The 288,358-nt window shown below is 38.2% G+C and overlaps 2 protein-coding genes and 3 pseudogenes across 7 annotated transcripts; 3 read left to right on the top strand and 2 right to left on the bottom strand.

Moving 5' to 3' along the window:
• Positions 1-34,331: 34,331 nt before the first annotated feature.
• Positions 34,332-75,882, top strand: Klhl8 (kelch like family member 8). Of its 4 annotated transcripts, none has more exons than XM_027939812.2 (10): positions 34,332-34,429; positions 48,561-48,916; positions 58,289-58,837; positions 60,489-60,675; positions 65,062-65,205; positions 66,117-66,228; positions 70,225-70,393; positions 70,616-70,775; positions 73,664-73,865; positions 74,793-75,879. In XM_027939812.2, exons 2-10 carry the CDS (start codon positions 48,704-48,706, stop codon positions 74,914-74,916), a joined length of 1,860 nt encoding a protein of 619 aa, XP_027795613.1. In that variant the 5' UTR covers positions 34,332-34,429; positions 48,561-48,703; the 3' UTR covers positions 74,917-75,879. The 4 variants fall into 4 exon arrangements, with proteins under 4 accessions (XP_027795613.1, XP_071470518.1, XP_071470519.1 ...); XM_071614417.1 differs by having other exon boundaries at positions 58,289-58,687; positions 74,793-75,878; XM_071614418.1 differs by lacking the exon at positions 73,664-73,865 and having other exon boundaries at positions 74,793-75,882.
• A 15,408-nt stretch (positions 75,883-91,290) lies between these two features.
• On the bottom strand, positions 91,291-279,246 carry Aff1 (ALF transcription elongation factor 1). Of its 3 annotated transcripts, none has more exons than XM_027939726.2 (21): positions 279,021-279,246; positions 266,593-266,666; positions 181,835-181,955; positions 180,513-181,436; positions 146,015-146,059; positions 141,143-141,229; positions 140,070-140,106; positions 136,690-136,741; positions 125,488-125,542; positions 125,326-125,363; positions 123,240-123,396; positions 116,826-117,758; positions 107,067-107,173; positions 105,855-106,101; positions 105,081-105,172; positions 104,805-104,865; positions 101,492-101,628; positions 100,794-100,865; positions 100,253-100,390; positions 97,672-97,895; positions 91,291-96,638 (listed from the first exon to the last, which is right to left on the bottom strand). In XM_027939726.2, exons 2-21 carry the CDS (start codon positions 266,628-266,630, stop codon positions 96,517-96,519), a joined length of 3,687 nt encoding a protein of 1,228 aa, XP_027795527.2. In that variant the 5' UTR covers positions 266,631-266,666; positions 279,021-279,246; the 3' UTR covers positions 91,291-96,516. The 3 variants fall into 3 exon arrangements, with proteins under 3 accessions (XP_027795527.2, XP_071470516.1, XP_071470517.1); XM_071614415.1 differs by having other exon boundaries at positions 146,015-146,056; XM_071614416.1 differs by lacking the exons at positions 266,593-266,666; positions 279,021-279,246 and adding an exon at positions 219,540-220,001.
• On the top strand, positions 162,745-163,432 carry LOC114096290 (tricarboxylate transport protein, mitochondrial pseudogene; annotated as a pseudogene).
• On the bottom strand, positions 234,032-234,860 carry LOC114096289 (small ribosomal subunit protein eS4, X isoform-like; annotated as a pseudogene).
• Positions 279,247-282,336: 3,090 nt separating the features above from the next.
• Positions 282,337-282,878, top strand: LOC114096255 (large ribosomal subunit protein uL13-like; annotated as a pseudogene).
• The last annotated feature ends 5,480 nt before the right edge of the window (positions 282,879-288,358 follow it).

Here is a 288,358-nt window from a genome sequence, read left to right as displayed (position 1 = left end):
ACCTGCTTTTTGTTGTTAATGTTGTTGTGGATTTGTGTTTTTTTTTTTTCCTATGGAATTAGAAGACATAAGGCCCTGGGAATAGCTTTTATAGGCAAGACATAACCTTTTCTCCTTCAAGCTAGTTGGAGAACATTTTCTCAACATGTTATTGGGTAGAGCAAATGACAATGTTTCATTTATATGAAATTCACATAGTAAATTATTAGTACTTTCACAAAGCATAAAAAAATTCCCATATGAGGGGCTTGGAATGTAGCTCAATGGTAGAGCACTTGCCTAGCATTCATGAATCCTGTATTTGATCCCCAGCACTGCATCAATACATACATACATACATACATACCTATGTACATACATACATAAACGGAAATGGGAAGGCAGAATGCATCTGGGAGCTGATGATTGAGTACTATCAGTGGACCTGATTGGATTTTCTTTCTTTCTCTTTGCAAAAATTACTAATAATAGTAATAGTAATCTTGTAAGAAGGTTTTGTAAACAGTGTTTCTCAAATATATTTTACCTTGCAGAAGCCACATGGGCAATTCTAGTCTAGAGTTCTCACAAATTTATCATCTGGGGTATATTATTAGTATTATGGAGACACCTGCTGCCTCTTGCTTGTGTCTTGGGTTATTTGAAAGAGTAAAAACAGGAGTCTTGCAGGGCATGGTGGTGAACGCCTATAATCCCAGCAGCTTGGGAAACTGAGTTTAAAGCTAGCCTCAGCAATTTAGCAACTTGGCAAGACTCTGTCTCTAAGTAAATATAAAAAAGGGCTCGGGAAATAGCTCAGTTGGTAGAAGCTTGCCTTGCATGCACAGGGCCCTGGGTTCATCCCCAGGACTGAAAAAAAGCAAGGGCTGGGGATGTGGCTTAGTGGTTAAGCACCCTGGGTTCAATCTCTGATACCAGAAATAAAAGGAGTCTGGGTAAAGATATCCAATGTTAAAGCTTGAACATATCCACTTCATCACCTTGTCCCTAGCAAATTTTCCATTTTGTTAGAGGTGTACATGTTCCTTAATTCAGGTGATTTAATAGCTGAGCTTAGAAAGAGGTACTGGGAGGTAATGAAACTTTATTCCTACCACGTCTTTCTGCACATCTGATATATTCAGGTTCTTATACAAGCAGCAGAGACTTTCCTAAGGGTCTCCTTCCCAAGCCCCCGTCCATTCCCCATTGAATATCTTTTAAAGAGTCTAAATTGTATTAATTCATCAATCAAATATCCCTTAGCAACTACTTCCAGATTTTTAAAGATACTCCATAACCTCCCTGGGGGGACTCTATCTACTGTTCTCTTCACTTACAATACATTGCATGTATTTAATTAAAAAAAAAAAAAAAACTTCTTATTGAGCACCTACTGTGAGCCAGTGTTTGCTTGATAATAATGGTGGCAGTGAATGTAGCATCTCAAAGATATCTGTAGGGGGCAGTGATCAGAGGAGAATGACAAGTAAAAGATATGCGATTTCAACAGATCTAATAAAAGCCAAGCTCTTCTCAAAGAGAACATGTGTCACATACACACACACACACAAAAGTACACATTAAATAGGGCTTTCTGTGCTGTAGTGAGACATACAGAGCCACAAGTTTTGACAGTGAGGAGGAGTCGAGTTCCAAACATCACATAAGGTAAGCAAGCACTCTACCACTGATCTACCTCCCCAGCCCTAGAACAATTTTAATACTCTGATTTAATAGAAACGAGAGAATTTTTATATTATAATATGTTGAACTTCAAATATTTGTCTTAAAACAATATTTACATATCATCAATTAACTAGGCTTATCATAGTTCACCAGGATTTGTTGATAAAGTATGGGCACAGAGGATAATTATATGACCCCATTGAGCCAGTATGTATAAGGTCAGACTAAAATTCTCGTAGGCCTAAGCACTAACAGTTTCATGATTCTTCTTATCATGTGCATTTCCAGATCAAAATTATATTAAATATCACTACAATATATATAAAGAAGTCTAATACATTTCTGACTTTTCCAGTGATAGCTTTATTTCTGCATTGTACATTTTGGTAGCCATTACTCACATGTGACATATAAATTAAAATTAAATAAGATTAATAGTTCAGTTTCTTGGTGTAGCCATAGTCTATTTCAAAAACTCAAAAATCACACATGACCTTACTTAAAAGATCATAAAAAGACTATTTTGATCATCACATAAAGTCTTTAACACAATGCTGACTTAAACTCTCTATAAAAATATATGACATTTTCAAAGACCATTGTCTCTCTTTATTCCTGCTCTAAGACATGCTTGTTGAACTATTCACAGTTGCCAAGATATGGAATCAACCTAAATGTCCATTCGCAATAAATGAATAAAGAAAATGTGGAACATATACACCATAGAATACTATTTAGCTATTAAAAAAGAATGAAATCTTGTCATTGGGACAACATGAATGGAATAGGAGATCATGATGTTAAGTGAAACAAGACAAGACGTCATGATTTCACTAATAAGTGGAATCTAAAATGGTTGATGGGTGTGGCGGTATACCTGTAGTCCCAGCTACTAGGGAGGCTGGAGTAGGAGAATCACTTGAACTCAGGAGTTTAAGACCAGCCTGGACAACATAGCAAAGCCCTGTAGAAGAAGTGAGGAAGGTCTCAGGGGATAGATATGTTTAACCTGACTTAAACATTACACAGCGTATACATATATCAAAACATCACATGGACCTGGGCACTGGGGCGCAGGCCTATAATCCCAGTGATTGGAAGCTGAGGCAGGAGGATTTCTAGTTTGAGGCTAGTGTAAGCAACTTAGTGAGACCCTATCTCAAAATAAGATAAAATATACTAGGTATGTGACTCAATGATAGAATACCACTAGGTTCAATCCCTAGTACCTCCACATACACAAAAAAGAAAATCACTTGGTATCCATTATTATGTACAAAAATATTTACATTTTTATGTATAAGTTTAAAAAATGCCAAGGAATCCAGGGCTAAATGTATAGAATATAAGATGTAATACTTAGCATACAAGAACACATCTCACAGATCTGTTTTACTGAACAGGGAGAGAAAACAGAACTTATTATCATATCAGTGTTAACTATGTATTATTATCTTTAAGGTACCAACTATAAATTATCAAGCTTAACACTTTATTTTCAAAAGTAAGATAAAATTATAAATATATGACTTATAATCTGTTGCTCCATTAATATTTCCCTGTAGAACAATCAATATTTTCTGTATGCCCATACTGATATATTAATCTTTAATTATTTATTTACTTAGCCATACATTTAATGTATGCCGTTTGTTAGGTCTTCCAATAAAATAAAGTAAAACTAAGCTAATTTTCTGTTCTCTTAATTATGTTTTTGAGAAAAACACTTTCAGAAGATATTTTCTATTGATAACAGTTTTAAAATAATTTTTTAAAAAATGTGTACTAGTAAGTACCTCATCCTTTAGGACCCAGCTTAACTTTTCTTTGAATCCTTTCCCGATTATCCAGAAAATCACTCCTAATAACTTTCCATACATTTTCTTTTATAGAATTCACCATGTTTTATTGTTATCATTTGTGTTATTATAGAATCTTCCCCAGGAAGCTCCTGAGTGTAAGTTGTGGCAGGGGAAGAGCATGTTTTATTCATCACTGTGTGACCAAGGTCTGAAACAGGGTCTGGGACTTAAGACTGTTCATCTGGCAACATGGTTATCTGTTGGTTCTGGGATTTCAGTTACAAGAAGGATATAAAATGTAGCACTTTGGAAGCTTATTTCACTTCTGTTGTCTTCTCATTTACATTCCCATAATGAAGAGCTTGAGATTGTTACTGTCATCTTTAAAATTAGATGCAGAAGATAAATTACTTTCCAAAAATGATACAATGAATAAAATTCTGGGGCTGTACTTAAATTTTCAGTTATCAGCTTTGGGGGTGGGGTAGTTATGGATTGAACCAGGAGAACTTTACCATTGAAATACATGCCTAGCCTTTTTATGTTTTCATTTTGAGACAGGTCTCCCTAAGTTGCTGAGGCTGGCCTCTATCTTGTGATCCTCCTGTCTCAGCCTCTGGAGTTGCTGAGCAGGGTAGGTTCAGTTATAAACCTTCTAAAATGATGTTCTGCCCTTCTCCCATGCTACCTTACATATGGTATCTATTAAGGATCAAATTCATGCTTTTTCCTAGTATAAGGCAAATATTCCTAAAGTAAAAAGAAAAGTGAAAAATCTTACATAAAACCCTGAAGTTTATATAATCTTACACAAACCCCTAAAACTATGGTTTTAAATTTTCCCTTTAATCTACCGTCAAAGCTCACCTTTAGAGAGAGAGCCATTTGCTTCTACTCTACCACCTTGGAGGCATAGCACATCCTTCCTTACTGCTCCTTTACCAGTATGTTCCAGCAGAGGGAGCTCCAAGGGTCTTACAACTATTCCTAAGGTGCCTTCATTTCTGTCCCACAGATTCCAAAGACAAGGTTTTGGCCCAGTTCTTCTGGTGCCAAGAATTAAATGGTCCTTCCTAAAGCACAAGAAGTAAAATCAAGAATCAATAAATGGGATGGTATCAAACAAAAGAGCTTCTTCACAGAAAAGGAGATAATCAAGAATGTGAACAGAGAGCCTACAGAATGGGAGAAAATCTTTACCATCAGCACCTCAGAGCATTAATCTTCAGGATATACAAAACACTCGAAAATATTTAACAACAATTAATAAATAAATAAATAACCCAATCAATAAATGGGCTAAGGAACTGAACAGGTATGAATGGTCAAAAAAAATATGAAAAATGTTCAATATCTCTAACAATTAGAGAAATGCAAATTAAAACTACATTGAAAGTTCACCTCACCCAGTCAGAATGGCAAATATCAAAAATATAAGCAACAATAAATGTTGGCAAAGATGTGGGGGAAAAGGTTCACTCATACATTGCTGGTAGGACTGCGAACTGGTGCAACACTCTGAAAAGCAGTATGAGATTCCTTAGAAAACTTGGAATGGAACTACTATCTGACCCATTTATCCCACTCCTTAGTTTATACCCAAAGGACTTAAAATCAGGATACTGCAGTGATGCAGCCACTCCACATTTATAACAGCTCAATTCACAATAGCCAAGCTATGGAACGAACCCAGATGCCCTACACCAGATGAATGGATTTAAAGAAATGTGGTATATATATACAATGGAACACTACTCCATCATAAAGAAGAATGAAATTATGGCATTTGCTGGTTAATGGATGGAACTGGAGAATATCATGCAAAGTGAAATAAGCCAATCTCCCAAAACCAAAGGCCAAATGTTCTCTCTGATATATGGATGCTAACCCACAACAAAGGAGGGGAAGGCTAGAAGTTCATTGAACTAGACAAAGGGAAATGAAGGGAAGGGAGGCGTGATGAGAATAGGAAAGACAGTAGAATGAATCAGACATAACTTTCCTGCCCACATATATAAATACATGACCCATGTAACTCCACATCATGTACAACCATAATAATGGGATCCTAACTGAAACACATTATTCTATGTATGTATAATATTTCAAAATATACTCTACCATCATGCAAAAAATATTTTTAAATAAATGTATTTTAAAAACAATTAAATAGTCCTCCAGTTTTCCCCTGGAGGTGCATTAGAAGCTGATGGGCTTTATTAATTTTTTTTTAAAGAGAGAGAGAGAATTTTTATTTATTTTTTTAGTTTTCGGCAGACACAACATCTTTGCTTGTATGTGGTGCTGAGGATCACACATGCCAGAGCACGCTACCGCTTCAGCCACATCCCCAGCCGGAAGCTGATGGGCTTTAAATGACCTTGAGGACAGAGTCTCTGCATTATGTCACACCTCCCTGTGGCTAATTAAGTAGGTCAATTTAAATATCCGATATGAAATATAGAGCATAATTTCTTTTTTTTTATCCTAGGAGTTGGACTCAGAACCTTTTTCACTCTACCTCTGAGTTACACACCCAGTCCCGGAACTTAATTTTCAATGCTTGATTTGCTATAGACACCATGTGAGGTGAAGACTAATGATAATGGTGTCCACTACCCCCAAATGTTTAGTCATCAGGTTCATCCCAAATGATAGCACAAAGATATTTTTATACTTTCTTTATTTGGCAGTTTAGATACTTTAAAATATCTCTACAGTATAAACCCCATATGCTAGTTTCTCTTTATATATGTAAATCTTTCACCTTTTACAGTATAGAACTCATAGCCGAGATTCCAATGCTGATTGCGACAAATTGCTGACTTGTCTTGGTTTTTTTTTTTTTTTTTAGTTTTTGGCGGACACAACATCTTTGTTTGTATGTGGTGCTGAGGATCGAACCCGGGCTGCACGCATGCCAGGCGAGCGCGCTACCGCTTGAGCCACATCCCTAGCCCTTGTCTTGGTTTTTTAAGACAATATCTAAACAATGACAATATTTTGTGGAATATTTCTAAAAGATGTGATTATCTTGAAATTAATATTTGTTAAAATATTTACTTCAAATAAGGTGCAGTGGCACTCTCCTATAATCCCAGATATTTGGGAGACTGAGGCAGGAGGACCACAAATTGGAGGCCAGCCTCAGCAACTTGTGAAACGCTCAGCAACTTATTGAGACCCTGTCCCAAAAAATTAAAAATACTGGGGACATAGCACAGTGGTAAAGTTCCCCCTTGTTTCCTAATAACTTTTTAAAAATATTTACTTCAAATCATAAAGTGAAAAAAAGGGGTTGGGGCATATAGCGCAGTGGTAGGATCCGTATGCAAAGTCCAGGGTTCAAACCCTGGCATTGGAAAAAAGAAAAAAAGAAACAGAAAAAAAAAAAGAGGTTGAAAAACATTTTTTGAATCTCTCCTATTGGCTGGCTATCATGCAGGCATAAATGGTAAAAGTAAAAATTTCACTTGTAAAAATCTATTTTAGGGGCTGGGGATATAGCTCAGTTAGTAGCTTGCTTGCCTCGCATGAACAAGGCCGTGGGTTCAATAAAAACAATAATAAAAATCTTTTTAGATGGACTGAAGATTTAGTTATATAATGTAAAACTAAAAAATTTAGAAGAAGAGGGTGGTGTTTGTTGTTATTGTTGTGGTTGGTTGTTTTTTTTTTTGTTTTTTTTTTTGAGGCAGGGTCTTCTTACATTGCCTAGGCTGGACTTGACCTTCTGGGACTCCACTGATCCTTCCTGGTGTTGGGACTACAGGTTTTTACCCCACCCCCGCAGGATAATCTCTTAAAAAAGGTATAAAAGTCTCAATGCACTAAAGTAAATCCAGTGAGATCAGATTAAGGAGGCTAATTTGAGTGAAGTTGGGAAGTTGGAGACTGCCCCCTGAGGGATTATAATGCCTTCAGAGCTCTTTCTCCACCCTAACAAGATAACCTGAGGCCCTCTGAACCTGTTGCTAAGGTAACCTGTCCCAGAAATTGCCCCTCCCTACACTGAGTTGTGAAGTTGTTAATTAATGTGTCCTGGGCTGCTCCATCCTGCCCTTCCCCCTTCAGCCCACCTGGTTCCCACCTTTTGGCCAGTCCACCAAGCATCTCTTAGGACTTATCACACGTTCAGGAAGGAGAAAGATAAGCAGAAGAGAGAAGGAAAACAAAGGAAGCCTAGGACATATAAAAAAGAACACCTCGGCTTCTTGGAATACCAGGATACTGGCTATGGCCCACTTCTCCCTCCTGGGAAAAGTCTATGTTGCCCCTTTTTAAATAAACCCTGATATATTTCCTCACCTTGGCGTGCTTCTCTAATGTTATACTTCAACATGTTAGGAAGCAGGACTCCTCACCAGTAACCACAAGGTATCAGTGACACTATGTTTAGGTATAAGGCAAATCAAGAAAGGGGAAAATATTGGGACTTGGGAATTGTCATCAAGCATGGCAAGTCCTTGTACCTTCTTGCCACCAGGGGGTTGAATATGACTGGTGGTGGTCACATTATTATGCATCCCACCATTCCAGAAGTAGCCGTCAGAGGTAGAAGGCTTGTGCAAGGCAATAGCCTAGCTCCGGCTAGGTTACCTCAGAAGCAAGCCCATGAGAAAGAAAAGGAAGAGAGACAATAATGAGTACATGATCATACAGATGACACTGAGGGCACTGGGCTCCATCCCCTTGGGAACTCTGGGAAATAATGTAGAGGGGACCTTGAAGTGAACCCCCTTCCCAACAGTAGATGAGGTTGCTATAATGTCCAGTCCCTGATTGAAAGCTGCTTTGAAGGGAGATACAAGAAACTCCCAAGCACTTCTAGCTTCCCAGTCTTGCTCTAGCCAGGCAGATGGAAAAAACCCTCAGGCAGAGTGGCAGGTGCTCACTGACCTAGGCCTACCTACCTGCTCTACCACCCGAACTCCAGGAACACCGATACTGGCACGACTATGTGAAACTCCTAACACCTGGACCTCTTGTTCTTTCTAATACTGAGTTAAATTATATTTTTCATGGTAATGTGAAGGTCTAAGTCTCTTCTGGAGCAGATGGGAATGGGGATAAAATGAAAAGAGGGAGAGTTAAGATTATAATACAATTCAGCTGATTTGTACTTGTTACTGGTAGGTGGTGTGGAAATAGAAAAGAAACGGAACTCAGAGCTCTTAAATTGTCATCCTCAGTGCTTAAATATAATGGGATACTTTGCTCAACCAGATCTCTAGAGACCTAGGGAATCTCTGAAATAAAAGAGTTTATTGAGCCATTACAGATACTACCAGAAAGAAAGTACGGGTTCTGGGACACATGCCCACAGCCTCCAGCAGAAAGGATTAGGTAGCAGTTGGAAAATGTCCACAGGATCTTAAGAAGCCAAAGTATTTATTTTAAGTAATTAATTTTATTTATTTTGATACTGGGGATGAACCTGGGGGCACTCTACCACTGAACCACATTCCCAGCCCTATTTATGTTTTATTCTGAGACAGGGTCTCACTAAGTTACTGAGGCTGACATTGAGCTTGTCATCTCCCTGACTCAGCTTCTGTTGCTAAAATTACAGACAAAGACCACCATACTCATCTAAGCCAAAGTATTTTATAGTGAAAATTTGGGGAAGGCAGGTATAAATTGTTTACATTGAACCTACATTGGCTATAGATAAGAGGTGTGGCATTACACGTAGTGGGGGAAGCTTTGGGATAGGATGCATTGGTTAGAGCTGCAAGCAGGATGCACAACACCTTCGGGTTGTGATAGGATTTTAGTTAAGGTTTTAACATATGTTCAAGAGCATAAAACAGTCTTCTGTTAGTTTTTGCCTTAGTTTGTAACTAATTAACCTCCCCCCTTCTCTCCTCTTTTCTATTCCCTGGCCCTTTGTAATTAATAGAGGACACATGGGGAAATTTCTCTTACCAGTTTATATACATGTGAAATTATATACATGTGGCAATAAAGGGTACAGAGTCAGTTCTCTGTATTCATGGGTTCTGCATCTGCAGATTCAACCAACTATGGATCAGAAAAAAAAAAAATTCCCAGGAAGTTCCGAAAAGCAAAACTTGAATTTGCTGTATGCCAAGCACCACACTGAACTACACGATTGAAGTGATGCGTAGGTGTATCCTGCTGAAGCCTCCCACCATTCCAGGAGTCCTCAGTCCCTTTCCTGCCTTCCTTGTGTGAGCACTGCTTGCCTCACATCTCATTTGTGCACTGTGCACGGAAGCCTACACTGGGGGCATGTATACTAAATATGTACAGACTTTTTTCTTGTCATTATTCCCCAAATGATATAACAATGAAGCAACTATTTACAATAGCATTTAGCTTGTATTAGGCTTTAGAAGTAATGAGAGATGATACAGGAGGATGTGCATAGGTTATATGCTGTTTCATAAAGGGACTTGAGCATGGTGGGTTTTGTTATTCAAAGAGAGTCCTGGAACCAATCCTCTGCAGATAATGAGGATGGCTGTGTATGGTTAAGTGTCAGTGTGAGTGATAGAGATTAAAGAATTCACTGGGGAGAGAGGCATTTCCATGCTTAAAAGTAGGTCATAAACTGAATCCTGGAACAGACCAGAGAATTATATGTCAGTTGGAAATGAAGGTGTTCTAGGTGATAAGCTCAGCAGGAGCAAAAATTTAATAGCAAGTGTGCTGCTTGTCTTTCCCTCTTTCCCCTTCACTGCCCTGTTTTGTGCCAGAAAAGCTGGTCTTTATTCGGGAAAGTGACAGATGTCCTTGTCTGCTGGCTTCTGGTAGCTGTATATCGGGTTGGATTGTACTTCCAGGAGGCTAAGGGGAAGGAGAAGACTGGAGTGTTTCTATCTTAACTTCCTTCTTACACAAGGGTGACCACAAGTTAGCTGCTTTCCTCTATGAAGGCTTTAACCAGGAGAGCTCACCCCACAGCTGTCTCTGTTCTGCAGGTTCTGGAAACTGCTCTGTGACTACTCTGGGGTACTGAACTTTCTTTGTAGCTTTCTGTCTACATCTTTATTAAACTCTGTTCAAATTGCCCAAGTATACCCTAAGCTTCCTGCCAGCAGCCTGACTGAGGGAGTGGAAATGGATTCCATGAGAAGAGAGTGAAATATCTGGCAGACCTTGAGGGAGGGGATTATGTTCAGAAGTCGAAGTGGGTAAAATGAACACTTTTTTTTTTTTAAAGGAAAGCGAGGAACCAGGAGACAGGAGAGTGAGACCAGGCATTTATTATTTATTAGAGCTGACAAATAAAGGCACATCTCTCCATAGATGGAGAGAGGCAACACAGGCTTGGGATTTGGGACTTTTATGGCACAAACTCAGGGATTAGATCCCCATGGGTCCTAATGAGGGTGGTTAAGGGTGAAGTTGATAAGAGGGAGTGGTGAGCCTTTCTCAGAAATGCCCTTGGGCAGGAAAGTGAAATTTTTCTTAAAATTGTGGCTGTCACTTAAGATGGCTGTCCAAATGCTAAGCAAGGATAAAAGCTTTTTTTTTTAAAGCAAAATAGTATTTCAGATTGGAGAACAATATCCTCAATATCCTGAGTAGAGTTTTGTTTTTTTAACATTTTTTTTAGTTCTCAATGAACCTTTATTTATTTATTTATTTTCATTTATATGTGGTGCTGAGAATAAAACCCAGTGCCTCACACATGCTAGGCCAGGCAATTGCTCTACATTGAGCCACAACCCCCTGAGTAGAGTTTTAAAAGTCTTGACTGATGTGAGTTGAAGATTTGGCCCAGTGATAGAGTACTTGCCTAGAATAGCATGTATGAGGCCCTAGTATCTATCTCTATCATAGCAAATCAATCAATTAACCAATCAATCAATAAGTAAAAGTCCCAACTGATATGTCAATAACTTCTTGCTTACCAGTGAGTGTGTAGAAAAGCTGATCACCTGTCTTCTCTCTTTTTAAATTATTAATTAATTTATTTATTTTAATTAGGTATATATGACAGCAGAATGCATTTGAATTCATTGTACACAATTGCAGCACAACTTTTCATTTCTCTGGTTGTACATGATGTAGCATCACACCATATGTGCAGTCATACATGTTCCTAGGGTAATGATGTCCATCTCATTCCACCATCTTTCCTACCCCCATGCCACCTCCCCAGCCCCTCCCTCCCCTTTGCCCCATCAAAGTTCCTCATTTTTCCTATTCCCCCCCAACCCCCATTATGGATCAGCATCTACTTATCAGAGAAAACATTTGGCCTTTGGTATTTTGGGATTGGTTTACTTCACTTAGCATGATAGTCTCCACTCCATCCATTTACCTGAAAATGCTATAATTTTATTCTCTTTTAATGCTGAGTAATATTCCATTGTTATATATACCACAATTTCTCTATCCATTCATCTATTGAAGGGCATCTGGGTTGCTTACACAGTTTAGCTATTGTGAATTGAGCTGCTATAAACATTGATGTGGCTGTGTTACTATAGTATGCTGATTTTAAGTCCTTTGAGTGTAGACTGAGGAATGGGATAGTTGGGTCAAATGATGGTTCCATTCCAAGTTTTCTAAGGAATCTCCATACTGCTTTCCAGGTTGGTTGAACCAATTTGCAGTGCTACCAGCAATTTATGAGTGTACCTTTCCCCCCATATTCTCGCCAAAATTTATTGTCTGTATTCTTGATAACTGCTGTCTGACTGGACTGAGATGAAATCTTAGAGTAATTTTGATTTTCATTTGTCTAATTACTGGAGATATTGAGCATTTTTCCATATGTTTGTTGATTGAATGTGTATCTTCTTCTGAGAAGTGTCTATTCAGCTCCTTAGCCCATTTATAGATTGGGTTATTTATTCTTTTTATGTTGAGTTTTTGAGTTATTTGTATATCCTAGAGATTAGTGCTCTATCTGATGTGTGTGTGTGGCAAAAATTTGCTCTCAAAATGTAGGCTCTCTGTTCACCTCATTGTTTCTTTTTTGAGAAGAAGCTTTTTAGTTTGAGTCCCTCCTATTTATTAATACTTGATTTTATTTCTTTTACTTTTAGAGTCTTGTTTAGGGGATGGGGTTGGGGCTCAGCAGTCCACACTTGCCAGGCATGTGTGAGGCACTGGGTTCGATTCACAACACCACATATAAATAAATAAAATAAAAGTCTATCGACAACTAAAAAAAAATATTCAAAAAAATATTTTTAAATATTAAAAAAAGGGTCTTGTTAAGGAAGTCAGGGCCTAATCCAACATGATGAAGATTTGGGCCTACTCCTTTCTCTTTTTGGCTCAGGGTCTCTGGTCTAATTCCTAGGTCCTTGATCCACTTTGAGTTAAATTGTGTGTGTGGGTGAGAGATAGGGGTTTATTTTCATTTTGCTACATATGGATTTCCAGTTCTCCCAGTACCATTTGTTGAAGAGGCTATTTTTTCTCCAATGTATGTTTCTGGTGACTTTGTCTAGTATGAGATAACTATTTATGTGGGTTTGTCTCTGTGTATTCTGTACCGTTGGTCTACAAGTCTATTTTGGTACCAATACCACACTGTTTTGTTACTATAACTTTGTAGTATAGTTTAAGGCCTGGTATTGTGATACCTCCTGCTTTACTTTTTTTGCTAAGAATTGCTTTGGCTATTCTGGATTTCTTATTTTTCCAAATGAATTTCATATGATTATATCAATTAATGCAGAGAAAGCATTTGACAAAATATAGCACTCTTTCATGTTCATAACATTAGAGAAACTAGGGACATACCTCAACATTGTAAAAGCTATCTATGCTAAACCCAAGACTGACATCATTCTAAATGGAGAAAAATTGGAAGCATTCCTTTTAAAAACTGGAACAAGACAAGGATGCCCTCTTTCACCACTTTTATTTAACACAGTCCTTGAAACTCTAACCAGAGCAATTAGTCAGATGAAAGAAATTAAAGGAATACAAATAGGAAAAGAAGAACTTAAAACCATCATTATTTGCTGATGACATGATTCTAAACTTAGAGGATCCAAAATACTTCTAGAATTAATGAATTCAGAAAAGTAGTAGGATATAAAATCAATACCTATTAATCAAATGTATTTCTATACATCTGTGATGAATACTCTGGAATAGAAATTAAGAAAACTACCTGTAAGGTCCTTGCTTAGCATCGGACAGCTATCTTAAGTCACAGCCGCCATTTTTAAGAAAAAGTTTCACTTTCCCGCCCAAGGGCATTTCTGAGAAAGGCTCATCACTCGCTCATACCAACCTCACCCTTAACCACCCGCATTAGGACCCACTGGGCTCTAATCCTTGAGCTTGCCCCATAAAAGTCCCAAAACCCAAGCCTGTGTTGCCTCTCTTCATCTATGGAGAGATGGCCTTTATTTGTCAGGTGTAATAAATAAACTCTCATGTGTATCTCTGCCTGGTCTCTTTCATTTCTCACCCATCTCCCAGTTCCTAGCTTTCCTTTCAATACTCCATTCACAATAGCCTCAAAAAAAAAAAAAAAAAAGAAAGAAAGAAAAGAAAAGAAAAAGAAAAAACTAGGGAATCAACAAAAGAGATGAAAGACCTCTACAATGACAACTACAGAACACTAAAGAAAGAAATTGAAGATGACTTTAGAAGATGTAAAGATCTTCCATGCTCTTGGATAGGCAAAATTAATATTGTCAAAATAGCCATACTATCCAAAGCGCTATACAGATTCAATATGATTCCAAATAAAATCTTTTCCTCATTCCTTATAGAAATAGAAAAAGCAATCTGTTTTCTCTCTTGACTCTCTCCTTGCCCTCATCTGTTTTCTGCTTGACAGCTGAAAGCATGAAGGAGCAGTCTGTGTGGTACCTTCACCAGGGAGGCATATATCCAATTACCCTCTGGGCTTCTGTAATTCAAGTCTCCATGATTATAAAAGGAGCAAGTGGAGCCTTCCAAATAGGCTGAACAGACTACTTTATTCTAATAGTTCAGTTTTACTTCTGAGAAATAGCCTGAATGGTTTTCTTCTGGTTCTGCTTCCTTGAAAAAGAACTACAATTATATCAAATTCCTTTTTTTGATGTTGACTTGTACACTCCCAATGGAAATAACTTAGAAGATTTGAGCTCCTTTCTAAGGTTATCATTCATGCAAAAGTCATGGGTGCATGACTTCTAGATTGTGGCTTCGTGGGTACTAGCAGCCACTGAAGGGAAAGAATTACATCATCTACAAAAGGACGCAATATGAGAGTGTCAAAGTATTATCTTGAAGTTTCTATGCAAAATGGTCAAGAGCTCATGAAGTAAATTCACGCACTCTCTTGGATTACTCAATGCTGGCTTATCACTCAAGTGATTTTCATTTGTTGTCCTCTTTATGGTCCCCCTACTGTCTTACCTTCTTTTTCTATGGATCCAGTAAAGAGCAATCCTAAATTACTAATTAAAAAGGAAAGAAAGCCTGGAAGCCTAGCAGGCCACTTGGCAATTTGGAAGCAGCCATATTTTGTTTATCAGATGCAAATATTGTCATTTTTGCAACTGGAACTTCCAGCACCTCAAAGTTTTTAGAAAAAAGGTTTTGGTGGAAGGCACCACCCAGGTATAATACTACAATGGAATCTGAAGTTAACTACATAAACTTAGCGTAGAACCCACAGGTTAAGGGTACAGTACTCAAGAAAACTGTTTTTACTTTACCAGCCAGCAGTAAGTTCAGGGGGCCTCAGACCACCTGTGCTTCTGACCAACTGACTACAAGTTCAGAGGATTTCATGCTCCCTCAGGTTCAGTAATTGGTTAGAATGACTTACAAAATTCAGGAAAGCACTGTATTTATGATTAGTTTCATTATGAATGATACAAATCAGGACCAGCCAAATGAAGAGACACATAAGGTAAGGTCCAAGAGGGTTCCAAATGCAGTTTCCATAACTTTTCCTCATGGAGTTAGGATGTGTCACCCTCTTAGCACATCAATGTGTTCCTTAACCAGGAAGCTCCACTGAGCCTCAGCATACATGGGGTTTATTGGGATTTCCTTAGGTACACATGATTGAATCTTTGGACGTGTGATTGAACTGAAACTCTAATCTCTCCCTTCCCCAGAGGTCAGGAGGTCAAGTTGATACCATGTGGCAGAGAATCTAGAAAGCTATCTAATTTACCATAACTTAATATCCAAAAGATCTCCATTAGCTATGTTTTTTTCATATATACCTCTGTACAGTCATAAGCCAGGGATAGGTCTGGCTTAAACAAAAACCCCTAATTCAATGACTCAAACAAAATAAAAGTTAGTTTTTATTGCACAAAGGTAGGCAATCCAAGGCTGAAATGATGGTTAATAATCCTTAGGGACTCAACTTCCTTCTATCATTCTTCCACCATCCTATCCATGTCCTTCATCCTCAAATACCTTTATACTCCAAAACAGCTGTAAAAACTCAAATCATCACTTTGAGAAAGAAAGAACAAGAATGAGAGGTACCCTCTATCATCCTCAGCTGGACCAATTTCCTTTTTTTAAAGAATTAAAAAAAAATTAAGTTGTAGATGGACACAATATCTTTATTTTATTTTTATTTTTTGCTGAGGATCAAACTCAGTGCCTCACACATGATAGGCAGGCACTCTACCACTGAGCCACAACCCAGACACAAGCTGGAAGTTCCAGTTGCAATTTCCTTTTAAGAGCATTGCAATACTTACATCTCAAGGTTAGAACTTAGGCTACCTATAAGAGAGACTGAAAAATAATCTTTCAGCTAGGTATGTAGACATCCCTTTAAATATACTGGAGCACTTGTACAAAGGAAGAAGGCATGAAGATGCCATTAAGCAGCTAGCAGTGCCTTCCACGTGGCATTTATTTTAATTAAAAAAATTTTCAGAGATAAACACCACTATGAAAATGTGAAGATGATATCTGAAAGCTAATGTAATATAGTGCTATATTTTAATTTAATGAAAAAAGTCCTCATGACAATCACACATTCAGAATACACATTGGAACTGAAACACAATTATATTTGTTTCACTTTGCCATGTCTAATCATTCATATGGAATACAGTTTTGCTTAGAGTTTTGTATATTTCAAAAATAGTTATGAAAAAAAAGGTTTTTCTAAATATGTTTTCCTGGTAACTAAAGACACAGTTGTTTTGTTTTGCAGTGTTGGTGATCAAATCCAGGGCCTCGTGACTATTAGGCAGATATCCTACCACTGAGCTATATGCCCAACCCAAGTCACAGTTATTTTTGAGCATAGTAGGGATAGAGACAAATTGCTCTTGTCTTGCCCATTTCACATATTGCTTTAGAGAGAATTCTAGTTTCCTATATCTGAAAACTCAATCATATCTAGACAGATTCATGAGAAATGGAAAGTGATTTGACGTGGGCATGATAGAGTAGCAAAAGTGAAATACTAAAAATTAAAAAAGAAAAAGAAGCCTAAATCAACAACAGATTAATAGCAAGTTTTAACTTACCAATATTAGGGATTTTCAAAAGAGCACAAACGGAACTAGCAATAGCCACACCAAGGATGCCTTCTCTTTTAGCTCCACCCACAAGCCCAAACTACCCAAAATAAATATTCAGTGGAAACAAGAACAAAGTGCCTGTTGTGTAAATATATTTTCATACAATGTCCTTTAGCCAGGAGATGTACTGTCACAACTTTCATTTAAAATTTTAACTCAAATTTTGTCTTATACATTCTGGAGCCACCAGTGAGAATTAGCTATTGTCCTTCAGGAAGCAGAGTTGAATTGCTGGAACAGAGACTTTTGGGCCTGTAACCCTAAAATATTTAACATCTGTCCCTTGACAGAAAATATATGGTGAACTCTTTCTTTTTTAAAGAAAATATTTTTATTTGTAGATGGACACAATATTTTATTTTTATATGGTGCTAAGGATCACACCTAATGCCTCACATGTGGCAGGCAAGCTCTCCACCAGTGAGCTATAACCCCAGCCTGCTGAACTCTTTATTGCATGAAGCTGGTATGCATTCACTTATTGCCCAAGTATTATTAAGCACCTACTATATATCAACTACTGTGCTCCTATTTTCTATATGAACTTTCAAGCAAATGGAAGACAGATAACCAATTAATATGCTTGCCAATAAGTGTTACTCTAAAATAAGGGTAGCACTTATTGGCAAGATAAAATAAGGGTCTAAAATAAGTTGCAATATGTGTATATGGGGGGCACTAGCCCAGAATGATGACCACAACACTGGAACTCTGATTAATACAGTACTGAATTGGTACTGGATAGTGAGTGGGAGTTAGCCAGGTAAAGTGTTAGAAGGAACACCAATTATAAAGGCCCAGAGAGAAAAGAGGGAAATTCAAATATTTCAGAGATGAGTGAAAAAAAGGTCACCAAAGGTTTAGAGATAATTTTGTCAGATAGATTGCATGGACAATGGATGGAAGAACTGTCATTATTTATTAAAATAGCATAAGATGGGTCAATGGTACAAGGGCAGAAAAGATAGCCATCCAGTATATCTTGCGGCAGAAGACAGGAAGAAATTGTTAAGCTGAAGCACCACAGTAAAGAGTGGCTATGGAGGGCTGGGGCTGTAGCTCAGTAGCAGAGTGCTTGCCTAGCATGTGTGAGGCACTGGGTTTGATCCTTGGCACCACATAAAAATAAATAAAATAAAGACATTCTGTCCATCTACAACTATAAAAAATTAAAAAATATATATTGGCTGTGGAGGAGGGTGATAATAAAAAGGAGTGGGATGAAAAATCACTGTAAGCCAGTGATTTGACCTGGACAGGGAGGCAGCTTGTTGGTGTTGTTCAAGCTCTTTATGTCCATTTTCATAGAAAAACATCCTTAGCAGCTCTTCCAGGATCTATCCTCTTCCTGAAAAACTTTGCCTCTATAATAAATAAAGATAAAACTGCCTTCTTAATTAATCTTTCCAAATCCCTTTGCAGGCAGCATCTGAGACTCTTTTGGAGGTTATAAAGCTTTTTATTCCAGGATTAGAGATAAAGACTTAAATTGTAAAATTCAAACAACGATTGAGGTTAAAACATGCAATTTATTCTGACTGAAGTGCATTCAGACAATGAGCCAGCAGATATCATCATATCCTTTCCAGTTTTAATTTATGGGTCTTTGGGGAAGAATTTTCTAACATTCTTTCTTACTATAGGGCAGACTCATTTATCCTCTTTTATGGTTTGGATGTGAGGTATCCCCCAAAAGCTCCCATGTGAGACAATGCAAGATGGTTCAGGGGAGAAATGATTAATTTGTGAGAGTCTTAACCCAACGAGCCAATTAATCCCTTGATAGGGATTAAGTAAATGGTAACTGAAGTGGTAGAATATGTCTGGAGCAGGTAGGAATTGGGGGCGTAGCTTTGGGGTATATATTTGTAAGTGGCAAGTGGAGTTCTCTCTCTCTCTCTCTCTGCTTTCTGATCACCAGTGATATAAGCTGCTTCCCTCTGCCACCCTCTCCAGCCATGATGTCCAGCTTCATCTCAAGCCTTGAGGAATGGAGCCAGCCTTTTATGGACTAAGACCTCTGAAACCATGAACCCCCAATAAACTTTACTTCCTCTTATAATTGTGCTGCTCCTGTCCTTTAGACACAGCAGTAGAAAAAACTGACAAAAGCATCCTCAAATAAAGCTAGGGAGAAATGAATAAAAGCTAAGAAAATACTCCTTAGATTTAGAACAAGTGTGTTAGTTTAAATATATTCTGGTTTATATGGTATATTTAAAATAAATAAGAACATTGTTATGAAGGTATCACATTTTAGGGAAAGGCTTTTTTCCATTTGGTGTGAACATTTTTCTAATTTTTTTTCCTACCCCAGAAGAATGCTCTAGATTGGGTATATCTTATGTATTCTCCATACCCCTGACGTTCCTATGTATACATTTTCATCACTCATTGTCTATTTAGTCTCTGACTTCCCTGCTAGATGTTAAGTCTCCACAAGAACAGGGCTTAGTCAATTTTGTTCATTGTTTATTTTTCAAGTTCCAGTTCAGTGCCTGGCATGCAGTAGAGGCTCAACAAATATTCTTGAGCAAATAAGTGATAATATTGAAATACTGTGAATATATTTTTGATTTGTTAGTAACTACAAGCATTTATTTTGTAGGCCACTTAACAGAGAAAAAAGGGGAGATTCCAAGATGGCCGTGAATAGAGTGCATCACATCCCGTGTACCGCGACACTGCGCAGGTGAATAACGAGTTAGAACAACAAAAAGCTATCTTGTCAGGAATTTACAGCAACATCGGGGTGCACCGAAACCTACAGGAAGGATTTCCATCACCGAGGACCGGTTATTGAGTCTCAAACGCGAGCCAACTGTGCAACCGGAGATCCAGGCTGACTGATCCGCGGCCCGCCACGCGGCCCGCCACGCAGCTATAGACGGCGGGGCGCCGCCAAGAAGCGACAAGCAAGCAGAGAGAAACGGTGCTACGGATTCTGTGGAATCCTGCCGGCTGTGCCATCACTGAGCTCCGGGCTGAGTTTGGGGTTTGAGACGGGGAAGGAAGCGGTCCAGTTCTATCCCCCACAATGGAAAGTCCACCAAGGAAGCCAGCGGCCACCATCTTGGAGAGCTGACATCACCACCGCCAGTTTCTGACAGATTGCAGCAATAAAACAGGTGTGTGTTACTCAGCCCATCTCCCATACAGCGGGGAATTCGCATAAAATCTCTCCCAGGCTTTCCGTGGGAGGGATTATCAGAATGAGCCTGCATAGAGACGCGGGAAAAGGTAGAGACACCTGACCTCCAACTCCCCCTCCCATCAGTGGCGAAAATGAAACCTGTCTTGCCAGCTCTGGGGGAGGGGCAAGCAGAAAAAATCAAAACAATAGGGTGCCGATTCCCAATAGCCACCCTCCACACCCAGCAAACAACAGGCCCAGAGTACAGTTTGAACTGCTGAGAGGTATCACACAGGGGAAGGCCGGGCTAGCAGAAGAAGCCAGGGGACTAGAGGACAGGCCCGTGCGACTGGGCGGCTAGAGACCGCCCGCCCGCCCGCCCGCCCGCCGGCAGCCCCCGCGACTGGGTGGCTGGAGACCTGGCGGCTGGAGACCGACCGCCCGTCCGCTGGCAACCGGGCGACTAGACCCCGAGGTGCGGCCCAGCAGGTACGGTGCAGAGACTCTAGGAAGAGGTCTATAGCCAGGCCTTCATGAAGTAGACAACCGGGAGGTGAAAACAACCAGAGACAGACCAGTCCCACCCCTCCCTTCAGACACCCCGGCAAGGAGCCTGGGGCCCACCATAGCAGAGAGGTGACGTCACCGGAGTTTGGCCAACAGAATTCCTTCCCAGTGGAATCCACTTTAGCAGGAGAGAGCAGAAACACAGCAATCAAACAGAGCTGGAAAGTAACGTGAACAACATGAAAAAACAAGGGAAAAAAGGATTACAAACAATGCAGGACAACTTAAATCTACAGGAGGACCTAGAAGCATCAGAAACATGGATAGGGAAAGAACTCAAGGCATACCTAACTCAGATGGAACAGAATATTAGAGAAGACATGAGACAGCAAGTCCAAACAATGAAAGTATATTTTGAAAACGAATTAAACAAACAAATTCAAATGGAAAAGGACGAGCTTTACCAGGAGATAGAGATTTAAAAAAAAAATCAAACAGTAATCCTAGAAATGCAGGAAACCATAAACCAAATTAAAAACTCAAACGAGAATATTACAAATAGACTAGATCAAGTAGAAGTCAGAACATCAGATAATGAAGACAAAGTTTATCAACTTGAAAAGAATATAGTCAACACAGAAAGGATGCTTAAATCTCACGAGCAATCTATTCAAGAGATATGGGATGTCATAAAAAAAACCAAACTTGAGAGTCATCAGGATAGAAGAAGGTACAGAGGTTCAAACCAAAGGAATGGACAACCTATTAAATGAAATAATTCTAGAAAACTTCCCAGAGATGAAAGATGGAATGGATTGCCAAATCCTGGAAGCTTACAGGACCCCAAACATTCAAAACCATAATAGACCAACTCCAAGACATATAATTATGAAGATAGCCAACATACAGAACAAGGAGAGAATATTAAAAGCTACGAGAGAAAGGAGGCAGATTACATTCAGGGGTAAACCAATTAGGTTAACGACTGATTTTTCATCACAGACTTTGAAAGCGAGAAGATCCTGGAACAATTGTATTTCAAACACTGAAAAATAAAGGATTCCAACCAAGAATACTGTATCCAGCAAAATTAAGCTTCAGATTTGACAATGAAATTAAAATATTTCACGATAAACAAAAGCTAAAAGAATTCGCAGCCAGAAAACCAGCACTGCAAAGCATTTTGAGCAAAATACTACAAGAAGAGGAATTGAAAAATAGCTCCCAAAACTAACAGTGGGAGGTATCTCAGTAAAGGGGGAGAAAAATAACCAAAGAGGAAAAACTAGCCAAACTAAAATAAATAAATAAATAAACATGGCTGGAAGTACAAACCATATTTCAATTGTAACCTTAAATATTAATGGCCTAAATTCACCAATCAAGAGACATAGGCTAGTAACCTGGATTAAAAAAACAAATCCAACAATATGCTGCCTTCAGGAGACGCATATTATAGGAAAAGACACACACAGGCTGAAGGTGAAAGGTTGGGAAAAATCATACCACTCACATAGCCCTCGGAAGCAAGCAGGAGTGGCCATACTCATATCGAATAAAATCAACTTCAAACCTAAGTTAATCAAAAGGAATAAAGAAGGACACTATATACTGTAAGAAGGAACCATCCACCAACAAGACATAACAATTATCAATTTGTATGCACCAAACAATGGTGCTGCAAAGTTCATAAAACAAACTCTCCTCAAGTTCAAGAGTCAAATAGACCACAACACAATAATTATGGGTGACTTCAACACACCGCTCTCTCCATTGGACAGATCCTCCAGACAAAAGCTGAATAAAGAAACTATAGAACTCAATAACACAATCAATAACCTAGACTTAACCGACATATATAGACTATATCAACCGTCATCAAGTGGATACACGTTCTTCTCAGCAGCACATGGATCCTACTCAAAGATAGACCATATATTATGCCATAGGGCAACTCTTAGTAAATATAAAGGTGTGGAGATAATACCATGCACCATATCTGATCATAATGGAATGAAACTGGAAATCAATGATAAAAGAAGGAAGGAAAAATCCTGCATCACCTGGAAAATTAACAATATGTTACTGAATGTTCAATGGGTTACAGAAGACATAAAGGAGGAAATAAAAAAATTCTTAGAGATAAATGACAATACAGACACAACATACCGGAATCTATGGGACACAATGAAAGCAGTTTTAAGAGGGAAATTCATTTCCTGAAGTTCTTTCCTCAAAAAAAGAAAAACCAACAAATAAATGAACTCACACTACACCTCAAAACCCTAGAAAAGGAAGAGCAAAACAACAGCAAATGTAGTAGAAGACAAGAAATAATTAAAATCAGAGCAGAAATCAACGAAATTGAAACAAAAAAAACCATTGAAAAAATTGATAAAACTAAAAGTTGGTTCTTTGAAAAAATAAATAAGATCGACAGGCCCTTAGCCATGCTAACGAAGAGAAGAAGAGAGAGAACTCAAATTACTAACATATGGGATGAAAAAGGCAATATCACAACAGACACTACAGAAATACAGAAGAAAATTAGAAAGTATTTTGAAACCCTATCTTCCAATAAAATAGAAGATAGTGAAGATATCGATAAATTTCTTAAGTCATACAATCTGCCCAGATTGAGTCAGGAAGACACACACACAATTTAAACAGACCAATAACAAAGGAAGAAATAGAAGAAGCCATCAAAAGACTACCAACCAAGAAAAGCCCTGGACCGGATGGGTATACAGCAGAGTTTTACAAAACCTTCAAAGAAGAATTAATACCAATACTTTTCAAGCTATTTCAAGAAATAGAAAAAGAAGGAGCTCTTCCAAATTCATTCTATGAGGCCAACATCGCCCTGATCCCAAAACCAGACAAAGACACTTCAAAGAAAGAAAACTACAGACCAATATCTCTAATGAACTTGGATGCAAAAATTCTCAATAAAATCCTGGCGAATCGAATACAAAAGCATATCAAAAAAATTGTGCACCATGATCAAGTAGGATTCTTCCCTGGGATGCAAGGTTGGTTCAATATACGGAAATCAATAAATGCTATTCACCACATCAATAGACTTAAAGATAAGAACCATATGATCATCTCGATAGATGCAGAAAAAGCATTCGACAAAGTACAGCATCCGTTTATGTTCAAAACACTAGAAAAACTAGGGATAACAGGAACTTACCTCAACATTGTAAAAGATATATATGCTAAACCTCAGGCTAGCATCATCCTAAATGGAGAAAAACTGAAGGCATTCCCTCTAAAATCTGGAACAAGACAGAGATGCCCTCTCTCACCACTTCTATTCAATTTAGTTCTTGAAATACTAGCCAGAGCAATTAGACAGACAAAAGAAATTAAAGGCATAAAATAGGAAAAGAAGAACTTAAATTATCACTATTTGCAGATGATATGATAATATATCTAACAGACCCAAAAGGGTCTACAAAGAAACTGCTAGAGTTAATAAATGAATTCAGCAAAGTGGCAGGATATAAAATCAACACGCATAAATCAAAGGCATTCCTGTATATCAGCAACAAAACTTCTGAAATGGAAATGAGGAAAACCACTCCATTCACAATATCCTCAAAGAAAATAAGATACTTGGGAATCAACCTAACAAAAGAGGTGAAAGATTTATACAATGAAAACTACAGAACCCTAAAGAGAGAGATAGAAGAAGATCTTAGAAGATGGAAAAATGTACCCTGTTCATGGATAGGCAGAACTAACATCATCAAAATGGTGATATTACCCAAAGTTCTCTACATGTTGAATGTGATGCCAATCAAAATCCCAATGGCATTTCTTGTAGAAATAGATAAAGCAATCATGAAATTCATGTGGAAAAACAAAAGACCCAGAATAGCAAAAGCAATTCTAAGCAGGAAGTGTGAATCTGGAGTTATAGCGATACCAGATTTCAAACTGTACTACAGAGCAATAGTAACAAAAACAGCATGGTACTGGTATCAAAACAGGCGGGTGGACCAATGGTACAGAATAGAGGACAAAGAGACCAATCCACAAAATTACAACTATCTTATATTTGATAAAGGGGCTAAAAGCATGCAATGGAGGAAGGATAGCATCTTCAACAAATGGTGCTGGGAAAACTGGAAATCCATATGCAACAAAATGAAGCTGAACCCCTTTCTCTCGCCGTGCACAAAAGTTAACTCAAAATGGATCAAAGAGCTTGATATCAAATCAGAGACTCTGCGCCTGATAGAAGAAAAAGTTGGCTCTGATCTACATATTGTGGGGTCGGGCTCCAAATTCCTTAATAGGACGCCCATAGCCCAAGAGTTAATAACAAGAATAAACAAATGGGACTTACTTAAACTAAAAAGTTTTTTCTCAGCAAGAGAAACAATAAGAGAGGTAAATAGAGAGCCTACATCCTGGGAACAAATTTTTACCCCTCACACTTCAGATAGAGCCCTAATATCCAGAATATACAAAGAAATCAAAAAATTAAACAATAAGAAAACAAATAACCCAATCAACAAATGGGCCAAGGACCTGAACAGACACTTCTCAGAGGAGGACATACAATCAATCAACAAGTACATGAAAAAATGCTCACCATCTCTAGCAGTCAGAGAAATGCAAATCAAAACCACCCTAAGATACCATCTCATTCCAGTAAGATTGGCAGCCATTATGAAGTCAAACAACAATAAGTGCTGGCGAGGATGTGGGGAAAAGGGTACACTTGTACATTGCTGGTGGGACTGCAAATTGGGGAGTGCCGCAGTCTGGCTGGGCACAAATCACCAGCCACTGAAGCAGGAACAAACTTTATTTTTAAACTGCAGGAAAACACTTCACACAGCTCCCGGGGAATCCTCCCGAACCGCCACGAGGCTTGTCCAGGAACCCCCAGCCGGAAATATCTCTCCCGGAAATCCCTCCTTCTGCACTTCCCCAACCAATGGGAACTCTCGGGGAATCCCCGGAAATCCTCACGAGAACTCCAAAATAGTGCAAGAACTCAAAAGTTGCAGCAGAGGCGGATAGTAATGCCTCGCCTGTCAATCAATACTGTTGGCAAAATGCCAGGGGCCATACAGACTCAGCCGTGGCTCTCAGCATCTCCCCCTTTTCGTTTAATTAAACAACAAGCAATGTGGCTTAGGGACTTGCCTGTTAGGCAGTCCAATTCAACATATGGTCCTTACCCGTCATCGGACCAGCATACAGCCATACTTGTGGATAGGCCTTTGCACCAGTGGGGGGGTGAGGTTCTTCGCCTCACCTCTGTTGGCCCCCAAATTTTAGACCATCACTAGTAGAAGGGAGGAGGATGCAAAATGCCATGACACTAAGCCAATTGAGGGCTCCTTTGAAAAATTGTACCACCAGTGACACCATCAGCAAAAATACTCCAGCACTACCACAATTCGCTGTACCAACAGATAGTTCACAATGCATACAAGTGATACATAGTCCAGGCAAGGTCTGCAAGCAATTCAAAGCAGAGGAATCTGTCAATATGTCCATTTCCTCCCAAAGTAAATCGACTCCTTAATTGAGCATTACTTGTGGAGTTATTATTCATTGATGCATCAGTTTTTACAGTTTGTTGTGATAACTATCGAAGAAGCTGTAGTTTGGTTTTATCTTTGTCTTCACCGGCACTGGGATGAAGATAGGAATTCTGGCAATGATGCTAAGAAAAAAATTATGTAACATTCCAACAGGCACTAAGAAAACAATTTTTTGAACAATTTACATTATCCTGAACAGAATTATTAAATATAATGAGAAGGAAAGGTGAAAGTAAACAAACATATCTGTTAACCTCCTATTTGTTCACATATTAAAACAATTTTCAACAGCTGTTTACCCAATCTAAATTAAACCATTAAAATCACGTGAATAAAAAAATTCGGATCCATTTATTCATGAGCGCTCCTCATATATGATATATGGACATACGCACATACAGACATACAACACAAAACAGAAGTGTGCACACATAACATACAACACTTAAGACAATAGTAAAGGCCTTGAAGCTTTACCTAGGTGAAATCTCCATTGCAATGCTTAAAAACTCCACAGTCAAAAAATAAAACTGATCAGAAAAACATTAACCTAGGTCTGTATGAGCTCAAAAATAAAATAAAACTTTATGATGTGGGAAAAGGCAAATAATAAAATAAATATTGAAAAAAGCATCCTGGTTAATCACTGTCGTAGATGTAAGAATAGCCAAACTGGAGTTCTGGATATCAGCTGTTATGGATTTGAGTCAAATCATCTTCCTTTTGGCCTGTAGAAATTGTTTTAGTTAATCTCTCTGGAATCCAAATCGGCTGCTGTTCTCCCTGTGGAAAAACACAAACAGAACCCCGACTCCAGACAATCACTGGGTCAGGACCTTTCCATTGTCCTGTTAGAATATCCTTCCAAAGTACCTTAGGCTTATGTACATTTTTTGGACACATATGCCTTTCCGCAGCACTAAGCCCTGAGGAATCCAAATTTAAAAAGTTTAGAGTAAAAAGGGTTATTTTAAGTTTATCTTTGGGTGACATATACCCCTTTCCAATTCCCTCTTTTTGCTTTAGTAAGTACATTTTAATAGTTTGATGAGCTCTTTCAACTATGCCTTGTCCTTGTGGATTGTACGGAATTCCTGTTATATGAGTAATGCCAAATGATGAGCAAAATTGTTTAAAAGAGGTAGAAGTATAACCAGGACCATTATCTGTTTTTAACTGTTTTGGAACGCCCACAGTGGCAAAATTTTGTAAGCAATGAGCTATAACATCTTTAGTTTTTTCTCCGGTATGAAGGGAGCCCATCAAAAATCCGGAAGAAGTATCAACTGTAACATGCAAATATTTTAATTTTCCAAATTGTGGCAAGTGTGTGACGTCCATCTGCCAAATATGGTTAGGTATCAGTCCTCTAGGATTGACTCCAAGATTAACTCGTGGTAAAAAGGTCACACAATTTTGACATTGTTTTATTATTTGTCTAGCTTGTTCCTTAGTTATTTTAAAGCGCTTTTGTAAAGTATTAGCATTGACATGGAACCTATTATGAAAATGTGTAGCTTCTTCTAGTGTAGAGAAAATATGTATGTCATGTGTAGCTTTATCTGCTAAATCGTTGCCCAAACTAAGGGCTCCAGGCAATCCTGTATGTGCTCTGATATGTCCTATAAAGAATGGATCTTTTCTGTCCCAGATTAGACTTTGTATAGCAGAAAACAAAGAGAAAACAGTAGAGGAAGGGGAAATCCTGCCAGCATCTTCAAGGGATACTATAGCATTAACTACATACTGACTATCAGAGAATAAATTAAATACAGAATCTTTAAACATCACAAAAGCTTGTAAAACTGCATTAAGCTCTACCTTTTGAGCTGATTGTTTGGGTACTAAAAATGTAAAAGTTTGATCAGGGGTAACTACTGCTGCTGTACCATTATTTGACCCATCAGTGAATACATTTGGAGCATTCATGATAGGGGTTTTTCTTGTCATTTTTGGAAAAACTACAGGATGCGAAGACCAAAAAGACAACAAAGGATTAGATGGTAAGTGATTATCAAATGAAACATTAGATTTGCACATGATTATTGCCCAAGTATTTAACTCATTAGCTAACTCATCAATTTGATCCATAGTATATGGAGTAATAATTTTATTGGGAGAAATTCCAAACACTCCCTTTGCTGCTTTTATTCCTTTGAGTATTAATTGTCCTACAGCCTCAGGATACCTAGTAAGAATAGTGTTAGGAGAATAAGATAAATGTATCCACAATAATGGACCTTCTTGCCAAAATACTCCTGTAGGAATATTTTTTGTTGGTAGTACAATAAATAATAAAGGCAAAGTTATATCAATTCTATCCAAATGCATATTTTCCATATATGTTTCGATATTTTTTAATGCCTTTCTTGTTTCAGGCGTTAACATTTGGGGTGAATTTGGATCTGATGGATCTTTTAGGATATCAAATAAAGGTCCCAACTCTCCTGTTGGTATGCCTAGATAAGGCCTTATCCAATTTATGTCTCCTAATAACTTTTGAAAGTCATTAAGTGATTTGAGTTGATCTACTCGTATTTGAATTTTTGGTGGACGGACCATGGTTGAGGATAATAGAACTCCTAAATAATTAATTGGAAAATTTAATTGTACTTTATCTATTGCTATCTCTAGATTATAATTTTTTAATAAATTTGTAAGTGTGGCATAACATTCCAGCAATGTGTTTTTATCTTTGTGTGCTAACAATACATCATCCATATAGTGAAATATTTGTAGTTTAGGATTTTGATTTCTAAGTGGCTGGATTGCTTTGTTAACATAAATTTGACACATAGTTGGGCTGTTAGCCATCCCTTGAGGGAGTACTTTCCATTCATATCTCTGATCAGGACCTTCATGATTCAGTGCAGGGATAGTAAATGCAAAATGTGGACTATCCTCAGGATGAATTGGAATTGAAAAAAAAACAATCTTTAATATCTATAGCTAAAACGTACCAGGTTTTTGCAAAGCAGACAATTGAGGAATCCCCGATTGAGCAGGTCCCATAATAACCATCTCATTATTAATGGCTCTTAAATCTTGCAATAATCTCCATTTACCAGATTTCTTTTTAATGACAAAAATGGGAGTATTGTAAGGAGATACGGAAGGTTGTATATGTCCCTCCGCTAACTGTTGTTTGACCAGGTCATGGGCTGCTTGTATCTTTTCTTTAGTCAGGGGCCACTGAGGAACCCATACTGGTCTATCTGATTTCCAAGTAATTTTTATTGCCTCAGTGACCCCTTCTGAAAACCCAGTCCATGTCTATTTATTCCCTGATCTATTTGAATGGGTGCTGCTATGCCTTGTTCTCCTAATCTTTTTTCTTTCCTGAAACCTTGTCTAGCCCTAATAGTGGGCGCATTTGGATTGATGTTATTTGTTAATGTCAAACCTAATTGATCTAGGACATCTCGTCCCCATAAATTTATAGGAAGATGATCCAATACATATGGCTGTATAGTTCCTTCGCATCCTTCAGGATCCTTCCAATCTAATACCATTGCACTTCTATGGGGATTAGTTGCCACTCCTAGGCCTCGAAGCGTTTGAGTGGCTTGTTGTAACGGCCAATGTTTTGGCCATTCTTGATGAGATATGATGCTAAGGTCTGCACCTGTATCCAGTAGCCCATTAAATTCATGTCCTTGAATATTTAGTTTTAGCATGGGGCGAGAATCTAAATTTAAAGACAGCATAGCCCAATCTACACCTGTGGAGCCTAATCCCCTGGAACCTCTTTCTATAGTACTACTGGAAAATTTATCATGTAGGCTGGGTATTATTAATAACTGTGCTATTCTATCTCCTGGTGAAATTACTGATATACCCTTTGGAGAACTAGCTATAATTTTTATTTCACCTTCATAATCGGGATCAATTACCCCGGGACTTATCATAAGTCCTTTTAGCGTAGAAGAACTGCGTCCTAACAATAAGCCTACTGTTCCTTGGGGAAGAGGTCCTTTTACTCCTGTGGGAATGATTTGAACTCCCATCTCTGGAGTTAGTACTGCTCTGGCGGAGGCGCAGATGTCCAACCCTGCGCTCCATCTGGTTCGTCTGATGAGAGATCTGATGGATAATGTGTCCTGGGCACTACCCTGATGGTGTTGGTGGGTTCCTCCATGGTGTTTCTGGGTTCCTCCAGTGCCCCGTACATTTGTGGTCATGGGCCCCGGAGCATTGGGCCCCCCTGTCCGTTTTTTGGCAATGGAGCTTGATGCCTTTCTCCACGATATCGTGGGTAAACACTTGGTCCTTGTCTGTTTTTTGATAACGGAATACCCTCTATGGTGGTTTGAGAACGGCATTCATTAGCCCAATGTTTCCCTCTACGGCATCGTGGGCAAATACCCGGTATTCTATTCGTTTGATATCTAGCTTTGTTAAACCCTCCTCCTATGGGGCAACTCCTTTTAAAATGTCCTGTTTGATCACAATTATAGCATGTTTTGGGCCTGGCATCTAAAGCCTGTTGTACTGCTGCTAAGACTTGCCCTTGTTCATTAATGTCTCTACATAATTTAATATATATGTTTAAATCTTCATGTCTCCATGGTCTAATGACCTCTCTGCAACAACGATTTGCTTGGTCATAAGCCAGTTGTTTTATAAATGGCATTGCCTGTTCTGTATCCCCAAAAATTCTAGAAGCTGCTTGAATAAGCCTATCTACAAATTCAGCGTAAGGTTCATTAGTTCCTTGTATTACCTTAGATAATTGACCTTGTAAACCTCCATGCCCCTGTAAAGTTTTCCATGCCCTAACCGCATCTACAGCAATTTGGGCGTATACGCCAGGATCATATTCAATTTGTTGCCGTTGACCCTCATAAGGTCCTTTTCCTAACAACATATCTAGATTTTTTGAGGGTAACCGGCTGCTGCATTTCGCCTAGCTGTCTCCCTGCAAAATTCCTCATTGGCAACCTTCCATAACAAATACTGTCCTCCATTTAGCACAGATTTACACATACTAGCCCAATCTGCTGGCGTCATGTCCAAGTTGGTAATGGATTCGACCATGCTTACAGTGAACGGTGCTTGAGGACCATAGGTTGTTACAGCCTCCTTTAACTGCTTCACTGTTTTGAAATCTAAAGCACGGTGAATTCGCTGCCCTCCTGCCTGCTCAAGTACAGGGCATGCTAATCTTTGAGGTCCTGTATCAGGATCCCATCTATCAACTACGGGGTTTGAGGGCCACTCAGCTATCTCCATAGGGGGTGCTGTTGGTTGAATTACGCCCTCTGGTGATAGAACGGTGTTAGTAGCAGCCTCCTGTTGTAGCTTTTTCCCTAATAGCTGTTTCTCCTCTAAGCTTTCTTCCTTTAAATTTTCTTCCTCTGTCTGACTAGCTTGAGAGACCTTCTCTTTTGCTTGATCTAAAATGTCTTTCTCCATGGTCTGAACCTCTAACAATTTACTTAACACTCTTTCAGTTTGTTTTTTACTAATTTCTAATCTGTTATAAAGATAACGCAACCCAATAAGATAACACAAAACAAAACCGAAACAGAATGAAACAAAAACGGAACAAAAAATCGTTGTATCAATTTTCCTATTTTCTTGATATGTGCATTTGTGGTCTATTTCTATCTCTTCCTCAGGGGCGAACAACTTCAAACCTTGAGCCAACCATTTTTCCCAATCTGCCTGAGAAAATTCTAGGGATAGGCAGCTTGAAACAAACACAAAACAAATCAAAACAAGAACACATTGTTTTTTAAAATGGTCACCCATTCTCTCGCCTTCCCTTAGGGGCAAGCAATTTCACTTACCCCGAAGCTTCAGACGTTCCCCGCACGGGCCACCAAATGCCGCAGTCTGGCTGGGCACAAATCACGAGCCACTGAAGCAGGAACAAACTTTATTTTTAAACTGCAGGAAAACACTTCACACAGCTCCCGGGGAATCCTCCCGAACCGCCACGAGGCTTGTCCAGGAACCCCCAGCCGGAAATATCTCTCCCGGAAATCCCTCCTCCTGCACTTCCCCAACCAATGGGAACTCTCGGGGAATCCCCGGAAATCCCCACGAGAACTCCAAAATAGTGCAAGAACTCAAAAGTTGCGGCAGAGGCGGATAGTAATGCCTCGCCTGTCAATCAATACTGTTGGCAAAATGCCAGGGGCCATACAGACTCAGCCCTGGCTCTCAGCAGGGGAGGCCAATTTGGAAAGCAGTATGGAGATTCCTGGCAAAGCTGGGAATGGATCCACCATTTGACCCAGCTATCGCCCTTCTCGGACTATTCCCTGAGGATCTTAAAAGAGCGTACTATAGGGATACTGCCACATCAATGATCATAGCAGCACAATTCACAATAGCTAGACTGTGGAACCAACCTAGATGCCCTTTAATAGATGAATGGATAAAAAAAAGTGGCATTTATACACAATGGAGTATTACGCAGCACTTAAAAATTACAAAATTATGGAATTTGCAGGGAAATTGATGGCATTAGAGCAGATTATGCTAAGTGAAGCTAGCCAATCCTTAAAAAACAAATGCCAAATGTCTTCCTTGATATAAAGAGAGCAACTAAGAACAGAAAAGGGAGGAAGAGCATGAGGAAAAGATTAACATTAAACAGAGATGAGTGGGGGGAGAGAAAGGGAGAGAGAAGGGAAATCATATGGAAATGGTAGGAGACCCTCAGTGTTACACAAAATTACATATAAGAGGTTGTGAGGGGAAAGGGGGGGGGAAGGGAGAGAATTGAACAACAGCAGATGAGGTAGAGAGGGAAGATGGGAGGGGAGGGGAGGGGGGATAGTAGGGGATAGGAAAGGTAGCAGAATACAACAGTCACTAATATGCCATTTTGTAAAAATGTGAATGTGTAACCGATGTGATTCTGCAATTTGTATTTAGGGTAAAAATGGGAGTTCATAACCCACTTGAGTCAAATGTATGAAAGATGATATGTCATGAGCTTTGTAATGTTTTGAACAACCAATAATAATAATAATAATAATAATAATAATAAAAAACAGAGAAAAAGGCAGTTCTCTATTAAAATACGGTCTTATTAAATATAGATTATTATATCACATAAACAAATTTTTTTTCTTCAGTGCACACTTCTTTAAAACTGATCTTCCTCTTTTTTTCTAAGGGCATTTACAGTAAATTTGTAAAATTTGCTCCGAAGAGGAATACCTGGAAACATTAAGAATTGCTTCTATGTGAAAAGAAAAAGCAGTATTTTTCTAGAAGTGAAATTTCAAATTCAAATCGTCTTTTGGGGTTTTTTTTACATATGCTGCAAAATGTGTGTGTTTCTGGAAAACTCAATGCAAAGTTATATGCTAACACTGATAAATGTCCTGGGATTAAATTTATCATGAAATAAATTTCTAGGATTGTGAAACATGAGGTTGTTCTGTCCTTCTAAAAGTTGTTTTTTAGAATATCTTTCTAAAAATTGTTTGCTTTCTTGATCCCCCCTGGACAATCCACTTAATTGAAAAACATTTCAACATCGTTTTTTTTTTTTTCTTTTTCTTTTTTTTTTTTTTTTTACACTTAATGGTTTTAGCAGCTAGTGCTTAATTCAGTCAACTGCTTCCTTACTATAAACTGTGGTTATTATTTACAAACATAAGCTGTTTTGTATATCCTTTGAGAAAATGTGTGAAAGTGAGATAGAAATAGAAGCAACAAGCCTTTTTACCCTTCTCATTTTTAAAGATATAAATCCTAAGAACATTCATATCGTGCAGGAAGGGATTTGTTGGACACACAAAAAAATCAAATTTTCTACTGCCATGGAAGAGAAACAGTGGATAACTGCAGCGGTACTAAGTGTCCTATCTAAGAACGTGTTGGGGGCACGTCCTCTGGGCCCAGGGGTGCTTCCCCTCCGCAGGGCATCAGCGCCGGCCCCCAGCAGCGCGTGGCCGCGGTGGGGGGGACCCAGCCGCAGTGGCCAGGAGGCGGGGATGGACTCCGCGAGGGGTAACCGAAAACCACACTTCCCAGCGTGCCGCGCGCAGCCCTCGCGCGCCCCGCCTCGCCGGCCGCGGCTCTTAAAGGCTGAGGCGAGAGGACGCCAGGCGCCGGCTGGGGCTCCGCGGGGCCGCGCAGGAGAGGCGCGCGTCCCCTGAGTGCTCGGGCGGGACTGGAGCACGCCGCCGGGGGCGGCCGGGAGGCGCCAGGCTCCGGAGCTGGGTGCCGTGGCTGCAGCCTCGGCGGTATCGGGGAGACCGGAGTGGAGGAACGACGACTGAGGTAACCGACACGCGGCTTCCCTCACGCCCCTCTTCCTTCGTGCGATGCCGTCCGCTTACTCCGAGCGCTCCCCCCAACGCAGCCTCTAGTCGTCGCGCAGCTCGAAACTCGAGCCCTCAAGCAGCAACCAAAACTCCACAGCTGAGAGGGTTTGGGGCCCGGGCGGCGAGAACTCCCGCTCCTATTGCTTCCCGGTGCTGCTTCTGTCGCCCTCGTTGGCGGGAGGAACGGGATCCTGCTGTTCTCCTCTGGGGAACCCCAGCCTCTGGTTTGGTCAGCCTCGCGGGGGGGGCTTCTTTCCTTCGTAGAACAGAGGGCAGGCAGGTGCTTTGCGGGTCCAGGGCGGGGGCAGGCGCGGGGTTAGCGGCCTGCGGGGGTGGGCGAGAGGGGGCGGGCTCGGGGCCACGCGGCGCGGGGACTTGCAGCCCACCCGGGTAGTCCGGGACTCGCTGGTCCCCCGGTGTTCGCCGCGCGCCCCGGTGCGGGGTCGTCGCCACCGGTTGGCGACTTGCCTTCAGAAGGTGCCGGCTCCTGCGCTAGGGGTATCTTCTCCATCGCGGTGGTGCAGACCCTATGGAAGAGTGCCTCCTGGTGTGACACCAGAAACTGCAGGCTGTTTCAAAGCACGTCACAGCTCCTTGTTGTTTGACTCCCACGGATGACAGCTCTTTATCCCTCAGTTCTGGTTTTATAATTAGCTTGCTGGTTTCTTCAAGGAGAGCGACTTCTCCACCTAGTTTGTATTTACTAACCCGAGCCTCGTCCTTACTGGACTTGCACAGTCCTAGCGTCTCGGGTTTGGAAAGCTTTTTATATTGTTTCTTTTGTCAGTGTTTATTTCTGATTTTTATGAGAAAGACTTTGCAGTATTTCTTTTAAACTGTTTTGATTGCATTTCTTTAGGTTTGAGCTCTTCCCTTAAGCTAATATTACTTACAACTAACTTCAGGAAAATACTTTGGGGAAAAGTCCTTCGAACCAGGTTGATAAATATTTTATCTGTTGGATGCGCTTTTCCCGCTTTGCGTTGTCTTTCTCCTATATAAATTGATAATTGCTTGACTCTTGTGTTCATCATCTTTGCTCTCTTCCTCCTCCTTCTTGGTATCCTGCTTCTGCCACAGGGTGGGTACACTTGGGTAAGCTGCTTTTATTGCTGGTGCCTGGAAAGTTGTTCGGAGTTAGTTTTGGCATTAGCTACTGCTTTTCTTCCTACTGCCTCCTGTCACCTTTAGTTTGTCAGTCAATCTGAATGACCCACTTAAAACTTGTTGTCACTTTATACATTACCTTTAAAATACCAAATGATGTAAACTTAAATATAAAAAGAAATCTCAAGATGCAGTATTTAACTCTACACACTTATCATTTTCATTTTTTATGCAGTGCTTGGGATGGACCCTAGGGCCTGTGCATGCTAGACAAGTGCTCTTCCCACTGAGCTACATCTCAAGCCCTAATTTTTACATTTAAGGCTACTAATTCTTTTTAGCATTTGATTAACATATTGATACTGATTTTTAAATATATTTTGTAATAATTGCGAATTCTGTAATAGAAAACTCAATTCACAGTCAGAAATTCAAATAAAACTTTTCGAGAGGAATGTGGGTGGCTAGGGTTTGGTCCCTAGCACTGAAAAAAAAAAAAATGAGGGGTAGATAAATTTTGATCCACCACCCTTTTTAAAATTACATTTTATTTTTAGAGCAGTTATAAGTTCACAGCAAAGTTGAGCAGAAATTATAATTTCCCATATGCCTACTGCCACCACAGAAACAACTTTTCCCTAAGTCAGAAGCCCTTATCAGTTGTAACATTTGTTACAATTGATGAACTTATATTGACATTATTATCTTCTAAAGTCCATAGTTTACATTGGGTTCACTCTGGGTGTTAGACTTTCTGTGGGTTTTGACAAATGACTTTTGTGTTTTATCAAGAACTTTTGAGAGATGTAGAGAACTAAAATGGCTATTGCCATTTAACAAAAGATTAAAGGAGGGCCTGGGTTATAGCTCAGTGATGGAGTGCTAGTGTGAGGCACTGGATTTGATCCTCAGCACCACATAAATAAATAAATAAATAAATAAATAAATAAATAAAGGTATTGTGTCCATCTACAACTTAAAAAAAAAAAAAAAAAAAGATTAAAGAAGGCTAGGGTTGTAGCTCAGTAGAGCAAGCCAGAGGCCCTGTGTTAACCCCCGGCACTGTAATTAAAAATAAATAAATGGAGTATTTTAGTGTCTTAATTTCAAGTAGCTTCCATGTTTTAAAAATCACTTTTGGTTTCTTATTTTGAATTTTCAACACAGAATCATTTATTTTTGTATATTAAGAAGTGTGTGGGGGGGTGCTGGGACTATAGCTCAGTGGCAGAGTGCTTGCCTGGCACGGGATAGGCACTGGGTTCAATCCTCAGCATTACATATAAATAAGTAAAAAAATAAAGGTCTATTGACAATTAAAAAAATATTTTTAAAAAAGTCTGGGGAGTGATATTGGTCAAATGATACTGTTATGTTGTGTGCATGTATGAATATGTAACTACAAATCCCATCATTATGTACAACTAACTGTAATGCACCAATTAAAAATGTGTGTGTGGGGGGTAGTAGCCAGGTATGTTATTGAGCATGACTATAATCCCAGCTACTCAGGAGGTTCAGGCAAAAGGATCACAAGTTGAAGGCAAGCAGGGCAATTTAGTGAGATCTTCTCTCAAAATAAAATTTAAAAGTAGGGTTGAAGGTGTCTCTCAGAGATAGAGCACTTGCCTAGAGTACAGGAATTCCTGGATTTAATCCCCATCAAACAAAAAATCCTAAAAAGATGAGGGAAAGGAAATGTTTCATGGAATAACAAAATGTCATTTTTCAATGCTAAAACTCACTAGCACAATAATCTTTTTAAAAAGTTAGGCCTTGTGGATATACAAAATGGTGAGATTCATGTGATATATATTCTCTCTCTCTCACTCTCTCACACACACAGACACACACGGACACACACACACACACAAGAAATTTAGGTCAGATTTATTCCCTTATCCCTGTCCCTCCTCCTTCCCCTTTGAATCCTCTTTACTCCCCTTATCTTTTTTTCTATTTTGATGGACCATCCCCCTTTCTTATTTTGGATTAGCTTCTGCATATCAGATAAAACATTTGGGCTTTGACTTTCTGGGTCCTTTTTTTCTTTCTATTTAGTATGGTGATCTTCAGTTCCATCCATTTACTAACAAATTATGACTAATACTCTATGTTTACCACATTTTCTTTATCTGTTCATCTGTTGAAGGGCACATTGTTTGGTTCCTTAGCTTGGCTATTGTGAGTTGTGTTGCTATAAACATTGCTGTGGGTGCATCCCTATAGTATGCTGATTTTAGGTCTTTTGGTCTAGCTAGGTCATGTGGTTCCATCTTAGTTTTTTGAGGAATCTCCATACTAGCATAATAATACTTTCTGGGGAAAAAACATGTGTTTTATGTTAACCAGTGAAGCAAGAGGAAATCAAATATTTTAAATTTATTAACTTTTGTTTACTCATGTCAAGATATGTCTACAATAAAATATGATCCATTAGATATTTTTTTTAAGTCTATTTTCTCTGTTCTGAGGGGCTTTACTGGAAATGTTGATACCACTGGTTACCAGTGATGAGAGTTCTGCTTCCTCACATGTTGAAGTATAATGTTCCAGAAGCACGTGAGGCAAGCATATAAAGCAGGATTTATTTAAAAAGGGGTAAAAAGCTCGAGCTTGCAATAAAGACTCTTGTGTGATTGCATCGGATTTGGCTTCTGCAGCTCTATTGGGGTCCCATGAATCTGGCATTACCCTTTTATCCTGCATGTGATGGGGGATGCAAGTGGGTTTGCGAAAAGGAAAAGGTGGAAAACATGGGCCATTGGGACAGGGGAAGAGTGATCCAGGTCATAAAGGCCTAGGGTGAATTGATTAGCACCTCCCTATCTGCTTGGGAGCTGCTTCATTAATAGTTCTTTAGGATGGGCCGGGACCTTGGGAACCTTAACATTTCAATCTCCCAGGTGTAGTTTCTGATTTCCCAGACTCAGATCAGACTCCATTTTCTTTATTAGACTCAACTCCATTTTTCTCTATTAGACTCCTTGTCAGACCCAATTTATCAGGTGATTATTTCACTGTTTGGGTTAAGGCTCTCATACCCCAATCATTTCTCACACATGCATTGTCTCACACATGAGCTTTTGGGGGCCACCTCACATCCAAACCATAACAGATTGTGCCCAGGTTTTATCAATTTTGAGTAGAGCTACTATAAATTTTTATATACAAGTTTTTGTGCAAACCTAAATTTTCATTTAAGTTAATTGCCAAGAGTCTGATTTTTTAAAAAAATGGATGTTCACCCTCTTATTCTAATATCATTTGTTGAAAGAATTCTTTACCCCATTGAATTGCTTTGGACTTTGTCAAAAATCAGTTAGCCATATTTCTTTAGGTCTATTTCAGAACTTTCCCTTCTGAGTAATTGATATATCTCTGCTTATCATTCTTATCTTGTCTTTTTTTTTTTAAAAAATAAGCTTCTTTAAATTTTAAAATAGTTTGTTCCTCTATGCTAGGAAAGTGTTCTACAACTGAGCTACACCCCCAGCCCATATTTTAGAATGATTTTAGAATTAGAGAAAAATTGTGAAGCTAGCACAGAGAATTGCCATTTACCCCCTCAACTACTTTTCTCCTAGTATTAACATCTTACATTAGATGATACATTTGTACCAATTAAGGAGCTAATACTAATGCATTTTTATTAACTAAAGGCCACTTTTTTATTTATATATGACAGCTGAATGCATTACAATTCTTATTACACATAGAGCACAATTTTTCATATCTCTGCTTGTATACAAAGTATATTCAAAACAATTCATGTCTTCATACATGTACTTTGAATAATAATGACCATCACATTCCACCATCATTTCTAATCCCATTCCATTCCCCTCCAACCCGTCTGCCCTATCTAGAGTTCGTCTATTCCTCCCCTGCTACCTTTCCCTATCCCACTATGAATCATCCTCCTTCTATCAGAGAAAACTTTTGGCATTTGGTTTTCTGGGATTGACTAACTTCATTTAGCATTATCTTCTCTATCTCCATCCATTTACCTGCAAATGCCATGATTTTATTCTCTTTTATTGCTGAGTAATATTCCATTGTGTATATATATACCACATTTTTTTTAATCCATCCATCTATTGAAAGGCATCTATGTTGGTTCTACAGTTTAGCTATTGTGAATTGTGCTGCTATAAACATTGATGTGGCTGTGTCTCTGGAGTATGCTGTTTTTAAGTTAGTTGTCATTTCTCTTTGGATTCCTCTTGACTCTCAATAATCAGATTTTCCCTTGTTTTTCATCACCTTGTCAGATGTTTTATAGAGTGCCTCTTAAGTGGGATTTGTCTGATTTTTTCTCATGATTAGACTGCCGTTATGCACTTTGAAGAGGTAGATACCATAGAGATAAAATGCCATTCTCATCACATTATATTAAATCAAGGCTACATATTATCAGTGTGACATACTAATGTTAATGCTAACCTTAATCACTTGTCTGTGGTAGTGCTTGTCAAGTTTCTTCACTATAAAGTTAGTCTTTTTTTGCTTCTTTTCATACTGTATTCCTTAGAAGAATGTCATAATATGCAGACCACATCTCAAGTGTTAAGTATCTACATAATTTACTTGGAATCCTGCTTTTTCTCCCTGTGATGCTATGAATTAAACCCAGGTCCTCATTCATGTCAGGCCAGTGTTCTACTACTGAGCTACACCCTTGAGATTCTTTTTCATGGGAAATTTGTTCTTTCCTATTTATTTACTAATTCCATCATTTATTTATACCAGTATGGCATGGACTAAATTATATTTCTCTTATACTTTGATAACCCAATACTATTATATTTATGTTGCTGAAGGCATATATGTTGTTTTAAAATCAGGTATGATTTCTTACATTTTATTCTGTTTTAAAATTATTATTTATTTATTTATACTAGGGATTGAACCCAGGGGTGCTTAACCACTGAGACACACGCTCAGCCCTTTTTTAAAATTTATTTATCTATTTATTTATTTGTTGTAGTTGGACACAATACCTTTATTTATTTATTTATATGTAGTACTGATGATAAAACCCAGGGCCTCGCACATGCGACGTTGTGAACCACAACCCTAGCCCCTATATGTTGTTTTGAGACAAGGTTTGCGTTGCTTAGAGCCTCACTAAGTTGCTGGGGCTGGTTTTGAACACTCTATTCTCCTTTCTTAGCCTCCCGAGATACTGGAATTATAGGCATGCACCACCTTGCCCAGCTTAAAATTGTTTTATGTATTTTGGTTACTTTCTATTGTAAATTTTAGACTTAGCTCATCTATGTCTCAGAAAAAAACTTTTTGTGATTTTGGTTTTAATTGTTTTACATCAGAACTTCAGTTTTCAGAAAATTAATGTTTATTATGTTTTCTAATAGGCTATGAACCTGTAGATGTCCATTTATTTAGTTTTCTCTGATTTGTTTTAACAATACTTTTCAACATACAGGTTCTATATGTCTTGTTAGATTTATACCTGTATGTTTTATTTTCTTGAACCACTGGAAATGGTGAATTTTTAAATTTCAGTTTTCAATTATGCAATTTAAGCATTTAGAAATATAATAGTTTTGTATGTTTTCCTTATATTTTATGACCTATCTAAATTTATTAGTTCTCTTGTGTTCCTTGGGAATGTTTTACATAGATAATTATGTCTACAAAAAGGTAAAATTTTAATTCTTTCCAGTGTGTGCTTTTTTCTTCTTTTTATGCATTGTTGACTGGAGAGATCTTACATTTTTTATGTGGTATTTTTCTTCTTCAATATGTTGTTATCAGTGTGTTGTTATAGTGGTGTAGTTATGGTTGTTATGGGTTTAATATGCTGTGAATAGATGTTATTTATTTTTTAATATTGAAGCAGCCATGCAGTCTTAGGATCAACTCTCTTTGATAAGATAAGATCTACTTGGTTATTGTGATAATTGTCTATATTCTGCTGAATTATATTTGCTAGTATTTTTTAATACTTTGTTTATCTCTTTAGTAGAGGTAACATTATATAGTTTTTTTTGTATGCATAGGTTTCAAAGCTGCAAATGACATGATTTTATGGCTAAATAATACTTCATTATGTATATGTACCACATTTTCTTTGTCCACTCAACTGTTGATGGGCACCTTGGCTGGTTCCTTATCTTAGGTATTGAGAATAGTGCAGTTATCTCTTTGGTATGTTGACTTCATTTCCTTTAGGTGTATACTCAGATGTGGAATAGCTGGATTATATGATTAAATCTACTTTCCTTTTTTTTAACTTAAAAAAATTATTTTTAGTTATTTGGGAACCTCCATACTGTCCTTCATAATGGATCCACTCACTACATTTCCACCATTTTCTCCATGCCTTTGCTAGCATATTATTTTTTGTATTTTTGATAATAGCTCTTACAACTGGGGTGAGGGAATATCTCATTATGCTTTTTCCCCCCTTTTTCTTTATTTCATTGTAGTTTTGATTTTCGTTTCCCTGATGGCTAGTGAACATTTTTTCTTTATTTGTTGTCCATCTGTATTTTTTTTTATTGTTGATAGACCTTCATTTTATTATATGTGGTGCTGAGAATCGAACCCAGTGCCTCACACATACCAGGTAAGTGCACTACTGCTGAGCCACAGCCACAGCCACTCTATCTTATTCTTTAGAGAATTGTCTGCTTAGATCATTTTCTATTTTTAATTGGATTATTTGGGTTTTTCTTGTTAAACATTTTTTAAATTCCTTATATGTTCTGGTTTTCCTTTTTCTTTTTTTGGGGGGTGGGTGGTTGCTGGAGATTGAACTCAGGAGCACTTGGCTACTAAACCACATCCCCAGGGCTATTTTATATTTTATTTAAAGACAGGGTCTCATTGAGTTGTTTAACACCTTGCCTTTGCTGAGGCTGGCTTCAAACTCAAGATCCTCCTGTCTCATCCTCCTTAGCCGCTGGGATTACAGGCATGCACCACTGCTCCCCGCTCTATATTCTAGATATTAATATTAACCCTCTCTCAGATGAATAGTTACCAAATATCTTCACCCATTTTGTACATAGTGTCTTCACTCTGTTGAGTGTTTCAGGTCTTATAGTTAGGTCTTTGATCAATTTTGAATTGACTTTTTTAAAGTTTTGTAGTCCTAGGAATTGAACCCATTGGTGTGTACCATTGAGCTGTGTCTCCTGCCAATAATAATAATTATTATTATTATTATTATTTAATTAATAATAAGACAGGATCTTGCTCAGTAGCCCAGGAAGACCTTGAACTTGCAGTCCTCTTGCCTCAGCCTCCTGAGTAGCTGGGAATAAAGTGTGTAGCATCATGCCCAACTTAAGTTCACTTTTGTACAAGGTGAGAGATAGGGGTCAAATTTTAGTCTTCTATGTGTGGATATCCATTATTGAAGAGGCTGGCGTTTCTCCGGCACATTTTTGTCACTTTTGTAAAGAAGCAATTGGCTATAGGGGTGTGTGTGTGTGTGTGTGTGTGTGTGTGTGTGTGTGTTGGAATCTCTGTTCTGTTGGCCCATGTGTCTAATTTTATGCTAATGTGTTGTTTGGGTTATTATGGTTCTGTGGTATACCTCCTTCTAATCAGGTATTGTGATTCCTTCAGCTTTGTTCTTTTTGCTCAAGATTGTTTTGACTATTTAGGGTCTTTTTGCTTCCATATGAATTTTAGAATTATTTTTTCTGGTTGTATGAAGAATGTCATGGGTATTTAATGGGCATTGTGTAAAATATTAACTATTTTCCACCCCATGAACGTGGAAGGTCTTTCCATCTTTTTGTGTCTTTGTTTCATCAGTGTTTTGTGATTTTCATTGTAGAGATCTTTCACTTCTTTGTTTAAGTTTATCCATGTATGTATATGTGTGTGTATATGTGTGTGTATATGTGTATATCTTTATACAGAGACCCGTGTATATGTATATATAATATTTTATATGTAATAATTTAGATATATAAATAATAATTTATAAGATAAAATAACTTACATATAAATATAAAAATACAATATATATGTATATATAATTATATGTATATACAAATATGTTAGCTATTATAAGTGGGATTGCTTTCATGATTTCTATCTTAGCAAATTCATTTTGAAAAGCTACTGATTTTGTTTTCTTCTTTGTTGGAGATTTAAATCCAGAGCCTACATTCCCAGCCAAACATTCTACCATTGAGCTACATTCCCAGCCAAACCTACAGATTTTTGTATGTTGATTTTGTATCCTGCTACTTAACTGAACTGTTAGTTCTAATAATTTTTTGGTGAACTCTTTTTAGATTTTTCTGGGATAGTTTGACTTCTTCCTGTATTATTGGAATACCTTTTGTTTCTTTACTTTGCGTAATTACTTTGTCTAAAACTTCCGGTACTATATTGAATAATAGTGGTGAGAGAGTGGACACCCTTGTTTTCATCTTGATCTTAGAGGAAATGTTTTCAGCTTTTCCCCATAAAGTATGATGTTGGCTATGGGTTTGCCATATACAGCTGCCTGTGTGTGTGTGTGTGTGTGTGTGTGTGTGTGTGTGAAAGAGAGAGAGAGAGAGAGAGAGAGAGAGAGATACTGGGGACTTAACCCAGGGCCTCAAAGATGCCACTCAAGCACTCTACCATTGATCTGCATTCATAGCCCACTATACAATCCTTCCATATCTAATTGTTCAGGTCTTTTAGCATGAAGGGATGTTGAATTTTATCAAATGCTTTCTTGGCTTCTATCAAGGTTTTTATTCTTCATTCTGTTGAAGTGTTGTATTATGTTTATTGATTTGCAATGTTGAACCATCCTTGCGTCTCTGGTATTATGATTTGTATTTTCAATGTTACTCAAAGGATCATGTATTGAAGGCTTGGCTCCCAGTTGACAATGTTGTTGGGAAGTAATAGAAACTTTAATAGATGGAGCCTCGTTCCTTGGAAGAGGTGGGTCCCTGAGGGCATGCCTTTGAAGGCTATATTTTGCCCCTGGATACTTCCTCTCTCTTTGCTTCCTGCTAGGATGGAATGAACAGCCTTCTCTGCCACATACTTCCACTGCCATGATATTCTGTGTCTCAGGTCCAAGACAAGGAGCCAGACAAACTTGTACAGAAATCTTTGAAACTGTGAGCCAAAATAAATCTTTTCTCTTTAATTTGATTTTCTTAAGTGTTTTGTCAAAGTGATGGAAAGCTGACTAACTGGAATAAAACAAACTTGGTCATGGTAAATGGTATTTTTGATGTGCTGTTGAATTCTATTTGCTGGTGTTTTATTGAGTTTTTTCATCTGTGTTGCTCAGAAGTATTATTCTGTAATTGTTTGTTTTGTTTTTTGGTTATGTCCTTGTCTGATTTTGGTAATTGGGTAATGCTGTCCCTTAAATAATGAGTTTGGAAGTGTGTTCTCTCTGAATTCCATGGAATAGTTTGAGAAAAATTAGTGTTAGTTTTTCTCTACAGTCTTTGGTAAAATTCATCAGCAAAGTCATCTGGTCCTGCATTGCTTTTCTTTGTTGGGAGACTTTATGTGTGTGACGCTGGGGCTTGAACCCAGTGTCTCATATACACATCAATGTCAGGCAAGCAAGTGTTCTACCACTGAACTACACTCCTAGTCCCCAGACATAACAGTGTTTGTTTTGTAACAATACTATTGTTGGGTATATAAATCAAATCGTCATTATATCCTCTTTTAAAATTGATCCCCTGACCATTATGAAGTGACTTAGCATTTATATTGAAGTTTATTCTGTTAGTTATCAGATATCAATATAGCTATTCTGCCATTTGCTTTGGATATTACCTTTCCATTCTTTTAATCAGTATCTTTACTAGAAATTTGTTTCTTATAGGAAGCATATTTTTTAATCCATTTAGCCAATCTGTATCTTTTGTGTATGTGTGTGTGGTATTGGAGACTGAACCCAAGTCTTAGTACATGCTACACTAATGCTTTATCACTGAGCTGCACCCCCAAGCTCTTAATTTTGAAGCAGAAATGTGAACTTTAAACACTTGTTATGGTAGTTGATGGCTATTAGAATATCTATAAATGCCTTTGTCAGATAAAATATTAGACCTAACAGATGTTTTAGTTAGTTAGGGCCTTAGCTTTTCATCAATGCACCAAAATACATAGCATGAACAACTTAGAGGAGGAAGAGTTTATTTTGGCTCATAGTTTCAGAGGTTCAGCCTGTGTTGGCAGACTCCATTGCTGTGGACCTGAGGTGCGGCAGAACATCATGACAGAAGGGTATGGCAGAGGAAAGCTGTTTGTGGCATCCAGGAAGGAGAGAGAGAGAGCGAGAGAGAGAGAGAGAGAGAGAGAGAGAGAGAGAGCGAGCGAGCGCAGGCAGAGCCAGGGGAACAAGATATAATTCCCAAGAGCATGTCCCACTAATCCACCTCCTTCAGCCATGACACACCTGCCTAGTTAACCATCTAGTTTATCCATTCAAATTACTAATAGATCAAATTAATTAATCTACTAATTAGTTTATAGCTCCCATAATTGAATCATTTAATCTGAACATTCTGGCATTCTCACATGACCTTTTGGGGTGGATACCTCATAACCAAACCATAGCTTTACTTCACTGTAATGAAATACCCAAGAGGATCCACTTATAAGAGGAAACACATATTTCGACTCATAGTTTTATCTGTGGTTCACTTGGTCCTGTTGCTTTTGGGCCTGTGAAGAGGCAGTTAGTCATGGTGAAAGAGCATAATAGAGGAAGCCCTTCACCTCATGGTAGCCCGGAAGCAAAAAGGGAGAAAGGAAGGACTGGAGTCCTGATATCCATTTTAAGAGCATGCCCCAAGAAACCTAACTTCCTCCCAGTAGGGACCCAAGGGCCTTTGGGTAAACATTCAAGATCCAAACTGTAGCACTATCTATGGTGTGTAAAAATTTACACAAAACTTAGTGTGACTTAATGCACAATTAATATCTCCAACTTTCTGTGGGCCAGAATTCTTGGTATAGTTTAGTTGTTTTTTATGCTTAGCGTTTCACAAATCTGCAGTGAAGTGTTAGGCTGCATTCCATGTTGATGCTCAACTATGGGAAAATCTTCTTTGACTCTCATTCCAGTCATTGGTAGAATTTATTTCTTCAGAGCTGAATGAATGAGTCCTTAACTTTTTACTAAGGTAGAGGCCTCCTTCAGGTCCTGGGAATGCCTATAGTTTACTGCTTATATGGCTCTCCACATAGTAGTTCGCTTTTTGAGGCCTGCCAGAGAGCCTCTCACTCCAGTCTGCTCATACAGCTATTATATAATGTAGTATAACTGTTATGGTTTGGATATGAGGTATCTCCCCAAAAGCTCATGTAACAATGCAGGAATGTTCAGAGGTGAAATGATCAGATTATCAAAGCTATCACCTAATCAATGGGTTGATCCACTTGAAGGATTAATAATTTGAATGGATTACTAGGTAATAATTGTAGGCAGGTGAGATATAGCTGGAAGAAGTGGATCACTGGGGCCGGGGTGGTGTCCTGGGAATTTTATTTTGTCCCTAGTGCTTTTCTCTCTTTTCCTACTCCCTCTCTCTTTCTTGGCTTCCATGAACAGAGCCACTTTTCTCTGTTACACCCTTCTGTCATTATGTTCTGCTACTTCTTGGGCCTACAGCAATGGAGTTGGCCCACCAAGGACTGAACCTGTGAACCCAAAATAAACCTTTCCTCCTCTAAGTTGTTCTTGTCAGGTATTTCAGACACAGCAGTGAAAAGGTGACTAACACAATAATTAAGAGTATGATATTTCATCACTTTCCCATATTCCACTAATTAGAAGCAAGTCATAGGTTCTTCCTGCATGCACCAGGATTACATGAAGACATGACTCATTGGGGTCTACCACAAAAACTTTAAGAACTACAGTCTGTAATTTAGCATAGACCATTTTGGTTTCTTCAAAAGCTGGAAACTGAGAGATTAACAATAAAGAAGCTGATGCAACTAAAGTTTTGGTTAAAGTATTTATAATTTTCTGAAGTTTCATAATATCTAAAGTTTTCCACTCTAATAATATGAATATTTGTACCATGATTTATAGATTATACGCACTTGTAAATCTATTATTGCATTTCAAGTAATTCTTAGGATAATCCTGTGAATGGGTAGGTATCTTTGCTTATAGATGAAAAAACTGAGGATTAGATAAAGCCTTCAAAAATGATCACGCCAACCCATAAGTGGTTGAATAGTTGCTTTGTTTTTGTCACCAAAATAGAATTAGGGCATAGTACTGCTGATCTTGTGAATACTCATTAAACATACTTTGGTGATAGGTAAGTTTGATTTTACATGTGAATACTAATACATTTTACATAGGAATAAAATGAAGTCTTTATATTATAATGTAGCAATTTCTAACACCTGGCCACTTAATATCACTAATCCTCAAGATATTCCTGCAAGTGGTATTTCCATTTCACAGAAAAGATAACTGAGGTTTAAGCAGGTTGTCAGTTTCCCAGGGTTAGATAGTTGGTAAGTGGTAAAACCATGGTCTGACCTCAGAATCTAGGATGAACCTTATTGAATCAAAACAGCCATCTGTTTTTTTTTTCCTTGCATCCCTGAGCAATTTCTAAACTTAAAATTTTTAGTTCATGGTCTCTCCCTTTGAAGATGATACTTTCCACATCTCAAAGTCATGTGCTTTTGAATTCTCTCTCTCTCTCTCTTTTTTTTTTTTTTTGTGGTGCTGGGGATTGAACCCCAGGGATTTGTGCATGTGAGACAAGCACTCTACCAACTGAGCTATATTCCCAGCCCTTGAATTTTTTTATTAAATTTTTTTGTGTATGTGGTGCTGAGATCAATCCCAGGGCCTCATGCCATTTAGCATAAAAACTTCAATGTTACTGTTTTAGTAATGATTGATATGGTTATTTTATATATAGTTTTAATTATAGTTACTAATTTAAGGTTTTTTCCTTTTGGTTTGTCTTCCTCTTTTTTCCCAATCTCAGCAAACCATACAATGGCAATTGAGTAAATTTTGGAAAATGTTTGAAGTTTAGTGGCTGCATCTATTGTCTGTCTTCTTACCTTAAAAAAAAAAAAAGATAAATGACACGTTTGAGAAGAGAGCTATATTAAAAGAGTGTTGCAAATGGCTTCAGAATCTATGAATGGGAAGCAAACTAAGAATCACTTCACTAAGGGGAAAAGGCAGCAGCACCAGCAAATGAAGAATAGATCTTCAATTAGTGATTGTGATGGAGAAGACTCCTTTATCTTTGAAGCAAATGAAGCTTGGAAAGATTTTCATGGTTCTCTCCTTCAATTTTATGAAAATGGAGAACTCTGTGATGTAACACTAAAGGTGAGACTGACTGCCTTTGTTCTTTCTTTACTCAACCTTTTTGTTGCATTCTGAAAAATGAGGGTTTCTATAATTGTACAAGGCAGACTTTTGGTTCTATACTTTATGTTATGAGTAAAATGATTTTAATCTCAGCCATTTTTTTTAATTGAAGTAAAAAGGCCATAAGGGAGTGTAAATGAAGAAAGTTAGCATAAAGATGAAATTATTATTTTAATTTAACATTTATATTCATTATTAGTTAATTTACTTGCTGAGAGTTCTGAAACCTTAGAATAGCAAATAGTTATTGGTGAAATTAATATTTTCCAGGTAAGCTTTTTTTTTTTTTTAAATAGTGCTGGGGATTGAACCAGGGGTACTCCACCACTGAGCTACATCCCCAGTTCCTTTTATTTTCAGACAGGCTGTCACTAAGTTGCTGAGGCTTGCCTTGAACTTGCTATCCTACCTCAACCAACCAAGTCACTGGAATTACAGGCATGTGCCACTGTCCCTGGTTACCAGATGAATTTTTTTTTAATATTTATTTTTTAGTTTTAAGAGGACACAATATCTTTATTTTACATTTTACGTGGTACTGACGATTGAACTCAGTGCCTCAAGGATGCCAGGTGAGCACTCCACCACTGAGCCACAAGGTCAGCCCCACCAGATGAACTTTTAATTTATGAATTTGAACATCTTGATTTTTTTTTTTACTTGATTAAAAGTCAGTTCTTCGGCCATCATTACCCTGTGTACATGTATGATTGCATGAATGGTGTGATTCTGCATTGTGTACAACCAGAGGAATGAGAAGTTGTGCTTCATTTGTATACAATGTGTCAAAATGCATTCTGCTGTCATTTATAACTAATTGGAACAAATTATTTTTTAAAAAGTCAATTCTTGGTTGTTCACTGAGCTGCACTACACTGTATGTTCCTATTCTAATAATTTAACCTCGACTTTACTCTTAACATCTGCTAAGTGAAATTAACTCTTTCTGATAATGAAATAGAGTTTATTTAGACTTTGATGAAGAATCTTGAGTGACTTTTAAGTCTATGTTCTATAGGATCATGTTGTTTTGCTAAATAGTCTTAATAAAATTAGGAAAGTGATAAAGCATTATGTTTGGATTGTTTCCTGTTACACATGTCATAATTTTGTTTTTTCTTTTCAGTGCTGGGAAATCTTACCCAGGGCCTCATGCATGCTAGGCAATTGCTTTACTAGTCGGCTATACCCTTAGTCCCCCCTTCATTACACATTTAAAGTACTTAATTAAGAATCTTATCTCTGTCTGAAATTAATTTTTGCTTTATGATTCATGTATATTCAAGCAGCATTTTCTATGTGAGATTTACCACTTTGAGATCTTTTAGATTTTGCTTTCTGCTCCTGATCACACAAGTTGTTAGAACTCAGAGTGGTATAGTAATTAGTTGACTATAATTTGAATCAGATCAAATTTCAGCAAAAATCCATAAACTGAGAATACAAGCTTTGAGTTTCAGGCTCAGAATATGAAGGAATGTAATGTTACACTGTGGATATAACTGATCTATAGTCTTTTTTCCTTAGGTTCTCAGTGTCCCTAAATATTTCTAGGTTCAAAGATAAAGAGAAGAAAAAAATTAGATAATTCTACTAGTTCTATATAAAATTTAATTATGTATATATTTTAATGGAGGAAAATTCAAACTTTTTATTTTTTATTTTTTTTTAGCTGTCAATGGACCTTTATTTTATTTATTTACATGCAGTGCTGAGAATTGAACCCAGTGCCTCATAATATGCTGGGGAAGCGCTTTACTACCTAGCCATAAGCCCAGCCCCCATTTAAGCTTTTTGATCCACATGATACATTATGTTTATTCTCATGTCATTTTTCTGATTTTCAACTCTAATGTGAAATTCAGTAACCTACACTGGCTTTGGCAAAAATAAAAGAATCAAAATAGATTATTTGAATATAATCAGTTATTAGTTCAACATGTCCGTGATGGCATGGAAACATTTAAATAAAATATTGATTTTTTTAAAAATATCTTTTAAAATTGGGCTTTAGAATAATCTTTTTCTGGTTGTGGGATTGAATTCAGGAGGGCTCTATCATTGAGCTACGTTCCCACCCCTTTTTATTTATTTTGAGACAGAGTCTCACTAAGTTGCCAAGGCTGGTCCTGAATTTGAGATTCTTCTGCCTCAGCCTCTTGAATTATTGGTGTACAGGTGTACACCACTTCACCCAGCTTGGTTTTAGAATAGTCTTACAAATTACTGTACATAAACTTTTAAGTGAAAAATAAGGAATAGCAGTTTAGGGGACAGTTGGGTAGTAGTGTCAGTAATAGGCTAACATGTATACTTCAGGAGAATCTAGTGGAAGACTTGAGTATACTGTATTTGAAGTAGTGACAGAAGTTATTTAGAAATGAGAAATGCTTCACTAGAGATTGACCATCATTTTTATATCCACAGCTGCAAAATGAGAAGTATGATTAGATTTCTGTGAGAAATAAATGAATTAATGTATGTAGAGTATTTACAACAGTTCTTGGCATAGATTTAATAATATCAGTTATTATTATGATCATTTTATATATATAATTAATTATTTCGAGAGTATTAAGTAATTCTGCTGTTGCTCAGTCTGTTCCTATTCATTAGAAAAAAAGAATTACAGTTTAATTATTCAACAGGTCTGTTGTCTAACTTTTTTCTTAATTCTAATGTAAATTATACTGTATTTTCCTTGAGGGAATTAAGCTTGTAACTGACCAGGTAAGAATAAGTATTCTGAAATTCAGAGTGCAGGGAAACAAAATAAAATGGATGAAATTATTAACTCGTAACTCCTGACCCGAAAGCAGGAGTCCTTAATCCATAGGTCATGTAATTTATAAAAATTAGAAATTTATTTCCCACAGTTCTGAAGACTGGAAAGTCCAAGATGAAGCCACATTAGTGTCTAGTGAGGTCTGTTCTCTGCTTCCAAGATGACGTCTTGCTGCTGCACCTCTTATGGGGATGAATGCTCTGTCCTCACATAGTGGAAGGCAGAAGGGTGGAAAGGGCCTAACTTAGTTTCCTCTAGCCCCTTTGTTGACACTGATCCATTCTTGACTGCAGAGCCCTTATCATCTTATCACTTTCCCAAAGGTCCCACCTCTTAATAATACCACAATGGGGATTATTAAGTTTTAATACATGAATACTGGGGATCTTTCAGACCTCAGCACAGATACAATCTAATAAAATAGAAATAATAATGTAATGTAAAGTGATCCTGTTTTTAACATTTAAGCATTAACTGTTAAGAAGTCCTTAAAAATGTTAAGTTTTTAATGTTCTGTGTTAATTGATAATCACCTTTACTTTTGTCCATTCATTTATTAAATAAGTATTTTTAACTTTTCATTTTTCTCAAAAGGGGATATTTAAATATTTCTAGGTCCTTATTTATTTGACATTCAAATGCTACCTAAATTGCTGTCTTTATTATGCAGGTTGAGTGTATTTAAATATTAATATTCCTAGATCCTTGTTTATTTGATCTCCCAAATGCTATCTAAGCGCATTTCCATTATGTAAATGTAGGTTTATGACCACCTGACCACCCCGTACTGGGAGTTGAACAGCTCTGCCACTGAGCTATATTCATTGCCCTTTTTATTTGGGAAACAGGGTCTTGCAAGGTTGTTCAGGCTGGCCTCAAATTTGTGATCATCCTGCCTCAGCCTCCCAATCCCAGGATTATAGGCATGCACATATTTCCAGGGGTTAAAGGCATGCACAGTGTGCCATCATGCCAGGACCATTATGTAGGTTTTAAAACATAAGGAAGGCTGGGCACAGTGGTGCACACCCTGTGATCCCAGCAACTAGGGCGGCAGAGGCAAGAGGATCACAAGTTCAAAGCCAGCCTTAGCAATTTAGGGAGTGAAGGGAAAGGGAGGAACAAGAAATGAAAGACTGAAAGACGCAGAGAGCAGAGAGTTTATTTGTCAGAGCTGAGAAATAAAGGCCATTTCTCTATAGGATTTCTGGGACTTTTATGGGGGAGGCTCAGGAATCAGAACCAGGTAGGTCCTAATGCTAGTGGCTAAGGGTGGGGTGATATGAGGGAGTGGTGAGCCTTTCTCAGAAATGCCCTTGAGCAGGAAAGGGAAACTTTTTCCTTAAAATGGTGACCGGCACTTAAGAAGGCCATCCAGATGCTAAGCAGGGACCTTGTAGGGAGGTGATAAGCAACTCAGTGAGACCCTTTCTCTGGGGATGTGTAAGGATGGTCTCAGGCCTTAGCCTAAGCAACTCCATTTTAAAAATTCCACTTTGAAACCTGCAGTCTCACCAGGCACACCTACGGAACCCTCCAGTATGACCCTCAGCCACAAATAAGTCACTTCTTCCCAGCCTGACAAACTCAGAGTGAAATCTCTGGCATGTTGCCATGTTGCCCAGATAAGAGCGAGAAGGAAGAATCAGGGTGGGGACCACCAGACCAGATGCTTTAACTTCAAGACAGTGACATCACTGAGAAATCTGGTAGCACTGATAGGGATTGAAGCTCCCCAAATTTAGTATAAATGATGGAGCAAATGAACAGACATGCAGCTAGCCGACACTGCACACATAAGCCTGAGAGCCTGATGAAACCTAAATTGATATCCTAACTCTTCTCATCTGTCTGATCCTCGTTGTTCTCACTGCTCTCAAACTCTATAGCAGCCTCTTGACTTTGGTGGAAAAAGGATTTCTCCCTATGACCACCTCCTCTGCCAATGGTCAGCTCCACCCCAGGAGAAACCTGCCTTGGCTTCTGATCTGATCACCAGTCTGAGCAAGTGTGCATCTGCTGGACTTAAAGCCTAAGGCTTGAGACTTTTGATCTGACACTTGAGCTTAGCATGCAGAGGGAATGTCTGTCATGAGCCTGTCATGTGTTTGCAGTGCTTAGAATTAATCTAGAATTTTTTTTGCTGTGAATTGATTATGTCTATTGCAATGCCTAGAATTAAAGATTGTCGTTTTCTTGATTAAGAACCTATAGGGTGAAATTGTATTGAGTGACTTGCGTGAATAAAGCATTGAAAAGAGCAGAAGTGTGTGGAGATTCTTTATTTCTTCCACTTGACAGCATAAGTTGAGACAGGATGTGGCTCAGTGGTCAAGTGACCCTGGGGTCAGTTGACGGTAACCCCCCCCCCCAAAAAAAAACCCACAACCAACCAAAAAAGACAAAAACATAAAGAAGTGAATGCAATATAAGATTAGTCAAGATGTAGTATATGTTAGTTATAGAGCTAGTTGTTATAGAAGCTAGATGTTGTGATGTAATACAAGTTAAGACCTTGAGTCTGGTACCATTATTTAACCCCTTCTCTTTTAGGCCTTGGCATTTAAACACATTTGGCCAATTGGTGTACTATTGGAAAAAGTAGTTATAGAGCAAAATTACTAGGGATTAAATTGAAAGATTAGAATATAGTTTAGTTTATAATGGTATACAGAAGGTTTGGATATAGAGGGTTTTTAAATTTTATTTTTAGTATTTATTTCTGTTCTACTTTGTCTGGCATGGTAGAACATACCTGTAATCCCAGCAACTCAGGAGACTGAGGCAGGAGGATCGAAAGGTAGAGGTCTCAGCAATTTAGCGAGGCCCCAAGAAATTTAGCAAGACCATGTCTCAAAAATAAAAAAATAAAAAGGGTTGGGGATGTGGCTTAGTGGTAAAGTGCCCTTGGGTTAAATTTCTGGTACCAAAAGGACACTGTCATTTCAATGTAGTTCCTGTAATACAGGTGACTTCAGTGGCTGTTAGATAGCATAATATAAACATTTTAGCATAATATACCTTTGTTTTTGTTTTTTCAATGATTTAAACGTTTTAGTGTGTTTGTGTATGATTTTAACAATCTTAATGTAATTATAAAACTGATACCTAGAAATGAAGTGAACTATGTGAGAATAACCACAACACAAAAGAGTAGTTCACAGTGACATTTTTGAAAAGTATTGAATAGCTGAGAAATAAAATTAAATAAAAAATATTCACTTTCAACATTGAATTTTTAAAACATGTTTTTATTGCTTTTCAAATTTTCATGGGGTTTTCCCAATATTGCTGCTGAATGTGTAAATTGGTCCAGTATTTTTGTCAGAGCAGTTTAGCAGCATATATCAAGCTACAAAACACTAATTTCTTTGATTCATAAATTTTGATTTTCATATCTTATCCCAAGGAAATATTCTGATATACCCCCCCCCAAAAAAAACTTTCTAAGATAACGTTTGTGTTTAAAATGTGGGAAAAATTAAACGTAGTGGTTAAAATGGTTAGTGTTGTCCACATGACCAATAATGTTATGTCCACTGAATAGAAAAAATACACCAATAAACAGGAGGGTTACAAAAGGTATTAGACACTTAGGAAAAGATTACACATTTCAGGAAAATCTCAGTTACATTTCAAAATGTGTAGAAAAAGTTGGATATAAATACACCAACTGATTGACAGTTTCCCTTGAGTTTTTTTGTGCTTTCTTGATTTCACACATTAAACATGTATTTGAGTCAGGAAGAGAAATAAATGACATTTACTGTAGGCCAATAGGTAGGTTCATATTGTAAGTCAGAACAATGTTAATGGAATTTTTAATGTTCTTTTATGTCCTTTTTAGTTCGCTTTATATTTGAGCAGATCAATTATCTTGATCAGAGTTCTGCTTAGTTTGTCATGTTATTTTTCTGGTTGGACCTAAATGTGAATCAGCACTAAAAATGAAGGATGCCTAATTTCCCCCTTTCTCTGCATCTCCATGGTGAAAGCAGGATGCTTTAATAATCTAAAGGTCTTTGTTTTATTATGAAAAATTACTCAGGATTTTGATTTATTATGTTTCAAGTTTTTTTAAAAAAAAATAAGGAATCATGTTATTAATGTTGATATTCGACATTTTATTACTTAAATTTTAAGCTACCTTGAATTATTCATATTTCACTGATCCAAGAAAAAAGAATTGTAAGTTAGGAAATTCACTCATATTGAGGACACATACAGGTATAGTATTATAATTTAAAATTATACAGTAATTTGTAGTATTTTATAGCTTCTTATTCATCTAGTTTTAAACACCAGGTTTGTATATTTTTCATCTTTAGATTTTGATTTATTTCTAATAAATACTATTTATTTCTAATAAATATTTCACAATAAATACTACTAATTCAGCCGTGTGCACGCCTGTAACTTTAGCAGCTTGGGAGGCTGAGGCAAGAGGATTTGAAGATCAAAGCCAGCCTGAGCAAAAGTGAGGTGTTAAGCAACTCAGTAAGACCCTGTCTCTAAATAAAATACAAAATAGGGCTGCAGATGTTGCTCAGTGGTTGAGTGCCCCTGAGTTCCATGGTAGCAAAAAACAAAAAACATACATCCTTAGATGTACATATTTCATATGTATAGCTCACATTTTTTTTTTAAGGTAAAGTGGATATTTATTACAAAAGCATACATTAAGATGTACGGGGGGAAAGCCACATTTTTGTTTATTTAAAGCAAGAGATTAAAATAGAGTTGTAAAGGGACAGGGTCTTACTAAAATTAGTATGAAAATAACTTGACCATTGACTTATACAGGTAAGGTGGGAAGTGTTTAATGGTAGAATCTTATTTTATAGTACTATCATGTAATCAGGTGTTGGCAAGTCATTTAGTTAAGTATGTCATATTACAAAAACTTATTCTATGAATCTGAATCTCAGTGGTGGCATATTCAGATAATTTTTAAAAGGATATTTTAGACTATTTTTTTAAATATCAGATTTCAGATTCCATTTTAGGGCTGAGTTTAATTTGAAAGCGTGCTAAACTTTATGTAGTAGCCTGTGTTGTAACTTGAGTCCCAAATCTAAATTGTGCCTGATGAATTCTGTTTAAAAATTAAATATGGTATAACAGACAGAAATGATCATCTTGTATTTGTTAAAATAAGTGATATTTGTTCTGTTTTCATATTAGTGAAAAAAAGATTGGGCAAGGAACATTTATAAGCAAAACTGTTCATTACAATGCTCCTGTAGCCTCTTTACTTAAAAGATCTTATTTTAGTATTAACTTTCAAAAAATGAGACAAAACTATAAGTTTATGATATAATAACCAACACAAAAAAAGAAAATTGCTTTTGTTATTACATTTTCTTCATTGGTTATTTATTATAATGTGCCAGGATATTATAACTTAATATATTTTTTCAGTTGTAGTTGGACACAATACCTTTATTTTATTTATTTATTTTTATGTGGTGCTGAGGATTGAACCTAGCGCCTCACAAATGCTAGGTGAGCATTGCTGAGCCATAACCCCAGTCCCCACAGTATACATTTTTATACAATCTGTAAAAGGAAAAAATTTGAAATATATTTGACAAATGCCTAATATTCTAAATGTATGAGTTCTTACAAATAAGAAAAAAAATTCATAGTTCATAGAATACAAATAGCCTCAAATTTATTGATAATTTAATCTTATAAAAAGAGATGAGTAATATTTTCAGTAATCAGATTAGCAACAATTTCTTAACAATACCCAGAATATAGAACAAATATTTTAAGTAGCTCAGAAATGTACAATTTAGTGGTGTGTATCCACATTATACCTATCCTTTGAAGCAGTATTTCTCTTTATAGGAGTTTTTGTGGGAAATAAAGAGAATGTGAACTAAAGATTCAGTTACAAGTGTAATGACACACTATTGGAAGCAATCTTTAATATTTTTAAGAAGGTACTAAGATTTCAATATTTTATCTTTACTGCTTTTATATGAAATACATCATATCAAAATAATTTAAATAGAAAATGAGCTCAGTTGAGCTCATAATAAATACTACTTTAATATGCTTTATTTACTGTGTGGTTCAGTTTTCTGATTAATAAGTTGTGGACAATAATTGTACCTTCTCATCTTGGTGTTGGGACGATTAAGTGAGTTAATATGTGAAAAGCACTTTAAAAATGCTTGGTATAAGTGACAAATGATGTTTTTTGTCAAAATGTTCTTAAAAGATGAGATAATATAGGGGCTGGGGCTATAGCTCAGTTGGTAGAGTGCTTGCCTTGCATGCACAAGCCCTGGGTTCAATCCCTAGCACCACAAAAAAGAAAAAAAAAATCAGTTTGTTGTAGATACAATTTAAGTGGGTAATTTGGGAGGTGAAAATTGCCTGGCTTTAAGAAATTGGCCTCAAATGAATGTAAGTGACCAGAGAATTACATTATTAATATAATAATCCAAATTGTCTGGAGATTTTGTACTATAATACATGCTCTGTGCTTATCTGAAGCTAATTTTGATTAATTTTTTTTTATTTGTTTTGAACAGGTTGGCTCAAAGCTCATCTCTTGTCACAAGCTGGTATTGGCTTGTGTTATTCCCTATTTCAGAGCCATGTTTCTCTCTGAAATGGCTGAAGCCAAACAAACTCTGATTGAGATTAGAGATTTTGATGGTGATGCAATAGAAGACTTGGTAAAGTTTGTCTATTCTTCACGGATCACTTTGACTGTTGACAATGTCCAGCCTCTCTTATATGCAGCATGTATTCTTCAGGTGGAACTGGTGGCTAGAGCTTGTTGTGAATACATGAAATTACATTTTCATCCCTCCAATTGCCTGGCAGTAAGAGCCTTTGCTGAAAGTCACAATCGAATAGACTTAATGGATATGGCAGATCAGTATGCCTGTGAACATTTTACTGAAGTTGTGGAGTGTGAAGACTTTGTAAGTGTGTCACCCCAGCACCTCCATAAGCTTTTGTCCTCCAGCGATTTAAATATTGAGAATGAAAAGCAGGTTTATAGTGCTGCCATCAAGTGGCTTCTTGCCAATCCTCAGCATCATTCTAAATGGTTGGATGAAACACTGGCACAGGTAGGGCTGATTGTGTATGTAAATGAAGTACTATGGAAGCAGATCAACAGGTTTTATTCATTATGAAAATATACTTTATTTGAGGGAATACAGAAACCACTGATGTAATACAATGATGAAAATAGCTTAAATTCTCGTTTGTTTTTTTTTAAGAGAGAGAGAGAATTTAATATTTATTTTTTTTAGTTTTCGGCGGACACAACATCTTTATTTGTATGTGGTGCTGAGGATCGAACCCTGCGCTGCACGCATGCCAGGCGAGCGCGCTACGGCTTGAGCCACATCCGCAGCCCAATTCTCTTGTTTTTTAATGTTTTAATTGTAGATGGACACAATATCTTTACTTTTATTTATTTATTTTTTTATGTGGTGCTGAGGATTGAACCCAGTACCTCATGCTTGAGAGGCAAGCACTCCACCACTGAGGTACAACCCCAGCCCAGACTCTCTTGTTTTCAGTTCATTTCCTATACTGTTTTAGGATAAGTCTGTCACATTTGAATGATTTGTAATCTGAATATTTAAAATAGTCTTTCAAGATCACAGTAATGAATATGTTTATGTTAATAGAAAATGATTCTGAGGAAATAGCTCTAAAGTAATATCATTTATAACCTATTATAAAGCAAAAATTTTAATGATTTATTTTACTGATGAAAATACAGTTATTCCTAATGCATATTTATTCTGGAAAAAAACATCATACATCACTTTCCATTTTCTTTCCTTACCACAGTTTTGAGACTTTTTTCCACCACAGAAATGTGTCTGTTGTTATTGTTATTTAAAAAACTGTCAACAGGGGTTATTCAAATAGGGAACTAATATATAGGCCCTTCGGTATCTGTGTCTTTTCCTTTATTTTCTCTCTCTGTGTCCCCTTCCCTCTGCTTCCTATTCTTTCTCCCTCTTCTCTTTTTCCTTTCTTTCAGTCCTCCTTTCATTTATTCCTAAGAAGTAAAATGATATTGCTTTTAAAAGAGGAATAGTTTTATTTACTTTTTTCAAAGTTAGATGCTTTATTAAAATTTTGTGCCAGATTAAAATATTAGATTATCTGTGATAATTATGCCACTTTTTACTAAAAAATTCTTACTAGTATTATCAAAAATTTTAACAGGCGGAGTGCTGGTGGCGCACGCCTGTAATCCCAGTGGCTCTGAAGGCTGAGGCAGGAGGATCTGAAGTTCAAAGCCAGTCTCAGAAAAAGTGAGATGCTAAGCAACTCAGTGAGAACCTGTCTCTAAATAAAATACAAAATAGGGCTGGGGATGTGGCTCGGCGCCCCTGAGTAAATCCCCAGTCTCATCTCCCCCCCAAAATTTTAACAGATATTAAGAACAAAATTGCTTATAATTACCAGTGTTTAAATATTTATAGGAAGAGAAGTAAACCTTTCAAAGTGTGATTATAATTAGATTGATTTTTTTTTGTTTTTTAAGCATTTAAGGCAGTATTGTTTTTTTGGTTTTTGTTTTTGTGGTTTTGGGGATTGAACCCAAGGCCTTGCACACGCTATGCAATCACTGTACCACTGAGCACACCATCAGCCCCTATATAAGTTTTAAAAAGAGAACATATTTTAAAGAAAGTAGAGAAAAGGTTATTCTATTACTATTAAATTTTATATTGCAACTATTCATAATCTTAGGTTCGTCTGCCATTATTACCAATTGATTTTCTTATGGGTGTTGTGGCGAAAGAGCAGATTGTCAAGCAGAATCTAAAATGTAGAGATTTATTGGATGAAGCAAGAAACTACCACCTTCATTTGAGTAGCAGAGCAGTACCTGACTTTGAATACTCAGTTCGGACTACCCCAAGGAAGCATACTGCTGGTAATTAAGTTCCTTATTTTATCATGTTTCCTGGAAAAATCCTTGATGTATTTGAGCATTATTTATGTGTGCTCAAAATTAACTATAAGATAATTAGTATCTGATTGCCTTAAAGTAATAATTGGCAAATACGTTTATATATATATATATATATATATATTTTATTTTTTTTTTCATAATTCTTACGGTACATGATTTACTTTTACCAATAAGCCATTAAAAAAAGTCATAACAAGTCTTATACATACTGAAGATCTACTAAAATATCTCTGTTTTTGAAGTCTTCCCTTATTGTTCTAGGCAGAATTTGCTACTTTACTAGGCCTTTAGAGCACTTTGAACTTGTTTTTTTATGTTGCATTGTAATCTATTTATTTGACATGTTTAGAATTCTTCAAAGATGGGTATCTTATTTAAGTTTGTATCGTATTTCAATATTTGTTTTTGCATTCTATCAAAAGAAAGGCACTAAACGTCTGACATTTGTATAATGGACCATATTAAAATCTAAAGCTCTTACATTTTAGGAGGCATATAACTTTACCTTTATTTGCCACAACTTTTAGACTTTAAATTTTCCCAAGAAAATAATTCATGTTTCCTTATATTTTTTATTTTATAAAAAGGAGCTTGTTTGAGAGATGAGAGAATGTAAGTGAGGTCCACTGTGTTAGCTTTTTGTCACTATGACCAAATACCAAAGAATAACAACTTAAAAGGAGGAAATATTTATCTTGGCTTATGGTTTCAGGTTTCAGTCCATGGTTGGCCAGCTCTATTGTTTTGGGGAAGAAAGCCTCTCACCTTATTGAAGTGAGAGGGGTAGAAAAACAAGTTCACAAGGGCCCTCCCACAAGAACACAGTCCCTCCAACTAGGTTTCACTTTCTACAGTTTTCACCGCCTCCCAGTAGTCCAGCTATGAATACCTCAATGTATTAATCTACTGAGCCTGAGCCTTCATTATCCAATCACTTCCCAAGATCTCCACCTCTGAACATTGCTGTTCTAGGGACTAAGCTTTCAGCACATGAGCAGTTGGGGGACATATTTCAAATCCAAGCTATAAATTTAATGATTCAGGAAGATCCCGGAATAGAGATTTTCACTGTATTTGCTGCTACCTAATATAGAATTATCAAATAGTGAGATCTTATGAGACGACCTAACTAACAACAGCAAAAGGCAATATTTGATTATGAATTTATCTAGGTAGTATATAGAACGGTTGAAAGTCATATACCTGCCCCATTTTAAATAATTAGTTTAGGAGCTGGGGCTGTAGCTCAGTGGTAAAGTGCTTGCCTCTCATACTTGAGGCATTGAGTTTGATTCTCAGCACCACATAAAAATAAAGGCATTGTGTTGTGTCCATCTACACCTAAAAAATAAATAAATATTTAAAAAAAATCAGTAAAGATACTGTGTGTTCATTTACAACTAAAAATATATATATATTTAAAAAATTTTAAAAATAATTAGTTTAATATGAAAAGGATTGTTATTTATTCTCCTTTTTAGTATATTAATGGAGAGAATTAATTTTCAGAGTTTTACTTTCAATCCTATTTCATAAATTCAAGTTGATAAAATTCTTATCCAGTTTTTTTTCTTTGGATGGGGATGCTGCTGGGAATCTAACCCAGGGCCTTGTACATGCTAGGCAAGTACTATTCAAATCTAGGTTTGAATTCAACATCACATATGTGATCTCACATGATTGCACAAACTTTATGTCATAGATTTTAGTGAAGGATTCAGTCTTTAGTATGAGATAGATGGTATTATTTCATTTTATGGATAAGACTAAGAATTAGGTTAAAAATATGCTAAGACCACACAAAAATAGATATTTTTACTTCTATTTTAGTTTTTCCCCCCTTTCATGTCATGTTCTCAGGTGACTTGTATAGCTAAAATACTAGTTTCTACTTCAAGAAAATATAAAACAAAGATTATAATTACATTCTGGGTTTATAATCCCAGGAATATCATTAAACATTTGTAATCTGGGGCAAACTTGTTAATCTTTCAAGGCTTCAGTTTTATTTATAAACAATTTGACTCCATGATCTTTAAAGTCTCTTCTAACTTTAAATTTCTCTGACTTTAAAGTATTATATTGGGGCTGGGGGTCTTGCTCAGTGTTTAGAGCATTTGCCTTGAATGTACAAAGCCTTGAGTTCAATCCCCAGCACTGCAAAATGATTACAATTCTGTAAACTGTTGCATCAATTGGAAAAGATAGCACAAGCTGTTCTAGTCATTCATTTATGTAATCATTAAGCAAACATTGACTGTCTATCATGTGGCAGGTTGTGCTTAGGCTTTAGAAGTACAAATAGAATATAAGCAGTTCATTTCTGGGGAAACCTGTGGTCTGGTCTAGGGAAAAAACATTTGAATAAACAAATTCAATAAAGTATTACAAGTACTTTGATATTATCACAAAGTATAGTGAGACACATAAAGAATGGTTATTTTTACCTTGGAAAGGTCAGAAAAGGCTTTAAAGAGAAAGTAAATATCACTCCTGGTTTTGAATAATAAATAGATAGTCTTCTGGGTGCCAGTTAAGGAAAAGATGTTCAATTCATTTATATTTACAGAATGCCTGGTCTATACCTCACATTGTGCTAGTCCCTGTTAGTGCATAAATGCTTAGTTACAGGGGCACCATAATCCCAGTGAGTTGGGAGGCTGAGGCTGAGGCATGAGGATCACAAGTTCAAGGCCAGCCTCAGCAACTTAGTAAGATCCTGTATCAAAATAAAAAGGGTAAGGATATATTTCAGTGGTAGAGCACCTCTGTGTTTAATCCCCAATACCACAGTGGTGGTGGGGGGGATGCTTAATGTACTCCTTTAACCTATCTTAAGACTAGTGGCATAATAGATTATTTTAAATTATTGTATGCTAAGTAATGATAGTATAAATATGTTGCAGGAACATGAAGTATTTAAAAAAAAGGAAGAGAAAGGGTTGATCCTGGGGGGCCTTCATGCTGAGCCAAGGTTTTACCCTATAAGGCAGTTAGTGCTTCTCAAAGTGTGAAAGAAGTGGTCACTGTGCAGCAGCAACATTAGCAGTCAGTTAGGAACTTGTTAAAAATATAAACTCTTGAACCCACCTCAAGGCTACTGAATCAGAAACTCTGGGGGGTGGTCAAGCCTAGCCATCTTTTTTTAAGTTCGTTAGATGATTGTGATTCATACTAAATTTGTGTTGTTGTTTTTTTAATTGTGAAGGTATATAGCATATATTTGTCATTTTAACCATCATTAAGTGTACAATTCAGTGGCATTTATTGAAGTTTTATGGAGATAATGGGAAGTTGTTGAAAGAATCTTTTATTTAGATTATTCTGCTGACAATCTGAAAGCAAAATGGTTTTTAAGTAGTAAGAGAGGACAGAATTTCATTATTCTCTAATTGGGTAGTATTTGATGAGGGCCTGAAGTAAGACGGTGGCAGAAGGAATAGAGAGAGAGGAGTAGGACATTCCAATCAAGGAAGAAGTTGTTAAGGTAGACAAAAAGGGGAGAGACTTTTGAACACACTGGGTTTTGAAGTTCTTGTAGAACAATAACCAGAAATGTGGCTTAGAAATGTGGATTGGGCTGAGCACGGTGGCACACGCCTGTAATCCCAGTGACTCTGGAGGCCAAGGCAGGAGGATTATTAAACTCAAAGCCAGCCTCAGCAATTTAGTAAGGCCTAAGTAATTTAGCAAGACCCTGTCTTAAAATAAAAGTAAACAATTTTAAAGAAGAACTAGGGATGTATTGCTCAGTGGTAAAGCACCCCTGGTCTCAGTCCACGATACTGAAAAAAGAAAAAATGAAATGTGGACTGGAAGTTATTAGGATACAGTTGGAAGTTAAAGGGATGAACTTTTCCTGTGTGAACATAAAGTATGTGAGAAATGGGCCAAGATGGATCCTGGAAAATAGAAGGAAAGAAAAGTTAGGAGACAAAAAGAGACTTTGGTATTACAGATATCAAGAAAGCAAATAATTTAAAAAATAGGATGATTAGTGTATCAAATGTTGCATTTGTGCCCATTAAGAAGAAATTAACTTAGGAGTTGGTTGATTTTGTTATGACCTTAGAAAGAAGTTTTACAGAGTGGATGAGGGTATAAACCATACTGTAATAGGATGTTAGTAAGCAGAAATAGCTAATGTTCCTATTTTTTCAGAAGTTCAAATGAGGGAGGACAATTAGATTTGATTTCTAGTAACATTACATTGAATATTATCCAAATAATTCATCTTTTTTTTTAACCAGTCTTCAACATTTGGACTTTTTAAAATATTTTCTCACACTAATTTAAAAAAAATTGGAAGCTGTGATTTTAATCTCTATCTTGTGGCTTTATCTGTAGGTGTGCTGTTTTGTGTAGGTGGTCGAGGTGGATCTGGTGACCCCTTTCGAAGTATTGAATGCTATTCCATCAACAAAAACAGTTGGTTCTTTGGACCAGAAATGAATAGCCGAAGGCGACATGTGGGTGTAATCTCTGTGGAAGGTGGGCCTACTATTGCCTAACATCACATCACAGGATCACAGTATTCTTTTTAAAAATTTGTGAACTTTGAGAACTTCTTTCTTTTTGTCAGATATTTTTAATATATCAATAAAATATTTTGGTAGTGATTGTTTACTTTGTGTTCCAGATGCTCAGTATAAAATCTGTTGCATATAGGTGTATAATGTTGAGATGAGATGAATATCTGGGAAAAGGGAGATAATGAATTAAAATAAACTATCTGAGTTATATTTGCAAAAAATTAAACTAAGGAAAAATGTTTATTGAAGTAATTATAAATGTGTATCAGCTTCTTTCCATAACTAATTATTATTACTGAAATCAGATTTTTTAACTCATACTGAAAATGAATTAATTGCATGGATAAATTGTTACAAACTTTTAAAAAGTAGTTTTCCCCCTGATTATATAGTATGAATACTTTTTGGGGAAAACATAAAAACATTTAATAAAAATTAATAATCATCCCAAGCACCTGTACATAACCAGTTAACATATTAGTATATGGTCTTTCCTTTTTTTCTGTGTTTCATTTAGGAAAAAAAATTGATCATATTGTTTTGGCAGTTTTATACTTTCTTTAAACAACATATTTAGAGTGCTTTTTAATTTTATTAAGCATTATTTGAGAGCATGACAGTGATTGCATTTACTAAACCCAAGAGGGTAGTGTTTGAGTGTTTAATAACTTCATAAAGAATAACATGTTTAGCGAAAGTATACATTGGTTTTCATTTGAGTACTGAAACATGATCATAATGATCATGATGTTGATGTGAACAGCAGTTGTTGAATATATATATTATGACATTCTAATTATATTGTTTATATAAAATAACATTAATATCTATTTATTTGGAATCAAATGAAAATACTTCTTTATTTGACAGGTAAAGTGTATGCAGTAGGTGGACATGATGGAAATGAACATTTAGGTAGCATGGAGATGTTTGATCCTCTCACTAATAAATGGATGATGAAGGCATCAATGCACACAAAGAGGTAGATCAGCATGGAAATTTCTTTTGAATTGATAGAAAATAAAGTTTCTAAAGTTGAAAGATCTATTTTAAATTTCTATTTTTACATACTTTACCTTCTTAAATACATTTTATTAAAGCATCCCAAGTGATGCTTTGTTATAACTTTTATATTTTTTAAGAATGAACTCACATTTTAGCATACTATAATCATGGTTTTCACTTATATCTGAACATTGCTTTTTTAAAAAAACATTTTTGTTAGAAATACTTTTAGATTTTTCAGAAAAGATGCAAAAATAGTAGAGTTTATATGTATCACTGTTTCTCACCTAAAAATAATTTTGCCCCTTCTATGCAACACTTGACAGTGTCTCCAGAGTTTGGGTTATTAGTTTGAGGGTGGGCAAGTTGCTACTAGCATCTAGTGGGAATAGGTCAGGGATGCTGCTAACAGTCCTACAAATGTTCAGTAGTCCCCTGTAGCAAAGAATTTTCTAGCTCCAAATGCTAGTAGTGCCAAAGTTAGAGGATACACCTTACTGTATTCCCTTCACCAAACTTTCCATAATGTTAACATCTTACACAACCACAATATGATTGAAATTAACATTGATACAGTGCTATTAATTAATCTACAGACTCTATTCAGCTTTTGCCAACTTTGTCTACACCTGATTAAACTTCTAATTGATTTTCCTTGTCATTTTATTTGCTGATAATTCAACAAATATGAATAGAAACAGACAGTAGGTATTTTTTATCTTGTTCCTTATCTTACTGGAAATGTCTTAGTGTTTCTCTTTGTAAAATAAGATGCTGACTTTAAAACTAAGGCACATATATTTTGTCATGTTAATAAGATATCCCCCAGTGTATGTTTTCTTTACTGATTTTTAACATGAGATTTAATATTTTAAATTCTCACCTACAATAAATTAAAATATATTAAGTAGTCTAAAGGTATATGATTTAGTACTCTAGCCTGTTCAACCTTTGGATGGGAGTAGATAAACATATATATATGCTTATATTTATAATATAAATTTATATAAAATACATTTAATTAGTAGGTAAGTGATAGATTTCTGTTTTCAGAGATTCTCTACATATAAAAGGGAGAAGGGTTATGAGAATGCCTAATGTAAAAAGAGTCTGACAGATTAAAAAAGAGTTATTGTAACAGTTTAGTCAAGAAATAATGGTAGTTTGGAATAAAGTGATAAAAATTGAAACAGAAAAAAGGATGCTTGAGAAAGAATAGTTCAAAAGTATACAGTCAACAAACTTTATGACAATTAGATATGGCAGTGGGAAAAACAGGTAAAAATAATTCAGTTTCTGACTTAAGCAATTACATAGACAGTGGTGCTATTTTTAGTATTTAATTTAATTTTATTTTATTTTTGTACTGGGGATCAAACCCAGTGGCACTCAACCACTAAGTCACTTCCCCAGCCCTTTTTTTGTATTTTATTAAGAGATAGGGTCTCACTAAGTTGCTGAGGCTGGCTTTGAATTTGTGATCCTCCTGCTTCAGACTCCAGAGCCACTAGGATTACAGGCAGTAGTGCTACTTCTGACTGGATTAAGCAAGTTAGTCAACCACATAAAATTTTTGTTTGTCTTTTCATGGAGTTATGTTAGTTTTCTGTTGCCATATAACAAATTACTACAAAATTAGCTTTAAATAACATCCATTTATTAGCTCATAGTTCAGAAGTCCTGCAGGTTTGCTTGGGCTTTTAGAAGACCAAACCAATGTGTTGGTGGGGCTAGACTTTTATCTGGAGTCTCAAGTGAAAGAAGCTTCTTCCAAGGTTATTCAGTTTATTGATAGAATTTGACTTCTGGTAGTTATAGGACTGAACTACTTATTTTTACTGGCAGTTGGCCAGGGTGAGGAGATCTTTCCCACATGTTCCCCTGTATCTTCAGTAAAGCATCAGCATGCTGACCCCACATTGTTCCTTGAGTTTCTGACTACAAACTGGAGGATCTCTCTGCTTTAAAGGGCTTGTATAATCACAAGACTAGGCCCACTCTGGCAATATTCCTTTTGCCATATAATGTAGCATAATCACTGGGTAACACCAGGAACTGAAGATCATGGGGGACCATCTTGAAATTCTGCCTCCAGCAGGGAGATGGACAGTGGGTTTCATTTCAGATTAAAGTTAAGGTTGAAGAGCCAAAAAGACAGATGTGAGGTTTAAAGTGAAAATATGTCTGAATGTATATTGAGTCATCTAACATAATCCATGGAAAGAATGAGATTGCTGAGGAAAGGTAGTATAGGGTGCTATGAGGGCTTGGAACCAGAGCCTTAGGGAACTTTCTAACTTAATGATGGACTTTGTAACTTAATAATGTAAACATGCACATGTTCATACAGATATGCAGTATTTTGTAAGTCACAGCATTATACCTCAGTGGAAAGAAGCAAAGGAGACTAAAAATGAATGAGATAACATTATCCTTAATAATTCTTTCCTAGGGATACTCTTTGGTAAACGTAGAGTTAGAATCTGGAGTAGCCACTTTGGTGCGGATTGAGCATTGTGTTCTGAAAGTTTGAAATTAAATATGCTCTAAAATCTGAGACTTTTAAAGCAGCACTCAAAAAGTCTTTAATTTTGAGGTATATTTTATTTTTAATTTTCATATTAGGGATGTTACACCTGTAAAGTCTATGTTGATATTCCAAAAGCTGATATACTTCTGGTCTCACAAATTTCAGATGAGGGGTGTTCAACCTGTATTAATACAGAGCACTAAAAATGGGCCAGGCAGTATTCTAAGTGCTTTACCTATATTAATTCATTAATAACAGATGTGTCTCAGATAAAGAAGCAAGATAATTGAGGTTTATGAAATTCTCTACTGTTGGGGATGTAGCTCAGAGTTAGAGTACATGCCTAGCATCTGCAAGGCCCTAGGTTCAATTCCCAGTCCTGCAAATAAATAAATTACAACACTACTTTATTTTCAGCTTTAGTGACAGATAATAGTTTTAGAATATTCCAATTTTTTATTGGTACGGTGTATTAAGAAATTGAAGCTTGGCATGGTGGCTCAGGCTTATAAGACCAACAGATCAGGTGGCTAAGGCAGGATGATCAGAAATTTCAGGCCAGCCTCATGAACTTAGTGAGACCCTGTCTCAAAGTAATATTTCTTAAAAAGGGAACTTGGCATATAGTTCAGTGATAAGGTGCTTACCTATCATGTTCATCTCTGGATTCAATCTCCAGTATAGCAAAAAGGAAATAACATTTTTCTGATCATGATTATAATAAATTAGTCTTAAAAGGAGCTGAGTCTCTTCCTTCCCATAAATGAATGAATGAATGAATGAATGCTCTTAAAAAAATAAAGCATTGTGCCAGGCATAGTAACACATGCCTTTAATCCCAGTGACTGGGAGGCTGAGGCAGGAGAATCATAATTTTGAGGTCAGCCTGGAAAATTTAGTGAAACCCTGTCTCAAAAAAGGCTAGGGAATGTGGCTCAGTGGTGGAGTGCCCCTGGGTTCAGTCCCTAGTACTGCAAAAAATAAAATAAGTAGATAGAGCATTGTGACATAAAACTTGTAATATAAAAAATGAATATTATTTTGTGTGATGGTGTGATGATACTCTGTAATAAAATGAGCTCTGTAATAACATGGATGCAGAAATGAGAATTTGGTTTTTGATCTCCATAGCAAACTCTGTCATCCCATTAGCCCCTCAATTTTACAATTGTAAGTTTTACTAAAAAATTGATTATTTTGGACTCTTTTTATACTATTTTGTTGGGTTTTACTTCATTATTTGATATGAGTTTAAAGTAGCCTATGTAGGCTACACATTCTTGGAGTTGCACTCTGGAGCTATCTGTTTAGAAGCTTTGATAAATCAAAATAATGGAAACAACCATACTTTTGATAAATGACTTGCATTAGCACATTTTTTTTTGCTATTTTGTTTTCCTGGAAACAACCCAGATGCCAAGGTATATTTTATTGCTTTTGCAGGCGAGGAATTGCCTTAGCTTCCTTAGGAGGACCAATTTATGCAATTGGAGGATTAGATGACAATACATGCTTCAATGATGTGGAGAGATATGACATAGAATCTGATCAGTGGAGTACAGTGGCACCAATGAACACTCCCCGTGGAGGAGTTGGCTCTGTGGCTCTAATAGTAAGTTAATGTGGCAACTTGCCCATTGAATTGCATTGAATCACATCCATAATCAAATAAAGAAAGGTCTGATACAGTCATATCACTAGTACACAGTTATTGATTTTATGCCATATTATTTTATGAAATACTTCTTTCTTGCACATTGTGTTCTGCTATAGGACCATATGTAAATCAATTCAAATCTAATGTCATATGTTATATTTGTTTTTCTCCATTTAGAACTATGTTTATGCTGTAGGAGGCAATGATGGAGTGGCTTCTTTATCTAGTGTAGAGAGATATGATCCACATCTGGATAAGTGGATAGAAGTTAAAGAAATGGGTCAACGAAGAGCAGGCAATGGAGTTAGTGAGCTTCATGGTTGCTTATATGTTGTTGGTGAGTGGATTGTATTTCTCTAAATGTAGCAGGATATACAACAACAAATATCATGAAATAATGCAGTAACAAATTATATTTAACCTTTAGAATCAGTCCTGAGATGTGTTTTTGAATTCTTAAGTTTCATATTCATGTTTTTTTATGTAAATCTTCATCTTTCACATTTAAAACTTCTTTTTCTAGTAATAGAAATATACCTAAACTAGGGGATTATATGTAGATATATATACTTCTAAGGCTTGTTTTTCTCTATTGCATTTCAAAGGAAATTATGTTGAAACTTTTAAGTAAACATATAGATATGTCATGAATAACAGCTGTGCAATGTTTTGTTTTGCTTTTTGACTTACTAAAACACTGAATTGGAAGAATATCAGTGCAGTACTTTTTTAAACCCTCCTATGCCAGGCACAGTAGCATACACCTGTAATCCCAGTGGCTCTGGAGGCTAAAGCAGGAGGATCATGAGTTCTAAGCCAGCTTTAGCAAAAGTGAGGCTCTAAGCAACTCAGTTAGACCTTATCTCTAAATAAAAACAAAATGGGACTGGGTATGTGGCTCAGTGATCAAGTGCCCCTGAGTTCAATCCCCTGTATCTGTCCCCATCCCCCATCCCCCCCCAAAAAAAAACTTACTATGCATTCAAGTAATCTGGAAATGAGGGGTCCTATAGTTTCTGTATTTCTGACAGCTCCCAAATGAAGGTCAGCTTCATTCACATTCAGTAGCGAGGCTTTAAATGATTATGAAATGGAAATAATAATGCCCATCTTTCAGAATTATTTTAATTATTAAAGGTAATATATGTTTTATTCTAAGAATTAGAGGCAATGTATGTTAAGTATCTCAAACTGTCTGGCACTTTGTAATTACCAACAAATGAGTAGTTGTGTTGTGATTAGTAATCCCTTCCTTTACAGATGAGGAAATGAGTTCAGAGTTTATCACTAGCATATGTCACACTTAACTGTGTGCATTGTTTGTATTATGTAATTTATAGTGTTGTTTTCTTTCCTTTTTTAAAAATGGGGTTTCACTGTCTGTTGCCCAGGCTAACAGTGAGAATTTACAATCCGTGTACCTCAGCCTCCCAAATTGGTAGGGTTATAGGCACAGACTATTGAACCCAGTATAACTTATAGTTCTTAATAAAAGAATGGAATATTCTTAATGTTTAAATATATGCAAATAGACATTATACTGACTCTTTAATTGCTCATATGTGTTCAAGAAACAGGAAATAGCACAATTTACCTTTAGATCTCACCTGATTATCACAGGGGCTCTATAAGGAAGTCAGAGACTCAAACACAGTGACGAATTTAAAGTCACATGGCTAAACAAGAGATGAAATTTGAACTTGGTTCTGTTTGAATCTGAAATTCTTGCACTGTTGCCACCATCCTCAGCTCCCTGTTTCCCTAGATATTGGTACATTACACATCAACAGGATTTTGTCATGTTTACTTACTGAATCTTCTGGGCCTTTATAGTTAGAATAGACATGGTAAACATTTAAGAATTACTCAGGTTGGACATTAAAAAAACCGTTATTGATCACTTATGTCCTATTTATCATGCTGCTTTGTCTCTTCTTCTGCTCTACATTATTTTTACTTTTTTTTTTTTTTTTGGCATTGCTGGGGCTCAAACCCAGAGCCTTGTGCATTTTAGGCCTGTGCTCTACCACTGAGCTATATCTCCAGCCCTGCCTTGAATTTTTTTTTAATATTTATTTTTCAGTTGTAGTTGGACACAATACCTTTATTTTATTTATTTTTACACTGTGCTAAGGATTGAACCCGGGGCCTCACATGTGCTAGGTGAGTACTCTACCGCTGAGCCATAACCCCAGCCCGAATTTTTTATTATTATCAATTTATGTACATAATCTAGAGAAATGATATGCAATCAGTGAAAGAAGGCTATGGAAAACATAACTATTAAAAACTTTTTTTATGTTAACATGAGCAATAATTAAAACTAAATGATTACAGTGAAAATTTTATAGTGATATTATTATACGTTGATCAAAGTCAGATCACTCTCAAAAACTGGAAGATTTTATTTCAATTCAGTTGATTTAATAAAACCTATTAGAGAAGAGCACTTCATTTTTTTCTTTTTCCTTTTTAAACTGACTTTGTTTATGAAGATAATATCAACACTCCTGTTCTCAGGAAAGTAGGTGGAATCACCAAAGAGAGAGATTATTCATTTAGATTTAGAGGAAGCCAAAAAAAATAGAACACTGTTAAAATAATAGTCTGTATTTAACCCTCAGAAATATATTAACACATTGTTAAACTGATCTATAGAAAAAAAAGTCATCATTTGGAATATATAGGAGGAAGATGTGGTTTTGACAAAAATTGGTGAGAATTCGTAGTCTACCATCTAATTGTGCTGGCAATAATAGTATGTAGGAGAACAACTGAAAAACTTCAGCTTATATCTGGATTAACCATATGACCTAATGTAGTTTATTTCTTCTCAAGCCTTCTTACTGTTTTAAAAATATAATAAACAGAGAAAGAATCTTAGTCTTGCCTGCTTCAAGAAAGCTCAGGACAAGTTATATGAATGATTACTTTTTTTCTTGATTTCCAAATTGCTTAAATAAGGGGACTCCAATTTTACCCACTTTTAGATTTTTAATTCTAGTATTGAGGTGAAAATACTAATTAAATTATTATAAGTTGAATTGTAGAAAATGTCTAGTAATAGTTTTTGGTGGTAAATGGGTATTGGGATAAATTTTTCTCTAGTTTTCTTTAAACTATTCTATATAGTTTTAAAAGATTGGGCTATAGAAGCTATTGAATTAAGATTTAGTAGTTAATTTCTATGAATGGTAATGCTATTTTAAAATATTTTTTATGTAGGTGGTTTTGATGATAATTCTCCTTTGAGTTCAGTTGAGCGATATGACCCTCGAAGCAACAAGTGGGATTATGTGGCAGCACTTACTACTCCCAGGGGTGGAGTGGGGATCGCAACAGTGATGGGAAAAATCTTTGCAGTCGGTGGTCATAATGGCAATGCATACTTAAATACAGTAGAAGCATTTGATCCAGTGCTGAATAGGTAATTTACATTTTTTTCTCAATGGTATAGTCCAATAACAGATGACTCCCGAGTGTTATAACACTGTAGTGTTATAACAATGTGTATGGTTTCAAGTTAAACTTTCTTCCTTCCCTACTCCATTTATAGTGTAGTCCTTCCTCAAAACATGGGTAATGTTCCAGATGGGTGCCTACAACCACAGATACGACCAAACTATATATGTATTGTTTTCTCCTAAACATATCATGATAGTTTAATTTATAAACTAGGCACAGAAAATACAAACAATAACTAATAATAATAATAATAGAACAGTTTTAACAGTGTTCTATAATAAAATTGCCAGCACCACTGTTTTTGTACTTTGGGACCATTATTAAGTAAATGAAGGTTACTTAAATACAAGCACTTTGATATCACCACATTTAATTTTAATCTGATAACTGAGGTAGCTACTAAGTGACTAATGGATAGGTAATGTCTATAGAGGATGTGCTGGACAAAGGGCTGATGCATGACCCAGTTAGGACAGAGTGGTACCATGTAAGATTCATCATATAGTCAAAACATGTCCAATTTAAAACTTGTGAATTGTTTAATTCTGGAACTTTCCATTTAATATTTTCAGACTGTGGTTGACTGTAGGTAACCATAGTGGAAAGTAAAACTTCACATAAGGGGAGACTTACTTTCCTGCTAGGTATAGTTGTTAACACAAAACTTTGAGATATCTTATCACCCTCTGGAAGCTTGCTATCTTTTAAAATCAGTTCCACAATAGGAAGTTTTTGTTGTGGTGGTGGTGGTGGTACTGGAGACTGAACCCAGGGCTTTGTACATGCAAGGCAAGCACTCTACCAACTGAGCTATATCCCCAGCCCATAGGAAGTTTTTGTCTTTGGTTATACTTTGTTTCAATATAACATTCTTTCTCTGTCTTTTCAGGTGGGAACTTGTTGGATCTGTGTCTCACTGCCGAGCTGGAGCAGGAGTAGCTGTGTGTGCCTGTTTAACTAGCCAAATTCGAGATGTGGGTCATGGATCCAGTAATGTGGTTGACTGTATGTGATTTGAGTTCTAGCCACCAACAATATATTCATAAACCTTGATAGGCAAGAAAGACAACTAAGATTTTGATAATGATCCCCTTTGAATTTTAACTATATCCAAAGTCTTATTTAAAGGTTAAATGTTATATTATGAATAAATGCAACTTTTGGAATTATAGCTAAAGAATTATTAATTATAAAGTTAAATTTCATACTTTCTACTTTAGCAAATGGAGGAGGGAAGGAAGACAGTTTAATTTGAAACCATATCTACTTTGGAAAATGTTTAAAGTAGCACCAAACCCTTGAAATCTTCGTTGGGATGATTCAAAATTTGTTGAGTTTTACCGTTCCTATTGCTTAAAGGTATTAACCTTTGGTACTGTGAATTTTTCTGCTCATCAACACAATATGAAACCTGCTCCTCCTAGAGATCACTTCTACTTGGTGCTGATCAGTTTATGTCTTGCTTTTTTTTTCTTTCTAGATGTTGATTTTTAAAATTTCTTGGGTATTTACAAAAAGTAGAAAATGTTTTTGTATTTTTAAATACCACTTGGCTCTATTCTTGAAAGCTCTGAGAATACTGTATAAAAAAAACCTTGATTTCAGTTTGATTGCTAGAACGCCAAAAGACTTAACTGTTTTAATTCCATCTGAAGGAGCTTACAATTTTGTTTTTATTTTGTTTTGTTCTCCCATCTCATGCAAAAGTGAAGCAGAGGAACTATTTGAGAAGATTTTAGATCAATATTATTCTAGTGCCCAGTTGAAGACCTTGAAGAGTGGTGTAGATTATATAACTTCTCAGTAAGGAATCTGAAAATATCTTTAACTTTCTTCTTTGATTTCATTTTGAACCCAGGATTTATTATCTTCCTATTTTGTTATTTGCAGCTTTCCTGGTTTTTCTAATTGTACAGATCTGAATTTATTTATTTTCAAAAAACAAATACTTTTTTTTTTTTTTTTTTACAAAAATCCTTTTTAAATTTAGTTTGGCTGATTATGTAAGTTCATCATTAACCAATAAAACATGATGTTGATAAAAAAAGAAAACTTGCAACTATTGTTTTTCTCATTATGTTTGATACCTCCAGTGTATTTATTAAAATTTAGTTGACAATATTTCTATAAATTAATTTGAAGCCTGGATATTGATAAACCTGATATCACAGCTCTTCATTGTTTTAACTAGCATTATAAAATGACCTGTTTATTATATGTACATATTTTTATAAATATTTATTAAGAACATTAAAATATCCTGTTTTATATTTGCAGTATAGTTTGTCACCTTTCTTCTAGCTGTTTTTAAATTGTTTTTGTCATTCCTTAGGATTTATTATGGTTCACTGCTGGGAAGTTATTTGATTTATAAGGAAGCTGAAACATTAAGAGATATTTTCTCCATCCATTCAGCCCTTATCAAATGGGATCCTGGACTTGTCAGTATAGTAGAACAGAATGACATATACCAAAAGCCAATGCCTGTTGAACATATCAAACCTTAAAAAAAAAAAAAAGGCAGCTTAAGCTGGAGATAAGCATCTTTGATGAAGCAAGTTAAAAAGTTCCCAAATGACTTTTTTTCTACTTTCAGCCTATGGACAAGTTCTTAAGTTATTGGCTGAATCTGAACTAGTGTTCTTTAGTATAACTATTTTAGCCAGTCCCCAAAGCATTTAACTCTAGAGCATTTATTGGACCGGCTACAACTGAGTGGATGTGATGATTAAATTTCAAAACCTGGCTTCAAGTATCTATTTCTCATGTCTGATGGAGTTTTTTGTATTATGATGCTTGTCTAGCTATGCTTACTCTATGTATATTTGTTTTCTGTGCTGAGGATCTTATTGTTTCCTATGATTATTTTTTTAAATCATTTTCCTTAACATATCTCTGTTTCTATTATGCGTATGGAATTTGGATGTTACATTTCCATTTCTGATTTTTATTATACAATGGTCATCTAATCAACAAAGTTGTTACTCTAGTTACCCATAAAATAGGATAGACTCCTAATTAAAGTGAAATAAAGGGAAAATGTGACTTTTTGTTACATTATATACCAGAAGTCAGAAGCATAGCCTTGAAGGACCTGACAACAATAGGAAAAGATAAATAACAGTCAGTATGCAGTGTTTGTTGAATAAAAGTACATTCTTTAAGATATGGAATGATTTAAAAATAAAAGCAATTAAAATAAAATTAAATTAAATTAAAATTTAAAAATATAAGGAATGAGAATCAGGCTGAAAGAATGGTGCAGCTGAAAGATTATATTCATAAGAATGAAGAAATGGAAGAAGATGACTACTTGAGTATTTGTGAAGCATGTCACTTTAACCTCGGATGTTAAGGTTGTTGCTGTGCTGGAGTATTATAACACTAACTTATAAATGTTTTTAAGAAATTACTACAGGGAAATTTATCACTACTTCTGATTTTGCATGAAGGGGAAAAACATAGCCATTTACGTCCCAATAATTTTTTTCAAAGTCTACTAAAGTCTAATATGAAAAATTATAGAAATGTTTGTAACTAATAAAACATGAATTCGATTCTAAATGCATTTTCTCTTTATCATACAAATCACAGGAAAAAAGCAACAAAGTTCTCAAATTTACTATTTATTAACATAGTTGATATAATTTCAACAATCTCTTATCTGGACACTAACAGAATTATAAGTTTAGTAAAATTTGGGAATAAAGAGAATGAGTAATACTCATTAGAGGGAGTACATAGGTTTTTCAGATACTTTGCAAATAATTAGTTGTACAAGAACATAATGAAATTAGTCCAAAATGATGTCAAATAATTTTGTTTATAAAGTGCTTCAAATTGTTTTTGTTTTAAAGTGCAATATAGGGTAAATCAGTACCTGTTGAAATTATAATACTCCAGCACAGCAACATAATAATCATATGTATTACCAAGTACCTATACTAGGTTCAAATCAGTGCAGTTTATTAATTCAAAACATATTGCATCTATATGTTAATAGGAACTTCTTTCTACAAAGGTCTGTGTAGTTTTCTCGTTATTTGCTGTTATGGAATCCTATCAAAACTATGTAATTGTTTATTGTCCATCCCTCAAATTCAAAATTGATTTAGTGGGTTGATTGTAATATTTTTGTCTTTATATAATAGATTTTTATTTAATTGAAAGTTTTTTGTGACCTTTACAAAAATTAAAGGTTAAAGGCAACTAATGTAAGCTGTTTCACTATTTTTTTAAAAATATTTTTTAGATGTTGATGGACTTTTATTTTATTCACTTATTTATATGTGGTACTTAGAATCGAACCCAGTGTCTCAAACATGTGAGGCAAGCACTCTACTACTGAGCCACAACTCCAGCCCCTCACAATTCTTAAAATATTTTTTTAGTTGTTTATAGACCTTTATTTTATTTATTTATACGCAGTGCTAAGAATTGAACCCAGTGCCTCATACATGCCAGGCAGGTGCGCTACTGCTGAGCCTCAGCTCCAGCCCTTGTTTTTCTATTCTTAAGCAATTGCCTCTTCAGACTTGTACTGAACAGAAATGATACTATCTATATGCATTAAGATGAATGTTTGTCCTTCCAAGTAGTAACCTCTGAAGCTCTGACGTTTTAAGTAATGTTGCCATTGCTAAAAACTTTTCTGAAACTTGTCTTTGAAAATAGCTATTTGTAAGCCATTCAGGAGAATTAGTCTCATCATAAATTTAATGTTGACCAGAATCTTAACTTGATTATGGACCTGTGTAATTTCTTCATTAGACAAGACTCCAAAAGTATTTTGTGACTATTTCCATAAGTGAAATCTACCGTCAGTGAAAAGTTTTCCTCTGCTGGCAAAATATTTTCAAAAGTAAACAGCCCAGTGAAAGATTTTTGAGACCATCCTGAGCAATGGTAACACCAGTGAAAGGAGTATATAGTAACCTCTTTGAAGGGCAATTTTATTTGAATGTAAAAATTCTGGGGTTTTTGTTTTTAATTTTTTTAAGGTTTCACTTGATAACTAAGCTTATCTACTACTGCAGAGCATAGAACACAGAAAAATAATATTCCCAATAAAACACATCCAGTTGTTTAGACAGTGTGACATTTTCAGCTTGACATGGTAAGATGATCATAACCTTGACATAGCATAAATATCTGCCATCTCATGTAAAAATTCCTTACATTTTCCTCCAATGTCTCTTTTTGGATCTGTACTTGATTTTATTACCAGTTTTTATCTGAATCTATTGGGGAGTGGGATTCTTTTGCTTTGGTTTATTTTGGTGCTGGATTGAACCTAAGGCCTTGCATATGTTAATAGGCATAGGTGCTACCATGAAGCTACATCCCAACCCCAAGAGTTCGTTTTTTTTTTTTTTTTTAGTTTTAGGTGGACACAACATCTTTGTTTGTATGTGGTGCTGAGGATCGAACCCAGGCCGCATGCATGCCAGGCGAGTGCGTTACCGCTTGAGCCACATCCCCAGCCCCCAAGAGTTCTTAATTTCAGTAAAAGTGGGGAGTTTTGAGTTTTGTGGGGGTTTTTTGCCTTTTTTTTTTTTTTTTTTTTTTTTGGTACCAGGTATTGATCCCAGGGGAACTTAACCACTGAGCCATGTCCTTAACCCTATTTTATATTTTATTAGAGACAGGGTGTCACTCAGTTGCTTAGCCCCTTGCTAAATTGCTGAGGCTGGCTTTGAACTCAAGATCCTCCTGCCTCTGCCTCCGGAGCTGCTGAGATTACATGAACGTGTTTTGATTGTTATTCCAGTTTGTTTTGTGAAATACCCCTTATCTTTTGGTCCATTTTTTTTCTTTATTTACTTAAAGAGTTCTTTGTAATATTCAGAACATTAATCTTTTTGTCAAATTTTTTTGTAGTTATACATCTATTCTCCCATTTGTGGCTTATCTTTTCACTTTTTTTGGTAAACAAAACAATTTTAATATTTTTAAATGTTTTTTCTATGCCTTAAGAAATTTTCCCTGTCCCACGGTGATAGTTTTCTAAAAATCAACAGTGTCTAACAGGATCAGGGATGTAGCTCAGTAGTAGAGCATTCATGAGGCCCTTGACTAGATCTCAGCACTGAAGAAAGAAAAGAAAAATATAAGTCTCAGGTCTTTATTCTACCTGGAATCAATTTGTGTATGTGTGAAATGATAAAATCACTCATCTTTTACTATGTAGATAACTAGTGTTTCTCTGCATCATTTATTAACTAATCCATCATTTCCTCAGAAACTCTAGTTACATGCAAATTTTCATGGAAGTGTCTCTTTGGGGACTTCCTGTTCTATTCTGCAGGTCATTTTGCCTACCTAAAAATCATATAGCATATTATTTAATTGTTATGATTGGTTATATGTCTTCATACCTGGTAGAGCAAGTTGCTTCTTTTTTTCTTAAGGAGTGTTTTTTGCCTTTTGTTGTTTTATTAAACATGAAACTCAGTTTGTCAAATTCTTTGGGGACAAAAACAGCTCCAAGAGATAGTTTTATTTTTTTCTTTCTTCACTTCCCCTCTTCTCTTTCATCACATTTAATCTGTAGTACGGAGTAGTAACAGTTCTACAATATTGAATATTCTTGTCTTCTTTTTTCAATTTATTTTTAAATTCTTTTTAGATATACATGATAGTAAAGTATATTTTGACACACAAACACTGTGCATAACTTATTCTAATTAGGGTTAGAATCTTCTAGTCTTTATCAGGGCAGGGAGGTTTGAGTTTGCTAAGATTTTATTGTGCTTAATTTTATGAAACACTTTTTATTCTGCATTTTTCAGTGATGTATGATAAATTACATATAAAGATATTTGAATGTTGAGCAACTATGTTTATATTCTTGAGATAAAACCCAACTTGATTAATGATCAGTTTTTGAAATATACACCTGTATTTTGCTAATGCTTTGCCTTGGATTTTGTCTACTTTTGCTCTAATTTTTATTTCAAGTAGTGTTTTTGACTGTTTCCTTATTTTTGCTAGCCCAAGAATAACTTATAGAGTATTATTTATTTTCTATTCCCCAAAGCATTTAACATTAAAATAATTGGTTTCTTGATCATTTGATGGAACTTACTTGTAAAACCACCTGGACCTACAGATTTATTTTGAGGAAAAGTTGTAGCTACCAGTTCAACCTCTTTTCGGTTTTAGACTTTCATTTCTTTTTGAGTCAGTTTTGGTAAGCTTTCTTTTTTAAAAAAATTTATTTGCTGGATATCAAGTTTTATATATAACATTTTCATAAATATTTCTAATATTTCTGAAATATTCCTTACTAGTTTTTCCTTGATCCATGAATTTAAAAGTATATTTTTAAGTTAACTATTTTTAAAACTTCTTAAATTTCTTTTAGTTAAATGTTATAATATCCATGTCTTGGAATTTTATTGAGACTTGTTTTATGCCCTATTGTATAAACTTTGTAGTTATTTTTGTATTTTTTAATTTTTTATTGGTGCATTATAGTTATACATACTGGTGGGATTTGTTGTTATAAGATGCATATGTGCACACAATATAATTTGGTCAATATCACTCCCCAGCATTTCTCCCCTCCCTCCCTGCCCTCCACCTCTCCCTTTCCTCTAATGATCTCCATTTGATTCTTAGAGGAGATCCACCCCCACCGTTGTTTCCCTTTTTCTTCTCTAGCTTTTGTATATGAGAGAAAACATCGGACCCTTAATCATTTGAGTTTGACTTATTTCACTTAACACGATAGTCTCTAGTTCCATTCATTTTCCTGAAAATGCCATAATTTCATTTTTTTTTTAGATGGCAGAATAAAGCTGCATTGTCTATATATACCACATTTACTTCACCCATTCATTGGTTGATGGACACCTAATCTTATTCCATAGTTTGTCTTTTGTGAATTGGGCTTCTATAAACATGGATATTCATGTCTTACTGTAGTAAGATGACTTTAATTCTTCAGGGTGAATACCAAGAAGTGGTATAGCTGGGTCATGTGGTCGTTCCATGCCTTGTCTTTTGAGAAGCATCCATACTGACTTTCATAGTGATTATACTAATTTACAGCTCCACTGATGTTCCTTTTTCTCCATATCCTCTCTAGCTAACCTTTATTATTTATATTCTTTAAAAAAATTTTTTGTTTTAGTTCTAGATGGCCACAATACCTTTATTTTATGTATTTTTTTAAATGTGGTGCTGAGGATTGAACCCCGTGCCTCATACAATGTGAGGCAAACATTCTACCACTGAGCTACAACTCCAACCCTTTTATTTATATTCTTGATGACTGCCATTCTGAATGGTAGGAGATGAAATTTCAGTGTAGTTTTGATTTGCATTTCCCTAATTGCTAATGATGTTGAATATTTTTCATGTATTTGTTGGTCATTTGCATTTCTTCTTTTGAGAAGTGTCTGTTAAATTCATTTGCCCATTTATTAATTGGGTTATTTGTTTTTAGTGTAAAGTTTTTTGAGCTCTTAATATGTTCTAGATATTAATCCTCTGTCAAAATAGCTAGTAAAGATTTTCTCTCATTTTATGGGTTTCCTCTTCACATTCCTGTTTCCTTTGCTATGCAGAAACTTTAATTTCTTGCTGTTCTATTGGCATTATTTCCTGAGCTTTAGGGGTCAAATTGAAGTAGTTATTGCCTGCACTTAAAAGCTGGAATGTTGACCCTACTATTTCTTCTAGGAGACTTGTTTTATGGCCTATTATGTAAAATCTGTAATTATTTATGTATTTTTGAAAAGCCTGATGACTAGTTTTCAGTGTATTTATACATTGTATCAGAACTAGATTTGTATTGTGTAAGTCTTATACAATTTGCCATTTTTTCTTTTGTACTGTTTAATCTATTAACAGAAGGGAAAGTGTTTTGAAATTTCATTTTATTTTTCTGTGGGTGTTAGGAGTATGTATGTATATTGAGATCTGATTAGGTGTATGCTAATAAGAAAAATCTAAAGTTAGGTTGCCAGGTGTCTTCCTGAATACTAAAAGGATCTCAGAACATTTCAGTCATCTTTCTTTTGCAAATTTTATTGTATTTTAGTTGTTTCCAACCCACTCAAAAACATTATTCCCTGTTGGTTTGGGTTTACTTAGATGTTTACTTTGATCATTATTCTTTCTTGTATGTAAGACATTTCTGAAGATCATTTTCTTTCTCAAGGATGTATTTCTAGGAGAGGTTACTTTAAGGATATTCTGCTCAAGGTAATCTCATTCAGATTTTATTCATCTGTAAATGTCCTTATTTTACTGTCATTCTTGATGTTTTTTCTGGGCATAAATTTAGTTAATAATTTTCTCCCAATATTTTGAAGTTTTTCCACTCTGACCTGACTACTAATTGTCTTTTCCTTCCTGTAGAATCTCTTTTTCTTCCCTCTTTGCCACTTCAAAGTTACTTTTTAAAAATCTGTTCTGATGTATAGTTTCACTATAGTGTCTAGATATGACTTGCCAGTCAGTATACATTGATTCTTGTATTTGTGATCTTTTCTAAAAATCGCAACCATGGACTCTTTGGATATTACTTTTCTAATTTCTTTTTCCTGTAACTTGGAACTGTTTTTCTGTATACCAATTTTCACTTCTGTTCTGTATAATCAGCTCTTAAGCAGTTGAACTTTTTATTTCATTTACCATGTTTTTCATTTTTAAAAATCTTATTTCTGTCTTATATATGCTCGGTCAGTTTTTATTAATTATATTGCTTAATTCTTCAGTTTCTTTTATTTCTTTAAGCATTGCATACATAGTTATTGTTACATCATAAGTTAAATAATTCTAGTATATGAAGTCTGGGGTTCTAAATCTGTTTCTTTTCCTTATGGTGTGTCATTTTACATGTATTTGGTGAATTTTATTTTGTAAATATATACATTTACAAACGTATACCTGTGGGAATCTAGAGGTTCTAAATTGGGAACGTTCTCTTGCTGTGAAATTTTGCATTTGCTTCTCTGGGCCACGGAACAAAAATGGCCTGGGATGTCTTCATTCTCTTCACTTTGTGCCCAGAGCTTGGTCTCCCAATTCCAGTGCTTATAATGGTACTGGTCCTCCAGGAGACCTTGGCTTCTCTGTTGGCTTACCTATCCTGCTCAGGTACCAGCTCATATATTGACCCTTGGAGGTTTGTTTCCCTGCTTCCCTGAGAGCCCGGTAAAGCATTCAAAAGTAGTTATGCATAATGTAGAAAGTAAGAGTAACAGGAGATCTTCTCGGACTATATGGTCTCTTATCCCATAAGCAAAATGTTGCCCTATCTGCAAGAGTCCAAAGGGCAGTTTTGGCTTGATAATTATCTTTATGTACCATGATAATTCTATGAAGTTTATTTGTTGAATACCTTAACAGAATGAAGTTTTTAATCATATTTATATTCATACCCAAAGTTTCTTAAGTAAATTTAAACTAGTTTATAAAAGGATAATTCAGGAAATATAAGAATACTTGGTGTAGGTATGCCTGTCACTTCAAACATTTCTCTGTGGCCTGAATGCCTCAAATATCTTAAGTTATTCTGCATCTAAAAGTTATTTTAGGTATACCAGCCCTTAGCACATTGATTTATTATCAATCACTTTGTAAATGATTCCAAAGTACTGATGTAGATTCAGAAAATAACTGTATTCTGCCTGAAACTTTTTTTTTATTTGTCCTACTTAGTTGTACATGACAGCAGAATGCATTTCAATTCATTGTACACAGTGGAACACAACATTTCAATTCTCTGGTTGTACATGGTATAGACACGCACCATTCATGCAGTCATACATACACACTTTACAGATTTTCTTTTTAAAACAAATGTTTAATATAACAAATGGAATGGCCTTTTGCCAAAAGTAATAAAATTCTTAGCAGACCATAAATTTCATGACTTCCCCATCTGTTTGCAGACAGCAATTGCTTTTCCTGTCTGGAAACCAGAGCTCAGGACTGAATGACACAGTGGCTGTTTATATCACATTCTAATACACAGTGCTCTAGTTTTCTTTTACTTGTTTCATCTCCTTTTTGATATCTAATCTAATACAGTACTAAGTTAACCTGTTTTTTTAGGTTACCTTTATTATGGTGAATTTATACAAAGTACACCCAAGTGTATATATAATTCAATAATTCAGTAAATTTATAGTGTTGTGACAGACTCACTATAATCCAGATCTGGAACTTTTTCATCATTCCTCCAAAATTCTCTTAAGCCCTTTCACAGTTCATCTTCACACATACACACCCCTTTCATCAGCACAGGTGATCTGCTTTCTGTCTATAAATTTGCCTTTTCCAGATATTTTATATAATTCAAATCATACTATAGTTCTTTATTTCTGGCTTCTTTCAGGTACCATAATATTTTTGAGGTTCACCTCATTTACATTTATACTGAATAGTATTACATCATATGCATATATCTATACACGTTTCCATTTACCATGGGTTTTGTGGTAACTTGATTTTAAAAGAAACTGCCAAAGTATTATCCAAAAATGGTTGTACCATATTATATAAACATTCTCATTTCTCACCAGAAAAATGATAATTTCCTCGTTTCTCTTCATTCCCTCTAACATTTACTATTGTCCTTTTCTTTATATGAAATGTTAATGTGGTTAAATCTATGTACTTGAAACAGCTTTCTTTTTGCTAAAGGAAGTGGTTGCCCCCTAGCGGCTAGTTCTGCACATTACACTTGGATAAAGGGCACTAATGAGAAGCCTGCAGCTCAAAATTGGCTTGTTAAAATTTAAATTCATTTCAGTGTGCCTGCACTGTTAGCACACTGAGTGCAACTTGAGCCCAGTTTCAAAATGTTTTCCTCATTACCACTATTAATACCTAGGAGTTGCGCTGGTTGGTCATTGCTTTTACTTAATCCCAGGAGTGCATTATAGTCAAAACTGAGTTTTTGTGCTTCAGATTTCATCTATTTTATACACTTAAGTTCCTTTTGGTATAAGAGTTTACACCTGTAAAGTGGCTAAGGCCTATGAAGAATGGGAGGAAAAGGCCAGAGATGGTTCTGTTGACTCAAATCACGTTCTTTCAAATCAGAGCCAGAGGAATAAATAATTTTTACTAGTGGAATGAATGTAATGAATAGCACACAAATGGAGTGTCTGGTGGCTCCTTGGTATTTTCAGGTAACACTTTGTAAATATGTCTGGAGAGTTGTAAAGTTTTAGGAGAATGGGTCTCAGCTGTCCTCAGGCTATTAGGACTCTGTTGAAAAAAGTGCGTAATGCATGTTTAAAAAAAAAAAAAATAGCAAAGAGTTGACCTAAGTAAAGAACCTGATGAGGAACTGACTGAGGAATGTGCAGTTGGTAAGTAAAGAAAGTTGTGGCTTCAGGAAATTAGGGCAGTAGAACCAAACATGTAATGACTTAATGTAAGACCTCACAAGTTTTTGCTTTCCAGGATATCACACAAGTGATTTCACTTATTTTTTAGGAAGTAGAAAGAATGTATATACATGAAATTTCTCTAAGCTTTTATGCATAGATCTCCAGACAACAAGGCATTTCAGTGTCCTCACACGTCTGAATCATCTACAGAAATATATGTGTATCACAATGTATACACATATGCACATACAAATGCGTGAACACAAAATAGCTCCTGATGATGGGTCTACCCATGTTTGATTTATGATTTAGGCAAACAGAAGCAAGGAGGAGAGGCTAATCATCCAAATGGTGCGACAATTTTTGTTAGTGATTCTACTCCATGGAAATATTGTCCAATCTACTTTTTATCAATTGGAGTGGATAAAGGGGTATAAAGATTAGGGTAAAACTAAGTTTGTTCACCTCCACTATAAGCATTGGATACAAGGAGGGAAAATTAAAATGTTCTGGGATTAAAATGACTAAGATTTAAACTTTTAAGATGTTACTACAATGAGACAAATTTAACTGAAGTCAATATTTAAATGATTTAATAGGGACTTCAAAAAAATAAAAAGGAGTTTATCTCTCTCTGTTGCCCATTCTGGCCTGAAATCCTAGGCTCAAGTGGTCTGCCTGCCTCCCAAGTAGTCAGGGCTACAGGCTTATGCCCCAGCTTAAAAAGTACTTTTGGAAAATTTAGATCCAAATCTGATGAGTTGTTTTGGGCAGAATTATCTCTTTTATTTTTTTAGTTGATGAACTATTATGTATCATAATCAGCATCACCTTTTTGTTAGCTGCTTAACCAGGGGAAAAAATAACTTACTTTGGGCTCAAATTTCATCATAAAGCATGAAAATGACTCAAATATAAACTATGGAGAGTACCATACACTCCTTCCCTCTTTTCCATATTTTTACTTTTTTGATTAGGTTTGTGCCATAGGGAATTCAGGACAAATACAGAGGCACAGAAGGGGTACTGTCCTCTTCCTAGCAGAAAAACTGGCTTAGGCCGTGCTGTCAGGTTTGAAATAACTCAATACACAAGGTGGTAGCTTTGGAATAGTGACATCTGTGTAAATAGATGAAGGTTGTCAAGCAGAGAAAATGGCTCTTTGAATGGCAAAACACCTGATCTGAAGCTGGATGACATGCCATCCAGAAGCTGGGTATCCTGAGCAATGCTTTATGTCCACATACAGCCTGAAGCATGTCACTTCATATAAAGGAATCAGTCAGATGATTGAATAGATGTAAGTCCATTCGAGGACAACTAACCAGTCTTCCCTTACTTTTTAAACTTCATTCAAAATAAGCAAATGTATAAACATCCAAGTAAAGCTCAGGATTGACATTTAATAATGGGATTTTCTATCTCTGAGACAGATAACTATGCTGAAATTAATTTACATCCAGTGGGGTTTCACAATAGTCAGTTTCGGGCTAGAGATAAAACTCAGGGGTAGACCATTTGCCTAGCATGTGTGAAGTCCTGAGTTCAAAATCCAGCAATACACACATACCCCAAACTTACCAAAATTGCTGGTTTAATCTGCATCCATCTTATCCAGAATGAATGTCATTTCCTTGGAAATGTAGTATGATTTAAGTGAAGACCCTAAAGCAGTGACATGCATGAAAGTTTTAACTTGGGGATTGCTTATTACTACCTATAGGATTTGGGGAAAATATGGAACTGTTGTATGCATCTTAGGTGGAAGTCTGCAGTGGGTGGTAGGCAGTCAAGCTGGTGTAACGTTCTTAATCTAATAATTGGTTGAAATTTGGTGGAAATCTCATAAAAAAGGAGCTAAGTACACAGGCATTCCATAGGATCAGAAAATAAATGGCCAGAGGCTGGGGCTATAGCTCCGTGAAAGAGTGCTTGCCTAGCATGCATTAGGCCTGGATTTGATTCCCAGCTCCATTGGGGAGGGGGCTATAAATTTATGACAAAACAGTCAACTTCATTTGTCATCAAAGGGATGCAAATAATGTTAAATTCATCCATGGTGAGGAAGGTAGTTTGGTAACATTAAGTTTTTAAAATCTGGTTTGTGCTTTGACTCAGAAATTGCCCTTTCAGGAATCTATCCTACAGGAATTTATCCTGTTTTCAAGACTCTACAGCCATGCCTGTAATCCCAGTAACTTGAGTGGCTGAGGCAAGAAGATTTCAGAGTTTGAGACTAGCATCAGCAACTTAGCAAGACCATGTCTCCAAAAGGGGGAGCTGAAGATATAGCTCAGTGGTAAAGCATCCCTGGGCTCAATCCCCAGTACCAAGAAGAAAATAAAAATACCAAAAGGTGTGTGCATCAGATTCCTTCAGTGCTGTGTCTGTGGAGCCACTGCAAACCCACTCCATCAGGCCACACCTCTCAAGACTCCTCACTTGCAACTAAAGTCAATTACAGGCATTTTTCTTTAGTCAGTTTTCCATGTCCATTAGTTTGAGTACATGTAGAAACAGATGTGCATGTGCACCTGTTTTTTTTTTTTGTTTTTGGTGTATGTTGTTGCTTATAATTTACAGAAATACTTAGCAGTGGAGATATATAAATCCATAATTGTTTCTTCCTCCTACACATGAAATAAGGTAAAAGAGATGTTAGGATTGGGCTCAGTAATATAGAGGGGTGACTCAAAGCACTTACCCAGAGTAGGTACGTGGTCTTTTAAAGTTAAAATAGAATTGTCTGTTTGGAAAGTATTTCAAGGTTTGCCCTCTAGTCTGTTAGAAGGGCAAAGGCCTCTATTATCAGAGCCTTAGTGTCTAGCTGAAGTCTTACTTTCAGCTGAGTGCGGTCTACCGGAAAACCACAAATGCTGGAGAGTCCTGTTCCTTAGACAGGCCAGACGGTACAGTTACCTAATCACAACCAAAGTAACAGTGTATAAACCCCCGATTATGTTCCGGTAAAGATCCATTGGGCTTCAAAGTTGTTTGGAGTAGTAGAATTGAGGATTCTAAATACCCAGGAGATGACTGTTCAAGTATCCTGGATTGGGACAATTTAAATTTCCAACAACCCTGGCAAGTATTAGGCAAATGCAGGCACAAAGAATGCCTAAACTCTTCCAATAAAAAGGCTGAGAAAGACACAAAGGGAGAGTACTACTTACGTCACAGTATTCACGGCAGTAAAACTCTTACACAAGTGACCAAGATCCTTCACTTACCTCTTTGAAACACCAACAGCAGAAACCACAGACACTGGTAGAAGTCTGCCTACCTAAAAATTCAAAAACTGTCAAAAGCAATAAAAGCTGAAAATATCTGGAGAGAAATACATAATCTAATTAAAATCAATATCCTGAATATGTAAATTAAAAATTATCTCCCTTTAGCTTGCATGAATCATCTGTATGTTTACTGCTCAGCATCACCTTCCTCCTCCATTAATGCTTCCTTGTAGTATATATAACTCATTCTCTATGATTTAGGTAAAAACAACTTTCTCTGTATCTGCCAAGATGGGCTTCTTCAAACTGCATCTAGAATAATGGTAAAATAACCCATGCACTAAAAATAAACACCAGGAACATCGTTTTCCACCTATCAAATTCAGTGTTTTCATTTTCCATTTTCCAAACAATACCCAGGAATGAAGGAAACATACTCTGAAAACTTAAGATCTTAATTTTCTCTAGCAACTTGACCATAAAAGCCTGTGAAACACATTTCTCAGCTTCCAGTGACTCAGGATCAGCAAGGCACAGCATCACTACTAGAAAAGCCTTGTTTGGTAACTCTGGATTCCACCCAGCATAAAGCACAGCATCTCCTGTGAAGGATTCTTGTGAAATATAATCAAGCTTCTAGACCTAACTAGTCTATAGGAGATAAAGGAATGAATTAAGGGGATGCTTTGGGGAAACAAATCCAGGAAGTGGGACATCACACTAAAAAGGGAGAGGCAAGGACTGTTTTCAGACTAAAGAGACATGATAACCAAATGTAATACACAAAACATGGCTGGATCCATGTTCAAAAATTAAGCTACAAGTCACTTTGAGGGCAACTGGAGAAATTTGAATATGAATCTATAAGAGAGAGGGCAACTGGAGAAATTTGAATATGAATCTATAAGAGATTGAAAAGTTTTTCTTATGCTGTAATGACACAGTGGTTATACTGGAAAGTGTTCAAACAAATATATGCTGAATTTTTTAAGGGGAGAAATAATGTCTTCAGTTTATTCAGCACCAATATACATAGTTACATTAAAAATCAAGGTAAATATTGTTAAATCTAGGTGGCGGTATAGATGTAAACATTATATTATTACTTATTCTGCTTTTCTGTATATGCTGGAAATTTTTCAAAATAAAGTGTGGAGAAAATGTATCTTTTCACCCCACAACCCACTTCTAGGAGTTTATTCCAAGGAAATAGTTTGAAATTTGACCAAATTTGAGGGCCAGGGAACATTCTTTATAATAGCCTTAGAATAGAAATAATCTCAGTCCTAACCATGTGGCTGGTTAAATAAATTGGTATGACCATACCCAGACAACTTTTATTCACATTTACAGTTCCCTAAGACATTACATGGAAAGTTTTTGTGAAAAGTGTCATCTAGCAGAGATTAATGGCCCATACTGAAGTACGATTTCTTTAGGGTGGGTAAAGGGAGGGAAAAAAACAGATAGACTTTAGATTCAATACCAACATTCTACAAACCTGTTTACCCAACAATTTGAAAAGAGGCAAACTTGGTTACTGATGTACCTGGCCCCTGATGTCAGGATAAGCCCCAGTGGGTTAATTTGTATGTGCTTATGCTTTTGAGAATAAACTCAACAGAAGATTAAGCTACCTTCTGACCACATATACATCCTCCCAAAAAGCAATAAGTACTGTGAAGGAGAGAGCACACTATTCCCTGTGAAACACTCTGGCCACAGACGCAATATCATATAGCAATTTTAAGAATTACCTTATTCAGGCAAAGTAGTAAAAGCAAGGATTCAACTCCAATGATTTCTCTAAATTTTTATTAATTTTTTCAACAGCTCGATCCTCTTGTGAAAAGGAAAGAATTTAAAGAACAGATCAATTACATTTTTTTTTTTAAAACAGCACTTAATCCTCATTACAGAGAACAGCAAACAAAAGATCTGTGGCACATTATCTTTGGAAAGATCTTTTGCAAATTTTTCTTCTAAAAAAAACTATAATTCTCTCAGAGATCACATATGTCTCTTTCAAAGGACTATACAAGGCATCTAACTTTTATTCACAAAAGCCCCAAGTTGCAGTTCCATTGCTGAAGTAGATAAAATATGTGGAGTTCCCCTTATTTGTGTTGCACATCTTCCCATTGAGAGCATCGCTGCTTTTCTATCCTACATACAAAGTCATTGTGTTGACAAGAGCTGGCACATTATTCCACAGAAATTAAAGAAAAACTTATTACTTTAAAGATAGCCCAGTGATTTTCATTTATCAACTGGAAAAATTATTCATTTAAACAATTTAACACCAAGATTCGACTTTTCTAAAGTTATAAGAAAGCAAAAATATATAATATAATATAATATATAATGGTAATAAATAAAAAAAAAGCAACCCTGCTCAGATAACATCCAAACATGATCACATTCAGGAAAAAAAAAAATTTTTTTAAACAAGATTTGGGACACACACACACACACACACACACACACACACACCCCAACATGAACAGTGTATACTTGATGTCTGAAAGGAGGATGTGCAGTGAGCTTAACAATACATGTCATGGCCTGAACAGAAGGCAAACTTAATACTGCCTGTGAGGAGTATTGCTTAAATACCTACTTTTAAGCAAAGCAAGTCATCTCCTTTAGGTTGGCCACTACCTGGTTGGACAGTGCAGCTTGGCCAGCCTTGATGTCAGTGGTCTTATTCCCTTGTCCTCCCAGGCCTATATATTTCCATATAGGCTTATGAGGAGCTGCAGGGTTTCCTTCCTGCCCTCTGAGACATCCTCTTAGGTAGAAGTAAGGGCACATCTACTCAGCATGGTACCTAATGATGTCTGACTCACAGTGACAGGATAAAGTGTGATTTCCCTCAAAACAATAAGAAACATACAGTCACCTCAAGAAAAGTAGTAGATGGTGCTGATCAACGCATCATAAATAAGAACTAAAGAACATGACTAGTGCTCACAATTCACAAAGAGATGTGCATCCTCAGCCACCAAGAAACCAACATAACTGGGTTGTGGACTGGAGGACTGACTACACGGCAGAAATACCACTTGTAATGTGTGAAGGAAGACCCTCAGCACCATGCTATTCTGCCACTATACTTCTCCCCATGAAAACAAATAATAAAGGCACAGAAAAAAAATACCTTACACCCATTATTTCCCAGTGGGAAAAAACCAGAAGAGGCAATCCACAAGAGAAGGGGTGGGGGCAAGCACCACCATAATCAATCCTGGCCATCTCTTCACAGCTGCAATGTGTACTCACTTTTCAGTAAGAAAATCTACACTTCTGTGTTTCTACCAGAAGCCCAAAATAGTCTTGGAAAATTTAAATCCTGCTACTCAGTGGGAAAGAGTGTGTCAGAAGAAATGATAAAAAATTTTCAAAGGTATTTTGTAGTGTCAGGGAAAAGAAATCATTAAGAAAAAAAAAAGAATTTGGTAGAAGGCATGGAAGAATTTAAAAGTATGCTAAATAAAACCAACTCATTTATCTTAATATGCACAAATAAACTTCAAACTTCATAAAGCAGAAGATAGATATAAGACGACCCATGTAACATACCTTAAAGCTGTGGCAAAACATTATTTCAAAATTAGGTTTGGTCAACAAGGGCACAACAAATATATACAACTGAATCAGCTCTTGTTCTCTATTTGTGTACAGATTACATATTCTTTTGCACATCAGAGATAGCAGTTGTAGAGAACACAGTGGTTTTCTTTTTGCTTTAAAAAGTGGATCAAGACTAACCTCCTGCTCCTACTAACATTAATATGTAAGGTACCAGGTAAGGCAAGTTTTCAGCTAGAAAGGGAGAGTAGATTAGCTTCTAAACATCCCAAGATCTAGAACTAAAGAGTAAAGAATAAAGGAGGTAAATGTCCAATTTGTCTAAAGGAAGTAACTATACATTTTGGCTAAAACAATCTTTAAAAAAAGATCTTTTTGTTTAAAAAATCAGTTGCTTTTCTCATTTAATATTGTGATCAAATCATGATATCAAACAAATTATCCTATTGTAGTTTATTCCTGATTACTGCATGCTGAACCCTCTCATACTGTACCACTGCTACCATGTCATCTGTATATTCATAATCTTAACCCCAAGTATAATCTGGTAGATTTCGGAAAAGTCTTTTTCATTATTTAATAGGGCTCCAAGGTTCGTTGATTCACATTTTCACTATCTTCAGAAGGGTAGAAACATTCAACAATTCGTTTAAAATAAAACAGTATTCTCCCACATTCTTATTCATTCTCTCTCTCTCTCTCTCTCACACACACACACACACACACACACACACACACACACACACACACCTGTAGTGGCAAAGGCAAGATTTACTCTGTTTTCATTAAGATTAATTTTTTCTATTTTTCTCACTGTGAAGTGTGCACTATCACTGTTGCCATGAGAACTTCACATATACAAAGGCTTAATTTTATAATCTAATCCTCTTGAAAGATCTACCTCAGTACAAATTTTTGCCTTTGGGAATTATAAGCATGCAGTGAAAAAGTGCAAATGGTTTAAAAATCCTTCAGATTTCTATATACAACTGTAACAGCAAAAAGGGCTTATGAACATTAAGGACTCATCAGACACTACCTTTTACTTACTCTATTAAAAAGGTAGTCATCAGGAATTCTCTGTTAGGTACAAGGACTGTTGCAGTAAGAATCAGAAATATCCAATGATCAAAGTAGTACAAATTGATCTATCCAGATTCATTATTTTTTTTCAAGGGACAAATAAAATTTTAATATAGATTTCAGGGAGGAAAAAAACCCACAAAGAATAAGGCCACTGAAAAAGCAATCTGTTACACTTGGCTGAGAAATCCACTTGGGAATGTTTTCAGTCAAGGGAGCATGGTGGCTTGCCCACAGACTCACACATGCTCTGGTACAACCCGCATAGATCAGAACCTGTCATAAAGAACAGAACCCTTCACCATTGACAGGTGGCTTGACACAGCAGACGGGGAAGGGGAGTTAAGACAGAAGGATTTTAAGTGATCTTGCTGATTCTAGTGCCTTGTCCCCTCCATACAAGGAGGAAACACAATGCCAGGCCTTACAACCTACCAGGCAATTATTGTCCATATAACAACAGGCTCTCTAGTAGTTTAAAAAAACAATAGCTTTGCTTCAGAACATCAGTAAAGGAAACTGCTTCGTCAGGATCACACATCACACATCAAGGTTTAACGCTCAGATATTAACTCCACTGTCATTCTCTGGCTTTAACCTAGTTAGCAATCAAAGAACAGGCTGGAGGAGAGACCAGGGGGCAGCTTCACACAATTTTAAACTGAAAAGTCAGCATGGCTCCAGCATCTACACATCCCTTTATATGTTTATGAAACCAGAAAGTCCTAGTATTCATCAGAGAGACCTTGGGCGTCTTCACTATAAATAAAAATGGTTCTCCCTTCACTAATAAATACAAAAAACAGGGTAACAGGGGAGAAAAGGAAACCAATTAGTTGCACAGATGAAGCTCACTCCTCAATTTTAACACATGAGCAAATTCTACTTTCTAAAAGGGATAAAAAAGAACTGGTTTTTAAAAACACTGCACTCAAAAGAGTATTTCCAATAACAACCTTCAAAATTTCAAAAAGCAATCTGTGCTTGTGGGCATGTGGGAATTCTGATTGTGTTCTTTCATTTTAGGCCATTCAAAACGAACCTGGTTTAATGCAGACAGTATGACATTAACTTAGAGGAAGGCCACAGTTCCCTCTTCAACCTATTCAAATCTAGTTGTCTGAGAACACTCTGGAGTGAAGGCATGTGGTGACAATTTTTTTAGAAATCTACTTAATCCCCACATCTCCACATTCTCTCAGGGAGTCAATTTCCCCTAGGCAATCAAGGGCTCACAAAGTTTAGTTTTGCTATAAATATAAAATAATTTGTAGCAGAAAAATATAGCCTCTCTACGAAGTAGATATCATTTTTCTTCACTGACAAAACTGAATTGATTAGACATGAGTTACCACATAGCTGTAGACCACCGATCAGCACCTCAAATTCCATCTCTACTTAAAACAAGAATCAAAAAGCACGTTAGCCATCTGGTCAGGTATAAATGTTGTTCCCTTCTTCCCCAAGTTAGGAAATACAGAATTTGATCAATGGAGACCACCTTGTTAGCTAGAACCCTTCAAGGAAACAAGAGTGGGGATGGCAGCGCCAAGTCCTCCAGGAGTCGGCCTCAAGTGACTCTCGAGGTGGCTCCCATGCGCACTTGTTCTTCCTCCGTTGCGTGACGTGGATCGTGGGTTCATTTCAGCACAGTCAGGAATCTGAGCTGGGGTGAACGCGCAGTACACAGGGCAATGGGAGGGGGTTGCCTTCAGTTTCATACACTATGACAATACTTGGTATTATCAAAGTCACTGTTCACTGGCAGAAAGTGGGGTACAGTGGAGTCCTTCACAACTTACATTTTACAGATGGCCATTAGAATCTGTTAAACAAGTTTCCCTCAGAACTTAAATTTTTTTAAAACAAATCATCCACAAAACCCTTCACCAAAAATCAATGTTTAAAAAAATTTTCTTCTGTGAATGGACTTAGTATGGTTACTGAGATGATGTGAATTTGCTTTCAGAATTGACATTGTTCCTCATTTCACTTGCAGCTTACATCCATCCTACTGGTTAAAAAACAAAAACAAAAGACCACAGAAATGTTTCTAGACCATTCACATGCCCATTAGGCTACATTGCACTTTTATCCTGTAGTTAGGAAAGGCAAGATCATCTCTGGGGCTGACCTCCATCTCTGCTTCTGTGTAACCATAGTGTCCACCCAATGATAACACGACTCTTGAGAGTTTATGTGGACAAACCTCCTGGCCATCTTATGCTGCTTCTCTTCTTGAGTTTGATATCCTGATGAGACAAATGTCGAGACTGTTTTTTACGCTTCCAATGTGCAAAAAAAAAAAAAAAAAAAAGTCCCCAAGGCATGGAGTCAACTTGGGTTTCCATTAAGGTGTTTTGGTTACTTGTTTGAGCCGCTGAAAACCCTGTCTTATATAGTGCACCAGGTCCACCAGACTGCTGTTGAGGGCCAAGGTGCATACTTTTGTGCTGAGTTGAGCAAAGAATTCTGGAAAAAGAAAAACAAAAAGCCCCAAACTAGTAAATACACATGCGCACACACAAATTAAAATAGAAATACAAAAAGTCAAGGTTCAGAAGCTATGTCCCTACAATACCCTGCATTTCATCTCAAAAAAAAAAAAAAAAAAAGGAATCATAATCTGTAATCACCTGCTAACTCTCCACACCCCTCCTCTAGACTAGAAGGCCACGAACCAGGTTTGCTTTAGAGTTGGATGCATAACACCTGCCTAGGGTAGTGACTGGAAGTTTGAAAATAGCCATTTTATACATTTCATCAATGGATGCATGGATGCAAAAACAAAAACAACCCCAACCACCTTAAAAGTATCATTATTTTACTAAGACAGATAAAGCTCTAAGAGGCTGTGGGGAAAAGTAGAGATTACAGCCAGCTGGCTGCCTTCTACTCTCTAGCCGGGGAGATAGAAGTCACAGCCATGTTCTGGCGCTCGCTGCTGTATGCATTTACTTAGTGGTAGCTGGCCTGATGCCAACCAGTTCCTCTACCTACAGGTCCTACTGCTCCTGAACCCTGGATTACTCCTAGGGCCTTCTTCCCCAAACAAGTCATAAGACCGTTTACTATGCTATATTTCTCTTGTTGTAGCTGACCGTTTTTCTTAACGTCTACTGAAAACAAACTCAGCACTGGGATTGTGCTACTTCCCGTCTTAAATGGGTTGAGGCTAGGAACAGCCGTGACTTTCTTTATTTGCTTTGCCCTTTTGCTAGCATTTTGGTTCAGACTGAAATGATGACAGCAGAGCTTGTGAAGGGGCAAGGTGCTAAAACCACTGCTAATTTGGTTTTGCTAATCTAGCTACAGAAATCCAGCTCTAAGCCACAAAGTTTCAGGGAGAATTACAAGTAGGTAACAAGGCAAAATGGAGAAAATGAAAAGGGAAACAGCTACACGTGTCCTTCTTTCCTTTAAGAAACCGAACATAGAATACAAACCAACACCATTTCCTCCCAACCTCCATGCCCCCACTAATCACCACCCCAGAAACCTTTACCTTTATTCTTCCTTGCAAGGACTTCAGCCTGTTCCCAAAGATCAAAGGCGGTAAGGACGTGGGACGTGATGGTGACATAGGAAGAGGTCATGTTCTGGATGGTGACTGGAGTACTGATTGTGGCAGTCATTCCACTGCTCCCCATACTGCCAGCACTTGACTGGGACCCTGCAGAGCTGGCAGGAGAAGGCATTGGGGACAGAGGGGATGGTGTGCCTGTGCTTCTGGAAGGTTAGAGAAAGACATGGTTAAAGCCTGCCAGATTGCAGGTTTCCTACCTCGAAGACTGCAATCTACATCACCAAGTTTCAGTGTGCATCCACCAAAAAAATAACTATAGCTAAAGTGACTCCTATACAGTTGAAGAAGACCTAGGCACACTAACTGTATTCCAAATATGCTTTCCCATGCCCTTGAACAGTCTACCTCCTCTTCCACGGAGGAATCCCTTCTTCTTACCATGTCTAGTTCCAACTTATGCTAGGAAGACCCCACATATATATATACATACACACACACATCATCATCATCATCATCATCATCATCATCATTTCATCCCCTCAGGAAACACTAAACTGAGCACCTACTCTGTATCTGATACTCTTTTAGTCACTGTAGATACAACAAGGCCGCCTTCCTGACACAACTTTGAACTTATCTTTTGTTTTGCATTCATTTGGGTCACAGCACCATGGAGGCAGAGATCATGTCTTATTAATCTTTCCACAGCTAGCACTTAACGCAGTAAATGGCTTTTGGGGGGAGGGGTAAGGGATTAGGGAGGCTGATTACTAGGGATTGAACGCAGGGGCACTTAACCACTGAGCCACATCCCCAGCCCTTTTTATTTTTGAGACAAGGTCTCACTAGGTTGGCTTTGAACCTGTGATCCTGCCTCAGCCTCCCAAGTTGCTGGGATGCACCCCAGTGCCTGGCAAGTAAGTGCTAAGAGTAGAATCCCACAGAATCAACAAATGAACTGCTGTGGGTAGACTGCAGGAAAATGGGCGGGGAGTGTCACACACTGGGAAACTGAACCTTACTGTTTTTTCTGCCCTTGGCTAAATATCTGGTCATGCCAGTTAACATGTGCTTCAACGTGGAGCAAATGAGAAAAGACCAGGGAAGTCACTCAGACATAAAAAGTAAATGGATACAGGATGGAAGGTGGGGTCAGCAGCAGCAGTTTCACGCTGTGACATCTGCCCTGTGGGCTGCACGATCCTGAGCATGCCTGGCAGAACACACACTTTCAAAGACTGGAGAGAGAGCTTCCTGAGGCAGCAACTCTTGTCTGCTTTGTTTACTGCTGTTTCGACAGCAGCTATAGGGGTTAGGTGGTCTGGCTGGGCAGATGGCCACAGGAATTATCTAAAATAATGTGACTGACAACCTATTAGCTTAGAATATCTCAGAGTGGGAGTTGTGAAGCTTTCATAAATAAGAAATTGCTTCTCAACCAGGACTTTCTCTTTTTTAAGAGAGGCCATATGGGAGTCTCTTCTTTAGAATTTCTGGAAATCGGGCAGTCTTCTAAGTGATGCTCTTAAAATAGCAAAACCTATCAGAACTAGGAACTTCCCAAGGAATATGACCAAATTTTTTTAAAAAAGAAAATACTAGACAAGGACTACAGGGCAGAACAACCCACCTTCATCTTATAAACACAAGTGAACACGATTCTCTTTTTCAATGTTTTACAGCAGATAAACAATTGCAGTTCACAAAGTGGGAGAAATAATTTTGCTAGACATAATTGCTTCATTGGTATTACTGGTGTGGGTCCTGAAGACAGTGGAAGGTATATGGTTCTGGAAAGTTCTTGTTTATTGAAATGTCAAGAAGATACATCACAGAAGGAGAAAGCACATTGGCTCTGGTTCTGCCCCTCATGGTTTTGTGTTCTTAGGCATATCTAAGATCCTCAAAGCTCTAAAATTTAGACTCTATGTTCTTTGCAATTATTCTAACCCCCTCTTATCTACCGTTTTGCTTCCCACAGAAGTTAACTGCAGTCAACCATGGGCTTGCTTAGACTCCAATGAGAGACCACATTCACATAGCTTCTATTTACAATGTATTGTTATAATTGTTCTATTATTAGTTAATATTGTTAATCCTTTGTTGTTGCCATGCTAGGGATCAAACCCAGGGCCTAGCACATACTAGGCAAATGCTCTACCACTGAGCCACACTCCCAGACCTTACTGCTAATCTCTTACTGTGCCTGATTTACAAATTAAACTTTTATAGATATGTATAAGAAAAAGCATAGTATATATAGAGTGTTTGTTACTAATCTGCAGTTTCATGCATCCACTGGGGATCTTGAAATGTATCAACCATGGACAAGAGGGAACTACTGTACCTTTTATGTTAACCAATCTGCCTCAATATTGATTTATAAATAATTCTCAAACGGCAGAAATATGCTAATAATTTACCTTTAAGGAGCAAATCAGCACAGAGATGAAGCATTCAATTTTGAAAAGCCAAAGAGGGGGAGAGGGAGACAGTTGCAAAAGAGGTAAATTAAGAATGACTTAATTTTGTAAATTATTGAAATTAGATTTATAATTACCTTGCAATGCATGGAGAAGGGGCCTGGGCCACTTTGGAAGAACTCTTGAAGTGTTCATTAAGAGTACGGGAATACTTTATTGCTACGTCTTTTTTACAACGAAACATTGCCATGTTCAAAAGGGACTGGCAACGCATGCTGTGAACAAGAACAGAAGTTAAAGTGACATGTGCATCACCTTGTGGACAGGACTAGCTCTACCACAGAAAAACAACCGTTGTACCTTCAAGTCTCATGAGCACACTGGGTATGCTCCTGTCTGTATACCTCAAGAATCTACACTGTTCAGACTATTGCCAAAAGTCAATATTGGCATAAAGACATAGATGTGCAAAGATACAGCTTAAACCACAAGACCAAAGCATTTACCAAGTCTTCAGTAAAACAGCATTAGGTGCCATTTCCCAGTAATCATCAGTGGGATTAACCCCAACCAAGTACTCACTAGCATTAGGTTAAGGAATCAAATTTCAAAATGTTTTAACATCAAAAGAAACAAAAACACATTTAGTGCTATTTAACAAAGAAAAAAAATACACACCATAAAACAGCAAATATTTTCTCTTGTGTTGGTGCTGTGGCATCTGAGAATGATTTTAATGACATTGTGAATCTATAGGGAGACAAAACCATATACTAGGTTAAACAAAGACAGTATGAAAATCCCAGGCACAGATGCATCTTGGAACTGTATTTTAGTGCTCTTTGTATTGACTTTTCCTGAAGATATGAAATCATGACAGCCACACAGGAACAGTGAGCAACAATGCAGGCCATTCAGAAAACCAGGACCTATGGCTGAAACCAAGTGCAGTTGTGCCCTCACTGAGCCCCCTGTTGAAATGCAGGTAAATACACACCTGAGCCCAGAGGGCATCTGATAAGAAAGCTAAACTGGAAAAACCACCCCGTCCCTGCAAGGTGTAGCATTTCTCAGTGCACTTGGCAAAGTGATATGGCTAGATTCAGTAATTCTGTGCTAGCACTTCAGTTAGAACACAATTTAATTCAGTTCTTGGACCAATACCTTCTTATTGTTTTACCTTTTGGCAGTGCTGGGATGGAGCCCAGGGCCTCGCATGCCAAACAAGTGCTCTAAACTGAGCTGCAGCCCCAGCTCCCATGACCTGAAGGCTCCCCTGTACTGTAGCTGTATTCACGCTAAGGTTGAAAGATTAAAGCAATAAAGGTGAGGAAAGAGAAGTACTTGAGAGAACAGCAAAGTGACTTGGCACTTACTTAATGAGATCTACAGTTTCTGAGTACACTGAATAAGCGGACTTGGAGGCCGGACTCTCAGACTCCATGGCAATCCCACACTCGATAAAGGACAGGATGGCTTCCAAGTACTTGAAGGCCTTTCCAACCTTGTCCGTCTGTAGAAGAACACAGCCACTGTTAGGCCCGAGACAGGCTTTATTTAGTTCCTTTCCCACATTCTTTAACTTTCCTCCACTGTCTTGGTTTAATCATCAGAAAAAAAAAAAGTATGAAAATAAACCAACTAAAAGTGATAAATAACTAAAGCCTGTCAGCTCTAACCAACCAAAAAATTTCTTTTTTTATTTTTTTGAAAAATTCATTAGAAATAAGAAAACAAATCTGTATTAAGACTATTCTCTCACAACCTTCTGGAAGCACACAAACCAAGACTCCTTGTTATTAACACAAAATTATTCATTACATAACTTTCTTGAGAAATAGGTTATTCTACACATCTAAAGTAAGGCAGACACAAGTTTCTTTGGTAGATGTTGAGGTTTATCTGAAGTAGAATACATTTATCATAGATTAGGAGTATTTTAGACATAATCCCTAATAATAATCTTCAAGCATTTTAAAGCCCAACAGATTAATCTCTTTTGGCACCTAGATTTAGTACAAGGCATCAGGGACATTTAGTACTGAGATAATAGGGACAAAATTTCAAAGTTCCTTTGAGGGATTAGAGAAATTAGAAATATAAAGGAAATCAGATACTTGTGGCCGCCTTAAAAGTAAATATATATTTTGTCACTTAAAGCTCTTCTCACTGAGTGGCATACAGCCAATTCAACTAATGACACTGGGATAAGCAACTCACTTTTTCTCTACCTGTGGCATGCGCACCACACACTGAGAGCAGCTGACTAACAATTGCAAGTCTGTAGTTTTCCCTAATGCTCTCAATTTGATATGTTAAAAAAGAATTAAAATAGCAATACATGAGGGCAGTGACCTATCAGGTAGCTTAGGACTGTTATTTAATTTACAGGCTGCTGCTACACGCCACAGGCAGGAGCAGGAACAGCTCTTTCCCTTAGTGCACTGCTGTGTGCTTCCCTCAGGGCACATACTGTTCTGTGTCTAACCTCCGTGGAACAAATGGAGTTGCTACACAGACATGCATATGAAACACGACTTCATGTGACAGATGCGTAGACGTTTATATGCAGACATATACTTCAGAACACTCAATCTTAGTGCTCTAAAAATTTTAACTTTTAAAAATAACTTAGCTTCAAAATTTCTTTCCTAGAGAGCCAAGGCTCAGAAGATAAGTGACAAAAAAAAAAAAAAAAGAATAGAAGTCAAATTAGTATGCCTCAATGAGAAGAATAGGACACATTCATTTGCTTCACTGATGGGAATCTAATTCTCAAAATTATCTTATGTAAAACCATCTATTTCATGGAATTTCCGAAATTAATATTAGCCTTAGGGCAGAAGCAAACGAAACTATCAGCTAACAAGCTGATTAGGGAATATCCACTTCCTCAAGTACTTTGCAAGGCTAAGAAGCATTATCCCTGTGATCACTCTCCCCAAACAGGGCTACAGCAGTGCAGCTCTGATTTCCCTACTCAACAAGTGCACGTAAAGATGAAATACGCTCCCCTGCACTTGGCTGAGCACTTCTTAGCTCTCTGGATGCCAAGTGCACATCTTTGAGATATTATGCCATTAAGACAGAATATTATGAAAAAGGTGACCAGACAGGTTATTGTCCAAACTGGCAGACTTTGAGAGCAAAATGGGTATAATTACTGCAATGGAATACACAAGACATAAAGCAGGACTGTCCTGGCACACTGGGTTGTATGGCTGCCTTATGCAGAGAGAAGATATACCTATGTATAGATTCAAGCAAATACCTGGAATACTGTTTGAATGAGGGAATCCAGTGTGGAACATGTCCAATGTCAAGATAGGTTTCAGATAACTAGATAATAATGCTAAATATTTACTCTTTTACAAAACTCACAAGAGTCATACAGTTCCAGTAAGGAGGCAGCTGAAAGAGCACCATTGTGTGGTGCAGCCATGGTCTGACTCAAGTCATCCTGACACAGGGTGATGTAGGATAGGGACAGAGCATCTTGTCCTGGGCTCCCTCATGGCATCCAACATGGGACCCTTTAGCAATGGGACCTGTAAAAGGTCTCAGTTGTTTCCCCTCTAGAGAGCAGGAGAATGGATGCCCATCTGCAGCCTAGGGTGAGAGCACCAAGCCAAGGTCTGAATGACTCCTGCAGAGTGGCCAGATTTAGGTCCCTGTGAACCCTGCCACATGCAGTTGGGTTTAGGTTTGGGGGACATGCTCAATAAATAAAAGCCATACTTTTTTAGGTGTTTAAATATGACAAAGGGCAAACATGATCTCATTATATTGCAGTAAAGATGTAAAAGCATACTTAGTTACATATATCATTAACAGCAAACCACCACCTTCCAGAAAATCCATAGGCCAATTAGTAAAGAGAGTTCACATCTTCAAGCATGTTTACCAACTGTACAATCATCACCTTTATCTCAAATTTTCATCTACTGGCTTTGGTCAACTATTCCTTCAGGTCAGTCTTGCAGGGATTTTAGGTAATTTTGGAATGTAAACACGCTTCCTCACCTTGTCAACTGTCAGGGTGGGCACAAATTGACTGATTTTCAAAAGCCGAACTCATTTTTCACATCCAAAGAATTGACTCAATGGGACAAAAAAACTCACTCATATATTAAATCACCACCAAGCAGATCAACTTTCACTCATTTAGACAGACTACTTATGACTAAGTATGTGTAAATTGGCCCATGATCATACTGAATCAACAGAACCAAAGAAAATAATCCCACTGAAACTCCTTATCCTTTGGTCATTAAAATCCTGGTTCTTCTGATTGTATTACGACCAATAGCAAGACCATATACTTCTTTCTCCTGGTGACTCCCACCCCAAAATGCCCCATGCACATGTTTAATGATGGAGAATGTAGTAGAAGAGAGACCATAAACACTATAGCATCCCCCACCCGATTCCGGTTCTGGGGATTGAACTTGGGTTCTCTACCACTGAACATGCATCCCCACCTCTTAACATTTTTTGAGACAGGATCTCACCAAGTTGCCCAGGATGGCCTAGAACTTGCAACCCTCTTGCCTTAGTCTCCTAATTAGCTGGAATTAAAGCCCACCATGCCTGGCTTCATTTCTTTTTCTTCTTCTTCTTCTTTCTTCTTTTTTTTTTTTTAATAATTAAAAAAACCATTCAACGAAGGGAATAAAAGCCAAGACTGACCATTGACTCTGCTTTGCACTTCAACTTTTTGGCTTCCCTCATGTGAAAATCAGCTTGCTGTCTGAAAAAGAAGAGGAAAAAGCAGAGATGGGTCACAGGAACCTAAAATTACTAGATGAGGGTAACATAACTTAAAACTGAGAGATGACAGAAGATAGGAGGAGAAAGGGAAGAGGATGAGGTAAATAATGAAGGACAAGAGGTAAAGATAAAGGGAAGAAGCAAAGGAGAGGGAAACCAGGAGAATGAAAAATAAGAAAGCACCAGAACTCTTACTTGTCAAACTTCACTTGAGGCTTCCCTGGTTTAGAGTTACCATTTGGCAAAAAAGGCACTGGAAAAGGATTTGCAGTGTCTCCAGAAGATCCCTTTAAAAAAAAAAAAAAATCAGACACAAATTATACTATAACCCTAAGATCAATGTCCTAAAGGAACATCCCTCTTAAGCATCCAAAAACAGTAGTTTGAAAAAGAAATTTTAAGTCAATCACTGCACAAGTGAACTGGGTCACACACTTTCCCAGCTGCAGATGCAACTGAAACTTTTAGGTTCTGGTTGTAAACTCAAAACAACGTTAAGTAAGTCCCAAAGAACAGGTCATTCACAGAGCCAAATAGAACATTTTCTCTTAGTCAATACAAACACAGAGGGACCAGATTAATAAGAAGAAGTAATGTTTGAGAAAGCTGTTAATTTTTTTCCCATTATAACCAATAATCAAAACATTTGTGATCAAATATTCAAAGGAAGAACTGGGGTAACCATTTTTTTTTTTTTTTTTTTGCTGCAAAATATCTGGTAAAGAATTAGTACAAAAACCTATTGAATTTTCTGCCTTTGAATTACTAAGAACAAATCGATCCTAACATTTGTTTAATATCAACTCCCTTTTATTCCCCCTCCCAAAATTACGACTCTAAAGAGAACTCATCATTGCCATATTAAAACAGAGGCACAACTCTGAAGTTCCATCATTAGGGACTTACTTTGAGAACTTACAGACACACCAATACATCCCATTTTGCATAATTACTACCTTCCCTACTTACTTTGTGTTCAGCGGAGCTTCCAGAGCCTTTCCCCTGTACTTTTCTGTGCTTTGAAGCGGAAGGGTCTTTATGGTTGCTCTTGGTACTACTGGCACTTTTGGGAGGGTCGTGGCCACAAATGTCTGCTTCCTGCCTTGACCTCTTGTGTGCTGGCTTGGCTGGTTTTTGGGAGGACGAGGATGAGGACGACACAGGTGGAGGGGGAAGCATTTCCTTTTTTGCGGGCTCTGAGGAGGGCCTAGGTGTCCTGGAGTGAAACATCACACAAAACTAAACTGAGGCAGAACACAAATCGCACAGCTTAGTTTCATTTTAAAGGATAAAATGGCCGCTGGCATGAAAAACTTCAGGGCTACTGAGCATGAAATCATGTTGTAGAAAAAGCCAAATTTTAGGGACTTTTCATGCCTTGAGAAATCTTTCCCTATTCATTAGTAACAAATGAAGCTGTATAACTTTTCACTTAGCTTGCCGATCATGACAATGGTCTTAACTTACCCCAAATGTTCCTACCTTTCAGTGGCTCCCTAGCCTATGGCCTGCCCTGGCCAACAGACAGGCAAACCAAACGGCTGCCTCCACACCTGACACCTTCTTCTCCCTCTCTCACCTCCCGGTGGGCTCCCAATCATGGCACTCTATACCTGTTTTGGCCAAGTCACTTTGTGAGGCAATTTCTTGAATAAATCAGTAAATAGCAATTACTTTTTTTTATTCACCGTCTTAGCACTACCATTCTCATCTGTCATCTGTCTCCCTAGTGACAGAGGCTGGTTGGCCTTCAGATTCTTACTCATCTCTAAAAGAAAGAACACTGAACCTAGGCTCCCCGTGGTGTCTAAATGCTAGCTTTAGCACCCAGCAGAAATTCTGTGACTCTGAGCGAACTGTTCTCCCTCTGTGCCTCCACTGCCCACTCTGCAAAGCAGGGAAAGTAATAACACCTTTCGTACTTCCCATTAGAAAACACAATTCCATATATTTAGAAAACTTCCCTTACTGAAAATGCTCCTGATGAATCTAAATTTGCTGCTGAATTGTCAATTCCCGCATGATGAGAGGAACACATCATCATCAAAATAGCCAGAATGAATTCATTAGTCCACTGGTTCTACCACAGAACACTTTTTTTTTTTTTTTTTTTGCCTTTCCAAGACTCAAGAAGAGTTGGTCACCTTTTTAGGCTGTTCCCAATCCGATCTCCATACTCACTTTGTTTTAGAAGATTCTTTGTGGGAGGATGAGGATGAAGAGGACTGTGATTTGGCTTCTTTCTCCAGTCTGATTTTTTTGTTATCATAGTCTCTTTCTGTTTCGCTCTATTAATGGAAATATAACAAGCAAGGCAAAACGACACAAATGTTAATTGTACCAACAAAACAGAAAAGAGAATACAGAAGCAACAAAGAGAATAGTTCAACTTGTAGAGACATCTGTGTACTCAAAGTAATCCCATTAGAACTTAAAAGGTCATTTGTGATGGGTGAGGGCAGAGAGGATACGTTATCTAAATTTGATGAGGGTTGTATTGAAACAGACTTTGCACAAAAGAGACTATTCCCAATACCACGGAAAGGGGTGATATCTGCTGGGCACAGTGGTAACACACCTTCTCTGATCCCAGTGGCTTTTACCCTGAAGCAAAAGGATTTTGAGTTCAAAGCCAGCCTCAGCAACTTAGCAAGGCCTAAGCAATCCAGCAAGACCCTGTCTCTAAATAAAATATAAAAAAGGGTCAGGGATGTGGCTCTGTGATTAAGCACCCCTGAGTTCAATCCCTGGTACCAAAAAAAAAAAAAGGTAGGTGAAGTCTAAAATAATAGATGACAACAAGAACAGACTTCAACACATCATTGATGTTTTTCGAAATATTAAAAGACTCAATAATTAGCATGCACGAGGCTGTAGCGCCAAAAAAAAGGGCAAAGAATCAATAAAACATGCCATATTCACATCAAGCAACACAGGGATGATTTTATGAAGCCCCCTCCCACTTCTTTCAAAAGAACCATTCACTTACATCCACGAACTTATTGTATGTATAAAATTCAGAGTGGAATATTGAAAACCTACTCCTAATGAAGAATAGAGAAATTCTGAAAAAGAAACTGACTATAAAATCCTCTACATGTCTCACAGAAAGAATTATACAGATATTTCACAAAATAAAAATAGTTACTGGGAGATTCTGTCTTTTCCCTCTCCATTCTCTCACCATCCCCAATATTATCTTTATCTTGCTCTCCTCCACCCCATATTACACATTTGTATCTTCCCAAAAAATTCTTATTAAAAAATGAAGGACTACAAATATGATTTTAGTGGGAATATGGAAAGAAAGGGAACCTAACTATAGGATTTAAGTAATTCAAAAGCACCCATTTTACAACTAAAATGCTAAATACGGTTAATCATCAGAAGAACAAGTCTTCACAGCCAACCATGAAGCCTTTTCCATGTTCTCATGTGCTACCTGTGACCATGAACACCTATGTTAAGTACGAGAAGTCTAACATAAGGACTTCACAGTGGCCTCCTTGCCACTGGACTGGCTAAAGAAGGAATCCACGCTCTCTCCAGCAAGTGGCAGTGATGTGATAAGTAGGAGTCCTTCAATGAACTCTGCTACACAATGAGAACTGGACTCCCCAACTGAGTTCATGGAGTTAGAAATCTGGGTCACCACCAGTCAATCTAGGACAATCCTCAATCAATCCCAAATCCTCTTAGGCCTTAAAGGAGAACAACATTCTTCAAATTAACTGACAGTGGATGGTACTGGTTTTTCACCACTGTGTCTTCCTCTTTCCCTGAACTTCTCCAAGAAAAATTAATAAATTAAGATGTTTAGGCTCAAGGTCTACCCAGACATTAATAAACAGCCCGGCCCTGCTCAAAAGAACAAAAAATAAAAAATAAAAATCCCTCCCTTCTGCCAACTCATGTGCCTTTAGTTGTGTGTACTTCCAACCAGCCCTACATAGAATCTTCTGGAAAAACCCTTTTATTCACTTATGTACTGTCTTGTTTCAAAATAGATTCATTCATGGTGGCTTACAAAGATACTTGTTTTTAGTCTTGTGTGCAGAAGTGAGAACATTAAATAAAGGGAAAATATGGGTGGAGGAGAGGAATTAAAGCCAAGGGAAGGTGCATACTCTCTGAAGGCCATCAGTTCTCACAGCCCTGCAGGCTCCTGCCAGCTCCTGCCAGCTCCTGCCAGCAGGCTGGGCGGTAAGCCCATAGGGAGCACCTGCACTTGAACGTGGCTGGTCTGAAATGAGAAGTGACTCTGAAGATGTGGTGCCAAGAGAGAATTTAACAGTTTTCAGGTTGATGGAAGTTTGAGATATCTTGTATTAAGTAAAATTATTGAAATTATTGCCATTAGCTTTCTTTTTTCATTTTTTATTAAAAAAAGAAATTTAAGATTAATATGTGGTTCACACTATATTTCTATAACAAACATAGTTTGCTATAAATTGGGTTCTGAATTTCTAATTAGCCAACACAAAGAAGGAATTATAGGGATAAGATATAAATAAATCAGCAGAAATGTAACCATTCACTATGGGAAAATGGGGGAAATGTATCTTGTGGGTCCTAATAAGGAGATGAGTGCTATATGAGGTATGTAAGCAAGGCCTAAACCCATGACTGAAATGCCACAGGAAGTAGTAAATGGCTGTTTGTTCTGTGAGCACCAGCGGGTAGCAAAGTTCAGAAGTCAAAGGCACTGGCAGAAGCCAGGAGAAGCCTGCAGGGACACTGTGACAAGCTCTGTAAACACACAAACTCCTGTTCAACAATTTACAGTGGTAGCACTTCAGAGATGGCAAACCATGGTTAAGAGAAAAAGAATCACCAACAGGGTTAAAACAGAATCCTGCTGCAGGTTGTGGAAACCCCCCTGTCAATTAAGCCCTAATTGCACCCAGGTTCACTGTCACCAAAGGGGTCAGGGAATTATCTTAAATTTTAGATTCTATGTGGCATATCTGGCCTAGCAAGAATTGCAAGAAAATGGGAAAATTATTTTGGGGGAAAGTCAGAATTTGCTAAAATATCTAGATGAATATTAACTTGCACATGAGAACATGAGATAGTAAAACAAACACACACACACACACACACACACACACACACACGAAAGTCATTTCCTGTTAGTTAATGACATAACACAGGTCTCCAAGACAAAACTAACATAAACCATCCATAAAGTAGTTTCCTCTTCAAGAAAACACTGGAGTCCAGAGGTGAAATGAGAGCTAATTTTTGTTTGTATGTTTTTGTGCTGCTTAGGACATGTTAGTTATTATTATAAACAAAAGTGGCAGACCTTATAAACCACACATGAAAATAAGATTCACGGTGAGTTAATTCCCACAAACTCTGCTTGTGCCATTTGAAGGCTCAAAAGAAGAGCCAACAAACAAGAAATCACCAGACACTAACTTCAGTACTGGCATTTAACAATGCTAACATTTAGCGATTTATGGAAATAATATGCTTTAAATTGATATTTAACAACTCAGATGCAGAGAATACTCCAGAAGCTAGTAGAAGGAGCCACTTAAGTAAATAAAGCAATCCTATTGATTCTGCATAACTATTGAGCTCACGTCTGCGGGTTTGGAGGTTAGTGTTTCCTTGTACACTATGCACTTGGAACTTTGTTCTTCTCTGTCTGGAACAGTCAGAGGCTTCCTCAGAGCAGGCACTCAGCATTTGTGAAGGTCCTGGAAGGGGGCCTCATAGTGAAATCAAGTGAATAGACTGGGGGAAGAATCATTAAAGTGGGGCCAGAATACTGAGTATTAAGAAATTAAGACTTGAATTTCAAAGTTCCAAGTACTGCTGAAAGATAGGTGGCATGGTGTTCTTTAGATGCTTCTGGGTCAAGCAGACTCATGAAAAATCAGAGGGCAGTAACACATACTCTTTGGGAGGAAAAATGAAATCTCTTTGCCCAATGGTTTTATCCCCAGGTTGCCTCTATTTCAGGGACTCCAGTCAAAGGCCTGAGATTCAGAAATTCTTGTTCCATTAGGGTAAGTATCTCAAGGGTGCCGGCACCTACCACAGAGGAGACTGTTGGCTGCCAATCTGGTCCTAGCTCACTTGTTTGCTTTCCCTAACCTGTTGGGTCAGGCAGCCTTGGGTGATCTGCCAAGTGCTGCTCCACCTACAGAACAGAGCTAAAGGGCAAGAACTGAGACCATAAAAGGAAGAGATGGGGCTGTGCTTGGCCAAGTCAGTTTCTGTAAGAGAACGCCTCCAGGGCAGCCAGGTGCCTGCCCCAGCACCTGGCTTGTCATGTAGGCACTTGTAGGTAGCAATGGGAAACGAAGGTGGCTTTTTCCAGGACCAGCACTTATTTGAGGGCACAGAGTTTCTGGTTGGAAAGATACAGCCTGGCTGTGACGGGGGTATAAGGGAGTATCTGAAAGGGAAGCTGAAATGGTGACAAAGAGTATACGTGGGCCTCGGGGTGGCAGTGGTGGGAGCAATGGATTAAACTGGGACGATATTATAACTGTCCTATTAATCCTAATGGCTGCAGTTAATACATGGATCTTGAACTCTGATCTTGTACCTCTCTCAAGCATCTCCAGCAACATGTGTATACAAAAATTTGTGAGAGAAAAGAGGAAAACTCACAGGATTTGGAGGTGGCAGCAAACCTGAGCTCCAGATCTGCTTTTACTCAGAAGCCAAGTGATGCTAGCACCTTTCTAGATCTCATCTATGAAAAGGTAGCAGCCTACGGAGCATAATGGCACACACCCGTATGCCACATACTCAGGAGGCTGGGGCAGGAGGATTGCAAGTTAGATGCCCGCTTCAGCAATTCGGCAAGACCCTGTCTCAAAATAAAAATTAAAAAGGGCTGGGGATGTAGCTCAATGGTAGAGAACCCTGAGTTAAACTCCAGTACCAAACACATACAAAAGGGGGCGGCCTTAATGAGGACTGCTAGGTTCTTTCAACCAAGTCCAAGACTCTACTATATTCTATATTCTCCCAAAGAAAAGCAAATGAGTTTGGTAGCACATGAAGCAGAGGAAAAGTGGAGAAGCAGACAATACTCTGGAAAAGTCAGGCAATTCCCTCTGAAGGGGATTTAATCGAGAAAGACACGGGGCTACCCAGGCCAGTTCACACCAAGAACATGGGAAGGGACTTAATGAGAAGACAGGTCATGTTCACTGGGCAAATGCTGCAGAAAAGGAAAATCAATCACTCTTCCTCCTTGGTGAGGATACACACACCAAGGGACTGGAATGTCTAGAAACAGCCTCAGCTTGCACAGGCCTACAGGTGTGATGCTCTTAGAATAACTGACAGGCATGAAGAGATGGCTATAAGCCACTTCAGAAAATTATAAAGGATGAGCTTTCAAACCCCTTGATTTTAAGGATAAAATTTTAAGGAGAAACAAGCCAAGAAAAGACAGATTTTGGATGGAAGGGAAATAAAGAATCAATCATCTCAAGCAATAGAAACATGCTTTTTCCTACCACATACAACTTACCTTCCCAACTGTGTAAAACACTATTAAATATCACTGAAATTCTGCACTCCCCCACCTAATGTTAAAGTTTCTTAGTAAAGCATTTATTTAGAAATGTATCCCTTGTTCAGTTATTTGTCTAAATGACTGAAGACAGGTTATCCACCTATAAGATGATTGGGTGAAAAGAAGTATTAGCTACACATATGCCTAGCACCCAGCAGGGTTTATACAATAGCTCCATGCCTGTTAGGTACATCTGTAGGTACATTCCAATTGCACTGGCCTGAGTGTGTATCATACCATGATTCTCAACTCCAATTTTTCTTCCAAATCTGGAAAATGTGAACTAGGCTTAAGAATAAAAGCTTCTTCTCAGAAAAGGAAAAATCAATAATGTGAAGAGAGAGCCTACAAAATGGGTGAAAAATCGACCACACACATCTCAGAGAGAGCACTAATATCCAGGATATATAAAGAACTCAAAAAACTTAACATCAAAAATGCCAAACAACCCAATCAATAAATGGGCTAAGGAACTGAACAGACACTTCACAGAAGAAAAAAATATGACCAATCAACAAACATACGAAAAAGTGTTCATCATCTCTAGCAATTAGAGAAATGCAAATCAAAACTACTCTAAGATTTCATCTCACTCCAGTCAGAATGGCAGCTATCAAGAATATAAGCAACAATAAGTATTGGTGAGGATGTGGGGGAAAAGGCACACTCATACATTGCTTATGGGACTGCAAACTGGTGCAACCACTATGGAAAGTAGTACAGAGATTCCTCATAAAACTTAGAATGGAACCACCATTTGACCCGGTTATCCCACTCCTTCGTTTTTACTCAAAGGACTTAAAGTTGTCATTCTACAATGATGCAGCCCCATCAATATTGATAGCAGCTCAATTCACAACAGCTAAAAACTATGAAACCAATCTAGATGCCCTTCAACAGATGAATGGATAAAGAAAATGTGGTATGGGCTGGGGTTATAGCTCAGTTGGTAGAGTGTTTGCCTAGCATGCACAAGGCCCTGGGTTCAATCCCCAACACCACACACATACACAAAAAAAAATGTGGTATGTATACACAATGGAATATTATTCAGCCTTAAAAAATTTACAGGTAAACGGATGGAACTAGAGAATATCATACCAAGTGAAATAAGCCAATCCCAAACCAAAGGCTGATAAGCAGATGCTATCCATAATTAGGGGTAGGGAAGACTGAAGGAACTTTAGATTGTGCAAGGGGAGTGAGGAGAAGGGTGGGGCTGTAGGGATGGGAAGGATGGTAGAACGAGACCCACATTATTATCCTATATACATGGATGATTGCACCACTCCTGTGACTGCACCATGTATATCCAGAGGAATGAGAAGTTGTGCTTCATTTGTGTACAATGTGTCAAAATGCATTCTACTGTCATGTATAACTTATTAGAACAAATTGAAAAAATAAAATAAAAGAATTGTATAAAAGAACATAGGTGCTATTTTAAATTCTAAAGTGCAATCAGATTGATAAAAGTCAACAGTTATGTAAGGAGTTCATACCTATTCTCCCTCAAAATTTCTTCATGTTTCCTCAAGAATGATTCCTTACCCTCCCCTTTAAAGTAGACAGAAAAGTGGGTACCTTTTCACAAGTGCCACATTTGATGGCTTCATCACAGCTGTTAACCATTATTAACTTTTTTTGGTGGGGGTCATTTTGGTAGTGCTGGGGAGCAAACCCAGGGCCTTACAAATGCTAGGCAAGTGCTCTGCCACTGACCTATACCCCCAGCCCCTACCATCTACTCTTTATGACCTTCTTCTTTATATGTGCTTAAGTCTAAAATAGTTATAAGAACCTGTGAACCCTCGGGAGATATTTGCTAAATTTTGCTCCAGGAGAGAAATAGGCTCTAATGGGCCTTCAAAGAAAAGCTGTAAATTCTACTTATGTGAAGGATCAGGCATATTCTTCAGTGGCTCTGACTATATTTTCAGAGAGCTTTTCAAAGTGTTCACACTTAAAATGAAAAAAAAAAAAAAAAAAAAAGTCTCCACAATCCATATTTAGGGGGAAATACCCAAGCGTTAAAAAGGTAGGCAGCCTTTCCTCTCCCATAGGATCCAGGCCCCCATGCCAAGCTGCCTCCTGGAACCCCTGTGCTCTGTAGAGCTGGATTCAGGAAGCACTGAACAAACAGGGTACTGGAGAAGGGGACAGCCAGTCCCACACAAGGAAGGATGGGATATGAATATAACATGTCCAATACCTCCCACATATAACCCAGCCCAGCAGGAAGTAAAACAAAACAACAAAGGACACATGCTCAGGAGATAAGTATAGGGTTGATTATACTTATTCATCTGAGAGCGCCTAAGTCAGTCACTAACTAATGACATACTTCAGGCAAGTTCCCAGCTGCCCAGATCTGAACTGTCTAAATGCAGCACACCTGATGAATTTCTCAGCCCACAGAGGTAGTTTGCATGATCTGACGCACTGCGGTCAAGCACTGCTCTAATAGTTCCAAGCCCTGCTAGGCGTTAGGATTACCTAAGGAATTTCAAAAATATCAGTGGGGATGGGCACCCTGCCATCATTGCCAAGGTCTTCCCAGGTGACTGTAATGTAGCCAGGGTTGGGAACCAAGGGGTCAGACCTCCACCCTGTCAATAACTAAGACAGACAGACTGTTCCAGGCCAGATCTCTCAGCTGCTTGCCAGAGCTTTAAAGAAATCATGCACTCGATTAAAATGAGGGATCATTACTTCTCTATGTTCTAAATAGAAAGATAAATGAGCTGCCCTAGAGGAGCTCAGCCAAAACCTGAGGGCCCAGTTCTGATAGCTAACAGGGAGAGTTTGAAGTTTTTCTGGAGTCACAAGCAATGCTTCTAGATTTGCACTGGGTGATGGAGAAGGCTAAGAATTGTGAGAGAACCTCCAATATCTAACATTTCCACCTAGTGAGTCAGCGCTGTGGAGGTGAATGCTTCTCCTCACTCCAGCAAATGCAATGGGTTAGCACTGGAGACCGTACAAAACCATAGAAGCCAGAGGGTACAGGAGATGAAAGACTTCCCTGGAGGAGGAGGTAAATGAGTGCATGAGTCTTTCTCAAGGACATTAGATGAAAGCACCTTTTTTCCTAAGCAGGTCCATGACAATTTCCTTCTGAAAGTTTTACACTTTGCACATGTATACACATGCATACATGCATACACACACACACTACATTTTTTAACATTCTGGAAGCATTTTGGCATGAAAATATGCTCTATTCTAACTGAAACAGCACCACCAATGAGCACCTGATGCCAGCTCACTTGACCTGTAGCTGATGCAGTGGTAGCAGTGTACACTCTCACGTCCCATGCAAGCAGGTTCTAGAGATAACAGTTGCCCTGTGCTGTTTGTTAAAGTTGTGTTTTATTTTTAGCTAGTGGATTAATCAGTCGGATCTCAGACATGACAGCAGGCTTCATGATTTTTTTTCCCCCTCTGTTATTCTTAGCTCAAGTTCCACAGCTGAGTAAGACATTTTTCATGTGCTTATAAGAGTGTTAAAAATGTTATCCCTTCTCAGCAGGAGAGAGCTGGCCTTTCTTGCACCTTTGTCTTGGGATCCCGAGCAGGCTGGTGTGGGGAACACCACTGGGAAAGTGCTCATCTTTCATCATCTCAAAGAAGCAAATAATAAATAGGTCCAGAGCTCAGTACTAAAAGTGAAGAAAGGACAACTACCCAAATAGTGGTGTGTCCAAGTAAGAGGGTCTCAAATAATGCATGGATTTCCTCCTTTCCTTTACTGTGTCAAACGAAACTTCCAAAAATCATAATGAAAGATGTCCAGTAGGGGGCTGGGGATGCAGCTCAGTTAGCAAAGTGCTTGCCTTGCATGCATAAGACCCTGGGTTCAATCCCCAGCACCACTAAAAAAACAAAAAGGCGGGGGGGAGTGGGCTGGGGATGTGGCTCAAGCGGTAACGTGCTCGCCTGGCATGCGTGGGGCGCTGGGTTCGATCCTCAGCACCACATAAAATAAAACAAAGATGTTGTGTCCACTGAAAACTGAAAAATGAATATTAAAAAAAAAAAGAAAGATGTCCAGTACTTTGCAATGTACCCAGAAACCTATGTTACTCACGAGCTATCCTGATCATATGTTTAACAGCTCTAGTGAGGAGTCAGGAGATAAACTATGGATGTAACGTTGGTATTAAAAAGTTCATCCTATAAGAATAAAACTTGTACAGAGCAGTTATTTCAGTAATTCAGAATACTGATTAACCTTTCAATTTATGTAAGATCTTAATTTCTAGGGCAAAATCTAGTGGTTCAAGTGGTAAAACCCCAGTGTTAACTGAGAGCCCAAAAGTTCCCCCAGGCCCCAGCCCTGCACCAGGGCCACCCCACAGTGTCACAGGAGGCCTGTCTCCCTTACTCACCTTTCTCTTTTTGGACAACTTGCTGGAGTTGTCTGAGCTTCTCTTCTCAGAGTCCTGCTTCTTCCCTACAGGCAGCTGTTTATCTTCCGGTTTCTTTGGGCGGCTCCCCCTCCCGGGTGGCTGGGGAATCCGAGTGAGAAGATCTAGGGTTATCTTCACCATCAAGCTCTGTGGGGTAGGAGTGTCCCTGAGCGGTGAGAGCAACTTGGTGTCTCTCAAAGGCAATGGGAGTCTGTCTTTGCGGCTGTCCTCCTGGACCACCACTGCTTGCCTGCAGCCGCTAGTCCTGCCACCACCACCACTATGGGGCGGGCCCTGGCTCTGAGTCAGGGGGACAAGAGCAAAGTGCTCAGGGCTCCTGTCTCCCACACTGTCCTTCGTGGGTTCTGGGCCTGAGAGCGCCTTGGAGGGGGGTGCCGGGGAGCTCTTGTGCTTCTTCTTCTCACTGGGGACTGGCACTGCAGGCTTGGGCTCTCTGCTGCCCCCAGCCCGGGGCCTGCCTTTCGTCTTCACCTTGGGCTTATCTTTGGAGGTCTGGTCCTTTGAGCCATAGGGAAGGAGTCCTGGCTCACTTTCCACCTGCAAGATGGCCCGAGAATCTGCCTGGGCAGAGGCCTTGACAGGTTTTTTGGGTTGTTTGGTTCCAACAGTTTGCCTAGGTGGGGGTTCCTGTTGTGCAGGGGACTTCTGACAGGTTCTCTTTCCAGGGTGGGGGCCTTCAGAAGGGACCCGGGGGACTTTGCTGGAGCTCTTCGGGGGAGGATCTTTGGACTCAGAATGCTCTTGACTTGCGGTGCTCTCGCTGCCACCCTTGCTTTCCTGGCGCCGACGGGGGAGCTCTGTGTTCCCCAGGGCCTCGGAAGGCACCACAGGCTGGCTGACTTTGGTCAGCCAGTTGTCCAACTGCCATTTGTTTGTTGTTGGAGGTTCAGGCTGAAAATAAGGAAATAAAGAAAAGTGTTAGCTGACCATTGATGACAAACTATTCTTTTGTGATAGTCACCCAATTAATCAGGTCTATCCCAGGAGAGGCAATCATTCCAAGTCTAAGAATTTAGATTCTATTTATCCTTCTCAAATTATAAGTTGGACTCTATCTTCAATATTTTTGTGATTTGGGGATTTTGTTATGGTAGATATTGACTAATAGGTTATTGACAACTGCTGAGAAATCTTTGTAACATAAATCTTTTGTTCCAATGGGAATCATGGTATAATTTAAAGAGAACTGACATGTCTTGACTTCGAGGCTACTCTATGAGAGAATAAAAAATAGAACGAGGAATAAAAAGACTCCTTTTATAAAGAATTTTTAGAAGGCAGCTACTGCATGAACTGAGTTAAGTGATTACCCATGAGAGTCATGCTTTATCCTTTCTTTGGCATGCTTTCCATTTTTAAAAAATAAATAAATATATACATACATATTTTGTTTTGGCATGCTTTTCAATTGAAAATGACTTTTCTTCAACATTTTTCTTATTTACTTAAAAAACAAATATTTAGGGGTGGGATTGTGACTCAATGGTAGAGCACCTGCTTAGCATGCATGAGGCACTGGGTTGGACCCCTGGCACCACAAAAAGATAAACAAAATAAAGATACTGTGTCCATTACAACAAAAAAAATTTTAAAAATAAAAAAAATTACATGTAATAAAGCTATCAGTGTATCACAGATACATACTGTTTTTGAATTTTATACTTTAATAAAAATAATCAAGTGAAGTTACATTAGCCAAACCTCTGACCTAGGTTCCTTAAAAGTTAGACATTAGGTCTCTTGTTTGAGGCAACCTGGACTAAAATAGCACCAGTATTTCTAAGACACAGGTAGGAGCAATGAGGTTATACTGATTGCCTGTACAACTGATTTGGCAAATCAGCAGAAGTTCCTAAGTAATTTTAATTAAAACCACTGTGGCTGAATTAACTATTGATGCTTACCACCACATCTTTCTAACTAGACTATAAGATCTTAACAGAATAACAAAAGATTCTTGCATTTCCACTTTCCAATTCTGTGTGTCTTAGATACAGGAATATACACTTAAAATATTTGAGTATTCCAAGGCACATGAAGTTTTATATCATATAAAATATCACATCCAATAGAGTGAGCAATGATAAAGGGCCATATATCACAGGCTTGTTACATGTTTTTCTTAAGATCCATTCTCTCAGATGATTTATATGAATAACTAAATCGTGTATACAAAGCACCAGGAAGTGGAAAGACAGTCCACGTAGGATTTGCCTTACTGGATTATAGATAAGGGAGAACACTCCAGTAGGCGGAGGAACTTTTGTTTTGCAATGCTGGGGATCAAGCCCAAGGCTTCCTAAATACTACACAAGTGCTCTACCACTGAGCTACACTCCCAGCCCCAACATGGAAGATTTTTAAGGGAAAGACTGACAATTTTCCAAGTAAAATATACTAAATAATCCAACTCTGCAAAAACATGTAAATCTAACAATGCAAAATTATGAATATAATATAATGGCTTTTGGCCAGGGAAATGTTAGATAGTTTGGGTTTAGTGTGTCTGTAATAGAATAAAACTAAAAGAAATTTTAAGAAACTAGTTAGGATTATACTTTGGACAGAAAGATGACTGCATAAATTCCTCTCTGTCTGCTCCCCCAATACTGAGGCTTATGATCACATATCTCCTTGACAGCTTCCTATAATTCCAGCAACTTTATATCCATCCTCTCCTTTGAATTTCAGGGTAGGGAGAAAGGGAAGAAGAAAACCACTGTAACATGCAAGGCATTTTGTCACATGTAAATCTAAATTTGTAATCAATATTCTAACAGAGCAAGATGATTGTCAAGGGTAGAGAAAATATCAGCACAATACCAACTTGTCAAGCATGATTTCCTGCAAAGACCTGGGAGTATAATAGCTCTAGTGGTTAACTGACCAGACAAGGCAATAAGATATAGCACTTGCCAATAGCATCAGGTACAGAACCCTGCCCATCATTCCTCAGGAGAGCTATCTCACCACAAGCTTTGTTTATAACTGCAGCCAATCACTGACATGCTCCTTAAAAGAGTATGTGTGAACCCAAAGGGACGACATTCCTGATGTAAGGCACGTCTACTCCCACAACCCCCAAATAGGGCGGTATTTAGATACCTTGGTAGTCCCTAAAGGAATGTCCTGGTTACCAAAATAACACACTGACTTCCACTGCAGTCCTCAATGTCCAGAAGTGAAGCCTATGGCCCATTTTCACAGCAAAACTGAGTTAGTATGCCCAGACACAGGGAAAGAATGGAGCAAATTGTTTTTTGTGTATTTAATATAAAGTTGTAAAATGGATACAAGATCCCTTTAAGGTCAGATATATTATTTGGTTACCGGGAAGAGGGAAAAGTTTGCATAAGGGATTGATTTTAAAAATAGGTGTAAAATAATTTTTAAGTAGATAAGTGCCAGGCAGGAGCAAGGCTTTTATTTCTCTGTCTGACTTTCCTCATTTCCCTTCTGTACGCCAAGTGCTGGTACAACACAAAGACTGTATATTGGAAGTAGGCAAAAAGTACATGATTAAATTTTAGGTGTTTTAATAAATGTCTGGTCACATGTCCTTTTATTTCTCCTAACCTCTTAAATTGTCAATTAATGTATTTCAGAATGAATTGTGGTTCTGAATAAAAGGTTTTGAGTTAAGTGCAATATGTACCTACCTTTTAAATAATAATTTCATAGGTATGGAGAATATAAGCACAAAATTTAAAAGAAAAAAAACATTATAATAAATTTCAAAAGGAAGAGAAAGTTAAGACTACCTATGGCTGATATGGAATTCATGGTATTCTCAACTGACACAGCAGAGTTACAATAAATGTAAGTATAGCAAAGAAGAAGAAAAAATAGGCACACTAAGGGGGGTGGGAATCATATTTTAGAGTTAAATGACCATAGACCATAGGCTGAATTTCAGTGCCACTACTTCTTTGTAGGCAAAACAAAAACTGCTAACCTTACAGGGCTGATGGAGGTGAGAAGAGTTAAATCATTTTATGACAAAGCTTCAAGAGTGCAGGAGGCAATCAACACAAAGTCCTTTACTACCAAGGGACTAGACAATGAACAGAGTAAGAAATGAAGTAGATTCCTGAATAACCCAGATGGAATCATGTTTTCTGAATTTTTCTTAAGTAGCAGAAAAGCAATGTGTCCTACATATTCTGAAAATTGAGATCTGCATTTTGATTCCCAGTATAAAGCAGATACTGAAATGGAATCCACCGTGGCTGGGTCCCAAGTTCAGCAGCGGCCCAGCGGCATGCATGCAATGCTCCAGATCTCCTAAATCACTGGAACTATTTCATCATATGAAATGAATGAAAATGGAGCCATAACTACCAAGTTTTCCAGCATTAAAAATAGAAGTGGATGAGAAAGTAAAACTAGTATCTATTGCTGATTATGGAATTCTCATTACCTTCAACTAAAACAGGAGATTTATATAATAATGCAGGAATTTGTTTACAAAAGGGGGAAAAAAGGAGTTAAATACCTTAGTGAAAATTAAAGGTAAACCTAGAAAACATTCATGGGAAGATGGAACTTAGTACGTAACATACAAACTCTCCACAAGCCTGGATTTGCATATCAATACATACGTACCAATACAAGTCTATTAGTAAAGTGATTTTAAAAAATGAAGCAGAAGGGCTGAGATTGTGGCTCAGTAGTAGAGCACTTGCCTAGCACGTGAGAGGCCCTGGGTTCAATCCTCAGTACCACATAAAAAATAAATAAATAAAATAAAGGTATTGACAACTACAACTAATATATATATATATATATATATATATTTATATTTAATATATATATGAGTGTATATATATACATACATACATATATATATATATATGAAGTAGGATGGAGCACTTATTTTTCAGCTAAGAAATTTCAATCAACATAATTCCAATAACTTCTTGAGTACTGAGACACACATCTCAATAGTAGAAACACCAGATCAAATCTTTTTTAAGTTTCAATTATTCAACCAATGCTGTACTATTTTGATTTCATTTAATTGAATTATCTTCTTTATATCAATAATCTAACAAGCATGCAAATTTTTCTTACTAAAGATGAAACATACAGCAAAGATCTTATTAACAATGAACATCACACTATCTGTCTACATAGCATATTCAGCATCCTTTTCTCGGAGGCATAGAAAATTATTTCAATAGCAATTATTATCACACAAGAAAACAAAGAGCCCTAGAAACAGAGAAGTTTCTGAAATCTGAAAGGTATTTTAAGTGTAATTAATGCTGATCCACTTTCATGCACTCAAAAAAAAAAAAACAAACCTGAGCATTTATTCTGGACCAAAGATTCACATTTAACAAAAAATGCCACCCTGTTATTTTCTTAGCCTCCCTTGACCTCAGACAAGCCCATGTTTACATCTCACTATATGAGCTCTAGTTGTATTTGGTTAATGCTGTAACAGAACTACCTCTCATCTAAGCAGAAGAGATGAATATAGAAAATTTTTAACTTTCCTAATCAGAAAGTCTCATTTCCTGGTATTTTCACCTTAAATATGCAGACAGTTTTCTCTATGTGGGCTGGTCTTATTCACTAAAAGTAAGTATGTCTTTCCCTTTTCATTACTACCTTTCTTCGGCATAATTTTTACACTCCTACCCAAGTTTTGAAGGTTTTTGGCAACCTTGTTAGTTGCTACTAACAATTTCTTATACTCAACCGTCTAGTACATAGCATAAATCCTCTAGATACATTTAGTGCTTGAGATTTTCAGTCTCTTCAGTTTGTTCACCTTTACAGTATCTCCTGAGGGTAGGTGACAAGCACACACAATTATCTGTTTTATATGGGGCCGAAGGGAACAAGAACCAGAGCCCTGGCAAAATCACTTTGCCATCAATTTAATGCACGGCTTTTAGTGATTCAAAAATAGCACTGATGACTTATTTCTACGTTCCTGCCCTTTGCTAAATCAGGAGGTCTCCTTTTGCTTTCTTTAATTCAGGCATTCCTGAAATTTCAAAAAGAATTCTCATTAATATTAAAACAGCAGCCTACTGAAAACAAGTTTCCTTCTCAAAAGGAGGGAAAATAAAATGGTGTGCAAACATTCTTAATGAGCTGCTCTTAAAAACAACACTAGCAATGACAGAGAAGAACGTATCATTTTAACCAGGCGAGAGAAAACATCTCTCCCAAATCTCCATTGCCAAGTATTTGGTAAGAAGTACGTAAACAGAAACAGATGGTTCTACATGGCAGAGGAGCAGGAAAGCATTGCCCATGGGGCAGAACTGCTCCGTCCCGGGTCAGTGCCACACTGACTCCAGCTCTAAAAGACAGAACGCTGCCATCTTGGATGGCCTTCTTGAGGGGTCACGGTACCTCAGGAGCTGGGGTTTCTAGGGGCTCATTCTCCTCGCTGTCACTTGAACTGCTCTCACTCTCCGAGTCTGAGGAGCTGTCTGAGTCACTGGTGCTCTCGGACTCTGCACTACTGGAATGTGCTGATGCCACTGGTTCTGGAAGCGACTGTGGAGCACTGCAAAGCAACCAAAGGATAAAATTAGAAGGTACCATGCAAGTCGAATTTCTTCCCTCTTTACCTCCCTGCCCATTTTTCTGCTATTGGAAAGGGTCTCAGTATTATCTAATCACTCAGGGAGAGAGGGGCCCACAGTAGTCTGAAAAGCCCTTAAAATAGTTCACCAGACAACTGCATAGAAGAGAAGTCTGGAGTTTTCCTTCTTTAGAACATGTCAAGCTATACAAAAGCTAAGTCAGATACTGGGTGCTTGATGTCAAAGATTGGTAAACCATGGCCTGGGCTGGCTGCCTGTTTCCTAAGTTTTATTAGAACACGCCCACACCCGTTGTCTTAAGAACTGTGGCTGCTTTCAGGCCATAACAGCAGGATCCAGTAGTTACAACAGAAACTTATGCGGCCCACAAAGGCTAAACTATTTACTAACTGGCCCTTTAAGTTTGCTGGCCCCTGATGTAGAAAACAAAAAAAAAACAAAAAACAAAACAAACAAACAAAAATTAGTTTGCAAAAGAAAAACTAATAAGTTAAAGTCTTCCTATATGCTCTGCATGAGAACTAGCTATATGGTAACCAAAGACCCTTGAATAAAAATTGTGTTCCTTTGGAGGGTGAGCTCAGAAATTATATTCTCATGCTTTCTAGACAGAATTACAAAATGAGCTATTCTTTATAAGTGGCTTGAGAAAATTACTCCAATTTTAACAACTGGGTAATAACTTAAGTCAATGAGAAAACACTGAGCATACTGTGAGATACAGGTAGAATTTCTAAGCATGGGTAATACAGTGATCGTTGATTATAATTCTGAACACGTCCAAATCTACCTAAAATATTTGAAAATAAAATTTTAAGTAACACATAAAATATTAGAATGAAAATTATTAAATAATTAAAATCACTAGTAAAAATAATTTTAAAACACACAGTAATACTATCTAATCTCATAAAATGCTGGGTTAACTTTAAGGCCCTTTCCATATTAGTGGCTGCTCAGTTCAAGTCAGTGGCATCAGAGAAGGACTTGCCTTTAATCAGTGCTCCTGCCTCTAACTTATCCCCACCTTGTGCTTTTTCTTTGTCCTTTACCTCTATTTTTTGGTTAGTCTACTTTTTCATGTTTTATGAGTTGACAAGACCCTCTAGAAATTCCAACAAAATTTGACAATAAACAAGTAAACTTTTTAAACCTATAAGACTGTATAATTACATGGCCTTCCTCCACACTAACTACACATCACCTCTGTGATAGCCAAGTTTTTATTGCTAACCTTGTCTCAATGCCTGTGCACATCTCCAGGGAATAAAATAATTTAAATCTTTGTCCTTGAAAGACACATATTTGTCATATTAAAGCAGGTAGGAAATATTGTAAGGGAAGTTCAAATAGTTCTCATTTCCAGAAATTAAAGCACCACATTTTCTAAAATATGGCTGGCTTATTTACAAAAACAGCGCCATTTTCCATCACATGAAAATGAACTGCAGGTCATTTTTATAAAGCAACTGAAACAATTTCAGAATTCACAAAACTAAGGAAACAGGCAGAGCAGAAAACAAGTTCTAGAAAAATATTTAGCTTTATAAATTTTGAAAACAAAGTAAAGCTGTCACCTTCATAAAAACTTTGGGCTCTCTAATTTTTGCAAATACTGGTTATACATTACTGAGGATAAACTTTAAAAATTTTAAATTCCAAAAAAAGTTTTATTTCCAAACTGATGATGTAAGTTCAGCCAGAAATCTTTCACTTATATAGTTCTAATAACCTCCCCGGGGCAGGTTTAACCTTCCAAAATACTAAACTGGCAATCTCCTGTAACTGTGATCCTCCATCTCCTTCCCCTTGTATGACAATATTAAGGCAGGGCTTTATTTTTTCAACTTGGTAAAAATACAAAATAGGAAGAAACCCGCAGACAGTACCTTGGAGGTGCAGATGAGGAAGGAGGCTTCTCTGGAGTCTAGGCATTCACAACAAGGGGAAGAAGGACCAGGAAAGAACAAAAACAGGTTAGGACACAGCTCAGATAGATATGTAGATAGATTTAAAAGGATTCTTGGCTCCATGGAGTATACAAAACTTACTTGTTCATTATCACTGTCCTCACTGTCACTGAGCTGAAGGTCATCTTCAAGCATGCTGGAAGAGGCAGAGACAGAGTTCAGAATTTTAGATAATGTCTAACCACTTTTTTTTAGCATATAAATGGAAAATACAGCTAGTGTTACCAAAGAGGAGCAAAATAGGAATAAGTTTCTTTATTTATCAAATGCTTTGTTTTCCTGGAAGTGGAAGTTTTACAGTTTGACACAACAACCAGGTTAGTTTAAGCCTCTCACCACCTCAAAACCCAGCCTTTCACATGTTCTTTCTGAACACTAAAACAGACTACCATACACAGGGATTTGTAGCCAGCCCTGAGATACAAAACCCAACTCCTAATCAGTGAGGATAGGTTCTAGAAAAATATTTAGCAACATGCAAATATTTAACAACATGCAAACAATACAAATAAACTGAAAAAGAAAAGGAAGAAGAAAAAATATACAGAATACTCTCAAATTATTCTACAGTCTCTAATTGAACATGGAATAAATGATTAATCATTACACGAGTTAATGCTGAATGGTATTTGTAAAGCAAACAAGCAGACCTATAAAAGGTGTTATATAAGAATTAAATACAATTGCATGTAGTGGTGCACTCCAGTGACTGGGAGAGTGAGGAAGGAGATCACAAGTTCGAGGCCAATGTTGGCAACTTAGTGAGACCATGTTTCAAAATAGAAAGGGCTGGGGATGTAACACTGGAGTAAACTGCCCCTGGGATTGATTCACAGAACCACACACACACACACAAAAAATTAGACAAATAAGAAATAAAAACACAGTAAGGTATATGAAACTATCAAGTCAATTATTACTGGTTCTCTTACATTTTTGTCAAGGGGATGTTATTAATATTGAACTTTTTTCACATGTAAAAATTTGTTCTCTCTTGTCTTCTTGAACACTAATCAATAGGAAGAGTAGGAATACTACTGATATCCAGAGAGTATGTTTTAACTTACTGCTATCAGTCAGGGGAAAAAAAATAAGTTCATTTTCTCAAGCGTGTATTAATACGCATTTCTAGGCATTCCAGCTTATAACACAATTTAATATTAAAATCAAACATTTTCTAACCTGAACATGGTTTCTTAAATTTTAACGCCTCCCCAATGTCTCCCATGGAGTTGCCCAAATATCAGTAATTACTCCCTCCCACTTCCCCTGAATTTTATGAGCATGACTATTTGAGGAAATGTTACACATAAACTGAAAAAAAAAAAAGAAAAGAAAATCTGCTGAAGTATCACTTATGTTCCAAAAAATAAATTATATTAGAAGTAAAAATCGTGCAGTATGTCTAAAAATACCTCTTCAATGATCCAAACAACGATTTTTACTATGAAACCACTGCCACTGAAAGAAGCAGGCATGATTATTTTGGGAAATCTTGGTTTAAAAAAAAAAAAAATCACTGTGTTTGCTAATGAAAATAAGTGATAAAACTTGGCTCTTTCATAAATGACCGCCTACATGCAATGTGATAATTCTGCCAAGGAACTACTTTCACCAACAAATATACTGAAACACCCTGTGATAAGTTTCTAAATAAGATGAAACTGCTAGCTACTTGTAAATGTAGATCTTACTCAATATTTATCAAATAGAAGCTAAATTCATATTTTAGCAAGCCTATAAAAAAAAAAAAAACAGCCTTCAGTCACAGAATTTGGCAGTGAGCAATCATAATCATGTGCAAGAGTTACTCAACAGGTTTGCCACTAAGTGGTAGCTTGGCTGGGGGACACACAAAATTAAAGATGAAATATATGTCTTTAGGAAAAGGTATAAGGTATAGAACAACCAGAAAAACAACTGACAAAGTATATTCAATATTAATCACCAACAAAACTGTATAAATGGATTTCTTTGTTTCTTAGTCACTAGGTTTGTTTTGCATAAAACCAGTTCATCTCAATTTACTGTAACATCAATGACCATGTAATTTCACTACACTTCCGTTGCAAGTAGTGGATTACAAATCCCTTAACTTCTTGCTTTGAATCAGTTCATATGAGAAAGTACTGGCTTCTAGCTCCATTTTGCTCTTGAGGAATAACAAGCACCATCAAAATGCTGCCCTAGATTCTGGAAATTTCTCCCTCAGAGAATAATGTAGACAATGATAAAATATAAGTAAGTGCAGGTACAAAAGTTATTCAGGGCCTAAAGAGGAGGGACAGTGGCCTTGGAAGGAAAATTGGGAAAAGTACAAACTACAAAGAACACTCAAAAAGATATGATATACCAGTAGGGTCCAATGAAACCTATCATTTATTTAAGATGTAGGTGGGATTTATTTACTTGGTATTTCACTTCATTAAAATTTGAAAGTGTAATTTACTTAGAATGTTTGCCTAGCACATGTGAGGCCCTGGATTCAATCCTCAGTACTACAAAATAATAATAATAATAATAATAATAATAAGAAGAAGAAGAAGAAGAAGAAGAAGAAATAATAATAATAATAATGTCTCCCATGACAATCAGCAGACAAAGGTAAATTGTCAATGTGTGCAGATCCAACCAACAATAACCTAAAATCTTCTGGATACCAAAGTTGAAGACATCACCAAAGACAGGTAACTCAACATAAAGTAACATGCTGTTGGTGGGTAGGACAGGAGTGAGAAAAGGTATTTTTCAAAGTTTTTGATAAGAGACATGTGTCATATCTAAATTAAAAAAAATTCTTAAAAATCACAACCAACTCATAATTAAGTCTTGCTAATAGACAAAAATGATTGTGAAGGATTTTTAGAGACAAAGAACAACTTTAAAGGAATGAGTACCAAAGTACCCTGCTTGTCCCACAAGCAATTATATTTGAGGCTAAGCATGTCCTATCCATGAAGATTAGTCCTTGAACCTGACGGTGAGGAGAGAATTACAGCACTCCTAGGCAAGCACCTTTGCACCCAGTTAGTAAGAATTGAAATCTCTTGGCTCTGGTCCCCTCATGCCAATAAAATCCAGGTCACGAGAAAGAAGGCCCAAGGGTCCTGCCTCCTCCTTCTCCATAAATTTTTCTGGGGCAAGATCAACTCACTTTTACCTTCACATTCTCTATGTCTGGAACTTTGCAGGTGCCCTCAAGAGCTGGCTGAGTGAGCAGCAGCCCCTCTGGTGGGTCATTAACAGTGCCATGTAGCCACAACAAGGGACCTTCACAGGCACAGCCTCCACATGCAACTCCGTGGTGCTGTGACCATCCCTTCACAGACTAAAGATAAGGAAAGTGGTCACTTAACCTGCCCAAGATCATGAAGTTGGCAGATGCTGGAGCTGGGACACAGAGTCCTCTCCATCTGACACGAGATTCCCCTTGCTCTGGCCAACACATGACACAAAGGTTGGGAAACCTGATGGATGGAGTTAAATCCAAGTTTCAGAACCCAATATTGTTTTATTTTATTGATTAAAAAAATCTGTTGGGACTAAAATGAATATGCTATTTTTTTCCTTATGAAAATAAATTAAACCTTATGTGTTTTCACTGGTCAAATGACTAATTTCATTTCCAAATTCCAAGGCAAAGCAGTTATTTCAAAGCATATGGCATGATACAGCTTACTTTGGCAATGTTCAAAAGAAACCAAATTGCTCAGGTAAAGTAACTCTTTGAACTATCACGTAGGTTTAACCACATTTTACATTACCAGTTTTCTCTTAAAGGTTGCACACAATCCTCCAAACCCTTTGTATAAATGCATTCTCCAGGCAGCTACTCCAGCAAAACCCAAGGAGCCACGTACAGGTTCTGGCAGGCATGCTTCTGTGAGTCAGCCCAATCTTTACTGCGAAGGCACGGAGGCAAGCCCGCCTTTCTTTTCCACTTCTCAGTACTGGGCTTGCCCAGAGCTTTCACTGCCAATATTCTGTAACATCTCAATTCAGAACCCAAAACTACTTAAGTAAACTTGTTTCTCAGCTTAACATTTCTTATGATCGTACTGAGAAACGGCAAGTGAAGGCAAGCTCACGGTAGTTACTTGTAACTAATAAGTCATAACCATGGTATTCAGTGTGTTTAAAATGGTACAAAAAGTAATGCTTTTCAGAAACCAGTGATGAGCATGTGAGAATGTATAAACTCACACCATATCCTAAACTTGAAATTGACCTGGGGAGAGACGGGTGATGGAACAGAGTATAAGAAGGTAGGGAATCAACAGCATATCTAATTCCCCAAATTTTAAATTAAATCAGGCTTTTGGAGGTATAGCAAACATAAGGACCCCAAATGCCTTGCAAGAAACGATGGGAAGTTACAAATTATGAAGGCATTTCCACATAAAATAAGTGAAAAAGGGAAAAAGCAGCTCCCGGGCAGTTATGACGACACGTAACAGGACTCCAACCATGGGAACAGCCGACAGAAGGCAGAACTCACATTCCTGAAGAGACTGTCCAGGGGAGATTATCAGAAAACAGGACAGAGAAGAAATGACTTAGTACGTCATTTACAGCAATAGGAATCCACTGCAATAGTAACAAAAACAGCATGGTATTGGCTCCAAAACAGATACGTAGATCGCTGGTACAAAATAGAAGACAGAGACAAACCCACATGAAAATGGTTATCTCATACTAGACAAAGATGCCAAAAACATACATTGGAGAAAAGATGGCCTGTTCAACAAATGGTTCTGGGAAAACTGAAAAATCCATATGTAGCAAGATGAAATTAAACCTCTATATCTCACCCTGCACAAAAATCAACTCAAAGTATATCAAAGATTTAGGCACTAGAACAGAGAGACCCTGCTCCTAATAGAAGAAAAAGTAGGCCTAGATCTTTGTCATGTTGGCTTAGGACCTGACTTCCTTAATAAGACTCCTTAAAGCACAGGAAGTAAAACTAAGAATCAATAAATGGAATGGATTCAAACTAAAGAGCTTCTTCTCAGCAAAGGAAACAACCAATAACAGGGAGAGTCCACAGAATGGGAGAAAATCTTTACCACATGCATCTCAGAGCATTTATCTCCAAGATATATGTATTTTTAAAAAAAAAAAAACCTCAAAAAACAAAAGACTTAACACCAAAAAACCCCCACAAATAATCCAATCAATAAGTGAGCTAAGGAACTGGACAGAAGAAGAAATATAAGGAATCAACAAACATGAAAAAATGTTCATCATCTCTGGCAATTAGAGAAACACCAATCAAAATGACTCTGAGATTTCATCTTACTCTAATCAGAATGGTAGCTATCAAGAATACAAGTAACAATAAGCATTGGCAAAGATGTGGGGAAAAGGTACAATCGTATGTTGCTGGTGGGACTGCAAATTGGTGCAACCACTATGGAAAGTGATATGTAGATTCCTCAGAAAACTTGGAATGGAACCACCATTTGACCCCAGTTATCCCACTCCTTGGTTTATACCCAAAGAACTTAAAATCAGCATACTCACTGACACAGCCACATCAATATTGACAGCAGCTCAATTCACAATACCTAAACTATGGAACCAACCTAGGTGGCCTTCAACAGATGAATGGATAAAGAAAATGTGGTACATATACACAAGAAAATGTTGTATGTATACACAATGGAACATTAGCCTTAAAAAAGAATGAAATTATATAATTTGCAGGTAAATGGATGGAACTAAAGAATCTCATGCTAAGTAAAATAAGCCAATCCCCTCAAAACAAAAGCCGAATGCTTTCTCTGATAAGTAGATGCTGACCATAATGGGGGATGGGGTAGGGAGGAATGAAGGAACTTTGGATTGTGCAGAGGGGAATGAGGGGAGGGGTAGGTAGAGCTGTGGGGATGGGAAGGACTGCACCATGTATATCCAGAGGAATGAGAAGTTGTGCTCCATTTGTGTATAATGTGTCAAAATGCATTCTACTGTCATGTATAACCAATTAGAACAAATTTTTAATTTACAAAAAGAAGTCCCCAGAAATTAGATTTGCATATGCAAATGAATTCCTTCAAAGAAGTTGCTGCCAAAAGAATTATTCCCTGAGGTTTTTCAAATGCCCTTAGAATCGCAGCATAACCTATCCAGAGGTGACAAGCAGTCACCTCTGCATAATTAGTCTCTGCCTTCCTCTCATCATTAAGGCTTCAGATCACATGTCACCTCCTCTTGACAGACCTCTCCTGACCCCACTCCCTGAAGCATTACCCCACCCAAAACACCCTTTCTACCTCTCTACCATTATCATCTTGTTCCCTATTGTAGGGACCTCCATTCAGCTAAAAAATATGGAAGACAAGGACTTTGTCTTATTCCCCACTACTTTCCTAAGTCCCTAAAGAAGAACCAAATGCACAACCTGAGATCAAGACACTTACAGCTGAATGGAAGATATTGGAAATATCTCTGAGTCACTGGGAGATAAGACCACAGAATAATGTTAATTAATACAACTTGGGTAAAAAGTATATTAAAGAATGACAAGAATAAATTTTCTTTTTAGAACTAAAATTCATCTACTTAACATTTACCTATTTATAAGAAGCAATTGATAAATTTATTCTTCTCCATTTTATTTGACATTTTGGTATAAGATCAAAAAACAGTAGCACATAATATTGGAGGTTCAAAAGTATTTCAAGCAGTGGCTGCATAATTCCAGGAAGTACAGTTCCATCATAAATACTCTGAAGAAAAGCATTTTACCTGCCTTTTAAAAAATTATTTTAGTTGGGCATGATGGTGCACACCTATAATCCCAGTGACTCGGGAGGCTGAGGCAGGAAGATCACAAGTTCAAAGCCAGCCTCAGGAACTTGGTGAGGTCCTAAGCAACCTAGCAAGACCCTGTCTCAACCTAGAAAATAAAAAGTGGTTGGGGATGTGGCTCAGTGGTTAAGCACCCTTAGGTTCAATTTCCAGTACAAAAAAACAACAACAAACTTTTTTAAAAATCTGCCTCGTTTCATAGTCTCATCAGAATATCACTTCATTCCAGCATAAATCTGTATGTAATCTACAATGTTAAGTGAAATATTGTCCTGCAAGAGATCTCAAAATATTGTTTACTAGAATAATGCTAATCCAAGAGTTAAACTGACTATTCCAAGACACTATAATTCTACTATGACCTGAAGTCATGGTTATTTTGTCAATGCATATGATGAAATGAGGTGATTCTACATTCCAGTGTTTCCTAAATATTACTTTAATATATCCTAGTGAATGTAATTCTGAATCAAGCAGGTTACTGAACATTGCACAGAATGGTTCTATTCATTTGCTTGTGCTTAAGAATGGAAATTCTTCAATGCCAAATTTTTTAAATTCACGTTTCTTCTTATCCTGGCTAACATACATACATAAATATATACATGAATATATACTATAATTCTTATTTTCCTTAATTTTACATCTCTACTTTTCCTCTTGAAAATAAATGAAAAACCTCCTTCTATAAAAAGTTTGCTAAAATAATTACAAATAGGGCTGGGGTTGTGGCTCATTGGTTGATTGCTTGGCTCCCATGTGTGAGGCACTGGGTTCAATCCTCAGCACCACACAATCAATCAATCAAAAAATGTGTTGTGTCCATCTACAACTAAAATAAAAATAAAAATAAATCATGTATACACCCACACACCTGGTTTCTCAATCCCTTAAAAGTAAAGTCTATCTTTTTATCAATGTCATTATGGAGTACTGAGAATTATTAAGGATTAATGTAGTTCCACAAATGTATAAATGACCAGCACATATGTTCGTCTTCAGAGAGCTGAGGAACTATGAATAAGGAATGGGGCTATATCTCAATGACAGAACATTTATAAGCTTCTCCCATGAAGCAGTTTCTAGCATTTCCTTTTGATACTATTTATCAGAAAAGAGCACTTTCATAGAGTAAGCAATGAAATAAAGGATATAGGTAGAACTCCTTTAAATAATATAAACAAACCTTTTAAAAAACAGAGAAAACAATTAATTTCCTTAGGCTAAATATGATTTAAATTAACTGGCACAAGTAAACCACATCTTCAAACTTAATTCTGAAGGACACTTAGTGTATTTCAGCTGACACTTACGTCCTGAGGAGATGATTTCATAAACCAGTAAGCTGACAGAATGGGCCTGCCTTAGTTCTTTACCTAGATATTTAAAAACCAATAATGTTTTGAGAAAAGATAAAAACTCAGGTTCATTTTTAAAACATTTCTGACTCACCATGGTCTTTATTAAACACCAACTATTCCTTCTCACTCAACTCCTGGGACAATCATAATCCCAGCCTCCACATCCAAATATTTCCCTAATTTCAAAACAACTTTCCACATAAGTACAATTTAAATTGCTCAAATAACTAATTGTCTTTTATTCTTTGTAGATGTTAATTTCAGAGGCAAAAACAAATAAATAAAGGAGGGCATCTGTTACTAAGGATTTAGCAATTTAAGGGTAAGGAATGAGGAGACCGAAGAACATTGGTTACAATAATACATATAAAGTACTTTATGGTTTATCAAATACTACCACATTATCTCTTCTGAGTAGCTCACCGGTCCACTGACAACTGAGCAGTGGAGCTGGGTGGACAGAAAGGAACTGCCCACAATTATATAAAGGACACAATAACTACAGAAAAAGGAAACACTTTTCTCCTTTGTCCTAAGAACTTCACAGAGCTATACCTTGGAAAGGAAAAGGATTCCAAAGCCAAGGGCCCTTAAACAAATATACCCTTCTCCTACACTTGGGAGAAATCAGCACTGATATTCTAGTTAATGTTACCTGTAGAGCTTCATAGAAGGAATTCCTTATTTGAGAAATAACTAATGCAGAGATTAAAAGCAATGGACACAGCATACATTTCTTTCACACCTACGTCCTTCCACCAGTTCACTATCCCTACCACAGTCTAGATAGATGTAATAGTTAATACTGACTGTTCACAGCTTATTCTCTGCTGATGGGTCCCTTTATTCCTTTAGTATACATTAAGGTGACTTTCCTAAGGATCCCTAAGTATTAGTAACTCTGAAAGAAAAAACATTAAGACCTAGATTAATTGTTTTATACCAAAGTATAAATGACCCTGTAATTAACAATGTTTTCTGACATTCAGAGTGCGTTAGACTATCTCCTTGGCACTCCATCTGCCACTCAAATAGTTTAACTGCATGCCAAAGAACTTGAATGCTGACACTAGATCAAATTAATCTACAAGCACGAAGAGATTTGCTACAGTACATCTGAAACAATGACTGCACTTTACAAATTAACTGGGACACCACTTTCATCCACTCTCCATTAAAAGTTAGTTTATAAAAAAGTAATTCCTTTACACCCAACGTATATTTCACTTGGGCACTCATCAATGTCACAAACGCCATCCCCCACATAATCACCAAGTCCCTCATCATTAACCCTTGTTATCTGCCCAGCTTCAGTAATAATTTACTATATAACTTCTTCCTCTCCTCCTCACCTCCACCAGGTCCTACTTTCACTCCCTCTCTACACCTATTAGAATCATCACATATTCTTACCTAGATAATTTTATACACTTCAGAGGTTTAACTGCACTGTTTCTAGAACTACCCATTTCATATAGTAGTAAAGTCACACCTTGTCCAGGAATGGTCCCTAACAAACCTGCAATGATGGCAATGGCAGGGGGGCTGCCTGCTCAGTCTGGGCTGCTTAGAACCAGCAGCCATTTCTCTTGCACCCACACCCAGGGACACAGCCACTTTCTTCCCTTGGCAGCTGCTCTGCCCACTCTGCTCCCCCTCTGACAGCCAAGTGGGATGCCCAGGTTTCAACACCTACTTCTGATAATGGCCAGGGCCTTTTGTGGTTTGCAGGCTTGACTACCAACCTCTACAAGGAAGCACTAGGTGTGAAAGCTTGGGGCACTTAGAATTCTCACAGCTGTGGTCTTTGGATTGGTAGCTTCTGTGCCCTACCACCTATCAGGCTTGGCTTAACAAGCCTTTCCCTTCCTTAAATAAATGTAATCTAAAGCAGTGATTCTAGACTCTCAGAACTTAGGAGCCAGTAAAAGGGAGGGGATAAATGACTCCAGATAAGTTTGTTTTTGTTTTTAGCTTAGTAAAGGATATTAAAAACAAATAAAACCTTTGCATTTATATTTTTAAAAATCCATCCTTCAAACTATAATAAATTTATAGGGCTTGGGTTGTGGCTCAGAGGTAGAGCACTTGCCTAGCATGTGTGAGGCACTGGGCTCCACCCTCAGCACCACATAAAATAAAAAATCAAAGATATTGTGTCCATCTATAACTAAAAAATAAATATTTTAAAAAATAAATTTATCTGTATTAAAAATCTCACTATTCTTTCATACTCATTTTGCTATAGTGAAATTAAAATAAGTTACATTAAGGAGGTGGCACTGGGGAATAATAACTTAACCTAGCCCCACTTTCAGTCATGGCCAGAAGATATAATAACATCTGCAGCTCAACTATACAGTTCTAAACTCATCCACAGCAATCCCCACTTTCCAAAATGCATGGAACAAATACTGTGCCTAAAAATAGAAGAAAGCTGGAGCCTGAAGCCCTGGGATACTTGCAGTCCTCTGGGTCTAGCAACTAAGCCTGTTAGTAACAGAAGATTCTGAAGGAGACAGAGGCCACTTCATTTAGTCACTAATTACTGCTAGTAGTAAGAAAGCAAGAAGTATAGTTTAATACCTTCAAGAAATAAATTAGGCTAAAATGCAGAATTAAAAATCTATAATATGAAATCTAAATATTTCAAATCCCAAATTATATATGTATTTGCTTGTCCTTAATAAAGAACAGCTGGGCAACAAGGCTAGCTCCTCATTAGTAAAAGTAGGCCAGAAAGGTGGCAGAAAATCTCAAATTGTGCACATCCCCCAAAATTTATTACTAAAAGCTAAAGCTATTTAAGACTAAAATTTTAAAAGTCAAAGGCTTTCTTTCTGCCCCAGTTATTATATACATAACAGCTCAAAAACCATTCTTAAAAATACTCTTAGCATACTTTCATATGGTACATAAACCTGCAGTAGGAGATCTTAATACAAATATAAAGGTGGGTCATTTCCTCCCTTTACAAGGCATCGGTATTTTATGAATGTCATTACTTGAAAGTGGGGCGGGGGGTGGGGGCAGAATCAAAGCAATTGACATGAGAAAGCACAATGTTATATTAAAAACTTCTAATAAATGAAAGTATTTTACTTACGATGTTCCTTGCTGAGAATTAGGGTGAGTTTTTGAAGGTGCATCATATTGTTCTGTGGAGAGGGAGACATCATCAGAGCAGCACAGTGACACACAGTTATGAGATTAGTTGTAAATTCCCTTTTTGCCCCTTCCTCCCTTTCACCTATAAATTCCGTCCACCAGAGTACTATCCATGGCACTTAGTATAATTTCACCATTATAACATTTATGTTGCTTTTAGAGAGAAGGCTTGTGCAGAGAGTAGGATGGGGGGAAGAAAAACAACTTAATAGAAGAAAAACACTCTGGAAAGCAGTGTATGCATGTCTTCCCATGTTGCCAGGAACTGTCCTCAGTGTGGGAGACTTTTCTGCTCCTGATGACAGCTGATTGAAGCCTATGACAGTGGGGCTGCTCTCCACCCCCATGTGGCTTGATTCGCAAATCTATCAGGGATTGGATAGCTTTCCTTTTAGAGCCTCCTTCCTTGCCTGATTAAGGTGCTCCCATTCCACCTGTCCCTCCATTATTCGCTCCTATGCCCCAACTCATTCACTCACCCTCTATTTATAGACTGCCCACTAGACAGCAATAGGTCTGAGGTATCTGGTCCAGTCCTCAGTGAGCTTACAGTTGACTTCAGGACATGAAAAGATGCACAAATACCCACACTCTTAGGCAGTCTGAGTTAAGTACACTAAACAGTTGCATAATTTTACTGTCAATAGTCACTCTATTGATATTAACCACCCAAGAAAAATTAAAAGAAAGAATAAAATGGATTGTGTACTAAGGTCAGGTGGGATGCTCACAGAATGACCACAGGAGGCCTTCAGGCAGAAGGGGTGAACATATGTAAAGAAGTGGGAGGAGTTAAAACGATCCAGATTTGCAAATGGTAAGACTGAGTATAGAATCTGTGGTGGACAGCACTAGAAGACAGGCAAGAGTCAGATTTCAGAGCGCTCTGCATGCCAGGATGGGGAGTTGTAGCTTTATTACTTGGGCAACAAGATGCCATCAATGATCTAAACAGGGATATGACACAGCTGTGCCTCAGAATGAGTAATCCTGTAGCACTACCTGGTAAAGCTAGAAGGGAGAAGGAAGTGTCCAGTGTGGAGGAACAAACCAGTTGGAAGGTAGCCGTTATTTGTCTAGACATGAGGTAACAGGAAGCAGAAACAGAACTGAAGTGGAAAAGAAAAATGGGTTCCTTTTAGTCAGGGGTGAGTGATTCTTCCCAAGGATGCCTTAGAGAGACCCTTCTATATTTGCACTTAATCACTTCATCCTCCGGGTGGCAGCAGCTCTTATGTGGTATTTTCAAATTGTCTTCCCTTCTGACTAGACAGCTTGGATCAGGAATACAAATCAGAGTGATGAAAATCACTCTTCAGGCCATTCACCTGGACTCCCACATAGTCACCCTGATTGGAATCCATGCATCACAGGTTCTAGGCAGCCTTAAGCAGCCATGTTTGCAAACACAGTTATAAACAGTGGGACAAACATAAACTTCCTATATTGTTCCTCCTTACCATGTACCAATACCATAAGATCATTGTTGAAGAAACCTGGATTCAGTCTAGGCTTCCTTTAAGAAATATAATATGTATATTCTACTCTTCATTTTAATACACACCTCATCCCCTCTTCATCCAATAAATAAGATACCATTTTTCCAGACCACAGAGGCCACATTCTCAAAAAGATAAACAAACCCCCAGAATACCAAGAGGCAAAGTGGGAAACCCCATGAAAGATCTGGCACAAGCAGCTGGTGAGTCAATACCTAGAGGAGACCCTTCAGTGCCTGCCAACCTCTCATCAGAATTACAAGGGATCAGCCCATACCACTGCACTGACTGAAAAGGTGATTCATCCCTGATCAAGAAAGTGCTTACAAGTATCTTCAAACAACTCAATGGATTTAAGGTTCTTTCTAAAGCAAGACTCAGCAAGCACACAGGCCATGAGCAACCAACCCAGTAGGGGGCATATAATGTGCCTGAGCAGTCCTAGCAGATGGAGGGGAAGCAAGAGGTAAAGAGGCACATAGCAACCCTATGCACAGTTGGGTTGGCATTCCACCTTCAGACCTATGCCATTGCACTGGGCATCTATCCTGAGAGTGGCTGCCAAAATGCTGAGAAAAAAAGACTTCCCAATTTTCCCAAGCAGCCATAAAGTTTAGCTAATTTTACCTTGCTACTTATACAATAATACTGAGGTAAGAGTCAACTTTATTTCCTCACATTTGGGGGAAATTTTATAAGTTCTTTTGTGAGATCTTATTCCATATCTCTAGAGCAGAGAACAACAATCCTTTCATATGAAAGTCAGATAATAAATATAGTATTTTAGGTGCTATGCCTTGTAGAATAATTAAGTGGGAAGGGATATGGCCCAATAAAACTTTGTTTACAAAAAATAACTACAGGGCAGATCTGACTCACAAGCTTAGTTTGTTCATTCTTGTTCAGAGGAAGGTTATTCTGTTTCTTGCTTTTCTAATCTTTTTTTTCCCCCTCCTCATATCCTTGCAACTCAAACAATAAAATCATCAAGGAAAAAGATATAAGTGCCAGAAAAGAAAGATACAAGGAGACGTGAAGAAAGAATCGCCACTGTAGACATCCATGAGTTCCCTTCCTTCAAACAGGCACACCCGTCTCCTATACCCCACATGTGGCCCCTTGGTCCTCTGAAGACCAGCACCCCACCCCGTTAGCAACAACCACATCCTGCAGCCCGCTGTCTTCACCTGTGCAAGTGTCTTACTACCTTTACAATATTCTGATGAACTAAAGGACTGCAAATATCCTAGTCATCTTTGTAAGGCTAGACATGCCTTGTGTATGCTCAGGACACCAAGAATTTGATCTGAGGGGTTACTGTTGACAAAAAAACCTGGACTAGTTAGCTTCCTTCTTTTTCCTACTGAGTTATCAAGTATTTACAATCCATAAAAAAAGACCAAGAAAAAAATTTCATGACCAAAAGACACACAAGGGATAGAAAAGTTAGTTATATGCTACTAACTCTTACAAAAATCTCTTATGTTAAAAACAAGAATCAGACAAAATATCCTAGCCTATTCTTGAATACAATTCCTGAGTTACAATACTTTGAGCATCATGTTCAAGACAATTATCATGTGTCCTATAATACCAAATTATATTCGTTTAGTATTTTACTATAACATCTTCGTTAACTCTTTGCAACAATCTAAAATTCCACCTAAAGCCCAGCTTAATGTTTGCTCTCCTTTCATATTCTTTCCATATAGGAAGGCCTTATTTCTGCTGGGGTATATGTTACTAATGGTTTTATATTAAATGAACAAAATTATGTCCTGTTCTCCAACACAGTAAACAATTTCACACATTTACTTACTTTGGTTTTGGGTTGCAGAACTGATATGCTGAGAATCCTAAAAACAAAACAAAACACTACTTATTAAAATATTAAGGTTGCTTATAAATCTAAGAATAAAACCATACAGATTTCAAAACTGAAAAGATAGTCAACTTTCAAATATTTGGAAAAATGCAAATAATAGTGCAGAGGATACCCATACTACCCACCACATATAATTAATATTTCACTATAACCCCTACAGCTATCCATCCCTCTCCTTAATCAATCTTATTTTTTATGCATAGGTTGCAAACACTGATTAATCTGTTTTATATAAAATAGCTCCTAATGCTTTTCTTTCCTAGAGTTCATTTTTCTTTTGACATTGAGCAAAGATATTTTTACAGAGCTTAGAGCTTTATTTTAAAAGCAGTAATAATGAATCATCTTTTTTATAAAGAATCATCATAAATAGGTAATATCTAACTTGTGGTAAATTTGGGTTTGTGTACATAATAAATTCTTTTGAAAAAAGTACCATAGGAAGGAACAGCTGTAAATACATGCATAGTAGGCTGGGAAGAACACAGTTCTGAAGGTGCTACAGCTACAGCCGGAAGGTCATTCACATGTAGAAGCCCAAATCAGGAAAGATGGCTGTGTATAATACACTGTTCAAATACTATAATGGAAAAATGTGAGCCGGCATGAGTGTAGCTGATCATATTAAACATTTAAGAAAATTTAGGAAGTATGAGACATGTAAGATGTGTTCACGTATTTATATCTCTAAGTCTGAACTAGGAATCAGATTGTCTACTCAATTTCCCATCTCCATAGGAAGAGAATGTATTGAAAAGTCCAAAGTGCTAGATAAGCTGTATACATAAGCCATAAAGCCCTATGCAAATATAAGATGTTCCTCCTAACATAAGTTGGAGGATAAAGTGTTTGAGAGCATAAGGAAGCACTGCAGGGCCAGATACACTGTGATTTTTAACCTAATCTCTAAAGACTTCAACAAATAATACTTCAGAGACATGCCTTGCAGCAATACCTCGCACTTTTCACTGGTGTGGACACCATGCCTGTGTACTTTAAGGAATTACCTTTGTAGGGAAAGGAAACTTGGATGGCTCAGCTGTACTAGGCGTATGTATTGCTGTCAAAGGAGGAGGCCATGAATGGGTCATTTCCTGGAAAGTTTGGAAAGGGAAGAAACGGCAAGTTACAAATAGAACATTCATTTCTACATAAGTTAAATTTTAACTTAATACACAGTGGATTTATGGTAAGTGAAAAGTACATTTGGAGAGGGGAGAGGGGAGCGGGTACTGGGGATGGAACCCAGAGGTGTTTTACCACTGAGCTACATCCCCAGACTTTTTTAATTTTGAAACAGAGTCTCACTAAGTTGCTTAGGGCCTCACTACCGTGCTGAGACTGGCCTCGAACTTGCGATCTTCCTGCCTCAGCCTCTTGAGTTGCTGATATTGCAAAATGTGTACCACCACACCCTGCTGAAAAGTACAATCTTGAAAAAGTCATTTACTTTTTTGAAAACCATTTGAACTGGTTATGTGGAAAGCTGAAGAACTCCAACTTATAAAACTGAAAAAAATCAACTTTGAAAAACAAGTATGTAGATGAATGGAATCAATCCTTTGAATATTGTAATGCACACAAACTGTAACAGGTGCTGGCAGAGTTTATGTAACAGTGAGGATGTTAACAGCAGACTGTGCTGGGCAAACATCTCCACTCTGCTTTCTTTCTCCCTCAACTTCTTTACTGCATTTCCTGGAATTACTGAAGTTCAAAGGAAGAACTTTCCTGTTTGACTTAAGCAAACAAGTAATTCAGGCCACTTGATCCACTTAGAGTTTTAGTGGATTTGACCCTTCATTTTCCATTAAGAAAAGTGTAATTTTTTTTTTCTTGAATTTCTTGGATGAAGGCAAGATTTCTAAAGCTTACAAACCAATATATTTATATTGACATAAATTTTCCTAGGCATGTTTGTGAACTTGATTTTGCTTTGCTAACAAACTGGTGGAAAACAGTTATGTCAGATAAAGGGCATGTCTAATCACAAACATACATGTGTGAGCATGTGCACACACACACTTTTTGAAAGGGCTAAAATGGCATTGGAGATGATTAATTCAAACTCCAGCATTCTACAGATGAGAAAACTGAGGTCCAAAATGATTGGGCCAAAACCTCACAGGAAAGCTGAAGGCTGCAGAGCACAGTTTGTAGGCCTCTCTCTCTTACCACATATGTTGCAATTGCTGGACAAACTAGCTTAACAATCAACAGGCAACTCTCCACCAGCAAGCTGGTGAGCCAGGGGAGCTGTGGTATCTAATTATGCATCATAACACTCCATTCTTTTCAAATGCTAGCTACCTTCTCTATTTGCACTGATATGCCATCTGATCTTTGCCACAATGGGAGGTGGAGTTTTAGAAAGTACTTTCACCTTCTGCACTTCTTTCCCTGCCTTTCCCCACCACCACTCTGGGTTGCTGATAGCCCCAGGACAGACTAGAGAGACCTTGTGCAGTGATGAGCAGCATAACTCATGCTGGCTCTGAATAATTTTTGTGGAAAGTGAAATCATGCTCTTATCTGCTGACTGGCCATCTGCTTTGTTCAGTACACAACAGGCGTTCTGTACTAAAACATACTGGAAAGAGTAACAGCTCTGCAGCCAGGGACCTCAAATGGAATTGTAACTCTAACCCAAATCTGCCGTGTCAGCCTGGCAAAGTTGCCTGAATTCTGGGCTCCAGTTCCCAGTAAAGGGTGGACTAGAACTACTTATTTTTTAAAGTATAATAAGGACAGTTTAACTACAGTGCTTGGATACATGACATACAGAAGGCAGTTAATCAATGGAAAGCATTACAACTTTAATTAAAAGTCCAGTTTTAAAAGAATTTCAATATTGCACCAAGGAGAGATACCTACTGTTTTATTCGTTTGGCAATAGTTTAGGGCATGGAATCACTATAATGCTATAATACAAAACCATGTAATGATTAGTTGAGGAGACATCTGAAAGCATCACCCTCATGTTTTATAAGAGTTTCTTAAGAATCCTGATGTTATCTATGACTTTTAGTCACCAATTATTCCCCAACAATATCCATTGTTGCTCTCAATGCCTAAGGCTGTCCCAGCTATTAAATGAGGCAGTTGGAAAGTACATAAATTCTTTCAGACCCTAAGTGGTTCCCTGGTAGTCTGAAAGAATTTATATACTTCCCTAAATGCCTAACTTGCCAAAGGGACTTAGGCATGAGGAGAATTGGGGCCATTACTAGGGAGAGGAAGCTGTCCAGAAAGAACCATGAGACTGAGACTTTGTTCCCTACTTAGTAACAACTTATCACAAAGACTGAGCCAAGGCAGGAGGCACCTTCAAGGCTCAAAGCTGCATCTCTTCTCCTTGCTATTTACTCTCACACTGTCTCATTCTAGTTGTTCCTCTCATACACCAACTTCTCCCATCCCAAGGCTTCCCCTCCCCCTCAAGGCCACTGTTTGTTGGCCTCTCATATCTCTCACAGCCCCATCACTGTATTGTATGTTTTCCTTTCTCACCATGCCTCCAGGAGATCAAGGACTCCATTTGCTTCACTGTGGCATCCCAGTGCCTACAAGAGTATCTGGAGGTTTCACAGATAGTTGTTGAATGAATGATAAATAATAATGCTACCATGCATTATGCCAGCCTCACTGGCATGTTGAGCAGATGTGGAGACCAAACTACTCTAAGTAGAAAGCAACAGCATTTTCCATATACCTGCTGAGGGCACGCTGTCCTTTCTGGCCATAGCACACGGACCATCTCCTGGTTACTAGCAGTCTGTCTGCTATCTGCCTACCCTATCAACTTGTAGAAGTGACAGGCCACTTCCCCTTCATTAGAATACTTCCACTCTAAATGTTGCCCTCAGAGAACCAAACAACATCTTCTGTGCTTGATCTTTGCTGTTAACGAAGTATTTGCTGCCTCTAGCACCCATCAGAAAGATCTGCGATTGGATTCCTGACAATCTTAATAAATTGCTGGTACAAGATAAGAATAGGAAGCTTGAGGCAGGGCATAATGTCTGTTCTGCATCAGAGAGAGCTGGTGTGGATCCTAGAAATCATCTGCTAGTCATGAGTCTTCATTGTACCATGAGGAAACTAAAACCCAGCTAGATGTAGGACTTCAATGAGGTCGCAGACATAGGAGGGGGGAACAAACTCACAGCCTCCCCTGTGAAAATTTTGGTCCATACCTTCTCAGACCTGGCATCATGTTATTTGCTTTCTCCACTTACAATTTCCAAATGAACACACATACCTTCACTTGAATAAACCACTTACTCTCAAGTGCTTCCAGCTAGGCAAGAACTCATTAAAGTGATGTTGGATAAAAGGGGAGGGAGAGTAGATGGGTTTATTAAATTAAAAATACTTGTCTAATGCTATAGTTCCTAAAGAAAGGATGTGATCTGTCTCCCATTAAAGAAACATCAAAATCTAAAAGAAGCACGGAAACATTTAAATATGCAGATGATAAACCTGTATAGTTGCAGCTGCTTTTTATACTTCAGTCATTTATTCTTTTTATGACTCACTATAGGAAAGAATTTCAGAAAAAGGGGAGGGAATAGATGATACAAAAACCTGATCAAAGGTAATTTGCTTAATAATCTTACGTGTTGATTGTCAAAATTTTCTAATCCTTAGCAGCTCAAAGTGGATTACTTAAGAGGTAAAAAACTAACTATATAAGAAGGGACAAAAGATTGTAAAACAAAAGCGAAAGAAGTGTTTTCCAATGATCTATTTCACGGGTGACAAAGTAACTAATAATCAATATGTTTATTTGCTGGCTGCAGTCATCACCATCAATTAATAACTTTAAAATGAAAAATTAAAGAGATTGGATAGATTTATATTGAGGGGACAATGAATATTAGAGATTAAAATAGGCAAATATGTCATATCTGTCTTCTAATTTGAAAAAAAATTAGAAACTTTATAATAAATGATAAAGAATTTTTATGTCATTTTTACTGATACTTAGAAACCATAAAATATATACACAAAACTGTTACTACAATTTAACTATATTTGAGTGCTAAAATTCATCTCTAGATTTTCTAGAAATTAAAGTCAAAATACGAAACATGATAGTTTATGTAGCTCTTCTCAGATAAAAAGAAAGCATGTCAGTTCAAGAAGGATATTTTTTTTTCCTAGAGTTGAATTCTAGAAAGAATTTGTCATGCTTGTACAAGGAAACCTGAACAAGTGGATAATTTATTCAAAGACTCATTTGTAGAAGCAGCACAAATGTTTGGAACAGTCTCAATAAATGAGCAAAAAAATTAAAATTAAAAAACCTCTAAGGTAAAACTAAAGATGTTTGTTTATTTCCCCTTTTTTTGTTTGTTTTGGGGAGTGGAGGGCCTTTAAAATTTCAATGACTCATTCAAAAAAAGGCAGGAGAGGGGCTGGGGATATAACTCAGTTGGTAGCGTGCTTGCCTTGCATGTACAAGGCCCTGGGGTTCCATCCCTAGCACCACCACCAACAAAAAAGGCCAGACATACCAGGTGTCACTAGACCCCAAGATATACAGATTCCACACTGTTTGATCCCTGCTGCCTCCCAGGTGACATCAACCCAGGGGTTTCCTCTCTATGACCTGATCTTCATGGATAACCAGAAAAATGTGAACACTACCATAAAACTCTGGCCCCAATACCCTGCAGTTTGTAAACGTCATTTTAATTAATAAAATCTGTTAGAGAATTCCTAAGTCTCCCTTTCTTACTCTTCTGGTTTATTTGGCTGTTGGAGGCATAAATGGGAAAAACCTGTTAAAAGAGGGTTGGAAATGGTAGCTGTCCATTAAAGCAATACATGTTTGCTTGCTTATATGTCTCTTCAAATGACAAAAATCAGCTCACCTTTAGAATTTCTTCAACACAATGGACTTCATTGGAGTACGTCTGCTAAAAGTGAAAAGAAGGAAAAGATGAGTAAACAAACAACATCTAGGAGTGATGATAATGATTGACACTGATGTCCACAGCAGCGCTCAAAGGCTAGCTCACCTCCAGGTCCACATTTCACTAGGAACTTTGCATTCTGGATGAATAAGACCAAAGAGATTCATCTAGCTTGATCTTAGGGAAATGCACAAGGAAACAGTGAGCAGAAACCTTGGCAGACAACTTTCCCTCAAGTCAAAAGTTAATCAATGGAAAAATTGTGTATTAAAGAAATAGTACCTAAGTACCTTTAGATGTATAACACATACAGCAGAAATGGAGACAAAATGATTAAAACAGGTAACTCCAGCTCAAGTTAAATGAATACAAAAATGGCAATCATCTGAACTCCTTAGTAGTTCAATTGAGAATACCCCTTTATTGCCACGCACAGTGGTACACACCTGTAATCGCAGCAACCCAGGAGGCTGAGGTAAAAGGACTGCAACTTTGAGGCCAGCCTCAGCAACTTAATGAGACCCTATCGCAAAATAAGAACTTTTAGGACTGAGATGTGGTTCAGGGGTAAAACAGCCCTGGGTGCAACACACAGCACCCAAAAAATTAAAATAAAATAAAATAACAACTCTTTATTAGTATTGTTTTTTTAATATCCTAACCTACCAAAATTTATTTTAAAGTTAAAAATGTCTCTCACCCTAGTCAACATTATCACCTTATACACACACACACACACACACACACACGTGTGCATACAAAAATTTCCCAGCAAGTAAATGTATGTATAGGGAGAGGAAAAGACAATACAAAAAGCAACATTCACACTGTCCTGAAGTCGAAATTTAATGGACATGTCAAATTCAACTGCAATTTGATTTGCTTAGGTGTGTGTTTTAAACATTTAAGTTTCCTGGAAATAGCTTTATTCAAATTTTCATACTCTGTTATTGTTGAGGTAGGGCTACGAAGTTTGGGGGTATAACAAAAAGAATTGAGGGTATTCCTAAAACCTGCACCCACTCAGACATTCTGCATATGAACAACTAGATCTGCTTTTTGGTTTTCAGAACCATTAAAAGATATCTAACAACTGGACCCAACATTACTGCTCTGTTTTAGCAAAGGTAGAGAAATGAGTGCTGTTTTCATCCAAGGGTAAAACACAATATACTGTGGTTTTAATGTATTATTAGAAAAAAAAAAAACAAATACGTATTGAGATAACTTGACAGAGTATATGATTACATTAACTCTGGACAAAGAGTCCCCTCATTCTACCTATCACTGGAATGAAAATGGTAATCCAATTATAATATGTGCAATCAATGAAAATAATGAGTATACTGAATAGAGGCAAAAATAAGATAAAAATTTATCCACTGTTTCCAATAGAATGAATGAGAAAGCTATACCTTCAAGACAATGAAAGAACTTTTTATCTGATCTTCCTAATAACTCAACTTTTAACCAAGACTTCATATCACCAAAGATACACTTTAAAAAACACTTATTCTTGGGCTGGGGATGTGGCTCAAGCGGTAGCGCGCTCGCCTGGCATGCGTGCGGCCCGGGGTTCGATCCTCAGAACCACATACAAACAAAGATGTTGTGTCTGCCAAAAACTAAAAAAAAAAATATTAAAATTCTCTCTCTCTCTCTCTTAAAAAAAAAAAAAAAAACAAAAAACACTTATTCCATAGGAGGAATCAGGACTGAGGAAATTTTCCTAGAGCTTATCTACAGATAAGCAACATTGACCTTATACAGATACTCATAAAGAGCCTCCATTAACTCATTAAAAATTCTAAATAAGGTCTTGGGTTCAAGTTAGTTGGTTAAATTACTATGAATTTTCCTAGGAGTCCCATTATGGGAGTAGAGGTGTTTCAAAGTGGAGCAAGAGTTCTATTTCAGCCACATAAGGCAGTATCATATTTTAAAAAGTCCCAGCCAGAGGAATAGACGAACTCTAGATAGGGTAAAGGGGTGGGAGGGAATGGGAGGGGGCATGGGGTTAGAAATGATGGTAGAATGTGATGGACATCATTATCCAAACTACATGTATGAAGACACAAATGGTGTGAATATACTTTGTATACAAGCAGAGATATAAAGAATTATGCTCTATATATGTAATATGAATTATAGTATATTCCATTGTCATATATAACAAATCAGAAAAAAAAATAATTTTTTTTTTTAAAAAGTCCCAGCCAGATGTGATGGCACACACCTGTGATCCCAGCTATTTGGGAGATGGGAGGATAACCCATTCAAGACCAGCCTGATTAACTTAGAAAAAACCTGAGTCAAAATAAATTTTTGAAAGGTCTGTAGCTCAGAGTGCTTGCCTAGCCTAAAGTGAGGTCCTGAATTCAATCTGCAGTACTGAAAAACAAACCACAATAACAACCAAAAAAAAAAAAAAAACCCTAAGGATTCCTGTCTATAATGCAAATAATTGAAAATGATCAAATGCCCAACAACAGGAGTCCAGCTAAAATACATGCCTGCATATAACAATTATGTTATGCAGACTTAGTATGAGCTTTTATGGAAAGGTGCTCAAGATAATATACTTTAAACTTTTTTCCTTAGAAATAATTTTGTTTAGGAAAAACTGCTAAAATGCTAACAGGAATTCGACAAGCTCTTTGCCCAGATTCCCAAATATTAACATTTATTTTTTTCTCTACCCATCTTCACACCCACATACACTGAGCCCTCTCTGAGATTAAGTTAGTTACGACCCCTTTACTCTTAAATACTTCTATGCTCATCAAGCCACTTTTTAAGCCTGTAGTTAAAAGAGGGCAGTTACAAGACAAGTCTGTACAGTATGAGTCCATTTTACCTTCCATGTGTCTGAGATTCACATCTCCATTTTTCTCCCCATCCAAATTAGAGGCAGTCAAACTACAGAATAGGTCTTTCAAGTGTGACTACAAAGAAAGATCTATAAGAACAAACTGTCTCTTTTAAGAACAACTTGGTACTTCCAAGTTGGCCACTGGAAGGGGACGTCCCAAGAGGGAAGGGGAGGTTGTTGGAATAACCATGACATGCTAATCCCATTCTTAAAATCCACATTCCTCATAGGGTCTTTATCTCAATACTGTCACTCCTACAAAGCAGAACCAGGCTCTCCCTTTAACACTGTGACCAAAGAATAAAAAATATAATTGGTCCTGCCAAGTCTCTCTGCAACACAGCTGAATTCAAGAGATGATTTATTTAAAGAAAGCAACAACAAACATCTATAACAGCTGTATGGATCAGGAAACTCTAGTTAGCAGGTCCTTTCTGTCTGGTTCTCCCCCCATGGTATAGACACCAACTCTATTATGACCACAAATTTCACTGCTGTCTCCCACCCTCAAATCTAGGTGGGAGATATGTAGGCCAGGTGGGCTCTCCCCTCTGCCTGTTTGTGGTCACTTCACATATCAGGTTTCCTGTATAGAGACTAACTGCCCAGCAGAGATCTCACTTCCCCTATGGGGTATGGCCTTAACACAGGAACCATAATTCTTCTCAATTTTTAAAAATTATATTCATTCATTAATTCATTTATACTGGCAATTGAACCCTGGGGTACTTTATCAGCAAGATACATCCCCAGTCCTAAAAGTTTTTATTTTGAGATAGGGGCTCATTAAGTGGCTGAGGGTCTCGTGGAGCAGTTATTTACTGAATGCATATTGCATTAAACTCTGTACGTAAATTAATTCTTCAATCCAGTTATAAAGTCAATTATTAGCTTAGCAGGGAGGAGAGCTACGACACTAAATGTGCCCATCAACTGTAAGATACATCCCTATTATAGAAGCTTTAGAATGAAATAAAAATGTCTCAGGAATGCTGTAAAAGGCTCAATTTAATTCTCAGATGAACCTTTGTGATACATATTATCTCAGTTTTTAAAACAAGGAGATTGGAATTGCAAGTCTAAGGTTACACAAAAGTTCTGAAGTGGCTAAGCCTTATCCCATCAAACTGACTTTCCAAAAAGCTCAACATTTGTGCAGGAGACTAACATATCAGTTTCTTAGGAGGTGGTGTGATTCCAGTCCTCCTATGCTTGACCAAAGCCCTATTTCAAAGAGCAACATCTTTCATCTGTTCCTACAAAGAAGCATTTTGGTATTCACATTTGACTACCTGTTACCCCCACAAGTGCTTCAGACCAGAAAACGCAGAAAGCTCGCCTGGGTCTGATTTCTTGCTTCTCTTGGAATGATACTATGAAACCATAAGGAAATGCATTGATACTAAAATAAAATATGTTGGTAAATGTCTTCTAAGCATGATATAGTGTGTTTATAATAAGCTTAAAAGACCTGGATGGAAAAAATACATCTTACTACTGAGACAGGGAGGTTCTTGGCAATATTATATTTTAAGCCTCTCAAGTTTCAACAGAGCAGCATTTTTATAACAATACTATTCTCAAAAAGGCTTAGTTATCACTAACCAGGAAATACGGCAAGCAGCAGGCAGAAGAAGGAAGCCTAAAGAGCTTAGATCCCAGATCTGGCTCTGCTGCAGACTCACTCTGCAATCCTGGATAAGATTCAACCTCTTTGGGAGCATTTCCTCATTGTGATAAGGGATAATAACACCAAACCTAACCACTTCACAGGGTTGGTGTGAAGGTCAAATGTGAAAACATGGAACTTTAAAAACTGTCAAAAGTATCTATATCTATGGAATAATACACAGTGCCAAAATTAATCATCAAAACATTCTTCAACAGTGTCACAGCTTTTAAAATCAAACCTCAATAGTTTCACTATGTGAAGTTTAACTTAAAAAATTAACATAAATGCCTATTTTTCTTCAAATGTGTCACTCATACATTGCTGTTCAGTTTATTTATTTGCTGCTTAGTTAGCCCCAAATGCCTGCAACCCTCCCACTGAGCCTTCAGTTTGCAGGTGAAAAACTATCCTTTGGAAAACACTCCCTTACCCCTCAGCTGTCCAGGTGTTCTGATGTTCAGAATGCTGTATTCTGTCATTGTATCATCTCTGCTGCTTCTAGGTTACAAGTTCCATGACAGCAGGGGACAGGCTGACCTCACTGACTCATCAGTCACATGCTGCCTGCCTCACAGATGCCACAAAAAGCATTTGCTGGTATGTTTTCAACCTCAGAACTCAGAATTCAAAAATAAGTTTCTAACATTTAGGGCTTTAAAACTTAGTAGATGCTGCAGGTGTTTGAATTATAAATGATCATCTTAACAGAATAAATGGAAATAAACATAACAGGGATAAAAGGAAATTGCTTTGCATTGTCTTCACCTCAGGAATATTTAAATTACACCAAGAAACTCTTTTTTCCCAGATCAGACTGGCAAACAACCAAAAGATTGATAATACTTTATCTATGAGAGAGAGATGTGGGGAAATAGGCACTTGAACACTGGGACTGGTGGGAGGGCAAAGTGGTATAAACTCCAAAGACACCAGTTTGGCAGTAGCTACCAAGTTCTAATTACATATTCTCTTTGACTTACCCTGCTGACTTCTATACGTAGTACAACACGTAACTTAAACTTGCAAAGAATAAGACACTAGAAACAATCTAAATGTCTACCTGTAGGTAACTAAAAAAAACTATGGCACACACCACTTTCAAAGAAATACTATGCATCTATGACAAACAATGAAGACGCTCTTTGCATACTGATTTAAGGGGGTAATCTCTAACCGATATTGTTAAGCAGGAAAAAAAAACAAATAAGGGTTATTATATGCCAGCATTTGTATAAATGAAAAAGTGTCAATGAGATAAGAACAATGTATGCAGAATTTCTGATTATGTATAAAATACCATTGAGAATAATGTACAAGAAATTCATAACATCAATTTCTTCTAGAAAGAAAAAAAAGGGTGGCTGAGGAATAGAGTAAGAGGAAGATTTCCACTACATATCCATTAAAATGTATTAGTTATTCATAAATAAAAACACAAATATTAGCTTGAAAAATCTTTTTCTCAAAGGACAGTTGCATATCCTCAGCTACTTCTGTAGCTACTCAATCTCCCCAGCTCACTCCTCTGTGCTCTGGGCTTGTCCCATCTAATACCTTCTACCCAGAATTGCCAGTTACATATTCACAGGCAGCCTTACCCAGTAGACTTGATTTGCAGTCAATGCCTGGCCCCAAGCTTGCTTACTAAATCATTCTTGCTCCCCAAACTAGACTACCAACAAGGAGAGCACGTTTTGGTTCTCCTTTCTTTTTTTTTTTAATCAAACTTAAATACTCCAGACATATCTGAAACACACAAAGCCTTGCAGTATTGTTAAGAGGAAAAAATAAAATTAAGGCATGTTAAAGTTAGTGTTATGCAAATAAATACATGGGTTTACATGGAGATACTATAATCATCATTTCTAAGAGACAGATTAGAGGGGGAGACCAATAATCTTGGCTGAGCAAGGTTTTGACATAAAATTAATTGTATTCTGCAAATATGCAATAAATTCCCTGAACAACTAAGCCTGTTCCAAGAACATGCTCCTAAGTGCTGGGTGTGCCTACTTCGGCTGGAACAGGTATAAAAGGACTAGCAGTACTGCTTCTTCAGAAGCAACATGCCCTTTGGGCAACTGTGTAAATGCCTTACCTCCACACCCAGAATTTTAGGATAAGAGTTTTTAAGATCCCTGGACAGATATACAGGCATGCTTATAGACCAAATTAAAACAAGAACAACAGCAACTGTGCTACAGACTATTAATATGGAAGGAGGGATACTAAACTAGAAAACAAGGAATAAGTCACCTTAGACTGTGTTGTCATTTAAATTGTAAAATCAACTTTATTTTTTCCTTTTCTGGTGCATTACAATTATACACAATGGTAGAATCCATTATTATATGCAAAAGTAAATTGAACTATTAAATTCTCCCTTAAAATTATTAATCTCACTTCATCCCTCCCCAGATATTTTTGAATAACTAAGACTAGCTTCCTAAAGGCAGAAGCTGGGATTTTAGTCAGCTCCATATTCTCCAAGGCTTAGCATAATTCTTGACTAACATAGATAAGCAATTAATATCTGGGAAATGAATGGACTTGATTTTTGTTATCTCATCACATTACAAATGAAATTCAGAAACATAAGCCAACCAAAAAGGAATTACAGAGTTACCTTATAATGAACTCTCAATTTTTTCCTGGGAAGCAGTATATGTGTACTCATATTTGCAACTTCAGAGAACAAAGGTATTTTTTAAGATACAGAAATCATTAATTTAAAAAGAAAGTAATATATTTTAATTACAATTCATCAATTACCACCACTATTGCAATCAGATGTTTTCACTTACACTAGTTGCCCAAATGTAGTTTAAGGATGTGAATTTCTCATAAAGCAAAGTTTCACATGTAAGAGTAACAGCAGATCTCTGGTTGGGAAAATCAAGCATTATACTTGGGTGGGGTGAAGGAAGGGTGTGTCTCTCCCTGAGACAGGAGATAAAGAAATACTCCAAGATAAACACTAAGAGAGAATACTGGGAGTTTGAAAGATGTACTAGCACCCCAATTCATTTAATAAGTGAGAGCCTATAGCCCCAATTTTTTAAACTATAGGTAAAATGCTATTTTATAAGCAAACTACAATATTTCCTTATCTTTCACCAACTGAGGTAAAAATAGGCTCAAAATGGAAAAAAAAAAAAAAAAACCTAAAATGTTACTGAAACTTACAAAACCTTATAGGAAGAAGTCTTCTGAAGTATTGGTCTTTCAAGATCAATATGATGGCTGGGTGCAGTGGCACACAACTATAACCCCAGCTACTGGGCAGGCTGATGAAGGAGGATCTCAAATTCAAGGAGAAACTTCTACAACTTAGTGAGACCCGTCTCAACATTAAAAAATAAGAAGGGCTGGGGACATAGCTCAGTAGTAGAAGCACCCCTGGGTTCAATCTTCAGTACCTGAGGGGAGAAGGGAGGTCAATATGAACAATTAGAGAATTTGTTGTTCATTTCTAGTTACTTTGATTATAACAGTGAAATAATTTGCTCTAATTAATGTCATAAAGATAATTTATTTTTCTAAAGCATATAAAAATTTGTAAAAGCTCAATTTGTATTTGTATTAAGTGAGCTACTTGAAACATTCTGGTAATTCTGTTTTGAGCTCTATTAAGAGACATTATTTATCATTACAAAACCTAAGGATTCTAGTTCTTGAGATCTGGTTTAAATAACTGAAAACCAGGAGTAGCGTTCTCTACATATAGAACTGTCTTGAACACTCCCTGGATACAAATATGCAAATAATGAGAGAGTAATAAAAGTGCTGGTTTCACCAGTTTTACTGCTAATAAAACTACTACATATCATGAGACCATATGTGAGTTTGCAATTTTAAATGTTTGCAAGCTTTCAAGTACAATCACATAAAAGAGTACCCATTTTTAAAATACTATTTAGTGATAATGCATCATATGGAATAATATTTTCATCACTTATTATTTATGACAATATGTCAACTAACTTCACAGTGCAAAAGTTAAGAAGTTGGGGTATATACCTGGGATAGGTTTAAATTCACTTAAAACCAAGTACTTGACTGGAAAATGGTTTTAAATAAAATAAAATAAAAACCTCTTACCACTGTTTGAGAATAAATATGTCTAATCTCAGTTACTTGCCAACTTCCTAACTATTGATGTGAACTATTACATTCATTTTATAATAGGAGGAATCAGAAATACCCCAATGGTCTCAGGCTCTAAAACACTGTGCCTTTGATGAAAAATCACATGAGGCCCCATGAAGCCCATTGTAGGCATAGCAGCCATGAATGATTTAGTAAGCAGGGCTAAAAAGGCACCATTTAAAAAAAAAAAGAAAAAAGCCCCACAAAGAACAAGTCTAGACATTCCATCCCAGTGGTAATAAACTGACAAGGTCTTTCAAATGGCCTAAACTATCAGATCTTCCCCATCCACGACCAATTCTACTTATTAAAACAGCCTTCAAAGTACTTGGGGGAAGGATTTTTTAAATTTTAGAGTGGAAACATCAATTGTGGGAAGAACAAGCAGCCTTCCAACTGCAATCTCTCATTACGGCAGAGTGTGAAACTGCAGTGGGATATACCTTCTGCATGCTGTCTACCTCCAGCCTGCCTTGCACACACACGCATGCACTCACTCTCACAAATCATATTAACGGATGGTTCTAGGTCTAAAACAACACTACTAAATTACTTAGTCAACCATGACAGGATTTATAGATACATAAACCTGTATTACTGCTCCCTCTTTAAAGTGTATGTGTCTATCAAATTTAAGTGGTTAACACTGTTTAGGAGCCATGTCTAATTCCGTTTCACAGGGGGGCCTGGACATTTTTTTCATAGCTGAGCATAAGCTAAGATTTCAGAGGTACCAGGAAAGGAAAAAACCAAAAAACTTTCCATGAGTTTCTGGAGGAGGTTGAAAGAAAGTGAAGTCATAGGAATATGATAAACCGTTTAATCCACGCTTTGTCTGAAAGGACATAAAGATTTTATCCTGGGCTTATCCCAGCAGCAATATCAGCAGCCTCCTCTGGGTTAGGTGTTGGTTGTCTGACTCCTGGCATGGATTGTTTGGAAAAACAAAAACCAAAATCCAGTAGAAAAGAAAAGAAAATTACTGTAGTGGTAGGCTAGAGGCATGAATACTCTGAGGAAACCAACCAAGCTTCAAATTGCCCAGGGGGATTACTGATACTATGACAAACACAGAGGAGAGAATGCAAATAGAGATGACTGGCCCTTCTATCTTAAATCTAAACTATTTCAACAAGTTCCTCTTAAACAAAAAACAAAAAACAAACTTTAATGTTGAGTAACAAACAACCATGTTAACTGCTAGTGTTTACAAAAATCTATTCTAGAAATGTACAACTCATTTCCTATCAGAACATTATGAGTGGTTATGATCATTCATATAATCCTATCAAACACATCTAAACTTAAGGGTCTATTTTGCTTTTCTATAACCCATTAAAAATCAGATCAGTCATTAAACAACAACAACAAAAAAAAAAAAACCTTGGTAATTTCACTGAATCCCAAATAAGAATTAATAATCTTTTCCTGCATTATGTTTATATATAAATTTGTTCTGAGAGTATAGACAAACTGCATCAGACTTCCCACAAAGTTTATCTGGTGCATTAACGAACTGGTGAAAATATATTTAATAACAAAATTTTGAACAAACAGTTGCTCAAGGAGCACCAATATTTATCCATCTATCCATCCAGTTACTTATTTATGTGGCAGTAGTGGGAATTGAGCCCAGAACCTTGTGCACATTATGGAAGGGCTCTAACCACAGAGCTACATCCCCAGCTCTTTCTATTTGGAGAAAGAATCTTGCTAAGTTGCCATGGTAGGTCTAGAACTTGGGGTCTTCCTGCCTCAGTCTCCCAAGTAGTTGAGATTATAAGTATGTACCACCACGTCCACCTTGTTCTTTTTAATACACCCAGAAGGCAGAGTAGATATATAAGTAAGAGTTTTTTTAATTTTCTAACTAAACATTTAATATATGACAAAGAGAAAATTGCTTATAAAATAAAATGTACTGTAATCTTCCTGAATTTAAAGCTATCATGATTCTAAAAGTTAGGGAACAATAGGGTTTGTCCCCATTTTGAAACATGAAGCAGTCTGTCACTCTTCTCAAATCTTTCTCCATTTTAATATAATTCTCTCACCATCTGTTTCTCACTTCCCATATGGGCTCATATATGGGCACATGCAATGAAAAAGTTTAAAAAGTAACTCAGAGCACTTGACTCTGAACTCCAACCTCCTGAGTATTTCAAGGCAAAACATAATTTAATCCCATTCTTCTAAACTTCAAAATTCTTACATTTACTGTCTTTCCCATTTTCTACCTTTCCTCCTATTCTCTTCTAGAATACAGAACCTAGATGCCAGAGAAGAGATGATATGGAAAACAGGCAATCACTCTCACAGTAACAACAAAAGCAACTCCCTTGAAAACTGCCTTTAAAAGCTGGGAGAATCACACCAGCAGAGGTAAATTATGTCTTAGTGGTACATGACTCCAACTCTGGACCTCCTGAATATTTCATACACCTGGCACACAGTACATGGGAAAATGCTCGTGAAGTCCACTGCATTTCCTTCCTGACATCATAATCACATGGCCAGCTGGGGGGACAGAGATGGACACATGCCCTTTTAAAAAAATGTTTTTAAGGTTCTTTTGAATTAAATTTCTTACGAGTATATAGTAACATCCTCCATAAAGTGAGCTGTATCATTTTAAATAACCACAATCATGCTGTCTACCAAGCTGCACTGGCCTGAATACAGTAAGTGAACCTGAAAAGATTTAGATTGGCTTCTGAATAGCTGCGTCTTACCTGTTTCCTCATTTCTTTTAGTTCTACTTTATACAGGCATCTCAAAGTCAAATACTTATTTCTTTAATAAAAATTTCTTTCAAGTGTTTTGTAGAATGAAATATACCAGTTTTCTGGACTTCACTAGAACAACCCTGTCTTTAAAAGAAATTACTTGCGGCAAACTTAAAGTCACTAGAAAACACTCTGTTGCCTCTTAAATCTGCTTACAATAGGTCCTCCAGTTCATTTTATGACATAATCTCTACTCAAAAAAGCCAAAAGAAAGTTTAAACTACATTCAATCAAGGAAGTATTTAAACCATAATTATTTGGGGGTTCTCTCTCCTTTTTCATTGCTTTTGGCTGGTTTCACTACAGCTAAACCATAAAATAAACAAGATCTGTCTTCTAAGAGGGAAAAATGGAAACACTGTCATCTTTTATTAGCTTTTACATCACATAAATTTATACCCCTTACCGATGCAGACTATGTGATCACAAACTCTCTGAATAAATCAGTAAGAACATAAAGCTTAAAGTACACTGAAGTTTCTCGAGCATACCTGCCTGCATCCAAGTGAGATTACTTTGAAATTTTCCTATACTGATGAAAGCTGGTACTACCTGTATGTTAAAACTTGGGTGGAAAGCTCCTCAATCTTTTAAATCAGACTTAAATTATATATATCTCCTTTTAAAAAAAAAAAAGTCATCAACATTTGTCAACTCATTCAGAAATTTAAGACCAGAACTTGAAAGATGAAGAAAAAAATCAAGTGGTAAGGAATTATTAAATGTTTATGTTCTTAATTTCTTTAAAATACATTGCCAAAAATGTTACAATTTTCTACAAATACAAAACTATATTTTCTCTACTGTTGCTCCCATTTTATTTCATAAGGGAGGGAAGAAAGGAGGCAGGAAGAAGGGAAACAAGGAGAATCCATAATTCAAACCAACAACCATCAAATCTCAAGAGGTATTACAAGCCTCCAGAGGCTGACCAAAAAAAAGCCACCCCACCGCACCTGTGTGCTATCAAGTTTGTACAAAAGGAGGGAACATGGGAGGTGCCAAATACCTATGGCTGGAAAGCTATTTACCTTGTTTATAAACTCATACACAGCACACTAAACCACAGAGGATCCTCTGATGCCTCTCTGATGTTAACCACTAACAGAGCAAGCAAAGGAGAAGGTGAGAAGAGGAGACAGACACACCCACAAATTCTAAGGCCTCACACTCTTGCCGGATTTCATTATGCCCAGCGGCCCCACCTGAACCTCAGGTTGCGTACTTACTGTGGGGAGGCTAAACACTTACCTCTGTGAGCATGCCTTTTTGACTTCCTACATGGCAAAAAAGCTTTCTTGTTTTCACACATCCCCTTGCTAACCCTACTCGATGCTACTAGGCCACTGTCGTTTGTGCTGGCGACTGTGATGGCGGCCCTGACACAGAGAACTTTGCATGTCTTCCCTGGTACTGAGCCATAAGAAGCAGCGATTGCTCCCAGGCACAACTCCCCTGGCTCTGCTCCTAAAAATGCTCTCTCAAGTATACCGTTGCTTAGCAATATTTGCCTTCCCCCTGTACATTTGAAATTGGCAACATCTGTCCCTTTGGCAATTTTGACTTGTGCAAAGCACCATGTGTATAGTTTAAAAACATACGGCTTTACGAAATGGGCAGCTTCCTCAACTCCTCCTGCCTTCCCGCAAAACCAGGGACGTAAAGACTCCAAAATGGTTTACTCTTTAGTTTGCTTTCAAGGCCAATAGAACAATCTACAGGATTTAAGGCAGCTGGTAGCCTATAAGCAAAATATTTAGGCCACCAGTGGGAGTTCCTATTAAACTCCAACTAATAAGTACTGTGTCTACACAATTACACCTGAGGACGTGTCTGAAATAAAAATCCCATTTAGTTAACAATTTCCTTCAGAACTAATTCTATCACAAGGCATTATGTGATAAATGTATCATTAGTTAAGATACAAGGAAATTCACAGAGTAGATACAGACAATTTTTCTTTCTTTCTTTTTGGGGGGGCTGGGGAGCGAACCCAAGTGTCCACACGTGAAACCAAAGTGTGCTAGCTAAGCTCTCTACCACTGGATTGCACACCCAGCCCATGGCACAACAATTTTCAGGCTCATATTATAACCACACTTCAGAAACAAAAATGTAAAGGCACACACACAGAGCACACTGATACAGGAAATTTATAATTGCATGGAAGAAAAAAAAATCATGTAACTTCAATATTATGGATTTCAAAACAAAATATCCTAAATTTCCTAAGTTTATTATTCATTCCCAACATAGTCATCCTAGTATTTTATGTAGGTTACTCATTAACACTAAAGTTGCTCATAACAATATAATTTTATACATAAGGGATAAAAACACAAAAATTAAAACTTTTATTGGTGGTATTCTAGTTCTACATATGATTTTACTAGCACATTTGATGGGGAAATAAAAATCAGAGTGAGAAAAAGCATAAAAGTCCATTAAGAACTGAACTATGCTCTGTGCATTCAAACTTTGGCATGTGGACATTTTTTGTTCCTTTAAACAAATCAGACTACAATTTTCCTTTTAGCTTAAGCCAAACCAATTCTGACGTATTAGAAACACATGTTTTCAAAGAAATTCTACCGGAACTGAGTTCCAACTATAAAGGGCAGGCTAACCTTTTTGTTCTCATCAAGTCTATCTGAATGCTTACAGAAGCAGAAAAGACTGAGTGATACCTGTTGACATTAAAAATACATCCAGCAGGTCCTTTACCCTGTGCATTTAACAATGTCCCTGAAACCTCACAACATGTATGAATTTGTGTTTAAGTAGAACATCCATTCAACACTCTAGAATCCACATCTCACCACAGGCCATCACTCTCTACTTGCTGAATACAAACAGTATTTGTTAAGTTATCCTTTATTGCATGTTATAGTAGAAACATGCGCAGACTTTGAAAACTGGGGGACTCAGAAATTTCAGATATTCATCAAGGTCATCTACTTTCTGGCTATGCAGGATAGTGCTTATGAGGAAGATTCTCAGTCAGACACGTGAGCTTCCAGCCACAGCTCTACCATAGACGGACAATTTAGCGCACTGTTTGGGAATGGCTTGAACATAGTGCTTGGGAACCGAGGACACTCCTAATAAAATATAGATGTGATCATTTTTATCACTATCTTCCAGTGATATGAAAGCCTCATTCCTTTCCTTTCTTTCATTCTGCTATATTCCCTTTTCTCCTCCTCCTCTATGAAACCACCAGAGACCCTTCAGCTCTGAAGAAGCCATCACCTACTTGACACCTGCATCTGCAACACATTCCTAATAAATTCTGAATTAACTGATGTGAGGGAAACATCATATCCTTAGAGGCTGGGATCCTGGGTTTTGTGGGGTGAGGAGGATAAAGGGAGCCAGGGCAGGTGCTGTGGCGCTGTCCAGCACACAAGTGCTGATATACGCTGCAGGCTGGGGTGAGAATGCCTACAAGGCACCCCTCAAGCCAGGCCATTTATTGGACAAAGAGAAGAACAAAACAGCTGTCCCTATGAAGAGCCCCAGGGCTGGGAGAAGAAAGCAAGGCTAGCCATGTCAGTACCACCTTTCTCCTTGACTGTCCCTTTACAGAGTCTTCAGGGCAGTGATGAGCCACTAGAAACCAAACACTGGAATTTAACCAATTACTGGAGTAAATCTCCATACTGTGGCTTTGGACATGAGTCCTACTCTTTAGGAAAAAATGCCAGGAATTTATCCCATGTTGCTAATCAATAATTAAAAATTATAGGCCAATAAGGCAAATAAAACACAGGCTATAACACCTTTTTATAAAAATCTTCTCAATTTGCTGGGTGTGGTGGTGCAAGCCTGTAATCCCAGCTACTCAGGAGACTGAGGCAATGGGATCACAAGTTCAAGGCCAGACTGGGCTACTTAAGGAGACCCTGTCTCAAAATAAAAACTACAGGGGGCTGAAGAGAGTTGGATATGTATGTAGCTCAGTGGTAGAACACCCCTGGGTTCAATCCTCAGTAAAAAAGAAAAAAATCATCTATGTTTTTATTACCACATAGTGATATGATAGCATTCTACCCTATTCTGATATCCTGAAAGAAAGAATCTTTATGCCCCTTATATTGTTTTCACCTCTGAAAATGTTCAAATAGACTCTTAAACCCAGTCTCCTTTGAGTCTACTAAAACTAACAACCTTCAGGACAATCGATGACATAGTCAAAAACACATTTAAAATAGCTGATATCATGAAAATATTCCTCACTCAAGAAAAAAGTTTTTCAGTAAGGTATTATCAGCAATAGTAAAAACATTTATTAACAGGTGGTCAGGGAAAAGAAGAGGGAAGAAAATAATAAGCAAAATTTTGTACTGATTTAAGTTCTTTAAGCATAAGGAAAACCTTCACTGGTGAAGACAAGTTTATTTTTCTTCTATGACACTCTCCCATCTCTAACTGGAACTTCATACTTCATGTATGAAGTTCTACCACTAGAGAGAATAGTCCAGAATATACTTAGTGGTTGCCACACTGCTTTGATAATTACACCATATCATAGTGTTACATATTTTTTAAAAATAGTTTATGGTCAACTCATCTTTTTACTTTTACCTAGGCTGAATATGCTAGTATAATTTTTTTCTAATTTATATTAAGAGTCAAAAAGATTGTTGTCCCCAATCTCTTTTAGAAAAGATAGTGTACTGATCAGTAGCATAAGAACCAAAAGCAAAATTAGCACTTATTGTTTGTCATCATGCCCAAATACAAGTGAAAGTCCTCTACTAGCTGGAACCTGCCAAATATAATTCTCCAACTAATATATCTTACTAGTGATACAAAATATTTAAGTCTTTTTATTAAAAAACCATGTTTAAAAAATTGACTAAAGTGGCCACCCCACTCCTGGGGCCATAACCGGTCACCCCTGCTGACTCCACGGACCTACTGCCCAGTGTGGGAGGCTGGGACACGTGGCCAACATTGGGCTGCCCGCCTCCCGCCTACCATGGCCATGCCCCATGCGCTGCCCACCTCGCACCCTCCCACCCCACGCTCCAGGGTCAGCTGCACCCTGCACCCAGAAAGGCCAAGCTGACACACCCCAGAGGAAGGCAATCCTGGCAGGCGACATCGAGATCTGTACAACAAGGTTCCTAAGGAAGTATGTGAATCCGCAGCTACAGCCGGACGGGGCTCACCCCCGCTGAGGTACTGGGCACCTGGGAACTGCATGCTGCAGATGGTCCTGGGCCTGTACCTCGGCCTCAGCTCTCTGCTCTACAGCTCCATCCCCAAGGTGGCCATCAGGTTCGGAATGAGTTCTTCAGCAATCACAAGCAGGACGCCCAGGGAAGGAGGACAGCACGCGGGGGCTGTGGTGTGGCCGAGGCTGTGGTGGTCATGTGCCCCATGGAGGCCATCAAGGTTAAGTTCATCCATGACCAGACCTCCCCCAATGTACAGAGGACTCTTCCACAGGGTTGGGGAGATTGTACAGGAACAAGAAGTGAAGGGGACCTACCAGGGCCTCACTGCCACTATGCCAAAAACGGGCTCAAACCTAGACATCCGCTTCTTTGTGATAACCTCCCTGAACAACTGGTACAGAGGGGACATCCAAAACAAGCCCATGAACCCACTGATGGTCACCAGGGTCTTTGGAGCTATTGCTGGTGCAGCCAGTGTCTTCGGAAACATGCCTCTGGGTGTGATTAAGACCCGGATGCAGGGCCTGGAGACACACAAATACCGGGGAACACTTGGGACTGTGGCTTGCAGATTCTGAGGAAGGAGGAACTGAAAGCTTTCGACAAGGGCACTGTCCCGGGCCTGGGCTGGATCTACCTGCATGTGGCCATCGTGCTTATCATCTACCATGAGGTGGTAAAGTGCTCAACAAAGTGTGGAAGACAGACTAAGCCCAGAAAGTTGGGGGGTGGGGGAGGCGGGATGGGCTGCCCTAGGCACCTCCAGACCAGCCCCCCCACCCATGTCTCACACGATTCCAGTGCAGTCATGCCACAAGGCCCTTTTCCCTCTTCCCTTGAACGCCATGGCCTGGTTCATTCATGGTAGCCATCATGTATTCCATAGTGCCATGTCTCCCTGATATTTATGTGACACTACCATTGTGTTTGTGTCCAGCTTGGCCAGGGGTGGGTGTCCCTCTAACCTGTGAATCTGTGCCCACTAGTCCATGTGCTTACTTATGAGCTCTGTGCCTGTGTTTCATGTTCTGTGTCATGTGATCCTGCACCTGCTTCCCAGGGTGCTGGTGTGGCCTGGGTCCCCGATCCTGTAGGCCATGGCCCCATCACACTTGGATGCCTTTAACCCTGGGCAGCAGGGGCACCCTGCCCAGGCCTACCACAGCTGCCTCTAGCCCTCCACCTGGCCTCACTGCATTCCAGCGGCTGTGTGCCCCCTGCTTCTCTCGACGTTGGCCTTAACTGGCCCTTGGACCTTCCCTCCACCCAGGACAGGATTACACCCACCACTGTCAGGACCACCCTGCCAAGGCATAATAAGCCAGATGCTGTCTCAATAAATAAATAAATAGATAGATAAAATAAAAATCAACTAAAATTAAATCCATGACATAGAATTTCTTTACTTCACCAAATAACTGAGAAACACCATCACACCAAGCCAAAACATTAGGATCCTTTTTGGGATTCTGGTGACTTCTAAGCATAGCTGTAAGGTCAATAAAAGACAATTTGAAGATGTATAATATAAATTTTTGTTACAGTATAAATTTCCTTTTGTTTCATATGTCAAGGGAAGGTGGTACCTCCTACAATCTACTACAGGCAGCCACATACATCCCATTTAATTTTCAGAACAGTCCTGTAGTTCAGGTAGTATTGTAGCATTTAAATGTGCAGGAAAATGAATCCATGTTTTCTGAGTCCATAACTCCAGCCCCTGGAGACATTACTTCTCACTTATATTTTGTTAAAGCATTAATATTCAAAACTGTATTAAATTCTCTAAACTTCAGATTCTAAGCTGAGTTAAATAGGTGAATCTACTACACTTACACATTCAAACTATGTTAAGATAACTATGATAATAATGATATTCGCACATTGGTTATTTCTTAAGAACTTACTGTATGCCAGATGTCAATCTAAGGGTTTCACATACATTTTCTTACTTAAAACTGACAACTACCTTATGAACAAGATACTATCATTTCTATTTTACAGACAAGAAATTGAAAGTTGAATATGTTAATACATGTGTTTTATAACAGCTAACAAAAAAAGATAAGATTCAAACCCAAGTCTTCTTTAATCCCAACTCCCTGCTCTTAACCATTATCTATGTAAAGTGAATAAAAACCCAATGCAATTACCTAAGAAGAAAAAAGGAAAAGAAAAATAGTAAGTCAAAGAATCCAACTATCCCTTCTTCAACAATATACAAATAACTTGTAGTGTTCAACAGATATTATTTATAAATAATAAGTGTATAATAAAACATAAGTATATAATAAATAAATATTAGGACATTGAAATTCTCCAGAGTCATAACTCTAGAAGACAAATGGCATCCAACAAGGAAGAACAGTTTGGAGATTTTCAGTTATATCCCAGTCCTTAAATAATAAATGCCCACTTGTACCTGTAGAAACTTAAAACATGGGCTATCTATATACCGAAAGGATCAATATTACTAAGATCAAAGGGAAGAAAGAAACTCAAATGCTGAATGAGTATTGAAAATAAACTTTCTATTATTGACTACAAAATTTAAGAAGTAATTTAAAATACAAGTATTCAAGGATACACTGCTGCATTTGGTATAGGAAACAGGATCAGATTATAACTGCTAGAAATCAAAAGAGCCAAAAAAAGCTTACTAATAATATATGTGCCCCCCCCATTCCTATGTTAGAATTAAACCCCAAGGTGAAAATATTAAAATCACTGGGAGATGATCAAATCTAAGGGCTCTACCTAATGGATGGGATTAGTGGCATCAAAAAAGGGCTTGATGCTAGGCGCAGTGGCACTCGCCTGTAATCCCAGCGGTTGAGAGGCCGAGGCAGGAGGATCATAAATTCAAAGCCGGCCTCAGCAATAGCGAGGCGCTAAGCAATTCAGTGAGACTCTGACTCTAAATACAAAATAGGGCTGGGGTTGTGGTTCAGTGGCCAAGTGCCCCTGGGTTCAATTCCCAGTACCCGCCCCCCAAATAAATCAATTAATTAAAAATAAAAGGGCTTGAAGAAGGAAGTTCATTTCTTTGTCCCAACTCTTCCTTCACATGAAGACAGCAATCATTCCCTTTCACCCACTTGGCCTCTTCTAACACGTGAGGATGGAAACAAGAGGCACTATCTTGTAACAAGCAAGGAACGCGTTACCATTCACAGAATCTATCTGTGCCTTCATCTTGGATCTCCCAGCCTCTAGAATTATGAGGAATATATTTCTATTATTTATAAATTACCTAGCCTAAGATATTTTGTTATAGATGCACAGCAATCCACTTCCTCACTACATATATAGAAAAATTAATCCTACTTGATGGAGGCTAGCAAATCATATTCCATAGTTTTTCACCAAGCCTTCTAAATGTAAAGTTATTAAATAGTTAAAAAACAAAACACCTACAGTGTTATCCTAAGATATGAACAAGTGCCTAAATCATACATTTAAAGGGATTACAGGAAAACACCTACATATTGGATACAGGGTCAAAAGAAGCAAACCAGGCCATACTTTAAATAATTTCTTCAATGCCTGGAAATCAATCACATTTTACTTTAAGTAGATAAACATTATGGACATTTTAACAGACATCTTCCTGAAAAGATATGTTCTTTGCATATCTAGGTTCTCATTTCTTAAGTCTTCAAAGTGAGGAGAAGTCATATGGAGACAAATTTTTTTAAATATATTTATTTTTTAGTTGTAGTTGGACACAATACCTTTATTTTATTTACTTATTTTTATGTGGTGCTGAGGATGGAACCCAGGGCCTCGCACATGCTAGGCGAGCACTCTACCACTGAGCCATAACCCCAGCCCCAAATATTTGAATTCATAGGATGAGAATAGCAATACTCACAGGGGTTGAGAAGCTGATAGGAAGAGCCCTGTGAGGTCTATGCAAGACAAGGCATGTGCTCTTAGAGATCAACCAATCACTGCTTTGTAAGAATGCAAGACCTTTGTTTCCAAAGCTTCCAATTTTTAGTGAAAAACAGCAAAATTCAGATTCCAATGTGAACTATACTAATTTTTAGATGTTGGCAACTAAATACACCATTCAAGGCACCACCCCCTCTTATGGGCAACCACTCTTCAATCTTGGCTTTAATCCTTCCTTCTCTCACAAGTCAGGGATGGGCAAGTAAGAAATCAGAAGATGTGTTCATTTTTATAAGAAGTTCTTTTTATGCTAAACATGGCCCCAGCTTTACACAGGAGATACCTTATGGATACCTTCCATGGGTCCAAAGAAGATTCTGAACAGACACTTCATTCTAAGGACAAAGCATGAAGCAGCCTCACTGCTAACTCCTATGGTCCTCTAAGGCTGGCACAAGCTCTTGCCAAAATCTGCTTCAGTGGATTGGCACAGGCAGCCCGATAGATCACTAGGAACACGAACCAAGCAGGGAAAACAAACCACAGTGTATTACTTTACATGACTTGTATGGAATAAATCTGTGAAATATAGGTGAGTCATAACATAATAAAAAGACTCAATTAGATTCAGAACAATAGACCAGTGTTTTCCCCGTCTTAGCAATAGTTCACTGGGATCTTGACAGAATGTAAGGAAGATAAAAGACCCTGGGCTCTGTTTTAACTTTTACTGCAAGATCATTAATCTTACTAGAAAATTAAGCCCAGGTTGCAGTCAGACATTTTCAGGGTCAATGATTCTTAAGTTACTAGGATACCAGTTAATGATACCTTTGTGGTGGAGAAGAGTAAATGCCCCACCCAATTTTGTTGGCTCATTTCCAGAAAAAGTGACTCACTCAATGGCAAAATATTTAAGACTGAATGTTTTCCTAGATTCTATTATATGCATCACTTATTTAAAAAAAATAGACTAAAGGAAATCCCGTGTTTCATTTAACACAGAGGAAAGCACCTATATATGTGTCATATACATAAAATCCATTGCTTTCTAATTTTTATAGTACATAAAACCATCTGATTAATCTCTAGACTCACTATTGAGAAGTACAGCAATTATGAGGCTGGAATTCAATTAAGAACTGCTAATGAATGGCTTAGGCTGCCTATTTTCAAGCTCACATGTAGGAATGCCTATAACAACGTAAGAAATACTTAGGTTGAAAATGGTAAAACAGTTTCTTTAAAAAATTATTGAACTTACTGTCACAGTTTCCCAGTCAACTGTTCTAAGTAGAAAATTCAGTCCCACATGCCACTGTTCCCCCTGCACCATTCAGCCAAATATTAAAAAGAGGTTAACTTTCACAGTCCAGACCAACAATGAATTGTGTTAAGAAATCTTCAAGCTGAGCACAGAGTGGCAAAAATTCTGGTTTTGCCTCAGGCCTTATTTGTGCTAAACATGAAGGACAGACAACTGACTTCTGCCCTCAAAATGTTTCCCATGTGGAGAAAGACACAGACAGAGTACATCACAGGAAGAAGAGCTGATGCTAGAGGACCAAGAAGCAGAGCACAAAGGAGAAAGCCAGCTCTAATGGCCTAACAGGCTGCCAGGGAACAAGGCAGTATGAGTAGAAGGGCTACAAGAAGACAGGAGAGACAAGGGCAAGTGCCATTAGGAAGGCAAACGGAGCCAGGAATGGTGGTACAAACCTGTAATCCCAGCTACTTGGGAGGTTGAGACAGGAAGCCCACTTGACCAGGGAGTTTGAGACTAGCCTAGACAATACAGTGAGACCCTGTCTTTATATGCCCCACCTCACCCCACCCAGTGCTGGGGATTGAACCCAGGACCTCCTTCATGCTAGGCAAGTGCTCTACTACTAAACTGTATCTCTAGCCCAAAGACTCCATTTCTAAAAAACAAACAAACAAAAAAAGAATAGGTGAGTCAAATGAAGATATTTGGATTATTATCCTGCAGGCAAGAGAGAGGTGTGCTAAAAGATCTTAAGATAAACTGATCAATCTTCAATCACCATTGTGTAGAACAGTATGGCTATTTTTTGTCTTAGCAGAGGTGAGGGTGAGGGTTACTGGGGACTGAACCCAGAGGCACTTTACCACAGTCCCAGTCCTTTTTACTTTTTTTTATTTTGAGAAAGGTCTAGCTGAGTTGCCCAGGGTGGCCTCCAACTTGTGGTCCTCCTACCTTAGCCTCCCAAGGATATGGGATTACTATGTTATTGCCCCCAGCTAGTGTAACAGTTTTGAAAAGATGGAAAGAAGCAGAGAGACAGGTTAGAAGGAAGTTCAAGAAAATGATAAAAATCTGAACTAAAGATGGGGCAGTGAGGGAGAAAGAAAAGGGGATGCGCTCTACGGAACTGAAGTTCCAGATGGACTTCAGTTGCCAAATGTATGAAGTAGGTAACAGAAATTGAGACTGATGATCAAAACGAAGCAGAACATTTTGAATGTGTAAAGAGGTACAGAGAAAGGGAAATACAATGAAATAAATCCATGTTAGACTGGATGAACCTGAGATGCCAGTGCAAACTCTGAGTGAAGTCCCAGGGTCAGATGAGCAAAAGGATCTAGAGCTCAGGGGACTTCTTAGAACTTCGGGTTAGGCAAAAGCCTTTGGTTGGCCCTCTGTATTTCAGCAGTGCAAACTTTAACACAGAAGAGAGGTCATGGGGAAAGGCTACAGAGTCAGAGAGGGTGCTGAGAGCAGAGCCCTGGGGGAGGGGGGGAGAAGGTCCCCCACCCCCACCTGGGGAGATCAAGGCTTGTAAGAGGAGCTGGGGGAGAAGTGGCAACAAAGGAGTGCTTCAGGTGATGGTGGTGACCAGTGTCAGATGCCACAGAGATGTCAAGCAGGATAAGGCCTAGGGAGGTTCTTGAATTCATCCATCAGGAGGCTGCTGGTGGCTCTTTCCAGCAGAGACTGTGGAGAGCACAAGACAGAATTGAGAGAGGAAGTGGATGCGAGTGTTTACCTACTTCTGTCCCCAGAGCCCTAGCTGTGAAGGAACAAAAAGTAGTGATGAGAGCAGCACAGGGGAGTGGAGAAGGGTTTGTTTTGCTCTGTACGCTGGGAAAGGCCTAAAAGTAACCACAGATGATGAGCAACGGGCAAAGGTAACCAAAAGAGGTGGTGAGTGGGGGCGTAGTTGGAAGCAGGGAAGAACACCCCCTTCTGTGAGATCAAAGGGAAAAGGTAAATGGTGAGTTTAGTCGTAGGTCTGGTTTTGAGTCACTATAGGTAGAAAGAACTGAAAGAATCTAAACCTGATGGCTATCACCTCTGAAAGGTAGAAAGCAACGTTTAAAGGCTTCAGTGGAAGACACAGAACCACCAACACCAAAACTTAGTTTTAATCATCCTTTCATTTGAATCATCCATTGAATCCCATATTTGTATTATTCACCGGGTGTCAACACGACCACAGAGCCACACAGAAAATCAGAGAACTCTCAACGCTCTAAAGGCAAGTTTTTCATGAATCGTCACACTCCACAGAAACATGTTTTATGATAGATGGAGCATGGTGACTAGGAGCCAGAGGTCTGGGTTTCTTGCTCCATTTTGCCACTTACTATCTTAAATCATTAAACTCCTTAGAGACTTAGTTCCATGGCATGTAAAATGGTGATTCATGCAACTGCCCTGCCCAACTCACAGGGTTGCTGTGACAATTGAGAAGGAAACAAATAAGCCGGTGTTTTGGAAGTTAAAAGAGGCAGTAAAATATTTCAGAATGCATAGTTTTTATAAAGTGAAACATTTACCCCAGAGACTACCAAGACATGGGAATGCTTCTTCAGGAAGGAGTCTGTCTGGCCCCAGGACAGGAGACAGCAGGGGAAGGGAATGCCCGGTAACCCCAAATCAAATGCTTTCTTTTCCTGGGCTTCTTGTTCACTTTTGATGCCTTAAAATCTGGGGGACTAGGAAGTGTTGGCTCAATTATATTGTTATGTTATGTGTATGTGTAAATATGCAATAAAATCCCCATCATTATGCACAAATACAATGTACCAATAAAAAATGTGTAAAGAGGGAAAAAAACTTTACATTTTTTTTAAATAAAATTTGGGGGGGGCTTTTTTCATGTACAAATCTTAAGTGGGAATTTATGGTCCTCTTGAGCTAATCCCACTATATTTCTAAAACATACTCCAATACTAAAATTAGCAATATGCTCAGTCTTCCCATCTCTCCAACATCACAAATTCTTCATCTTGATAACCCTCTGTCCAAATTCTCTTTTTCTTATAGCTCAGTTCAAAGTTCAATTCTAATCAGTCCCAGTACCCCTCCTGCACTCTGCCTACGTGGAGTTCTAAGCACTGTCTGTGGATTACCTCAGTCTAACAGAACTGCTCACAGATGAATAAACTGAGACATGGAGAGGCTGTTTCTTGCCTGCTTCTCACAGAATTGTAACCCCAGGCTATGCTGTCTGCCATGAAGCCTAAGTAATTCCTCCTTCCCATTAATGATCTGTTGTTCTTGTCTGAATTACTCAACATGCAACCAAATAACTTTGAAACTGGCTCCCTGCAGGCTTATCTCCCCATGACTCAGCTTTGCCTGTACCCCAGCCTCCTGGAACCATCAGCCCCACTCCTTCTAGTAGACTCCTCTTCCTGACTTGCTTCTGTCTTTTTTCTCCCTAAACCTTTAGCCTGAAAAGTATTTTCACCAATATGAAAGTGCTTCAAAAGTTAACTCTGAGGGGGGGAAAAAAAAAAAACAAGGAAAAAAAAAAGTACAGCTTCTACTTCTCAAAGGTACCATAATGTAGGTACTGCATCTAAGGGTGTGAATTATGGAACCAGATTACTTGGGACTGGATTCCAGATTTCCCATTGAAGCATCGGGAAGCTTGGACAAATGAATCCCTGTGCCTCTGTAAGCATCTCAATAAAACAGGATAGAGAGAGCATCTACCACATGGATCACTGTGAGGATAAAGTGAGTCCATACACAGCATTCAGAACAGTTCCCATCATAAAGCAAAAGTGGCGGGGATGGGACAGGGCCAGCATCATAGGGCTAGTATTAACAGTTCCAAACTACCTTTGCATACTCACTACACTTTGCATTTTTAATGCTGTGTCATAATAAATTTATTGTGCATGTATCTCCTGGAAGCTCCCTTTATGCCTACTGGGGTTCGAATATTGGTTGACTGAAAAGGCAGAAACATAGAATGCTAAAATGTGAATTCTTCTATAACCAAATTGTTCCTCACCTGAACCAATTTTTGTAACATTTTGTAAGAATGTCCACATTATTTGATGAAAGGCAAAAGAACTCTTTCAAAAATTCACATGCTCTCAAGCATGAAAAAATGCTGGAAGCATCATAAAAAAATTCTAAGTATACCATAGAATTTTATTTAAAAAAAAAAAAAACACTTCTAAATTGCAATAGCAAATATTTGCTCTAAGGTATTTTTAAAAATTGAGCCCCAAACCAGGCACAGGGGCAAAAGCCTATAATCCTAAAGACTCAGGAGGCTGAGGCAGGAAGATCACAAGTTTGAGACAAGTCTCAGCAACTTAGCAAGAAACTGTCTCATAAAAGAAGAGCTGAGGATGTCATTCAGTGGTAAAGCACCCCTGGGTTCAATCCTCAGTATGTGTGTATGTATGTATAAATAAATATTGAGCTCTCGTGAGAAACTCCAAACACAAATAATGGAAATGTTATTTGCTTTGATTTGATCAGTACATGCTGTTTACATACATGTATTAACCTCATTAATATGTAAAATCATGTTAATAAAAAAATTTTAAATGTTTAGAGATGGAAATGCTAACTAACCCAATTTGATTATTACATACTGTATACATGTTTAAATGATCACACTGTACCCTATAAATATGCATAAAGTAATAATTTTACAAAACAATTTAAAGATTGAGCTCCAAGGAAAAAGAGAATCCATAAAGCTTGAAGCTGTAGGGATGACTGCAAGAAATAAACATCATAGGATACGCTCCTTTCTAAATGCATGCAATTCAATTCAAAGTTCAAATTCTTCTAATTTCTTAGAATTCTATTATTTGCAAATTGGAATAAAAAAAGGTGATTTATCTGAAGGATAGAGCTAGAAATAGGACCTCTAATTACTTAAATACTGAGGCACCCTAGATTAAACCATTAAGCCTCAAAACCCTTCAGCCAAAGGGATTAAGGAGATTAGAGTGGGCTTGACAAATTACCACGGGGCTGGGGGAAAAATGCAGAAAGTAGGCCAAGCTTAAACGGGAATGAAATGAAGTTCAAGAGAAAACTAATGGTGTGTGTACCTGAATTTCTATGGGGGAAAAAACTGCCAATCTGTGATTTCAACAATTAAAGAAAAGAAAAAAATTAGTATAAAAATATCTGCTTAAAGAGTTCTTGGAAAATGTGAACATGCAGCAAAATTACCCTTGGAAAATAATGATTTTCAAATACTGTAGCTTTTGGCAACTGAAGAGGAGAAATACAAGGCCAAAAAATAAGCTTGTTATGATAACATGAACTAGGATCCTCTCTCAGGAGGAATTCTGTTCAAATGCCTCATGAGTACTGGACACCCCACCAAACAGCCGAAGTCAAACCACTAACTCAATCATCAACAGCATTCCCCTTAGAATATCTTCTTTTCTGTTTCTGAAGACTATCAGCTGGCTCAAAATAAAACACAACCTAGGGAAGAGCTAAAATGACTGGGTGGCTCTGGGAGAGCCTGGGAGAGCGTGCAGTCCAGGCAGAGTCCAAGGAGTTGCACGTCTCTGTCTTGGCAGAGTCTGTTCTTGAGAGACCCAGGGGAGATCCAATATCCATCCACAAACATCTCAAGTGTGAAAACAACAAGGAGGAACAGGAATTTCTTATCCTGGTACCAAATGTACTTCTGGCATTTTCGAGAAGGAACAGAAAGTAGAAAACAATTCCAATTAATACTACCCAAAAAGATCTTCCAGTTTCAATTTTATGCTTTCCTCATGGGCTACTACACTACAAGCAATTCTATTCTTTGTACTCATTTGAAGCAATTTAGAGATTTTCTGAAATATTTTCCTACATTACTTAAAATGTTTCCTTCAGAGTTTAAAAGTGTTTTTCAAAAACTTGCCAGGTTCTAGAAATTAAAAGTGGAAGCCTCTACTCAGCATTAACATTTGGGTGTGGGGGGAGGTAACTAAAAATCTGATTTGTCACTTCGGTTCTTTAGTTTGTAAACACTGGCTTAGGGTAGAGAGGGTGGGGGTGGGGGGCTGGGGTTGGTTAGACAGATAGACAGATAGACATAGACACACACACACACACACACATACTACAGGCAAAACAAAACAGCCCTCTGGCCCAATTCAGCTTTCAGGATACCTGCTGGTAGTTTGTGCTCAAAAAGTCTATTACTTACTACTATCTTTTAACTTCTATATGTAGATACTTGGTGGTCTAAAACTAAAGGCTCTACATAGATCCAGATCATCTTGGTTCTCTCCTGAACATGGTGTGGATGTCTTATGCTCCAGCAAACAACAACCCCAGGAAATACTGCACAGGGATAAGCTTCCTGCTTTATCCTCCATTTCCTAAGGTAAACATTTAGGTCATGTGGGTCTGATCAAGCTCACTAGCTCTAGCTCATGGAATCAAATCTAGATTTGCTATATAGGTTCAGGATCCCTTATACAAAATGCTTAGGACCAGTCCTGTTTCAGATACTTAAGTTTGTTATTGTTTTTTGTTTGTTTTGATTTTAGGATATCTGCATATACAAAATGATCAGAGTGGTCATTTGAAGAACATCAGAATTAACTGGAGAATTAAGGTCCAGGAGGACCATCTGGATGTGCTCACTACTATAACCCCATTGGCAGTACTGGGACTGGCATACAGCAGAGGCTCAACATGTTGTACTTAAAAGCTGCTGCAATGTTGATATACATGCAAAAGATGAGCTGCTTAACTCTATTCTGAGTGGGAAACCAGTAGGATAGGCAGTATATAGCAGGGACATGCATTCCCAAAAGGAAACCACCTTTAAATCGTTTCATAATAGGGAAGTCTCTCTGAAGTTCAAAAATTGAAGAGCTAAATACGCAAGTAGGAAAGAATGCCTGCACATGAGAATGCAAAGCGAATCACTGTCACTGTTTTCCACCATGAGTTAATTCAGAGTGTTAGGCTGGTGGTTCATAAAAGTGTCACCAGTCTTCATTTCCTCTCACTTCAGGCTACTCCCACCTCCAATCAATCACAAAACCTTACTAGTTTCCTGACAAATGTATCCAGTGTGTCCACTTCCTCCTTGTCTACTGCAACCACCCTGCTCCAAGCCACTCATTTCTCAACCTCCTAACTGGGATACCTAATTCCTCCCTTACTCTTCTAATCTACTCCCCACCCAGATGCCAGAGAGACCACTTTCTAGAAAGATAGCAAATATGTCACTCCCCTGCTCAAAATCCTCCATGAGTCTCCATTCCCACTTGGATCATATACAAATGTCTTACCATGACCTATGAGGCCTTGCATGGTCTCTCCTGCCAAGGGCCTCCATTTTTATATCCTTTTCCTCCTCCCAGTCTTACAGCCACACTCACCTTGTTTCTCTTTTTAACAAAGCCATTCTTCTTTCCAGATTCAGGCCTTTGCACTTGTTTCTTGACCCGAAATGAAATGCCTCTTCCAGTTCTGCATGGTTGACTCAGGTTCATCCTGTATGTCTTTGCGAATGTTGTCCCCTCAGAGGGGCCTTTGCTGGCCACCCTTTTTAAACTGGCCTCCTCTGGTTCTTTTCACTCTCCTTGCCCTTCTCCTTACTTCTTGCAACTTTCTTGTCAAAAGACTACTGCTCATGTGTGAATTAATCATCAATGTCCTCCATAAAATAAAAGGTCTACAAGATAGGGGCATGTCTAGCTTGATCTCAGCTACATCCCCAGGGCCTATCCCTGTGCCTGGCACATAATGGGAGTTAATTCCAATATGTTACATGGATTTTAAAAAAAGGAAAAAAAAACATAAAATAAGGAAGAATAAAAACCCTAAGTCAATAAACACAAATAAGAAATGAAACTTACTATTTCCCCAAGGCTCTGCTACAGATTCAGAAGACAAAGTCCAGCTCTTCTGGTCAAGAATACACACACTGGGGCCAGGGGTGTGGCTCAATAGTAGAGCACTCACCTAACATGCATGAAGCTCTGAGTTCAGTCCAAGTTCAAAAGAAAAAAACCAAACCCACATCTTACCACCATCACTTCAGCCAGTGCTACCACCAGGCAAGTCATATAAGTAGAAAGACCAAAGAACTGGTATTTCTACCTTTATCCCTAATACTAACTATAATTTTTAGCAAAATGAAGTGACTTCATGCTCTTAGACCTTATTTGTGAAATGAAAGGGCTGTGTGTTTACCTTTAAAATGCTAATAACCTAAATTCAGTATGGAATTTGTAGACTCTGCTTATGCCATTTCTCTTTTTAAATAAAAGCCTATTACACAACAACAAGTGCTGGCAAGGATGTGGGGGAAAAGGTACACTGATTCACTGCTGGTGGGATTGCAAAACAGTGCAACCACTTTGGAAAGCAATATGGAGATTCCTTAGAAAACTTGTAATGAAACCACCATTTGACTCAGCTATCCCACTCCTCAGTCTATACCCAAAGTACTTAAATTCAGCACCCTACAGTGATGCAACCACCTCAATGTTTATAGCAGTTCAATTCACAATAGTTAAACTATGGAACCAACCTAGATGCACTTCAACAGATGAAAGGATAAAGAAAGAAACTGTGGTATATAACACAATGGATTATTACTCAGCCTTAAAGAAGAATAAATTATGGCATTTACAGGTAAATTGATGGAGCTGGAGAATACCATGCTAAGTGAAGTAAATCAATCCCCCAAAACTAAAGGCAAAAGTTTTCTCTGATAAGTAGATGCTGATCCCTAATGCGGTGGGGCAGGGTGTGTGGGTACACAAGAAAAGAATGGAGGAACTCTGGATCAGGCAGAGGGGAGGGAGGGGAGGGAAAGGGGTGTGGAGAAGGGGGAGATGGTGGAATGAGACGGACATTATTACCCTATGTACGGGTATGACTGCACAAATGGTGTGACCCGACATCATGTACAACCAAGAAATGAAAAGTTGTGCTCCATTTGTGTAAAAAATAAAATAAAATTTAAAATAAAACAATGACTTTAAAAATAAAAATAAAAAAGGCTATTACACAATCCTGCGTTCTAAAACCTATGTCTAGGCACACCTCCTTCCCTTTAACTCCACCACCTTACCTCACAACCTTGAGTCCCATGCTCCTGAATAACTATCCAGGGAGGCAATGGCTTTTCTCTTTCGTTTGTTATCTCTAAGCAGAGAAAAGGAATGAAAAATGATCTCAACCTTCCCATTGGGCAATTCCATCTCTGATGTGGCAACTGTACAGCTGGAAAATACCTGCATGAGATCCTAGAGTCCTCCCCGGCTCTGAGCAAGATCACTGCTCACAACTCTAGTCTTCCAGTTGACACAAACTGACACACCCAGAGAAAACTAAGGGTGGAGTTTTGTGATTCAGGCCTCTATTTGGTCAGAATATTGACTTTTGGGTAATTTTTTTTCCTTTAGGATTTTAGGAAAGACTAAGTTTTAACTGTGAGAATGACTTACCCTGAAAAAAATATCATTTTTTAAGATCACCAAAAAAAAAAAACCATATATATATATATATATATATTTATATATATTTATATATATATATATTTATATATATATATTTTTATATATATATTTTTTATATATATATATATATATATATATATATATATATATATATATATATATATATATATATATATATATATAAATAAAAAACAAGTACTTCCTGTGAGGTAAAAGGACAGAAGGTAGGGTAAGGAATCCACATGTATGGGCCCTGAGAATGAAGGAACTCTAGAAAGACAAAGTGATACTTTCCTACCTGGGTTCGTTTAAAAAATACTCTGTCATGAGTACAGGGGGAAGGGGGAGACAATGAAATAAACCACAAAATCCAACCACCCTCACACTCAGAGCGAGGAAAGAGAAAATCTCCTGGCTGGCCTTAGAATCAATTAAGCAAATAAGTGACAACTACTTAGCTATCTCCCTCTATGCCCCTTCTCTGAGCTCAGCCAACAGCCATCTTCCTATTCTGCCCCTCACTGTCTACCACATTGCCCCAAATCCAAAATAACCCAGGACACACTGATAGTATTCTGGTTCTATATGCAAAGTTTACCTGCTCTGGGTTAATTCACTGCTTTTCTTAGTCCCCCAGCCCTATGCTTTCCTTGGGTTTACCAGAATATGAAAATTTGAGATTTTCAGTTTCATCTATATTAAAAAAAAATAATAACATACACATTTTATTGTGTGTAAACAAAAAATTAATGGGAAATCTGTGAGATGTGAGAGCTTTGTTAAAAGAACTAAAGCAAATCCAAAACCTAGACAGAAAAAAACATTTAAAAAAGAAAGAGGAAAAAACCTAGCCAGAGAGCACCCATCACTGCTTCCCAGATTTACTCCTCGTTCATTCCAAGCTCCTGGCTCCTAATTCTCCCCAGACCCCTCCATCTGCTGATCTCCCAGTTTCATCCTCCTGCTCACCAGCAGTACCACAGGGGTCCCAGGCAGTTGGCAGTACAGCTGCCACTAGCATGAGGGCACTGGCAGGGACCAGAGGGAGCCGTCACATTACAAGAAACACTGACTGCAAATGACAAGTTTACATCTACTCAATTGTTGAAAGGAGATGCAGCTGTGCCAAGAAAATCCCATTCTCCAGTCACCAAATTTATGAAGTATTTCCTGCATTTTAAATATTCACTCCTCAGAAAATGCGCAAGGACCATAGAACATAGTCCTACACCTAAAATTTATATTAAACAGGAAAGTCTTTAAGACTTGGGAGAAACCTTGACTCAGCTTCTCTATCCCACCTCTGCCCCCAAGAAAGTTAACCAAGATGCTCTCCCTGAAGCGTCTACTGGGAAACCTATTGGCTAAATTTCCACAGGTTCACTGTACACCCAACCCTAGGCAGTGTGTACTCAATTGTTCTCTCATTGTTTCAAGAGTGAATACAGGCTGATGACCACACTAGAATGTCAGCTTTCCAGGGGCAGGACGGATACTTCTTTAGCTTTGCACTTCAGCATACGGTTGAACATTTGGTAGACTATGCCAATACTACTAATGCATCCTAAAATTATTTTGAAGAAATTTTTTTAGTTTAGTAGTTTAAGAAAAAATGTTGAATTGTCCCTTTAGATGCTTTTCTGTTTTTGTTTATTTAGGAAGTTACAGCAGACCTTACTTGATACATAAACCAAAGAAACCCCCATAAAGTTTTTCACTGTCTGAATTATAAGATGGACTGACAGACCATCTTCAGGAGGGAGGATCTTGCTTTATTTTGCCTTCATTGCAGCACAAAATATTCAATAAATGGTTCACTGCACGGACTCTTTGTAAGATGGAGTCAGAGATCTATTTGCTTTACTCTTCCTTTCCCATTTTTCCTCAATCCCCAAACAAAGGCCACATTCTGAAGACATCGGGGAATGCTCACTGCTCAAGAACCAACTGAGGACAGAACCCCAGCATCCCTCTTCTAAACTAAAAACTGACACTACAAAGGAGCAAATTCTCCTCCTTGAAGATCAAAGTTATCTTTCCAGTGAAGAATCCCAAATCATTCTTTAAACCTTCAGTCATTATGTAAACTGAAACCTGGGTGGCACATAATTTTTGAATGACGGATATTCACAACAGAATGTTTATACAACAGACAAAACACTAAACCACAGACTTTACTGGTTAACTTGTAAAATTCACTTTGCACTACTAATTTTAATTTTTCAGTAACTGATACTCCTTTAAAATTTCAGTGATAGGATATGTGCTTTGATTCTCCTCATTCAAACACAATGCTGCCATTTATCAAAGCACTAGAAAAAGGGAATTTCTTTCTTGGTTTAAAAATTCAGTATTTTGGTTGCTTTTAAACCCCATATTGAATAACATTCTCTATTGTATTTGTGACTCACCCTCATATGAGATGTCACCATACACATAAGTGGTAAATAAAACATATTAGAACAGTACTCTAGCTTCAAAGTTCCTTATGATTTAATTTTTTTAAAAAAATAAAGTCTTTCCCTTCAACATTCTGACATCTGGATGTTGCTTTTTTATGGTTTAAACTAAAAAAAAAAAAAATTTAACTTGGGCTGAGGAACTATTAATCAAAAAGTTTTTTTCCTCCACATTGTTAAAAGGAGACAGTGTTCCTCGCAAACAATAAGACAGCTCAAAACTTTCCTAGAACTCTCAGGTACTAAAAGTGTTCTCCATTTTTTTTAAATCTTTCTTAATTCTACATGGACACAATATCTTTATTTGTTTGTTTATTTTTATGTGGTACTGAGGATCAAACCCAGTGCCTCACGTGTGCTAGGCAAGCGCTCTGCCCCTGAGCCACAACCCCAGCCCATGTTCTCCACTTTGAGTGGGTTGTGGGCTATACAGACGTACACATAAACTATACTCTTAGGATCTCTATATTTCACCAGTTGTTAATGAAAAAGATTCTTTAAACTTTTCCGCAAATGACATTTCAAAGTTGATCGTCAATGTCATGTGTAACTTGCAGAATTCATCTCAGACCTAAGGTTTTCAAGACTTAACAGGATCCTAAAGCCAAAGGATATCCCACCAAAAAGTGAAAGAGTCACCTCCCCATTCCTATATTCCTGACATTTCCATCCCAAATCTGTTCAAATGGGAACTGCCCAGGATCAGAGGCTCCACTCACCTCAGCTGTCTGCGAAGGCATCTTCAGTTTGGTGAGCTTGGCTTCAGCAGGCACTTTTGAGTCTGTTCTTTCAAAGTTCTGTTGCCGGTACTCCTCCGGCAGTGGTTTCAGCTCAGGGGACTCACTTGGAGCCTGATCTTGACCATCCATGGGCCTCACATAAGCTGTGGGCTTCTGCTGCATTGCAACACTTTTTGAGGGGAGGGAGGGGGGTGGAAATGTCTGAGAAGGTGGCTGGGGAGGGGCTACCCCATGGCTGACAACTGCCACCAAACTGTCTTGAGGGGTCTCATTATCATGAACCTTCACCGCCAGGTCCTTGGGAGACTTGGTTGGGCAGTAGCCTTTATTGTTATTGCTACTACTGTGAACCTTGCTGCTTCCTTGCATCCTGGGAAGAGTTTGCTGGTTGGAATGTATAGGTGACAAAGGGGGCACTGGGGAAGGCAAAGAAGAAATCAAGGGAGAGAGCTCCCTTGCTGGAGCCGAGTCTATTGTTAAAGCACAATGGTCTCCATCAGCTCTACGATCACCTTTTTTGTGATGACTAGAGCTGTATCCCTCCTGTCCAAGACGGTCCTGGATCAGGTGCTGGCTGTCTGGTGGGCCATAGTTTTTGGCATGGAGACTTGGCAATGGTTCCATTCTTGGCTGTGCTATCTTTGGATTGTGGCTAATGTTACCAACAGGAAGTGGTCCCGAGGCGGGAGTGTAAATGGGCTGGTGGTGGATACTGGTATGGAAGGAGTTGGATGGAATGCTGCTCCCCTTGTCAGGAAATAAAGAATATCTTGGTTTTCCCAACCTATTTTCAGAAGCATCCAAGCACTGAGGGTGGGACTTGGTACTAAGGAACTCCTTCACTTCTTCATAATTTCCCAACATGTTCTGTATCCGACTGGACAGCTCATCACCTTTCGCTGTCTGAATAAAAGAAAAGAGCATGGTCAGATACTGGAGGGAATAAGTCTAAGGAGAACAATCATTTAATAAACTGCTACATAATACCATTAAGATAAAAATTCTCAATGTCATGTGTAACTTACAGAATTCAATGTGGAGTTTTAACTCATTTCCCATTGTAAAGCCTGTCCTGCACACATATTACTAATTATACAAGACATTACAAAAGAAAACCACAAACTTTGGTAGTTTTAACTAATGATACTCAGAGAATTTTCAGATTTGGTTCCAAAAACAATCTCTAGAAGAAGTTTTCACAATTGTGAACCTTATTTGAATTCAATTACACTAAATCATTTCATCACCGAGCTTAATATTATGATAAATCAGATTTTCACACTCTAGTATACAGTAAATACCTTGTAAGGTTCTCCAAAAAGGGGGATTTTTTCAGGAAATGTCTCCTTCTCTTGGTGAGCTTCCTGGTTGCGTCTCTCTTTCTCTCTAATTCGAAGCAGGTTTCTGTCTTCATTGTACAAGCTGTTTCAGATGCCACAATAAAACAAAAACAATAAAACCTATGAGTATTCAAGTTTTGTCATGCCCATGGTGCGTATGTGGATCAAGATGAGGATAGGTCTAAGGAGAAGAAACGACAGGGATGTGACTTAAAGAAAGTCCCTTAACCCACCCCTAGACTGAGGCTTCAGTCAATTGGCTGTGACTTGTCATCCACTGTCCTGTCTCCTCAATCCCAACCAAGCACTCACTCTAGGCCTCCATCATGGCTCAGGACCGACTCTAAGACGAACGGTCTTTTATAGGCACTGGGGAACTGAGACAAGAGTAATGATATTTTGACTTTCAGCTTGCAAAATATGGGGTACAGGCAGAAGCTTTTCATCTGAAGGAATCAGCAGGATGTGAACTTTAAAAAGGCTGTTTTCCTGGATCAGTGTCGTACGTTTTGGAAGATTAAAATCAAAAGGCTTATTTTATAATTAAAAGATTACCAGGCACCCAAAACAGCATTTACCTTATTCTCAGCCTACTCTACTGGGAGTGTCTTGGCATGTAAATCCAAAAAAAGATGATTTTTATTTCTTATTTCAAGTGTCAAGGATGAGAAAATCCAATTATAGAGATGTCAACTCTACCTAGTGAGAATGTCTTATAAACTGATTGCCCTACTTAAACCATATAAAATATATCTAAATCATCAGCCTTGGCACCAGAGGGGTTAAAATGCACTCACTGAGGAACAGATCACAGAAATGGATTCTGAAAGAAGGGCAATTTTAGCTGTCTCATGAACCAAAGAGGGCCTGCCTCACTGTCAGCAACACAACCCACTCATGTGATAATAAATAATGAAAATTAGAACTATAAAAAGCCTTTTGTCTTCATAGACTTGCTTCTAGAGAATCCCCTGAATCATTTTTCCCATTGCTATTTAAACAAACAGGAAAATATTCAATTGCCTCAGCTGTGTGCACTACTACAAACTCTAACCTCCCTGGTCCTTCCCTCTCTCTTGACTTAGCTTATTTCCTCTGGCAAAAGCTTGGTTGATTCTTTGGCTCCCCCATATCCCTCAAATTCAGCTTTCACATGGAAAGAAGCCTGGCCTAAGGCCCCGATTCTCACGTCACTATCCATATTTAAAGTAACATTATTTGATGGCTCCTTTATATTGCAGAATAAACTGAATCCTTGCTTTGGCATTAAAATTCCCTCATAATCTGGTACAGCTCAATTATGGGGGTACATGACCCCACTGTACCCCCAAAAGGCCTACCATATGCATTCTACTTGATTCCCACAAGTCCGTTTCCCTGTCAGGGCATTCTCTTGCTCTAATGCCCATCCAGACCTTTACTGAAAGATAAGCAATTCTTCCAGGACCAACTTAGCTAGGAAGTAGGACTGTCCAAAACACCACTTCTATATTCCAGTCACACAAGACTACTCCCTGCTTCTCAGTGATATCCTAGACTTTGATGGTTTCACTCTAATCGCAAAAATTTCTATGGCTTCTCTTTCAACTTCACATCCCCAGACCCAATTGTCAGCTTCCAGAAGATCTCTGGAAATATTCGAATGTCACCCACTCCAAAGGCTTCCTCAAATTCACCAAGTGTGTGCTTGCTGGACAGGTCATTGGTTACCTTTTCTCCCCCACTTTTCCCTAGAACATGAACTTCAGTAGAATAGAACCTCTTGTTCTGCATAACCTCCCTCCTGGGTGTAAGGCATGACACTTTGCATAGAAGTTAATCATTAAATATTTTTAAATAAAAAAGGCAGCCACTGTGCTTTCAGTGCTGTTGTTGTTGTTTTAATAAAATTACTTGCAACTTTTTTCTTAAACTCTGGAAAACATACAATTTTCTAAAAAAAAAAAAAAAAATAGAGCCATATAACTAAAAAGAACATAAATAAATAAATTAATTAATTAGAGCTATTTTAAAGACTGCTATTACCACAGTCTTTCAATCTAAAAGTGGGGAGAACTAAGCTACCTGATTAAATTTGATAGATAGGATACTGTCAAAAATCATCTGCTTAGACCATTACTCCTTAGAAGACAGATATTGCAATTTTAGATTTAAACAGAACTCATAATTACAAAGGTAACTATTTAGGATAGTGAACATACTGAGAGAAAATAAATTAGAACTGACTGGAATCTTTTCTAATTGAATCTGGATGTCACATGCTTTGGATATTTAGACTTAGGTCTGATTGACAGTAGCACAATGGACTTGACCACTCAAGGATTCCTTTCAATTATTTAATGATTTTGCTTATTCTTCTTGTTGTTTCAAGAGGTGACATACATTAGCATACAGCTGCATAAGCTACTTGAGAGTGCTGATTAGAACATAATTTTTTTTTCCTTTACACTTGTCTTTCAGCCACTTTGGGTCAATTTGCAGGAAATGGTGATGTATGCAACTATACTCTGGAGCCACTTGAAACTCCCAAGAGCCTTTCCTGAAAAACTGCCCTGTGCACCACGCCCTGCACCTTGCTGAGGTCAGGCCAAGCTGCACGGGTGGTTAAGCAGGAGCTTACCAAGGGCCCCAGCTCAGCTGTGCTCACCAGCAGGGGAGTTGTTTTCTCCCCTTCTGTTACTGCTAGTTTCAGGAGGAGTCCCTAGAGCTTTATTTGCTCCTCAGTGTTCACAGCTTTTGGCTCTGCTTTGAAGGGCAGTGTTATGGTCACTTCTGAGCAGTCTCTACCTTTGTCTCAGAAAAGAGAACCTCAGACAGCAAAATTCTCAGTGGGGAACTAAAAAGTGAGGGTGTGAATAGTAGTCCCTCAACTAAGGCTGCTCGGGGGTCCTTGCTTAATTTCCCCTTTATTCTATACTCAACTGTACTTAAACAAAATGACACTAGTTTGCAATCACTAGAATATTTCTAAATCAATCAGCTCGGTCTTGTGTCAGCCTCATCTCAGGATCAGTTAGGTTTCAACGTACTTCTGGTTTTTCATTCCAAAATAATGAAAACTGTTACAGAAATAACGGGGGTGGGGGGGAAGCAATTAGGCTGTTCTTTCATAAAATGCCTAACACTGGGCTTATTACTATGTGATTCTAAAATCAAGGGGCCTCCCACAGAAGAAATCCTATTAAGTTAAGGATTCTGGTTAATTAAGGTTTTACTTCATTTGTTTCAAAAAAAATAAAAAATAAAACCTACACCAAGATCTTATTGGCAAACATATGCAATACTCTGCCAATTTTAAAGCAAACTATGATTTTGGTTTTAATTCACCCTCACTCTTCAACTGAAAAGCCTGTAAATAGTGAGGGAAATCAAGACACAATGCATGTTACTTCTAGGATGAATCTTCTGAGGCTCGGACTTTGTGAGACTCTCACTCATGCCCTCTGGGGCAACATCCTTTTGAGCCTCACTCACCAAGGCTCCTGGGCAGGGCAGAGGAAAGCCAAAAAGGCAGGAAGTTCACAGAGGTGCATGGGGGAGGCTGTGAACCTTGGCTGTGGGTTGCCTCCTCTCTCCTTGCAACTGACAGGCCTTTGCCAGTTGTACTGACTGGACTTATGGTTTGTTCCACTTTATACTTAAAACAAATCTGAAATAGCTGAGGGAAGAGTCTTTAAAAATTTTTCAGGAATATTTCCCTCTTTGTGATTCCATTTGGAAAAGAAAGGCAATGTAACTTTTTTTTTTTTTTTAGTTGTAGATGGACACACAATACACAATATCTTTATTTTTAAGTGGTGCTGAGAATCGAACCCAATGCTTCATACAGGCGAGGCAAGCACTTTACCAGTGAGCTACAGCCCCAGTTGGGTAATGTAACTTTTTAAATAACACAAACAATTCATAGTATGAGTAAACTTTTGTTTAGCCTATAATATATCATGGTTCTCAAAACAAGGTATAAGCAAAGAGTGGGCAGGGGGAAAAATGTTAAATAAGGGGATTTTCAGGAAGCAGCAAAAATGTTGGACATGATTCACAAACTCTGTAATTACCCTTGAATAATTACAAGTTAACTATCACTTTAATGAAAGGTGGCTTTTCGGTGTGGAGGGAAAAATGCATTTTCACTCTCAGACACACACAGGATAACCTCATCCCAACATTAGCCTGGTGAGAGGTTCTCACTGATCCACACATAATACAGTGAGTTACTAGTTCTCCTGGCTGGCATCTGCAAGGCACTTTGCATTAAAGAGGTTCTCCACCTTGAGTGAACAGAGTCACGTGAAGGGCTTGTGAAAACAGAGCATCAAGAACCACAGAGTTTCCGTTCAGCAGTTTGAAGGTGGGGCCTGAGACTGGCATGGTGAACGACTTTTCTGGGTGGTTTTGAGGGGTACAATGGAGTTCACACTGATGGGAGCTGACCTCAAAGCAGCCTGCCAAGGACTATCAACTTTGGGGCTGATCCTTAGTCTGTATCCTGCTTAGTTTGCACAGCCACCCTGTGACAGTGGGATTGTGACCCCCATTTTCCAAGTGAAAAATAAAGCTCAAGGAGTGACTTCTTTATAACTATAGGCCTGATGGTCCAAATGCCTAGCAACAAAGTGTGTGCTCTCAATCACAGTTCTGGAAGCAAAACTTTCCAGCGTTGTTAGACAGGTCTACAACAACAGAAGATGTGCTCACTTAGAGCCACTCATAATTCCTTAGTCTCAAGGAGGTACATGCTGATAAGTCAGGATCCTCCCAGCCAGCAGAGCAAGCTCAAAGCCACAAAACAGATGTCTGCTAAATGTGTCCACACAGGTCTGTCCTTGTCTAAGGACCTCACAGAAGGCCCTTAGAAAGAGGGAGAGCAGCCAGGCATGGTGGCACACGTCTGTAATACCAGCAACTCAGGAGGCTGAGACAGAAGGATCGCAAATTCAACGCCAGCCTTAGCAACCGCAAGTGCTAAGCTACTCAATGAGACCCTGTCTTTAAGTAAAATACAAAATAGGGCTTGGAATGTGGCTCAGTGGTCGAGTGCCTCTGAATGTAAAAAAGGCTGGGGGGCGGGGGGGATATAGCCAACAACATGTAGTTGCTCTTGAAGATAAAAAAACTGTACTATAATTCTTATTTTAGAGCCTTTTTAAAACTTATAGATTTGAGGTCACTCGCCCCACAATAACCTCTGGGTTCACAAGTCGTCTCTAATATGTTAAGGGATTCCACGTTAATTTCTTTCAAGGAGAGGCTATAAATACACTTGCACCAAAGTAGCCATAATATGCCCAACATCAGGCATGCTCCCATTAACTTCTGGCTAGCTGATCTAGGCCATGTACCTAGGGCCTTGATGCCACCTTTCTGATCAGCCCAGGAGTCCCCACCTGGGGAGAAAAAAAAAACATGAAGTTACTTGGTAGTTGGAAGCAGCTGACTGCCTTCAAAAACAAGAACATGTGCTAAAATGCCCCTGGGTAGGGAGAGGGTACAAAGCCTGACCACCCCACAGACATCCAAGAATTCTACCAGATGTTTTCAAAAATATTTTTAGATAGGGAATAACTTCCAGCAGCCAAGTTTTTACATTTAGATCATATGCCGTCTGGCATCTTTAAGGTTCAACATGATGTATCAAAAAGATTGCTGGCCATGGTGGCACGTGCCTGTAATTCCAGCTACTCAGGAGGCTACAGCTGGAGGGTGGCAAGTTCAAGCCCAGGCTGGGGAGCAGAGCAAGAACCCACCTCAAAAACAGAAAAACTCCACATGAATGCATCAAACCACCTCCTCCACAGTTTTTATTTTTAAATTAAGTGAATAGCAATAGAGACCCTACAGGAAACCACAGGCTTCAGTTTCCAATGCGTGGTGACAGCCCAGTCACAGGGGAAGACTCACCCTGCAGAAAACAAATGCAAGCCCACTGAGGTGGACTGGGCCACAGATGTTCTCAGCGACAGAGTTCCCCACTCTGACTCAGCACAGAAGCCTGAATGAAGCTTCGGAAACCTAAAACAGGTCAGGATCCTTTCACTTTTGGAAAGGTGATGAAAATCCTAAGAAATTCAAAGCTGCTGGTTCAGTCCCTAAGTACTCAATTCAATACACCCCATGCTGGGGCAAGTTTACTTTGACTTTTCAAATTCTCTTCTTGGAGGCCTGGAATGTGTTATGGAGGTGTTAAAATGCTGTGATAAAATGAAAGCTATCACAACTCTGTAAGGATTAGTGAGAGAGATTCCTTTTTCTCTTTCCTTTGAACTACAAAAGGAAATACCATAAGTGGATGAGGAAAGATGGTAACAGAAAGGCCCTGGTTGGACTTGAGCCCTGGGGCAGGCAGTAAGCCTACTCTGGGATCAGCTGGCCGAAGCACCTTCTCCCAGGCCAGACCCACAGGCCCTCTGCTAAACTAGGTTAGTCATGCAAGATCACTGAATGCCATTCTGTGCTTCCATAGCAACTGGCAGCCCACAGGGCTTGCTGTGCACAGCTGACTGCCCATTTATCACCCCTGACTGGTCACTTCATATCGTCCTTCCTCGGAAAGATGTCGCCAACTCCCTCTAGAGTTCACGTTTAAAATTTTAATTCTCCCTGAGAGAATCCAGGGTAATTTTTCCTATGTATTTATCTGGGTAGGCATGGAAGAGACACATAAAGCAACACATAAAACTCACAAAAGTTGGGCGACATTGATTTAGAAAAAAGTGAGCTTTATATATACATCACAACAAGATGGAAGGAAAAGGACTTGATTCTTGAATTCTTACTCAAAAGGCAAGTCACTTTCAGATACTTACGCTCATCTTTTGGCCCCTTTGGCCTTTTGGTTCCATGTTTTTTCTACTGCTACCATCCAACATGTGGGACACATTTTTCACATATTTTTAAGTACAATTTTAGTTTGCTATTAAACGATGTCTCTCCAAATATAATTCAAATGTGTGCAGAGTGGCTCCATGTATGAAGGCAGAATAAATGTGCCTTCAAAGAATAAAGAATTTTTCCCCTCTCACTTTTATGCATGTGAAAGTATTTACAGCAGACTTTCACATTAAAAAAATAAAAATAAAAATCAGCTAAGTGTTCCAAGATTTTTACTCTTAATATCTCCTAAAACACAACAAACAAAGGAAAAAAATCAGGGACTTAACCCTAAAATATAAAGTCTTACAACCAGATTTTGTATAAAATATATAAGCCATGTATGTGCAATGACAAAATAACATTATATCAGCTGTTTTCCTGGAGAAGACCCCAGGGGATCATCTCACATCTCACATATTAGCACTGTCTGCTACTCACCTCTTCCTATCACAGAAGGCTCAGCCTTATTAGAATTGATTATAATACTTGAAAAATAGTTTGGAGTGACCTCATTTTGCAAATTTTAATCAAAACTTGAAAATACTACTCCTGTAACCTTTACCCACCCACTCTCCTCAAGAGGGTAATACTAATGCTGAAATTTATATTCTTCTCATCCATAAATTCTCTACAGGATTCAGTGCCAATTAGATATTTTCCATATCTTGAATACTGAAAGTTTTAAACTGAGACAGACTCTACCTAGGTAAACCTGAATAAAAGTAAGTCACATCAATTCTAATGAGGCATCATGTTCATTCACCTTTCAAAATGAACCTGCCAGGTTTTTCTGTATGCATGCTAACGTGAAGCAAAGATCTGAAAAAATACACACTACAAAAATCTATAAGTATCCCAGTGGCTCAGGAAGCCTGAGGCAGGAGGATCGTGAGTTCAAAGCCAGTCTTAGCAACAGCAAGGCACTAAGCAACTCAGTGAGACCGGATCTCTAAACAAAATACAAAATACAGCTGGGAATGTGGCTCAGTGGTCGAGTGCCTCTAAATTCAATCCCTGATACAAGGGAAAAAAAAAAAAAAAAACTATAAGTAGACACCCGAGATTAGACCGAAGGAGGTAAAGCAGTAATGTGGTTTGGGGAACATTGTGTTAACATTGAGTTGTAATATTATTTTCACAACAATATTTATTACTTTGGTGGTTAGAAGTTCTAATTAAAAAGCAAAGATCTCATGGAGCTGGGGTTGTGGCTCAGCGTTAGAATGCTTGTCTAGCACGTGCAAGGACCTGGGTTGGATCCTCGGCACCACATAAAAATAAATAAAATAAAGGTATTAACAACTACAACTAAAATAAATAAATATATATATATATATATATATATATATATATATATATATGAAGCAAACACCTAATATACATATAGTGACATAAGATCAAGAGTAAAGAAACATTGGGATAGTGATCATTTCTTCAGTAGCTCTTGTTAGGAGTTCTAAAAACTGGACTCAGTCTAACATTGTCACCATATAGTTTCAGACTCATCTGCACAAAGCAGAACCTAATTGCCCACAGTGTATAAGAGAATATGGTCCAAAGTTCAGACACCAGATAGCATGAGCTCATGTTTTTCAATTAGGGTAGTCAGTGCAACCCATTCGCTTATCTTTAGAGATCATATATTTTAGGAGAAATTTTTAACCAACAGATAAAAAAGGACAGAACTTCTCTTCCTCAATTGGTTTTTAAAGGGGAGTACAGAAAACTGACTAGGGAGGTACAACTCCAAAAGAAACAATAAGTATAAAGAGAAACGAGACAGGTGAGCCAAGTTATCCCCAGTTACAATGCAGCAAAAATTTTGACTTCTAAACATATTTAAAAGTAAAAAACTAGGGTTGGGTATATAGCTCAGTTGGTAGAGTGTTTGCCTCGCATGCACAAAGCAATGGGTTCAATCCCCAGCACCACACACACACACACACACACACACACACACACAAACTAGTACTGAACAAGGTCAACACGCAAATAGAGCAATTATACAACCCACACCAGTGAAATCACTTCTGACCTAGGGGTTAATGTGGTTTTCATATTACATGAAATATGAACATATTAATGTTATTCAAAAGCTTCAGAAAATTCAGTCTCTAAATTAAAGTATTTAAACTGTTCCCTCAACTACTGAGAGTACTAACCTGTAGTCCATTGAAGGAATATGCAAAAAATACACCCCCCAACCCATGATGGCAACAGATAAAAACCTGTCTCCTAACTAATTATTTCTGTCTCCCACTTTGGTTATTTAAGGTCCCTGGTGATCAGAGCCACCTCTGACCGCCTGCCTTGTTGGCACTGCTCATTTGGCACCAATCAGAAATATGGGCAGAGCCGGTAGCTCTTCCCCTGCAAGTCTGGTCTGTACTAGGATCAATCAGAGCACTTGCCTCATTAACATGCCAGTCTTCTCCCATACTCAACTGACCATAAAGGACCACATCACATACCCATAAAATAATGAGGCTGCTGAAAAGTCAGAATCATTACAGCCACAAATTTTTTTAAATCCTGCGATCACAAACTAAGAAAGAATGTAGGCAAGCAAGCTTAAAGTCTCTCTCTTTTGATTTTAATGCCTACTTCATTTAATTCACCTCTCCCCAACTTGAAAAAAAAAAAAAAAGGTTTTGAGTATTAAATCTATTACACATCCAAAATTCAAGCGAAGAGTTGTATGAATTTTCTCACTTCCACTAGAGCTGGTTGGAGCGCCTCTTGTTGGGGATTCTACCTCTGCACAGTAACCTCACTGATCTTTCTAAAAACCATGAATCTGATCTTGTTACTTAGACTACTGAAAACTTTCCTGCGACCCCTCCTGCCTACAGGACTGCAGCTCCGGGTGGTATCTAAGGAACACCCTCACCACCAGCCTCTGCTTGCCAATCCCTCTTCTGGAGTCAGAGTGTACTCTCTGCATAGGCCTCACCTATGCACCCTCGCAGCCCAGGGAGCTGGGAGACTAAGAAGCACAGCCCTCCTCTCTACCAGGTCCCCAATGAACTCCTAACCTGTCTTCCAAAGGTCTTCCTCGGTACCACCACCTCTATCTCAGGGCTATACCCCGATCTGTTTACATCTGCCCAAACTAGATGAACTCTAGATTTTCCTTATCAGTGAGCTCCTTGAGGGCAAGGACTGTCCCTTGAAGGCACAGTGCCTTGCACAATATGTAGCAAAGTCAAGTTTACTATGGATCTTTGTCTGGAACAATAAATACTCTATTCAAATGATCCGGGATTCTGAATTCTGCCAGTCTATTAATTGGTGGCAAAATGTGATTCACTGTCTGATATATAAAACCAATTTCACCAGACTGCTTTGCCCATCAAATGACTCAAACCTAGAAGGAAGCTGACATCACCCCTTCCCAGATCAGCCAAGAAAGTGGCCTCAGCTGACACCATGTGTTTATCAGTTAATGTCACAGGTCTGAATCTTCAGTTCACCAGACTTATTAGTCGGTCATAAACTATACTACACAGAAAAGGAAGAGAAAAGATGAGGTGTTTGGGGTAACATCTACAGCAAATACTTGACTCTGGAATCAACGGACTCAAATATTTATTTTTAAAAGTCATCTGTAGGACTAAAACCTTAAAAACAAAGCTCACAAAGAAAAGACCATGATGCAGCACAGGGGAAAACACAGATCCAGAGCAATATTTTAACGTGGAAACCAGATTAAGTCACTTCTTGCACAGCCAAAAGCCCTCTATAGGTTCCCCAGAGCTTTCAAAATGAAATCCAGAGGCCTAGCCTACATAGCCCCATTCTCGGCATCCTTCCCCTTAATTACCACCTCCCAGACATGTCCGCTTCCCCTACCCTCCTTCCACTACTGGCCACACTAGCCTTCTTTTCAGGCCTGAACAGGTCAAGTATGAGCTGCTGATCCCTGTCCTAGAACTAAGGACTGCTGGCTCACTTGTGTCACTAACAGCTAGGTTAAGTATGGGCTCCTCAGCCACATGGCTGCTTCACCCCACCAGCAGGTGCTCCCTGCTAACGCTTCACCTTGCTTTATCTTCAGTCACTAACTAAAATTATCTTGTCTACTCACTTATCTGCTCAATTATGCTCCTCACACCCACCCTCAGGAAGAATGCAGGCTACTTAAAGTCAGCCACTAGTCCCTCCTGCCTCTTGGGATCTACCCTACACACACTCATAGACATAACACTGGTGTAATTCTGCACACCTGCTCTACATGCAGACCCAGAGCCTCAAGTGATAGGTTCTTCACATTAAAAAAAAAAAAATACACACACACACATTTTGAAGTTAAGCATTATCAAAAGATAATAATATTTAAAACTAGGCAATTATCAATGATATTCTCTAAATAACTTATTAATACATCAACAGATTTTCAAGTTATATAAAGAAAACAAGAGAAAAACAAATCATTCCCAAATACATCTTGTGTATCAGGAGACTGCTGAAATGTCCCCAAGGGGGTTTTGAAACAGCAACTCTCCTCTCAAGAAATTACACAGGAGCAAGTTTTCTGGTGTTAAGAAAAAACAACCTCTAACTCTACAATCCATAAGAGATCAAATACACTAAACAGATTCCACCCCCCCACACACACACAACGTTTTAAGATAACTCGAAACATATGCCAGATGAGTGAGGTACGTTCTGTGGACAGCTTAGAAAACAACGCAGGATCTACCACTGCAAAAGGAAGTGTCCCTCCCAATCACTGAACTCTAACACATTCCAGAGAACTCACTGCACCATGCACAATAAGGAGAACTGTTTGAAACCGGGCCAATGTACCAAGCACTGCTCCAGCCAGAACGAATGCTGAGCACTGAGACTTGCTAACCAGCTGCAAAAGGCAACAGGAAAGGCCTCCACCAGGAAAATGAAAGGAAAAGCCATGACAATATTGATAAGAGCCCTGAGGGGACAATGGGATTATAAGGAAACTGGCAAGATACAATTTATTCCTCTAAATAATGGAGTATTAAGAAACATTTGTTCTTTAAATGAGTACAGAGTGAACCATCCACACATTTTTTTTTCAATTAAATAAACCAAAAAAACAAAACACAAAAAACTATAGAGCTACTCTCTCCCCACTCAGTAAGCTCATTCCATCATGGAAGAGTCCATCTAAAACTAAATTCAGGATCCTCCATCCCCCAGTCAACACAAAAAAGTCTAGAACCTCATTAAACAGGTTGCTGTGGAAAGAAACTTTCTAGGAGTGTTTTTCAGGCCCCTAGCAGACCAAGGGACATAACACAAAGCAGATCTCTAACCTTATTTGCATTTTACACAAAGCAGACAACAAAAATGGATGCATAAATTGTCGATATAAATGTTTTTAAAGAATTGTCAGCATTTCTTCACAACTTGACTTCTATTTATCTCTCCCTTTGGTAATTTAATTACACACGCCACACTTGTTTCCACAGAGGGAAAGTTTAATGTCATAAAAACTAGGGGCAGTTTCTATTCCATTCCACAGACATTTCAAGTAGGAAGAACAGGGAGATTATTATAGGAGAAGAGAGCTGGAAACGTGTTGGTATTTTATATGGCAACAAGCAACAATTACACGTCTCTAAATATTCTCATTTTCATCATAACCCAGCTCACCTCCTACCACTCGCTATAATTGGCATCTCCTTAAAGCTAAACAGTAAGTCATTGTTTTTCTGGAGAAGTCAGTCTCCATTTGACCTCTGCTACATGGTGTTGTGAGACTTACAAAGCTTGTCAGGATTCTTTGGGCTGGACTTTGGCCCAGCCATCAACATTTATATGCAGAATATATCATCCTTTACCCATTAGCACCAACAGGCAATTCACTTGACTAAAACAAAGGGAATTTATCAATCTTAATAAAGCACGCCTCCACCTTCTGGAACACTAAGAAACCAAAATCTAAAAGTTCAATTAATTAAAAAGGAAAAAAGGTACACTTAGGGATTTTTAAAGATTGTGTCCTTGATAAAGCTTTAAAATGTTCCTTTTTCCCTCCCCTTTCTTTATTTTTGCAGAGCTGGGAACTGAACCCAGAACCTTGGTCATGCTAGGCAAGCATTCTACCACTGGAAGAGTCACATCCCCAGCGCTAAGATGTTTGCAGTCTCTGAAAATCAGATGCTAATATACCCATTGTAAGTAAACAATAAGCAAATGTTCAAAACTAACAAGTATATACTTTATATTTTACAAGGCCTCTAATTATGAAACCGTTTCTTCTAAGAGAATTGCATTTCGAATATCATTCACTTAAATATATTTAACAGCACAAACACATTTATCTGTGGAAACGTGCTGGTATTTTATATGGCACCAAGCAACAATTTCTTATAAACAAACACTGAAGCCTCACAGAATAAAAACAGAAAATCCACTTATTTTCAGCAAATATTGACTCCTTACATGCTAGATCTAAGGATCAAAAAAGATTCTACAATCTAGACTGATACATGAAGGGAAAAAATGCTAAGGGTGACTGCAAAGGCAGGGTACAAATGTTAAAGTACTAAAGGAAAAAAACAGGAACTCTAAATGGAGGAGCCTGGGGTGACTGAATTCAGTGCAGTGACATCTGAGCTGAGTCTTGAAGGATAAGCAGAGTTCCTAAGAGGGAAAGGGGCCTCACACCACACTGTGGAGGAGCAATTACCACCGGGAGGTGTCTACACACACCCATCTCACCCCTCTCCCCAACTCAAATTTCTCTTTGGAAAGTTATCCCTGATAACTTGTAAGGATGATCACTGCTTGTAGCCACCCACTACATTGAGCTGGCAGAACCCTCAATTATCTTCCAGTGCAGCAATCTCCCCACAAATGGCCTGTAGGCTTCCCTCAGCCTGACAAAATGATCTCAAATTACTGTGCACATGGAACACTATCTCTTTTAGGAAATGAACAGAGGGCAGATATCAGAGTTGAGAATGAAGATGGAATTACATAAAGCCTCAGATGATCAGACAAAACCAGTCACTATTCCCTGGCCCTTTTCCTCCTTACTGCCCAAAAGAGGCCCTCTCTGGGCAGTGTGAACCGCTCAGAGCTAGGTCTCCACAGGGTCACCCAGAACCTGCTATGCAAATTCTGGTCTGACTTCCTAATTCAAATGATTTTACACTATTTTAATACCTCTAGACATCATTCTGTTTGCTAAGTCAGCATTCACAATTCTACAGACTGAGAAAAAAATGTTCAATAATAAACTTAAATATCATAATTCATAGGAAAGATGGTGGAATGCGACAGACATCATTACCTCAGGTACATGTATGACTGCATATGTGGTACAACTCTACATCGTGTACAACCAGAGACATGAAAGCTGTGCTCCATTTGTGTACAATGAAACGAAATGCATTCTGCTATCATGTATAACTAAATAAAAAAAACCTCATAATTGATTTAACACTGGTAAGTGCTTAAAATTCAACCTAAAAATGTCTATTGAACAAAGTGAACAAGACAAAAAAGACAAACAAGGCCAGGGATTGGCAAAGAATGACCCATGGGCCAAATCTGGCCCACCTGACTATCTTTGTAAATAAAGATCTACCAGATGTTGTTCATGGTTGCTTTGGCCCTAAGCAGAACTGAAGAACTGCAACACAGACCACATGGGCTGCAGATCCTAAAGAATTTACCAGAAAAGATTTGTAGGGCCTAGGTTCAATCCCCAGCATCACAAAAAAAAAGGGGGGGGGGTGGTTTAAAGTTCCCTTTGAGGTCTTTCATTTTAAAAACAGTAGAGACTGCTTTTGAAGTCATTTCTTCTAGAATAAGAGGTCTGTTGATAACATCAATTTCCCCATATCCACTTTCCTGACTTGAGGGGAAAAAGATAAAAATCTCCCCACTTATCCTTATCTCATTTAAATGCCTGTCCCACTTATCCCAAAAGATGAGCATACTGTGATGTGTGATGGGAAATGTGCCAAGCTGGCAGCCCCTTTGGTTCTAATGCCACTCACTGTGTGATGTTAGGAACCCACTTCCCCATCTCCAAAATGGTACCTGGCCTGCGGATCAAGAGCCTCCAAGGTATTGTGAAGTGAGCGAGTACAGAAGATCCATGAGGCATAAAACCAGTCCACTCACTGATTATGGCTACATGTGAATAATGGATTTTGTACTAAAATTCTTCACAATTTTAGAATGAAATAAATGGAAAGGACAGGATACAAGAGAGATAGCAGAGCTTAAGAAAACATTAGGAGATACTGTCATGTATAATTAATTAGAACAAATTAAAAAATAAAATAGAACAAAAGAAAGAAAACATTAGAAGAAATAGATTAAACTCCCAAGTCCATCCAACGTCCCCAAGATATTTACCCCACCAGCGGGTGTAGCTTTTGGAAAATATGAAGAGTTAAGGCAGTGGCTGCTATTAAAGGTCAGAATTTACTATTTCCCAAATGCCTCAATTCTATGAAAGTCTGGCAGGAGATTGCATCACTAGATTTGAATACCTTTATTTAAAGAAAAGGACATCTGTCAGGTTGTCAGTAAAAGGAGGAAACAGATTGACAGCCTTCGTAAAATTAAACCTCCAACTTCAAATGGAAGTAGAGTGAACCTCATATTCTTATTTACTCCTTCCACTTCAAAAACCTGTACAGAATAATTTAACTAAAATAAATAAATAAATAAATACTATGATTCAAATAAACAAATAAATAAAAACCCATACAGTGAGCCAGGCATGGTGGCTGACACACATCTGTAATCCCAGGGGCTCAGGAGGCTGAGGCAGGAGGATCTGATGTTCACAGCCAGTTCAAAGCCAGCCTCAGCAAAAGCAAAGCGCTAAGTAACTCTAAATAAAATACAAAATAGGGCTGGGGATATGGCTCAATGGTCGAGTGCCCCCGAGTTCAATCCCTGGTACTCCATCTCTTACAAAAAAAAAAAAAAAACATTAAAGGGCTAGGGATGTGACTCGGTGTAAAGCACCCTTGGGTTCAAACCTTGGCACCCAAACAAACAAACAAACCTGTACAGTGGAGACCTCTCACTAATAAAGGTAGTTAGTTACTCACCATCTGCCCGCAGAGACTCTCAGCTACTCCATTACAATAAAGTAGCCAAGAAAGGCTGGAGTATTTATATTACATTTTACCCAAAGTTGGAAGGATAACAGAATAGAAAGAAGTAGGTAACTACAACCACGTAATTTTACTGACAAATGACAACTTGTCCAACTTTAGTTTGGGACCCCGGTCATCTATAGATACACAATCAGGTTACCTGGAAGGATATCCAGTCATTCTCAGTTTCTCTTATCCTGACCCTTCAAAGGGTCCTGAGAACAGAAATAAAAGACCCTACATGATGATAGGTACCAATTAAGGCCATCTATTTTAGGGGGAACCCTGCCAGCCTGTTCACCACTTCAACAGCATAATCCTAGAGAAAAACACAATCCAATTATTTCAGAACTTATCTAATAAATGCCCTCTTAAAACAGCAGGGGCTGGTTGAGTTCTATTCTGTCACATGCTTTTTACTGTTACATAAAAGTAGGGAAGTTCTGGAGAATGAACAGAAGTCTTTATTGACAAGGTCTTCAACTGGGGGAAGTGTTTGTGCCCCAAAAATCATCTCTAATGATTGTGGTATTTGCTTGTTTTAAAGAAAGCAGTTATGATATCCCCAGTCACAGAAGAAATATTAATTATTATAGTCATAGGAAAGTTATTTTTAAAACAATGTTCAGGATATCTTAGGTGGGTCAAAAATCATAATAACTTAATAAAAATCCAGAAAATTCTCAGTAAGAGAGAACCTAGGTAGAAGAAAAGTACCTTAATCTAAGGGTTCTTGGGTGGGAACTCAAGGAATCACCCACATACTCTCTACAAACTGACACATTATGAAGCACATACAACTCACTTTGTGGTTTTTTAAAAACAGAAATGATAGTATGAGTGGAGGAAAAATAAAGTAGGTATGTGCACATTTACTCATCTTTTAATCATCTTCCCACCTACCCACCAAAAAAATCACCCTAAGAATAGCTCCATGTCTGCCTTGGAGTTTGAGTTACACAGATGGATATACTGTCACAACATTCCAGTACACTTAAGGTTTGTGCCTTTCTTTGCATATTTTATGGAAGAAGAAAAAAGCTGCAAAACTGCACTTTAGTTCATGATATACAAGCTGAAGTATTTAGGAAAAAGCAGTTGATATTTGCATTTATAGAAGCAAAAAAAAAAAAAAAGCAGATTCTTGGGTGGCTCCAATAATGAAGCAAATAAATATATGGTAACACAAGTAAAATAGAATGATAATAGTTACAATCTGGGATGAAGTTTTTGACCATGCTATTCATTCACCTTTTCTTGAAAGGTGCTTGAAAATTTTACTGTAACATTAGGGAAAAACAAGAATAAACTACTGTTTGGTCAGAGATCTTTCTATCAGACCCTCCTCTGGGCCACCTAGAGGGCGTCCCGTTAAATTTCATGTTTTATCAGAAAGAAGTGATTTGGAAGCACAAATGGATCTATCAGATGGTGTAGCAGATCAATGAAATGAAAGAGAGTAGGGTAGCCCTCAACTTGCAAGATGGCTATGGGAGAACTGAACAACAGAAGCGTGCATGTGTGTATATGAGTGTGCCCATCAAACAAAACTAGGGTCCTTGCCTTACTCCTTGAACAGATTGCTCTGGCTTCTGCTTTTGGCTCTACTGGGCAACAAGTCATCCAGTGGAGACACATTCCCACCTGCAAAGTTTTCAGGGCAAACTCCTTAGCAGCCACTGTGAAGACTTAATGACCTTCCCCTGGTGCCTCCCCCAATCCTCATTGGGGGATTCTTTCAAAATCTTCATTCTTTCAAAATTCATTACTTTTCCCTACTTGGGAATTGTTTGTGAGGCTTCAGAAAACTAATCTTCTCTGGTTCTTGTCCTGTTTCTTCATGTACTGATTTAGTGCCTATGCAGAAAGCAGCACAATTACATTTCCTTCTTCATATTTCCAAGTGTTTTTCCTGCAAGTCCTTCCCCACAAAATTACCAAACCAGAGAGCTGTGGGTTTTTAAAAGCATTTCATATAATAAATCTGTAATGCAATAGGTGATGGTTTTCTTATAAGGATCAATCTCTCTTTTGCATGATTTCTTGCACTTAGTTCAAAAAGACTGCTGCCATCAACCTAGTACCCAAAGATGTGCTGAGGCACCACTACTCAGAAGTCTTTCTTTGCTCTTGCAGAGGTTCCCTGTGGAACCTGCTATCAGGATCCAACCTGTCTACCATTTTCTGCTACAGAGCAACTGATGGCCACTCAAGGTCCCAAATGGAGACTGCTGTTTGTGGGCTTCCTGCTTCACTTTGTGGAATTTGAGGAAGGCAGCTAGGAGGCTGAGCAATACAGCATAGGATAGAACCTTCTGCTCACCAGCACAGTAAGCTGGTTAAGGGAATGGCCTCTGAAGTTAGTGAAGAACTAAAACCTAGACTCTCCCACTTCCTAGCTGTGGTCCTCTGGGAAAGTCATTTACAATTGGGAAGAGATGGGGAGAAGATGATAACAGACCTAGTAATACCACAAAGCTAATGAGGACTAGGTGAGCTAATGCTGCTGACATGCACAGTATAACCAAGAGCAGAGAGCACTAGGCAGGGTGAGAAAGGAGAAGTTGGAAAATGTCCCCCCAAAGGCCCCTCCAGCCCTGAGAAGAACACAGTGCTCTTTATCTCAGGTTTTACACTTTCCAAATTAGCAACCACTGCTCCATCTGTCCACCCCACTGGCCCTTATCCAAGCCTCTGCTCATCCCACATCACTTCTGCTTAACGAACTCCTTTTCTCACCACCACATTCAGAAGTGCTCCTTTCATTTTCTTAAAACTTCTATGAGAAGTCTGACCACTTCCTTTTCCACAGGCTGCAGAACCCACATGGCACCCAGCAGTGTCCTGCACATGCTGTGTCCAAAACAAATACAGGTTGAGCAACTAGCACCTGGGCTGGCAAGATTCAGTTTGATTACAAAGCACAGATGCCCCATGAAGCACAAATATCCCCCTACTCCTGAACCAGGGGAACCTGTAGAGCAAGGGTTCTCAATCATGGCATTATTGACAATTGGAGCCAGAGAATTCTTTGTGGTGGGGTTGCGCTGTATGCTGTAGAATGTTAGCAGCATCCTGACCCCCATTTCGGGTGATGGTAGCACACCCCTTTCCCAACTGCAAAAACCAAAATGTCTTCAGACATTGCCAAATATCCCCTAGCATACAGTGGTAACGTTTCTTCCCCTATTAAGAACCACCACTGTGAGACTGAGAAGTATTACCAAGGCCCTATGCTACTTTCCTACTGGAATAGCAGCCACCAAAAGAGTGCAGGACAGAAAGACATGGTAAATTTCCCCCAATATCTCCATTGATGATATCCTCTAAGATCCTGTCACTACCAGGTAATGATCAGCAGGACAAGTCACAGACTCTCTAGGCCTTATTTTCCTCGTTTTCAAGATGGAGATGAAAATCGTACCAAGGGTTTCGGGTTGTTGCACAAAATAATGCAAACATAGTGCTGAACTCAGTGCCTAGAACTGTAAGCATTCGATAACTGGATTATTATTAATATACATACATAATTAAGATCCAAATGCTAAAACTTGGTACATATTTGGTCCAGTATCCCTTTTTCTTTCCATGCTCCCCTTTTCTATACCATCCCCACCATTTCCTTCCTAAGGAGAAAGTAAGACAATTTGAGATAAAACACAATACAGTGGTCCCTAGAGCTGACAGCGTGTACAGCAGGACAAGAGAGCCCTAGGAAAATGGAGATTCCACAAAATGTGGTGTCTTGCAACAGAAACAAAGAAATGCACATATTTCATACTAGGAAGAGGTAGAAGATTATCAGTTTCATTCTAAAACTAGTTTCTTCTAAAGCAACAAAATCTTCAAAGGAGGATGAGGCATAGAAGGATGTCATTCCTTTTACACAAAAAGGTTTCCCCAATACATTCTCCTTCACAAATATTACCAAAGCTGACTGAGCAACAGATATTCCTGAATTATAAGTAGATCATCATGTCTCCAAATTCCCCCTGTAGCAACCAAATTGTGGGGGAAAGGCATTTCCCAGCAGCCAGCATTCGGAAACAACCGTCTCACAGTTCTTCACTCCAAGAGGAATCTTGCACGCACCATATTCCCCCACTCATCTTCTTTTTCCTGTTTCAGTCACAGTTTACTTCAAAGACAGACAGCTCCAACCATATTCTGCTTTCCCTTTCTTCTTTAGCTCCACCAGTAAATAAAGGAGCACTGGCCACGTGGACAAGTGTTCAAGGAGACGGAAGACACACAAAAGTCAAGAGCAGCTTAACAGGCTATGGGTCAGCTGGTTGCAAGATCTTGGTCAAGTCAATTAATTTCCATGAGCCTCAGTTTCTCACACTGGGGATGATAAGCACTGCCTTGTAGAATAAATACCACCAAATATGCAGAGCTCCCTCCCAGCTCAGATTATAGCATATTATCTAATAAATGATTGCTTAATAAACAACTGCTGTTCTTGTAGATCAAAATTAAATATAAACCTCTTTCAAAATGTCCAAGTTCAGCTGAAATAATCCCTAAAGAATCCATTTTTCCCAGCTTCTTTTCCAATGAAATCTAGAGATCTCTTATATCTCTCCTTCTCTCCCATTAACCACCCCCAAAATAAGCCCCACAAAAACCTAACATAAATGTAAAATGAACCTACTTGTTTAAGCACATTTAAATGCTGCTTAATCAACTGCACCATTTTCCATTCTTGTTTCAAATGTTTTGACATTTTGGATCAAGAAAAATTCTGCTCCAGCCTAGAGCCTAACCTTCATCATGTGACTTTCACTGCTGCTTTTACAAAACATTTTCTGTGCCCCAAATACATTTTTGTGGGGGAGGGGCAATGGGAGAAAGTTAATGGTATACTGGAAACCATCTACACTTCTTCTTGTTTTTAAATTTCCAATACGATTGAAATAACTCTGGCCAGCTCAATTACAAACACATTGGGAAATTTTGTTTTAATTCAAACAAATGAATAATTTCAGTTGTGTGTGTGTGTGTGTGTGTGTGTGTGTGTGTGTGTGTAGTCCTGGGGATTGAATTCAGGGGTGCTATACCACTGAGCTACAACCTCAACCCTTTTATTTTTTGAGACAGGGTCTCATTAAATTGCTCAGGTTGGCCTGCCTCAAACCTGTAATGTTCCTGCCTCAGCCTCCAGAGTTGCTGGGATTATAGAAGTGCACCACCACATCCAGCTTCAGTTGCTCTTTCTGTCCCTGAGTAGAGCACAATTTTTAAAAGAAGTCTATAAAAATATGAGCATCCAAATTTTCTGGTCCTGATACAATAATATAAAGTTTGTTGGGTTGTTTTTGTTTGTTTTGGGTTTATTCTTTTTTTTTTCTGAAACAGGGTCTCAGCATGTTGCCCGGGCTGGTCTCTAAAACTTCTCGACTCAAGTGATCCTACTGTGTCAGTGCTGGGACTACAGGCGCTTACCAGCTCTGATATAACTTAAACAAATGTAAATTAGGTGAAAGTTTATAAATCTGAAGACAGTTGCTACAGGTCGTTTTAAATGTAAGTTATAACAAAAGACAAAAAAATAACTATGATTTTTCATCAGGTAATTTTAAACTAACAGTTAAACTTGATTTCAGTCTGCATGTTCGATTCCAACTTACTCTACTGAGGCAATGGCTGCATCCGTGCTAGTACGCATGGATATATCTGCCACCTATGAGTAGAAAACAACCTAGAAGGAGTCTTCATTTCTTAGGATTTTGTAGGCTATACTAGGTTCTTCAACTATGACCAATTTATAAATAAATATGAATTAATGAAGCACATATATATGGTGCTCAGTAGTTTCCATCACTGGCATCATGAGCAGACTAACATTTATGAAACCTACTCACCAGTGCATTCTTCTACCTTATCCTGGTGCAATGTATAAAATAACACCTTGCTTTAGTCATATTAACTGGGCTACTTTGGCTTCTTTTTAAATCTATTCTTAGCATGACATTTCTAAGCATAAAAGATCTGAAAGATTTATCTGTTCCCTTTCAAATTTAAGACAAAATGACAACCTCCAAAACTCCAACAGTCTAAAGTAAATCCAACCTCCTTTACCCTATATGTTGACTGACTGGCTTATCAAGCACATGGAGAGAGTGATTCAACTATGTGAAAATATTTAACATGTAAGGAAAAGGCTGAAAAGGGAGCAAGGAGAAAATGTTTGGACAAATTGTTCAGACAGAGGAAGACATTTCTCTTTCATTTTAATTATTATTAACTTTGTTATTGCTTTAGTTTTACTGAATTACAAAAAAAGAAAGAATTTAAAGAGCCTAAATTATATCTATAATTATCAAGACAGAATGACTAAATAAAAAGTCTGCTATAAAGTGAGATGCTAACCACAGCAACACTGAGACCACGAAAGGCTCCTTCTGCCTAAAAACAGATGTAAGTTACCTATGGAAATATGATCCACCTCTTAGTTATTAAATAATACATTAATTGATGAAAAGAGCTAAAGTACTTTTTGCTTCTTTCTGGAAAACCTAAGGCACACAGGACTACTCCCAAAGATCTCTGTAAATGAGTGGTGCCTGGCTCGAGGTTCAGAAGTCCCTGGCACTCTAATTCACCCTTCTCCAGTTCATGAAAACCTACAAAGAACATGATTAATCCCTTTTTAAACTTTAATATTTTGAAAAACAGGATGAGGATTTATAAATTTATGAGGAAATCATCCTTTTAAGAAGCCACAAGTTGTCTGACAAAACACTGAAGTTCATCTGGAAAAATGTACATGAGAAAATAACCATGAAAAGTCGGAAAGTGCTTTGCAAGAGTGAAGAGTAGCAGGGTAAAGAAGGGATATCAGCTCTTTCAAGTCCTGAAACAGTCTATAAATGCACAGAGAGGGTGACAATGGGACTGAAAGAGAACAGAATGGTTAGTTTGAGAAGAGACAGGAAAGGTTCTGGAACTCTCCCTCATTCCTTAAACCAAACTAAAATCCACATGGATGAAAGATTTAAAGATACACTTTTTTTGTTGTTTTTTTTTAAATCAAGGATTGAACTCAGGGTCACTTAACCACTGAGCTACATCCCAAAGCCTTTTTATTTTTTAATTTGAGACAGGTGGTTTAGTCAGCTTTTTCGTTGCTTTGACTGAAGGACCGGACCAGTAGGGGAGGAAAAGTTTATTTGAAGGATTCAGAGGTCTCAGCCATGGCCAGCCTGCTCAAGGTGGGGCAGAAAATCATGAAGGAAGAGTGTGGTGAAGAGAAGCAGCTCACGTCTACTTTCCAGATCCAAAATGTACACCCCATAGCCATGTCCCAATTCCCAACACCTCCAGCCACACCCTACCACTTCAATTACCACAGTTAATCCCTATCAAGGGATTAATTCACTGATTGGGTTAAGACTCTCACAACCCAATCATTTCTCCTCTGAACCATCTCACACGTGGGCTTTTGTGGGACACCTCACATCCAAACAATAACATCCCACTCTTGGTCCCCCAAAACTCACACACACTCATCTGACAATGCAAAATACATTTAGTCCATTCCCAAGAGTCCCCTCTCAACAGTTCTGAAATTGCTCAAAGTACAAGTCCAGAGTCTTCTCTATGATTCAAGGCAATCTCACATTGTGAGCTCCTATAATATTAAAAGCAGTTTACAAGTATCCAATACATACAGAGTAAACTTTGTGTGTATGTGGTGCTGGGGATTGAACCCAGGGCCTTGTTTATGGGAGGCAAGCACTCTACCAACTGAGCTATATCGCCAGCCCCAGAGTAAATATTTCCATTCACAAAATTATAGACATAGAAAGTGGCCTCTCTGTTGGCTGGTCTCTGATAGATTCCTGCAGCTTTCCTAGGAGGATGTCCCATGTTACTGGCATTTTTAATCTGGGGTGGGGGGGTGTCTCCACTGCAACTTCAGCTTCCTCCTCAAATCTCCACACCTGGCCTTCTCAGGGAGTGCCCGCAGGAACTCCAACCCTGCTGCACTTTGCCTGGCCACCAAGACCTTCCTTTGAAATCTTGACAGAAGCCTCCACAACCCATTAACTCCAGCATCCTGCATTCCTGCAGAACCAGCAACACATGATTGGTGGTTGGTGCCAAAGTCTGCCGCCATCTCAAGTAGTACCCAAGCCTCTAGGGACCCTGACTGCAGTGGCCTCTGAGTGTCTAGGTGGCTGAGCACATTGAAAAAACATCCTAGGTCCCCTTGTGTAAGAAGGGTGACTAACTGGTCTTTTCAAGAGAATTTTCACTTTTACTCCCTAGAGCTACAGATGGGTGTGGTCTTGCCAACTCCTGAGATGCCCTCAGGCTATCATTCTTATTGTCTCTGAGCAAAGTATTTAGCATTTTTCTTATTGGTTGTTCAAAACATTATAAAGCTCATGACATATCATATTTCATACATTAGATTCAAGTTGGTTATAAACTCCCAATTTTACCCCAAATACAGATTGCAGAATCACATCGGTTACACATCCACATTTTTACATAATGCCCTATTAGTAACTGTTGTATTCTGCTACCTTTCCTATCTTTAGTGTTGGTAATGTCTTTAATAACTGCAACTTTCTTAGTCCTATTTTACTCCTGCCTTTCAAGTCCAATTTTTTTAATCTTTCTGCTCTACTTTCTGCTCCTGATTATCACAATAAAGTTGACTAAAAGCTTTCAGCAATATCCATGCCACCACCTGAATGCAATGCTACCTAGACATTTCTTCGACCAGATTAAGCTTTTAAAATCAATGTCACAGAATGTCTCAGGACATGAGCATAATGCAGACAACTTCTCAGCCAGAACATAGCAGGAATGAACTCTACTCCATATTCCAATAGAGTTCTCCCTTTCTAAACCCTCTTGAACTCTGTTTTCACAGACCATGGTCCTACTGACATTTTGGTCTTCTAAGATCCCACCAGAATCAGTCATTAAGCTCTGCTAAAAAAAAAAAATCTAAATCATTTCCAGCTTGCAGTGCTATGCATCTCAAAATTCCTCCCACCAATTCCAAAAAGCTCCAAATGCTTATTAACCACATGGTAAGGTTAGTCACAGCAAGGACCTGACTTCTTGGTGCCAATTTCTGTTTTAGTTATCTTTTTCACTGTTGTTTACTAAAGGACATGACCAGAACAATTGTAGAGGTGGAAAAGTTTATTGGGAGGCTTACAGTTTCAGAGGTCTCAGCCAAGGCCAGCTGCCTCTATTCCTCAGGGCTCAAGGCAAGGCAGAACATCATGGCGGAAGAGTGTGGCGATGGAAAACAGCTACATGGTGATAAGGAATCAGAGAGAGACTCCACACTCCAGGTACAAAATATATCCCCATAGCCACACCCCAATTCTTACCTCCTCCAGCCACACTCTACTACTTCCATTACCACAGTTAGTCCCTATTAGGATTGGATTAAGACTTTCACAATCCAATAATTTCTCCTCTGAACTTTCTTGCATTGTCTACATGTAAGCTTTTGGGGGACATCTCACATCCAAACCATTACAACAGGGTCTTGCTAAGTTACTGAGGCTGGCCTTGAACTTGACATACTCCTGCTTCAGCCTCCCGAGTCACTGGGATTACAGGTGTATGCCACCACACTCAACTAAAGATATACATCTCTAAATATTATGTCTATGTCTGTGATATGTGTGTATGTGTATTCCATTCACCTAACATTCAGAGAAACCTTCAGTAAGACTACATAACAAAATACGTGGTGATCTTAAAAGAACATATCAGCCAATGTGGTGACACACACCTATATAAACCCACCAACGGGAGGCTGAGGCAAGAAGAGTACAAGTTCAGGGACAGCCTCAGCAACTTAGCAAGACCCTGTCTCAAAATGTAAAAAATTCAAAAGGCTGGGATATAGCTTTGTGGTAGAGTGCTCCTGGGTTCAAGCCCCAGTAGCCCCTCCCCCCCCCCAAAAAAAAAACCCAAAACAAGCAAACAAACAAAAACACACACACACACACATAAATAATATGTATATAATTATTAATATCTATGCATCAAAAACAGTGCATTAACATTTATAAAGCAAAAACCCTAAGATACTAGGGGAAATAGAAACCCATTAATTGTTGAAAACTTTTATTCTTCTCCCAGTCTGTGGCAGATCAACCGAACAAAAATTAAAATACAGAAATAAATTGACAGGGCTAATATACATTTTTATTTTACATACCTTAATTTTAGAACAATATAAAACAACAATAAAAAGCAGGGGCTTGAGGCCCTTGTTTCCTGCCTTAGACCCAAGAATAGGAGTAACCGCTATCAGCAGAGGAAGCCAGGTAGGACAGGACCATTCAAAGCTACTATAGGAGCCATGGGGACATTACACTGAGGGCCTACTGTACATTTAAAAGGGGGAGAGGGCTAATACAAACCCATGTTTAACTCTGAGGTCCTCCTGGCCTAGGTCCCACTACCCTGCTATAGTACGCTGTATTTTCTCTGAAAGAAAATAACTTCCTTTTGTGTGTTTGTGAAATATTCACAAAAATGTTCACATATTATACCACAAATAGTCTACAATTAAATACATGCATTTGAAAATAACTGTAAACAGAAGTACAAGAGAGATGAGGTGATAATGAAACCAGGATCCCTGAAGCAATTTTATACCATCACAGAAGATACAGAAGATATTGCAGGTTCTAGTTGGTTGTGATCACATTTTTTCAAGAAGCCATGGAATCCCTTGAGAAAAAAGGTATTTAAACCATCTGCTACTTCTTGAAATATCAAAGGTGAAAGATTATCCATTTTCTATTTCTGTATTTTATGTATTAACACCACTTGTACTATGTTTCCATGTTTAATTACCTACCTTGAGAAGCTCATTCCTGGGCTTTGATTAACACACATAAATTATTTCTCTCTTCAAGATCTGGTTTTGGCGGAGATGGAGGCTACCTTCTCTCCACTTCTCATGAACAGACCTTCACATGATGAAAGGTTATTTTGTGAATTAACCTTTATCTCTACTAGCAAGGACAAAAGTCCTCCTTACTGTTTAAATCTTCACTTCCTTATGTTTGTATTCACTTGAGCTGGGACTTCTCTAATTCTACCACATCCCTTATTTGACAGTTCCCAAACTCTAAAAAAATGTCCCCTGAACTTCTTTTCAACACTAATATGCTTATGTATCAATTAAGGGCAACTCTTAAAAACTCCAGCCTCTACTTTATAAATTAAAGTTATATTATGACATTCATTTTGAAATCATTAAAATAAATTTTTTTAAACAGTAGGGCTAAATTTTCACAGTACAGTAACCCACTAAAACAATCAAATTTTTATTTCAGGAAACTGCCATATGATGGTTATTTCCTAACACCATGTTCACCTGTTTAAAAAATACCATCTGTCCCACCACTATTACTTACTTCCATGACATTCTGGAGGGACAATTACGTTTCTATAATATGTCCTGGCTTGCTTTTTCTCCTCTGATGTTCACCTCCCTCAGAGGTCCTCCTGGCCTAGGTCCTGCTACCCTGCCACAGTATGCTGTTCGTTTTTGTCACAGTACTTAACACAGTTTATACCTGTCTTATTTGCCATTTTGTTTGATTATTTGAGTCTTTCTCCTCCATCAAACTATGACCTCCTTAGATGGACACAGTGGTTCACGCTTATAATCCCAGGAAATTGGGAGGCTGAGGCAAGAGGATTACAAGTTCAAAGTCAGCCTCAGCAATTTAGTGAGATCTTGTCTCAAAATTTTAAAAATACAAATGACTGGGGATGTAGCTCAATGATTAAGCGCCCATGGGTTCAATCCCCAGGGAAAGTGTGTCTATCTTAATCACCTTAGAGCCCTGCACAAACCACACACAGTAACTGGCTCTCAGTCAACAAAGCATGCATCCATATATAATATAAACAGCTAATAAACATATATTGCTACTGAATGTGAATTGGCCATATTCATAAAGCTATTAATACTGATAGAATCCATAAGTAGATATAAATTAATACCCAGAGCAATGAATTCCAATAAAATTTGGAGACTTCCAAATTCAAAGAAAACTGGGAAGATTCAAAGGCAGAGATGAAAAAGACATGTAACCAGGGCTTCACAGCTTTTACAGAATAGCTAAGGAATGCTAAAGACAACTCATTTTCTTTACCATCAAATGTGTGCCTAAAGATATTTTCAGAGTATTTCATGAAATATTTTTTTGTTCATGAAACAGATCTTTTTCTGAAGTTCCCCATTCAGGAACCATGTTTTAGTAATAATTTCTAGAAGCTTCACTTAGGTAACATATTTTTGTATGTGAATTTCTAGAGAATTATAACAGCTCATTTTTACCTGAGCAAAAATTTATCTAAAAACACAATGAAATAACAGTGAAGTTCCAATTGCAATTATAAAATAAAGAATTTATATTTAACGAAGAATGTGTTTAAAGTGTACTGAGGACCTATGCTCAGTTGTAGAGCATGTGTCTAGTACACAGGACTAGATCCTGGGTTTGATCCTCTGCACCAAAAACAAAACACCCAATCCTAAGCACCAAAAAAAAAAAAAAAAAAACTGAAATTTTCTATGAGAAAAATATGAGTTGAGATTTTTAAATCGTATGAATTTTATACATTTTCTAATATCAAATACAAACTTGATCACATCTCAGAACTATTCTTTTCATAGTGCAAATAACCATGATATTATTGAATGACTTACAAGAAACTATTAGATTGACACAAACCTGGGCTATGGCAGGCATATAATTTGGAAAACAGTTTGGCACTTTCTCAAAAAATAAAGCATAAAACTATCATGGTACCCAGAAATTCGACCCCTAAGTATCTAACCAAGAATTTGCATTCAAATTTCATAGTGTTACTCCAAACAGACCAACTCACCCAATCAAACACCATCCAGTAAAAAAAAAAAAAAAAAAGAATTACTGACACAGTCTATGCCACATATGAACCTCAAAATATTATCTGGATGAGGCAGACACAGTGGCACACAACTATAATCCCAGCTACTCAGGAGGCTGAGGCAGGACAACAGCAAGTTTGAGGCCATTCTTAACAATTCAGTAAGACTCTGTCTCAAGATAAAAAATAAATAAAAAGCAATGGGGATGTGGCTCAGTGGTTAAGTGACTCTGGGTTCAATCCCTGGAGCCACCAAAAAAAAAAAAACTGGGTGAAAAAAATTAGATACAAGAAACCACAAGATTTCATTCATGACTCCATGTATATAAAATGCCCAGAAAAGACAATTTACATCAACAAAAAGATTAATGGTTGGATAGGTCTGGAAACATCAATGAACTGTAAGTGGACATAAGGGTTCTTAATGGGGAGAATAAAATCTTTTGAAACCAGTTTATGATGATGTTTGTATCACTCAGTGAACTAAAAAAGCAATGAATTATACACTTAAAGTGAGTGAATTTTATGATATACAAAACATGTCAATGAAGTTATTCAAAAAAAAACTAGGCTGAGAAAAAACACATTTAAAAAAAAAGAAATTATAAAATCCAATCTTTTTTAAACTGCTAACAGAGCTTTTTGTTGTCTGGACATAGATTCCCTTTAAAAACAGAAATTAAGTATAATTGGTATACTTTGAATTTGAAAAAAAACTAAGTGTGATAAGAGACAACACTAATCTGAATAAAATTAGTTTTCTTTTCCAATGTTTATAGCTATCAGAAATTCATTTTTAAGTTAATGTAATATATTAGCGTTCACATTATCCTTTCAGTATTCTAATAGTAAAATGTTACTGCCTACATATTTCCATGCAGTACAGTTTATATTTACCCAACTGTTTAAAATGAAGAGTTGATGGCCTAACACTAAAAGGGGATCAGGGAAAGAAAAGATACCAATTAGAATAACAGGAAAACTAATTCCTGGAAGTGTAATTACTAAGCCAGTTACTTGAAAAAGGTAAAATGACAGGGCTTTAACTAATTTGGTACTGATAGATAGACCTCTTTTTTAAGCAATTAAAAAAAACTATTTAAAAGATAGCAAATTAACTCAGTGAAATGTTACATTTTTTCCTTCAAGGTAAAAATTAAAACAAAAATCATGATATTATGGACTCAAATTTTTATCAGCTACCAATTTACTAGATAGGACTTATTACTTAGAAAATGTCCAAGGTAAACATTTTGTCAATGGAGAGATTAAAAAAAAAAAATTCTGAAAAAACAGCATAAGAAACAGATTTCCTAGGTTTTTGCTTTAAAAAAAAAAAAAGATATTTTTCAAGGAAGTTTAAATATTTTTTACATTACACAATACTTACATATGACGTCAACATTGTGATAACACACATTGTAGGAGTCAAATTTTCAAACAAAATGCATAAAATGAATTAGAACTCTCTAAAAATCTTTACATAATTTATACCTGTATTGGAAATGATGAAAAGATGAGATACATAGCACAGTGAATTATAAAAAATAATGTTGACAAAGCAGTGGAGGAAAGAACAAGAAAAAAGTTTTAAAAGGTAAAAGAAAATTTAAAGTAAGAAAGAGCCTAACGGGGGCTAACTTTCATGATTATTGACTATATTTCAAAGCCTCCCATTGGTTTCCTAGTTTTGTACAAAGCAGTAAGAACTGGTTAATTTTATACCACTTTCCATAAATTGCCTTACAGAATAAATCAGATACACCTGCATTTTTAAAGCAGGGAGAGTGGGGGAGGGAGAGAAGCAACTTAACAAGTTATCCAGACACACATTACCCAGGATGGAAGTCACGTGATAACCACCAAAACATATGCACCAAATCAAAATTTAATTACACCGCACAACACAGTTTCAGTTGTGCTTCATATTTTATTGACTGCTTTGCTTTTGACAGGACAGTTTCCTGAAGGAAAGTTCCAAGAACTGAAAAGTTACAACACCCACATACCAGAGAGTGTTTCCTGAATTTTGTTGCAGGAAGTGACATCTGCTATAATTTTAACATTTACTTCCCAGTAGGGGAGTCATTCAAAAAATTTTATTGACCAGTATTTGTTCAACAACAGTACACCTAGACAATGCTTTTGTTAAAAATACAAAACAAAAAGTTTTCATTTCATTTCATGATGTTTGGACATAACCACCACCAATTCGCAAGTGTAACTGTTCCCTGGGAAGGAAAACAACTGTGTTTGATAAATTGAGGTGTGTTGCGGAGAGGGAGAGGGAGAGGGAGAGGGAGGGAGGGAGGTTTAGGGAGGGAACACACAGGGCATAGAAAAGGGTATATTAAATATCCAGATCTCTAAGGAAAAAAACAGTTCCTGGAAAAGTGCTGCATGATCAAACACTGTGCATTACTTCTTGGTGCCTTTTACTAATTGTTTTAAAACATAGGTATATCTGGGCGTTTCAGTATTTCAGTCAGCTTCTTATATGAAGATAAATTAATCTATGTTCCCCACTAAGCTCCACTCTGTTTAAATAGGAGGGGGGAAATTTGTACATGTATGTTAAAGCAAAATTTAACTGCATTGTACAGTAGAGTGTGTGTGTGTTTTCTTTTTGTTTTGGATTTTTTTTTTTTTTTTTTTTTTTTGTACCAGGGATTAACCAACCACTGAGCTACCTCCCCAGTCTTTTTTTAAAAATTTGAGACAGCATCTTCGCAAAATTGCTTAGGGCCTTGCTAAATTGCTGAGGCAGGCTTTGAACTCACATTCCTCCTGCCTTTAGCCTCCCAAACAGTTGGGATTACAGACATGCAACACCATGCCCTGCTCCAAGTTTATATGATTTCTACACACATACAACATACCAGGGAGCAGTTTGTGATCCTCCTACCCCACACAGCCAGCAGGGCTCCACCCAGGCTCTACCCACTCAGTCTGTCTGGGGGAATAGGGAGCCTGCATATTAATAATTTGTGTCTCAAATTTGAGAACCTTGAACCTATTCTGAACATATTATCCCTAAAATATTTTTACTTTCTCTTGTTTAATGGCCAGTCCAAAAGTAAGCAACACTGAGAAGGCAAGATCCTTTAGGATAAAATAAAGGCCAGTAAGTTACTCAGGAGTCAACAACCTTAACTCTTCCCCAACCCACCCAAAAGAATCTTGAGGCCTACAGCACTCCAAGTACTCTGCACAGGAGCCATCATGTAGGGAAAGTATTCTTTGTACTTCTTAGCATGTGGTTAAACCAGGGGTGCCCTTCAAAAATATAATATCTAACACCAAGATAAAGACAAAGAGTTAAAAAATTTTTTCCCTTTGTTTACTTCAGTTTCTTTGGATAAGATAATGTCACCACTGGGATTTCCTCTTAATACTTTAAATCTGACACCAAGTTACTGCCTTAAGAATTTGACAGGAGTTTAATCTGGTTAAATTAAAAACAAAGCCAATAAACCAACACAATAAAACAGACCTTCAGCAGAGAACAGGGCTGTCAGAGTATGGGTCTGCTGGCTCTGTGGCCATCAGGTTAAGCTTTAACTCATTGTGGACAGATAGGAAAGGGAAGAGTTTGCACAAGGAGGATTCTCAACACTGATCGGCACCAAAACACAGAAAGTCAGCACAGGGCTGATTTTAAAGTTAATCTTTACTTTTGGTTCCCCAGGGCATTTGTCCCCAAAGTAATAAATCTTATTTTTCTCCTGAGTATAAATCTAAACTTCATCCACTTGATACATTTATATTTGAGCCAGACACTCTGCATTCTACCTGCTCTATTACTTTGAGCAAATGAGTACACATTATGTTCATAATAAAATAAATACAATCTGAAAGCACAACTAAATGGCTACCACTTCAGATTTCCCAATACTTTTTTTAAGTAATTTTTTTAACCTGTAAAAGTTATGTACTCACCATATATCAATAAGATGTAACTAAATTAAAACATAGAAATGGCACTCAACTCACTATATGTTTGTATTTCTGAGACAAGAGACATATCTAAGAAACTTTTTCCTAGAGATAGATTAATTTTATATGTGAGTTATAGTGGAAATACACTCTAAGTTTATTTGACAATTTTGGAAAAAAAATAAGAGAGAAGTTTGCCAAGATAAAACTAAGTTTATACATTTAGAAACAGTCAAATTGTCCTTCATATCACAAAACAGTGGTGAAACTAATCAGTTTTATGTTTCCTCTATTTTATTGCTAGCCAGCAAGGCATAAATTTGGATGCTCAAAACAAGTAAATGACAGGAGACCAGGATAATAAAGAAATGTACTCCTATCTACCAACAAGATCATATTTTTGTTCCTGAATAAACTTGAAATTCAAAATCTTTTTAAGCAGTATTCATTAAATCTCATTTTCAAAAGAGTATAGATCCAACTACAGAATGCCATCTCATGACATGGTATAGAATTCCCTAAACCTCCTAAGAGATCTTTTGCATTAATTTTGCCAAACACTCCCACAAATCAGCTGACTTTAAGAAAAAAATTACTCATTGCTCCTTCAGTCTTTATCATGGAAGAAGCCTAGACTGTGAGTCAGGAAACTCAGCTGTGCTCTCAGGATGAACCAGAAAGAAATCACTTAAAAGACTTGTTTGTGTTTCTCTTCTGTCAAGGACACTGTTTACAATGGTGTCATACGGAAAAATGGGGACAGTCATGGGGTCAAAATAGTACGCATGCTATTTCTCTTCCTTGAACCACACTTTCCGAACTACAGTATCCTTCTTTGCTCTTGGCTCATATTTAATTAACTGCTTTATGTTCATGAAGTTTCTTTCACAATAATCAGTAGCTCATAAGTCAGAGGTGGGGGCACAGGGTGGGGCAAAACTGGTTCTATACCAGTTTAAGAGCAGTCCTTTTTGCAACAGGAAAGTTTCCCTTACCAGAGTCAAAGAGAGCCACCAAAAACCGGCTTCATATTAATCTTGGGAACAATCTGACTTTACCTCTTTATTGGTTTTCTTTTCTTCTAAGCTTCATTAACATGAACTTGGGTCAAATTAAGGGGGAAAAAAAAAAAAAACTGTGGAGAGCTCACTAAACCTAATTTCCTTTCGCAGTTTGTAAGAGCTTTCTTTTGAGAACATGTGTGCTAAGCCACCAGATGCAACTCTCCCAAAAAAGCAAGTTCAACACCCCCACTCCGCCCCCCCCAGAACCCTTCCCCCCAGGGTGGGGGTGGGCCCCACTTCTCAGGTAGCACACAGTGCTTTTTAAAACTGCTTAATCCCTGCCGGTAGTTGAAGGTCTGTATATATTCCTTCCTAGAATTCGGGGATTGCTTCAATGAGAGTTAGGGGAGATGGAGATTCAGACAAAGCCCTCCTTTTTATTCGATCCATCAACATCACTCTTCAGTATAAAGCAAGCTAATCCATATAGAAAAAGACCCATAAACTGTTAGATTTTATTAATTCTCAAAAAGAGGGAATGCTAATTTTTAATACTTCTACAAAGAACAGTCTCCACATACTTTAGATTAGAAATCTGGAAAATAAAACTATGATCTTGTAACCATTTCACATTAAAGAAAGCAAGTTTATTACAATTCCCTCAAGGAAGGGTATTCCATGTGTCTGCTATGTTGATAGTTCCCAAGAAAGTGCATGAGGTAAGGCATATGTACTGGAGACAAACGCATTTCTGGGTGATTACCTTTCTCCAATTCTGATAACTCATATGCCAAATATTAATTGTTTTCGAGCTACTGATCAAAAGACTCTTGAGTTTTAAAAGTTAGGCAATTTATATTTTACTCAACAAATGTATTTTTTTAAGAAAATAAATCAACCAGAAAAGCAAAATAAAAATAATTTCCTACTTTAATGTTTTGGAATGAGGTAGAGGAATATAAAACCTCAATTTCAAAAAGTTCATAAACCAAGAAATACTTAGGCACAATGTCTCTTCCTTTTAGTGTCCCCTACATAAGCTATAAGTACTTTGAAAGAGGGAGGAGCTACCTAAGGAGGTGGCTACAGTGCATGGTCCATTCACAGAAAAAATTAGCCATATACCACCCATCAATATCAAATCCAGAATGACACTACCTTATAGCAATGTCAATTAATTAGAGAAAAATGCCATGGGTTGGCTCCTTTATAATTGCTGCAAATTTCTCATCTAAGTTCCCAGCTACAAATTATTTCAATGCACAATGAAACTACTGTGGTTAAACATTGAGCTATGAATCTCTAAGTCCAAAGATTCTGAAAATCTAAATTAATTGTCTCAAGAATACTAATGTGTCACATGGTCAAGTTTTTACTGGCCAGATTATACATCCCAAGTAATGTTTCAGTTTCTTTTAGCAATACTCAGGGAAACTTGGCCCAGCTTTGGGGTTCTCTGAAATCCAAAAATATCTTAAATTTTTTCCATATATTCTCTATTTGGACCTCAAAGATTATCTACTCTCCCACAAAGCACAATGTCTGAAAGTAAGGTTGGACTACATTCTAAGTGTAACTGAAGAAAAGGATTATTCACAACATATGAGACATATTCTCTAACATGCAGGCTAATAAAACAACAGATATAAGGGAGGGCCTTGTTGCTTTGTTTAAAGTTCAAGGACATATCTGAAGGTTAGGTAGGACATCAAAAATATGCAGTTCTTTTATTTCAATTGCTAGCATGTTGTACCAACCTACTGATAACTCAAATTACAACATCTTGCAGAAAAGCAATTTTACCAGAAATCGCTTTCTCTTACACTGAGGCTTTGCAATTCCTCTTTTAACATCTCATCTGTGCTTCAAACAGGCAGCATAGAAGCAAGGAAGTGCTCCAGAGTACTTCTGGAGCCAGAGGTCTGCTCCACGCTCTACCTGCATGACCTCAGGCAAGAAATACCCTGGCAGGGCCTCAGTTTCCTTAACGACCAAAGATAGATAATAAAAGTATTAAGTGAAAAGAGTCAAAGAGGTAATTAAATTAAAGCTGCTCATTGCTGTGTCTGGCACACACAGTACACCATTTACCTTTTATCTCATTTTTATCTTTAGTTTAAGGGTTCAGGCATTGAAATCACTCACACTTGTGTTCAATTCCCTGCACTATATTAGAGAGCATTGTCAGCCTTGATTTAATTTCATAGATCAAGATATCTTAATGCAAAGTTTTGTGCCATGGACCCCTACGGTAATTTGATAAGTAATAGCACTCTCAGGATGAAGTTTTTAAATGCATTAAATAAAATAAATAAGAATACAAAGGGAACAAATGACATAAAAATATACCAACCAAAATATTTAAAAGACAAATTAATGGTTCTATGCTTTAATTATTAAACAATATAAAGCAGCTCCTTAATTTTCTAAAAGTGGTATATGTAAGATATTAAGACATGTGCAAGAACTGAAATAAGATTATGAAAACATGAGGTTTCTATTTGTGATAATATCCCTAGTACTGGTACTACAGGGTTTTGTTTTTGTTTTTGCTTCTGTCCTTTCCCCACCCCGCATATATTTCTACTAAAAGAAACGCTAAAATTTCACTTCGAGTTTAGGGAAAGTAAAGATGCAACATCAGTTTCTTACCCAAGTTTTCCTACTACATTGGCCCCAGGTTAAGAACTCCTTTTTTAGAACAATCAATAAAATGGAGTCTGAGGATAAACCACTGAGTTCAGAGGATTAAATATAAAAAGCAGGTGACACACAAGAGGTTCTCTATTTAGACACATTCATTCCTTCCTAGAAAGTTGTTTCTTAGGAAAAAAATTTAAGTTACATCCTCTCAAATTTCATTATTTAAACATCTACTTCTCTCTATGATCTGAGACTTCAGACCTAAATTTGTTGAGCCTTCTGAAACATCCCAAATCACTATCTTTCATCACATAATAACTTGAAGAGCTTTCCTACTATTTTAAATAACTGAGGCCACGGTGCTTTCTAGTAAAAGTTTAAAAGAATGTATATATAACTCTTCAGTTTCCCTTAGCACCAACTGCTGTCACAACTAAAATGAAGTCACACAGATCGCACACAACAGTTTGAATCTTATACTAATCACTAATGCCTTGTCATCACTCTTTTTAAACGCTCATTACAAAACCAGTAACAAACCATGGAAAGACAGGGCTTGAGGTTCTTACAATAGTCCTCCTCTGACAGCAACTGCAGTTCATTATCCTCTCTCCCCTTCACCAACCCCGGTGAATTCCCGGTCTTTGCCTACTCAGCAGATTCACGCAAGCTGTGCCGTTTTATGTAGAATCATACGTTCTAGCAGTAAAATTTTCAATCACCAGGCAATTTGTCTCCCACCCTCTCCTAGGCAAGATATGATTTACATTAATTGTATCTCTAAAATGCCTCTTAAGACACCAGCAAGCAATCAAGAGAACCAAAGGATGGGTGCACAAAGAACATAACGAAAATTTGAGCAAAAGACAGGCAAGTGAAATCAACTTAATTTCCCGAAAAATAACAGTTATTTTTAGAAGAAGAGGGATCTTTAACTTCAATCTTAACTTTAACCCAGTCTCCCTCTCCGCTGTGCAGAAACTGTCTAGTATGTTCTCCAAACTGGTTTTTATCTGACGTTCAGTTATGAGCCACAGCATCAGGAATGATGAGAAAGCAATGACAAAGCTGCTTCCTGCCCGTCTCCTTCCCAGCACCCCAGCCCTCCCCCCTCACCCCCGCAACCTTCATTTTCCCCAGCTACTAGCGTATTTAAAAAGTTTCTCTCGGTGCCTGCCTTACCTTGAGTGGGCTGCCATCATTCAGCTTAGAGAGCCCACTGTCTTCTGTCCATCAGACCTTTCAACCCGCGGGCCCTGCTGCCAGCGCCTGGCTCACCATTTGCCGGAGCCGTGCGGGGATGATTCCCCAGCTCGACTCCCCGAGGTTAGGGGACTACCTGCTCCGGAGCCCCGGGCGCCCTCAGCGCAGCCTCGGGCTGGAAGCGTATTGGTTCGCACTAATCCTGATGGACATCCGGGCACTGGGGCCTCTGCAGGAGAACTACACTTTAGCTGAGCCCGGGGAACGTCGCGTCCCGATTCGGAGTGAGAGAGCGCCTGGGGCGACTTCTGGGCAGGGAGGCGAACGGGCCCAGGAGGAAAGCCCGCCAGCGCACGGCTCGCACCAAGCAGCCACACGAATCGGGCCAGAGTTTGAAGGGAAAGGCAATAGCCTTTTTGCTCTTTCGAAGTTGTCCGAGTTCGGCAGAATACCCCCGTCAAGAAAGTTCTGGTGGTACGGCCCGCCTCCTTAAATGGGCAGGGCGCTCCGCCGGCCGAGCCCAAGGCTAGGAGAGGCGAGGCGCTACCGGGTCGGGTCGGGCTGGGTCGGGTCGGGTTGGGCCGGGCGGGGGCGCGGAGCGCGAGCGCCGACACAGCCCAGCTCTCCGCCGCCGGCCCCGCCTGCGGACTTCTCGCTAGCGCTCGCCTGCCAGGTTTTAACGACGTACAAGCACACACCGTCGGAACACCAAGTCCTCGCCGCTCAGAACTCCAGCTATAATTTGAATATTGTTGAATATTGCGGCCAAGAGGCCGCAGAGAGCAGGAACCACTGCAGCAATAAACCACATTCGCTACTTCTGATCACTCCAGAGCTTGCAATCAGGAAACGGACAACTAATGCACATATGTTTTACTTTGCTTTCAGTTTTGATTTCATTACATTGAGACGAATATTTACAAAACATCTTCCCTTTTGTGGCCAACATGCGTATTACAAAGAAAACAGTAACTCATTTGGGTCCTTAAGTGATTAAGGAACTGACGACAAAGTAGGCGCTCAAAGTACAAGCGAAATCGTGTCCTACTCAGAGGACCAGGAAAAGTATTTAAACCGAGCTTAAAGACAAGCAGGGGGTAGGGGGCGGATAACCTTCCAAGGGGCAGAGATGAAAGGAGGTGGTGCTTCAGCCATCGCTTAGGGACGAGCACGCTGTAGGTGCTAGAAACGCTTAAATGAATATGGAATGAATCCCCTACTCTGTGGACTCCCCATTTGACCTAGAATCGTGACAATGTTGTCCATCTCACAAAAAAGTAGTTCACACTGTGTTACTAAGTCGTGGACAGACGTGTTAACGCCTGGCACCAAAACTACAATGCTGGGAGAATGGCCCAGTGCATCTCAAAGTATGCTTAGAGGACTCCTGGGAGTCCCCAAGACCTTCTCCGAGGTCAGAACTATTTTTAGAATGACACAAAGACAATATTTGTCTTTTCACTGTGCTGACATTAGTACTGATGGTGCAAACGCAATTGTGGGGAAACTACTGGCACCTTGGCAACTAATCAAGGCAGTGGGAGCAAACGAAACTCATAGTCACTGCATTCTTCACCACACATTAGCAGTTAAAAAAAAAAAGTTTCCTTTATGAAAGTCCTTAAAGAAGCAAGCAGTTAGAGTTATGACTTTCATAAATCTTGACCCTTGAGCACGGGTCTTTTTGATGTTCTTTGCAACAAAACAGAAAGCACACATTAAGCACTCTGCTGCACACTGATGTAAAATGGCTGTCTAGAAGAAAAGCATTCCTGTAACTGTGGCAAAACAATCCTGCAGTTATTCTGCAGTTATTCTGACTTGGATTGGGCAAACATTTTCTTGAAAATGAACAAAGTGAGCCCGTTTCTTCAAAATCAACTGACAATATTTACTGCCAATGATAAAATTTGAACTTTCAAGCAGTTTTGAAAACCTTACATCTGTCACTCTAAATTTGACAGCTTCCTAATACTTAAGGGGTTTCCTGACAAGATCTTAGTGATAGTGATGAGTGTGAGTTTAGAAGTTCTGCATAATTTAGTAACCAATAGTTTCCAATGACCAACACATGATTGTACAAAACCATGCACAGGTAAAAGATCCACTGAAAGTGCAAGACAGATTCATGGATTTTAATGTATCAAAGTAAGAAAATAAAAAAAAAAAAGATGAATATACTCATTTCAGATTTTGCAATGTAACTAACCTTTAGGAAACCACAACGTGTACAATTTGGTATAGTCATAATATTAAAGAAGGTATCAAAGTAACTCCTTTTCTGTGTGCAGCTAAATTATCATTGTAGACTTCAAAACATCACTGCAGAATAAATGGAGAAGCAGATAGAGAATCAAGCAGTCTCCTGTTAAACCAGACAGTAAAGAGATTTACATAAATGTAAAATAATGCCAATCAATGCCACTAATTTCCTTAATTTTGGAAAAATGTAACTTATGTTAATATATAAAGGGGTTTTAAAAAAACTTAAGAAAGATGTTAAATGCAGTAAGTCCTCTATATCTATGGATTCAACCAATCTCAGTTTGAAAATATTTGGGGGGAAGAGGACTACATCTGTCCTGAACAAGTACAAAAATTTTTTGTTGTCATTATTTCCTAAATAACACAATACAATTGTTTACATGGTACTAGAGATTATTTAAGGTATACTAGGATATATGTAAGGGATATATGCATTTTATATAAAGGATTATAAGATCATTTATGCTGTAAACAAAATTATATCAGGCATAAAGTAAAAAAAAATTTTTTAAATATCATTTACTCAAAATTTCCATTTGCCACAGGAGGCTACAAATGTGCACTGCTAATATTAAATTATATTTCTCAGGGTCTGAGGGTGTAGTTCAGTAATACAGTCCTTGCTTGCCTCACATGTTCCAGACTCTGGGTCCACTTCCAGCACTATAAATAAATTAATTAACTAAGAAGTTACATTTTTTTCCTCTGTAAACTGTTAATTGTTCTGATACCATTTAAACATGAGGAAATGATAAATACAACAAATATTTACCCAAAAAGAAATTCAGAATCAACATCAGATTATAATTACACCTGAGATTCCCTGGGCCCTCAAACTGGTTTGTAATTTTAATTAGATAGGCTAGTTTGAAACAGATGTAGGATTACACTAGATTTGTAATACATCTAAAAATACTAGAGGGAAGTACAGGAGAAATTGTTCTACAAGTGAATACTGTATGTGACGGAAGAACTACTGCAATACAAACATGAGCATTATGATTTCCAAGTGTTTTGAAAACACCATTGTATCCAACCCAATCCTGTTCAGCAACAAAATGGAACAAAAAGGAATTCTTAACCTTTTGGGGGCACAGAATTCTTTGACTCTCTGATGAAATATGAGAACCCAGGCCCACACTATAATACTTTGATGTGGTTCATGATTCCTCTGGAGCCCACTTAAGGAGCATTTGAAGCTCTGTGGACTTCAGGTCAGAATGCCTAGGCCCTGGTCCAGCTAAAAGACCCAGTTCACCTTGCTAATGAGGGGTAAGATCACCTATCAATCTTCACTGACCATTTAGAAACTTAGAGCTGTCTTAGTAATTGCCCATGATGGTGAAATATTTTTCACAAAAGTAATGGAAAGATGCTGCATGACAACAAGATACATCTATACAACAAAAGAACAGGTTTTCCTGGGCAGTGAGCATATGCCAATCAGTTCTACATTTCCTTAATTCATTAATCCTATAGAGACCACAAGTAGTAAATCCAAAAAAGTAAGGTGCACAGTTTAACAAATAGAGCAGAATTTATAATGTGAGACAGATCATTTTACTATCTGAAATCAGTTCCTGAATCATACAAGTACCTTTTTATTAGCTCTTGAAATTAATGAGATTTATAAATAACCTTTGCATACTGGTAATGTCAACAATATATGCTATATGTAATACATCTTAAATATAATTTTTAAAAAATGCAATCAATTATGTTTAACCCACAGTGCCAAGCACAGTGGCACACGCCTGTAATCCCAGCAGCTCTGGAGGCTAAGGCAGGAGGATCAAAAGTTCAAAGCAGCCTCAGCAATTTAGGAGGCCCTAAGCAACTCAGTGAGACCCTGTCTCTAAATAAAATATTTTAGAAAGGCTGGGGATGTGGCTCATGGGTTAAGTACGTCTAGGTTCAATTCCTGTACCAAAATAAATAAATAAATAAATAATAATAATGTTTATCCCAGAGTAAAAACAGAATAATCAAGTGCTTCATTGTTCATTTGGCAAAATATACAGATAGATTTAATGTAAATGCATACTTGATTCATTTCAAAATATATGTACTGTTTTGAATTTGGAAGATAAAAGATAATCTTTCTAATGCATTAATTTAAATTTCTAAAAAATATAAACAAGTTGCCTCATTCAGAACCCTAAAATACCTGAGTGTATGTATTTGTGCACAATGATCATTCAAGGGTTCTACTACTTATAGGATTTTTCATCTATAAGTTATGCAAGTCAGATCCAAGAACTGCCACTTCAATGGAATGCCATTTAATGAGGACACTGCTAAAATCACTTTGCTAAAAGAAGTGTTCCAGGTTGCCATTGAAAGATCTCAAATGTAGCAGACTCAGGAAAAGAGAGAGAGACAAAGCAGGTGGGGGTGGAGGTGGGGGAACATGCATATTCCCTAGAGGACAGAGACAGCAGGGAAAAGTGCTAATAAGCACCACTAGAAATTAACCAGCTCTCCCTTCAGCTGTGGCCTCCATGCAAAGCAAACCCCACTTTCTCAGAACCTTTCTTGTTCTCAGGCACTATTCCAAAGATTTCCATCTCTCAGGTCTTTCACCTTGGTTATGAAACTGGTTCAAACTTCAACCTGGAGATTCTCAGGATACATGAAGGCAAAGAGGGTTTTAAGTAAATCTATATCCAGGTCCTTAATTTCCAAATGCTCTCCTTACCCCCAGTATTCAGACTCTCACTTTTCCCTTGCCTTTCCCTGTTCACAAAAGAAAAGCAGTCCTCTAATCCATCCCAAATCAGACTTACTAGATGCATCACTCCAGGTGTTAAATACGTCTGGGGCCCCAAAAGAACAGTTCTCTCTCGGTAGAGAGGGAGAGTCCCTGAGAGCAAATCAACAAGTAGTAATGGGTGGGTCCTCGTTAAATGTATCCAGGTAACAAACCTGTCCCAAGGTTACCAGGCCTTACACAATAGCTGTGCATTAGAAGCAAAAATAAGATGCATAGCACCACCAGTAGTCAGACTGTCTGAAGAGTAAACCTGATTTAGCTGACTAATTTAAGAATGAGGATTTGGAATCTTTCAACATTTTTAAAGAAGATTGCAAGCAAAAATATTTAGACTACTGTCCAGCTTCACCTCTTTCTTTACTGAGTGCCTTTACTTCTAGTCTTTCCCGTCCTATATCCCCTCTTATTAGTGCATTAATAAAATATTCCTGTTCACCCTCCTAGTATAGCTGCCCATCCATGCCAATGACTGACGTGACAGCCTACAAAAGAGCACAGGTTCCCCATTCCCTCGCCAACACACATGCACTCACACACAGCTATTTATTTAGTGGTACTGGGGACTGCCTGGCCTATTTATTTATTTATTTATTTATTGTCTCACTGAGTTGCCAAGGCTGGCCTTAAACTCACAATACTCATGCCTCAGCCTTCCAAGTAGCTGAATTCCAGGCCATGTGCTGCCATGTCTGGCCAAACCCAGCTTTTTAAAACAAACTTTTAAAAAATGTTTACAATAATTTTAGATTTCAAAAAAAAAGTTGCAAAAGACTCCTATGTAACCCTTTGGGTACTTTTCCAATTGTTTACATCTTTTTTTATATATACTTTTTATTTTATTTATTTATTTTTATGTGGTGCTGAGGATCGAACCAAGTGTCTCACATGTGCTAGGCAAGCGCTCTACCTCTGAGCTACAAACCCAGCCCTGTTTACATATTTTATTACTATTTTTTCATTGGTCAAAACTGGGGAATCAACATTGGTGTATTACTATGAACTAAACTCCAGTCTTTATTTTGATTTCACCAGTTTTTCCATTAATGTTCTTTTTATGTTATAAGATCCAACACAGGGTATCTCACACAGCATTGTGTCTCTGAGAGTTCCTCATTCTCCTTAATTGTTATGACCTGGACACTTCTGAGGAGCTCTGGCTGGGTATTCTGTAGACTGTCCCTCTCTAAGGAGTGAATTATGTTCCACCTCTGTAAATGGGAGCAGATACCTATTTGGAATTTTTCTGTAAAACTGTTTCTTTGCTCTTTCCATTTTCTTACTTACTCAATCATTTATTTATATCAGTATGAGCTCATGGTTATTTTGAACTTTGGGTTATAATTAATACTACATGATTTATTGTTGTCAAATTTTTCCATTTGGCCATTACAAGCTGGTTCAGACTGGCTACTTGTCTCTTTGACATGCTCTATCCTTTCTTGTTTTGATCACTCCTTGCTTTCTGGTACTACAAGATGCTCTAGGCCAACATTCTATTTTCCCTACCCAAACTCTACTTTTCTCAACACATCAGCTTCTTAAAAGCTGCCACCCAGTCTCTTTGTATCGTATGGCCAAACTTCCAGATCAAGAGAAGTCTACTTTCCTCCTTGATGCCAGTGGCTCCCTTCCTTGAAAAGTTCTCTGTGGACTTTTTTGTGGCAAATTCATCTTACCTTATAGTTCCTTTTTACATAATCAGAATCAAAAATCAAACTCCAGAAATTCTCACTTGTCTCCTCTCCATCTGAATGCTGTCTTGTACAACATCATCAGTGGCTCTACATGTGTGACTCCAACTAGCCCCAAATCCAACCCGTTTCTTCCCTCTGGGCCCCTTACTGATCCACCAGTCATCAATCACCCTAACTAAAGATCAGTCACTCCCTTTTCTGGCTTATTCTCAACATCTAATCACACCAAAACCCCAGAGCTTTCCTGGGATAGTGAAAGTACAAGGATAGGAGTGGGGAGATTCTCACTTTAGATACTTCTCAGTTTTTCTGTATTTAGACACCTAATCTCTAATTCCTCCATGCCAACCCCCGACCCCGACACTCTACCCCCATGAACATGTTTTCACCCTCCGTTTTACAAAGCAGATTCAATACAGTATCAGGATACTGCTTCCTCAAAGTTGAGCTACATAGGTGTATTTTTAAAAAGTGGGACTCAATAGAAAATTGCTAGCAATAGATATCTCTGGATGGAAGGATCTAGACTTATTTTCTTCTGGGCATTTTTAAAATTTTCTTAATATTATAGAATGAACATATTCCTGTTTTGCAGTCCTAAAAATTAATAAAAATTAAAACCCACAATTACTATAAAAACAAAACAACTATACTCAAATCTTAGGCTCCAGGAAGGAGACAAGGGTCACCTAATCCACTTCTCCATGCAAGAATGCTTTTTCTACCAGAGGAGTTTGTTTGCATATCTCCAGGGACATCTGTTGTAATTACAAGGCAGCCCAGCCCCTTCTACAGCTGGCCAACAATGAGCACTAGAAAGTTCTCTCCTCTACAAAGCTAATACTGTCTTCCCTGGAGTCCTGGTTCCAAGGGTCCTACTTATTCTTGATACTAATATATCTGCAGCTCAGTTTTCTTATGCTTACTGTTTGATTATCTTTTTTTTTTCTATCCTTTCCCTTATACTATGCATATTTTTATATGTAAAATATATCTGTTGCAAGCTGATTGTTGTATTTGGCAAAAGCCTAGTCTGATGATCTCTGCTTTGTAATTGAAATATTTAGCCATTTATTTTAATTATTTGATAGGTTGGGTTTAAGTTCTGTCACCTTGATATTTGTCTTCCAGTTGTCTCTTCTAATTTTTTTGTTTATTTGTTGCTCCTTTCCTTCATTCTTTTGCAAAACTTCAGGCAAGCCCCAACAGAAACCACAGAACATTCTGTGTGTACAATCAAGTTTCACTAAACTCTCCAAGTGATTCTCTTGTACATTAGAGTTTAGAAATAGCTGGGTGCAATTGTGTGGGCATTAATCCCAGCTACATGGAAGACTGAAGCAGGACTATACAAGTTCAAAGCCAGCTTGGGCAACCTTGTGAGAATCAGACCATCTCAAAATAAATCAAGTTTAGAAAACACTGCTCTAAGGCTAACAGTATATAATTTTATAAACTGCTATTTAGAATCAATATTTTATCACTTCACAGCTGACACTTCTCTCTCAATTCTTTTTTTTTTTAATTTTTTTTTAGTTGTCAATGGACTTGTATTTATTTATTTATATGCAGTGCTAAGGATCGAATCCTCATGCTAGGCAAGTGCTTTACCACTGAGCTACAACCCCAGGCCCTCAATTCCTTCTTGAAATTAAAAATAATCATAGTGTGTCCCAATCTTTCTAGACCCCTCTATCATTCACTTGGTTCAGATTCTTCATATATCATCCATGCTTCAATAGCTTAATAAGAATTATTTTTCTTGCCAACCCTTTCTACCCAGTCTTCAACACAACCACCAGTGTATTGAGTCACAAAACCAAAAACAGTCTCTGTGGCCTCTAGAGTGAGGGGAGGAAAAAACAGAACACCAACCTCTTACAGGGGTGCCTTAACCACCTTGATCCCCTTTAGTAATCTCATCATCCACCAACTTTCTCTGGCCTCCCAACTAGCAGGAATGCCTTCCAGCCCCATGATTCTTTTAGAAGGTCAGAAGCTTTGCAGAGAGCACCTAATTTTCACTGGACTGCCCTTTCCTTCCTCTCCTGTGCAGGAGACCCCACTACCATTATCCAAACCCCAACAAATACAGCTCTTCTCAGAAGCCTTCCCAGCTAGCATAACCTTCCCTCTTTACCAACCACAAGCTCCTCACCCTCATGCATGTCAAGTCAAGAAGCTGGATGAGATTAAAAGGAATGCTTGCTCGCTTGGGTGCAAAGGCAGCCAAAAGATAATGATTGCTGACACAGAATTGCAGAGGACTCGGCTACAGTTGCTACAGTGGGACATCCTCTCTCTCACACTTGTGAGTTTGAGGTTCGTGAAATATGCCCCCAAGTGGGCACAATCTGGGGGCTTCTCTCATGAGAACTCAGTGGACAATGGCCTGGGGGTCCACATAGGAAGGGAGTGAAGATTACTGAAAGTCCAATGGAATCCACAAAGTTGCCTATTGAAAACATGTACAGGACTCAGGTTTGGCCATTGTGGATACTATGTGAATTCACAGTGCTAACACCAATTAGTATACACTGATCAGGAAGTCCAGTTGGCAGATTAATTTAAAAAGAAGAAAACAAGTCCTTGTTCAAAGTTAGTTTAAGTGCAGTGTAGTGGCAAACTATATAAAAATAGTTTGTTTGATAGAGGGATTCTTACAAAACATGGGGTCTACAGGAGAAAGGAAAAATAATGGAAAACAATACTAATTTAAAACACAGAAACAATAACACTTTGCAAACAGTTACTTCCCCTCAGGTGTGAACTAGTGAGAACAATTTAGATCCCTTAGACTAGGCAGTGGATCAGCAGTCTTGGCTACACAGGAGAATCACCAAAGGAAATTTGTAAATTCCTGCTACTCTCAGGCCACACCCCAGGTCAATGATTCCTAAGAAATGCATCAGTATTTTTTAAATGTCCTCAGGTGATTTCATGTGCTACTCAACGGAAGCACTACAAGCAGCAGCCACACTCTGAACACTGGGTGCTATTACAAATGCAAGAGTCTCAGGTTTCAACCCAAACTACTGAATCAGCACCTGCATTTTTAACGAAAATCCTAGGTGATTCATGTACCCATTAGAGTCTGAGAGGCACAGCATTACAAAATGCATAACACTTAAGAATTTCATATATTCAAAGGTACACAACAGGTATTATTTCCAATAGTCTATCTAAAAACACATTAATCCATAAACAAAAATTTAGTGCAGTTGTCTATGATAGTTAGTGGCTTTATATCCCTTTTATATCCCTTCAAACTATCCTCATTTATGTGGATTTTCCTGAACCTACATAAAGGGGGGAAGGATTTAAAAATTGGAAGATAGGAGATATTTCCCAGTCTCTGAAGGGATGTTTTTTCCCTTTTGTTGGGGGGGCGGGGATTACATATACAGACAAGCCACAATGATCAGTCAATTGCAGCTTATAAATTACAATAAGATCTGGCCTCCCCCACATAAAAGAGGCTACATCAACTATTGGCATGGTCTATGATTCCCAACCTATCCTAAATGTGCTGTTTTTATTCTTCACAAACGTTTCAATCCAAACAATTCAAAACCTAATTTGGGGTAAGAATTTTATATTCCATCTGAGGACTGAGGCTCTCTCAAAAACTTAGGGAAGTTTTATTTGAGAATTATTTGTTATGGACTCTGCCTCTTACTTAAATCATATGCAAAATAAGATTACAACTAAATCAAATAAACATTTATTAAGTGCCTATTATATCTAAAGCGCTGTACAAACCTACAGAGATTTTTTTTTAAAATTGCCTCCTAAGCATTTACTAACTCAGAGGAAGACCTATTCCATTTTCAAAATTTTAAATAGCTTGAAAATATAGTGAATCTAAAGAATAAGCAGCAAAGTGGCACAGACCAGTAATCCCAGAGACTTGGAAGGCCAAGGTATGAGGATTGCAAGTTTGTGGCCAGCCTTGGTAATTTAGTGAGTCCCTGTCTCAAAAAATAAAAAGGGTCAGGGGATGTAGCTCAGTGGTAGAGCACCCTGGGTTCAATTCACAGAACTGGAAAAAAAAAAAAAAAAACTGATTAATATCTAATTAAACATTTTCATGATCAAGGATCTATAAATTATTGAGTTAACTAAGTTATTTTTAGGCATAATAGCTCAAGGATTCATTGAAGAAAATTACAGGGCTGGAGGTGTAGCTCGGTATGCATGAGGCCCTAGGTGAGATAGGAAGGAAGGAAGAAAGAAAATAAATAAGAGAAATTTTTAGCAATAGAGTCTTTGAGGTTGCCAAGGTAGCCTGTGTTCTCAGAAAGGAGGGAACTTCCCCTAATAATCCAATTAGAACTTGGCCAAGGTGAGAACTCACAGTTGGGAACTTTGTTCCCAGCTGACAGATTTGTTAGTACCCTTACAAGCCATGAACACCTCAAAGCTGACTAGCCTCTAACCTCACAGCTTAACAACTTAATGGGCCCTATACTCTAAATTAAAAGTTAACACAAAGATGCCTTTCTTCCATACATGATAGTGGTCCCATAGCAGGTGTTCTTTGGGAGACACAGTAATCATCTTTGATACCAAAGCCCCAGCTCAATGGCAGGCAAGGTGTTGGGAATAATTTTGTAAGTGATATGAATTTACTGAGCACTCTTCATATACCTGGCCCTGTTCTTTTATTTGGGGGATTGTGGCAGGTGCATACTAGAGATTAAACCCAGGGGCACTTAACCACTGAAATACATCCCCAGCCCTTCTTGGTTTTTGTTTTTTATTTTTTGAGATAAGGATAAATTACGTAGGGCCTAAGTTGCTGAACCTGGCCTCACATTTGAGATTCTAAAGCAAGAGGTAAAAGACCTCAACAATGAAAATTACAGGATTCTAAAGTGAGAAATTGAAGAAGGCCTTAGGAGATGAAAAGATCTCCCTTGTTTTGGATAGGCAGAATTAATATTGTCAAAATGACCATACTACCAAAAGCACTATACAGATTTGATGCAATTCCAATCAAAATCCCAATGACATTCCTCATAGAAATAGAAAAAGCAATCATGAAATTCATCTGGAAAAATAAGACACCCAGAGTAGCCAAAGCAATCCTTAACAAGAGTGAAGCAGGAGGCATCACTATACCAGGACTTAAACTATACTACAGAGGTATAATAAAAAAATGACATGGTTTTGGCACCAAAATAGACTTGTAGACCAATGGTACTGAATAGAGAACACAAAGACTAACCCACATAAATATATACTAGACAAAGGCGCCAAAAACATATAATAAAGAAAAGATATCCTCTTTAACAAAGGTGCTGGGAAAACTAAAAATTCATATGCAGAAAAATGAAATTGAGCCCCTCTCTCTTACCATGCACAAAACTAAACTCAAAGTAGATCAAGGACCTAGGAATTAGACCAGAGACCTTGCGTCAAATAGAAGAAAAGGTAGGCCCAAACTTTCATCATGTCAGGTTAGGCCCCAACTTCCTTAACAAGACTCCTATAGTGCAAGAAATAAAATCAAGAATCAATAAATGGGATGGATTCAAACTGAAAAGCTCTTTCTCAGCAAAAGAAACAATCAGTGAAGTGAAGACAGAGCCTATAGAATGGGGACAAATTTTACTACACACACATCAGAGCATTAATCTCTAGGATATATAAAGAACTCATAAAACTTAACACCAAAAAAACCCCAAATAACCCAAGTAATAAATGGGCAAAGGAACTGAACAGACACTTTTCAGAAGATGATATACAATCGATCAACAAACATGGAAAAAATGTCCAACATCTCTAGCAATTAGAGAAATGAAAATCAAAACTATAAGATTTCATCTCACTCCAGTCAGAATGGCAGCTATTAAGAATACAAACAACAGTAAGTGTTGGTGAGGATGTGGGGAAAAAGGCACGTTCATACATTGCTGGTGGAACGGCAAATTGATGCAACCAATTTGGAAAACAGTATGGAGATTCCTTGGAAAACTTGGAATGGAAACCACCATTTAACCCAGCTATCCCTCTCCTCAGTCTATACCCAGAGAACTTAAAAACAGCATACTACAGTGACTCAGCCACACCAATGTTTATAGCAGCACAACTCACAATAGCTAAACCGTGGAACCAACCTAGATGCCCCTCAGTAGATGAATGGATAAAGAAACTGTGGTATATATACACAGAGAATATTACTCAGCATTAAAAGACAATAAAATCATGACATTTGCAGATAAATGGATGTAGATGGAGAATATTATGCTAAGTGAAGTAAGCCAATCCCCAAAAACCAAAGGCTGAATGTTTTCTCTGGTATGTGGATGCTGATCCATAATGGAGGTGGTGGGGGGAGCATGGGAGGAATGGATTAACTCTGGATAGGAGAATGGGGGTAGGAAAGATGGTGGAATGAGATGGACATCATTACCCTAAATACATGAATGGTGTCTCTACTTTGTATATAACCAGAGAAATGAAAAATTGTGTTATATATGTGTACTATGATTCGAAATGCATCTGTCATGTATAACAAATTAGAATAAATAAATAAATTCAAATTAAAAAAATTGAGATCTCTCTGCCTCAGCATCCCAAGTCACTGGAATTACAGGTGTGCACAACCACAGCCAGCTTACCTGGCTTTGTCTAAGTCCTTCACCCATACTAAATAATTCCTACCACAAACCTTTAAGCCAAGCACAATATGACCATTCTTGCTGTATATAGATAAGGAAAATGAGGCCCAAGAAGGGAAATTTTCTCAAAGTCATGCTGGGTGGTAGGACTGAGATATGCCCCTGGCACGCTGGCTCCAGGGTCCATAATCACAATCACTCTGCTATGCAGCCTCTCTTGAAAAGCTATTGTTATGCTCTTGAGGAAACACAGAAACCCAAAACTTTTTGCAGCCCTTTGGTATCTGGCTATGTTTTGCCAAAGCACTCCCCCAAATGACATTCTTTTTGTACCCTTTTCTTTTTCTTTTCTTTTTTTTTTTTTTTTTTGTGATGCTGGGAATTGAACCCAGGGCCTCTACCAACTGAGTTCTATCCTCAACCCATAACATTCTTTTTGAGCTCAGCTAAATAGATGGCTTCTGCAAAAGACAAAGAGTGAGGTATTATCATGGTTGGTTGGTTTGGTTTTCCCTAGGATTGTTTAGGATTTGAAAAAAAAAAAAACTCAATACTTGGACTAGAACATCTATCATTCCAATTACTAAAGAAAAGGATGTAAAGCTATTTGAAGTAAACATGGAAGCCCAGTCTGGTTTTCTTTACTAGACATTTCAGGAACCTTGAATGCTGAAGTCTCTCATGGTGATTAGCAAGTCACATTAAAGTTACAGTTCAGGGAAGTCCACCCCATCCTTTAGAAAAAGAAAGTAAGTTTGCAGAATTTTTAGCATTAGGGATAGGAGTAGCAGTTTATGGTGGTGGTGTCATCTAGAACAATCATTGTGTGTGTGTGTGTGTGTGTGTGTGTGTGATTTCAATTGCACTGAGGCCAAAACAATTTCAACTAAGAGCATTTCTCCTCTCTCTTAAACAAATGTACAGTTGCAAGGGAGCACATATGTAGGCTACCTATTTCCAACAACCTCAAACAAGTAGAGCAGCATCAGGAGGCCAAGATAAAACAGCAAAGAAACAAAAACCCATTTTCCAACCCTATAGTTTTTCTTTTTTTTTTTTTTCAATTCATCCTGCTATATTTTCTTTAATTAAGTACAAAGACCTCTACTCTCTAGGCATATCACCTATAGACCATTTATTTCACCCACTGCTCTGTTTGGCAGCCAGTCTCTTGTCTCTCTCTTCAGCAATGGTGAGTCGGATTCCTTTTCCTCGGAGAAGAGAAATCCATGGTTTGTTGCCTTTGCCAATAACAAAAATGTTGGAGAGCCGGGTGGCAAAGCTGTTGCCATTGGCATCTTTCACATGAACCACGTCAAAAGAGCCAGGATGTCTCTCTCTGTTGGTAATCACACCAATTCTTCCCAAGTTAGCACCTCCGGTCACCATACACAGGTTATCAGTGTCAAACTTGATGAAGTCAGTAATCTTGCCAGTCTCCAAATCAATCTGAATGGTATCATTCACCTTGATTAGGGGATCAGGGTATCAAATGGTTCGAGCGTCATGAGTCACCAGATGAGGGATTCCTTTTGTGCCCACAAATATCTTTCTCACTTTGCACAACTTGTACTTGGCTTCCTCAGGTGTAATGCAATGAACAGCAAAACGACCCTTGGTGTCATAGATCAGACGGAAATTCTCTCCAGTCTTATCAATGCTGATGACATCCATAAAACAGGTGGGGTGGGTTATATCGGTTGGGACTTTCCCATCAATCTTGATGAAGCGCTGCATGCAAATCTTTTTTACTTCATCTCCTGTCAGGGCATACTTAAGTCTGTTCCTTAGAAAAATGATGAGAGGAAGACATTCTCTCAGCTTGTGGGGACCAGTGGAAGGACGAGGAGCAAACACACCAGTCAATTTATCCAGCATCCAATGCTTTGGAGCTGCTACCTGCTTCAGATGCTTCTTGGGACCACGAGCCACGGCTGCTCTAGGCACGGAAAGAGCCCTATAGTTTTTCTTTTTCTCTTCTTTTGGTACCAGGGATTGAACCCAGGGGCAATTACCCACCGACCCACATCCCCAGCCCTTTTTTATATTTTATATTTTATTTAGAGACAGGGTCTCATTAAGTTGCTTAGGGCATAAAAGGCTAAGGCTGGATTTGCACTCACCATCCTCCTGCCTCAGCCTCCCCAACCAGTGGGATTATAAAAATGTGCCACTGAGCCCAACTCAACCCAACCCTACAGTTTCTCTAACACCCATTCATTTATTCTCAGAATTTAATTAAATTCCTGGGAAATGCACTGTTTTAGACAGCCTCACACTGCCTACATTCAAGACTTAAGCCCTCAGGTTTTTTATTGTTGTTTTTGAGGTTTGTTTTGTTTTGTTTTCTTTGTAAATTTTGAGAAAGGGTCACACAAATTGCTTAGGACCTCATTAAGTTACTGAGGCTGGCCTCAAATTTATGATCCTCCTGTTTCAGCCTTCTGAGTTATTAGAATTACAGGCATGGGCCACTGCACCAAGCCTAAGCTTCACTTTCTTTAGATGAAGTTTGCCAGCAACTATAGCATGTTACTCAAGAGACTATTGGCAAGAGTCTTCTTTCCCTCTCCTTTTCACTACCTGTGGGCGACTATCACTGATGCTCACAGACGGCACCCATCAGTGGGAAGTCTGAAACTGCTCTTAGGAGACCCTGGGAGTTTAAGAAGTTCAAGTATAGCTGGTCACAGTGGTGCACATTTGGAAGCCCAGTAGCTCAGGAGGCTGAGGCAGGAGGATCACAGGTTCAGCAACTTACTGAGGCCTTGAGCAACTCACCAAGACCCTGTCTCTAAATAAAATATAAAAGGGGCTGGGGATATGGCTCAGTGGTTACATGCTCCTGGGTTCAATCCCTGGTACCAAAAAAAAAAAAAAAAGTTCAGTGTTTCTGTGTGGTGTACAGTTCTCCAGAGACAAATCCCATGGATTTGAATTTTCTTCTATTTTCTTTTGTGTCAACCAGTTACCTGATATTATTTGTATATACCCCGGGGCAGGGTCTTGCTTTCTTTTCTACAAGTTATGCAGCCTTAAGGAGGGACTAAATCACTATTACTCTCCAGTGGTTACTGCTTCTGGTTTCCACTTGGGTATTAATCTGCTATCACCTATTCAAGAATTAGGGCTTCAAATACAGAAACTGGTTCTCATTCTCATCTATAAATTCTTGGTTGTCAATGCCAAGACTTGGCTCAAACTAAGTACAGTGGCCCAAGCCTGTAATGCCAGATACTCAGGAGGCTGACGCAGGGGGGATCATGAGTTTGAGGCCAGCCTGGGTAATTTAAGAAGACCCTGTCTCAAAATAAAAGTGAATTGGCTGAGGATGTAGCTTAGTGGTAGAACACTTGCCTACCACTTGTGAGACCCTGGGTTCAATTCCCAGTACCCACCCCACTGAAAACAAAACAAAACAAAACAAAAACCCTGCTCAAGAATAGCAAGTGGCTAGGAAAAGAGAGAGGCTTTGTTGTTGTTGTAGTTGAACATAATACCTTTATTTATTTGTTTGTGGTGCTGAGGATCAAACCCAGGTCCTTGAACATGTTAGGTAAGCACTTTACCGCTGAGCCACAACCCCAGCAACAAGAGAGAGGCTTGCTAGTGTCCACTGGGCCAACTAGCTGAGCCCCAGAGTGCTTGTATCTGCACGGGGATTAAATAAAGCCCTATCCACAAGCAACACCACTACTTGCACATTGTAATAATGTAAGATTCTGAGAAGGAAAACAAGAGGGAGTGGCTATTACATAACAACCAAGCAGAGAAAGTAGCATTTAATCCTCTTCCTCATTTTATGAGAAAGAAATTCAAGGACCAGGGTTTTCCAGTTTTAAACAGACTTTAAGATGAGCACTTTTAAAAGTAAACATAACCACAATATCTGATCTGATCCAAAATGTTTTAAAATTAATTTAATATCAACTATTATTACTTATTATTTTAATATTAATATAAAATTCCAGTAATATCATCAAATGTCCAGTTTTCAAATTCAATTGGTGTATTTAAGATTGTTTTGTGACAGTGTTGCTATATTTCTTAGGCTTCTTTACAATCTGTATTCTTTTATTACTTGAAACTTATTTGATCTAAACATGACTTGGTCTTTAGAGTGAACAGCTCCCATCCTGAAGCTACGCTGGGGCTGCCATCCATCAATCAGTTCATTAGCATATGATAAAGACACTTATCACTAGTAAATTCCAAGTTGTGTGCCAGCAAACAGAATAAAAATCAAATGTATAGATCTTTCTTTCTTTTTTTTTTTTCTCAGTATTGGGTTCAAACTGAGGGGTGCTTTACCCCATGTACTACATCTCCAGCCCTTTTTATTTTTTGAGACAAGGTCTTGCTAAATTACCCTGGCAGGCCTCTAACTTGCAAATCTCCCACCTCAGCCTCCCAAGTCTCTGGAATTACAGGTGTGCACTGATGCCCAGCTAATCAATGCATATTTACTGAGGGCTGGGGAGCACCTGTACCTGCCCCTGTGTGCTAACAGCAACAGAGGCAAAGGAGCATGGGAATGCCAGGGAATGAGTGTTCAGTGGTCCCAGGAGTTTGAAGACCACTGGAGTTGAGAGGATCTGAGGCAAACTCAATGGGAAGCACTTCATTGGACCCACAGAGCAAAAGCGTTCTGGGTTTGAGAACTGGTTTAAGCAGAACTAGAAATGGTCACAACAAAACATGTCTGCCTTTTCTATTTAAAAAAGAAAAAAAAATGCATGGAGATGTAGTTTACATGTACACCAGTACCAGAGAATTGTGGTGAGAAAAGCAGAGGCAGATTAACCAAAAGCTTAAAGAGGTGTAATAAAAACTTGCACGCAGGTACCCCTAGTGAAATGTAATACCCAACACTGATTATAAACCAAATACAAGACAAAGTAACAAGAGCCCATAAAAGTATTTTGGCTAAGGACAAGGACATTTTCCTACCCCACACAGGTGGAATCATTTCTCCTCAGGATTAAAACCCAAGGAACAAGGAGGTTTACTATGAAACTTAGCAGTATATGATTTACTAGACAGATTCTGTCATAATAAAGAAAAAGAAAATGTAATAGTGAAAAATAAGCTACCACCAATAAGACATCATAAAAAAATAATTCTGAGATTCTTTGATCGAGTAATTACACATCTAAACAAAAACCCCAATACAACTGAACCACTTCTTAGCTTCTTTCTCATTAAATCTATCAGTAACCATTTATGGTTTCCCTTACACCCATAATTAAGATTATCAGAGTCAACAAAACCCAGGGAAGAGTATGCATCTGACTCACCTTGGTATCTGCCACAGCACCATGTGCCATAGGTACTCGATAAATAGTTGGTGCATGAAAGAATAAAAACAACCTCCCATAGCAACAAGCCCAGACTTTTCCATGGGAGGACCTTTCTCCTGAATTATAAGTTAGGGCAACTCCCTGGTAAATCTTTCAAATAAATTCAACAAACATTTTTGGGGTGCCCTGTATGTGCCAGTGCTTAGTACTATTCTTGGCACTGGGATGTAAAGATGACTAACACACAGTCCTTAACGCCCTGAGGGGACTCGGCCCAGGACAAGAAGCACAAACTGGAACATACAATGGGAAAATGCCACAAAGGAGATAAAACGCTGTGGGAACCAGGTGAAGGAACAAGTCATTACACAGGTTGTGAGGGGGAAAGGTGAGGTCAGAGAATCTGTAGAAGTGAAATTCCAGCTCCCACCACCTTCCATACATACTCAGGCTCCCTTTAAAACTGTATTTGAAAAACAGAAGCATGATCAAGTTATATCCCTGCAAATTAGCCTTCGTGGGCCTGTAACAGGTCAAAGCTCATTTCCAACAGCAATACAAAGCCCACAGGCACCGTCATCAGCTGCATTTACTGGGCACCTGCTGTGTGCCAGACACAGTGGCAAGAATTTTATAAGCATTCACCTATTTAATCCTTATAATAATCTGACAAGGCCAGTTGGTATCATCATTTGTGTGCTCTAGATGAGACACAGAGATTTAAAAACAAAATGAAAACCATGTCCTAGATATCAGACATGGCTATACCAGATATCTATTTCAGTTCTGGTACCAGAGGCCCCTTTACCTTGTGCTGCGGGAGGGCCAGAATTAGCCCGGGGTATTTAACCTAGGGTTGTAGTATCATTGAGCTACATCTTTAATCCTTTTTTACTTTTGAGACAGTTCTTGCTAAATTGCTGAGACTCGTCTTGAACTTGTGATCCTCCTGCCTCAACTTCCTGAGAAGATGGATTACAGGCTTGAGCCACCATGCCCAGCTTCCAGAGCCCCTTATTAACTACCCACTTCTCTTCCTCATTTCCTGCCTCTCGGCTCCTTGCACTGTAATATCAGAAACACCAAATAATTGAAATTCTGGAAACTGAAGCCAAACTGTTTTAAACCTCTATATTTCTGCATAGAAAGCACTTTAGACACCCACCACCAAACCCTTCCACTACATGGCAAATAAAAAACATATTTATGTCAGGCCCAGTGGTACACACTTGTAATCCCAGCTACTCGGGAGGCTGTAGCAGGAAGATTGAAGATTCTAGGCTAGGCTTGGCAATTTAGCAAGACAAGGGCTGGGGATCTTGGGATATTGCTCAGTAGCAGAGAACCCCTAGGTTTTAATCCCCAGTACAGGGCAAAGTGTGTGGGGGGGGCAACAAAAACATTTTTGTTATTGACTATCCCTTCTGTGTTACACTTTTTTAGCACTGAATATATCACACTATACAACTCCTCAATTAAATTTCTTCTTCTATGGCTCATACTTCCCCTATTGATAGTCAGCCACTCTTATACTTAACTATAAGTACTAGTTTAAATGTTTTTTTATTAATGCTACCACAGGATAGACGTAGAAGACTATCCTGATCCTGAGGGTGTTAGGTACTGAATCCAGTGCCTCATACATGCTAGGCAAGTGCCTTACTACTGAACTATATATCCTTAACCCTTATGGGTCAATTTTTAAATTTTGATTTCTATCTCTCCCCCTAGAATGTGAACTTCACAGAGCCTACTTTAGTTGCCATTGTATTTTCAATGCCTAATCCTAGTACATAGCAACTCTTAATAAATAGGCTGGGGGCATGCAAGAGGCCCTAGGTTCAATCCCTAGCACTTAAAAAAAAAAAGGATTTCCCCAAGAAAATATAGTATTGTAAAGAACTAAAAGAATTAATATGGTCAGAAACACAGAAAGATGGGAAGGCAGCATGGATCTTGGGAGAAAATAACAAAAACTGAAGTTGTGTCATAGTGTACACAAGAGAGAAGAAGAGAAACATTAAAGAGGTGAGTTCATGTTGGGTTGCAGTGTTGCAGTATTTTTCTTTAGGCAGCAATGATGTGAGTTTTTAAAGCTGTTTTGGTTTTGTACCTATCATCAGGCTACCACAGGGAGACACAGTAAACTGGAAGTACAGACAGCCAGAGCCCATTATAAAAGTCCAGGCAACAAGGTCAGCAGACTCACAGAAGGAAAGAAGGCCTAGAATCAGAGGCCAGAAAGAAAGGCAGAACATCCTACACCAAAACCCGACAGCTTGTTTTCTGTATGACAACCCCTGATTTAGCTAGCTACCAAAGTTCTCAGAATTTAACTTGTCTGACCAAAACATGGTTCTCACCAGAAAAAATCTCATGCATGACACTTCACTGCCTTCTGTGATCCTATAACCTTCACTTCCTCTTAGAGCATTTATCCCATTATTTGTCTCTCTCCCTGGTTAAGTAGAACAGGGATCTCATTTTTATTATGTTCAAGACCTCAGATTTGAATGCATCACCTAACATAGATATTCAAGAGGATTTGTTCAATGAATGGATGATAAAAGCATCAGTTCTCAAAAAGGAGAGTCCTCATCATAAAAACTTTCTTTGTTGTTGTTATTGTTATTTTCTGTGCTGGGGGGTCAAACTTGGAGCCTCACACATTCTATGCAAGCACTGTACCATTTAGCTACTTCCCTCCAGCTTGCCCCCACCTTTTTTGTTTTTTTTTTTTTTTGAGACACAGTCTTGATAAGTTGCCCAAATTGGCCTGGAACTTTCCATCCACCTGCTCCAGCCTCCTGAATACCTGAGATTACAGGCATGTGCCACCATACCTGGCCAGTTGCCATTCTGATTCTAGAAAATAAAGCTTAGCAATTCTGTTATTTGGATACGTCCTTTCTCTTTACTAAATCAATCTGGCTTCCAGGAATAATAAGGCAAAGATAAGGTGTTATGCCAATCTAAATGTAATATATTAAAAACTTTTGACCATGCCATAATTTGCACATTTTTCTTCCCTACTATAAATGATGTGGTAACTTAAGGGGAAAAAATAAATAGAGATTGAATGAGGCAGAAGTGGGAAGTCCAAAGTAAAATTCAGCATAAACTTTAAAGCAATTCTGCAAATTATTTCTAGAGTGCAAGCAGAAGCCACGTTCTCCCCCTCTCCTTGCCAAGAGTTGCAGCAACCAGGTGTGATGGGACCCAACCTAACTGGTTTCCCCACCTCCAGACTTTGCCGCATTAATCCCATACCATGGTTTGCTGCCACATTAAGCTCCTACAGTACAGCCTGTGATGAACAGGTACCACATGAAATCATTATTATCCTCCACCCTTCAGTGCCTCCAGGAAGCACTACTCCTACAAGCTGATTGCAACACCAAGGTCAGGAGCCTCAGAGGTACTCTTCCAACAACACATTGTGCAAGTGCCAGAGATTTTCCTACACAGTTTCTCCTATTCCTTTCCTTTTCCCCACTTTTTCTATTCGCTCTGCTTTTAATCCCTCTTCTACGGCTACTAGTCCTTTCCTAGATTAGCTATGACCAACAGAAACATAATAGGGGCTATTAATATAATTTTAAATTTGCAAGTAGCCACATTAAAAAAGGTAAAGAAGCCAGTGCAATCAACTTTAGTAATGTTTTATGTAAAAATCAATCTATTGTAAAAGTGTTTTCATTTTAACTGTAAGTACACTTATAGATGACTTCTTTGCATGTTTTCTCCAGACTCATTTTTTGAAATCTGTATGCATTATATCCTGACAGGACATCTCAGTTCTGACCAGCCACATTTCAAATGCTCAACAGGTATGTGTGGCCTGGTGACTACCACAGGAGACAGTTCAGGTTTAGATAAAGTGGTCTTAGCTACATTGCCATCCTTCTCTCTTATTGCACCCAAACACTTTAATCTCAGCTGTAATCAACCATTCCTTTAATAGAAGGAAATGTAATAGACCCATCTCCTTCTGTATCACCAAATTAGCTTTCCAATAGTCATGAAATGCCCCTTTTTGTGCTCTTCTTCAAATTTTAATACCCAATGCAAATGCTGCCTTTGTCATAAAGCCTTTCCCATACTCCACAATCAAAATTCATCTCTACCTCCTTTATATTTTCATCTTGCAACTCCATGACAACACTAGTGTTTTTGCCTGTGTGCCCAACAGATGATAAACTCCTTAAAGACATAGTATTGCTACTCTCCTTATAGCTCTCAAAGAATACAGCAGAGTGCTCTGCACACAGCTGACCCTTGATAAGCTTCTGATAAGGTGAATTTTTAAATTTACCAGCCTTATAACAGACAAATGAACACTTAAACACGAATGCCTACCAAGGAACAGCTGGTTCCAAGATAAGCTGAACTGCTGCTTAATTAATACCTGCTGGCAACCCAGGAACTGAAAGTGTGGGTGCATCTTTGCCCTGTCATGGAAAAAGTGACACTAACTCATACTCTGACCCAGAATTCTAGAAAATATCATAGATTAGAAGCATTATCTTTGTGCAAGAATAGAAATGAAGCCAGAACCCCTGGACATTCTATATACCATCATGGGCAACATTCACAATAATTGATCATTAGTCTAAATATTAAAAATAACATGTTAAAGTAGCATGCAAAAAAGTCTAAAATTAGATTCCTTTTTCTGAATAAGAGACTGATGCAGTGGTCTCCAGGAAAGCTCAGAACCTGATCCCTACTCTGTGATATTTTTTGTTTCTGCACCAAACATTTGACTTTATTTGTGAAATGAGAGGGAAGGATAATTGCCCTCCATTGCAGGGATCATTTCCCCAGACCCCCCACAATGCACACTCTGCAAAATTTCCCAAGTGATCCTCTTAAAAGGACATTTAAGGGTTGGGATGTAGCTCAGTGGCACAACATTTGCCTGGCATTCATGAGGCCCCTAGGTTCAAACCCCAGCACCATGAGGGGTGGGGGACAAAAAAGGAAACCCTCTGGAAACCCTCCAATGGTTTCCCTTCTAACTCCAACAAATTTCCAATGACCTACAAGCCCCTCTCCAATCTGGCCTCCTGAAAATTCCAGACTTCATCCTAACCACTCTTACCCTCTTCACTGTGCTCAGGCCTCATAGGCCACCTTGCTGACCTTGCTATTTCTCACACACACACCAAGCATACATCACCTTGGGGGCTTTACATGTGCTCCCTTTGTCTGCAAGGTTCCCTCCACCCCCAGTCGCAGTCATCTGCCTGGCTCACTCCCTCAGATCTCTGCTCCAAGATTACCTTATCAGAGGTGCCTTTCCCAAAGAGTGATATAAATAGCACGCCCTCCCTCATGTGCCTGACACTCTTTACCCCCCTTGACCCTGCTTTATAATCCTGGAATGACCCATTTACTCTTTGTCTATCTGAACACCAGGACATAAACTCCAGGAAAGCAGAACCTTTCGTCTTGTTCACTGCAATGCCCTTGCTGCAAAGAACAATGCCTTGTGTACAACATGCTCAAATATTTATTGACTGAATAGGCAAATGCTACAGTTTGGTTCTGAACTGGTTCCCAAAGACCTATACATTAAAAACTTGGTCCCAGCTTGTGGTGCTGTTGGGACCCTCTAGAAGGGTCCTAGTGGAAGGGAATTAGGTAACCCCCCAAAATTGGGGTTGTGCCCTTGAAGGGGATATTGGGACACCAGTCCCTTCTTGCTCCCTCTTCTTTTGTGTCCCATCAGCATGAGTCGAGCAGCCTCCTCTACCACTCTGTGATGTACTGTGCTGCCACAGGCCCTAAGCAAGGGGACCAAGCAAGCATGGACTGAAATGTCTGCTGTCATGAGCCAAAATAAAACTGTTCCCTTATTAAGTTGATTATCTCAGGCATTTTGTCAACGGTGACAGAAAGCTACAACACAGTGAATGAGCAACATTTTTATTTTGTTAATGAAGTAGTAGAATGAAGGCTTATTTCTTCCCTTATTCAAATAAAATCTCTCTGTGTGTGTGTGTGTGTGTGTGTGTGTGTGTGTGTGTGTTTCCATTGCTAGAGAAGGAACCCAGGGTCAAATAACATTTGAGTGTCTCACTGTAATATCTTAAACTTAATTAAAATTCATCTATGAACATCACTAAAAATATAAAAATATTACCTTTAAGTATGTAAATAAAATTCATATCATTAAGCAACCTGAATAATTCTATCCCAAGACCTGTTTTGAACACATTTATCTAGAAAAATAAAACTATCTTCCTACCCATTAAATAGGATAACATTGATTCTGTTCTGTAACTTGTTCACTATATCATGCCATCTTTGAGATACATAGAACAATCAAACCCTTTTAAAAATGTATTTAATTTCCTATAATATAGTATTGATGGACTGATAAGTGTTCTTCATCTGAAAAGAAAAAAAAAATTCAGACCAGTGCAGCCTCAGGACAAGGCATTGAGATTTTATACATACACATAATGCCTCAAGATTTTATATAAATAATACACACACATATAATCTTATATATATATTTAAATATATATATATATATTTAGTTGTCGAGGGGCCTTTATTTAATTAATTTATTTATATGTGGTGCTGAAAATCAAACCCAGTGTGTCACACATGCTAGGCAAGTGCTCTACCACCGAGCCACAACCCCAGCCCAAGATATTGGGATTTCACCTAAACATCCTGTACTGAGCAGAGATGGGTGCAGATTATTAAAGTAACAAGGAGGCACTCCATGAGGAGGGTGCCACATGAGACCTGAGACAATCTTTCACTCCTTACCAATTGGCTCTCTCCCTCCCCCTCACCCCTCAATTCAGCAAGTGACTCTAAACTACAGATGACTCTGGGTCCACTGTGCCATCTCTCAATCTTCTTCTGCAACTTTTCCACTCTGGGATGATCCCAACCCAGCGCCAACCCCACATGAGCTTAAAAAAAGAATGGCACCTACTGGTCCTCCTTCACCCATGTGTTATGCAAAAGAGCAACCCTCATATGGCAGACTTTATTTCCAGAGCTGCCTTCATGATTTATGTAGCCATTTTTCCCCCTCCTCTATCCCTAGCAGTTATTCCAGAACAGGATGTTGCTCATAAATCTTTTCCTTCAGCTCACCTACCACCCACTGGCCAGGTTATTTTTACAAGAGTTGCCATTTCCCATACTCCCTTAGTGTAAGCCCCCTATGAAAGGTCACCAAAGTTTTTTTCCACAGGTCTCTGGCCATCATAAGAACCAGGCACAGTCAAAGTGCCATACTTTTGACATTGTGAGTGCAAAAACTTCTACAAAAGGCTATGAAGGAATGCTAATATAGTTTAAAATTACTTCCCAAATCCAGGGAGACAAAAATCAGGCAACCCCCCCCCCCCCACCCGGCAATGTTTTTCTTGATGGCAGAGACCAATTCTATCTTTAAATCATTTAATTTTTATTAATTTATTGGGTACCATATCCAGGAAGGAGGTCAATTCTTACAGACACAGAGATGAGAGCTCTTCATCACCTGTCCTATCACAGAATCCAAAGCAATTTAGGAAAATAAATGCCATAATTAAAAAGTCGTATCTTTGAGAAGCAGGGAACGATGACTTCCTGTGGAGGAGGGAGAGCTAAACAGAAGAGGGGAGGGAACTAGGAGTTCAACAGTACTCAGTGCTCTACACCTCTCTTTCTTTCACCCTCTTCCCTTTGCTCCAGGACAGGATTTTCTCACTCTTCCTCCCATTTTCCACCCTCAGGTACCTCCCACTTCTTTGGCAGTTCCTTCTCAATCTCTTGAGCTTTCTTGCTACTTAGTTGCCACCAAATTGCTACTTAGTGTACTCTTCCTGGGTATTCTTATCTTTTCACTCCCCTGGAATATCTCATGCAGAACAGATTCATTTTCTACTGAATAAATGGACATCCCAGACCAAATTTCCCATTTGACATCTCTACCTGAAAGGATTTTCATAGGCATTTCAAACCTAGATTACTCGAAAGGTATCTGGGGCTGGGTGTGTAAACTCAGTGGTAGAGTGCTTGCCTTAACATGCAGGAGGCCCTGGGTTCCAACCACACACACACACACACACACACACACACACACACACAATCAAACCACCTCAGTATACACTATCTTAATGACACAGCATCTCCCAGTGACAAATTTCAAGGATTAGGAATTGTTCTTGACCTTTTTTTTTTTTTTTTCCACATCTGATGTACCAACAAATTATCTTCCACCATTTCTTCAAAATTATTCAGAACCCATTGAGCCCTCTGCATCTCTTCCACAGACTACTTAAATCCCCTTGCTGGGTGCTCTGCTTCCACTTATGTCCCACTAAATTCCACCTTTCTCTCATCAAATGACCTTTTAAAATCATATCAAACCCCCAACTGACTTAAAAATTCTCCAATGGCTTTCTACGCTCCTAAAGTCATATTTCTAAGTGTGGCTCACCAAATCATTTTTCAACGGGCTGTTTTTTTCCACTACATTAAACATCATTCATTTCCTCAAGAGACTCCTGATATTTGGTAAGGTTTTGTTTGTTTCCTTTTTACCCAAGTTTTCATTTAAAAGTATTTTCCCCATTCTACTGTACAACTTTTTCAACTCCTAAATGTGTATCAATTTTCTGCCTAGTCACTTCTTCCACCAAAAAGTCTTCCCTGATTATTCCCACCTCTGCATCCAGATATCCCTCCTATCTGTTCCTATAAAACTATGTACTTCTCCGATAGCACTCAGAGATGAACAGGGATCCAGAGGAGTAGCATATGCCAAAGTATGGAACTTAAAAAACAAAAGTCAGAGTTTGGAATTGTGAGACCTTCTGTAAAGCCTGGCCCCAGGGCCAGACAGCAGCGATGGGAGATAAGTCTTGAGGAACAGGCTGAGGCCCAGGGAATGAAGGGTCTGAATGCCACACAAAGGGGATCAAATTCTAAATGGTAGTCAGTAGGGAGCCCTGGGATTTTTTTGAAAAAGAGGAGCACAGGAAACCTGTAATATAATGAAGTTTCTCCTACTAAGGAGAAGAAGAGGAAGGAAATTAGGATAGGGAGATGATAGGGATCTACATTTAGATGGGTAGAGGAGAGGTGGGGGAGGGGATGATAGTACTCTGGACGCAGTTCTGGTTTAAAAATCCAGACGTGGGAACCACCCATTGGCTGGGTAAAGCCACTTTGAAAGATGACTGTACATGTGGGGAAGATGAGTGGGGAAGAAAAAAGAGATTGAGAGGTAGGGAGGAGGGACAGGAAAGGGGAGGAAATGCAGACTAAATTTAACAAAAGTACACCATGTGCATGTATAAATACACCTCAGTGTATTCCACCTTTATGTATATCTACAAAGCACCAATTTAAAATAAATAAACAAGAAAAAATAAAAATAAACCACTATCGTATAGAGAAATCTGTAGCATAAGAAGCAAGCAATAGCCAGGTGCTGTGGAGCACTCCTGTAATCCTAACGGCTGGGGGGCGGGGGCTGAGGCAGGAGGATTGAGAGTTCAAAGCCAGCCTCAGCAACAGCAAGGTGCTAAGCAAGTCAGTGAGACCCTGTCTCTAAATAAAAAACAAAATAGGTCTGGGGATGTGGGTCAGTGATTGAGTGCCCCTAAGTTCAATCCCCAGTACAAAAAAAGAAAAGAAAAAGAAGTAAGCAATAGATATTTGAGGGTGGCAACTTACATCAAACAGGATGAAAAAGAGGTTTTGTGAGAAATTAGGGAGGCCTGATCAAAACAGTGACATTCATGAGTCAAGATGTGTTTCAGAAATTTGCACATATCATGTGCAAAATTTGCACACAGTTAATCAAGCATTTGTTGAAGTTCAAAATATGGGGCAGCACCTGTATTTGGGATATATGTACTTGAAAGAAGCTACATAGTTCTCAGATTTTTCAAGTCATTATTACAAAAAACTATTCCCTTGGGGGACTGGGGTTATGGCACAGTGGTAGAGTGCTCGCCTCGCAGGTGCAGGGCTCTGGGTTTGATCCTCAGCAACACAGAAAAATAAATAAATAAATAAATAAAATTAAGTTATTAAAAAACTATTCCCTTGGGGAGATGGGGAGTATACAGAAAAACTATACCCAACCCTGACTCAAGGATGTTAGCATTGATTCCTTCTGAAAAGAAACAAATATGCTTTTATTCATATAAATATTTAGCCTCTAATTTCCTGAATTGGGGAGTTTAATGCATCTTTATAAAGGAGAAAAATCTTGCAGAAGTGTAAAAGGGTCAAGTGATTAAGTGTGACGGGGGCAGTGGTATGAAGAAAAGGTTGGTGGAGATGAAGGGCCTTGGGAGAAGGAAAAGCCTACTCAGATGCTCTGGCTATTAAGATTTGCTAACAGGTCAGCCAGGAGGCTATACCAAATGACTCCTAAGGCCCAAAAATGCCCATTAGCCTCATAGTGATACTGCCAGTGTTTCCTTTCTGTAAGCCATCATGGAGCAAATATCTTCAAAATGCAGATAATATCCCTGGGTGTTTGGCTACAGTGCCTTCCTAGATAGAAGCTTAGCAGGCCAACTGAAGTGGGGAAACCCCTCAGCAGAGTATTCCTTCACTTTTCTTTGTTGGTAAAAGAAAAGACAGCGAGTATATGCAGTTCTGAACATGAACCCAAGCCCAACACCCGACTCAAACAGACAGAAACATGGCTATGAGATGACACTGACAAATTAGCCCGAAAAGTGAAATACAGGTAACGTTCAGGCATGACTGGCCATGAGGCCTGCCTGTACTTTATGGCAATTTGTTTTTAAAAGGTCAATGAAGACAAATAGGTAGCAGTAAATCACTGTTCACACAATTCTGAAGACTTTATAGACAAGCTGCAAAATGTAGTTTTCAACAGCTGGGTCAACAAAAGTAATTGTTTCAACAGTTACAGGCTTTCACAGAAACAGTAGTAATAAAGCAAGAACTTTGGGTTGTTTTCTCAAGAAAGGTCAAATAAATACCCTTTATAACCACTCTCCACATCAACCCTCCTCCATCTCTCTATGACAGCTGATTCCAACAGCAGCAAATTCAGCCACTCTTTAATTGCTAGTTATCTGCAAAGCACAGAGACACTGTTGAAGGATTGATTGGCCTCTGTTATACAAGTAATTTAGAATTTGGATAGATATGTGACATTGAAGAAAATAAGTACTAGGGAACTACTCAGAAAAGAGAAACCACATAATAATGTGAATAAAAGTTTAATATTTAAAAATGTCAAACTGTGATGGAGGAATAATTATTAAAAATGTAAAGGAGACTCTAAAATTTACCCTAAGGGTAAGAGAAGGTACCCAAAGGACAACTTGAAGGAGGCTTCTTTCCCCAAAGTGGAGTTGAGATTGTATTGGAAAGGGTAGAGTTACAGCTGCTTTGGGCAGAGAGGTTCGCTGGAACAGGTCCACAACAGCAAAGGAGCAAGAAATACCCATTTGGAGTACAGGTGAGCTGCAGTTGATAGGCCAGTGCACAGAGCAAGCAGGGCTCATCTGTCAGCATGAGGCCTACGGTATGCCCATGCATCTGCACTGGAGTCCCAAGATGAACTGGTTACTGGGCCCAGGCAGAGGCTGCAAGGTCTCCAAGGAACTCCAATCTCTGCGGCACCTGGATAGGCCAAGCACCACTGGATGCAAGTATGGGTGTGTACACTCTCCTATGCACGTAGGACACACATCCTTGTGCCCACAGAACCAGGAAGAGTAGTATCTTCCTCATTTCAGCAGTGCCCCACCGGCACCCTCTACTGACTAAGTATTACACGGCGCTCACTGTGAAGGAAAAATGTTGAGTCCATTATCACAGAGTGGTGCTGAAGGGAGAAGTGGGAACAGAGACAAGTTAAGTTAAAATCTGGCAGAGGTACAGGCCAAGTGAGGGGTGCACCAAAAGAACAAGGAGTTTAATGGATGACTAGAGTCATGAAAAAGATGGTATTTCAGCTGAATGTGAAGAAAGAGGAAATTTTTGATAGATTGGGGGTCTGGGAAAGGGAGAGAACACCCATTCCTGGCTGAGAAGAGTTTTATTATTAACACTGGGATCATGAGCAAAACACTTAACCTCTTTAAGTCTCACATGGAAATACTGGTCTGACCCACCTTGTGATTCCCTATGAGGTTAAAATGCATCATTGGACTAAGCTTAAGCTTTGAAAAATTTTAAAACATTAGGTGAAAAATACTTTATGTATTTTTGATATTATGATACCTTTACCCAGCAACTGGGATGCAAGCTCTAGCTAGTATGAGCTCTAAAGGGGGTTAATCTACTCCTGCTGTAGCCCCTTTCCTCCCGCTAATTTCTATCCCCATCCCTGCCCGCCCCCACCAACTTCTAGCAGACACATTAGATATTGAAGGCTCTGCACACATCTTTGCTAAATAAATGAGTGAATTTTGGACTACCATAAGAACAAAGCACTCCATGTAAAACCAAAGAGGCCTGAGGGAAATACAAGTTTTCTGTTTTTCCAAAATAAAAGGGCAAAAAAAAAAAAAAAAAAAATAGGGCTAGGGTGTAGCTCCGTGGTAGAGTGCTTGCCTGGCTTGTATAAGATCCTGGGTTTGAACCCCAGCACACACCCCTCCCCCAGCACACACCCCCTCCCCCAGCACACACACAAAGGTAAAAAGTATTATTAAGTACATATCTAGTCTCTGTACATGATCATCCACATTTACCCATATCCTTTGTAATATTTCAGTAGGAAGTAAGAAATAAGAATGTTATTGAGAAATTGATTCACAGAGTTGCCTACCACTTTAAATTACCCAAATATTTTCAAGAGTTCCATAACAACAACAACAAATTGGTCTCATAATCAGCTGAACTCACAGTCATCAGGAACATGTGATTAAACAGTTCACACACACCACCAGCTTCAGAGCTGGGTCTCCCAGCGTGGGAAAGCTGCTTCCCCTACACTGCCCAGAGGAGCCCTAACTTTTAAAAACTCTCAGGCATTTAAGGAATATTGTAAAATTCAAATCCCCCAGGCCCTAAACACTAAAATTATCAAAAGCGGGCCAACAAAAAGGGAAGAAACTACTTATTAAACAGCAACTCTGTGTTTGGAGAACCCTGTTGGGCTTTTAAAAAGATACATTTAATGGTCATTATTTTTCTTACTTTACAGATAAGAGAACTAGAGTCTGGAGGATAAGTCAAATGCCAGTATGACACTCGGAATGGGGCTAGAATTCAAACCCAGGTGTAACTGGTTACTCTCTCCCCCTTGGCTGGAAGCTGCCTCTCATGGGGAAAGTGGTAGGGCCCCAGGAAGCCCCCAGAGTCTCAACTGGAGGTGGTGGCCTGAAGGTAAAAGTAAGAGTGATGTCAAGATCCTCCCAAGCCCTACACTTGTTCCCTTTGCTCTCAACTCTTTGCCTTTGACCTTTACAAACTATTAAGGAACACATATTTTTAAATATGTTTTTTAGGCAAATAAGATATTTCTTTCCCATTCTCTCTTATGAAATACTGTGTCTTATTTGAAAACTGGTACCTCCATTCTTAAACTAAGGATGATTTCCTATCTCAGTCATCAAGTGCTCACTAGGGGAAAGTAAGTCTCTGCCGGATGTTGACAGATAATCTAAAAACGAAAACTGCTACAACTTCCAACCGTTGAGAGGTTGATTTATCAACAGGGCCACCACCTGACATCTGTGCAGAGCGGTACAGACCACAAAGTGCTCCTTCAGAGAGAGCACACATCATCATATGGGGGTGGGGCATGAAAACATTTCTAAGAAGTGACCTGGGGAGGTTTTGATTTAGGAGTGGCACCACCTCTATCCTTCATTATTTTTTTAAAAAATTTTTTAGATGTTGATGGACCTTTATTTTATTCATTTATATGTGGTGCTGAGAATTGAACCCAGTGCCTCATACATGCTAAGCAAGCATTCTACCATTGAGCCACAACCCCAGCCCTATTCTTTAATTTTTTTAAATTAACGAATCTTTTTAACTTTGTCCTGCCATTTGGCTCCCCACCTACCTCCCATACTCATCAGCTTTGTGCCTTTATTGAAAAAGGTACAAGTTTCTCTGACTACTATAGCCATGCTGGAACTCTCTCCCAGGAACAATCTTTTATCTCATACTCATTATGGTGTGAGAAAAGACCAGTCAGCTACAGAAGATCTCTGGCCCAGGCTTCAGAGCACCAGCTTCTGAGGTGACAGTGTGGAAGAAAGTTTGAGGATTTGGGGTTTGGTGACAGAAAGAAGCTAGACTGACTATCTGCCACTGATAAATCAGTTACCCTTTCCTTTCCTTCTTTCATCTGTAAAACGCAACCTCAACAGGAGCAGTGAGATTGAAATTAAAGCATGTCTATCAAATGCTTAGCCTACGACTAGGAGTGTAGCTCTGAGGTAAAGCACTGCATGTACAAAGGTTCAATCCCCAGCACTAAAAGGGAAAAAAAAAAAAAAAAAGTTGTTTCATTCTTGGGGCATCTCATAAGCACTGTGAACCAGTAGGGTCTCCACATCCTCACCATTCCAGTATCAAGCAAAATAGAATATTCTCTTAACTATAGTTGAAAACATCTAAGCTGGTAAATAGCTTTTCCCTGCCAATCATCCAAGGACTTCCAGCTCCTCTCCATCTGCAACCTCTGCACCTTTGGAAGACAAATTCAGAGGGCAATCACCAAACATCTGGAAAGTCAGTAAATACATTAGAATTATTGTGCGCTTAGTGCCTTACTAGTTTCACTGGGGTTACAGAGGGCAATCTCTGACCTCCAGTTGTTTAACATCTGGTTAGGACTTGGACTGGGATGCCAAGCGGGGGGGAAAAAAATACAAAATAAAAAAAGGCAGCAAGATAACCCTGATGAGGAGCTGACACAAGAAAGGAACTTACTGTAGGTGGACCTTCAACTGCAGGGCTGAATTTGGACAGCTGTTCCCAAGTCTTAATTCCATAAATTGCATATTATTTTAATAGTGTTGTTTTCAACACCATACACTGTTTAAATACTATAGTTTTAGCTTAAGGGTATTGCTCATATACAAAACCCTATAACTACTCAAAAAATATTATCCTTAAACTTTAAATGAAAACTTGACAACTCCCTTTGAACTTCTTTTATAAAGGGCAAGACTTTTCTTGAAGCCTGAACTCTTTTTACCACACAGAAGTAAATGAGTTTTCCTCCTGATGTTCAGTGGGCAAAGAAGTAGAGGAAGAGTTCAAACCCTTAAATTGTCCCAAGAGAGCAGGACTCAGAAATTTCACCCTGTTCAACTTATTGTAACGGAACCTAAACTCCTCTGCTTCTCAACACAGGAAGGCTACCTGCCAGTCTGCCCTGGGCATAGAGCATTTTTTTTTTCCCAGAATTTGAGAATCAAGGCAGGCCCAGGGTGACAGTGGCTGCTTCCTTCCCTGTAACCTTAACAAAGATCTTCTCTAGTGCGGAACAGTCAAAATTCAAACGTAGAGCAGCCCCAGGCTTACCACTAGGAAACCCTGTTTTCTTTTAATTAAAAAAAATTTCGAGGTCATCCCTCAGCTTTGTTTACAAGTAATGAGTCCAGCAGCCCCCATTTATCACCCCTGGAGATTCTTTTACACTTTGATGTGAAAAGAGTCAGGGCCCATTGTGATTTCAACTACCCCAACAGCAGTCCTTTCATTTGCAAACGAAGCCCTGGCCCCTAGTATGAACCAACTGTCAGAAAAAAATTCATTGCCTTTCCTTCCAATTATTTATCAGAGACAGGGGAGAGAAACTGGCTTTAAGGCATCTCTCAAGAAAAGGTTCCCAGCACACCCCTATGCATTCCCTATCTTCATTGATCCTTTCTGCCAAGAATGTCCCTTTCCAAAATCCCACCATGCATGAAAGGCAAACTCCTGCCTTAAACCATCCCATCTGGTATGACTTTCTCTCTCCTTTCTTCTTCATAGAAAGCCCAAGGGGCTCACCATTACTTCTGGTTTAAGTATTCCTCCCTTAAGGAAACTCTGCAATTTTCTCCAGAGCAAGAAATGCGACACACCTTGACTTGGCCATGACATTTACCCATCTCAACAACAATAAGGCCAGAAGGCACCCACTTTCCCCATCTCTACCAGTATTCAAAGGAACCGAATAGTAAGAATATTTAAAAAGGAAAGAGGGCTCAAAGATTTTTTGGAGTATCTAAGAATCTGAGGTAGTAATCAAAAAGGAAAGTACATAGCATGAAGTATTTTTTTGTTTGTGTAAAGGTTTTATTTTATTATACTTTTATTTGTAGATGGAGACAGTACCTTTATTTTTATTTATACATTTTTATGTGGTGCTGAGGATCAGACCAGTGCCTCAAGTGCTAGGCAAGTGCTCTACCACTGAGCTACAACCCCAGCCCTTTAGTAAATGTTTTAAATGAAAATGTAACATACTTTTTTTTTTTTTTTTTGAATTGGGGATTGAACCCAGGAGAGCTTAACCACTGAGTTACATCCCCAGTCCTTTTTAGTTTTATTTTGAAATAGTGTCTTACCAAGTTGCTGAGGATCTTGCTAAGTTGCTGAGGCTGGCCTCAAATTTGCAATACTCCTATCTCAGCCTCCTGAGCTGCTGGGATTACAGGGGTGAGCTACCATGCCCAGCTTTTTTTTTTTTTTTTTTTTTTTAATACGGTTTTTATAAATAAACATTTTATATTAAAATACAACATATGCTTTAGAAAGTACACAGGGCTAGGGGTGTAGCTCAATGGCACAGCACTTGCCTAGTGTGCAAAAGGGACTGGGTTTCACCCCAGAACCATGAAAGGAAAAATAAAAAAAAAAAAAAAAAAACTCACATGAATTTCTACAAAGTGCCCTTGTAACCAGCATCCAGATCAAGACACAGAACACTCGTGAACTACTAAGCTATTTTAAGCAAAAACACTTATCTTGACTGTAACCAAGCTTTAGCGTTAACTTCCATTCCTCAGGGATAGAACCACAGGGTTTCTCACCCTTAACACTTGGGACTTTTGAAGCTAGAAAAGTCTTTGTGTCAGGGACTGTCTGATAAATTGTAGGATGTTTAGCAGCATCTCTGGCTTTTCCCCCTCTAGACTATGATGACTAAAAATCCTCCAGACATTGCCAAATGACTCCTGGGAGAGGGAGAGCAAAATTATCCCCAGTTGAGAACCACTGGCATACAGGAGTGAGTTAAACACATTCACAGACAGCAAAAACAGACAAATCCACAAAGTAGGACATACATTCAACTCAGCTTCTTAAATCAGCCAACACCCCCCACTCCCCAAATAAGTAGGTTAAATGCTACAAATGAAGACTCAAGAAAAAACAATGCAACATGTGAACTTTGGTTTTGGAAGAATCAGGATATAAACAATTTCAAAAGACATTTAAAAGGCATCTGAAAACTCTGTAACTAGATAGACGTAAAATGTTAATTTTAAACTAGGCAAGATGGCTCATGCCTGTAATTCCAGCTACTGCGGAGGCTGACACAAGAGGATCACAAGTTTGAGGCCAGCCTGGGCAAGTTAGGGAGACCCAGTCTCAAAATAAAATAAATAAGGCTGCAGATGTGGCCCAGTGAGAAAGCTTGACTAGCATGTACAAAACCCTAGCTAGATATAATCCCTAGTACCACCAAAACATAAAAATGAAATGTTAATTTTATTAGGTTTGAGGTTGGTATTTAATTCCACAGGGAAATATTTTTTAGATGAACATAAAGTATGCAGGAGTAAAAGAAGAAATGTCTGGGATTTGTTTAAAATATTTTGGCAGGAAAAAAAGTAAAATACTTCTGCAAAGAAAGGATAGATATTTTTAAAGTGTGGCAAAGTCTTGAGAAATGTCATGTCTGAGAAAAGGATATGTGAAAATTAAAAATTCTTTATATTGCTACTAATGTCTGAATATTTCCAAGATAACAATTTTTATTTATAGTGATGAATAGAGGAGAGAAGTGCACTTGAGTCTAAATTAGATTATTATGGCTAATTGCAGACAACATTTTATTTATTTGTTTATATAAGTGTTACTGGGAATTGAACCCAAGGTCTTCAGGATGCTAGGCAAGCACTCTACCACAGAGCCACATCCCCAGTCCCAATTCTTTAATTGTCACTATAATGTATGAGATATTTTTTGTTCCCTTCATAACCTTTAGACTCTTCTCTTTAAGAAGAAATCTTGGATGACTTCTTGCTTTTAGTAGATTTTAAAAGACCTATTCACTTAACTATATTCAAGAGAGAAAAAATCTGGGGTGTATGTGTGGGGACTGGGGATTGAATCCAGAGGAGCTCTACCTCCAAGCTATATACCCCTGACCTCTTTAATTTTTATTTTGAAAGCAGGGTCTCACTAAAGTTGCACAGGCTGGGCTTGAACTAGTGATCCTCCTGCCTCCACCTCCTGAGTAGCTGGGATTACAGGTATGCACCATCTCATCCAGCCTAATAACCTCTTACCTAGATAAATACATACAATTACTTTGTATCATGTTTTAGTTCTTTTTAAGGCAACAAAAATGGTGTCTCTCTGCATTGCAGGCTGGGAAGAAGGCATTATCTGATGAAGGCATCAGGACTTGTTGGTCAAAAGCAGAAATGAAATTGCACAGTGCCTCATATATATTTTAGTACAGAAATCAAATTTTTTCCCAACCAAAACCAACCTCCTTGCCCAGATTCCTTAGAGTCTGACTTGCATATTCAGCAATGAGCTTCTCTAGGTCTTTGCTGCTTTTAATAACATGAGACTACGAATCTGAGTCCTTTACAGGGTGATTTATCATGAGGTACAGAAAACAAAACTCAGGGTTTGAAATATTGTCTCTCAAACTTCTGAAACATGTGAGGGAACTAGAACTGAAATTCTCTTCTTTCTAGCCCTGTTTCACAAATTCCAAAGGAGGATAGCTGCTACAACTTCAGAGGGAGACCCAGTCTCAAATAATAGAGAAAGGATATCTCTCACATGAAGACACTATAAAATTAATATCCCAACAAAAATGATATAATCCTAAGCAACTCAATGTCCATTTTATTATCACCTGAACCAAGGTCTCACCTAAAGTGGTAAAATGTCAAATGCCTGGATAGTGTCCATTATACTGAAGGCACTGAATGGATATGAATTCATTCTCTCCAATTGCTTGTATTAGTAGAAAGTTCAGGCTGAAGGCCAAGAGAAAAGCCACATGGAAATGAATTTGAAACTGCATCATGGGCCCATTAACTTGTAAGACTAAAAAAATGTAAAGATGAGTCTAAACACATCTACCTTATAAGTAAGCAATTCCTCTCCTAAATATCTATCCAAAAGATATAAAAATATGTGTAACATTATTCATAATAGGAAATAGAAGGAGATACAACCTAAATGTCTACCAACAGGTAAATAATACACAAAAGATGATATACCCATACAATGGTATTTTTCAGCAATAAAAAGGAATTAAAGCCAGGTGCTATGGTGCACACCTGTAATCCCAGCAACTTGACTCTGGAGGCTGAGGAAGGTGGATCAAAAGTTTGAGGCCAGCCTGTGCAACTTAGTGAGACCCTGTCTCATAATAAAATATAAAGGGCTGAGGATTAAGCTCAGTGATAGAGTGCTTGCCTAGTAAATATGAGGCCCCTTGATTCAAAATCCAGCATTTAAAAAAAAAAAAAAAGTTGATCTGTGGTAAAACATGAATAAAGATTGAGAGATCTAAGTGGAAGAAGCCAGTCACAAACCCTACATATTCTATGACTACATTTACATTTATATGGAGTGTCCAGAAGAAACAAAAGTATTAAATGGATTAATGGCTACTTGGAGCTGGGGGTAGGAATGGGATTAACTGTAAACAGGTAATTCTGTCTACTGAATTGCAGGAAATGTTCTAAAATTGGACTGCCATGATGGCTGTACAACTCAGTAAATTTACTAAAAATGATTAAACTGTACTTAAAACAACATGTAAAATTATACCCAATTAAATTTCTGTTGTTTCTAAAGATGACTATGCTAATTGTAAAAGAGTACATGCTATGTAGCAGAGTTTTCTTATAGTTCTTTGTGTGTATTTAGGACAATCCCATAGCCAATATTAAATGCAAACTAGACCACAGTAAAAACCTTTTAAGTGTATCCATATGCCCTGCAAATAACTGTATTTCATGTCTCCTTCTGAAAGGTTTGTTTCTCCTTCATTCTCCTTCCTATCAGTGCTATTCTTAGAGCAGCTCATAAAGGAAACCCTTCATTCCAAAGAGTTGCCTTTAAACAAAGCCCTTTCTCTCCAAGGAGAACTAAGGGAGCTACTGACTCCCCTGAAGCCCACCATTCTACCATCATGACCTGAGAGGAAAGTTAATCATTTTCTGAGGAATGATGATGTTCCAGATACTGTGATGGCATTCACATCATTATTCTCCTTATTCTTATTGTAAGGAGGTTTTAAAAGTTAGCCAAAGCCTGGGAAGGTGGTGCATGCCTGTAATCTCAGTGACTCAGGAGGCTGAAGCAGGAGGATGACAAGTTTGAGACTAACCTCAACAACTTAGCGAGGCTCTAAAAAACTTAGTGAGATCCTGTCTCAAAATAAAATACCAAAAAGGGCTGGAGATGTGGCTCAGTGGTTAAACATCCCTTGGTTTAATCCCCAGTACCCCCCCCCTCCAAAAAAAAAAAAGTTAGTCAACTTAACCACATGACCCATGTCAGAGAAGAGGTTTCAACACAAACTGGCTTCAGATTCTCACACACAGCTGTGCTCCAATCTGACATGTGATTGAAGGTGTTACTGGAAAATTACTATTTCTATAGTTTAATCTTTTTGCCACCCCACCCCAATTTTAACTGTCTCTTTGGAAAATACCTAATTTCAAAAGTGATTTCCTCAGATCTGAAATAAGCCTAAAACCAAGCTTCTAAACCCATTAAACTGAGTGTCTCATCTGAGGATCTGAAGCTACACATAGCAATAACACATACCTGCCAATCAGCAACACTTTCCAAAATAAAGAAAACACACATTCTGTATAAGAAGCATGACTGATTGTAAAAATCATATCTCAAACTCCTTCACTTGGAAAATACAGGAAAACCTCCTTATTTCCCCATTTCACAATTCCAGGTGCGGATTATTTACAATGCCCAAGCCAATCACTCTTTCAAGAAAACATGGTCTTTAGCCATTAATCTCCTTGGTAAGCATCTGGAAATTCAGTCCCTGATTTACTCACACAAAGGAAATCTGTCCATATAATAGGTGTTAATCTGTTTAACACCTTGTAGCTTCCTCACTAATTGAAGGCTCCTCTCAATTAGGAGAGTCAAACATTATTTCAGACTCTCCTAGGTAAAGAAGGCTTCTAAAGGTGCCATATTATAAAGTGAGCCATGCTTCACAAAATTCAGTCCCTCAGTTCCCCTCCAAATACTGACAAGCATTTCAGCAGATCTCCTACAACATTTATAAGAAGTACCCACCCTGGTGGCAGAAGACAAAGCCTGTCTGGTAGTACAGGCTTATTGAAATGTCCTTCATTCTCTTGTTTTACCTCAACATGTTTTCTCCCAGTCACCCTGCAAGCATTTCCCAGAACGAATTCTCGCCGCACGTTGGCTGTGAGGACCCATACCCAACTTCAGAAGGTAATTTAACACACACACTTTGGTCAAATTTAAGATTCAAAGAAGAAAATGAGAGATTTCAAGCAACTGATACAGAAGGGTTAGAAGTTGAACAGGCTACTAAAATGGCAAAAAGGCATGCTCTGTTCAATAAAAAGAAAATTAGAAACCCCAGAAAAACAAAACACTGTTAAAAGATGAAGTGATTTAAAACAAGGCATAAATTTGAACCATTTACTCAAGAATTCATTTGTCCTTATCAATATGAACCTTCTCTTTCAAGTGATACTTGGGTTGACTTTGAACACAGAGACATGAAATCCTAAGACACTATTTTGCTTCCTGTGGCAGGGGTGGGAGGGGGTGCTAGGGATTGGACCCAAGGTCTGGGCATGCTGGACGAGCACTCTATCACTGAGCGACATGCCCAGCTCTCTTCTTTTTAAAATTTTTTATTTTGAGACAGGGTCTCACTAAGTTGTCCAGGCTGTCCTTGAACTTGTGATCCTCCTGCCCCAGCCTCCTTAGTAGCTGGGATTACAGATGTGCACCACCATGCTTGGCTACTGTTTTGCTTTTTGATCAAAACCATGTAAGTAATGGTTACAGGCTTTCCATCTTTTGTTATCAATATAAGACAAAGTTTGCAAGGAAATAAAATATAAATTAATAATTAATAATATATAATTAATTATTAATTATATTATTATTATTTATTATATTATATTATTATATATATTATATATATTATATATAATATATATATAATATATATTATATATAATATATATTATATATATTATATAATATATATATAATATATATTATATATAATATATATTATATATATTATATATTATATATAATATATATAATATATATTATATATTATATATTATTATATATATTATATTATTATATTAATTATTATATTAATAATATATAATTAATAATTATAAAAAATATGTCATCAATCTGAGCAATTTAAAACTGAAAGCTGAAGTAATAGTTCGAGGTAGAAGATGAGGTAGAAGAAAGAGTTGGGATTATAATATTATCAGATTAGACTGAAAAGTTGATGAAAAGAGAATATGAAAAATATTTAATACTGATTATAAAAGTAATATATTAATATAAAATATTATTATGAATATATTTAAAATTACTAAACAAATAGGAGAAAAATAATATTGAATTGCATGGAAAGAAAAGAATACATATTACATGATTATTTTAAAGAAAATTCCACCAGGTGCAGTGGTACACATTGCTAATCTCAATAACTCAGGAGGCTGAGGCAGGAGGATTGCAAGTTCAAAGCCAGCCTCAGTAATTTGGTAAAGCACTAAGCAACTCAGTGAGACTCTGTCTCTAAATAAATTATAAAAAAGTCTGATGATGTAGCCCAGTGGTTGAGCACCCCTGGGTTCAATCACGGTACCAAGACAAATAAAATAAAATTCCCAAAGAAGGCAAAACAAATATATGAAACTGGAGATTAGAAGAGTAGTGACTTTGAGGGAGGGAGCAGCTGAAAAAGAGGAGAGGGGAGTTTGGAGAGCTGGTATTGTATTTTCTTAATCTGTTACCAAGTGTGTTCACTTTGTGAAAATGCATTGAACAGTACTTACAATGCCTGCTCTTTTCAGCCTGTTATACTCCAGTAACAATTTTCAAAAAGAATTAAAGAAAGAGGAGGGGAAGGAAAGTACAGGAAACTTAAGTGAGCTCACATTCAATGGTATCTAATGCTCATAAATCCGAAAATCAAAATATGCCTATGCCTATTATGTATAAGAACTCAATCAAGTCAGGTGTGGTGGCACACCTATTAATCCCAGCAACTTGGGAGGCTGAGGCAGGAAGATAGCAGGTTTTAAGCTAATCTCAGCAACTTAATGAGACCCTGTCTCAAAAAATAAAATAATAATAATAATAATAATGATGATGAGTGGGGATGTGGCTCAATGGTAAAGTACCTGTGGGTTCAATCCCTGGTACTAAAACAAAAACTAAAACTAAAACAAATATTGTCTTTGCACACTACATTAGTACTGTTCATGCTTATGACTTTCTATGTAGCCCTAAGCAAGTAGGGGTTCACACTCAGACTTTCATTTTCTTTGAGCTATTAGAGTTGCATGCTCCATAAACATCTGCTTTCTTTCATGTATGTCCCATTGTGGAAAAGTTCCACATGAACTTGATGTCCACCCCGCACCCAGCATAACTACTTAACAATTCAATACCTATCATGGTTAAACATTTACATAATTGAGCTACTGGTATATATTAAAAATAGACCTCTATTTAGGATTTCCCTTAGCTTATCACTTGTACTAGGTATTAAAGTGAAAAGTAGCATACCAGGGAGGTAAGGAGCTAGGAAAATAAATGTAATGAAAATAAAAATAACGCTGAAGTTGTTAGAATGTTACTACAAAGGGCAATTACTTATCTCAACTTAATAATGAGCAAGGACAGCCACAAAAAATAATGAGCAACAACAGAAAAATACATGTAATACAAAACATCTTTTAAATCTTTTCCACTAATAATTCTCTTAACTATTATAATTGATTTTTTTTTCCCACTAGAAAAGACACTGGATGCAATTTGAACAACTAGAAACTTTAAAAAAAATCAAACCTCTACAAAAATCTTATAGCTGAAAGACAAAATGTCTTCATCCTCTGAAGTTCTCACCCATCTGGGCTGGAGATGAGGCTCTAGTAGAGTGCTTGCCTAGCATGCATGAGGCCCTGGGTTCATTCACCAGAATCCCCTTTACTCACCTATGCCCAATTTTTAATCCAATCAGATATCTAGGTGCTTCTATAAGAAGACTCCAGATATAATATTCTATGGAAGTCCACTCTCTAATAGATGAATTCAAAGGGACCCAATCCAAATGCCAAACATGGGGGAAGGGGTATGACTTGGTGATTAGAGCACTCGTTTTGGATGCAAAAAGCCCGGAGTTGGATTCCCAGCACTGAAGGGGGTGGGGGGTGGGGTGGGAACACCAATAATTTTTCTAGAATAGTTTTTCAAGACTAGTGACTTGAAGAGAATATCTGGAAATACAATCAGATGTGAAGAGCTATGAAATGAAAATTCTAAAAGTGAAAAAATATTGATAAAGATTATTAAGATATATAACAACAATGAACAGTATGCCAATTGCCAGAAGACACAATATATGGAACAAAAGAGACTCCAACGATAGATCAAAGAATGTAATGGAATTTAAACACAGCATTCAATTAAATGGAGAAAAGAGAGGTGATTTGATAAGTTATGTTGAAATTATTATCTAGCTTTTCACTTTTTTTTTTTTTTTTTTTTTTTTGGTACTAGGGGGTAAATACAGGGGCACTTACCCACTGAGCCACATTTCCAGCCCTTTTTTGTTTTTGTTTTATTTAGAGACAGGGTCTTACAGAGTTAGTTAGAGCCTCACTAAGTTGCTGAGGCTGTCTTTGAACTGCCTCAGCCTCCCAAGCTGCTGGGATTACAGGTGTGTGAGCACGTCTGGCTAGCTTTTCACTTTAACAACAAAAAAGGCTCCTTAATATCCCTCATCTTTTAATGGTCTTATTATTATGAAAATTTACAAAATACACTAAAGACTTTAAATACAGGGGTTGGGGAGGTAGCTCAGTGGTGGACACTTGCCTAGCATGCTCAAGGTCCTGGTTCAATTCCCAGCACTGAAATGGGGTGGTGGTGGGGGACACAAGATTTTAATCACAGATTTACAGAAGGAGTAAAATACTAAAAATCCTAAAATGTAAAATGGGTTGCAAGTTAAGAAAGCCAAGAACTCCATGTGTGAATCTGGTTGTGCGGGAATTATAACGCACTGGCAAGTATCAGTACTTTCCCAACTTTTTTTTTTTTTTTTTCTCTCTAACTTCAAGTCTCTCTGGGTGAACTGATAAAGCACATGTCCACAGGAGGAAATCAGGTGGGAGTTCTGGTCCATCTGTAGATTGGAGGGAATCATCTGGCACACCTGATAAGAACTGATGGCAAGTTCCTCCTGAAGCTCAGAATCAGAAAGCTTATGTCCTACCAAAAAGAGCTACAGCTATTCAATTATGAGCACTGCTGTACAGCAATGCAGGCCTAGTGTTGCTGGATCTTAAAAAAAATTTCAAGAGAAGATAGAAGTATAGCTTGTTATATAAAAACACTGGCAGATAATTTCTTTCAGAATGTTGTGAAGGGCTAACCAAAACCCATATGCTGACCAGATTCATCCCACAGGCCACCAGCTTACAAGTTCTGATTTAAATGCAAAAAAATGAAATCACACAAATGCCAGCAAAGAACACATGCCATTATTTTCACAATCTTGGAGTAGGAAAGACCTTTGTAAGCACAATCAAAACCAGAATCCATAAAGGACAAGACATTTAACTACATAAAAATTTAAAACTTATGTGTAACTGAACATTATGAACAAACATAAAGGCAAATAACGACAGGGTTTCCCAGGCTCCAGGGGGATGTGGAATGGCAGCCTGGTCTCATGCCTTCCCTAGGGTGGGGAAAGAGAACACACCAAGTTCCACAGCAGTCCCATCAGGACCATCTGAAACTGAAGAATTTCCTTCAGGAAGGAAGTAGAAATGTCTCTAGGACAGTTCAGAATTACAGGCACCAAAAATCTACTAATAAGCTGGGTGCAGTGGCACATGCCAGTAATCCCAGTAGCATGTGAGGTCGAGGCAGGATGATCACAAGTTCAAAGCCAGCCTCAGCAACATAGTGAGGCCCGGTCTCAAAATAAAAAATTAAAAGAGCTGGAGATGGGGATATGGCTTAGTGGTTAAATGCCTCTGGATTCAATCTCAGTACCTGCCCCTCCCCCCCAAAATACCACCAAAGGACTTAAAATCAGCATACTGCAGCGATATAATCACTCAATGTATATAGCAGCTCAATTCACAATGGCCCAGCTATGGAACCAACCTACGTGCCCTACAAACAGATGAACAGATAAATAAAATGTGGTATATATACACAATGGGATATTACTCAGCCATAAAGAAGAATGAAATTATGGCATTTGCTGGTAAATGAATGGAATTGGAGATATCAGGCTAAGTAAAATAAACCAATCCCCAAAAACCAAAGACAGAATGTTCTTTCTGATAAGTGGATGTTAAACCCACAACAAAGGAGAGGAAAATGAGAAGTTCACTGGACTAGAGAAAGGTAAATGAAGGAAAGGGAAGGAAGATGGGAACAGGAAAGACAGTAGAATGAATCAGACATATCTTTCTTTTCCGTAAATATGAATACAGACCAAAGTAACTCTATATCATGTACAACCACAATAACGGGATTCTAAATTGGAACAAGTTATACTTGCTTTATATTTAAAAATATACTCGACTATCATGTAAAAAAATTAAAAACAACATCAATAACAACAACAAAATCTATTAATAAGTACTAGTTGAAGCTGAGTGCCATGGTGCCTACCTATTGTCTCAGTTATACAGGAGGCTCATGCAAAAGGGTCATTGGAGCCCAGAAGTCCCAGGCCAGCCTGGGCAACATGGAGAAAACCCTGTCTCTTTAAAACAAATCAAAACAACTAGTTGAGCAAGTTTTGAGTTTCCAATTCTTATACTTGGATACTTGTTTTGGTAGGGAGTAGTGGGGATTGAACCAAGTGGTGCTTTATCACTGAGCTACATCCCAGTCTGTTGTATTTTTATTTTGACAGGGTCTCATTAAATTGTTTAGGGCCTTGAAAATTGCTAGGCTGACCTACAACTTGCTACTTGCCTCAGGCTCCCAGGTGGCTGGGATCACAGGGAGTGCACTAAACTTTGATATGTTTTTAAACAACTAATAGCTTGGGTAAAAACTAATTGGTGATACTATGAATTCTATATGTCATTGAGTTATTCTTGAAATTCAGAATATTAGTTTTCTCTCCACAGTCAACACTCAGTACATCCAAGAAGGCTCTGAAGTGAGTGTGCAGAGCAGAAAGGAGAGATGTGAAAGAGGCAAGATATAAATATTACAGAATCCCTGGTCCCAAGACTGTCATAATGAGGTGGATTTATCATATTTGTTTCAGCAGATGCTAAATGTGTTCATTTTTCCAAGTGAGTGCAACATGGAACAGTACCTTGAACACAGAATTAGGAAGTTGATCTAACATCCACATTTAAAATAAATGAATTAAGAAACACAAGAAATTGTTTGCTTTAAAGAAAATATGGGGCTGGAAGAGTTAGATAGCAGCAGTGCTTGCCTAGCACACATGAGCCTATGGGTTCAATCCGCAGCTTCCCCCACCCCAAAACAAAAACAAAACAAACAAAAAGAAACAGGAGCACAGTGGTGCACACCCATAATCCCAGCTACTCAGGAGGCTGAGGCAGGAGGATTACAAATTAAGGACCACCTTGACAACTTAATGAGACCCTGTCACAAAAGATAAAAAAGACTGAGGCTGTAGCTCAGTGGTAGAGCATTCCTGGGTTCAATCCCCAGTACCACCCCCATCCCCTCACCCCTGCCAAAAAATGATAGACAGTCTTAACAGATTTGACTCAAGGGAGAGAAAACTGACATTTTCATACACTTTCCTATTCTAGAGAGTTCTGAAGTTGCAAAAGAATGAAAAGGAACAGACTTATTCTTTAAAAACTTGAATCTAAGTTTAAATATGATCATGCTCTGAATCATAGATTCCATGCTTACCTGCTGCCACTGCTTTGGACTCTATCAGTGAATGCCATCCCTGCCAGTCAGTGGAAAATGGCTGGTCTGTTCATCTGAAAGAGAAACAGCAGCTTGTGAACATATGACCTGTAAGAAACCTTCTTGGAGACAGAATTCAAAGTTCTCATTTGAATTAGAAAATGGTTCTTTGCCAACTGCCAAGTTGTATGAACAAACAGCTTATATCAAAGGCCAAATACACTTTTAATTGAGGCCACTACTCAAAACCATTTCCAAAAGAAAAAATGTGCAGAAGCTTATCATGAGGAGGAGAAAATATAACATCTCCTGTTCTCTGCCAAGCATTGTGTTAAGCCCTTTTAGAAATGATTTTTTTTCCATGTAAATATTACAGTAAACTTGCAAGATAAAACACCGATACCCCATTTTATAAATAAGAGAATCAGTCTTGAGTAATTTGCCTGAGGCTACAGGTGTGTGAGCATCCTCAATAAAATTAAGAAGAAAGGTAAGAATGTTGAGTATACAAGAGAGGAAATTAAGAGTTGATCTTCACACAAGAAGAAGAAAAAAAAGGTAAATCAGTCAGATCAGGGTGCACATGGGTAATCCCAACTCCTACAGAGGATGAGGAAGGAGGATCACAAGTCCAAGACCAGTCTGGAAAACTTTGAGATCCCACCTCAAAATCAAAAATGAAAAGGGCTGGGGATGTCGCTCAGTGGTTCAGCGCCCAGCACTACAAAATCAAAACAAACAAAAATCCAAAAAAACTTAGGACAAAGTAACAATCCATTTTTAAGATTTTACTTCCACTCATAAGAGGTACTTAATAATGCTAAACAAATAAATAAATAAGATTCTTGAACTTTCTTTCAAAACAAGACTAGATTTTGAAAAAAAGAAAGTGTTGTCCAGTCTGGGCAAATGGCCCCAATACTCTTATATACCTCTAGAAACAACTCTCTTTATAACTAGCAACTATCAACAGCTGTTTCCTTTCCCCTCTTTATCTATTTGCAAACCTGCTGCATTTATCTGAACTTGTTTTACATAGTTTCTATTTTTTTCTTTTCAAATATTCTTAAAGCAAAGATACATTGCCAAAATATCTAAGTACAGATTTAACAAACTGTACAAAATGGCAATACTACATGAAAGCTGAAATCATTTTAAAGATTTACAGCCTGCTAGGATTACAAGGCTGTTAAAATTTCATATAAGGAAAAATCACTGCATACAACCCTACAGAGCTCCATTCTCGGCTCCTGATAAGGCCTTATAGCTCCTTCTCCATGAAATTTTTAAGTTGATAAGTTGCTAACTACAATGTTTCCATTCTGGTAGATAGCATTTGTTACTGTATCTCTTCTCCCTAAAACTGCAACATGAATGTTACAAATATTCTAGAGAAATTCACACTAGCAGAGCTTTTTAAGTTTTTTAGGATCAACCATGTTTAGGAGTCAATTCTGCAAATAGCTCTAGTGGCCCTAGGCAACTTCCCTAAATTCTCCAATTCAATCCCTACTCATTTTCTCTTTCCTTCCCCCCAACACTTACTTTCTATTTTTTTCTCTTTCTCCATCTCTTTACCTCACCTTTTTTGTTTTATTATTTATTTATTTGCTGTGCTGGGAATCCAACCCAGGGCCTCACACATGCTAGGCAAATGCTCTACCACTAAGCTATATTCCTAACCTCTCCCCACCCCCTTTCCTCCCTGCTAATAGCTTACTTTCCTTTCCTCCTTCCCTAGTTGCTCTTACTTGCTGGCACACAGTAAGCAATCAATGGTATACTATTGCATTTGTGTTGGCATTATTCTTCATAACACTTCTGTAAAGACATCTGAAGAGTCCCCTATGGCAGTCCCCCAACTGACCCTCCTAATGATGATGCCCAACCTGTTTGAAAGCGAACACCCTGAGAGCTCCTTGGTGAGAGTGACAACAGCCAGGAAGGAGGCAGGTTGTGTGATTGGTGGGTGCTAATCTGAGAGAGGGGTCCTGAACTCATGTGTGTGTTCACTTACTCACTGAACCCACAGACATTTCCTAAATGTCTGCTCTAAACGAGGTACTAAGAATAAGAGTGAAGAAAAAGTGATTGCCACACTGAGCTTACATATATATTTGAAGCCAAAAGATGTCACAGAGAATGCCAGAATGCCTGAGAGCAACTGAGGTAGTGTACTGAAATCTTACATAAGGTGGTTGATTTTTTAAAAAATATTAACACTTGAACAAAGACTTAAAGAAAGTGCTGGGAACAGTGGTACACACCTGTAATCCTAGTAACTGGGGAGTTTGAGGCAGGAGGATCACAAGTTCAAGGCCAGCCTCAGAAATGTAGTGAGAACTTGTCTCAAAGTAAAAAATAAAAAGGGCTGGGATGTAGCTTAGTGATTGAGTTCTCCTGGGTTCTATTCTAAGTACTCTCCCCAACCACCAACAAGAAACCACAACAAAACGCTTGAAGAAAGTGAGCAGCAAGCCATGTAGATCTGTAGTGAAAATATCCTAGAGAAACTGATAAATAGAAGACTGAAGGAATGAGCAAACCTCTGGTCTCACCACTCAGGAGGAGCACAGCTTCTTAGGTAGATGGCTGGGATACAAAGTGAAAGAGACCACAGTCCCTGAGGGGCCTGTCTGTTCAACTCAAATCCCTTACTTGGCTGGGAGGCAGGAGACTTACCCACAAAGGCAGGGGTAGGCTGGCTGTATCACCAGATTATTGAGTCTTATCTTACAGGAAAGACCAAATTCAGCCTATGAAAAGCTGTGAAGGGCCTGAAGTATGATTTGCACAGCTCCATGGGGGTGGCCATGCAGTTCATCATAAGGTTAGGTTAGAATGGAGGCCTATCATAGTCAGGAAATTGTTCTTCTAAACCACCACTAAGAAATGAATGTAGCAAGGCCAACACTGTAAAAAATAAAAACAAAAACCTAAGAAAGGAACTTAGTATATGGTTCCGTTTAGCAATTCTTTTTCAAGGAATCATTCTTTAATGATATAGCCATGTGCTAAGCATGGTAGCTACTCCAGGGGCTGAGGAAGGAGGATCAGAAGTTCAAAGTCAGCCAGGACAACTTAGAGAAATATAAGAAGGTTCAAAATATAAGAAGGGCTGGAAATGTAGCTCAGGGGATTAAAAAAAAATACACAGTCACACAGTATATAATGAGGTGGGTACAGTAAAATATTGTTTATAATGGAAAGAAAACTAGCAACAACCTAATGCTTATCATCACAAAAACAGCTAAATCAATTATGGTGCCTCATAATGAGGTTTAATGTAACATAAAAAAAAAAAAAAAAAAAAAAAAACAGATAGGCTTACCTAAACAATATCTGAATAAAATGCACAATGTAAGCTCACTTGTTTTAAAAAAGAAAATGCTTTATTTTTATGTTTAAGTTTATGCATAACACCATAGACATACACACCCACACAGTTTGGAATAACATGCACTCAACTGTTAATAGTAGCTCCTCTAGAAAAAGAAGAAGAGATTTGAGTGAGAAGGCCAGTGCAGAGATGTAAAAAGCCATTTTCACTTTTTTATGCTGTAAATGCTACAAACCTTTAATCTGATCTATAAATCTATCAATGTATAAAGCTTTATTTTTTTTTCTTTAAATATGGGGGGCGGTGCTGTCCTACAAATACTGAAATCAGAAGGTCATACTGAAATTTATATATATTTTACATCAATTTTACTAGATTATACAGAAAGAAGAGTAATAACTGAGGACAGTTAAAAATCCTCCTATTAAGAAAGCAGGAAAAATACTCACGTGGTTCTGTTTAATAACAGAGTGGTGCTGTAGAGCAGAAGGAAGATCACAAGACCAAAGTGGGCAAGTTAGGCTCTGTTGGCCTCACTGCTCCCATCTGCAAAATGGAGATGGGTCTCCTATCCTACAGTTACCGAGAAGAGTAAATTATATCACCCAGTTAACATGTCTAGCACACTGACAAAACACAGGTCTTCAAAAAATAGCTGATCTGATTATATTATTGAAGTCAGCCATATCCACATTAAACTTTATGTAAGTAACAGATTATATTTCATTTAGGGATATGCCCTGTCATGTCTTCTTAGGAGACCCTTCTATAGTCCTTCCACCCCCTTGCAGTACAAATTTGCTTGGAAATTAAATTGTCATGTATACCAAAGTGCTTTTTTCCCCTAATAGCAGGGAAAACAAAGTAAGAACACTTAAGTGTTTTATATGTATATACATACACATTTATATTTACAATGAACACTCACACCATATACATAAAGAAAAGAAAGAAAAATAAGGGAGAGTACAAAAAAAGAAAGAAAAGAAAAGAAATAAAGAAAGATTCAGGATACTGTTCTCAAATATTCTGCCACAGGTCATTAAATACTTCCAAAATCTAGGATGTTCTGGGGAAACTACTCTCAGGAATCTTCGTGACATGCTGGTAAAAGGTTGATTTGCAACTCAGGACATTAGAAAATAAGTCTTCTTCAGCTTTTGCATCAGTATATGGGACTTCATAGGGTTCTTGTTGGTTTTCATAAAATAGTGTTTGTAAATTTTTCAGCACAATGACTGGCTCATGGAAAGTACTCAATAAATGGTTGTTGTTGTTCTAGTTATTTTTCGTCAACCAAATCACATGCCCAGGAGACTCCATACCAGGGAAGCTTTCAGTGGGATAAACAGAGCTAGGTAGGTCTCAAAGTTCCATGACCATGACCTAGTTTCCAAAGTAGAATGAGGAAAACTACTCTGTCCAGAGGCCAGAGAACTCTAGGACTGGTCAGTTTCTGGTATTCTCTACTTCCCCTTTATCCAAACATACCTTCCATGAGTAACATTCTCTTGGTAACAGGCAATGTGTCAGGGTGAGTCATGAGTCATACATTCTAATTTAGTCTGATTCTCCAGAATTCTACCCCAACCAGATTATAATCTCCCAAGATCTCAAACTGGCTTAAGCACTTACAGATCCTCCAGCTCTCCTATACTACCTAGACCTCACAAACTTTGAAATCCATAATGGAACACAATTTCCCCCAAGTATCACTTTTCCATTTCTGTTATGGTTCATATATGGAAATGTCCCCAAAAAAGCTCATGTGTGAAACAATGCAAGAAAATTTAGAGGTGAAACAATTGGGCTATGAGAGCCTTAACCTAATCAGTGAATTCACCCACTTCAACGGATTAACTAGGTGATAACTGTAGGCAGGTAGGGTATGGCTGGAGAAGGTGTGTCACTGGGGTTGTGCCTTGGGGATTTACATTTTGTCTGTGGCGAGGGAGCACTCTCTTTGCGCTTCCTAGTGCCATGTCCTCAGCTTGTTTTCCTCTCCCACACCCTTCCACCATGATGTTCTGCCTCACCTCAGGACAAGGAAATGGCATTGGCCATCTATAGACTGAGATCTCTGAAGCTATGAGCCCCAAAATAAACTTTTCCTCCTCTAATTGTTCTTGTCAGGTCTTTTGGTCACAGCAGTGAAAAAGCTGACTAAAATAACTTCAAAGCCTATTCCATGGGATTCTGGTGCTGCCCACACTCAAGTACACATCCCATATTTTGTTGACTTCCTCTCTCACCATTTGGTTCTCAGTTCAAAGACACATTCTCAGAGAAGCCTTTCTCGATTCTCAAACCTAATGTAACACTGTAATGTCCCCTCAACCGTACTTTCCCACCAACCAACTCTCCATTCCATTATCCCCATTATGTGGGTTAGGAATAGGTTTGGCTGCAAATAGCAACTATTTAATAAAAGTTTATGTTTCTCCTATAGCAAATTTAGAAGAAGGTGGCTCCTGGTATGCTTTTAGCCAATCAATGACAGCACTGGATACTCTAGCTCTTTCTGCTCTGCCATGTTGTCTTCAGGCCTGTCATCTAAGGTATAAAAGACTGCCGCCAAATAGAAATTTCATTCATGTACAAGGCAAAAAAAGAAGAGCAGAAAGATATGGCTGTGTCATCCTTCTGTCAGGAAAGGAAAGTTCTTCCCCAAACCCTTGGCTACCCAAATGGGCATGGTGATGCATATCTGTTATGGTTTAGGTATGAGGGACTCCCCCAAAACTCACATGTTAGACAGTAGAAGAAAATTTACAGATGAAATGACTGGGTTACAAGAGGTTTAACCTAATCAGTGCATTAATCCCCAATAGGGATTAACTTGGTGATAACTGTAGGCAAGTAGGATATGGCTGGAGGAGGGGGGTCATTGGGGACATACCTGTGGGGTATATATTTTGTCCCTGAAGTGTGGAACATTCACTCTCTGCTTTTTGGTGGTCATGTCTTGACCTGCTTTCCTCTACCATGATGGGCTTTATCTTGGGCCCTGAGCAATGGAGCCAGCCATTCATGAACTAAGACCTCTGAAACTGTGATCCCTCAAATAAACTTTTCCTCCTCTAATTGTTCTTGTCAGTATTTTGGTCCCAGCAGGGGAAAAAAAAAAAAAAGACTAAAACAACATGTGTAGTCCCAACTAATCTGAGGCTGAGGCAGAAGGACTATATGAGCTCATGAGTTCAAGACCAACTTGGGCAACAATGCAAGACCCTGTCTTGAAAAAACCTTGGGGGGAAAAAAACCCACCAGAATTAGGTTATATTGGACATTTTTTTAGCTTCCAAGGAAGCAGGAAATTAGGATACAAATCATTATTGGCTGAGAACAAAAAGAATCAATCATCTAAGGCTGAACAAATATGGTACCATGCAAAATTACGGTTATCTTAACAATGAAAGAAAACAAGAATGGGTATTGGGTAGAACAACAACAGTGTTGACCTACTGAGTTATATCCTCAGCTCCTTTTTTCCCCCTTTTTCCTTCCTTTCTTTCATATTTTTAGACAAGTTCTCACTAAATTATCTAGACTAGCCTCAAACTTTCAATCATCTGGCTCAATCTCCTGAGTAGCTGGATTGCAGGTGTGCACCCCTTCACATAGATTCCATATCCAGCTTTTACACATATATCCTCAGAGCTTATATTTTTTTGAATGAATAACCATTAGCTTTCCTATGGTAGACAGGCCCTATGGACACTGGATGTGGTGAAAATAGTCTAGGATATGCTATAAGGGAAAATCTCTGTATCTTGAGAGAACAAAGGTTTATTCCATGTTCCTATGTCTATTTCATATTGATGTGTTTGGGTAGGGAGGAGGGAAGGAAGATTTGCTCCATACTGAGAACTCAACATGTTAGAAGATCTTACTACAGTCATTTAAAGGGCTGGGGATGTAGTTCAGTGTTATACCACTTGCCTAGAATGTACAAGGCCCACTCAACCCCCAGTGTCAGTGAGGCAGGAGAACTAGTTAAATGCTTCAGGAGTGAAGTGACATGTTGTTCCCACTTGACAAGATTAGTCACGTGGTTCTGGGTAACCATAAAGTAGCTGAAAAAACAAAGAACAACACATGAATATTGGTAGAAATTTTCTTTGCCTCATTTCTTATGGGCTGGTGAAATATACAGTGCATTTTAAAATTTGAAGACATTAAAGAAATTTCTTGGAACAAACTCATCTTTAAAAGGATGCTTGTCCAGCCTTGGAAAATAGAGCAAAGGGCAGGAATAGAGAGACATGCTTACTTTCAATTACAAAAGATGGGATTCCCTAATCTAGGGGTTCCTCTTCTATAATGCAATATTCCCTCTCCTGAGAAAACCAGTGTAAAAACTTGTTGATACTCTGGCTATAGCTATTCTGAGTGACAAAGTCACTCTTTTCTAACCTAGAAGTCCTCAAAACTGTGGCACGTTAACTTGTTTGCTTGCAAGTAGGGTGAAACTTTGGACTTCACAGTTCTCTATGAAAAGTAATTTGCCTGAAGTCTGACAGCTAACAAGTAGCAGTAGCATGTCAAAAATTAAAATTCAAGCTGTGCATTCAGAAAATCATGTTTTTAAACTTTTTAAAACTCTCTATACTATAGTGTATTCTGTATATTGTAGTGATGCTCAGAGTGTAGTTTTAGAAATAGCAGCAGGGATAGCACCTGAGAATATGATACAAATGCAAATCCCTGGGTACTACCCCAGACATACTGAATCAGAAACTCTGATGGTGGCAGGGCACATCTGTGCTTTAAGAAGACTTCCAGGAGATTCTGATGTACACTTTAAGTGTGAGTGTCGATACTGCACACGTATACTGTATATACAAGATCAAAGGAAATAGTATGAGAATATCCTGATTTACACAGGGATGTGCTCTTGAAAGTCTATAAATTGAGCTTTTATAAGTTGAATGGATTTCTTGCACTAAGGGACCCCATTTGTAAGGCCCTGTGTTTAAGTTTTAGGAAGGTAAGAATCTCCAGTGGGGAAAAATAAATCATGTGTCTGTTAAATAGATCTGCATAATATTTTCCTTTGGAAGCACAAATATATATCCAGAATGCAAAACAAAAAATACTTTTTTTTTCATTCTCATAATGATCAGAAAGAATTACTTAGCCAAGGAGAAACTATTTATATTTTAAAGTCAAGCTATAATTCTTGAAAAACAGGAAACCACATATCAACATAGCCAACACAGTGTACCATAGTAGAAAGGGCACCAGGCTTTGAGTCACAGAGTCAAGTAACTTAACTTCAACTCAATTTCCTGATTTTAAAATGGAAAATGAGCTTTAACTTCAGAGTTACAATTAGGCTTAAATAGTATGTCACAGGAAAGCTTTCGGTAAACATTGAAGTGCTTTGAAATGTATGCTCTACCTGCACGGGTCCTTACTCTTTCTTGATAATAGTACTATCAAAATTTCTTCAATGCTTAAGGTACTTTCTGGCACATAGAAAATGTTCAGTACTCGTGAGGTATCAGGAATAAATGAGATATTTTATTAATGATATAATTGTTTCTTTCAGGCTCCACTTGTTATAATAATCTCAGTCTTTTAATAGGAAAAAGTCACTCCAACAAGAAATCCTTAGTCATGTTTAAAATGGGCCAGATAATTTAAGAAAATCAGCTGATTTTCTTCCCCTGGAGAATACTACTGAAAGAGTTCTGTCCTAAGGCAGAAGACAGAAACTCCTATTAGCAACCCGGATGGCCTTAGTGCCTCATGGTATCTATATAAATCTGTTGTGCACATATAAATATTTAATACACTAACAAAAGATGTGTATCTACAAAGAATGATATATTTCACATTTACTTCCACACTGTGATAGAATTTTCATAAGTGGATTAGAGAGTTTGTGAAACCTATTGTTTAATGTAATCTACTTTAATAAATTCTGAGATTCAAGTATTCAATATTAAATAAGTTCCTATTGTGTATAAAAGAGAGGCTATTAGAAAGCTATTACCAATTAAATATCATTTGGGATGAGAAACTAAGGTTGAATTTATATTTTAATGAGGAAAATATAATTTATTTTAAAAACTTTTGTGTACTTATGGTAAATGCACTTCCTTAATTTGTGCTCTCTCCAACATACTTTCTCAATCTCCTGAAAAATTAGTTAACAGTACAGAGCCTTGTAATAGGGGAACTTTGGGCTTTTAGCTTCAATGGATATATCTAAGATAATAAAAGAGTTCAGTCCCAAGACAGCTTTTAATGTGGGACTTTAATAGTAGAGACAAAATCCAGTCATGTTGCCATACCTTAAGAGACATCTTTAGGGTATATCATCCCAGTGTATGTCTTATGCCTATCCAAATATTTGTAAATTAACTTTAGCTTTTAAAAGTGAAAGCATAAAAGGCAATCTCAAGGTATAATTCAACTAACTTTATAAAGGATTGTGCAAAATTGTTCAATGAAAGCATAAATTACAAAACTGAGCACAAAATTTCTTCTACTTGTTTTCCAAAAAATATTGAAAACAAGTTTTTCTTTTTTTTTTTTTTCATAGTACTGAGAATTGGACCCAGGACCCTATACATGCTAAGAAAGTTTGTTTTTCTAAGCTTACTTTTTTCACTCATTATTTTGAACTCCCAAGATAAAAAAGTAACTTTGAACAACCACAAGGCTAAAATCTGTAGATGTGTCTGATAAAGATACAATTCATGTATACATCTTAATTGAATAGTCTCTTATCCAAGTTTAATTAAAAACCCAATTAAACAAGTATCTTAGCCAATTGAAAAAGTAACTGTTGGCTCAACCAACAATTTTCAAAATTCAGTTAAACCAAATAGGAAATGGGAAAGACAGCCAGTTTTGATATGGTCTGATTACGCGCATAGTGGAACAGTGACTTCTGGTGGCAAAAAAGGCATGCATGTTCTGCATACTGCAGAAGAAAGCGATGTTTAAAATAATCCGAACTTGATTTTGTCATTTTCCTCAATCTTTGGGTGACTTTTGTATTCTAACTGAACACATTGTGATTTGTCAAAATTGTGTATTTGTTAAGTGGAAGAGTTAAGCAAATGACAGATGCCAAAGATGGAAATTCAATTGCTACGGTGAATGGATAAGACGTATTAACTCTAACATGTAATAGTATGCTTCCTAGCTTAATAGACAAAGAATCCAAAGCAACATATCTGCAAGTCCCACATGACCAGCCTCATTGTCCCTGTAAATTATATTTGAAAAAAGAAAAGTCCCTAAATATCTAAACTTGTTTTCTCCCCCAAAGTCCACTCTTCAATCCCTTTTGTCTCAAAGTGATCAAGTCTATCCCAATTTCTTTCCTTAGTTCTTTTCATTCCTTAAAAATAGCTAATTACAAATGAGGTTTTTCCTTGTTTTAATTACTACTTATCTATTCTCTTGAATTCTCTGCTTGTCTCCTGGGAACATTATCCTTTAGTTCCTTTCCATTTCTGTATATTTATCCATTCCCTTTCTGTATACTTATCTTCAAATACAACACTTTAAAACACTGGCAAGGGACAACACCTTTAAAATAAAGCAGGCGAACCGTCCAGAATTTTCAATACTCCTATGAATCTATTTCCAGAATATCCACTCAAGGAATCTTTTCCACTAAAGATGAAAGGCAAGGTAAGGAAATACATTAGACAGAGGAAGTAAATATTGAAACAGGGCCATGCATAGGTATTCTTAAGCCTCAGAGAACTTGACTCTTGAGTCCAAAGATCGTTTTCCTTTTTTTTTTTTTTTTTTGTGTGTGTGTGTGTGTGCCTCTATTCTGGGGAGTCTGACACCTTGTAGGTCGAACAGAGGTATTCTGCTACGTTCTATGCATTCTGCATGACCTTGCTCTGAAATAATCTTGTACAAGCAAAATCCCCTTACCTCTCTGACTCCTCTGCTGGATGTTTCTGTGCCTCCATTACTGAGCTTTTCTCACTTCGCGACTGTCCCAGAGAACACTGGGTCTTCAACTTAAATTTACGGTTTCTCACTGAAGGTTTTAAATCTGTCTGGTTCCACGGCGGTAAGTCAATACTACCCCACCCCACCCCCCCCACCCCCGCCGCCACCATCCTGCACCAACAAGATTAAAACCACCTACCCTTAATGGAAACATAACAAAACAAGGCGAATCCAATCACCGGCAGTAAGGACTTTCCCCCCAAGAGACTGAAGATTTAGATACATTTTCAACCTACAAAGCCAAGATGATTTCTAAAATTATTTGCAAGGGAATTTAGGGGTTAGTGGGGGGGGCGGGCATTGAGACGCTCGAAGGTCCCTCACAGCATTAATGTAACTACCATTAAGGTAAGGTATGATTCACACAGCACTTAATCCCCTCCCCCCTCCCTTCGCGGATTTCGGCGCTGGAGCCGTCGGAGGGCTAGCAGTGCAACAGTCACAGAGGACTAGACACTAGAGGGAAAAAAATCATCAAGAGAAATTAACCAGACCCATATTTTTAAGACGCAGTCTTCTTCTGCCCAGAAGTAAGTCTCAGAAGGTGCCTCCAACTTTCCCCCTCGCTTTCTAGAGGGTGCAGCCCACAGACCCATGCATGCCTCGCCCTTAGTCACAATTTGATGGAATCGGTACCACTAATCTTCTCCTACCAGATGCATGGTGGAGGGGTTTCGAAGTGGAAAAGAGAAGAGCCTCGCTTTTACTCCTAGAGAAACTTCTGGGACTCGTCTATTACGCAACTAAGGGACCGTGTTCCAACAACGGGACATCTTTCCGCAAGACGCGGGGAGCAAGGGCAAATGTTTGATTTGTAGACGATGGGGAGGGAGAATGGGTTTCTTCCTAAATTCCATCCCGTTTTTCTGGACGATACCGGCTGGCGGATTTTCAAGACGAGGTGCGAGGGCTGCGTTTCCTTCACCCGTTCACCCCGAAGGTTCCCACCGGAAAAGTAGGAACGCCAGTGACTTGAGTCACCGTGCTGGGAAGTAGGCAGTGAGGCGGCGAGCGTCTCAGCTTCCGAGTTAGTCTATGGCTGCGGCTTTGGGGGCCAAAGGGTTCCCCGACCCAGGGAACGCCGGGCTCCACTTACCTTCTAGACCCCGTTTGCCTCTTGTCCCAGGTCAGGCGCCCTAGTCACCTTCCCTGACCTGTGCAGTGGGAAGGGGCGCGGGTGTAGACAGCACAGGAGAGCTCGTCCTACCGGGGTTCAGCAGCCGCGGGTGCAGGGCTTGGCTCCGGAGCAGCGGAGGCGAGAAGGCAGCTCCGACCGCGATGCGCACAAGAGGCGGCCGAGTGCGCAGGGGCCGCGCGCGATCTTCTGCTAGCTTGCAAGCCAGATACGCGCGCCGGCAGTCCCAGGAAGGCAGGGAGGCCGAGACCACGCCCACCGCGGGAGGCCCCGCCCCGCCCCTTATCCCCGGAGCTGCGGTACCCTGCTCCTCCCCGGCCCACGCCCTCTAGCTGGCGCCACCCAAATGGCGAGGAACGTCGCGGCCCTACCCAGGAGACTGGTGGGAGGATCGCGAGGAAACTGCAGCTCCGGATGGAACACGGCAGTGACCGCACCGAACGCGTGGGTGACCCTGCCCCAGGCTGTTGTGGGACACAAGAACCCTTTGGCTTGACAGCGAGATTAAGCTCAGGGTCAAGTTCTGACTAAAAGTGTCAAGGAGGCTTTTTGCAATCTTCTATACAAGTGGAACAGATTCTGTGCCCTTTAAAGAAGATAATAACTAACATCTGGGGAGCGTTTTACAGCTTAAAAAAGGCTTTTCACACACAGGCCCGTTTCATCTTCACAACAACCTTATAAAACAGATATATTGTTCCCATTTCCCAAATAATGAAACCGAAGTGCTGAAAAATAAGAACTGTGCTCAATGTCACAAGTTAGAAAGTGGTGTGGGAAACTGAATCTATCTTCCAGGTTTTTGTTTTCCACTACCCCAACCCCAGGAAATTCTAATGGGTATAAGGGGATTTGGCAAATTGACCCAGAGGAAGAAAGGAAAACTTCAAGTCTAGGTAAGGTGCTGCCAATTCCTACTATGAACATAACCAAGGAAAGCAACAAGCAGTCTTCATTGCTTCATCTCATCTTCCTCCCTGAAAGAGATGAGGAAAGATTACATCAAATGACCTACTTGCCCCCACCCCCATAGCTTAATGGTTTAAATGAGTGAAATCATTTGGATGAAGAAAGTTACCTTACTTAAATGTAATAAAATATATAATGTAAGTTAATATATATCTGAAAAATAAACCTCCAGGACCTCTGTGTTCTTTCCTATTTTCTTTGGAGGGGGGAGGGTAAATATTGCTTTGCCCCCCCCCATGAGTCCACATACTTGAAATCATAATCAATAAATTTTGCATTTCCAAATGAGACCCTAGGCTACTTCACTTAATTTCCCATGAATTGTTTTCTCTCTACTCCCTATGCCCCCATTGTGAGACTGGCTTAATTTACCTTAACAGCTATACTAATTAAGGTGTCCCTGATGAAATTTGATGGTGTCTTTTGATGAAAACATTGGAGATCATCTCTGAGCATGGTGGGACAGGAGTCACCTCTAGCAGATAGGTGTTTGCAAAGTTTCACAGTTTTCTAACAAGTTGATATTTATTTGCATCAATAACAAATATCTTAACCTTTTTACTATGTAACTAACACATTTCATTGTAAAAGATGTAGAAGCATAGTAATGTTTCATAATCTCAGGGTTTTCACCACTTCTACCTAAAATGTTGTCCTTTTTTCTCTTCTTTCTGCATCTTCCACAGTATAGTCTATAGTGCTTTTCCAAACTTACTGTATGTAGAAAATGAGCTGGACACAGTGCCATGTGCTTGTGGTCCCAGCTGAGGCAAAAAGTTGAGCGCAGGAGTTTGGGACTACTAGGCAACACACTGAGACCCTCATCTCTTAAAAAAAAAAAAAGGAAGAGAGGAAATTTGAGAAAAAGGAAGAAAGGAAATAATATTGATATTGAATTGAAAGTTTGCTACAATTTTTTCTTTCTTCCTTTAGAGTTGCAAGGCTTGTTGGGGATGCAGCTCTGGTTCAGATCATAGTTCCTTCCATTTATATGAATACACTTTTTTTTTTTGAGACTGGTTCTCACTATGTTACCCAGACAGGTCTCAAATTCCTGGATTCATGGGATCCACTAGCTTCAGCCTCCCAAGTAACAAGGGCTGCATGCATCACAACTGCTACTAACTTTATATGAATATTTTTAAGGCAACGTGCCAAGTAGTGTGGCACGTCAGTGACAAAGACAGAATGGTTTACATCAGATTCCAGTATGGTGGAAGAAACAAGCAAATAAATGAGCAATTCCAATGCACTTTTATTGATTTGCTTCCTGAATGGTGACAGGTTATTTAAAAACAAATCAAAATCAATTTTCTCATAATAAATACAGAAAAAGTGGGGCTGGAGATGTGCTTAACATGCATTTGAGGTCCTGGGTTTGATCTCCACCAGCCTCCAGCATTAAAAAAAAAAAAAAAGGCAGAAGAGCCATTCCAAGGAGTTTTTATTTGTTGTGTACTGGAGATTGAATGCAGGAGTTCTTTACCACTGAGCTACCAGTCCTTTTTTATTTTTAAAATTTAAGACAGGGTCTCAGTTAAGTTGTGGAGGGTCTCACTAAGCTACTGAGTTTGTCCCGGAACTTGCCTCATTCCCGCCTCAGTCTCCCAAGTAGTTGGGATTACAGACATGAACCCCTGCACCTGGCTCCAAGGAGTTTTTTTAAAACATTACTTTTCTCCAGGTCATATTATATAAATGGTTAATAAGCAGGCTAATTTTAAAGATAGTTACCCTGTATCTAAATTTTGAAATTTATGACAAACTTATGAAAGAAAAGCAAATACGCAACAGAGCTGCAGATACTTAGCTTTATTATCTACTCTTCATCTTCACCATAGGAATTCTTCAATTACATTTTTAGCATAGTCAGTGAAATTCTAGCACTTTCTTAACCTGTTACATACATTTATTTCTGATTATATTTCTGCTAAGGTGAAGCATGTCTCTGTTTTTTGTTTGTTTTATTTTATATATATATATATATATATATATATATATATATATATATATATATATACATATACATATATATATTTATTTATATTTATATTTATTTATTTTTCAGTACTGGAAATAAAATATTTCCTTTTAATTCAGTGATGGTTCTTTTTAGCTGCTTCATGTGCGACTCCTGGGATGTTTCCTAACAATTTTAAACTATGATTTTACTGAAGATTCTAAAATAAACGAGAAAAACCCCTGGGACTTAGAGGAGCTCATAGACTGTATCCCCAGAACATCTGAATAGTCCAAGGGGATGAGAACTTAACATTTAGAGACTGATGGGTCCAGGTGGCTGCCAAAAATGGTAGAGGAGCAGATGCTAGTACTGAACAGCCAAGGCCATCTCCTGGGCCACCTGAAGGTCATTGTGACCAAGCAGGTACTGCTGGACCAGAAGGTAGTGGTCTTGGGCTACGAGGGCTTCAACATTTATGGCAATTTCTACAGGAAACAAGTTAAGGAACCGGGCCTTCCTCCACAAGTAGACAAATGCCCGCCACCTCACTTTTGGATGATAGGGCAAGGCCAGGCTGCTCTAGAGAGTGTTTGATGGGATCCCATTGCCCTATGATAAGGAAAAGTAGATGGTGATTCCTGGTTCTCTCAAAGTGGTGTGTCTGAATCCTATCAGAAAGTCTGCCTACCTGGGACCCCTGGCTCACAAGATCACTGGAAGTACCAGGCAGTAATACGGCCAACCTGGAGGAGAGAAAGGAGAAGGCCAAGTTCTGTTGTCAGAAGAAAAAACAGCTTATGAAGCTGTGCAGACAGGCAGGAAAGAATGTGAAGAGGACAATTAACCAATTCACAGAGGCCCTCAAGACCCAAGGACTTCTGGTCTGAGCCTAGTAAAGACTGTTTTATGTCTCACTTTTGGATAGACCTGCCCATTCTGCATCACTGTCCTGGGATGTGGAGGACCTGGGGATAGCTGTCTGAGTGCTATAGGCAGCCTGTCATCTAGAAAATGGGGGTCACATGAAGTCACAGCTTTTAAGAAGGTTTTTCCAGGAGGTTATTTTAAGATAGCTCTAAGAGTTTAGTATATACAGTTTATGACCTGCTTGTTCATGAGAGTTCTAGAAAATGGATACAACCACCAGTTATTTTGGTCACAGGATTAGAAAAAGTGAACTGGAACACTAATGGGAGGGGCATCCTGCACCGTGGTTGGTTGCTGTTTCCACTTTCCACTTGGCTGTATACCAACCACACTTTGCAGGTATCAGAATGGCAGAAAACACCTGCTGATGTATCAAGTGTAAGAGGTGCACAGATTGGGAAGATGTGCAGCCAAGGGGTTACAGGCAGTGTCCTTACTTCTTCCCTCTCTTTTGTTATCAAAGACAAATTCTTTTTAAATGGGGTGGGGGTGAGAGACTGGCGAGGAATGTGCCTGGCATCACAACGTGGGTAATTGTTTTCTTGGCCAACCTGAAGGACTCCAAACTCTGTAGCCAGCAAGATCCAAGCATTATTTATTTGTTTATTTGCAGGACAAGGATTGAACCAGTGAGGTACACCCCCAGCCCTTTAATTTTTATTATTATTTTTTTAAAATTTTAAATTTTGTAACAGGGCTCCTCTAAGTTGCTGAGACTGACCTGGGACTTATGATCTTCCTGCCTCAGGCTCCCATGTCGTCAGGATTACAAGTGTTTACCACTTTGCCTGGCAAGATCTGAGCCCTTTAAACTAGCAGTTTAAATTATATTACTGTAAAAGGACTGCATATATATCTCAAAGGGCATTACTTTGTTCCCCCAAAATGTAAATAAACCATAGTTAAATTGAGAGTTGAACATATATTTGTGACAAGAAAACAACCCACCTAGACTTGGGCGAAGGTGGTGTAGATGAGGACAGGGATACTGACACTGAACAGGAAGGAGGAAGGATTAGTTTAAACCAGATGAAGGGGAGTAGAGTTCCCTGCCCCCAAAATAAGCAAACTAAGACAGAACAGACCTCAAGGCAAAGATTATGATGCTATAGAAATATGATCGTAATAGAAATAAGACAGGGCCTGGGAGTATAATTTAGTGGTATGCTGCTTTTAGCATGTTTGATGCCCAGGTTCAGTCCCCAGTGCCCTTTCCCAGAGAGAGAGAGAGAGAGAGAGAGAGAGAGAGAGAGAGAGAGAGAGAGAGGGAGGAGGGGAAAGAAAACAAAGGTCAACTAGAAACTGACAGTGAAGAGTCCTACATGCCAACATATGGGATTTTCCTTTTATCCTAAATGTAGTGGGTAGGAAATTGAGTTGACCATGTTGCATTTACGAAAGATTATTTTCTCAGTGGCTCCCCTGAGAAAATGGATTGGAGACAGTGAGGCTTCAATCAGTCCCCAAGGCCATTGTAAGAAAATGTATAGAATGCCAGGCATAGATTGTGGGCAGATAGAGAAATTCCTACTCATATGATTCCTCCTGGAAGTCAGAAATGCAAATGTGACCCACTGTAAGAAGAACTGGGTGCACAATTATTATAATTAAAATAACTGTCAATTTTTCGTGAATGTTCTGCAGAAAACCTGGTTCCTGGTGATCTGACATCCCTTTTTCTTACAAGTACGAGTTTCATAATGCATAGGAGTTTTTAACTTGTTGCTACACACCCTTGCTCAACCCCAGTGTCTCCTATCTCCTGTGTTTAATCTGTCCTTCACAGCACCACCAGACAAATCCTCCTTAAGCACTTGTCTGGTCATATGACACATCTAGCACTTGCAAAGAGAATTCAGTATCAACTCCTTATTGTAAAGAGAAAACTTTGCAGACTATTTGTTAAATTTATCTTTTTGGCTTCACACACACACACACACACACACTATATATATATATATATATATATATTGTTGTAGGTGAACATAATACCTTGATTTTATTTTTATGTGGTGCTGAGGATCAAACCCAGTGCTTCACTCATGCTAGGCGAGCACTCTATTACTGAGACACAGCCACAGTCCATTGGCTTCACTTTTGATAGACATTTTGTTCTACTGGAAAGCTATCCTTGATTTTCATTCTCTGTCTTTGCTTAATTCTGTTCCTTTAAAGTAGAATGCTATTCTTCTACTTTTTTTTTTTGAGAGAGAATTTTTTAATATTTATCTTTTAGTTTTCCATGGACACAACATCTTTATTTTATTTTTATGTGGTGCTGAGGATCGAACCCAGCGCCCCGCGCATGCCAAGCGAGCCCACTACCGCTTGAGCCACATCCCCAGCCCTCTACTACTTTTTGAAATAGCATCTCAGTTCTCTGCCTTTTGAAATACTGTCTTTCAAAGCTTGTTTATTTATTCACTCATTCAGTGAACCTCGGCAAGATTAGCAATAGGCCTTCGAGACAGAAAGAAGCACGAGATTTTTCCTGTTCCCTAGCATAGGGGTTATCAAACATTTTTTGAAAAGGGTTCAGTAGTAAACATTTTAAAGGTCATGTGCCATGTAGTCTCTGTAGCAAATCTACACTCTGCTGTTCTAGCACTAGAGCAGCTATAGACTACACCAATAAAACACTATTTACAAAAACAGGTGGCAGGTGGTAGTTTGCTGATTTCTCCTCTAAAAGCTTACAGCTAAACAGATGGAAAAGGCAGCATGAAATGATAATGAATAAAACATACCAAAGAGCTTTAGAGGATAGAAGGATAGAAGAGCCAGCATCTATGTAAGATGAGTCCTAAAAAGTAAAATTAAAAACAAGAGGACATACTTAAAGAAATAAAGTTAAATTTCACATAATTAATGGTGAACAATTTCAGATTGAAAAGTTTCAACTGTGTCAAAGAGATAAAGAAAAAATCTACATTAGACACATCATGTTAGAATTTAAAATTTATTTATTCTTGCAGCACTGAAGTTCAAATTCAGTGCCTCATGCATCAAAGCAAGCACTCAATCACTGGGTCACACAATCACATCTCCAGCCCCAAGTTTAAGAAATAAATGAGGAGCTATACCACATTTTCTTTATCTCTTCATCTGCTGAAGGGCACCTAGGCTGGTTCCATAGTTTAACTATTGTAAATTGAACTGCTATAAATATTGATGTGGCCACATCTCTATTGTATAATAGTGATAATAGCCAAATACATTCTGCTGTCATGTTTAACTAAAAAGAACAAATTTTAAAAATTTAAACAGAGAAATAAATGGGGTGAAAGCAAATGGTATGGTTGTATCAGGAGACAGGAATCATACCAATAATGTATCAGGGAAATTTAATATAAAGTTTATTAACTAATAAAACCTGGTTAATTATCAAGAGAAATCAAAGGTAACTCTATGGAATGGCAGATAAAAGTAATTATGCTCCATTTAAGTTTGAGGGAAATAAATACCTGGGGGTGGGAGGTTACAAACTTAGAAGAGACATCACCCCAAAGGCTGAGATTCAGACCTCCTGGGAGGGGGTGAGGCAGTAGCCTATTTAATGGCAGAGAAAGTCACCAGTCTGATACAGCCCAAAATTGGTATGTGGGGATGGTGAGCTGGCAGTCATCCACTAAGGTGGTGGTGGAAGGTTGCCAGAGCCTGTGGTTGTCTACACAGGAAAAAGGACAGGAGCCTTTTAGGAACACCACCTCTGCTGTGCCTTGAAGTATCCCTCTAGTGCCCCCTGCTGATAAGGCATAACATTGAACCAGTTGGCAAATAATGTTCACAGGGTCAGAATCCAGATCAATAACTCAAAGTAAGACAAAGAAAAATGGCTTAGGAGCTGACTAGCAAAAAACTGATAACTGTAAAAGCCCCTCCCCCTGAAACTCGCCTCCCCCCAGTACTATATTGTCAATATTCATCCATGTTCCATGTGTATGGTTACTGGATATTCTGTCTTGAACCTGCTCCTTGGTTATCTTTTTCTTTCCTTTTGAGCTATTTTATAGCTCTGTAAATAGTAGAAAGCTACTAATAATGCAGATTATTTTAGCTCATAGAGATTAATTTAAAAGTTAAAATTAAAACCATCATACCTCAATGCTGGTTATATTGTATCTAGTGTAATACAATGGCTTACTTCATTCTGGTCAGATCATTTTGCACATTTTTTAAAAAATCCTTTTTAGTTATACATGGATACAATACCTTTATTTTATTTTTATGTGGTGCTGGGGATCGAACCCAGTGCCTCACACATGCTAGGCAAGAGTTTTACCACTGAGCCACAACCCCAGCCCTGGTTTTGCACATTTTTAAATTAAATTCATTCTAGCATTCTTTGTTGCCCATGCATTTATGGTTCCTTGATTTCATTTTTTGAAATCTACTTGTAACATATTACTGGTTTCTCCATTAATTAATAAGATAAAATCTTTGATGTATTTATTTTATGTTGGCTTGAGAGCTATGATTTTACCTTTAAAAATTATACCTTAGGGGCTGGAGTTGTGGCTCAGCGGTAGAGCGCTTGCCTAGTACGTGCAAGGCCCTGGGTTTGCTCCTCAGCACTACATAAAGATAAGATAAATAAATAAAATAAAGGTATTGTGTCCAACTACAACTAAAAAATAAATATTAAAAAATTATACCTTAAATAACCCAATTACAAAAAGATAAATTTTATATGATTCCACACTTATGAGGTACCCAGAGTTATCTGATTCATAGAGATGGAAAGTAGAATGGTGGTTGCCAGAGCCCAGAAGGGGGAAATGGAAGTTATTGCTTAATGAGTACAGAATGTCAGTTGGGGAAGATGAGAAAGTTCAGGAGATAGATGGTGGTGATAGTTGCACAAAATCTGCATGTACCTTGTGCCAATGAACGGTTCACTTAAAAATGGTTTCAAGCTGAGCTGGGCGTGGCTGCGCATGGCTGGGTGTGGCTCCATAATCCCGGTGGCTTGAGAGGCTGAGGCAGGAGAATCCCGAGTTCAAAGCCAGCCTCAGCAACAGTGAGGTGATAAGCAACTCAGTGAGACCCTGTCTCTAAATAAAATACAAAATAGGGCTGGGGATGTGGCTCAGTGCCCCTAAGTTCAATCCCCAGTACAAAAAAAAAAAAAGTTTCCAATCTGGGAAGGGGTAATTTAGTGGTAGGATGCTGGTTTTAATCCCAAGTACCAAAAAAAAAAAAAAAGTTAAAATGATAATCTTTGTTATGGATATTTCACCATAATTTTTAAAATTATAATTTAAAAATCACATTTTACCACTGGCTATATTAATTACTTTTAAAGTTCAGTCACAACTCTACTAAATATCGTTACCTAAAGTCTAAATTGTAGCTGGGTACAGTGGTGCATGCCTATAACCCCAGCGATTCTGGAGGCTTCGAAGGAGGATTGCAAGTTAAAGGCCAGCTTCAGCAACTT

The sequence above is a fragment of the Marmota flaviventris genome, chromosome 7 (assembly GCF_047511675.1).
Source record: "Marmota flaviventris isolate mMarFla1 chromosome 7, mMarFla1.hap1, whole genome shotgun sequence".
NCBI lineage: Eukaryota > Metazoa > Chordata > Mammalia > Rodentia > Sciuridae > Marmota > Marmota flaviventris.
This window is presented reverse-complemented; position numbering and strand designations above follow the sequence as displayed.

What these genes read in the sequence shown, in the direction of transcription:
- Klhl8 (XM_027939812.2), top strand. Translation starts at nt 48,704, where the DNA reads ATGGCTTCAGAATCTATGAATGGGAAGCAAACTAAGAATCACTTCACT. An exon ending in CCCAAGGAAGCATACTGCTG is followed by an intron (nt 60,676 to 65,061) that starts GTAATTAAGTTC and finishes CTTTATCTGTAG; the next exon opens with GTGTGCTGTTTTGTGTAGGT. An exon ending in TTTGATCCAGTGCTGAATAG is followed by an intron (nt 73,866 to 74,792) that starts GTAATTTACATT and finishes CTGTCTTTTCAG; the next exon opens with GTGGGAACTTGTTGGATCTG.
- Aff1 (XM_027939726.2), bottom strand. Translation starts at nt 266,630, where the DNA reads ATGGCATTCACTGATAGAGTCCAAAGCAGTGGCAGCAG. An exon ending in AATTCTCAGCAAGGAACATC is followed by an intron (nt 125,543 to 136,689) that starts GTAAGTAAAATA and finishes TGCCTCTTCCAG; the next exon opens with CATGCTTGAAGATGACCTTC. An exon ending in GAAGCTCCGCTGAACACAAA is followed by an intron (nt 105,173 to 105,854) that starts GTAAGTAGGGAA and finishes TTTTTTTTAAAG; the next exon opens with GGATCTTCTGGAGACACTGC.